The sequence below is a fragment of the Thunnus thynnus genome, chromosome 1 (assembly GCF_963924715.1).
Source record: "Thunnus thynnus chromosome 1, fThuThy2.1, whole genome shotgun sequence".
Lineage (NCBI taxonomy): Eukaryota > Metazoa > Chordata > Actinopteri > Scombriformes > Scombridae > Thunnus > Thunnus thynnus.
In genome coordinates, this window is record NC_089517.1 from 6,239,692 (window position 1) to 6,528,049 (window position 288,358).

At 40.2% G+C, this 288,358-nt stretch overlaps 7 protein-coding genes and 1 long non-coding RNA gene across 15 annotated transcripts in view; 3 read left to right on the plus strand and 5 right to left on the minus strand.

The window, feature by feature from the left end:
* Positions 1-1,970: 1,970 nt before the first annotated feature.
* pacsin3 (protein kinase C and casein kinase substrate in neurons 3) lies at positions 1,971-49,083 on the minus strand. Of its 2 annotated transcripts, XM_067614301.1 has the most exons (11): positions 48,621-49,083; positions 39,058-39,122; positions 25,021-25,121; positions 23,837-23,993; positions 23,195-23,430; positions 22,635-22,790; positions 21,397-21,572; positions 16,816-16,936; positions 11,017-11,156; positions 9,837-10,006; positions 1,971-4,103 (listed from the first exon to the last, which is right to left on the minus strand). In XM_067614301.1, the coding sequence occupies exons 3-11, from the start codon at positions 25,072-25,074 to the stop codon at positions 3,988-3,990; spliced, it is 1,326 nt and encodes a 441-aa protein (XP_067470402.1). In that variant the 5' UTR covers positions 25,075-25,121; positions 39,058-39,122; positions 48,621-49,083; the 3' UTR covers positions 1,971-3,987. The 2 variants fall into 2 exon arrangements, with proteins under 2 accessions (XP_067470402.1, XP_067470477.1); XM_067614376.1 differs by lacking the exon at positions 39,058-39,122.
* Positions 41,990-44,565, plus strand: LOC137189149 (uncharacterized). The gene is made up of 3 exons (XR_010929592.1): positions 41,990-42,476; positions 43,083-43,424; positions 43,856-44,565. It is a non-coding gene; the product is annotated as an uncharacterized lncRNA (long non-coding RNA).
* Positions 49,084-50,640: 1,557 nt separating the features above from the next.
* ero1a (endoplasmic reticulum oxidoreductase 1 alpha) lies at positions 50,641-62,401 on the minus strand. The gene is made up of 15 exons (XM_067614696.1): positions 61,987-62,401; positions 60,300-60,419; positions 60,107-60,190; positions 59,976-60,017; positions 58,916-58,992; positions 58,527-58,600; positions 57,748-57,868; positions 57,251-57,312; positions 57,137-57,160; positions 56,930-57,022; positions 55,502-55,748; positions 54,835-54,904; positions 53,952-54,038; positions 53,640-53,776; positions 50,641-52,425 (listed from the first exon to the last, which is right to left on the minus strand). Exons 1-15 carry the CDS (start codon positions 62,056-62,058, stop codon positions 52,365-52,367), a joined length of 1,371 nt encoding a protein of 456 aa, XP_067470797.1. The 5' UTR covers positions 62,059-62,401; the 3' UTR covers positions 50,641-52,364.
* A 4,813-nt stretch (positions 62,402-67,214) lies between these two features.
* On the plus strand, positions 67,215-128,240 carry samd4a (sterile alpha motif domain containing 4A). 2 transcript variants are annotated; one of them, XM_067614498.1, is made up of 13 exons: positions 67,215-67,351; positions 68,467-69,235; positions 98,813-99,412; positions 102,936-103,223; positions 106,621-106,730; positions 108,422-108,508; positions 109,318-109,564; positions 109,663-109,748; positions 112,674-112,792; positions 113,341-113,545; positions 115,754-115,880; positions 118,380-118,463; positions 121,931-128,240. In XM_067614498.1, the coding sequence occupies exons 2-13, from the start codon at positions 69,040-69,042 to the stop codon at positions 121,957-121,959; spliced, it is 2,178 nt and encodes a 725-aa protein (XP_067470599.1). In that variant the 5' UTR covers positions 67,215-67,351; positions 68,467-69,039; the 3' UTR covers positions 121,960-128,240. The 2 variants fall into 2 exon arrangements, with proteins under 2 accessions (XP_067470599.1, XP_067470683.1); XM_067614582.1 differs by lacking the exon at positions 102,936-103,223.
* A 3,205-nt stretch (positions 128,241-131,445) lies between these two features.
* Positions 131,446-153,691, minus strand: gch1 (GTP cyclohydrolase 1). 2 transcript variants are annotated; one of them, XM_067614831.1, is made up of 6 exons: positions 153,212-153,691; positions 144,012-144,121; positions 137,305-137,360; positions 134,625-134,656; positions 134,412-134,496; positions 131,446-132,307 (listed from the first exon to the last, which is right to left on the minus strand). In XM_067614831.1, the coding sequence occupies exons 1-6, from the start codon at positions 153,588-153,590 to the stop codon at positions 132,181-132,183; spliced, it is 789 nt and encodes a 262-aa protein (XP_067470932.1). In that variant the 5' UTR covers positions 153,591-153,691; the 3' UTR covers positions 131,446-132,180. The 2 variants fall into 2 exon arrangements, with proteins under 2 accessions (XP_067470932.1, XP_067470899.1); XM_067614798.1 differs by lacking the exon at positions 131,446-132,307 and having other exon boundaries at positions 132,876-134,496; positions 153,212-153,456.
* Positions 153,692-159,339: 5,648 nt separating this feature from the next.
* Positions 159,340-182,312, minus strand: wdhd1 (WD repeat and HMG-box DNA binding protein 1). The gene is made up of 26 exons (XM_067614938.1): positions 182,203-182,312; positions 181,827-181,921; positions 180,130-180,241; positions 179,527-179,678; positions 177,685-177,796; positions 176,121-176,171; positions 175,905-176,000; positions 175,659-175,751; positions 174,582-174,688; positions 173,621-173,774; positions 173,188-173,395; positions 172,737-172,921; positions 172,441-172,625; positions 171,899-172,140; positions 170,480-170,617; positions 170,236-170,392; positions 168,543-168,657; positions 168,232-168,363; positions 167,920-168,146; positions 167,019-167,131; positions 166,867-166,923; positions 166,579-166,610; positions 166,281-166,445; positions 165,320-165,459; positions 164,954-165,089; positions 159,340-159,855 (listed from the first exon to the last, which is right to left on the minus strand). Exons 2-26 carry the CDS (start codon positions 181,901-181,903, stop codon positions 159,652-159,654), a joined length of 3,390 nt encoding a protein of 1,129 aa, XP_067471039.1. The 5' UTR covers positions 181,904-181,921; positions 182,203-182,312; the 3' UTR covers positions 159,340-159,651.
* Positions 182,313-185,230: 2,918 nt separating this feature from the next.
* Positions 185,231-188,937, minus strand: socs4 (suppressor of cytokine signaling 4). Its single transcript, XM_067598859.1, has 2 exons — positions 188,804-188,937; positions 185,231-188,010 (listed from the first exon to the last, which is right to left on the minus strand). Exon 2 carries the CDS (start codon positions 187,988-187,990, stop codon positions 186,803-186,805), a length of 1,188 nt encoding a protein of 395 aa, XP_067454960.1. The 5' UTR covers positions 187,991-188,010; positions 188,804-188,937; the 3' UTR covers positions 185,231-186,802.
* A 22,660-nt stretch (positions 188,938-211,597) lies between these two features.
* Positions 211,598-288,358, plus strand: part of LOC137200310 (C-myc promoter-binding protein-like) — an 83,666-nt gene continuing 6,905 nt past the window's right edge. The window contains exons 1-31 of one of the 5 annotated variants that reach the window (XM_067615323.1): positions 211,598-211,870; positions 228,789-229,119; positions 230,921-231,167; positions 234,892-234,961; positions 239,305-239,474; positions 243,744-244,045; positions 245,297-245,363; positions 245,543-245,601; positions 246,435-246,579; positions 247,013-247,188; positions 247,704-247,804; positions 248,611-248,826; positions 252,197-252,342; positions 252,685-252,723; positions 259,686-259,819; positions 261,995-262,127; positions 262,845-263,051; positions 263,171-263,299; positions 268,399-268,540; positions 270,525-270,653; positions 272,476-272,595; positions 272,896-273,045; positions 273,653-274,806; positions 275,971-276,208; positions 276,611-276,714; positions 277,562-277,737; positions 278,596-278,763; positions 282,735-282,915; positions 283,487-283,741; positions 283,837-283,954; positions 287,938-288,100. In XM_067615323.1, the coding sequence (XP_067471424.1) occupies positions 228,809-229,119; positions 230,921-231,167; positions 234,892-234,961; positions 239,305-239,474; positions 243,744-244,045; positions 245,297-245,363; positions 245,543-245,601; positions 246,435-246,579; positions 247,013-247,188; positions 247,704-247,804; positions 248,611-248,826; positions 252,197-252,342; positions 252,685-252,723; positions 259,686-259,819; positions 261,995-262,127; positions 262,845-263,051; positions 263,171-263,299; positions 268,399-268,540; positions 270,525-270,653; positions 272,476-272,595; positions 272,896-273,045; positions 273,653-274,806; positions 275,971-276,208; positions 276,611-276,714; positions 277,562-277,737; positions 278,596-278,763; positions 282,735-282,915; positions 283,487-283,741; positions 283,837-283,954; positions 287,938-288,100 (5,750 nt within the window). In that variant the 5' untranslated portion in view covers positions 211,598-211,870; positions 228,789-228,808. Of the gene's footprint in view, positions 211,871-212,452; positions 214,694-228,788; positions 229,120-230,920; positions 231,168-234,891; positions 234,962-239,304; positions 239,475-243,743; positions 244,046-245,296; positions 245,364-245,542; positions 245,602-246,434; positions 246,580-247,012; positions 247,189-247,703; positions 247,805-248,610; positions 248,827-252,196; positions 252,343-252,684; positions 252,724-259,685; positions 259,820-261,994; positions 262,128-262,844; positions 263,052-263,170; positions 263,300-268,398; positions 268,541-270,524; positions 270,654-272,475; positions 272,596-272,895; positions 273,046-273,652; positions 274,807-275,970; positions 276,209-276,610; positions 276,715-277,561; positions 277,738-278,595; positions 278,764-282,734; positions 282,916-283,486; positions 283,742-283,836; positions 283,955-287,937; positions 288,101-288,358 lie in introns of those variants that run through there. The other 4 variants (XM_067615063.1, XM_067615233.1, XM_067615148.1 and 1 more) reach the window with 4 other exon arrangements.

A 288,358-nucleotide genomic window follows, 5' to 3' on the forward strand; every position in this document is an offset into this window, starting at 1 on the left:
GTTTATCTGAAGCTAATATGAAGCTTCAAATCAAGTAGATATCTTTCAACGTTACAGTCTTTTTAGTGCCAAAGTCCCTCTTTTTGTTACTATACTTCCACCGCAGCTCAACAGGGAAACACAAAGAGGGAATTTGATGCTAAAAGACTGTAAATGTGTCAGATATCCATGTATATCCTGATATGACTAACTCAAACTGCTGAAGACTCATAAGCTTCACATCAACTTTTAAATGCATTTTTGTACAAAATGTGGATTTTGGCCTCCATCACTTACACTGAAAGCACATTTGAAGGGGATCTTTTAATATCCAGTATGAACAGGAGGAATGATTACAGCGAGGAAAACTTCTTTCACTGTTCATATGGACACCTGACTGTTGTTTTAAGACACACTTGAAAAATTATTAATCTTTCCTTTAACTGCAAAGAGACAGGATTTAATGCAGAACTATAAACCTTTTCTCACTGCAGTGGTTTTGACTTGTCAGACACAAGTCTAACTAATAATAATAATAATAACGGCTGTATTTCATGCATGCTGGCTCACTGGCACAGCTTATACACCTGAAACTTATTAAACAAGTCAAAATGTTTCATGTGAAATTGCAGTTGCACTGAATTGTTCACGTGTAACAGATAAACTTGTGTATTTCTCTAACAGTCGGGAAGAGTTCAGCTCCTGACTAGAAGCCATTTTCCACAGCAGAGGGCACTGTGATCGCATTAAATACTATAGGTTGTTCTCAGTTTTTAAACCAAACTAAGCGCAACAGGTTACTCTTCGTCTTACTGACAGAGGTTACAGGAGACAATATTGATTTCTTTGTGTGTTTAGTCATAATTACATTTATTTTAAGTCCCCCTCCCACTCAAAAATGTGTTTTTCACTGTGCAGAGTTTGTTTTCACAATCATCTGAGGAAGGAGGAATGTTTCTCTATTGTGACATCACAACTAGTTTGGAGCAAATTGTGGTCCAGAGGGCAACTTACACAAGTGTGATGTGGAAACTTGAACAACAACTACATCTTGAATCCAGCAGTTAGACATTTGAATTTTCATAGATTCTGGTTGGTTTTTAATGAGACAGAAGGAGATGTTATTTTAAGAGCTTTTAATAAGGTAAAATTGAACTTTTATATGGAAAAAACATAATTTATTAATCCAATCGGAGGATTTTTAATACGTATTAATGTCTGAAGTCTGGGGTGGATCTTTAAATATTAAACAAGTTTTCAATTAGTAGTAATACTTAAAAATAACTGTTGGCATTTTGAGCAATTGCAGGGCCCCATAGGTTATTCCAGAGCTTTTGACCATATCCTACAGCCTTCTTCAGCAAGTAGAAGATACTCAGGAATCATCATGAAAGCCTTCAAACTTCAGTAGTCTGTGTTAATCATATCAAGTGGATATCTGACACATTTACAGTCTTTTTAGCATCAAATTCCCTCTTTGTGTTTCCCTGTTGAGCTGCGGTGGAAGTATAGTAACAAAAAGAGGGACTTTGACACTAAAAAGACTATAACGTTGAAAGATATCTACTTGATTTGACTCATTTGAACGCTGAAGCTTCATATTAGCTTCATATTAACTTTTAAATACATTTTTGCACAGGAGCAGGACTGTGGGTTTTGTCCCCCATCACTTAAGGGATCTTCTAATGGTCAGTATGAACAGGAGGAATGATTACAGCAAGAAAAACATGTTTCACTGTTCATTTAGGCACTTAAATATTGTTTTAAGACGGACTTGAACAGTTGTGAACCCGTCCTTTAAATATAGGAGGCTCCAGGATAAAGGTCGTTAAGTTCCAGTAGTAGAAAAGCAGCTTTATTTCCACTCAACACCTGATGTGCGTTTGACTGCTGCAGGCTTTTCAAAGGCACACTGTAATTATTTAGTATGTATGTTTGCATGCAGGTTATTAAAACTGACATGAAGACAAAAGAAAGTCTGTAAAACTTCCAACGGTAGAAAGCTCTTTATTGTTGCTCCCCACAACTTTATGTACTGTACAGGTTACAATTTTTGGGAAGAAAAGAAAAAAAAAAAGAATCAAAGGAGCAGTGTAGTAGCTATAATTTCTCTAACATTATTATTTGGACATCTATGTGGGTTAGCCGTAGCGATGCTTGGATCAGCAGGGAAAAAGGAGGCTTCCTTACAAACAAACCACAAACTTAAAACATTGAAAACCCCACAACCTGATGAAAAATAAACACTTGATTTAGATTACTTGAGGTGCACATGCTTCGTGATCTCTGCACAGCAAAACAAACTAGCAACAAGCCACCTTCCACAGATTAAATGATCCAAATCAAACCCCCACTTTAGTCAGAAGTCTAGTTCAAATAAAGAACGAGCGCTAAATTAAAAAGAGGAGAGAAAAAAAGAAATTAGAAAGTAAATGTTGACTGTAAAAATGCTATTCTTAAAAAAAATTCAAAAAGGAACAGGTAGCAACAGTTTACACCATCCATATTCAAAATCAGCTGACTTGATATAAACATACAGCTATCACTTTAAAAAAAAAAAAAAAGAGGAAAAAGTGAATTCAGTGTCACACCTACAACATCTATAAAATAACTGAAGCATTTTGTTGTAAAGCTAAATAACTGGGAGGGGAAATGAAAGGTTTACAGCCAATCAAGAGCTGCGTGAACAAAAGAAAAACATTTTAAAGTCCAGGTGACTGTCAGGAAGTCTACTGGGATCAGACTGGAGGTCGTCAGCGGACGTCTGTAATTCCTCGATCAGACAGCAGGGCGGCGCTACACATTTCTGGCCTCATCCTCTAAAAGGCACTGACAGTCTTTCAATGGGTTCGTTCATGTCACGTGACCTCGTTTGACCACTGAGAAATGGTGAAGAGTGTGATGAAGTGCCTCCGGTTGCAGTTCCTCTCACGGCCACTACATGCTGGCTCCCAAAAAAACTCAAGAATGTGATGAAATCTACTGAAAACGTCTTCATTAATATGCTAAATTAATATTGTTTTTTCCCATGAGATGTTTATTTCACTTATTTGTAATAATGAGAATACTAAGGCTTAAAGGAATATTTCAACATTTTAGGAAATAGGCTTATTCGCTTTCCAATGTCATATTTGTCCGTTTAATACAAAGCTGGAGCAGCTAGCTAGCTAAGTTAGCTTAGCTTAGCATCTGTAAAACCACTTTACACTTTGTTTTTTGTATGGATTAAACCATCAGGATACAACATGTGAATTAATGAGCTTTAGCCTCTTTTGTTAGCTTCAGACAGAGCCACGCTAGCTGTTTCCCCTTGTTTTCAGTCTTTATGCTAAGCTAAGCTAACCAGCTACTAAATGTATTGAATGCACAGACATGAAAGTGAAATCAATCTTCTCGTTTAGCTCTCAGCAAGAAAGCGAATAAGCGTATGTTCCCAAAATGTGACACTATGTTTTAGGGGTGCATTTGATTGACTGACAGGTGTTTCAGCCAATCACAGTCATCCGTGGTGGTTGTCCACCTCAGCTCCCTCCAGGCTCTTCCTCCTTTGATGAAAAGTGGATTTTCTGACTCGTAACCAAAAATTGACGGCAGCCGGTGGAAAACCCAACATCCAGAGTTCGATATGGCGTCCCCTCAGAAATCGATGGGTGACATCACAGAAGATATTTCCATGTTTTTTCTACAGTCTGCTTTCTGTTCATGTTTGCAGGCCTCCAGAGATTTATTTCTGCCTGTAAAGCCTTTTTCAAACCACAATGTCTTTGACCTCAGGCTGAGTAAACAGCTTTTCACAACAAGTGGACTCTCCACTGGATGATTTTCAAAATGGGAGCTCAAACAGAAAAAAAAAAAAAAAAAATCAAAAAACAAACTCAGTGACGAGTTTTACAGTCAGTAACCCAAAACAGAGAGCGTGTCTACATGTCAGCGCTAATAGCTTCTGATTGGTCCTGGCATCTTGAGTGTAGTTGTACCGTTGGCTGGGTGACCAGAGAGGGCGGGCCATCAGGAAGCAACGAGCTGGACGTAGTTGGCGGGGTAGAGGCCGACCTTGCCGTTGCTCAGCTGACCTTTACACCAGCCCTGCTCGTCCTCCTCTCCCAGCTTCAACAGCTCTTCTCCTGCAGGGAAAGAGGACAGAAAGTGAGTTCACTGTTAAAACTGTTAAATTATAAGCACAAACATTTACATACTGGACCTCGCAAGTGGAGAAGAAAACCTGCATTCGTGATAAAAGACGAAAACTGGAGAAGAAGAGGTGACCTGTCCCGGTTCATCAGGGATCTGGTCCTGGTTTAGGCTAAGCAGAGCTGAGCTGGGTTAAGCTTTTCCAAACTAAGGTCTCTCCCTCTGTGGTTCCATCAGGTCCCATTAACTTGGTGTCCCTCCTGGCATCCTTCCAGTTCCCCGTGAATGTCTAATGCCCTCTTTTACTGCTTTGCATTAGTTGTGTTCTCCCTGATCTGTGTGATGTATCCAAGCTGAGATCTCTGTATAATGTTTACATGCAAGGCTATTTCTTTTTCTTTTTCTTGTTAGTTTGTTTTTTTCCACCCCTTAGTGTCTGTGATCTGCTCGTATCAGTCTTTGCTGTCGTGTGTTTTGTATTATTTGTTCTCTAAAATTCAATAAAACATTGTGTTAAAACTCTGTGTCCCTCCAACCGCCATAAAGCACGACTGCCAACAGAGGACGGACTAAATCTCAATGTGACAATGTGAACCAGGTCAGGGATTTATCACAAACACAGAGCAGCCTGGTAAACCTCAGCAGGACCCAGGACGACGTGACTACCTGATGAAACCAAACAGAATACACGGACCTGAGAGAAGCAACACCAACTCTGCAGCTCGACGGAGCTTTTTAGTCTCTTTCAGCTCAGTGTTTTGGTTTTACAGCACATTTACTGTGACGTTCAGTCTCTGCTCTCAGCAGGAAGCTGTTTTCAGCAAACAAGCTCTGATAAACTCAATATACACAACCTGCTCAGCATAAAACCACAGACTGACAAAGTTAGAGGCTAGCTGGAGGAGAAAGTGGAACATTTAGCAGCTAAAGAGGCAGAAATATTACTCTGGAGCTGGTGAAAGGAGGGTGAATATATTCATTAGATTCATTAAACTGTTTTCTTGTATGTCGTTTGAAACACTGTATTCCTGCTATCTTGGCCAGGCCGTCATTGAAAAAGAGATCTTATAATCTCAATGGGGCTTACCTAGTTAAATAAAGGTATAAGAAGAAGAAGAAGAAGAAGAAGAAGAAGAAGAAGAAGAAGAAGAAGAAGAAGAAGAAGAAGGTTCTGTGTCTGCTGGATGTGGACTAATTGTATGCTCATCTGTAGACAGATTTCACATTTTCCATATTCAGCCGACCTGCTGTGCACTGACTCTAGGTTACACTCAAATTAATGGCAAAACACTAATTGGAAGTGAACCGATTAAACACCGTCTACTTTCCCTTTAATCAGCACCAAGTTACATCATTCTTTCCAGGAAACTTCCTAGAAATGATTAGAAAATTACAGACCTGTGAAATAAAGTGTCACCAGTATGAACATAGTAAGTTAACTTCTTCAGTTAAAAGCACATTATGATCCACAGAATTAAACACGATTTAATTAATAGATTTATTTTAGTCCTCTCTACTCTTTTCCCCTCAATTTAGTTGTGGCTAATTCCCACAGTGCACCACAGTCCCAGACGTAGCTACAGCTTCAGGAGGGTGTAGACGGATTACGTAACACACAGACGCTTCATTTCACCTGACAGCGAGTAGAAACATGACAGATACGACTGTTCACACTGAGCCTGGTGTCCACTGGGTGGTGCTGAGACGACCAATTCATCCGTATCTTCATCTAAAGTTTTTAAGATCTGTACAACACCAGAGTCAATACGCTTTTCTTTAGTGGGGATTATTTTTGAGTCTCCCAAGCTTAAAAATCCACTGTACACACAGAAAAAAGTCAACAATATTCTCGTCACAAAGATCAGTTCATCAAAGAGCCAATTTGCTCTGAATAGAAAAACAAATCTGTGTATCAGACTGTAAATACTGTATGTCTATACAGTCTATACTGTGTCTCTCTCTTCTCCATGTCTCTCCCTGTTTTTCTCCTCTCATGTTTTCTTTTCGGTACTGGATCATCCCTCTCTCCCTTTACATCATTTCCAGAAGTTTTGCATCTGGATTTTCATCCTCCGAGAGATGGACCCTCATCTCTCGTCTCTCCCTCCCCTTGTGTGAATAACTTGCTTCAGTCTGTCCTCTTTCCAGATCTTCATGGTGAGAAGAAGCTGTGTGTCTCAGTTCGTATCTGTTAAGCAGCAGATGGGACCTGAAAAAGTTGCTTGACGTCCTCCTGGATCCATATTCTTCATACACGTTTACAATCCATCTAGACTACTGCCATCATAAATTTCTATACTGCACATAAATATGAATATTCCACATATACAGTAGGGTCCAAAAATCTGAGACCACTTGAATGGGAAACTGGTCTCAGACTTTTGGACCCTACTGTAGATGTTACTCTTTCTGAGGTTCTTCCATTTTTTTGCGTCTAAAGTCGCGATCACAGAAGGATCGGAGAGGTTACCACGTTACAGGTGTACTATGCTGGATAGAGAGATAGAGAGAGAGAGAGAGAGAGCAGCGATGGTCGAGCAAGCTAGAGAGTGAATGGAGAGAGCGAGCAGCGGTAGTGAGAACAAAGCCGTGATTGTTTCATGGCGGTTAACTTCTAAAGCACAAATAAACACGCCCACACCTCCGTATCATCCTGCGGGAAGGTGCCGCATTGCCGGATTTTGTGTGAAAGCAGCAGAAGCTTATCCTGTCTGCTCCGCTCTGCTCTGCTCTGTGTGTGTGTGTGTGCGTGTGTGTGTGTGTGTGTGTGTGTCTCAGCCCCGCCCTCAGTCAAACAGACACAGAGAGCAGAGGAGCAGCACTCTGTACACAGCAGAGGAGAGAGGGGCAGAAAAACAGTGAAGCACATAAAAAAACAGCGATGTAACCCAGTTGCTATGCTACCAGTCTCAACGTCGGCTGTTACTGGCCGGGAGCGACACACCCACTGCCCAAAGGTTGACGCCCAGAAATGCCCCGAACACCGCGACACACTTGGGTCATAAGTGATGATTGAGAGGAATTATTTTTGTATGAGTCTACGCAGTGTTTTTTGGGTTTTTTTTTTTAGGAAAATCATGCATTGTATGCCTTTAAGGGCTTGCAAGCGTTCATGTCATCTGACAACTGTAATAACTGTAAATAGAGTTAGTAACTGAGGGTTTAAAATACTGAGCATTGACGAAATTTTATTGTATCCATTAAATTTCATTGAATTACATTGAATGATGGACTTTGGCTCACAGGATGTCCAAGTTTTTTTGGTTTTCAAGCACTTCTGTATTAATTATTAAGTGCCAAGTCAAATCTATCAGAGCTTATTAATTATAAATACATTATCTATCATGTGTGTAGTGTGGAGGAGGCTACAACTGAATTTCACTGGGCAATCCTGCAGTGTATAATAACGACTAAAATGAACGTTGAAACTTTCACAAAAATCTGTTTCCCAGTCGTAATTACAACTTGGATGTTGGCATGAACCTATTTCGAAAACTCATAATTACAGTAACTCTGATGTGACATGAACGCAGCGTAACAACACAGGGTGTCGTAACGCTGACAGATTTTCAAACCCTGAGGCAAAGTTGTGATTTTGGACCACATAAATAAAATTTATTCATAACAATTCATCTTATAATGTGTTTTTAAATAGAGTTGGCTTTATTTGACTTACCTGACAAACCAGCAAGTGTAAGTATGAATCAGATTATTCTACAATAATCCCTCAAGTTACAACAACACAACCACACAGCAGCATTCTTGATATTCAGACAGATGTCAAAAACATCCCGAAGATCAAGAAGATAAAACCTCAGAATGGGTTTTATTTCCTACTTGAGTCCCGCGTGATGGATTGGTTAAGTATTTAATAGTTTAATAGAGTTTTTCACTTTAAACTGCAGGAGAAAACTGGAATAGCAAATTATTCCATCAAAATTAAAGCATCAATCCTTCGTCTATCTGTTCTGAGCTGGACTCCAAAATGTTTTTACTTCCAAACAGAACTGATAAGCTGTTCGCATCATTAATTGAGGAATAAAAACACACATGTTTCATGTTGTCAGTGATTTTAAATATTAAACTTTTGCAAAGATGATCCAATTAAAGTCACAGAAATAAGCCAGTTTTATCCTTCACAATAACATAGAATCAAACCTTTAAGCAACACAGTGAAATCTGTTGTTTTTAAGACATGCTAATAATTCTCAAACATTAATTTATGCTGCAAGTAGAGAAAAATATTCCCTCTGGTGCTCAGAGATGTAAAATCTGCTCTAGTTTTGCATGTTACTTTATCCAACCACAGATGGCGACTAAATGAGGAAGCAGCTGCTATTCGGACATGTCTTTAAAAACATAATACATTTTATTCATCTAGTGAAGCTGCAGGGTTTCTGTAAGATTAACTCCTATTTAAATATTCATTTTTTTAAAAAGCAGAGTTATTTCTGTGACTCAGTTTGAATCATTTATACCGGCTGAACTGGTCACAGCAGTGACTGACATGCAGACCGAGGTGAGATGTGATGTTTGTGTTATGGTTTTGTTCCCATAGCAACAATCTCACTGCATCTGATCATCAGTACGCATGTCTGAGAGAGTGTGTGTGTGTGTGACATGAGTGTGTGTGTGTAAATGTGTTAAGACGAGGCATCACAGGTGAACAGTCCCAACAGGATTTAATATTTTAAGCTTTGATTTCATAACAATGTGCAAATCTGTTGTAAATGTTTCAATTTTTCCCATATTTATTAAGGTTATTTGTGCTTTTTGGGGGGTTTTACATGATCAACAAAATACAGTGTCACTCTGGAAAAGATCTGATTTCATAACATTTAGTTTTTCTCGGTGAAACTACACAGGAACACAATCCAATAAACGTCTATAGAAGCTGAGAGCTGATGTTGATATTTATGCTTTCAAGCTGTTTTCACACGATCACGACTGAAACAACTGGTCAATTAATTGATTAGACGATGGACAGAAACTCATTTTGACTAATACATGATTAATCCAAACATTCACTGGTTTCAGATTCTCAAATGTGAATAATTGCTGGATCTTTTTCTTGATCTATAACTTTGTACCAAATAACAAACAATTCATCAACTAAGCAAAACACAATTGTCAGATTAACTGATAATAACCTTAAACCACAATTTATTACATTTTCTGTATAAAACAAAATAGTTTTTTGTGCTACTTGCCTTGTTATTTCAAACTGTTACCGAGTGATTTTTACTTAATCTTCTAGAGATAAACACGCTTTTAACTGTAATATTATGTGCATTTATTCTTTCTGTTAAGTCCCATGATGAGACTAACTTGTACAGATGTCCATTAAAATTAAATATTTTGTTTTAAATCTTGATATAATAAGATCATTACGATATAATCTTGAGATAATCTGATAACGATCTGTACAAACTCAAATACTATCTATTAAAAATCAGCACCTCTATGACTCACTGCACATTAAAACTTTCACAGACAGGATGTGCTGCAGGGTTTGTCGATCGTATTTGATTGTAAACAGGTTTTTACTTTGTAGGTTTTGTGCTCGATGCTTTTAACACTTTTATTGTCTGTTTTGCACATTTTATGAAACAACAACAGTCAAAAACGTGACTTTTTTTTTTTTTTTTTAAGACAAATCAAAAAAATCACCAAACTTCTCCCCCCCGTGATGCCTCTCCTCTGTAAGCATTAGTAAGGGTTAATACCTGCTTTAAAGCTGAGCTCATCGGCCTCCTGGCCCGAGTAATCATAGAGTGCTCGAACCGGCACCCCCTCTACCTGCTCCTCCTCGTCCTCCAGCTCCCCGACGCCGTTCACGGCCGGCACCTTCTTAGGACTTTCCTCATCGGACCAGTCTGACGAATAGCTCTTCACCCTGAGAGAGGAGAGAGACAACGAAGGTGACTGAGAGTCCAAAATCTCCAGCTGCCAACCACCAGATGCTGATACTGTGTTGTCGCACTGTTTCACCAGCACCTGAATGCAGCATCACAAGTTAAAGAAAAACCCCCCCATCATTGCCCAATAATAGAAAACCTCATTGACATCCTCATCAATAAAGGTGTTTCTACTTTGTAACCTTTGATATTTACAGACTTTAAATTTGCTTCAGTGACTGTTTCTAGCTGACAGAGGGATGTTGGTGTGTTCATGTCTTCAGAAGCAGATATGATGGGATTAGATGAAGAAGTAGAGCAGCTGATTTGAAGCCAAATGTGCGTCGCTCTTGAGGAACAAACTGCTGGGAGATTAAACAGCAGCTAAATCTGGAAACAGAGTCTGTAACTCGCACACAGAATGAGTCAGCTGTCTAGTTACTAATTAGGGTGTGTGTGTGTGTTATGTGCAGGATGTTAACTCCTCAGGGTGACTACAAGGTAACTATATAAACTAAACTGCACGCTGTTTCTGTTCACACACACAAACACATGCACAGGTGGCTCAAACAGAGATAATTGTAGTCGTGTGTTCAGTCTGGGCTAAACAGACAACAGGTACGTGCAAGTGGACAGGTACAAGTGGACGTGTGTGTGTGTAATGGCCTGCACACACACACACACACACACACACACACACACACATACACACACACACACACACAGTCTGCTCTTTTTAATTAAGCGGTGCATGTGCATGTGTTGAGGACATATTGTGCACCTGTGTGTGTTAATGCACAAGAAAGACAAGCTCTTTATCCAGAACTGAGAAACCTTCTAGTCTCACTTTGTGATTCAGCAACTTCACGCTTCAAGCCAACAGAGCGTCCTTTTGTAGCTACAGATTAAACATCTTGTCCTGTGAGATCAACATGATAACGGTTGTTGTAACTTGTGCGCAGCAGTCGGGGAGGACCTGGGGGAGGGGGTTGGGGTGTCGTCTACCTACCTGGTGTCCTGGGTGATGGGGCTAGGCGGGACGTCATCTCCCCCCGACGGGACGATGTTGGTGAGGGTGACCACGTTCTCCTGGGAGTGTCCGATTCGCTCCTTCCTGCTGATGGTGCGACTGGCCTCCGGAGTCCACTCCTGCACACACACATGCACACACACACACACACACACACACACACACACTGTTTATACTGAACACATTTGATCCAATTACAATTAAATTTCTACAAAATTCAAGTTCAAATTGTGCAGGCATAACATACATTAATTTCATCAAATTATTTAACTGTCAGCTGTTTGAGAGACCACTTTAAGGAGCCTTAAGACTGTGCAACAATAACAATAGTGTAAGTTTTTTTGCATGTTACATCGTGCAAGATGCCTGCAATCAAATCTTTGTGACAATCTGCGTCAGACTGGATTATATCAGATTGTGAGATGAATGTGTGCTGAATTGTAGCGCTACGATGTAAATAGAAAAGAAGTAAATGAAAGCAGAGACGCATCATCAGCTCGTCATCCATCTGCAGCTCTGATGTTTAGAAAATGCAGCAGAGTCACAAAACTGTCTTTTTCCTTTCACTTCCATTGTTTTGGGTTTCGTGTGCTGCAGATGTACGATTGTTAACTTTTGTCACAGGAAAGCCCAGAATCACACAGTGTAAAGAGGCTTTAATAAATCCTGGTATTTATATTAGATTCAAAGGATTTATCATCCAACTGTGAAGTGCTGAGTTTATTATTTAAAATACGTCCAAGCACTGTTGTTCTGTCCTACTCAGTCATTGGCAACAGATGCAGAGTCTCTGTGAGTCTCTGCATGGTAGCAATTGAGACCCGCACACTGTTTAAAAAACTGCAAAACATTTATTTTTAAACATCTTCATTATTTATTTCGATATAACATTTTCATCAGTGTCTCCGGGATTCAGATGAAGATGTTATATCGAAACGTTTGTCCTCTTGCACAACATGTGGACCTCATCTGCTGCCATATTATTTAAAATAAAATGCAAATAAAATCTGTAATGTTGATATTGTATATAAAATAATCATCAAATAAGAATATCTAGTTTGTTAAATACAATAAAAACAAAACAAAAACACCTTCTTTAACAAATATCCCCCATAAAACCCTTGAGACTTCAACAATGTTTGTGTCAAATTTAGGGGATTAAATGTGATATTTGACTGACGAGTCTTATTTTATATATGAATTCATAAAGGAATCCAAGTTTTGATGGATTCCTATCAAAACATGTTGCTGAAACTTTTCCGAGTTATGAGATGTATTTGTTTCATATGTATTGTGGTTATTTACTGCTTGTTTTATTGTTCATGTTTCCAGATGCATCACTCATGTTTGTCCCTTTATTTAATAATTGATTGATTGCATTAAAAACATTATTTTAATAAGTTCAGTGGCTCCTGATCTTCACTAATGTCCTCTTGGTGTATGAGTTAGTTTGTGTGTTACTACCATTGTGGCAGGATGTCTTTCATATAGTTATGTAATCTAATAAAGCAAATGTAGGTTTTTATCTTAGTGATCAAATAAAAAGTAAATGAACACTCTCGTCCTGTAGTAGATAATCAATGGAGTCTGTCAGATCACACACCCAGACAAAAAAAACCCCACACACAGACACACGTCGGCCATAATAACAGGGTGCTGACAGAAATAGGTGGCTGAGGATACAGTTACTGTTATTTACAGCCTCAGTGGAGAACAGAACAACCTATCCGACAACCTGTGTGTGTGTGTGTGTGTGTGTGTGTGTGTGTGTGGTGAATCAAATGTCCTCACCACACATGCACAGTCTAATCCTCTCAAAAAGGAGGATTAAAAGGTTTCCTCGGGAACATTTTTACTACTCTTTACATTGTAAAATACTTGAGGGTTCAGTATGAAGCAGAGGGAGTTATGAATGAATATTAGTTGGCAGAAAGTCCTCACAAGTACAGAAATACAAATATGCGTGTATGCGTGTGTGTGAGTGTTAGGACAATGGCTCTCTGTCTGCATGTCGGCAGCGCTGTGGGAACGCCAAGAGATTCCTCAGAGGACAGAAGATCTACTTCTTTCTGCCAACGTCTCTCTCTCTCATTATACACTATAATGTAGTTATAAGCAGATATGAGCAGTTTTTAGTGTTTATTAAGCAGTTATAACACACATTTAATATCACAACTTTATTGTCATTCAGTCCTCCACTTATAGGTGCCCACAGGAGGAGTTATAGTATCAAACAAATACATTAAAGGAATGGTTCTGTCTTAAAACAATCGTCAGGTGCCTGTATGAACGTTGAAACATGTTTTTCTTGCTGTAATCATTCCTCCTGTTCATACTGACCATTAGAAGATCCCTTCATAATGCACTTACAATATAAGTGATGGAGGACAAAATCCACAGTCCTCCTTCTGTGCAAACATGTATTTAAAAGTTTATCTGAAGCTTAACTTAGCCAAGTTTAGTCAATCAAATGGAAAAATCCCTCTTTGTGTTTCCCTGTTGAGCAGCGATAGTGACAAAAAGAGGGAAATTTGTACTAAAACAACTGTAACGTTGAAAGATATCTACTTGATATGACTCATTTGGACGCTGAAGTTTCATATCGGCTTCAGATAAACTTTTAAATAAACTTTTTTTTGAGTCTGTAGCTCTTGTGTATAGCAGCAGGATGCAATCAGGCTCAGTGCGACCGTCTGCTCTGCCTGTGATAGAACGACACGTTATCGCTTTATTCAAGATTTGATTTGCTGGATGGAAATAAGGACTCCAGCTACATAAACAGATGACTGAACAGTATTTCATCAAATTAATGTAAAACTAGGGACACCATCATGAAATTAAAGACTTTAAAACATAAATTTCCTCCTTTTTGCTTCTGATTTACAGAGCAGATACGTATTTTGTAGTAGACAAAAAAAGCAGTTTAATTTCATTGGACTTTAAAGACAGACTTGAAAAAATGTATCTGCTAACAACTACATGATAGTGAGTTAGAAACCACTTATTAGCTGTTTATATACTGATTGTAAATGCTTTCTAGGGAGACTTACTGCATGGATAATGACACTATTTGTACTTGTGTTGAAATTTTCTTCTAACAGCTGAACTCTTAACATACCTAAATCCTGATCTCTGCTCTGTACATTAATCTGAGACTAAACGGCCACCTGACTGTCACCTGACCTCATGGCAAAAGCAGCTGAATTATCCTTTAATCTGTTTGTGCTGCGCTGAACTTCTATCATTAAAAACACGCATAATTACAGTCGGTTTACCTTAAATGATCGACACTGGCAGTTCTCCAGACTGAAAAGTGTTTCAGGAGCACGTTACCACTCGAAAGTCTTTGTTCAAACACGGTCAAAAGGATCTTTGCTAAAGGAGTGAACGCTCCTCGGTGTGAACTGTGTGACACACCTTCAGTTCAGTCATCTGATGTGTGATTTTTTTGAGGTGGATTTGAGAACATCTGAAACCTTCAAAACATAAGATCTGTGGTCCAGTCGCTGCATTTTTGGAGGATTACGTGTCAACTCCTTTTGTGATGATTTGAAATTTGAGGATCGTGTCAGGAACAGTAAACACACACACACACACTAACACACACACACACACAGCCTGTGTGTCGCTGCAGAAATACAGGTGATTGTATCTCCATTATGACCTGACAATCGGTTCTGCGGAGCTTTTCACAGATAGAAAACGGAACAAAGAGTCACAATGATTCCTTCACAGTGACTCAGAGTGAAGGAGGGTGTGGAAAGACCTGAAACTGATCATAATCAGTTAAAACATCCTCAGGCTGAATTCACAAAAACTTCGGAAGAAATAAAAGAACTTTCCCAACGTATTAATTAAAGCAGTTTTCTCACCGTTTTTATATTTTTAACTTGTGGATAAGAGGTTTTCTTGAAATCAAAATCAATTTGAAAATGTTTTTCTTGGTCTAAATTGTTTTTTTCCAGCACTGAAATCTCCAAAGTTGATAAAACTTTTACATTCATGGTTAATTTGTCATGTGCTTGTGCCTCAAGAGCTATCTATCTATTTTTTGTTTTTATCAGCACTCAACATCATTCCTGCTATTTTTTTTATTAAATACACCTCACCTACGATGATGAGAACTACATTAATCATGCCTCCGCCCAGTTACAGTTCAGTCCAGCACACAGATCAGCCGCTCCGCATTAAACTCCCTATAACAGCGTTCATGAGTCTCATGTTTTACCGAACAGGAACGAGTCACATCGCTCTGCTTCACTCTGTTCTCCGTTCCCATCACAGTTATGTAGCTTGTTTATTTTGAGACAACACTGTTTGCAAGTTTCAAGTCTCTGTGTGCCTCTCTCCACCCGTGTTTCCTGTCTGTCTGCACTCAGCAGCTGTCTAATAAAAATGCCAAAAAAAAGCCATAAATTACAAAAAGAATGTCTGTATTAAGATAGATGATAAACTAATACCTTCACTTGTAGTAAATGGGTTAAAACAAGCAAAAAACAGCAATTTTTTATTTGTCTTGTGCCAAGAAAACAGCAAATAAAACAGTTGCTTAAGAGAAGAAGAAGATCAGGCTGCGACTTCCTCTGTTTTTCTTATTGTCAACAAATCTCATGTGCAAAACAACAATGAGTTTATCTGCTTACGAGTATTGTGCGTGTATCCAAAACCTGATATATCTTATTCCTCTGTGCTGCAGACTTCCGTTGTTGTCCAAAAAAACTATTAAAAACACATCAACGAGCCAAAGTGTTGCACTGGGTGACATGTTCCTTCATCCCCTGAGAGATACTGGTTACTTCACTTTGTTTAGAAACGGCTCCAAAGACTAATAACAGCATCAAGTTTTCACTCTCTGGGGAGTATTTGTGTGTCAGGAAGAGGCCACGAGGATGCAATTCTGTTTACAGTAAACATTTTTTCACACCCGCCGTATCGATCAGACCCAAACATTGTAAATTTCTCAAACAAGTTTAGTACAAAGTCAAGACTTTGTGTTACGTAGCACAAGTTAGCAGCACAGTGTCAACAGATCCGTATCCTTCTGCGTGTTTATTTTTAATATTACAGATGATAAACAGACTTGATGTTCCTGAGTAATAAACCAAGAGAAGATCCAAAGAGATTACTGCGGAAGTGCAATTGAGACACTTTTCTAAACTATTTCTCCTGAAAAGTCTAGTAAACATATTTAAACTTCTCTGTGCTTCCGATTCCAAGAATCTGTTTTGTTTTTTCACATTTGTAAATATTTGCGTGTCTTTATTGACTCTGTGGAAATCTACAGATTTCACTCTGGAGCTGTGAGACCGACAACTAAATAGACCTGCATCTGTGTGTGTGTGTGTGAGAGTGTGTGTGTGTGAGAGAGTGTGTGTGAGAGTGTGTGTGTGTGTGGATTCCAACATTCCTGACCCCACTCAGGACTCTCAGTCACACAACAAGGCTTTCACTGGAAGCCTGTTTAATATTCAGTTTGTCTCTCTGAAACACACACACACACACACACACACAACCTGAGGAACTATTATAGTCCTGCAAATTACTCGTTTTCATGAAAATGTCGAGGAAAAAAAAAAAAGAATGAATGAAGTTATGTCCAGTAAATGATCCCGAGTTATTGTCCTCTGACCTTGACAGTGTTTTTGGGAAAGTGAGGATATTTTGGTTCGTACACGTTTCTTCACAGGGCTGTTTGAGGGTTAAGACTGTATGTGTGTGTGTGTGTGTGTGTGTGTGTGTGTGTGTGTGTGTGTGTGTGTGTGTTTGTGTGTGTCACACCTCAAACTGCGGCCAGTTCATGCTCATGCCCGGTCCGTGGGTGTTCCTCCACCATCTGAGGTCTTCAGTGTCATTGGCTGCTCGGATGGTCTGACCCAGGTCCCGGTACAAGTCTTTGAACCTATTGGACAAAGTGAGACTCAGTCATCATCACACCTACTGTACTCCTCCTCCTCCTCTTCCTCCTCCTCCTCCTCCTCCTCCTCCTCCTCCTTTTAATTCTGTTATTAGCGATTTTGATTTTGTCACGAGTGTCTGTGATTATTTATATTAATACATTCATATACATACATACACATCTGCACAGTGATTTACAGATAAAGGTTATGGGCTGTACTTTCTATTTTGTGGATATTTTTTGTTTGTTTGTTTGTTTTGTTGATGTTAAATTCAATTAGGTACCGTAGGTTCTCTAAAAGTGGCCACGGCCTTTATTTACCCCAGTAGAAGAGAGAACCAGGCCAAAACTTCCTCCTTGTTAACTTGTTGTCTTTATAAATTCAGTATAATGTTCATTTCCACAGCAATAATTCCATCAGTCAAGAGTCATGTCAGCATTTTACCCCCGACAATGTCATGAATGAAACACTTTCTCCAGAATTTTACCTTTAAAAGTCTTATAGTTTTTGTTAATAGTTTTGTTTTTAATGTGAACAAACACCATGAAGTAGCTGAACATCAGGAGAACAACAAAGAAGAAACGACTGGAATTAATTCAATTTTGTCAAAAAAAAGAAACTCAGATCAGCAGAACGGTGATTATAATATGACTGTTGTTGTACTGATGAAATTAGTGCTGTGGATATTATACATTATATTGTATTATATTATATAATTATACATTAAACTAAATTTTTAGCTGTTGTAGTAGGCTACAGGTAACTCAAAGTTTTCTTATTACTCAGCCTTTATTAGTGACAGGCCATTATTGGTTCATGCTGCCCACACAACGGCTATTATTTGAAAACTGGCTTTTATATGAGACTTTACTGTATCTTATAAATTCAAGGTGTCATGTTAGTTTTTTGGAACCTACAGATGCCCTGTACACAAACATACATGTCTTCTGCTGAATTATCCAACTTAAAGAAACACAGATATTAGTGTATCTAAAAAATAATCAACATAAACTCTTCTGTTATTGAATTAAAGCTGCATTAATTGATTTTTTGGCCACTTGGGGCCAGCAGAACACGACACTGACATATTAACCTGTTATAAAGTTGAAAAACACAGAGCGACATCTGCATTTAGCTGAAGTCGAGTTTTTGTAAACTCTCCTTTCAGCTCCCTTTTTCTCTCTTTAGCTACTAAATGTTCTTTTTTCACCAGCTAGTTGCTAACTTAGTCTGCTGTTTAGTGCAGAGAAGGTAGTGTGCAGCAGGTCTTTCTGCTTTTTTTTGCTGAAAACAGCTGCTTGCTACAGCTAGAAACGAGGCTGATGAGAACTTTGAGACTCAACCAAATCGTAAATTTGTTGTAAAACCAAAACTCGGAGCTAAAACAGACGAAAAAAAAAAGTTCTGTAAAGCTGAAGGAAACTGCAGAGATGGGTGATAATTTTCTTTAAAATTGTCTTTACAAGCCTTTCACATTACACATAATCATTTGATCCAATAGTTAATATAAAAAAAAAGATTAGATTAGATTAGTACAACTGTAAAGACAGCCAGCAAGCGAGATGTTAAAAAACACGATTGTGGTTTTCATCACATCTTGCTCCGATCATGGCTGAATAGCGGTTCTCATGTAGCATTCAGGCACATTATTCACAGCAGACAAAGTTCCTGGTTACCCGCTGTGTATTCTGGAGGTTGAGCCTTTAACATCCTGAAGCTTTCTTTAAAAAGGTGGAATTCGAGATAACAGTATTGTATGTTTCATATTTTGCTGAGCCAGTTTTATCAGCTCTGTGCTGCTGTGTTTACACTCAGATAATGATATGAAAGAAAAAACTTGCATCCATTCATCTGCTGCCAACCTTCACAGGAGCTGCAGGTAGATGCCTGAGGGCTGCACTTCCTCTCAAACCCTGTCGACTGTATTCAGTAGTAAAAACACCTGCGAGGATTATGAGGACTTAAAATATGTACGTTTTTAAAAAGATTTCAAGACAAAACAGTTGGAAGATGTTTTACACGGATATGTGAGGGGACGTATCGTGTCAGATCGATGGATGACAGCTGAAAAAACACCAAAAACTGCTCTAAAAACCAGGAGTCAGACGTCCAAGCAGCAAACTGTTCTTAGCCAGCAATAAAGGAGCGCAATCAGTGCATACCAGATGTACCAGGTCGCTCTGAAGGTTCTTGCCTTCAGGTTGTAGGTTTTTATATCCTCAGGTCTGCATAGGTCACACCTATTGTCCATCCTCTTTATCTTTGGCCAATTACACCGTTATATTTGATCTTCGTCACTCGTTGTTGGTCAAAACTCTTCAAGATAGGTTTTGAGCTGACGTGGATATGAAATGGCATATTCAGTTCTATCTAGTTATGTCCATTTTTTTAATATAATTATTGGGGATCATTTTACACCATTAGTCAAGGCCACTTTACACCCTTATTTCTTGATCTTCTCCAAAGTGTATTTTTAATTATGATTCTTTTACCGTGCTTCTATACTTATATCGTGATTAAATGTGATTTATGAGATTACAGATACATCATCAATAAGATTTTAACACACTATTACTTATAATGTTTATGAATCACCCTGCATAGCTTAATACTGTCTGTTAGCACACCATGACTCTCAATGAAAATACACCACAGACGCATTATGTCAACAGAAACAATATTCCACCAATGCTTCACAATTATTTAGGAAATTTATAATATAAAGATCAACATAGCTGAAATTTTAGATAACTTGTTCTACATCTGTGGTAAACTGCATGTTCCAAACATAAAATATGCCATGAAATATTCATTTTTTGGCCCATACAATCTTTCACGTTTGTCCAAATCTGTGACCATTTATTCAAAACTTTGTCAAAATTGTACTTAAAATACTAACAACTGTATCTTCTAAACTGTGTCTATAAAAGTGGTTCCGAAGGGGTCGGGACCTCTTCATGGGGCCACGAGATCAATCTGACGGGTCAGGAAATGATTATTAGAATAGAAAACAATAAAATCATGTTTCTCCTACATATATTTATAGTAGTTTTTCTGACTTTTCTACAATCTTTGTTTTTTCTTTGCTTGAAATGCTAGATAGCTTTAACTTTTGGGGCCTCTAGCAATTATTTACATGAACCAATCTCACAAGTTTGGAGAAGAAAATCTCTTCTGTGTAACATGCAACGTGTGATGAGGAGCAGGGAGTAGGCGCTGCTTCATTTTGAGGGGACAAGAGCCTAAAAACATTTGAATCCGCTGCTCATGCACAACCTCACGCATGGTAATTGACTTCAGGTAATGACAGACTCCATAAAGTGATGTTTGTGAGAGTCTGGACTGGACACTTTAGGAGGGTGGGTGGTCATTAGGACTCTGAACATACACACGCACACGTCTCTCCATACTTCAACCAGGGACTTGACTTTGATTTTGGAGAACAGACCCCAAAGTAGAAACAAAAAACAAACAATAAAAGAGAAATACAGTAAAGTCACTGTATGACGTCAAGTACATTTCAAATACAGTGGAATCAGACTGTACAATAAACTCAGTTTTCACCTACACACCACTGCTAACAAGGACTCTCTTCCATTTGCGAACTCAAAGCCGTCTCTGTTGCCCTTCACCTTTTGTTACTGTTCCACAAAAGCATAATTCAGTCCATACAGCTCGACTGCTCCCCCTGTTTTCTCACCATGCCGTCCGTCTCCAACAAGAACACCTTGTCCCGTACTACACGTACTGCTTCCAAAATCATTGGTCTTCCAACCTCTTATCTCTCATATCTCAATAACAGAGCGATCACTCGTACGGCACATGACCCTGAACACCCTCTCGATCCATTTTTCACTTTACTGCAACATCCAGTCACAGATACGCTTAGATGGAAAAATGCACATTTGTCCCGTCTGCTGTAGCAGTTTTAAATTATATTACATATTAGTCTTTTTGTCAGTGTGTATCTAGTAATGAAACAGTTGTATGTACAGTATGCATGTGTGTGTATGTATATAAGCATCTATGTATTGGAGGTATGCATAATATTCATTGTGGAAACAAATTTCCCCATCGGGACAGTAAATATAACTAGACATCTCATCACAGCTAGACGTGAAGTTCTTCTTCACAGAGTTAATTACAGATCAATTTGTTCAATATTTGGACAAAGACTTTGCTGGACTTTACCAATCATGGTTGCTACGGTAACAGAGGGTTGTTTAAATAGAGAGAGAGGTCAATAGTTAATGGACAACGGCATGAGTTTTCCATTAACTCCTGTGCACATACACAAATGTTCAAACACACACACACACAGACATCTGAGCCATGACACTTCTGCATGCCTTCGTTCTGTGAGTCATGGATCATCAATCATCTAATCACCCTGTTTCCCCCCTCGGGATGTCTGAGTGTGTGTGTGTGTGTGTGTGTGTGCGTGTGTGTGTGTGTGCCTTACCCTTCTTTGCTGGACAGGTCGAGGTGTGTGTGGATGTCCAGCAGGACTTCTTTAAAGAAGCGCAGCCTCTTACGCTCGGCCTCCTGGGTGAGGTCAAACACCTGCTCCATGTCCTCCATGTAGCGGGGGTTACAGCGGTTCAGCTCCTCCAGGGCTTTTTCGTAACGCTCTTTCGCCTGGAACACACACACACACACACACAAACGCAGCACATACTGAGCTACTGTTCAACCTTTTCACCCTACAGCCACTAATAAAGATGAAGTAAATGTGCTGCCATGTCAGTATGGAGCTGTTGCAGAAAGGTGACGGTGAAATGTGTGTTTGATATTTTGAGTTTAAAAGTTAAATTTTTCCAGATTTATCTCACTCTTCTTTGAATCATTATATTGGATTCTTGTTAAGATCCACTTTGGTAAAGGGGATATTATTCTGCCCATTTCCAGGTCTATATTTATATTCTGGGGTTCTACTGGAATATTGTTTAAAAAACTCCTTATTTTACTGGTCCTTTATGCAGCCCCTCAGTTCAGCCTCTGTCTGAAACAGGCTGTTTTAGCTCCTGTCTCTTAAAGGACCCCCCTCCCAATAAGCCCACTATGTCCTGATTGTTGTTCTTTACTCCAAAAGGAAACTTCTCAAATACATCCGTACATCCAAATCCAATCTGAAATATGTGAGTGGACAAAGTGAACAACCTTAGCGACAAAGGCTACGGAAGGACGGCAGTTTTTTGGGTATGCAAACATCTGACATCATTACAAGGAGGAAGTAGAGGTGACTTTGCAAACGAAGCGTTAAGAGCAAACTGAAGCCCTTGTTTTCAACTTGCAGGGAGCGTTATTTACATACGTTCACCTTTACTATGTTTAACATAAACATCAGACATCGTAACAGTATGAAAATAACAGTAAAATCACAAAAAGCACGATAAGTCCCCTTTAAATATCTCTTGGCTGCCTCACACAGCTGTGTGCTGACTGATACTGAATTTGTCTCAGGATTTCCCTGTTTTTACTTGATCATTTCCCTCTCCAGGACCTGGAGCCTCTCTCTGCTTGGAGAGCACAGAGCAGAGGAGACAAGCCCGGTCATGTTACACAGTCAAAAACACACACACACACACACACAGGTATGTTTTTCTGGACTCGCTGACACACCCCGACTGGTACAAGTGGAGCTACGCATGGGACTCTGTATGTATGTGTGTATCTGTGTGTGTGTGTGTGTGTTTGTACTTTCTCGGCCTCCTGGCTGCAGCGCTCCACCCGGACCGTGTACTTGCGGACTTCCTCTTGAGACTTGGATGGGTCAGTCTTGGCGTGCGTTTCCCTGGTAACTGCCGTCCACTCCTCCTTCCTGGCCTGATGGTAGCTCTTCTTACTGGACTCCAACTTGACACACACACACACACACGCAATAAACACACACAGACACTTTCAACACTTTAATTTGCCACTGACATCAATACAGCACCTGTTACATTCACAAGATCTCATCTTTCTTTAAATGTAGTGATATTTCCTCCACAAATGCATCTGATGTAATGTCTAAATTTAGGAACATAATTAACTTTTGCTTTAACGGCTCCATTCAAAGCAGCATAATCGCCCAATCATAAAGCCATTTCATAATGAGCAGGGCACAAAAAAGAAACTGCAAAACATTCCTTCACACACTGTTTAAACTGCAAATATTCATATGAATTTCTCATTTCCGTTGAGTTTTCCTACTGTGCGTTTTAGCCGGTGATGCTCAAACTGATATTTGGGTGCTACTGACATCGGAAACCGCTCACCTCTTTCAGTTTGCGGACCCAGGGTTTCTGGGCTTTGCGGAAGCCGTCGTCGGCCTCCTTCGTCTCCCTGAAGCCTCCCATCATCTGCCTGTGAAAGGCGTCTTTCTGCCAGTTGCGCATTTTCTCGCTGTCTTCTCCCGCCAGCCGCTCCCGCAGCTCCTGATGCAGCTCGCTGAGTCGATCGGCTGCCTGCATGAAGGCGTGCCACGCCTTCTCCAGCGTACCGTACTGAGGCCCTGAGGAACAAATATGACAGATACTCTTACATTCAGCTTGACACAAAAATCCAATAATCCCTGCTAGTTACTTTGTGTGTGATGTGTCAGCAGGTTTGCTGAAAGGAAACAGTTCTTTGGCCTTAATTATGTTTAATTACTGCTGCTGCTACCTGACTGAATGAGATGTTTGTGTTCCCAGATTTGCATTTAGTGTTTTTCAGCCACTGTTTTGAAATACGTTTACTTTAAAGCAAGCAACAGATGTTTTTCTGAAGGGGGCTGGCTAATTAAGAAGCTTCCTAAAAATGTTTCTCACGTCAAAATAAGGATTCATTCATAGATTAGTTACAGCTGTTAGGTGTTATCTTCCTGTTAGAAGCTGATGCTCTGCTGCAACCTGCAACTCGTTTGATTTTTAACTCGCCTTTCTCCACGACGCCTCTCCACCTCTTGGCCCAGTCGCTCAGCTGCAGAGCGTAGCTCTTCTCTATCTTCGCCCTCTCCTGGAAGCAGCTGACCAGCTCGTTACACAGCCGGTGGCCGTCGTCTACCCGCTTCACCGTCCTCTTGTAGTTTCCCGGCTATGTAGTACACACACACACACACACACACACACACAAACAGACAAAACAGAAACAATACTGAAGTGATGTAAGGCACTAAAATCCTCTCTACTGTTCATCAGATGGATTGTTGGTTCAATACTTTGTGTTCAAGTTGTCAAATAATTTCACTCAGAATCACTTCAGGGATCCTTTGACTTTTCAGGTAGCTCCACCAACATGTTCAACACTTCAGTAATCAACTGTTTCATCTATAAAACGGTGGTGGCGGTAAAAGGTGATGAAACGTCTTTTTTCTTGTTGCTATAATGTAAAACGAGGAAAGGCAGCAAATTCTCATGTTTGAGAAACTGTTTGGCATTTTTGCTTGAAAAGTGACTCAAACAATTAATTGGTTACAAGAAGAGTTGCTGATTAATTATCTGTCAATCAACTGAGTAATCAATCAATCGCAGCAGCTCCAGTTTAGTTCAGTTTATGACAGGATGCCTCTAAAATATAACGACAGTAATCCTGTCAGCCTCAGCTGCACTGTGAGATCAATGCTGCCTTGCTAAATGTTAGCAGGTTACCAAACTTCCATGCTAATATCGATGTGGTAAAATATTAGCATGTTAACATAGAAGCAGGTTTATTGGAGCAGTGATGATGTAGAGAGAAAATGAAAGGAGACAAGAGAGGACAGACAGAACAGAGAGGAGCTGAAGGTGTGTAGTTTTTCCAAATGGTGAGCTGTGAAGCCAGCAGTCAGTCAGCAGGGACTCATTATGTGTCTGTGTCTCTATATAAACACTGCAGAGAGCCTCGGTCTCTCATCTGCTCTGATAAACTCATCAAGTACACAAGACGAGACAGAATCCAGACAGTTTCTGGCCCGTTCGCAGATACTGAAACATTACAACCAGCCGTTTGCCAAAACAACTAATAACTATGAGAATGAGACGCAGGGTTAATTGTTTCTTTAAGGCGTGTTGTGGAGAGGGTTAACAGTCAGGTGATTAATGTCAGCAGTAAGTGTGTGTGTGTGTGTGTGTTCCTGCTTTACCTCCCAGAAGCTGTCAGAGCTCCCCACCTCACTGAGGTCTCCATTGGAAGACATGTTGGGGTCGGCCTTACAGCACGGAATGATGGCGGCTAGAGACGAAACTGGACAGAGAGAGAAAGAGAGATGGATGGTCACACACAGAAGGTTATAAATACCTTTCATTACACGCTGCAGGTTATAAACACAGCCCTGTTACTGATTGACAATCATACAATGTTGTATTAATCCAACAAACTTCTGTCGACCCACAGAAGAGAACCCACTTCATCAGCTCAAGTCGAAACACGACAATCAACAAAAGTGATATGTATCAATCATATCTTTCAGTTCATAGTTTGTTCATGCAAACTGAACACTAATAAGAAAAGTGAAACAGAAACTGATGACGATGCTCAAAAAGATCATTTCAGTGACTCAGTATTGCACCAGAGCTGCAACTAACAATTATTTCAAGCGATGAATCTGATCTTTTTTATGAATTGATTAATTGTTTAGTCTAAAATATAAGGAAATAGTGCATCATAACCCAAGGAGATGTCTTCAGTTTGCTTGTTTTGTTCGACCTACAGTCCAAAAATATTATTTTCAACTTACAATTGTAGTAAAAAAAAGAGAAAAGCAGCAAATCCTCAACTAGAAAAGCTGGAAACAGACAATGTTTGGCCTTTTATCTTGATTATTATTAATTTTCTGTCAATTAACTAATAGATTAAAGGCAGGATGAGTAGGATTTTCCTTAAAAACAACGTATAGACTCATCTCATACAAAAATAATCCTTCTCAGTCATCACTTATGACCCACTAGAAGTGTGTTGCGGTGTCTGTGTCTACAGAGACTCTGCCCTCTGCCTTTACTTTCTTATCTTGTTGTATTTGGGACGATTCTGGGTGTCAACCTTTGGGCAGTGGATGTGCATCCCCCAGCCAGTAACAGCGTGCAGAAAATGTAGCGGCCGCTTCGTAGATTGTGCTTCTGGTGTCGTTGAGCGGGGGAAGATGGACCAACTTTAAATCTTTAAATGTGTTTACAAACCACAACTGACAAATCCCACTCATTCTGCTATTAATTTTTTAAAAACAAGCAATGAATAACTACTTGTTTCAGCACTATATTGCACTTCTATAAAATTGGGGGACTTGGAAGAAAGAGATTTTAAAGAAGACTAGTCAAAATTAAATCAGAAGAGGCCTGATGTCCTTGATATCGTGACCTTTAGTCTCCAGTATGGGTCACACTCCAAAACCCTTTTTTTCTTCAAATCCCACATATATACACCTACTGGGCTGTGTAGTCCTTCCAGTGGATAGTTTACTGATCTTAATACGTAATAACAGTGGAGTAGCCCTTTATAAATGCTTGTAGTAATAAAAATATAAGTTAAATAACTGAATCTGAATGTTGTGATCAAACCCATCAAACCCGTGACCTTTCAGTCTCACTGCTCCTCTGTGACGCAGCTCTACAGTTTCATCCTCTGACAAACTGCGGCTCCACGTCAGCCGACTCAGAGAGCTACAGAGTCTTCACCGCTCGCTGCCCACAGGCCTGTTTGCTCCATGCTGCTGCCCAGTTTTCCTCCCGCACACAACTGGACCGTCTGTGTCCGGCAAACAAACACTGATGCCCAGACACACACACACACATCCGCTCCATTACTGGGGCAGGAATCTGTGTCAGCGAGTCCTCTTCTTCATAAACAATGGATCTCATTCATCGGAAAGAAGACGCACAAACATTTGCACAGAATCATCTCTGATAACAAGTCGCAGATACAAATCTTTTCTAACTGTGATGTCTGTTCATGTTCATCAAACCTCAAAACGAGTCCTCTGAATGCTCCGACAGAGGATTCAGTCTTTAGAGGATGCCAACCCTACTGTACCTTTAAGTCCAATCGAAATGACAAAATCATTCTCATCCACCCCATCACTGGGGTCTGGACAGGTCAAACTCCACCCCCTAATTTATTCATATTTAAATAAATGCTTACCTATTGGGTTTTGGTTTTTTCTTCCATTTTAAATTCAGTTGAGCTCTAACATGACTTCTTCAGCTATGCAGCACTGCAGAGAATCTGCTGATGAACTCTGTCCACAGTTCACCATGACCTTACTTCTCTATACATCCACTTCCTCCCTCCTGCCCGCCTATTGGACGAAAACAGTGTTTCAAGGCCAGACAACTTCCTGTAGCAGACACAACAACCTTGGAGGAAAACAACCACTGCTCCAGGCTTGACTGAGTGCAGATTACCCTCCATCTGCAATAAACCAGAACCCTGCTGCTCGACACCGACCACAGACACTGAAGTCTCGTCTCTGTTAAAGCCCCTTTGAAAAAAGCCAGTTAAAGCTCTGCGGCTGCATTGCATTCTGGTCTATCAGTGTAGAAACCTCTGGAGTCTCTGGAGCATCTGCAGATTGAAGGCTGTTGAAGAAACTACAAAAGAAATAATCATGTTATACTCTAAGTTTCTATTTTAGAAATTTAGAAACCGTGTTTTCACTCACTGAATGATTCACTCTGATCAATTCTACTTTGCAACATCTGAGCTGTTTATGAAACTAAAAACTTCCTCCAGGTTCCAGTTAGAGCTACAGCTAATGTTTATTTTTATTATCAATTCATTTGTCAATTATTTTCTCAATTAATGGATTAGTTGTTTGGTCCATAAAATGTCAGAAAATGGTGAAAAATCACTGTTTCCAGCCTAATGAGACGTCTTCAACTCAAAGATTTACTGTCATAAGAAACAAACCCAGAAATATTCACATTTGAGAGGCTGGAATCAGAGATTTTTATATTTGTTTTCTTAAAAAAATTAGTCAAAATATATCAATCGGTTATCAAAAAAGTTGGCCATTAACTTAATAGTAACAAACCGACTAATCATTGCAGCTCCAGTTCCCATAGTCGGTTCCATTCTGGATCCAGTTTGCAGTCTGGAAAATATCCGGATTTGTCAAATTCTGACGCTAACAAATCTCTTATTGAACCTTTTATGTCTTGTGAAAGAAAATTGAATAGTAGGTTATCATTTTATAAATCTTTTGTGTATATATGTTACAAATGTGTTTAAACTAAGGAGTCGATGTTTGTTATCAACTGAATGTGATGTAATGTCGTTGTCATTTTGTGGATACATGTTGGTGAAGAGATCTTTCTCCTAGGCTGGTTGAACTCTTGAACCTGTTTCTATCTGAAGGCTGCTTGCTGACCTCTGGGGTTAGCTCGAGATATCTTTGTCTTAAGCCTTCTGTTTTAGAGACTCTGTGGATCATGAGGTACCTAGACAAGCTAAAGTGGAAGGATTGCCGCCATGTTTGAAGTTATTGATTGACCATGAGGTCTCCGTTAGATCGTATGATCATACTTGTTTGTAAGAAGGTGTAACAGTTTGTTTTTGACTGTTTTTAGCTTTGCTTCTGGAGAGGTATAAAGCTGTCTAGTTTGGGTTCACAAGCTTTAGAGAAAGGGCTGTCTGAACAACATGCTTTCTCTCCAAAAATACAAGATGATTGTATTTTTCTTTGAGTTACATTTGTATAATTGTTACTGATGGTGTGATGGATTGTACAGTGTCTACAACTGCTTCAACAAGTAACAATGTTTAATGCTTTCTTTCTGTCTTTATGTGCCTCTTTCTGAAGAAAATTTCCACAACACTCTCCTCACTGTTTTTCATCAGTAAAGAGCGACAGAGAACATATACTGTAGGGAGCAGCTTCTCGTTCGTAGACGTTGTCTCTGGTTAAAATAGTCCCTGTTGCTGGTTAGACATCTTTGAGTTGTAGTTATTTTAATCTTTTTACTTGCATTTTAATGACCACACAGCTGAGCTTGTGGTATTGTTGACCTAATAAGATTGGATATGTGTGTTCAATACTGGATTCAAATTTGAAGAAAATGCTTTCAAAACCCATCCCTGCTTGCAGGTGAATAATAAACACCTTCCAATAACGGTGCTGACATTCTGGGAGGCTTTCAACATGAAACAAATGGAGGAAATGTTGGGCTGAAAGTTAACACAGCAAATGGGAGCAGATCAGAAAACAAGAGGGAGGCTTCTTACTAAAATACTGTAACATCAGACCAGATGAATGCAGAAGAAGGGACGAGCGCTAACATGTGCCACTTGCTAACGTTGAATACAAGAGATGAGGTCAGAAATGTATTTGTGGGTGTGTCTGTGTATGGGTGTGTTGTGTCTGAGGGGATGAGTGACATTCAAGATTAAACGCTGATGCTCAGCGACACAAAAGCACGACATCACACCTCTCAGACGCTGTACCTAATCCCCCTTTGAGACAGCTGAGCTCTAATTTCCTCTCCACACTGTACAGACCGGACAGCACAAGGAGGAAGCAACAGAAGGACGACAGTGTGTTTGTATGTATGTGTGTGTGTGTGTGTGTGTGTGTGTGTGTGTGTGTGTGTGTGTGTGTGTGTGTGGGTGTCACAGGTGAGTGGAAAGTATGCTAGCAGCGTAGGAATCTGCCACCAGCATGCTAGAACATGAGGGAGTATGAGAAAACTGACTTTGCCATGGATCGCTAATTACTGCTCCTACTTCCTACAGGACAGCAATGTGTGTGTGTTTGTGTGGGAAAGAGAGAGAGAGAGAGAGAGAGTATCTGGGTGCGGCTCTTTGAGAGCAAGTAGGTTTGGCTGCTTAGACTTGTATTACCTCTACAGTATACCTGCAGAAGGTGTGCAGACGCTGACCATGAAAGTCAACAGAGTTCACCGCAAAGTGCGTTATGTAACATGTGTCTTCACAGAAAACGCCCACTCAACCACAATTTCACAAGAAAACACTGTCATGGTCTACCAGGTGCAAAACACAAACAGCTCTGTATTACCAATCCTGGGGCCGGATCATTGAAGCACAGAAATGATCCTGTGTATGTTGGTGTGTAAATTTAGCCTTAAAAGAGTTGATGCCAATTCTGATCTCAAGTATTTTAAATCTTAGTTTAGTCCAAAGGAAACAAGAATAAAAGTCTACAGCAACGCTAACATCAGCACACCGACGTGCTCACAATGATAATGCTAATATGCTGATGTTTAGCATGTAATGTTTACTGTCTTCACCGTCTTAGTTTAGCGTATTAGCATGCTAACATTTGCTGCTAAACACAAACTAGAGCAAGGCTAGGAGAAAAGTGACAGGATCAGTTTATCTTAAGGGGGACGTCAATGTTTGTACTAGATTTCATGAAAAACTATCCAATAACTGTCGAGAAATTTCACTGAAAACCAAAAATGTCAACCTCATGGTGGCAGATCAACAAAGTCAGAAGAATACATCATCTGGAAACGATTAATGTCTGTACAAAATTTAGTGGCAGTTCTTCCCATAGAAGTTAAGCCCCACTGGTTGACCAACCAAGCTACTAAATGCATTTGAAAGCTCTCAGATTTAAAGGACCAGTGTGTAGGATTTAGTGGCATCTAGCAGTGAGGTTGCAGATTGCAACTTACTGAATACTCTTCCCCTCACCCTCCCCTTCCAAGCGTATAGGAGAAAGTATGTTGGCTGTGAAACACATAAAAAACACAAAAGGCCCTCTCTGGATCCAGTGTTTGGTTTGTCTGTTCTGGGATACTGTAGAAACACGGCGGTGCAACATGCAAGAGGACCTGCTCCCTATGCAGATATAAAGGGCTCATTCTACGGTAATGGAAACACAGTGATTCTTATTTTCAGGTGATTATACACTAATTAAAACATTATTATGAATATAATATTTCATTTCTGCCAAGTCCGTTCCACTAGATGCCACTAAATTCTACACACTGCATCTTTAAAATCTAAAATTTTTAACACCTTGAGCTTACTTGCAAAATTGTGCAGTGAGAATGTCTCAAGAAGATTGCAAATTAGACAGCTAGGTATGCCACCAGTCTTCTATGACCACAGTATTCGTGTTCATTGTTATGCAGATGACTTACAGCCCTACATTTCTGCCTCATCTGACAATCTGAGCCCTGATGTTGACAAGCTTGTAAATTACGTTTCAGATATCAGTGAGTGTTTGGATCTAAATTAACTACTATTGATTATTAATTGATTTCTAAGAGACTTCAAAGAGGATTTACTGTTTTTCTCCTTAAAAAGGGAACAAGATTTCAATCATCGACTCAGGTAAACACAGAAAGCCAGAAAGTCAGAGTGTCTTTATGTATAATACTTACATTACTACGTTTGTTTACTTCACATTTGCTAGGTTGTAAATATGAAACTGAGAGACATTAACAGTTCACTGACTTCTCTGGTGCTTTGTTCTCTGATGCCTCCGTTATCAGACCCACACTGACACACATCACTCAGTGTCTGTTAGAAATTAAGCAAGATCACACCAAGAGAGTCCCAGGTGTATACATATGTGTGGGTGTCTTCAGCAGTCACACGATAACTAAAGCCAGAAGTAGAGGGATTAGACTCTGTCTGACACAGACACACCTAATTAGCTGGATAAAGAACCCTGAGCTGAATACTGAATGGCTGCAGTCATCTAAAAGTACAGCAAAATTGTATCAGCATTAAACAAAATCTCTCTGGGCTATAAACTCACTGTTAAGATGACAGGCAGGCAGATGGAAAAGCTAAAAAGATTAAATATTCTGGAAATGACTCAAATCTGTGACAGGTTTTAAAAAATGTGGATCAGAAATGGATAAAGTGTAAAGTGAGGCTAGGTCTGGTCTCGTTTCTGCCTGATGTCTAAAATGTAAACACTGTTGAAATCATGTTATTACGATGTGCACATCGAGCTTGTTTTCATGCAAATTGTAATGTATGTAGATGATAGCTGGCTACATTTGTTGTCTCAAAAACTGTGACATGAACAGTTGAGCTGGATTTATTGTTGACGCTAGGGGTTAACGGGAGAACTACAGTAGATGAAATACAAATGACATATCCATTATGTTTTCCAGATGGTTCTGCATCATTTGAGGTTTCACTAGCCCTCTTTTAAATCACATCAACTCATTGTGCTCTTTTTTTCTGCAATGGTTTAATGGTTTCTCTTGATGAGCCCAACTACTAATATCCTCGCAACAGAAGTCGATGGAAACACTCATTAATCCACAGTGGCTGATGAGACATCATCTCTCCCATTACCCTGTGTGAGAGTGTTTTTGTGCATGTGTGTGTATTTTCTGAGGATGTTTACAATCTCCTGGTCAATGATCGTAAACTTGGGTTCAGTCCCCTCATTTTAACTCCACACAGTCTCTTACACATCATGCAGAACCTCAGACTGTCCTGGAGGTCAGGGACCTGCTGGAGCTGTAGATAATATGGTTAGGAGGGGGGGCAGAGGTTTGGGGTGACATACAGGAGTATGTTTAAGGACATGTGACAATCTAAAGATGTGAGAGATGATCTGGAGGATGACGGGTCTGTTGATCACAGTTTATCAGGGTCATCACTTCTATAAACTCACACACGAGCCTTGATGGGAGATAACGAAGTCTTTAAAAAAAAAAAAATAAATATGTGGACTGCTTAAGTTTTGCAATAGAGGTTTCAGATTCAAGCCAATATCTTGTGTTCCCACAGAGTCCTGCTTCCATGACACAAAGAAGACAGAGGCCAAAGTTTTATCAAAATGTTGAAGGAGTTTGTTTAATTTCTGATATAAATACCAATCTGATATTCAACTTTCCCTCTTTAGAATCTACTATGTTATTAATGAGCCACTCATACACATCTAGCTTAACAACAATGCATGGAATGTCAAATATTTAATAAACAACAAAAGCAGAATATTTTGATGCATTTCAAACAAAACTGACCAGCTTGCTTGATGTAGAACAGCCACGGAGAAATGTTTGTTTAGCAGTGTGAATATGCAGATGTTCAGTTAATCTGTGTTTTCAACCACCCGGATTATCTCGAGATCTGGGATTTATAAGGGAAAAATGAGAACTACCTGTCATTTGAAATGGTGACAGAGGATAATATGGACTTGGACTGACTCCCTTCATGGATTTGACTGCAGGAAATGCCCACAAGCTGTTTTTATTAGCCATGTTTTCATGTTACAACCCGTTTTACAGCTCAGCTGTGATGGGCATCTGTGATCTTAAGAACATACTCAAGAATCACCAAAACTTTCACAAATTATCAAAACCTTCCTTCATCAAAAACTACTTTTATCTCACAAACATTAGAGTCAAACTGGCCCCTGATCTCATTTCCATCTAGTCCGCTAAGTATTTGAAAGAATCCAAAAGCTACAGGTTGGTCCTTGATCCAAAACAGGCCTGTGGTCTGTCAGGCCTCACCGACAAAAGACAGGAGCGCCGTTGAAAGAGGGCAGAGGGAACGGGAGGAACAAGGAGTGATAAACTGAAAGACGAGAGGAGAGAGCGAGAGGCATGTGGCGGATGAGCGACGAGATGAGGGAAAAGCAGGAGAAGACAGACTGGGTTTGGGATGAGATGAGTGGTGTTTTCCTCTCTGTGGAATACAAATGTGAAACAGACACATCTATACGCTCCCTCGCTGGAAAACAGAGAGTTTACAAGCTAAAAAGAAACACAGCAGGACAGTAAGAAGGAGGAGGAGGAGGAGGAGGAGGAGGAGGAGGTTTGATAGCAAAACAACACACACAAGCGCCGTCTGATGTGGTTTCTGTAACACAGCAACACTACACGGGCTTAAAAGGGCATGTGGAGCTGGTTTGTCGAGCTCAAATCGATGATGTAGAAGCGCATGTGTGCGTGAAATACAGATGCAGCCGCACACAAAACACACACACAAGCGCCAGCCGAATAAATAAATCAAATATCAAATGACATTCATAACAAAAACCTCCATTTTTCTTTGTGCTTGTGTACTGAGGTGTGGCTCTCTCACCACCAGGACTTTAACACCAGTCATTTTTATCTCATAGATCTGTATAATAAAGGAATACTCCACCAAAAATCAATCTTTTGAGTGTCAAAAAGGTCCGCTGGTTGTGCTCATTTCACTTACTTTATCCTTTATTTTATCCTTATTGAGATCAACATTTCCTTTTACAGTACAGGCAGAGGCAAAACTCATTGAAATGCATAGCAAATAATTTACATACACAGAACAGTGGCTCCACATTAAGATAAACACTGACAGATGTTTGGACGGTTGGGACAAACAACAAGTGTAGACGAGAAGTTGTAAGTTGACTCACATAAACAACAACTCTTAACTACTGTATATATCTTACTTTCTACAGGAAACTATCAGCCTTTAATGCAGCTCCGTGTTGACTGAAAATGCCATCGAAACCAAACAGAAAACAGCTAATGTGAACATGACGTCACACTGAATAAAGAAGAGGAAACAAAATGCTAATTCTGATTATCAGAATTCAGCCATGACTCTGCTTCTTCATGTGAATCCGTTGTAACTGCAGTGAATCCAAGCGGGACTACAGCTGCCATCCTCTGTGAAGGAGCAAGCTACAAACTTTTCAGAGCCACGTTTCAAGCTTACAGACAATGATACTACAAAGATAGATTTTCAGTGGAGTTGTCCTTTAAATGCTGTGGTTGTATCTGTGTTTAATGCCTCAGATTTCTGTTGGCACAAAACTTTTCCAATGTTTGTCTTTGTGAAGTCAAAACAGACATTTTTTTTGCAGCTACAAATCAGTGGTACAGCTGTAGCTCTGTAGTCCAAACTACCATAACAAATACCAGTATTTCTGCACCCAGTTGGCTGCCAGTTAAGTGACAATAAACACATGGAAAAACCACAAATGATTCAGTCATTTCCCATTCAATGTACACTATGATTTACACCACTATTTATGTCTTAGTTTACTTCTTTTTTTGACTGGACCAGACATGGACCAACCCTATAACTCTAAATGTCTGTCTGTCACTGACTGACTGACTGATGAAGTTACACCATTAATCAGCTGGCCTAGTGTTTTGAGTTTCTCCACAGGCTGTTGGAGAAACTCAAGAGTTTTAAAAACACAAATTTACCGACGGAAGCGTCTACACACAACGATACAATACAAGGAGATGCAACGGATCCATTTTACCAGCCTGCACAGCGGCTAGTAGCTAGTTAGCATGGCTAGCATCGTTAGCATAGCCGTGCCGTGCTGTGCGAAGCCCATAGACTGTACAAAAACAAGGTGTAACGGTTTAACAGCATTATGCTGGTGGGCAGGTGACAGGTGTGTTTAAGCTGGCGGATTGTTAGCCTAGCATGCTAATCCTACGTAAACACACGGATGAGACCATATGTTAGCAGATATCCGCAGATAGACACAGATGAAAGAGCAGGGGGGGAGTTAACAGATAATTAGAATAGTTATAATTAAAATTAAAATAAGTTTTCTTTCAAACATCCCAAGATATGAGTGGAGAGTATTGTTCTGCAAATACATTTATCCCCCTTTTTTTCTGACCACACATTACTTAACCATGTCATGTGATGCTACTTCAGTACACTTTCACAACAAATATTACTGGGACCACTACAAAAAAATTGCAGATGCACATTTAATATCCAGGAATTAGCATTATAGACACAACCACTGACTATCCCTGTAACAAACTGGCCACAATTTTGCATGTTGACCATACACAGTCCCGCTAGGTTTTGACCTCATCTTGTTTAATATGACCAGACATCTCAGTTCACAAGCACAAACAGGATCAGAGACATGAAATACTGTCAATCACATCATTTTATAAACAAACTGGAGAGATCTGCAGCTACTTTATGCTTGTTGAAGAGGTGCGTGATGGGGACAGAGACACAGAGAGACAACAGGGCGAGGCAGAAGGAGATCCTGGTTGTTGGTTTAGAGAGAAGTGGGTCAGGCCACAGAGAGGAGGAGGAGGAGGGGAGGGGAGGGTGGGGGGAGAGACCAGCTGAGGGAGGGATGAGGAGGAGGGAGTGACGGATAGAGAGGCAGGTCCAGGTCTCATAAGCTCCACTGGAAAACTCACGGTCATTAATCTGATTAATGTACACCAACAGTTTCCCTGCAGCCGAGCTCGGCCTATACGCGTCTACATATCAAGCACGTGGAGGCCTACAACAGCATTAGCCTGTAAGCTCCTCGGCTACGTCTGCATTCCAGCAGCAGTACTTGTGAGTATATGTAGGTGCACATCAGGGCCTAGAGGCATCTATAAACAGAAGCACTTTAAGATACTTTTTTTTTGCTCAAGCTGCTGTTACTCTGCCAACAGCTGGCTGTATATCAGAGCCTGAGAAACAGCTGTGTACCAGAGTGCTGCTGTGTCTCTTTCCACAATGAAACTCAGAAACTCACTGTTTAGAGGAAAAAGAAAGAAAAAAAAAAAAGATAACCATGCTCAAAGCCATTACAACATGATTGCTATTGACAAAAATAAACCATATTATGGGTTACTTTGAAAGCCATCATCATGCTTTGTTTTCAAGAAACATCCATCTGTCACTTGAAATGGCGACTGAGGCAAGTCAGGAAGTAAAATCTCTTTAAAAAACAGTTTGTAAATGTAAATGTGGTGTTTTGGAAAGAATCCCTCCTTGGATGAGCATCGAGAAGTGCCCACAAGCTGTTTTATTAGCCTTGTTTCCATGTTACAACCCACTCTGGTGTTTGGCTTAGCTGTAGCTGAAGCTTCACTAAAATGCCAACAGGACTCAATTCTTACTGCTTTCTCCAGCCCTGGTGTCGTCACAAATGTGAGGTTAACACACACACGCACACTTCGAATGAGAAGACTGAGAACATGCCAAGGGGAGGAAACATAAAGTCATACACCATCATCATGCTCAAGACTAAAATATCATCCGAAAATGTTCTCAGACTGCTGTCGTATACAGCAAATTCTGTCAAACCAGAAACAGATCGCACTGTTAACTAAAACTAATCAGTTTTGACTCCCAAAAGGCACAAATTTTATTTAATTACAAGCCAGAAGGCATAATTAAACTGTCAGGTCTCAACTGCTGCCTGAACATGTCGACAAGCCTTTAATTTAAAAAAAAATATCCTTCTGCATTACTCTGATGTTTAAAGGAATAGTTCAACATTTTGGGAAATACGCTTACTTGCTTTTTTTCCCCCAACAGTTACCACTCTCATATCTGCATGTTAAAGGATGTGGGTGCTACATAGCACAACCTCTTGACTTTCGACTACATTATACATTTCTCAAAAAACTTCAGTACAAAGTCAAGAGGTTGATATGTAGCACAACAAGCTAGCAAAGCATTCCTGCACATGCTCAGTAGCGTCTGCCTTACACAGAACTACTCTCCAGAGACTGAAAATGTGATCGATCGTGAGTTATTAGTGTTTAAAGCCATTTCTTAACAAACTAACGTGTTTGTGACAAAAGCAACATGTCACCCAGTGCAGCGGTGTGGCTCACTGATGTGTTTTTAATAGTTTTTGGACAACAATGGAGATCTACAGCACAGAGGAATAAGATATATCAGGCTTTGGATACACACACAATACTTGTAAGTAGGATCAATTTATATATATTTAATCACCAGCCTTATCCTTTAAACAACATGAAGCTATATCCAACGGCTAGTTAGCTTAGCGTAGCCCAAAGACTGCAAACACTGAGCCTGGCTCTATCCAAAAGGTAAAAAAAAAAATCTACCTACCAGCACCTCTAAAGATCAGATTAGATTAGACTTAAGTGTTTAGAAAACGTTACTCCAACCAAGTTAAGGCATTTGCTTATCTTTAGGATTTTCTAGGTGTGTTACTTTTTTTTAATTTAGGAGGTCTATATTTGCATTTTATACTACATCTCTCATTTTTTGCACCATGAACTGATTTTGTAGCTTTCACTCCAATGTTTTTGGGGGTTTTTTTTGTGGGTGTATCAAAACTGTGAATCCTATATCATGTATCGTACTGACTCTATAGTTGCAACCCTGATACTCAACGTTTCCGTTAAATGACATCCACAGCAGATAAGCTATCTGGTGAGTCACAATGAAAACAGACAAGACTCAGATTCCCAACCAGGAACCGCACATTTCACCAAAACCTGTTCCACGTATAATTAAAACAGAAGTAAATCGAAAATATGTGAAACAGAAACATTTCCTGCTGATTGTGAAGATAAACGTATTCACTACTACTAGCAGACAACAGTTTCACTCTGCTCGCTGTGAACTGACAGGGCTTAAGAGACATCTGCTTGAGACAGATGTCAGTTTAAAAAAAGGAGCACAATAGATGAAGGATAGCTCTCTGCAGACATCAACATCAATCCTTCTGATTAGACAAACGCGACATGCTGCGCCGTCTTTGCTTTGACTTCTGATTTTCAAACTGGAAAACCGCTGCAGCTGTTTCATAACGGAAACATCAGGTTTTTCCTATCCTACATGTTTGACATACAGGAAGGTCATAAATGTGTAGAATTCCTGATCTCTTAATTTATACGTTCAACATCTGGTTTAAATACTTGTTCACAATGTTTTGGTTTTGAGTCACAAACTTGCTGTAGTTCAATGATTAGTGCGTCATGAAGCTGGTCAGCTTCAATCACATCTCAAAAGGATGTTTTTTTTTACTTAAAAGCTTACAAGTAGTAGCTGTGTGTCACTGTTAAACCAAAATGTTGGATTCAAAACGCAGAAAGCTATTCGGTGAATCATAAGGCTGGTCTACCCATGAGGTGTTTCAGCTGTGCTTTCCAGTCGCCTGACATCACGCAGGCTGTGTAACGTCCACATTTCACTCGCACTTAAAGCACATTTTCCCACTGCAAGTGTATTTTTTTCTGTTTTACATGTAAGTATGGCGATAGCGTGTTGCACCCTGAACAAATGCGGCTGACCGACACTAAGTGCTGTGCCTGAACGCATCCTGAGTGGACAGACGGAGGATTGAAGCTGCTGCTGCTGTTTTTACTACGCAGTATTAGAGCTGATGCATCACAATAAGCATGATTACATACAGTGAACATACAGAGAAATAACACACAAACCACATGTTGCACAGAACCAACACAAGTCAGCCAGAAGGGAAGAGCCCAAGAGTGACAGCAGAACTTACCTTCACAGAGACGAAAAACAGAGACGGACAGACGTCCAAACAGAAGACAGCCTTTGTCTCCGGGCCTGAGAGAGAGAGAGAGAGAGAGAGAGAGAGAGAGGGACAGACGGAGAGGAAGAAGGATCCCTCAGGAGCAGATGCGACAGCAAAGGGGAAAACACAGAGAGGATTGTTAAAACAGCGGTGCAGCCAGCAGCATGCGGTTAGATCTCCCTGCAGACAGGCGCTGGTTCAGGAAGCTGGACGAGCTGCCTGTTATAAGGCTCGGCGCTGGCTGGAAGGTGACACATTCTGGGAGTCTCGGTGAAATGCCACACAAGGAGCCTGTAGTGGAAGTCTAATAAAACAGCAGGAGACCAGCGGCCCCTATAAGAGGAGGTCAGAGCAGTTAGCTCACACCTCTAAAATTACCTGCCGAGGCAATGAGTTGGGAGGGAGGTGTCATGTTTAAAAAGACCACATTAGTGATTTTACGTCATTTAATTTACTGCAAATCTCATCTCCACAGATTCACATCAGATTTTTCAGTGTTTTTCTCAAGATTTCTGCTTTTATTCTTACATTTTCTTACAGATTAGGGGGCACAGTTTTCAAATCAGTCCCCTCTTACAACTACATACACACAATTATAAATGAAAATAAAAGCAAACTCTGATGGATCACCCATCTCAAACATGTTTCCAGTCTGTGCAAGTTCATTTTAACACTGTTGTTAAATGAGGGGATGCCAATATCTGCCTGGAAGACAGAAAAATCTGCGCCACTGTAATTGACGTCGGTATTATGTGTAGTAAATGGGACTAAAACAGTGGCAGTCTAAGTCTAAACCAATGGGGAGGCAATCTCTGGGCATGGACTTTGTGCCAAACTGAGGCATCTGACATCTAAACTATGAGTCAGACCACTTTCAAACCTGAATCAATGGATTGGCCACGAAAATTCCTACTAAAATGTGATTTTTAATGTAAGATTTGGCCATAGACATGGGATTTATGAAGATATTTCCACTAGAAGACTGCTCTGAAATCCTGCTCTCAATCTGACAGGGAGAAGGAGGGAAGAACGGCGGGGGATGGGTGTGACAGTTGAATGTAGCTCAGTTTTATAGGATATAGCAGAAAGGTCTATATACTTACAGTACATTATATACAAACTTTATATGACGTTTGGGGTTATTATCATTTATTTTACATTTTACAGCCCCCTCTTACAACTACATACACACAATTATAAACAAAAATAAAAGCAAACTCTGATGGATCATCCATCTCAAACATGTTTCCAGTCTGTGCAAGTTCATTTTAACACTGTTGTTAAATGAAAGGATGCCGATATCTGCCTGGAAGACAGAGACATCTGCACCACTGTAATTGATGTCTGTATTATGTGTAGTAAATGGGACTAAAACATGCAAAAAACAGCGGTAGTCTCCTTTTAACCCTTTCATGCATAGTGGTCACTACAGCGGACAGCTATTCAAAAGCCGTTTTCTTAAATATGCATGGGGGTTTTGATGGTATAGTTGCACATCAGATACCACATGTTTAAAAAAAAAATGAAGTTCAAATATTTTTTTCATGCCTAAAGGGGAATAAAAAAAAGGAAAAAAAATCCTGAATGAGGTTATCATAATTCATGCATGAAAGGGTTAATTTGCTTGTAGTAAATAATAAGGTTTCATCTTTTATGAACCCAAACTGACACAAAATCTGGCTTCCAGTGGGGCTGCATGATGTTGAGAAATTATGCGATGTGTAATTAAATTGCTAGATATTTGATAAAAACATTTAAATGTATAGTTAGTTGTTCCTTCATTTGGATGTTTCAGCTTCTCTGTGCACCATGATATACCTGCTCATTGAAAATCTGAGGCTTACAAGCAGGATTTGTGACATTTGGAGCCAATCGTCGTCACGAGCACGATGTGTAAACTTGAAGCCTCCGATGCGACATCTCATTTGCATTAATTAAACTTTTGAATTGAAAAATATTTGCATGAACTGATGAACTTTTCAGTGAGGAAGGAGGAGAAGGAAGGAAGGAAGGAGATGTAATTTTAAGGATTTTTTTTTTTTTACAAGGTAACTGAACACTTTCGGTGGAAAAACATGTCAAACACAATTTATTATTCCAAGCAGATGATTTTTATATGTCCTAAAAACATGTCTGGAGGGGATCTTTAAATTTCCAACACAGTCATGATGACGCAAAATATGTTGAATAATAAAACATAAAACATCTTGCGGTCTTATTGGGAAAATAAACTTTGTACTGCAGAGCTTTTGCTTTGGTTTCAATAGTGATCCAGACTCATTAGAGAACTATAAATTTATACTTAGAACTACTGAAATAGTTTCTGATAATCTGCTTCCACTCATCTGTATTCAGACCATAATGACATTTAGATAGAAACGTTATAAACTGCTGTTTTATTTCACATCAGCTCCGCTTTTTAATGTCGACTGTTTCACGATCCAGAGCCGAGAATCTCCCACAAAGCCTCTTCTCTCCAAAACAGCGGTGAGTAATGAACACAACAGCAAATAATGCGACACATACACATAAGCACATAAGCTGCTTCATGCCATGAGGTTAGATATGAGAGAGCAGTGAGAGCGCAGAGGAAGCGAGGTATGAAGACAGACCTGTTTCAAGAAAACCAAAAGCAAAACATTCACTCACTTTATCTGTCATTCACTGCAACGATGTATCGACTATGACTGACTGATTTATTACATCATTACCTGCTGTCGACCTGATAAAAACAAATGCAGAGAAACGTTCTGGCTTCAAAAAACTTCATATAAAAAGCTTTGACTCAAATTAAAATGAAAACAGGATCACATTTAATACTGTAATTCTGCAAAATCCTTATTTTTTCACCTTCTACAATAATAAAGATTGTCTAATTCTTATATTGTTTATTTAAGAATTAAGGCCAAAAGTTACTGAACCTGAATTAATTGGTCTTGAATCCAATAAATGAGAAACAGACGATATTATGACATGTTATCTGGGATACTGGGTGTTGCAATACTGTGATTAAGCTTAAATTTCATCCCTTACACATTTTACACTCACTGAGCATCAGGAACACCTGTACACCTGCTTATTAATGCAATTATCCAATCAGCCAATCATGTGCCAGCAGTGTAATGCATAGAGACAGAGCGCAACTAAGTCCCGCCCACCCCAGAGGGGAAAACAATTCAAAACTGCCTAAAAGCTGCCGTGCGGTGGGATCCACTACCGACAGAACCCAGAACTAACTTTTTATAAGCTGCCGAACAGAAAAACTGATCCTTTAAGGAAACAAAAGTGGATGCAGGACTGTGTTTGCCGTGTGGTTGGTGAGACACAAACCCGACAGCCTGCAGCTCCAAAACCTCCATAAAATTGAACAGCTGTTTAATTGAAAGGTATTAAGTGTTTGTAATAGACGTTTAAAATCACAGAATAGTTAACCTGCAGCCTGAATGGGAAATGACTGCATGTCTGCGCGTCTAATTTCCCGCCTTTGTTAACAAGCTGCAGTTATCAGCTGTGGAAAGTGTCATACCAGCCTGTTTGCTACACAGCTGTACCATCTCTACTGCAGACGTGATGTCAGCTCTGACATTCATGTAGTGCATCTTAATATAAACAGGTTTCAGCATATGCTATAAGCTACCTTTTCCTCTTTGGTAGACATATGGGGCTAAAATAATCCTTTGCCTGTTAGCTACAGGCACTTTGTTAGCATTTCAGCCATTGGTTGCATATTATGGCACTGACTGTTTTCCCCTCCGGTGGGTGTGGTGTTCAGTCTGACATGTTATGTTCTGTCTCTATACAGTCATGCAGATACAGGTCAGGAGCTTCAGAGCTGCAGCTATTAGTCAGCTACCCCATTAGTAGCCAGCTATTAAATTAATCAGCAACTATTTTGATAATTGAATAGTCATTCTGAGTCATTTTTTAAGAAAAATAAATCCAAATTCTCTGGTTTCAGCTTCTCAAATGTGAATATTTTATGGTTTCTTTAGTCGTCTGGGACAAAGATGAAAGATAACCTCTCTTTACAACTGTGCTGAGCAGAAAAGCATCTCAGAACTTGGAAGCTCACGTCGGGTGGGCTACAAGAGCAGAAGACCACGGCGGGTTCCACTGCTGTCAGCCAAGAACAGAAACCTGAGGCTGCAGTGAGAGCAGACTCACCAAAAACTGGACAGTTGAAGACTGGAAAAACAAAGCCTGGTCTGACGAATCTCGATTTCTGCTGAGGCACGCAGATAGTAGGGTCAGAATTTGGCATCAACAGCATGAATCCATGGACCCAACCTGCCTTGTGTCAACACCAGACTGCTGCTGCTGCTGCTGGTGTAACGGTGTGGGGGAATGTTTTCTTGGCACACTTCTGGCCCCTTAATACCAAGTAATCATTGTCTGAATGTCACAGCCTCTCTGAGTATTGTTGCATCCCTTTATGGCCACAATTTACCCATCTTCTAATGGATACTTCCAGCATGCACCACGTCTCAAACTAGTTTAATGAACATGACAGTGAGTTCAGTGTATTTCTGACCCGAATCCAACAGAACACCATCATATCCACATGATTATTAGTGATAGTTTTCAAAAGGATTCTTGTCAATATCCAAATATGAAAGCACCTGTACTTGCACCTGCAGTATCAAATTACCGACAACATTCATGAAAACCTGTTGCAGTTATTTGATATTGTGTGACTCAAATGCAAATGATCCAATGTCAACTTTTCACACTCCTACTGGCGCTGATCTCATTTCTCTGACAGCAGGTCCGCCTCCGCCGAGGCTCCGCGTCAAACCGACGACTAACCATGTGACGGCTCTCCGGCAGAGGCGAGGAACAGAAAACAAAACGAAAGCGGATCACAGGGGAGGCGGAGTACAGCGAGGCCAGAGACTGAGTCAAGAAAGGGACAGCTCAGCCTTGTTCCCACACACGCACAGCTGTTCTCTCAGCTCGTTTCTAACCATAACCACATCACTGAGGCCATGTTGGGCCAGGACTGCCTCCACGCCAGCTCTGCACCGAGCTCTGCAGCCTGCAAGCAGGATCCTGTTGCACGTGGCATGCAGCAGAGCCAAAGATTAACCCAGAACCTGCCGTTCACATCCACCTCCAGTGTGACTGTATGACACCTCGCTTTGCTCAGAACTCCCAGAACTTACTGTCTCTGACAAAATATAACTTCAGCTTAAGTTCTTAAAGATATGAACAAGGCTGTAACTAACGAGTGTTTTCATTAATTGAATCAATTGTCTATAAAATGTTGATAAAAAGCTTCTTCAAATGTCTTCTCTTGCCTGATCAACAGTCTAAAATCTAAAAAATATTACATTTTCTATCATGTCTGACACAGAAAAGCTTTAAATCATCACATTCGAGAAGCTAAAACCAACAAAATGTTAATATTTTTGCTTTAAAAAAATGAGTGAAACAGTCACTGGATCAACAAAATATTTGCTGATTAAATTTCTGTCGATTGAAGCTTTAAATATGAACAATAAACTAAAAGACAATATTCTAGTATTTATATCTCTGAACATAAAGGATCCATTTTTGAGTTTTTACATTGTTTACAGCTTACGACAGAGGCGGTACGACCCTTTTTTCCTCTGATTATGTCTGGTTTCGCTTTTTGTTTTGTTTTTTTTACACACTTTAGCAACTCTTTTAGATCAAAGTCAGTATAAAATGTCCAAAAGTAATTAAGCAATCTTACCTAACTAACAGGAAATAATAAATACTAGCGTTGGCTCTTCATAAAAGTAGAAAATAACAACAAACAGGTGGCGGTCGCCAGCTGGTCTGCATAAGGTTACTTTTTTTCCAGGTTGACCTGCAGGTAGGACTGGACGCTGATATTGATATTGTGATAATACTGTAGGGATGAATATTGGTGCTTTGACATAATATTTCATCAATAATGTGGATATAATGAGGATATAAGTGTGTGAAGGCAAATAATAGAACAGCTGGAGCAGTCTGGTGAGTTCAGCAGCCTTTAAAACAAGGAAAAGACTTTATGTCATATCATGATATCAATATAATATTGATATATATTGCTCAGCCCCACCTGCACTCCTTAAATTCAGACTTCTGGTGTCACTTTCTAAAGTTTTTCTTAAGCGGGCCGATCAGAGCAGAGCTGACGGACTGGGTGGGAGTTAACGTTCCGCGCCGACATATTTCATGTTTCCATGAAATTCCACTTGCTCGGCAGGATTTAGAGCCTGAAGCTGAGGGAGGTTTCTGCCTCCCTGCGCCGCCGCTCCCCCCCCCCACCCCCCCTACGGATCCAGCAGCTTTAATACCGCTGCTCGTCAGGGGCTCCCCAATCTCCCCCACATGGATTCATATTAGACAGCAGACCTCTGGCTGATTGGATTCACCTCACAGGAGTCCAGACTGATGAAATCTTTTAGTGTTTGCAGATAACTGAGAGGAGGATTTAGTCCCTTTTTTTTCTCCACCAGTCTACAGTCTGCTACTGACGAAGCCTTTTTAAGGTTTGAAGGCTCCAAACTGTCTGCTTTGTAAAAGTAAAATCATGGGAAACGTGACTGTTTCAACAACTACAAATGTGTTCTCGATTAAACGTTGCTGAATTATGTTATCATAATTATGCAAAACCCCAAAAAAACATGATGAATAATGTTAAATGAGAGGACATAAGAGGGATTTTTTTTAAGGACCACAAGTGACATTTCTCACATCTTTTACGAGGCAAAATGGCAAATTACATCCTCATCGTGTGGTTATTTACTCTCTGATGACTTCAATCCTTTCCTCAGCTTTCCGATTTTCCTCTTTTAGCTCATAGTTTTGGTTTTTCCGGCACAATGACCCGTATGGTTCTGTCTCACTCTCACCAAAAATTGTAGGTTTACATGCACACTCATATTCCACTATGACAATACTCCACATTTGATGCAGGTCATGTAAACAGCATATTGTGTTTGGATATTCTGAATCAGCTGAATGTAGCTGATTAAACCGACAGTTTGCTGGGATAAAGATGCTCAAAAGAAAAACCCTCATTTCTGGTTGGAAGGAGAAACACGTCTACTTTTAAACATTTTTAAAAAGACTTGGATATCAACAGGTTTCTGGATATGTGCAAATGTCGCAACGCCAACCTTTTCACGAAGGAATAAATGAAAGAAGGAGTCCGTGTTCGCACGATCCAACATGTCCGCCTCCGATGGAAAACTTTGAAATTTTGAAGCAAAGAAGCAAAACGGCTCCAGCTGATCCATTTTTCTATATTTTGACGTGATGAAAGGAGCACGCACTGCTGCATGTAAACAGGAATATTAGTGGAATATTCATTTTCATTAGCCATGTAAACAGTTTAGTAGGAATATTGTCTTTTTCACAATAAGGGAATATTCTGTGCATGTAAACAAAGTCACTGTTTCCACACACACAGTTTCCTAAACAGCACTTTGCTTTCTGTCTTTATTATTTCAGCATATTTAGCATCGTCATCATCATCATCATCATCACAACTACAGATTCTTGCAATAAGAACAGTCATCAGCTCTGACCTGCAGTTTCAAGAACTTGCACAGATGACTGATTGTGGTTTGTAGTTATTTCTCAAGAAGAGCCACGTAATAAAAAAGTCTCTCAGCTTCTCAGATCTGCCAGCACATCTGGTTTTACTAAATGATTTCTCTATTTTGTTTTAATCTGTTATAATTTTACTCTGACTTTTTCTTACGTTTTCTATTTTGGAATGATTATACAGTCAACTTGTTGAGCAAACAAATAACGATCGCTGTCGGCAACCTGCCCGGGAAAAACATTTAGTGACCAGCTGGTGAAGAAAACAACTAGCAGCTATAAAAGCAGATATTTTTATAAGATGTTGGCAGAGATCAAACAGAGTCAGCACTGGACTTGTGTTCATCAGCAGGACCCAAACCTGACAGGTGTTTTTCTACACATGTCCAGCAGGAAAAGCAAAGGATGCTGGGACACCTGACTGGGACAGAGCCATCGTTACTGGTATTATTAGTAACACCTGCACTTTTCATAGCATGACAAGTCAAAGCGTCTGCTGTGTAGAGCAGCAATGATCAGCCGATTGATAGAAAATGAATCATCAACTATTTTTATGATGCAATAATCGTTTTGAGTCATTTTTTGGGAAGAAAATGTTATTTCCAGCTTCTTAAATATCAATATTTTCTGGTTTCTTTAGTCATCTATGACAGTAAACTGGTCTTTGGTCTGAGCAGAACAAGACATCAGAACATTTTTCACAATTTTCTGACATTTTATAGACCAAACAACTAATCAATTCATGTAGAAACTAGTCAACATTAATCATTGGTTGCAGCCCAACTGCTGTGAAAAAGGCTGAAGGGATGATGATTGATGATGATTTTGCAGCTGGCTGACATGTTGGCCATAACAAATTGATAAACTAACGGTATGTCAGCGCTTTGTTTGTTGCCAGTCTGGAGAAAAACCATCAGTTAAAAAAGGAGGGTTCACAATGTTTCAAGTCTGTCATAAAAACAACAGTCTGGTGCCCATATGAACAGCTGAAGAGGTTGTAATCATTCCTCCTGTTCATACCGGCTATTAAAAGATCCCCTTCAAATGTGTTTTCAATGGAAGTGATGGAGGCCAAAAATGCATTTAAAAGTAGATGTGAAGCTTATATGAGGCTTCAGCAGTCTGAGTTAGTCTGATCAAGAGGATATCTGACACGTTTACAGTCTTTTTTAGCATCTTTGTGTTTCCTTGTTGAGCTGCGGTGGAAGAATAGAAACAAAAAGAGGGACTGTAACGTTGATTTGAAGCTTCATATTAGCTTCAGATAAACTTTTAAATACATTTTTGCACATTTTTTCCCATCACTGACATTGTAAGTGCATTATGAAGGGGATCTTCTAATGGTCAGTATGAACAGGAGGAATGATTACAGCAAGACGTGAACAATTGAGACAGACAGAGTTGAGAAACTGTCCTTCAAGCTAACTCTGCCAGTTTGCAGAAAAAACACTAATGCAGCTTTAAGAATGTGAGTTTTTACTTACCTGGAAAAGGCAGACGGTGTAAAATAAACAAAAAAACAAATAAAACTATTTGTTGACTCATGATATTTGCAGTGTGATTATTCCTCTGCAGTATGTTTGTGTAGCTTCACTGTATTTTAACGCATCATTATACAACCATAATATTCAAACTACAGACCTCAGATGCATTTTGGGAGAATTCCTGAACTTCTGATGAGCATCAGTGTGTAAACATATATTGACATAAACAACCAAACAAGATCATTACCTACAAAAACAAACTTCAATTTCAATTTTTTTAAAAAAAGGTGTTTAAATGAGTCGATAAAGATCGATACTGACAAGAATCTCCACTAAACGCTGCTGTTAGTAACCATCTGTCAGCAGCCTTATCTGACAGCTCGATGCCAAAAACACGGTAAAGTGTTTGATAAGATCTATAAAGCTGTATTATAAACCCGCATCATCATCATCATCATCATGCAGACAGGTGAGGTCTCTTACCTGGAGGAACACACCAGAAGCTAAATCCACCTGGAGCTGCAGCCTCTCTCTCTCTCTCCTCTCAGGCGGACAGATTAACGCTCAGAGGTGTATTAAAAATAAAAAAATAAAATAAAATAGAGCGGTAAATTCTCCTTTATGCCTTCACGAACTGCGACATCCTGCAAGTTTCCTCCGCCGGCCCCCCCTCAGCCATTTACACGACGAGAAGATCCGACCTCAAGCCTCTCCACAGCCACAAGATAATCATCGGTTCAGTGGTTTCTCTTCCTCTCCTCGACTGAAAAACTTTTATTCCTCGAGAGAAACAGAAAGATAATAATAATAATGATAAAAAAAAAGTAAAGTGCGTCTTTTTCTCCAGCAGGGAATGAGAGGCAGTTTCTGGCTGGTGGATTGTAAAGTGTCTTCCCCCCTCCGATGCCTACTGGCGTCTCTGTGTAATCAGATGCTGCTCACCACAATATCCATTCATCCTATTACAGAGTTTAACCCTTCACTGTCTGCGGCGCGGCTTAATGCTGCCTTGCAGGACCGTCGGAAAAAGCGCTATCAGAGGCTGGAAAAACATCTTCCCTCGTATACCGTGCAGGGATGGAAAGTAGCTGTGCTTAAGTATAATTTTGAGATAAGGTGGATTCAGGTTTATTGAGACAACATAAGGAAATAAAAGCAAACTAATGAAACTGTGTCCCAAATCGCCAAAACATGTCACTGAAAAATAGTTTTGTGTCAACTACAACAATAACAAAATGGTGAGTCATGCTTTGTAAAAAAATATCATAATTCATATCATCATAATTTCTTCACATAAAGGGAGTGGACATCTTGAGGAATTCAGAAATGTATAATGTTATTTTTTTAAATTGATGACAAGAATGAAACCACAAGATAAAATTACAAAAAACTGTCCCAATACAGCTGAATTTACCCTACTTTATACTTCCACTCTTCTACATTTCAGAGGGAAATATTGTACTTTCTACTCCACTACATTTATTTGACAGCTTTAGTTCCTTTTCAGATGAAGATTTGACACAATGGATAATATAACAAGCTTTTAAAATACAACACATTGTTAAAGATGAAACCAGTGGTTTCCAACCTTTTTTGGCTTTTGACGTCTTACAAAAAGCAGTGTGTAGTCGGGGTCACATTTCACATGTCTATGAGTTGTTAACAGCTCCACCAAATAGTGATTTTTCCCTCTAAACTTCTCACAAGCTTTCATTTCAATAAATGTTCAAATGATCCAATATTTCAGCAAAAATCAAAGTTTTTGGTACTTTTACTGAAGTAAAGGATCTGAGTATTTCTTCCACTACAGCATCTAACACAACACAACAGCTCTGCCATAAATTCAACATTTATGAAGCTTATATATTTTCCCCTTGTGTATGTTAATGGGGTGGACAAAATATTAAGAACACTTTTCAATATAATGCATTCGCATATACGACCACCCACTACCAGCTCAATAATAAACATAAACATAAAAAAGTAGAATTATCACCTTTCTGACAATATCTAACGAGCTTCCTGATGAGTTAAACTTATAACTGAATATTTAAATATTAATACGGTGGGTTAAAAATGAATTGCAAAAAAATACACTTTATAATAACACCTCAACCAGTCAGAAATACTAATATTTTACTCTCTGCTCTGTTTTGCTTTTACTTAATATTCAACTACTAATTGTTTCTGCTTATATTACATTATCCAAATCTGATACAAGAGAAGAATAAAATATATATATATATATAAATTAGCTCTTTGACTTGCATAATAATTCAATAAATATCTATTTATTCTCAGCACGTCCAGAGCTGAGTTTATATAGTGATGTGATGTAATGATGTGTTTCACATTTTGCCTCCATGCAACTGTTTTTATTTTTAATTTCTGAAACTTACCAGCAGCCCACAAACAATTATACAGTATTAATTGTGATTAAAACAAGTCAAATTTATTAAAACTGGTAAAAACATTTATTTTATTCAGTTCTTAAAGATGAGTACTTTATTGTACAGTCGATAGTGATGTGTCAGACAGGAAATGAGGGGACAGAGATGGCGTGACGGCACCAGAGTCCCCGGCTGGAACCGAGCTGCAGACATTGTGGTTCTTTGGTGTAAGCAATAACCTTTCAGCTACTGCGGTGCTCCTGGTAAAGTCATTTAAAACAGGTAAAGTGAATAACAGTCAACCAACAAGTTAAACATGGAAGTCTGAGTTCTCCTGGTGTACCTGAAGGCATCATTAACCCAGTGCCACTGTCAGAACTGGGTTAATGTTCATAAACACAAACACAGTCCATGACAGCCAGGAGGGTGGTCACATGACAATTTATGATAGAAAAATGATGATATAATAGATATAAAAACACACAGTAAAAAAAATGACAGTAAAATTTAAAAAATAAACTTTTTTAACTCCCGAACAGAACAGCTGTTCAACATAACAGACTGTACATCGTTTTATATTTAATCATCCCTGAAGACTTTTCAAGATTTTTTTCCTTTTTTTTTACATTTAGCTGTGCTGATGAGTTGATCAAGTAAAATATAAAAGTCAGTTTGCTTTACAAACAGCGCCATCGTCAGCATAATCACAGAAACTGCCTCTGAACTGCAACAAACCAGTATTTTCATTATAGATTCATATGCAGGTTATTTTTTCAATTATTTGTTTAGTCGATAAAATTTTTAAAAATAATGAAAAAACTATTTCCCAGCAGTCATGTTGATGTCTTCAATTTACTTGTTTTGTCTGACTAACAGTCCAAAACCTTCAGATATTCAATTCAGCTTCATATATGACAAAGAAAAACAGCAAATCATCACATATGAGAAGCTGGAACCATAAAATTTCGGGATATTTTGCTTAAAAAATGACTGAACCAATTACTGGATGATGAAGATATCAGTTTCTGATTAATTTCCTCTTGACTGACTAATCAATTAATAGTTGCAGCTCAACACTGAACACTATTATGCATACAGACTTGCAGTTAATTCATCTGAAATCACTGTTCAAAGCAGGTTTTTACACACACAGCACGACTTTATAAATAAGCACCGTCACCATCCAGCTAACGAAGCTCATCTTCACGCAGGCGAAACTCTGATTATCGTCTAAATGACTTTTCAGCAGGACTCAGACAGTCGGGACAGTCAGACGGCGACTTGTTGAGGTCACAATAGTCACAAACTGACCCCAGCAAACACACCTTCATAATTAAATGACAGTACAGGTCCAAAATTCAGCAGGCAAAAAACAACCTATAGTTACATTTATGCCATCTAGCAGCCGTAGTGATGCAGTCCAGAATGACCAATAGGAGCGTAATATGCTGCTTTCCAAAACTGTTACAAATCACCATGAAAACGCTGTGGTTAAGGTCCAGTTAGACAGAAACCACTTGGTTCAGTTTAGAGAAAGATCCTAAAAGATGGTTTTGGTTAAAATGATCACTTGAAACATGGTTTATACTTCCTTAAAGTTACACAACCTTCATTGTCATGGCAACAGTAAACACCACAATGTTAAAAAAAAACCCCACCCAACTCACCTCCTCCTAATAATAATCTTATCAAGTCACTTTATATTGACATCATCTGAACTGCATCACTTCCCTGGGTCATGATTATTATGGCCGCTAGATGGCGTAAACGTAACTATGACTCTATACTGTCGTTTGTCTTGTGTGGACGGGCTGAAGCCAGACTCCTCTCCTCACCGTCACCGCTCCTCCTCCAGCAGCGATCTGAAGTTCTTCAGCTCCCTGATGCTCGTGGAAATCCTGAAGGACATTTCATGAGGAGACAGTTAACTCCGGAGGCCACAATGCTACAAATATTCATGAAATTGCTGCTACAGTATCTAAAGCTTTGGTTCAGTGTTTTGTTGTTAATGTTAAGATTGAAATTAAGGTTAAGATTAAGTCGAGGTTTCACTATAAATCCACTGATTTCACAGTGACGGCCATGATATTTCATAATAATGACACTCATGAGATGAGATCAGGCTCCACTTCTGCCTTCACATCTATAGTATGACAGTTAAGAAAAATCCTCTCATAGCAACTAGATTAAAAGGCCTCTGAAACTGATAAAACTTGATAGAAAAGAAAAGAAAAGAGAGGTGAGCCGTGACAAAAGACAGGCATAACAAACTCAAAAGAAACCACTTCTCCCTGGCGAACGCTGGGCTTTGAAGACCAAACTCACGGAAATAAAAGATTTATGACAGGAAAACAGAAACTGACATATTATGACATTACTGAGAAAAATGACATAAACAAATAAAGCCAAACTTGAGACTTGACACGGACAAAAACACGCAGCTGTAATCAGTTTAGGATGTCAAAACTCTCAGTCCCAAAACTATAACTTTTCATATCATAATGTTTTTTAAAAAGTGACAGTTCAAAAGTTTGTCTTTGTGTCAGAAAACAACAAGTAGTGTGTTTGTATCCAAAGCCTGATATATCTTATTCCTCTGGTGTTTTCAGAAACTATTAAAGACACGTCAGTGAGCCAAACCGCTGCGCTGGCTCACATGTTCCTTCATTGTGAAGAGTTTGGTCACAAGCTAACAAGCTAGCATATTTGTTGTCATATCCTTTAATTATGTAATTAGTTTAGTCTTGATCTTGTTTACTTTTATGTAAACTAACCTGACTGATTCTAAAAGATCCGCCTTTTTAAAAATAACTTTACTTTTCATAGAAACGTGTCTAAATTTCCTTTAAGGTCAAGTTTTTATTAACCTGAAGAAATGTTCTGATCCATTTGATATATTACCAACCAAATGTCTCATAAAACATTCACCTGAGAAATATTCACAAATCATTTTTAGGTAGCAGAAGCGCTCCAGACTCAATATATCGTATGTTTTATCTGTTTGTAGAGAGGAGTGGAGTCCTGACTGTCTTTGAAAATAAAACAGGTATTTCACAGATGGTTTATATTATTATTATTATTATTATAATATGATGCCGACAGACTCTCTCACCTTCCGAAAGCATTGAGCAGGGAGACGATCTCCTGCCGGCTGAGCTGGAAACTGGGTCGCTGGCCGCTGGATGTGGGCAAAGCTTCAATCTGTCGCTCTGAAAACAAGATCTTTAACGCCGTGCCTAATCCCTGAGTCTGATGAGAGGAGAGAGACGGATCAGAACAAAGCAGAGATCATAATACGCTCGTACAATACAACATAATACATTTTGTATGGTGGTTTAAAGCATTATTTTATCTTTACCTACAAATATCATACTGAACATTATTAATATAACTGTTGTAAAAGCATCAAGGTTTCCCGACTTGCCTGCAGTTTCCCCCACAGTCGACATTTGAAGCAGCCGACACAGTCCATGATCCTGGAGATATTGAGGAAGGCCAGTCTGATGTCCTCCTGATATTAACACCACAGAAGAAAACAGACACTCGTGTCACTTTGATGGGCAAAGAAACTGGTTTACGATAGAAGATAAAAGAGGCTGGAGCAGGGTTTTTGTCACCTTATCTCATCTGTTAATCAATATTCATCCCTCCATGTTATTCTGCAGGTAACCTCAAATTCAGTTAGTTATTCACCATTATATCAGTGAAAACTCTAATAAAATTCTTTGTTTTTAGAGATCCAAAAAATCACAAATCATTAAAAACATAACATCTGTCTCAACAGCTTTGTTGTTGTTGTTGTTAGTGAAAAAATAACCCATGAATTCTGTCAGAATTACAGGTTTGGCTGTAAAAACACTTTTAATATCAACTATGTATCTGCAGCTCAAGTCAATATGTTTTGGAGAAGGTTGAGGTGGCGCGACAAACGTGACCTCACTAAGTGTTTAGTTTAGTTTCGACTGGGGATGGGTAGATAATGATTGAATTTTAATTATAGGGTGAACTAGTCCTTTAGTTCTCTTTCCTTTGTGGAAGTGTGAAAGTGAAGGAGTGTAGCTGATATTTGAGCTTTTAAACACATTTCAAAGTTCTGAAATGCTGTGACAATATTGGGATTGATTGTCAGAGATGCATTAACTCATATATGAAGAATTCAATGTATCGATAAGCCCTGATATCCATGTAAAGAAATGTTGAACTGCATTTGTTTATAGCTAGTTAAATTTTATGGAAAAACAACTTAAAATCTGTACTGTTTTGCATTTCTACATTTTAATTCTGAGCAGTTTAAAACGGTTTCCAACCTTCAGTTTGGCTGCTTCCTTTTCATCGCCACCAAACAGAGAAGTCTCATCAAAGGGCAGAGGGAAAGATCTAAAAGAGTCACAACAAACAGACAGATTATACTTTAAATATGACAGCTGCAAATATGACGACTGCACACAACAAGTTACTAGAATGAGAAACTTAGAAGTGTTGATGTAGTTGATTTTGTGGTTACCCTAAACCAGCAAGAAACTAGTATTTACCACTGCATTTAAAAAAGTCTGTAAAATTATGTATGTAGCAGATTTTTTACAAAAAAACTATGATTCAAACAGAATTAATGGCAAATAAACATAAATGCAAAAAATTCGAAAAAAACAATTAGACTGTGAAATTGTATCTTTTTGCAAAAATAATAAAAAACTAAAATTGCAGACAAGTTGTATATGTGTCTAAGATAAAGAAATTAAATAAATAAATAAATAAATATTCATTGATTTCTTTTTATATGTAGTTCTATTTATATAGAGAGGAAATTTATATAGAAATTCCTGATTACACAAAATTTACAGAAAAATAACATTGAAATTCAGAATGTATTTTGAATGGAGAACACTGGCTTCAGTAAAACTTAATAATACTTAAATGTTATGATTGTATCTTAAATCCAGACCTAATAACAGCCCGGTCTGGCCTCAGACTGACCTGGTCAGCTGCAGGATCTGCAGCAGCATCTCTTTGTGTTTCTGGTCCTCCTCCGGCCGGCCGGTGTACAGCTGGAAGGACGGCTGCTGGAAGAACGGCAGAGCTTTGGCCAGCGCTCGCAGCTCTATCAGGTACAGGAAGTAGAGGTTACGGAGCCTCTTGGGCCCCTCGCCGCCCGTCAGCTCCGAGTCGAAACGCTTCCTGAACTCTGTGACGTTGTGACCCCACTTCTTCTGAAACCAGCTGTCTGTGGGTGAGAAGGGGTTAATACAGCTATGCATAGAGTACTTTATCAACAGGAAGCACATTGATAACTTTTTATTTCAAGTTCCCCTATTCAGCATTTATTACCATATTTAAGTATATAAACAGTTGATACATGGTTTAAAACTCACTATAATGTAGTTATAAGCATAAATAAGGACATTTTTAAGTGTATAAATGTATAATATGTACAATATAGTCATTCATCTTCTGATTATACATCAGCCTCCTCTTGTGAATGTCCACAGGGGGAGATAATGTCAGATAATAACTACATTATAGTGTGGTATAAACTATGTATTAACTGTTTATATTCTGCTTATAGAGGCTAAATAGGGGGACTTAACATACTGGTGTTACTGGTTTACATTAGGAATTAAGTCAGAATGCATGGTGAGGTGTCCTGATATAACAGTTATACTGTATCTGGGTCAGCAGGGAAAAGATTAAATTAATATTTCACATAAATATCCCAATTAGGGGAAAAAAATATAATAATTTACCATGTGAGCCAAAATAGTACAGGTGATTTAGTTTTTTCATACAATTCCCAACTATTATTTTATTGTTTTTCATTTTTAATTAAATTTACAATAGAAACATAAATTCAGTTTATGTCCATCCTGTCTGGCTGCTGACTTAGTGGTTTTTTCCCAGTAATCAGGGATACAGTCAGTTATTATACATCTATGTGATAATTTATTATAAACATTAAAGACTTGGTTATAATATGATATATTCATAAGTAAATCAGCAACAATCAAAGATTAACTTTGGTAAAACATCCATAGGTGTTGTTTATGAAGATTTTAACACACATTAACTCATCTTCATCACCGCTGTGTGGATGTGGTTTGAATGTGGTTTGATCAGATTTGATTGGCTGCTGTCAACATATTCTGATTGGTGCAAGGAAGTGTGTGACATCATTTTTTTCTGATTGAGCTCCAAATTAGTCACAAGAGCACAGAGAAAAACACAAATATGCAAATTGTTCATGTAAATTGATGATAAAAACTGTGCTCATGTAGGATCTTCACTGGTTTGGTTTTCAAGGCCTTTAACCTTTTTTTCAAAGTGGATTTTTGGGGGGAAAAAGAGGAAGGAGGACAATAAGTATTGAATGAGTCAGCGAGAGAGTTTGTGCAGGTGTTTATGTCTCACCTTCCAGGAGGTATCTGGCGCTCAGATGTATGTTGATGCTGGCGTGGAGGCCAGAGACGAGCCGGTAGAAAGCTCTCTTCTCCACACACTGACCTGGAAGACACACAGACAGATAAGAGATATTTGATTAAAAAAAAAAAAAAATTAACAACACTTCACAAAAGTGTTTCCTTTACTCGATCAAATGTAAGTGCAAAGTTAACGTACCTTCCAGCCAGCTGTAGAAGCCTCCTGTAAATGAACCCAACAAAGACAAACACAGTTAAGTGACTGTCAAAATACAAAGAATCATGATGCGATACAACACTAAAAACCTCTCACCTTCACTTCCTGAGCTGCTTTGGAAGACATTGGGTTGTAGCGGTCGTTTAACACGATACGGTCTGTCAGGAGGAATAAAAAGAAAGCGTTATTAGAGTGATGAACAAACATACCTCCATTTTCCTGCTGCTTGTACGGTGTCAGGTTGCATTAATGTAATTAGTTACATTAATACAGTTAGTTAATGTAATTAGCTGGGAAGAACTGAGGAAATGTGACATAATAATTCCAGGTCATATTGTCTCTGCTGGTTTTCCATCATAATTTCATACTTTGGTTGATAGAAATGTGAAACTGGTATTAAATATCATTTTATGTGAAAGGTCTTAAATTAGCTTGCAGAACCCCGATTGTTCACTCTCTGTCTTGTTTAACTGTGATTTAGGATAGAAGTTCCTCTTGTGAGATACAAAGAGTCTAAATGTAAAGATAGTATCATCCACCAAGTGTAACCTGAGCTGTGATTGTTGTATATTGTGGATTGTCTGAATATTTACTTGAAGCAGTTCTCCTCATAGATGCTGTTCCAGATCTTCCAGTCCTCTGGTCCTGTGTAGCCTGTGAAGCGCTCCGGGTTCAGCAGCAGGTCCACATACTGGGAATCTGGTGACCTCTCATCTGGGAATCAACAAGATGTAAGTCAGCTCTATGTTGCTATTACGACATATTTTTGTCAACCGAGTTCATCCAAACAAAAGAAAACAAAAGTTAAAGAAGGAGAAATTTGTGAATTAAGTATCAGGATGACGAGTCTGCTTCACTTATGAGAGAAGATTTACACACTGTTGTTATAATAATCCACAAAGACATATAGTAGTAAGTGATGGAGGACATTTTTATCATCACATTTCCTACAACATAATATATTCTCTCAATTATATTCTCAAAAACAATTACGTATTTTGTCACCATATTACCCTAAAAAATATTCTTTACATAATGTTCTTTAAAAAATGTTATAATCTTAATTTTACATGCATGTTCCCTAAAATATGATCACATTCTTTACAAAATTGTGAAGTCTTTAAATGAAGTCTCATTGATACCTCCAATAACAATTATGTATTTTAATCATAATTTTCACAAGCATACTGTAGTCCTTCCATTATGTTTCCTATTTGGATTCTTTATTTTTAATTTTCGTAACATTAACTCTCCAAAACAGTTGTATATTCTTATTTCTGGGAATTCATAAAAGTGAAAGTAAAATAGTTTGTTCACTCATTGATTTATTTGTTGGATTGATTGATTGATTGATTGATTGATTGAATCATACCGTCAACCACACAGAAGCGTTCGGCCTCGTCATCGTGTTTGCTCCAATCCTGCAGAGCCTCTCTGGTCTCATCACTAGAAAAGACAACAGAGAAAAATCTACAGGTTCAACTTCAACCTTCTGACTTAACCTCACTGTATATAGTACGTCCAGAGGTCAAAGGTCACGCAGGAGATTAAAACTGTCAGTGTGACATTAGTTGTTTTTCACTCACACCTGGTTTAGATCTAAATCAACCCGCAACCACAACATTATTTTAAGCTGCTGACACACTTTATCTTGTGGTGACACTGTGACACGTGAATATGAAACTGTACTTTTAAAGATATTAATGTGTGTTTTGTCTTTAATGTTTGTGCAGCGATCTGTTCTTGATCGATAAAACTCACCTTAAAGAGACATTTACAGCTCCGAGGCGCTCAGCCTTCTCACACTCTTCCAGCTGCTCGTTTGCTTCTGCTGAATACTAAACACACAAAGACATAAACGCACATTAATGGATTGAAATATGTGACTCTATATAACCTACACAAACTCTAATCTTCTCTCAGAAAAGGTACACGAGTGCATGAAGTTTGCATTAGATGATCATAAACGGTTCTGTCACATTTAAAGAGCACAAGAATTATTTACTCCTGTTAACTGTAACTATAGAAAACTCCTCTGAGCAGTGAGAGACAAACACAGCATGGTAGAAGATGACTGAGTTGGTTCATTTTGAGCAAGATGTGATGTGATGATGTGGTGATTATGTGCAAAATATTGTTGAACTTTTGATGAACGCAGATTCAAGTCAGTTTTTATAATGCTGTAATTTCTTCTTAGCTGTTCATTAGCTTAACGTTAGTTTCTGTCATCCTCAAAAACTGTTATTGTGCCTAAATTCTGACATATAACCCCCAGAAACTGTTTAAAATGTGTTATTTTTTCATAATCCCAAAAATGTATTAAAGGGCCCCTAATCCCTTACTTATAGCAGTTATACAGCCTCCCCAAACTATTTGTTGTAATACCAAATGTTGCTATTGTGCCTCTAAATTTGAAAATGTGTCATTTGTTAAGATTTCTTTATATCTTCCAGAAACTTTTATAATCCCCTAAATTTTATATTATCCCTTAATCCCTAACTTTCTTCTATCTTCCTCAGAATTTATTATCCCAAAATGTGCTGTAGTGCACCCAAAAATCAATGTGTTATAATCCCCAAAATGTGTTATAATACCTCCTCCTTTAAATAGCAACCCCAACATCTGCAATCATAATCCCAAAACATGTTACCAAACCCCCATAATTGATATTTGTTATAATTCCAAAATCTTTAGGGATTTAGGGCTACTAATGAGTGCAAAAAATATATATCTTTATAATATTTAACATTGTAGTTGTTTGGGGGCTCGTCCATCTAACAGACCTTAAACAGCCGGTTTGCTTTTGTCCTGACTGACTTACCTTGTTGTGGGAGGGGGATCGGATTCCTTCTGGCACCTCGTTCTGTGAGCAGACAGAGTTTGAGTCAGTATGAATAAAGTTTAACAGCTGATCAGTTTATTACTGGCAGGTAGATTAGAGGAGGAACTCACAGGAGAGCAGGGCTTCACAGCACAGTCCTTCATACCACAGTGACTGCCGATCTTCCAAAACGGACACGGTTTATCCAGGTTCACCTGCAGAGGATCAAGTCCCAACATATTTATCTGAGTGTTTGTGTGTGTGTGTGTGTGTGTGTGTGTGTGTGTGTGTGTGTGTGTGTGTGTGTCCATCGGCACACCTCACCTTGTAGAACCTGAAGTAGTCAGACTCCAGAAGAGTTTGAAGTTTTGGGAAAAGTTGGTCGTTGTTGAAGCCGTCGATGGTCTCCACATCACAGGCGCAGTCATCCAGGTCACCTGTGACCTTAGTTACAAAACACAAACAACTGGTCATTTAAGTCAAAAAGTTTCCTTCTCTGATTTATATCTTGTAAATAAAATCAACTGAAATGTTTTTCATTTTATGAGTTTATGAAATAAAGGGGAGTAAAGGTTTTTGAACAGGTCACAATCCTAATGAAACATGAATGGATGAAGAGCTGAGGAAAATAATGTCACACATGTTGATGGATGAAAAGTCAAAATCAATCAAACTCGTTGCAGCAGAGGGCGACATATTCCATTATATGACACGATTACATGTTCCTGTTAGACTTTGCCTGCCTGGTAAATGCCCAGTATAGCCCCACACTCCTTCAGAAACTTCTGACTTAGCCAAAAGTGTGTGAAAAGCTCATATTTTTCACTATTTCCTATATTTATTTTACTGTAAACATATATTTTCTGTATATATATGATGGTCTAAATGCTGTTTCAAATGGATAAATACTAAATCTGTTTATTCATGTGTTCATTTATTGACTGTTAACAGTTAAATCTAACATGTCAGCTTCCTCAGGTCATTAAAACACTTAATACTGAGGAAACCCAATCTGAGATAACCCTGATGACATCATCTGGGTTATTTTAGACTTTAGAAAGACCCAGAGAGCCACAGAGGACTAGTCATAGTACAGCTGAACTTCATCTCCATTAAATATAGATTATTAAAGTCCTCCTCCAGTGAAAAACATGTTTTTCTTCTTGTTCCTTGACTTGGTTATTTAAGCTTCACTGTGCAGAATGATGTTAGTACAGAGTTTGTTTTAACTTTCATCCGCTGAAAGTGAAAGTTTCTCTGTGTTCGTCTTAAATCCGAGTTTAGGATGTATGAGCCTGATCTGTGACATCACAACTAGTTCAGAGCTGATAACGTCCCGGTATGAAACTCACACAAGTGTGGTGTGGAGACTTGAAGCCTCCGGTGCACAAACACTGAGAACAGACTTTACAGTGAGGAAGGAGACATCTTGTCTCCAGCAGTTATACTTTGAATATAACCATGTTTTGTATATTCAACAACATAGAAAGAGTAGATGTAATTTTAAGAATGATGTAATTGATTTTTATTTACATTTTCAGCTTTTTTGTGGCAGAAACATGTCAAATTATTATTCAAGCAGAGTACTTTATGTCTTAAAAAGTGTCTGGAGGGGATCTTTAAAACTGCCACCTCTATTATTTGGCTTTTTTTAAAACAGTAAAACAGTGTTTACTTAAATAATATCTGTACCTGATGACTGACAAACTGATTTATTTAAGCTGAGAGAGGAAGAGGAAGTTCATCATCACTCTGCTCTGTTATATTTTCTGATAGAATGACAACAGTCATCAGTCTCCTCTACTTACCTACAGTAATTTACACCGAACATGTATTAAACACACTTTTAAAAGCACGTGTATTTCACTTTAACGCATATGTGTGTGTGTGTGCGTGTGTGTGTGTGTCGTACATTTCAACACAACATGCAGTAAGTGGTTGTATAAAATAAATACACACACGTACTTCACACGGTGACAAAAACAAAGAGCAGGAAGAGTCAGTCGCTCACCTGACAGAAACACCTGCTGTCTGCGGACCGGGACGCCTGGAGGAGGAGGAGGAGGAAGACCACCAGCTTCATAACGACCTCTGCTGCTTCCACAGATCGTCTATAGACGTTAATACTCCGTACGCACTGTGTAGCGTGTATGCCAAGGTTCGGTGTTTAGTAATAGTGGCTGGGAGGAGGAGATATAAGGCGGTCAAGTTTTGCTTCCTGTTATTTCCTCATTTCCAATCCGCTACGTGTAATACGTGACGAGCTGATCAGTAGCTTGAATCACAGGAGGTCTGACTCACATCATTGAAACAGCGTCACAATTTATACACATGTTCACCAGAAATCTGTGTGTCGAGTTTGATGATGAAATGGATTGAAACGTTTTAGTTTTGGACTCTCGGAGTGTATTTTTGTTCTTGTTTACTCATAAACAATCCGACAGAAAGTAGTAGTATGTCTGTATTTATGTATATAAAGTATGTTCAAAATCTACTTTCTCCATTTAAAAGCCTCTTGTAGACTTTAAAGAAATGTCTACACTGAAAGAATATATATTTAATTCTACTTTTTCTTCATACATTGACAAACACGTGTTTTTCAGACTGATTTAGGCAGATGATCAAGTTATTTTGATGATGCTGAGACAACTTGTAAAAAACGTGCTGATAACCAAACTCACAACAGTTTCCTGTAATTTTATGACGTTTATGTGTTCATGGCTTCGTGTCTGTAATGTAACACCATCAGTGAGACACACGGTGGAGCTAGAGGACACTCAGTTATAAAGTTAAAGGGACATCCCGCTCAAATGACCTCAAATACATTTTTTTTATATATATATATTATACAAATACATTTTTCTAATTGTGTATACTTCATATTTGAAGTCAGGATAATTTATTTTAGTCATAACAATGTCATTTGTCTTAGATTCAGTTTCACAAACACTGCATTCAATTTAAATAAAAAAAACAAGACTGACACATATAACTAAAACTAAAACTCGTTCTTTGCTTCAACAGCAATATTAACAAATGTCTGTTTTTATTTTATGTTTATTTGCGGAGTAACACAACGGTTGCAATTAATGGTAATATTTATAAGAATTAAATGTAATGTTGTCTTTTTGCACTGCTAGACATGTTTAAAGACATAATTTCACTCATTAAACACATACAGGTACAGCACACCTGTTCTTAACTAACCATCTAACATTAAGCCTTAAAAACAGTTTATTACTTTTACTAGAAACATTTTAAATAACCTATGACTGAAGCTTAGAGAAATTACAGTAAAATTAAAGAAGAATAAATACATTGAGATATTCTGTTTCTTTAGACTTTATTAGAAATCTCTTTAAACTGAAATACATCATTTGTTTACTTCACATGACAGATTTTAGGGATGTTTTGAGACCCCCCCAACCTCCCGGACTCTGCACTCCCTCTGCTGGAGGGAATTTACTGTGTGTCTAAATAAATCCACTGTGAGCATGAACAACTTGAGAGAAGGAAAACAGGGAGCAGGGAGGAGAGGGAAACACACTGGCTGCATTTAAACTCACTGAAAAACTCCTTTAAAATCACGACATCGTCCTCTACTGTGACGCCATGTTTCCCCCTGAGGAAAAATAAACTGTCTTAATGAGAGAGAGGTAGAAGGAGGATTTAGATCAATGTAAAAACACTGCATAGACATTAAAGGTCATAATGATTATGTCTTAATCTGTTAAGTGTTTGATGTTAGTTCATGTGCTCAGGGCTGCATGGAAAGTAGAACCTATTCCTGGTGAAATAAAGTTAATTGAACTGTAATTATCACTGCTATTAACTTTTATAATAAGTAAAAAAATAAATAAATACAAGTATGGAAGGAGGCTGTTAGCAGAAAAGGTAAGAATTAAGTAGAATCCATTAGTGACGTTATGTGTAAACAGTATTTTAGCTGATACAGATGGTTTGTTCATTGGCTTATTAAAAATAAATAAGTTAAATAAATTATAAAGTTGAATCTGTATCTATAAAGTAACTTATCTACAAAAAGCAACTCAAATCTTTGCTCCCCTTGGCTCTTTAATTTCAGGAAACTCAACTTCTCACAATCTGTTAATAAATATTATTCATATGTATCATACATATACTGTATATGTACTTTTATATTATAAGATACAATTCAAGGAGGGAAATCTTATAAAGGAGTATTTTTCCTCTCCCTGCACATTGATTTTCTTTATTGTTGTTTGTGTGTATGTTTGATTTTAACCTGCAGAAATAAATAAACTAAAATTATCTGATTAAAAGTGCAACAATTCCCTCCCTGAAAATCAGTGGTGTATAAGCATAGAAGTATAAGTACAGTATAGTATGAAAGTAGTAATACTAGGCTATAAAAGTATACAAATATAGGTCTTATTTCTAAATAAAGTAAAAGTACAGAAGTGTTGTCAGCAAGATGTACTTATTTATTATATATTGTTGGATTATTAACATGTGAACAGCATTTTAATGTAGCTGGTCAATGTGAAGCTCATTTCTGCTGCTTTATATTACTGTTGCGCATAAATTGATCATTAAAATCATCACATGTAATCAGAAGTCAGAATCTGCAAAGTAACTATAGCTGATAAATTGTGTCAGTGAGGTAAAAAAAAGAAAGTGGAATATTTCCCTTTATACTTCAGAATACTTCAGTGGAAATTCTTGAGAATTGTCAGGCCAGTTTCCCGCCCTGTTTTGACGCAGAATGTGCTGTTTAAACCCTCTGTGGACTTTATTAGCTGTGGAAACATGTCTGTGTTTCTTGCAGTGTGGTCGCCGGCCGCCCCCTCCTCTCTCTCTGCTGGCTGGCCGCCTCTCTGTCCCAGGATCTCTCGCTCGCTCTATTTTGGTGCTTCCTCGCGCTGCCAAGCCCCTGACGTAATGCTCCGCTGTTAATGATTAGCATGTGGAAACGAGCAGCGCGAGCCCCCGCGTCAATCCCGCGAAAACGTAGCCGGAAGTAGACTGATGGTGCCTTCAGAATAAAAGCTTCAGCGCATATATTTTTATTTATTTAGTTTAACTCTTTGCTTTCATGTAAATGAGATTTGTACCTACTCTCAGTTATTCACTGTTTGTCTTATATAAAGTCTTATCCTTAATTTAGAAAAAACTAAAGTATGAATGTTGTAATGGTAAAAACAAATTTAAATTATTTTATTCATTGCTGTTTTGTTTTTTTTAATTATTATTATTACGAAGTCTCCAAAGTCCTAAAATATCTTGTTTTTTTCTTGATTTGTGATATGTATGATTGATATAGATCTTGTTCACACAAGTTAATATTTTGTTTGAAGAAGATCAATATCTTATGCACACAAGATAAGGATTTGTTTATTACCACCTTTTAGGACTTTGTCATCTTTCAGTATCCAGTTGCTTGTCTGAACTGGGGGAGACTGGTTTCCAGTATTATGCACCTTTCTACTGGAATGAACTGCAAAACAAACTGAAGATATCCATTCTTCTGGGAGACTTTATCAATCAATCAATCAAACTTTATTTCATAAAGGTTAGTGCAATTCAAAATGCTTCACAGATGACTGACAAGCCAATAATAAGACATAAACAAAATGTAGACAGTAAACAGTAAAACAATTTGCTAATAATGCACACGAGAAATAAATGTTTTGATAATGTTAACATAGATTTAAAAGCAATTATGATAATAAAATAGAGTGAAATAAAACTAGATTAAAATTAGATAAAATAAATAGTTCAACTTACCTATATTTTCAATAATTAAAAATGTAATTAGTGTGTCAGTGTGTGTTCTTGTATATACTGTATGTAACTTGTTCTCTGGTCTATTTTTTAAAAGAAATCTTGATCTTAATGACGCAAACTGACTTTAATAACTTACTATGGAGTGTGCTTAAACTCAGTTGATCCTAGTGCCAGTTTTACTTAACAGCAAAAAAGTCAGAATTACCATATAATTACTATCATCAGTCATAGTTGTCAGTGATAATATCTGAAATAATCAAACTGCATCATCAGGTTGGAGGAGTACAATTCTGCTTAAAGCTAACCTTAATACAGCATAGTCCTTAAATATACTACAGTATAGAAATTCACTGACTGGACTGTGGATTTTGTCCCCCATCACTTCCATTGTAAGTGCGTTATGAAGGGATCTTCTAATGGTCAGTATGAACAGGAGGAACTTTTACAGCAGGAAAAACATGTTTCAGTGTTCACTTGGACACCTGACTGTTGTGTACCTGTCCTTTAAAAGGACCCGTGTGTAAGATTTAGGGGAATCTATTGGCAGAAGTGGAATATAATATTCAGAAGTATGTGTGTGAAATCACCTGAAAATACAAATTGTAGTGTTTTCATTACCTCAGAACGAGCCATTTATATCTACATAGGGAGCGAGTCCTCTTCATGGATGTATAAAGAGGGCAGGATACAGCGTTGGAAGGCGGGGCCCCATTCATTCTTATGGAAGTTGCTCAGTGGCACATGAAGCCAAAAAAGCTACACTCTGTGGTCCCAATGCACCCATGGAGCATGCTCACTAGAGACTTCTGCCGGCCAAAACAGCTAACATCTGATTTAGCCCTCTGGCTAACTTGAATGGGGATAAAATGATTCAATCGTGTGGCTCTTCTAGACTTTCAAAACATGATCAGACTGAATGAATCCAATTCTGATAGTGAAACGAGTCATTTCGCTGGGGTTGTGATGCTCAAATAAATGTATGCGCTGATTTACAGTCATCTCTTTCACAATGTAGGTCTATGGGAAAAAGTCTTTTTGGGCCCAATAGCATCGCATGACATTGTAATCACAAAGTTTGGCTGCTATGTCAAATTGGCTTCAAAGCCCAGCGCTCTTTCTGTATCTAGTTCCATGTTGCACCGCCATGTTTCTACAGTAGCCCAGAACGGACAAACCAAACACTGACTCTAGAGAGGGACTTTTGTGTTTTTCGTGAGTTTCATGGCCACCATAGGTTTTCCTACATGCTTGGAAGAGGAGGGTGAAGGGAGGGGCATTCAATTGGTTGCAATCTGCAACCTCACCGCTTGATGCCACTAAACTCTACACACTGGTCCTTTAAGTTTAGGTATCATTTCTATGTGTTCAGTGAAGTCTTAGGACTCAGGACTTATTTTGAAACCTGTGAGCGGAAGCCACACAGCGTGTTCCGTCCGGTTTGACAGCGGTGCTTTAGAGCAGAGCAGCCCGACTGCTGGAGAGAGACAGAGGAAAAGTTAGTTCAAGATGGCAAACCCCTCAGACCCGGAGTGAAGGGGCACCGCTCCCCGAAAAAACTGAGCCTGTCGCCCGTCCTGAGACAAACCCAACGATGCAAACTGCGCCAGGAGGTAAAAAACCGTCAACTTTCTTATTTCTGAACGTTTCTGCGACCGTTGAAATATTCAAACTGGAGTTTCTAAATCTTTTTTTTTCTCCGTTGTTTTGGGCACTCTCCCTTTCTGCTGGAGTATTTACCCCCCAAAAAAGAGACTGTCTATCAGACCCAACCGTCAAATTTAAATTAGCCTGCGCTGACCGTTAACCTGCTTATTCCAGTTGAGTAAACGGTAACTGAGAATTCATAGCCGTTAACGTCATATTGCTAACGGTGCTGGGGGTTGTAACTTAGCTAACTATACTGAAGTTAAAGTAACCATTAATACACGGTTCTTCCATGGAAAAGCTTCTACACTGGAAAACGAATCGAGATACACATAACGGTTCTATTTATTCGCTTTTTCTTCCTTACAAACTGCCCTCACACATACAGAATATCCGCCAGCGGTCATTCCTTGTGTGCTGATGAAGCAAAGTGACAGTTTTAGACAGCGGGCTAACGCTCTGCCCTGAAGCCTGGAGTCTGCTCCCTAGCTTACTACTCGGCGTCTCTTCGCTTAGAAAACGCAACCGCTCTCCCTCTCTCTTTCTCTCTTTCTCTCTCTCTCTGCGTGTCCTCGGTTTTAAAAATACAGCATTTTAAAAGACAAACCTGTCATTAAAATAACGGAGTGAAGTCGCTGCTAAGGTCTCCACAGCACACAACCCTGCCAACGGTTGCCGTCGGTAACCCGGCGTCCTTCCTTTGGAAAATTCCGGGATGCAGCGCCAGTAGTACAGGCAGCTGTATTTTTAGGAATGGGTGGATACCAAAAACGAAAATTATTTATTTTTGTCTCGGCGGTGAATGCCACAAGCCTATGCGCATATGCGACGGCGAGGAGGCGACCTATAAATGCATGTATGAGTTTTTGAAGGCTGGCTTCTTCAAAGCGGCTCTATTGCAGCACAAAGTCTGCAGAGCTGAAGCAACAGGGACACTGGCGCAGTCCTCTCTATTGCGTTGTAAAAGTGTATGCCAGTGTGTGAAAGAGAGGGAGAGACCTGTATATAGAGGCATAGACAGGTCAGTGTCTGTTAAATGTGTTTTTCCCCCCTTCCCCTAACATCTAACATCCTCCTGCAGGCCTAAGAGGGATTCCCTGAAGAAAAATGCCAGTGAGGCTGAAGCTGATGTGACACAGCCTGTGCTGGAAGAAAGCTGACTCATCAAATATCAATCCCTCTGGGAGCGACTAAGCAGCCGAGAGCAGCTCATATCACCTAATGCCGAGCTAGAAGAGCACCTCACACACCCCCCCTCACACCCCCTAACTGGAGATTATTAGACAGAAGAAGACAGGGCAGAAAGCCCTCCAGCAGGAATATATACAACACCGAACATATTTTGGAACCAGAAGTGCTAACAGAGACTGCTGTTCTGCTGTCCGAGCCACTGCCAAAGCTAAGAATGGCATCACAGCGCTTCAGCTGAACCTCACAGACTGACTGACCCCCCCTCCTCCCCTCCCAGCCCCCTTCCTCCCACGAACAGAGACATCAACAACCAGTTTATAAGACCACCTTCATCCTCAATCAGTTTCACTCTAAATATCAGTGGAAAGTTTTTGGGGAGGTCATTCTCTGAGTCACTCCCCACATCGCTTTGCCCAGCCCGGCAGCACCACAGTCAGTCTGCCTTCACCCCGTCTCGCAGACCATGATGTTTCGCGATCAGGTGGGCGTGCTAGCCAGCTGGTTTAAAGGGTGGAACGAGTGCGAGCAGACGGTGGCTCTGCTGTCCCTGTTGAAGAGGGTGAGCCGGACCCAGGCCCGCTTCCTGCAGCTCTGTCTGGAGCACTCTCTCGCCGAGTGCACCGAACTGCAGGTCCTGGAGGGAGAGGCCAACAACCCAGGTAGGAAAGCCGGCTGCTCAGACACTGACAACCACTACACCTTCCAACGAGACATGATGATGCATTTACAGGCACTGACAGATTACAGTCATAACTTTGAAGCATTCTGGTCTTATTATGAAGGAAATAAACTAATAAATAATACATTTTCACTTCATTTTGGCAAATTAACACTTAATTTGTACCTCCTGTATGATTTAGTTAAAGATATTTCCCACTGCTGGGCATTGGCAGCAACTGTTAAAGAAGATGATAGAGATGTTTTTCCACTCTCTTGTCTCTGAGCAATACATCTTCCATCCCTTAATAATTAAGCTTTTATTACATTGTTGATGTAGAAGTTAGCTTCACATTACTTCTGCTTCAGCCTGCTTACTCATTTAATTTTCTGATCATAAATCAACTGTTTTCATTCATTCACAATACACAGTGGCCCCGGGGAGACAGTAGTCAAATTAAGCTTTCAACTTTCAGGGTTTTTTGGTTTGTTCTTTTTTTGCATTTTCAAGGGCATGTTTTCCCAAAGGCACTGTAGTTCCTGACCCTGAAACAAACACCCACAGGAAATCACACATGCGTAGACTCCACGCAAGCATTAGAAGGCATTTCCTGTCCAAAACATTCCTGCAGATCATCAAGAATAGTAAATAGCTGAATCATCGATGGGATGAAAGTCTGCGAAGTGTTGTGCTGAACTGAAGCCCGTCAGTAAATGATTGTGGAAGAAGTTTGGGGTCGTGTATAGTGTTAGCTCAGCTGGCACCGTGGCCGGCTGGAGACGTCAGTCAGTCAGTCAGTGTGCCAGCCTATAGTGTTGTAGCGCTCCCTGGGTTGGTATCGCGCCAAGACACCCAAGGGGGGGAGGGAGGGGGGTCTGGCTGAGTTTTGTTGCATCAGACTGCAGCGTGGCCATGGAAACAAAAACCCTGGCAACCGACCGGGCTCATGAAAAATAGAAAGAAGTGCTGCTGCTGCTGCTGCTGCTGCGATGGAGGGCTGGCATCTCTCTGTACCTATGGCAACATCTGCATGCAGTAACACATCTGCTGGCTTACACTGTGCTTTCAGAGGCAGCCGACGTTACTGGGGTGACATAATGGCCCTGCCCTGCAGTGACAGACACACACATACACACACACACACATTACATAGAGTTTCCATCAGGGTTTACAATGGGCAGTGGCTGCAGTTAATGTAAGCTTTGTTATTGTTTAATATAAAGCTGGAGGCATCAAAGCGTACTGTATGACGTTCCTCCAGTCGGTCCCTCCCAAAGTCAGGCTGGTTCATTATGTCAGACATCAAAGCAGTCTGAAGACATGTTTTGTTTTTTTAACCTTTCAGAATACAGTTCATCAGTCAAAGAGACACAATCTTGTGGTCATATTTCATGTGTCATATTCATTGTGAATCTAGCAAGACTTTGATTTAAGGTCTAGATGGAAGTGAAACATGAAGTAAGTTTGCCTGTGAGTGGAAGAGGCTGGTTTTGCATATGGAAAGTTTTCACTACAAAGATTACATCATAAATTGGTTGTTTGTGTTAGATAACATGATGAACAGTTAGGCCTGTCATGATAACTACTCTTGTTGGACGATATATTGTCCCAGAAATAATTGCGATAAACGATATTATTGTCATATTAAGACCATTTTATGCCACAGTTACAGTTAACATGGTAACACCATTTCAAATACCATACTTGTCTATTTGGGAGGTGCCAGGACTCCAAGTTTCACCTTATTTACTTACAGCATACCTGCAGCCTACATACATAGCCCACACACCCCCAGCATATGTTCACTAGTGGGAGTGAGTTCTGGGAGAGTTTTGGGTTTCTAGAAATGTCAGGAGTTATTTTTATTTGTTGGGGCGAGTGTGATGTTCACAAACAAAAATGATTTTATGAGTTAAATAGTTCATATACACATAAGTCCTTTTCTGTTTGTCTTAGAAAAGAAAAGAAAAACAAATTTACCACCACCACAGCAGCAAAACCCAGCAGAGATTCAGCAGCCGAACATTTGTCCGTTCTCTGTTTAGGAGCAGCTGAGATTGTCACTAAAATGAGAATAGCTGGTCCACCTTAAAGGTCAGTCCACTTGAAGTGAGCCTGGTCAGGTTAGGCTAACTCGTTGTCGCTAAATTCAGGGCTAACCTCCTTCACTTTAATCAGCAGGTGACAAGCAAGACACAGGAAGTTGGCTTTGGTCTTGAGGAGTTGTAGCATTTATTCACTGACAAATAGTGTAAACTGTACACAGACACACACACACACTGCTACATTCACAGCTATACTGCTAACTTCATAATATCCCTGCTCCGGTCACCCGCCTCACGATCACTCTTTCTCTCTCTTTCTCTCTGACATTCTTATGTAAACAAACACACATGTAAACACAATAAGCAATATCAAGGTCAGCAAAAACGATCAAGGTCATGTCCATATATCATACGATAAGTCGATAACGTAATTATCATGACAGTTCTATGAGCAGGCCTTTGAGTTGAAGTATAATGTCACCACCAGCTGTGATTGGTATTTAGTGATTGGCACAATGTACATGTACATACATACAGGTCTGATGCCTGTGGGTATGACGGCATTTGTCGCTCAGTCAGTTCTGGTTTTTATGAGGGACAGAGGTCAAATAGTGCGGAGTGACAGGCTTGACAGTAAGACCTGTAATGGATGAATAACAATAGATTGTCACATTTGCTTTAATATTTATGACAATGATTTGGTTTTATTTTTTTACTTCATTCATGTCTTTCTGAAAGTGAAATGTTTTGCAGAGAGAGCAAAGAAATACGAACACATTAGCAAACATGTATGCAGCATATTATGCGTGGGCTTTTTTTCTTTTTTGCTGTACACTCAGCACTTTCCGTGACCTAATTTTATTTCAAATGATGAACCAAATTCCTGTTGCTGCAAGTTTAAACCAATTTATACTTAACTTGCTTTACAGTTGATACGGTGTCTTTAGCATCAGGCCAACGTTGGTACCTCAACTGAATCAATAAGAAGGATTTCACCAAATATAATGACCTGAGAAAAATTCAGTCAACTATCTGGGCCTCGTGTGTCTGAACAGACCGATAATGGCCTGTTCTCACTGTCGTAAGGTCGGGAATTACAAAGTGACGTCTACTTGTGGTTTGTAATCACTGACTACATTTACACACTCACTACTAGTACTTCAGTCCTAACCGAAGGAAGTCCTCCTTTGAAAATGTTGTAAATACTTCAATCCACAAATACCTTAAGCTTTCCGTTTGCCGGAACATGTTGAACTTCTTTCCACGAACTGTCCTGAACGTATGTCAAAGGTTAAGATGCAGTCAACACAAAGTAATATATACAAAGGAAACAACATGGTGCAGTGGAGTGGCACCATCTACCGAGTGGAAAACCAGCTTATTCAACAAGTTGCTTCCTAAATAAAGTTGTAATCTAATTGGTGTCTAAAGATGAGTACCTCCAGTAATTATGATACTCATGTAAATACAAGTGTAAATACACAAAAGTGTTTGCCATGGTTTTCTTTCTCCTCATGCAGCCATGTTAATAACAATTAAAGAATTGTTAATCTGACTTTTAGAATTGAAAATACACAGATTAACAAAGGGGACAGACTGTAATAATTAAATTACATTGTAATGGTAAAACTGGTTTTGTCCAGGAAAGACATATTTGTATGCAAATGTATTCTTTTTGACAAATACACAGAAATCCTTGAAGACTTGGATCTGAACACTAATACAGAGAACTGAAGAATATCTGTGGGCTTATTTTTCTATTTTGAACAAACATGGCTGAGTAAATTCAGTACATGTCACTTGGAAATATTCAGTCTAAAACAGAGTAGAATCAGGCTAAAGAAGATTTTAATGAGCTTTATCCTTCTGTACCTCCAGATAGAGTTTTGGGCCACGCCCCTCAGTTTTCTCCCACCTGTGTCAGCTTGTGGTCTCTTTCCTTCTGCTGAATCAGCAAAGTGCGATGGAATCAGCAGGCCTGTTTCAGCGCTGCAGACTTAACGTCAGGACACAGGCTGCTGAAAAGTGGGAGATTGAGAAGGTTGTCTGGTTACGTGATCCCTCTGGTATGTTGTGGTAGCTTGTTTGAGTGCTTTTGTGCTAGGGAAAGGCTGATATATTAGTTTCCTGATTTACTGCGCCAATACTGGTCTTGTAGTGATTATGGAGTATTTGCCAGTTTGCAGTTATTTCTTACCACAGCTATACAAGGATTAGTAAAGCCTAAAAATAGAATATTAGCTGTTGTGTTTTTTTACTGCAGATGCTTTGTTGGATACATTTCTAAAAAGCCTGGAGGAAATCATTGTTAATCAGTTGGCTTTTTGGTTTTTTAACAAGAATATGAATAAAACACAGAATACCTAAATTTTTGTAATGCAAATGATCCATTTAACACCCACAATATCAGCAAAAAAAGTTTAAAAACAGCAATTTTAAAAAATCCATGCAAGTTTTAGTATCTGCTTCAGATTGCTAATCAGTGTAGACCACCAGTTTAGGAACAAAACCCTGTTCTCAGACCACATGTCTGCCATTCAGAACAGTTAGTTTACTAACTAATCACTAATAAGTGCAGTGTGATTCGGTGCTGGTGCAGAAACGAGACCTGCAGGCTGTGAAAGGGTTAACATGCAGCTGGAAGTCTTGGGCTGAGTGGAAAAGCGCAACTATTTGGAAAGCAGTGTACAAATGAATGGAATCCTCAGTGACCTACTTCTCCGAGCGGCTGAGAGGCTGCCTTGTTTTGGGACCCAGCGAGTGATGCGACTTTATTTGCGACTTGAGATGCGATCGTACTCAATGGAGTCACTATCTTATCGAAAGACAAGCAGCGTTGCATCATGAAGAATTTATTTTTATTGTAGTTTTTCATGTTGTTTTGAGACTTTTAGATGTTTTTTTTAGATTTCCCTGACTGATGAATAAGTTGGTCAGAGTTTGTGCATTTTTAGGCCTCTGCATTGCCCGTTTGAACAGCACAGTACAGATATTAGGCAATGTATGTGTAAATAAAACATTGTAGTCTGTCATTTTTTCAGCTGAGGCCTAATGCCGACAAGGGAGATCCACTAAAATAATCCCTAATCTCTCCTAACAATCACCTCACACATTTGACTATTCTTGTATTATAGTTTTAGAAACTGTTGTTGATGCAGATAACATAGAGTGAAAGTCTAATCCCTGGTTTTATCCTGTGATTTTTGACAGGAGAAAACTGTAGCTTGCAGTATTTCACTTGTGGTTATTTAGGAATGTAACTTCCTGTTTTTCCTCCCCCCTTAAGGAGAACAAAACTTCTTTTGAGACAATCCCAAGAGGGACAATATCGGATCAAGTAGAAAGGACATGAATAGCGAGCAGAGCGCTGTCTGAAGGACGACACACACACACACACACACTGACACATACACACACAGGGTGTAGGGTTAGTGTAAGGGGTGGGGTTAGGACAGGACAGTGGGCCTGGTGTTCTGAATGACTAACTTCATTTTCGTGTGGTGCGCTGTACTGCTGACCTGGCCTGCACGGCTGTCTGAGCTGAAAGGAGGCAGGCAGGGATCCGATATGTACAAGCAGCTGTGTCGTAGAGCTGAAGGTGACAGAGATACGGCTCTTTGTTTGGGATGATCGGCAGCAGTCAGCGTTACTGTACTTAATTGAGAGTTCATTCATTTCAGTGTGGAAGTCCTTCGGTTTGGTGTCCATCTTCGTTTAAATGCTTTTTGCTGCGGTTGCTTTTGTACTGCCCAGAAATCCCATGTGATTCAACCAGAAAATCCAAGTACAGCATTATATAGCTTGTAAGAACTACAATCATGGCATATAAAGTAGCTATCTAAGTGTATGGTTGACATAGTGCACTACAAATTGCTGCGAGTGAAGAAGTTTACGACCAGATATATATAGGATGCAAAAGGTCAATGTTTTCATGACCTCTAAGTTGAATCACTGTTGTGTCAGGCAATCAGAGAAAGAGCATAACAAAACATCAAGACATCCTACCACTTTGAATCTGTGATTAAAATGTCTCATCACTGAAACTGCATGTACAGTTTATGAATGACAGCAAGATGAGTTTCTGACAGTTTAATCTAGAGGCTTAGACAGGAAAGGGGAAAACACCTTCTATTCACACCTGTAAGCACCAGATCCTTAGAAACACCTGGATTATACAAGAGGTGGGAGATGGGTGTTTAATCTCAATGGAAAATTTGAATTTGAAAAGCTGTTTAAATCTAGGTCAAAAGATGACTTCCAGCGAAAAAATTACTTTTCTTTGGAGCTGCCGGCGCTAGCTTAGCTCCTGATATTGTAGAGAGAGAGACAGATAGAAAGAATACTTGTGCATTTGTCTGTGTGTAAGATGACTGACATGGAGGGAAAGTCTGTGTTGTATAATGGCTAGGATTACTCAGTGAATTCCTGTTGCGCTCTCTGCCTAAACTAGGTCTGATGAAAACCTGGGCTGGAAATCAGCATTCCTGGCTGAGGCGGTAAATGGTTCCGGTGTTGGGGATACTGTCTAGGAATGTGGGCACGTCGGAGCACACTTGAGTCAAGCGCTCGGCGAGAGTTGGATGGGGGCTTTTCCAGCGTGGGGGGAAAAAGACACAATGGAAAAGGAAAACTGATTCCACCTTCAGTGGAGCTAAGGTCTCCTGAGTACGCCGCGGTATGGAAGAAGGGAGGGTGAGAGCGGAGCGACGGGTGGGGCGAAGAAGGGAAAAGATGAAGAGAATACTGGTGCCATTTACAGCTAAAACTCATTCACTACTGCCTCTGCCTAGTGTGTATTTTTCCCAGGTTTTATGTTTTTATGTTTCAAATATCAACTTGTTTTTTAAGTCCAGATTTTATGGTGTCAAAGCAAGCTTGAAATCCGCTAACAGCCATTAAAAGAAGGCGATGTTTGTCAGGTGTTTCTAAGGGTTATTTTCTGGAACGGATTTCCATTTCTTCCTTTGAGAGAGGTTGGGTGATAAGCAAAAAGTGTAACAAGATCAGTATTGATATAACACTTCACAGCACCATGAAATGATCACCATGAAAAAAATCTTTCACCAAATGTCTTCTGAAAGCAAGCTCTGTATTAGCAACCACGCTGACAGTGTGTAAGAACACAGCCAGGTAGAGTTAAACCCCGTATCACTCTGATGGAGTTGGCCTGCTCTGCCAAGGGACTTACTATAAATATTGGCCCCCAATGTGATAAAAGTTAAAAATGAAACGGATCTGATTTTTTTTTTTTTTTTTTTTTTTTTTTTTTTTTACACACTCATACACGCTCCATTTGTTAACATCCTTTGTTCCTTTGTAAAATTCTTACTGGCTATTCTGTCAAAGAGAGAAAGGGGAGAGACAGAGAAAACTCCTGTCTCTGGTTTGGGCGCCAAACTATTTCATCGCACCCACGCATGAGCAAACAGTTTATTTCTGGAAGTTGACGGCGTGTTCTGTGAACTCGTACTGAACCTCAGGAATGGGGACAGACAACCTGCCAAAACGACCAGAGGGGAAAACGAAATAAAGCTCGTCTCTTCCTCTCTGTCTCTACAGCAGAGGCCTTTTCTTGTCAGTCCTGGTTTCCAGTTGTGTCTGTGTGGCTTTTTTGTTTGCTCGTGTGTGTGTGTGTGTGTGTGTGTGTGTGTGTGTGAAAACAAGAGGATGGACAGAAACTGGGACTTGGGTCTAGCTGCCAAAAAGAACTACATGCTGATGGAAGCTACTCGAAGCCTCACACATGTTAGGCTCTTGATGTTATCTCTGAGAGAGGCGGACGAGGTGTCACTGATAGGAGGGATTATGCAATCAAGCGCTTCATAAATCCTTGAGGTTTAGTTTCTCACTGAACCCTTCTGTGCTTCTTTATAACTTTGATCCCAGCTTTGCTTTCCCCAGCAAGTTGGATTACTGCACCCTGTGTGTATATGTGTATGTTTACACCCATCCTCAAACGAAAAGACACACTATCATCAGTTAGGATTGAGTCTACTAGTGTTAAAGACGTGTTTGAAACAGAGAGAATACACATTGAATAGATGGTTTACAGGGTTTTAATGGTATGCAAAATGAATAGTTTGACACATACTGTGGCTTTTGGCTCTTTGTTTGTCTTTGTTACAGCAGTAAGAAACAAATAAAGTGTTTTATTTATGAGAAACTGTTTGGTTAACACTAAGGTACTCATTTGCAGTGGGTCACTGTATATTTAGATAGAAAACAACATTAATATGTCAGTATTGCTTTGACCTAATTCCAAAACTGTGCACACATGAAGGGACATTTTAGCAGGACTAAACCACTCTGAGCAGAGTATGGAGGCATAGCAATAACATATAACAATAATAATAATAAATACTTCTATGTAACATATAACAATAATAACAATAAACACTTGTGTAGTGTTGGTTGTTGTTGGAATCTTCAGAGAGCTGTTTTGGGAAGAACTGGGCTGGTCCTTTAGCCTGTTTTAGCTTAGCTCTGGTAATAGACACATTCTGTGATGCCAATGGAAATTCATTTCTTTTTTGACACAGAGCTTCTTTCAGGTCCACAACTGTTTGTCCAGTGTTCCTACATTTAACAGGGAAAACTGTAACGCTCCCAAACAGAGGATCGAAATGATATGGGGAAACTCTGGCTGCTCATCTATATTTAACCTTACTAAAAAGAGTAACTTTACAGGCTGAGTTAACTTGACTAGCATGTTTAGCTAACAGACATCAACCAACATCAAAGATTAATCACATTTTAACTGCACTTTTTTGGTCTCGCCCACCTTCAAGGTATACCAAGACTAAAAAAAACTTGAGTACAAATATAATGTAAAAATGCAAATGCCATCTTAATATACATGCTCTATTGGTAACATGAGAAAACATGACAGTGTGATTCATATACATCTGCATGTGTGTGAAATAGAGCGAGACCGTGTTAGAGAGAATGAGAGAGGGTGAGAACAGGTGAAGGATACCAGTATGTCTCATAGATGACCAGTCAGTCTCGTTGTGACCAGACTAGACATACAGGCGTATAATGTTTCCTCATATAGCCCATCTGACCCCCCAGCCCAGCCCTTCCCATCCCCACCCCAGCTCTCAGGCAGCTGGCTGTGATATACAGTACACTTCTTGTATAAGGACGCTGTCTAAGCTTGGGAGCCATCCAGTTCCAACTGCACACATGAGCTGATCTGTACAGACAAGGCACACAAAATAATGCAAGTTTGACTTGGAACAAGGGAGATGCTGGCCCTTAGACTGTAAAAATCATGAGCTGTGGTCAGTGGGTTTAAAGTGTACACCTACAGCTGAGATTTTAGAAAGAACAATCTGCTTTCCCTGCTTTACATTGTAATAAAAATGCAATTTCAGTTCTTAGTTTCTTTCTTCACTCAGAAATGTCTGACCTCTCCTGCCTACTAATAGACTGTGTGCCATGTGAGGGTAAAAAATAGTAACGATATCATTTCAGTATGTAGTTAGTGATTATTTAATTGATTAATGTGGAGATGATCTTCTCGATTAATCGTTCTTCCATAAAATGTCAGAAATTAGGGAAAAATTCCCATCACAGTTTACCAGAGCTCATGGTGCTATTTTTGTTTTACCAACTGAAATATAATATAAGCACTCATGTGTGTTGATGAGCCTCTATAATAATCTTCAATGTTATAGCATTTGTAAAGGATACTCCACAGAACCCACAGTAGTAAATTAATAATAATTTGTCAAATTTGTCATTAAAGGACCAGTCTGTAAGATTTAGTGGCATCTAGCGTTGAGGTAGCAGACTGCAACCGAACGAACATCGCTCTTCCTCCCCTTCCGAGTGCGTAAGAGAACCTATGGTGGCCACAAAACTCGCAAAAACACAAAAGGCCCTCTCTAGAGCCGGTGTTTGGTTTGTCTGTTCTGGGCTACTGTAGGAACATGGTGGTGCAGTGTGGCAGGCTCTGTGGAAAGGGACCTGCTCCTTATGTAGATATAAAGGGCTCATTCTAAGGTAATGAAAACACAACGTTTCTTATTTTCATGGGATTATACACAAATTAAAATATACTTATGAATATTATATTCCTTTTCTGCCAAGTCCGTTCCACTAGATGCCACTAGATTTTACACACTGGACCTTTAAGTTACAAAAATGTTGAGAATGAAGCCTGTCTGCAGAATAAATGTCTGAACCCTGCTCTATTTTAGGCCTCTAACACAATATTGTCATTCAGTCTATAAAATAGCCCTGAACAGGGCTAAGGACATGTTTCTATGAGAACAGTTGTTGGTAGAAAGATTATTCTTGGCAGGCACGTTCTTAGTTTGCCAGCCCACAGCTAATGAGCCAAAACCTTAATGTGGGACACTGGTACAGTGTCAGCTGTGTCTCTTGACTGTTGCCTCCTCCTCCCTGTCCTCACATGAATGGACGTTGACGGTGGAGAAACAGCGAGGCGCCACCGACCACTCTCGTTTACTTCTGATTAGTTGACACACTGTTGGCCACGACAGCCATAGGGACATCAGCAGATCCAGTCGGTGAGAGAGCCCCATGGCAACGGTTGCTGTGACGGCCATACAACAGAGACTTTGAGTCCCTGGTGGGTGGAAATGACCTCACCCTATCCAGACTCCTCCAGGAAGCTGTGCTCTCTGTCTGCTTCCAGACTAACTAAGGTGCTGATGTTCAGGCCAGGTGTGAGAGTGTCAATCAATCAATCAATTATCAATCAGTTTTGAAGAGAATAAATTTAACTGTAAACTCAAACAATAAATTAGGAGACTAAGTAAGTTTAAAGGAGACATATTATGCTTTTTGTGATTTTCTGTTATTTGTATACTGTTATGATGTTGTTGTATGTAGAAATGCTGTCTGCAAGTCAAAATCCAGGGCCTCATCCTGCTGTCAACACTTCGTTTGCTACGTTTTTTTTATACCTTGCGTGCCCATAAATGTCCGTCCGTTCCATAGCCGTGGTTGCTTAGATTGTTGCTAAGGTTTTTCCACGCATTGTTTGCATTGTCCACTCATATTTTGGATTGGATTTCGGCTCAAACATATACGGATGTATTTGAGAAGTTGACATTTTGAGTAAAGAACAAGAAAAAGAAGTGAAATCCTGCTGCTGTTTGTTGACATAGCCTCCTGAGCTGCCGGAAGTCAACTGAGGCGCAGCTTCTCGAAGCTGGCCAATCAGAACAGAGTGGGCTCATTGGAAGGGGGGCTTTAAAGAGACAGGAGCTAAAATGGCCTCTTTCAGACAGGCTGAACTGAGGGCCTGTGTAAAGGGTCAGTATGAGTAAATAATGCAAAGATATTCCAGTAGAGCCCTGGAATAAAAATGTAGACCTAGAAATGTGCATAATATATCCCCTCTAAGTACTTTTTGGATCAGATTAGAAAAGATGGTTATGAAGCATTAACAAGACTTTGTATACACAGGTTTTTGAAGTGCTGATATCATTAGACTGAAGATGCCACTATTCAATATGCTATGAAATGTTAAATCAAGTATCAATCAAACATCAATCACCATTTTTCTCTATCAGACTAGACCAAGTAGGGTTATATAATCAAGACAGGTTTGCTGCTGAACTAAACTCTGTCAAGTCTGGTGATGGTGGCCAACACTTCTCCTGGCTTTTCTCACAATATAAAAACTTCCTCCTTGAATTTTCAAGAGCTTCCTGGATTTTGACATTTCAGTGAAAAACTTCAACTGATGTTACACCAGCCAGCTGCCATCTGTCACCACTGATCGACTCTAGTGAACATAAGAGTAGAGCTCCCGTCGCCTCAGGCTGTTGTGCTGTCGTGTTTTTCTGAATGGGTCTGAATGGGTGTGTGTGTGTGTTTGTGCTCTATCTACTCACATGGTGTTACAGCTGTATGCTGAGGCCATATCCCTCAGGCTGCGGGCAGCCGAGGATGCTGGGTAAATTGCCTGTCTGTCCACATGACACTCAAATATACATCACAGGCTTTTTCTGTATCACATGGACAATGCACACAAGCACACAATCTCACATAGAGGTCCAGGAGTGACCATGTAGCCGGAAAGACCCACATAGTTGAGTCTGAATGGGCTGTAGACAGTAGACACACTGGCGTGGTCAAACCAGTTTGTTCAGAGCTGGTTGTGTTGTTATTACACGCTGAACCACAAGAGCCGCAGGTCTGCTCACAAGAATCAAATGTGTCTAAATGTTTGTTATGAATCAGACGCAGCTGATTTGGAAGACCGAAACCAACAGTTGCTCTGATATCGGAAGATATCACCAGGTTTATGTCGATTAAAATGTCAATAAGCTCCAAAACCAACTGCATTAGGAAGTGCAGAATGGATATGGGGAACAATTACAGTGCAGAAACTGTTTCAAAGTACATAAAGGTGTGTGAGTGTTGTTATAAGATAGGTTCACATTTTTCACATTCTGTCTTTTAAACACAGGGTGACCCATAACAACTATTCAGTGTTTGAATTTGAGTGGCAGGTTTTTCAGACAGTCTCTGTGTTGTAGTGATGGAGGAACCTTCATTATATCACAAGGGAACTATTGATATCAGATAACAGATATTTATTGAAAGCCATCTATCTAACTTCAGTGTGATAGCATGTTTTCTCCTGTATTATATAGTATGAAGGCCAACGTTAGCATTAGCATTAAAAGATGCCTATATTCCTTCTGTGTCAGCATCTTTTCTACAAGCAGACTGAAACTTTCACCTTCTTTCAGACGTCTCTCTTTGAGTGGTTGTTGTTGTTATTGTTTGGCAGACCGCAGTACTAAAGCAGTTTACAAACACACATCCCTATTAAGCTCCTAAATGTACCAGAAACTATTACCCAAAACCACACCACCAGTGCACTGCTGCGTGTGTCTGCGTGTGTCCGCATATGTGTGTGTGTGTTCTCCTTCTTCCCAGCAGGTACGGAAATAAACCTTTCTTCCAGAAAGGAAAATAATTATCATTCTTGTACAAGGACGGAAGGGGGGCTTTGAGCAGAGCGAGAGACAGACAGAGAAATGGAGAGGGAGAGAGAGAGAGCGGCTGATGGGCCCCTGACTGCCATTTCCTTAAATAGAGTTGTGGGCTTCTCCGGTCCAGCCCTGGCAGAGCCGAGGCTCACATTCCCAGCATAGCTGCGACTGCCACATTCAGAGCCTCCCCAACACTGGAGCGCTACATACGCTTCCACAGGTAGACTACAAATCATCTACTCTGCTTTCAGCCCCCACCCTGTTTCCTCCAGACCTCCAACCACCAGTTACTCCTGCAGCAGGGGAGAAGAGGGGATGTTGATGAAAGACTCAAGAGGAAATGGGAAGGAGGGACGGGGGCGGGGGGGTTGGGGTAAGGGATAGCAAAGAATTGTTCTCCATTCATACAGAAGCTGTGCCCTTCTATTAGGAAACCTCCCCCACTGCTGGGAAAAAGAAGAGACAATAAAAACCCATCATCTGGTCTCTTAACTTACCCAAACACACAAATTAAGGATTTATCTAGTAATCTGCAACAAGTGCTTCTGCAGGACAGAGAGACAGAAATGTTTGTGGTACAGATGTGAATTATAGAAATAATTTAGCCAAACTCAAGCTATGATATTTGAGTTTTTAAACTGTGGGAAAAAAGTCATAGGTATCCATCTTTTTAGGGCAGAGAGGAATTGTATCTGAGAGAAAGTATGACCTTCGCCCCCCTACGTCTGTCAGACAGGAAATAATGCCTGATGTCTGTTTTTGACAAGAATAGATACTTAAAACATGATGCCCGAATCTATTAATATGCTTCACATTTCTCCAGAAGGAAGACTTAACATCCAAAGGAAAAAATCATGTAATAGAGGAATGAGTTGATGCAGCGGCAAAACTTTAAAGTAAGACACCACCTGGATTTCTTGACGTGGAAGAACCTGTTTGAAAGAGGGTCAGAGTGGATGTGGAATGATGTCAGACGTCGCGAAGAGCACTGTAGTCTGGAGAAGCCACTAAAACAGGATGCTGGCGTGTACAGTAGCCGTGATGATGCTTTTCCTTTTCCCGTGGAAGGGAGACACACACACGCACCGGCAAACATGTTTAACTCATCTACACAAGCAGGTGCTTCCCACTTCGGTATAACCATGCACGCACACACACACACACACACACACACACACACACACACACACACTCACATCTTGGCCACTGCTTAAACATTACACAGTATAAATAAATAAGCAGCCAAGAGGAAAAGACCTACTTTACACCTACTGTACACCAACACTGCTGCATGCAGACACAGACTCACACACACAATGTGAAAACCAGATGAGAGCTGTGCTTTATATAAAGTTCTATAATTTGATCAGGTGTCCTGGCTGTGGTGATGCAAGACTGCTATGAAAAGGTGTTCCGCTTCCTGTTCTATTATGGGTCACAGGAGTCTCTCTCTCATCTCTTTGTTGAAGCGCTCCGGAGACACGATTGATCTTTCACTGATTTCATACAGCAGAAGTTCCTCCTGTGATCTTAATGCAGGAGTGGCCATGCAATGCCTTACTTCAGTATGTCCTGGGGATGTGAGAAAGTGGGCCAGTTTCCACATTTAACCCGTTGAAAGTGTTCCTTATATCTTAACTACAGCATCAAAGACATTTTTTTATCATGAAATATATCATATCATAAAAGACGTTGCAAATGATTTCCTTTTGGAGAAGTGATTTGTAGCCTGTGGTGTTTTCTGTAATGTTCCCTGGTTTCCATGATGGGAGAAGAGTGATGTGGCAGGAAAGCTCTGACTAACCATTTGGGTGTGGATGATGACCAATAAAAACAGTCGGTCGGCCCCCTGAATGTCGATGATTCGAATGATCAGTTGAGGAGCCTCTAATTTAAAGTTCATGTTGTCGGGCAACTTGTTGGACTTTTTCTTTTTTCTTTTTCTTTTTTTTTTAAGGTGTGTCATTGTACACAGAGCAACAGAGGAAAACAGCATGGCAAACTCTATCTTGTCTCAAAATAACCCAACTGTTAACCTGACTGTAATGGAAAAACAGAAGGATGATAGCAGAGCAACACCTGCCTCGTTTCTCACTCCTTTCTTCTCATCACTCCACTGCTGAATGTTAGCGAAGTCGAAGATTACTTGTGAACCAGATGCTGACACTGAGGTCTCTACTGCTTTCCAGTATGATCACTACATCAGCTGACAATGCTGTCAGCAGCCTCATAGGAGAGCTGCTGTTTAGACAGCTAAGCTTTTATTACTGAACTATGATCAGGATGCACAGTTTTCATTTCTTTGACTGTGTGCTAATCTGATGTTTTCACAGATCTTGAGTAATATAGTATTTCTCATAATTCTAGGTGATGTGTATAGATGAAAATTCATCTGTGGTGATGTTGATTATTTTTAAAGACGGTACTCACCATACATAACACACATAAAACGGACCACAGGTGTGTCTTTGATATAAACGCACCTCCGTCTCTTTTGATTGACGGAAACCTGTTTTTTTATATACTTGAGGTTTAAGAAGTGGGCTTGCTTACTGTCAGTAAGTGCACGTACTGCATGTTAAGACAAAGCGGATGTATGTCAGTTGTGTTTGTTTAAATCTGTCTATTGTCCAAATATCCAGATCAGAGCAGTGTGTGTGTGTGTGTGTGTAAGAGAGAGTCAGTGAGAGAGAGCAGTGTAAATCACCTGCTGAGTAGTTTCCTGACAGCTTGACTGCCTGTTTCCTCTCACTCAGCCTCACCTGTCTGGCACGATGACTGACGCACTGATTATTTAGATGGACAGGGATGGATTCTCTCTCTCTCTTTGCTCTCTTCTTCCTCCTCAGTTTCAACACTCTCCCAGGTGACCTATTACAGTTTAGCCTCAAAGCTTAAACTTGTCCTAATGTTCACCTCGGCAGCTGAAGCTGACCTTAAAAGAATAACAAACAACACTGCTTAAAGGCTGGTGTTGCTGGTGTATGTATATTGTTTTTCAGGGTAAATTTAGATAATTTGTGGATTTCATTTCATTTTATGAAAGCTGTATCCATATACGTCTCATTTTACTGGACAACAGCAAGTTATGCTTCATTCATGCCATGTCAGGAATATGAGTGTTTTGACTCGGGAGAATTTGCGTATCATTTTTATCTTCATTGAAAGCTCTGTAGTCACACCATGAAAATGTAAAAGTAGCCTAAATTAGCTGCTCTCACACACATATTTTTGTCAGCAACAATGTAAACCAGATTGAAACAAACCGTGGGCTTTATAGCTCCTTTTATTCAGCTTTATTCAGGAAATTGTAGCTATTAAAAACGTGCCATATCTTCACGTGTTTTAACAGCTGAAATAAACGCTTATTCTCACTGCACGCTTTTTCTCACGCGGCAGCTTGTAAATATAGACTGTCTGATATGTCGTGAATGTGGCATAAAGTCATTTCCCTTCGGAATGTTAAAGTCATTCTAGGAAATGTCTAAACTTTAAAAAACATTTTTAGACTAGACAGGAGCAAAGAGTCCTCCTCCTCTTCCTCCTCCTCCTCCTCCTCGTCTTCTCTCCAGCGGTTATGTCAGTAGGTCAAACTGAGGCCAAGGTCAGACTGATCACACAACATAAACTCCGTCTCGAACAGTCTCTCTCTTCTCTCAGTTTCTCTGTTGTCTTTTCCCTCGTTTTCTCTTTCTTTTGTCTATTGTTTTTTCTGCCTCTTGTTTATTCCACGATTGATTGTACCACCTTGTTTATTTTTCAATGTACCGTCTCTTTCTCTTCTTTATCCTCCCTCAGTTGAAAACCTGATGACGTCGATGAAATCTCCACTCTGTCTTGCTGTGTCTTATATCCACCCCCTTCCTTCTCTCCTCCCTTATCCCCACACATGTGTGTGTGTGTGTGTGTGTGTGTGTGTGTGTGTGTGTGTGTGTGTGTGTGTGTACAGGGCCCCTAAGCTTGTGTTAGGGCCTGTGGGAGCCTGCCTGCACTTCTTGTCAGGACATGGGCTCTCTTTTTCCTTCCTTCCCTCCTTCCCTCTCTCTCTCTCTCTCTGGGTGGGGCGATACAGCATATAGCATTAGATCATTCATATCCTATATTTCTTGTACCACACCTCTTTCACTGCACATACACACTGTCCCACCAGCCCCTCACTCTCTCACTCTCTCTCTCTCTCTCTCTCTCTGTTTTAACTTTTACTCTTTTTGTTCTTTCTTGCTTGTTTCCTGTTTCTTTTATTCTTCTTTATTTTCTTTATTTCTTTTTTGAGTTGTAAACCAGTTTTTATTCCTTGGGGTTTTTTTGCTGTTTCAACTTTTCTTTAAAACTTTTGTTTGTTTTGTTTCTTTTCTACACATTTTTATTTTTAGTTTCTTTTGCTTGTTGCTTTCTCCATCTTTCCCTCTCACGTGTTCTTACTCAAGGTCCTTTACTGCCTTTTTCTCTTTTAATTCATTTGTCCCTCTAACATTCTGTTTTTTCTTTCTTTCTCTTCCTTATTTACACCCAATCCTTTATTTTTAAAGTCTCTCTTTCACCCTCTTCTTTCCTTTCCCTGCTATAAACTTGAATCACCCCAGTCTGTGTGACTTGAAGACGCTCCTTGAAATGTGTCTTTGTATGTGTGTCAGCTCGTAACGAGCGATTAAAGCTGATCGAATAAAGAGTGCAGCTTCCCTCCTTGTTTCAGTGTAGTCCGATGGGTCCCACCCTAGCCAGACCTCTGATGCATGGGGATGGAGTGTTGGGTGGGACTGTGTGTTGAGTCAAGACCAAAGGGGTTGAAACTGAGAGCAACAGGGCCGGGATTATCCCAGCACCTGCTTTTCAAAGGGTTTATGTAGCTTTTTCAGAGAATCTGGTTTTTGATTTTTCCAACCACAGAGATGAAACCACAGATCCCATAAACTATCTTGCCTCAACAGAGTATCACTGCATCCTGGATATGATTCACCAAGTAAAAGTAGTTTTTTGGGTGGTGGCTATGCTGATAGGCAAAAAAGCAGTAGGAACATTTGCACACTTCCTCAGATGTCTCTCCTACGGGTTTTTATACATCTCACAAACATAAAAAATAGTGTTATAATGCAAATAGCCAAGGAGTTATGCTATACCCTATGTGTGCAACCAAAAAGAGAAGTAATAAACATCACAAGGTAATATACCAGGAGTTTTTTGAGTTTCTTTTATGCAGCCAACCCTTTTCTTAGGCTCTTCTTTAATGCAAATGCCCCCAAATGCTCCACAAATATCTGCATATTTCACAACATCCAGCATCCAAGTACCATTACACAGTCTTCATCTTCATTCTTGCACTCCAGTGTTTGCCACATAACAAAGTCCAAGCCCACCTGAGTCCATTAAATGTGATTGATGTGCTGTGAATGACAAACAAGATTTGCACTGTTATGGTTTTGGCCCTAAATATAAAATGACAGCCTTCTTTTCCAACACCTGTTTTTGGGAGGAGGAATAGATTTTTTGAAGATGAGAAACAATTGATCAGACTAGTTATGTTGGGAAACTAGATGTAGTAGTTCATGGATCAGATAGTCTTCATCACTGAAGTGTTTCTCTTGTAAAAGTGAACTATTTAATATACCTAACCTACATTCATGCAGATTGTTGTTGTTTAAAGTGCAACTAACTCTTCTTTCTGTTGATCAGTCGCTCACTGATACACTCTCCTGTCAGGCTTTTAATGAATTTCTGTTGCAGCATTTTTCAGACTCTTTTTGAGCTCATCATGACGCCGTCTGAAATCTGTAATTGTTTCTTGGCAGATGATTTGGTTCTCGGTTTGTTTTGACGCTTTTGACTTGTTTTCACTCATCAGTTTTTCTCCTTGGCAACCAAACATGTTACACAAGCCATCAGTGACATGGACTCTGTGTTTCGGGACTTGTTGTGTTTTGGGGTTTTTTTTTCCTGTTGCTCTGTGTGTGGTTTGTATGTATTGTATACAAGTTGTTTGTGATAACTGTCATTTGTGTTTGTTTGTGTAAAGCTTGAGCTTGGTGTTGCTGCAGGACTTTCTTAAGTTTTATCTCTGCTTTGCTTTGATTTTATTCTTGTCAGTTTGTAATAGGGCTGTGTGATATGGCATAAAATATGATTACGATATTTTTTTCCATATTGATCAACATCAATATTTATCACAATATATATCATTTGATAATGCTGCCAGTTTGAAGAGTATCCTGATAATGCCTGAAGCCTGAAGAAACCAGAGGGTTCATCAGTTAAACTTAAGAATATAGTTTATTAACATAGAAAATAGAATAACATGTAAACATTTAACTTTGCAAACATGCTTCATCTGCCATAACGAAACAATACAAGTTAGTTTGCTTTGAAACTTATTAAAATAATGTAAATAAAACTAGAAAACTGTGATTACTATCACATCAGATTCCTTTGACAAGGCAGCAAACATCTCAAATGTTTAGAAGTTCAACCAAGACAAAAAAAAAAGTAAACAACTGGATCACGAAGGCCCTGACATATTCATACACTGTAAGATAAAACAACAACTCTAAGATAAAATACATTTAAAAGATATTAATTATGTACTGGTTTTACATCTCAAATGTTTTAGAGGCAGAAATCTGAGCAAAATTGTAATCCAGTCATTATGCTACATCTTTTATATATATACAGTATATATTCTGCTGTAACCTCTTCATTCATCTTACTGACTACGTTATTCTCTGTTTAGTTCACATATCATTAGATTCGCTAGTTTTCTTTATAAAACAACACTAGCTTACTCTGTTTGCTAGCTTCGAGCTTAACCTAGCTTAGCAGTTAGCTTTTTGGTTTGCAGTCAAAGCAGCCTTGTTAAAACGATGGCGATGTCTTTACTAGAGAAACGTGTCCGTGAGTTAGAGCAGCTTTTTTCAGCTAACCTTACTTTAGACATGATGATAGCACTAGCGTAGCCTCGTTAGCTGTGGTAGGAAATGGGCGTGTACTTTGACATGCAGGCTGAAAACTGCGGACTGACTGGCTGTTGTCGTGTTTATTTCTGCTGTGATAAGCTGTTATATCCATCCATATCAAGTAAAAAGAGTTTATCGTCGTTATCGACATAAATGTTATTGTGATCTGTTTCAAGATTGTTTTGTTGTTCCCCTGCACACCTGCTCTCTGTTTAGTCTCGTTAGCCTTGCCCTGGTCGTTGTCTGCCGCACCCTCGTTGTCTTCATTGTTAAGCAATCCTCGGGTTTCCCTCTTTATTCCAGCGTCTGCCCCCACTCAGCTGTGTCTTGTTCTGTGATTAGTTCCTTGTGTATTTATACCTGTCTGTTGTTTGTGAGTTCATAGTAATCAATGTATCCTGGTGTCTGCAGCTGTTGTTTTTGCTCCTTATGTTTCTAATCAGTCAGGTCTGTTTTTGTCTTCGTCTTCCAGTAACCAGAGTCTGGTAATTAAATAATCATTTTCTTCAGTTCCTGTCACCTGCCTGTTGTTTCTGCATTTGGGTTCACTTGCCTGCATAAGCGTGACAGTATCATGAGAAACTCTGGTAGGTTAAACTGGGCTAAATAAACACATTTAGGACTGAGCAACTGTAATAGACTCAACACACTTGAAGAAGCTTGCTAGCTTATCAACATTAAGGCTATAAACAAATCATAATGCAACACTCAATGTAATGTAACACAGGGACTGTCAAGCCCTCAAGTTTAAAACCTGATATCTAGAAAGAAAAGTCATAGCCTCCATACGTACCCCCCACGTTTTGGATTGCATGATAAAGTTTATTTTTGTCTGTTTTGTTTTTCCTCCTACTAATTTAATTGTGGTTTAATTTACATGGAATAAGATCTGTAAGGTTTCACTTTAGGGGGAAAGAGAAACTGAAAATATGCCTGTGGAAAAAAACCCCTCCTAATAGTTCCAGTGTCAGAGTTGTAATGAAGACATTAAGCACTCATACATGTGACATACTGCCTGACCAGCATCCCATGTCAGTGTTTTGTGTAAACGGCTAGAGACGGTGATATTATGGCTCATTATGCGCGGTGTGACGAGGGTCCCATATCCGGTCAGACCCATCGTACTCATCGTTTAAGTGGAAGTTTAGTACAGAGTGGGGAAAGGACTGAGGTTTGGGGTGTGTATATGTGTGTGTGTGTGTGTGTGTGTGTGTGAGCTCGGCTGTGGATCCGTTAGGAATCACTGCATTCTTCAGCAGCAGGCTCTGTGGTATGCCAGCACATTCCCCACTGCTGAGCTGGAGAATCCACTCGGAAAGCAGGAGCGGGAACTTTTCCTTTCTACCCCCTCCCACCCTTCACTCCACCATCTACTACTCTCTTTCTTTACTTTGTTCTCCTTAAGTCACCCTATCTCCCTTTTCTCCCTTCCACAACTTCCTCTAAGTGGTCCAAACTGTGTTTTACAAATTCCTTCCCCACAGCCTTTGTCTGGCCATAAAATCTGGAAGTCTTGTTTTATATGTGTGTGTGTTTCCGAGTCTATGCTGTATAACTGTGTTGTAATTCATTTATAGTTTAAAAAGTCAACTCCAGGACCTTTCAGAGTCCCTTCCCCTCTCCCTCTCTCTCTCTTTGTGTTTTTCAGCGAGCTCATATTAACCTTCTTGGCAGGTCCTTTCCTAAATTAAGCCCCCTGCTCTGTTTATTGTTGGTCAGCTTCTCTCTCTCTCTCGCTTTCGCTCACATTGCTGTCCTCTGGTTGGTAAAGGGAACACACTGTGTCGGACTCGGTGTTGAATCAACAACAGCTAGAGTTAGTAGCCGGTAGTGGGACAGAGTGAGCTAGCCTCATGTTTGTTTTGCTAACAGGAGACGCACAGGACAGAGGTTTAGAGGCCACACACACACACAAAAACACACATACACAGGCTTGTGACAAATTTCCATGGACCTCACCCTCCTCAGTTACACCTCAGCTATAGCTCTAACCTTAACCCTAACCACTAATCCTAATCTTAAACCTAAACCTAACCTCAAAACCCTACATTTACCTGCTTTTAGTAATCTGTTGATCTTGTGACAGTGTCTGGAAATGTTGTAAAGAAACACACACACACTAGTTTATGTTTATGCAACCTCACAGCGGTTGATATGGAAGGTTTTTTTTAGGCGTGAGCTGGGGTCAAGTGTGTACACTTACACACCTTTCCACATGCACTCTATGTGTACGTACATTCTCCCTCCTCGTCTCTCTTTCTCTCTCCGACAAACACTCGCTCTTCTCTCTCAAAGCTGGTGTGTCATTGTCAGTACGGTTGGAAGTTAATGTGTCATTGTGTCCCTTTGCTGACCACTAATATGGTCTTATCTGTTGTGCTAGCTGCCTTGTTGTGGCTTTGTGAGCTGTTGACCCATCTATATTTAGAACGAGAGGAATCATGTGTCCAACAGGCTCCACGTGTGTGAGGGTGTGAGTGTTTGCACATAACCAATGTGTAACAAATGAGCTAAAACAATCACATTGTTTCCACCACTGTCACTTGTGTCCTGTGATCACAGAGTCGGAGGTGAAGAGGGCACGCTGTATCCAGCTCAGGGTCAAAGTTAAACCCAGTGATCATCTGCTGCTTCGAGGTTCTGGCTCCTTATTTGCAGGGGATTCATATTGCTTGAAGATGTAATGTGATAAATATTGATTATGGAGATTTTCAGAGTTTTTTGTTGCTTGCTGGCTTTTTGTTTGCGATTTGATGGAATTAGAAAAAACCTGGGAGAGGAGGAAGATGAGCAGCTAACTCAGACCACTGAGTCACTGTTACACTCCTGTTTGTCAGTGATTTGAATCCTGTGCTAATTCACCACAGTTACAGTCAGTAAAGTAAAATGTGCAGTTAAAAGAGGCTACTGTGTCACAGCGAATACAGGAGTCTTGTGATATAGTACGGTACTTTTTTGTCATTAAAAATGGAGCTAGTAGAAGAAACTTGAGGGGAAGAATTATTAATATCTAAATTAAAATGATAAGTAGATTGTAAACCAATTAAATAAGCAATCATACATCTGTACAAATAATTAAGTATCTAATAAAAAAAGAATGATAATTGAGCCAAGTGACAAATTGCTTTCCAGGAATGTTGTCATTTGAAATATAAAATAATTGTATCCTGTTTTCTTCAATGATTCACTGATTTATTCCTATTCTATCTAAGTAAATTATCTTTATTAATACAATTTTGTCACAATTAGTCTTTGACCCTACATGAAAATAGCAGTATTTAAATAGTGTTAGTGAATACTCACCTAAACCCAAGTCAGTATTTACATTGTCATTAACAGACTGCTCTGATTTCCACGTGAAGGATAGATGGCTGCTTTTATTGATCCACTTTAATCTAATATCTTATTCTGTTTAGAATTCCTTAATCACCTTTATTCCCTAAAACTGACTCGGCTGCATCTACGTCATCTGAGTATTACGTCAGAGCTCCCTAGAACAGGGCTCAGAGACGAGAGTGAACTTGTTGTACACGTAGTAGCACAGTGTTATATTGATAGAGATAGCTGAGCAAAATGTCTTACAGTTAAGGAGAAAATTAGTCACTTACTCAAACACCGCACATGTTGTTAGTCTGGTTCCAGACCTCTGTGAGGTCAGAGATCTGAGAGTCAGATAGGTCTGGTGTTGTGCTCATTAATTGTTTCCATATCAGAGCTTTTTGGGTGGGTTAAAGAAAGGTGGACGTCATCTTCTTACGTCAGAGCAAGAAAAATGGCCATAGAACTGTGGATGAGATTGATTCAACTGTATAGGTTGTTGTGAGTTGACTTACAGAAATAACAATCCAAATATTTGTTTGATTGTTAAGCTGTTAAGTGCTTCTAGCAGCTTCTACTGCAGCTTTGTTACCGTCACTTGTTACTTATAGGTTAGGGCAAAATAAAACAAAAATAAAGACAAAGTCAGGTTGAATAATAAAATCTAAAACAAAATAGTTCATTCTGGTTATGAGGCTGTGTAATTCTTGTGTCTTCCTACATTTTATTTATGTTTTGTGACCATGGATTTAGAAATTGGTACCTTTTTGTTTGTTGGTGGAGGTCTAGAGAGACACCTTTCATCTTTGATTTTGAGGGACTGACACCTGGATGCACCTAGCTTTGTGATCTCAAAGTGGCCTCTTGTAAGTGTTTTTCACCCCAGATAATAAAGCCACAAAAGTTTCCTAACAGAGGTTTTGCCTCATGGTTGAAAGTAAACATTAGGACGTGTACAGACATTAAAATGACCTTCAAATGCCAAAGATGGATAGAAACTGAATTGACTAAATGCACTGTTGCTGTATTAACCTGTCCTATGAGAGGAGGGTTAATGGACCTGTCTGTATGAGACTCGATGTGGACAATATTGGTATCGTGGGTAGGGAAACACATCAATAAGCTTTCCAGTCATCTGCAATCAACAGCTATGTCGTCCTCTTCCCCATTACACAAGAAGTAGTTCAACCTGTCAAGTCCAACATTTACATTGACTTTTTAATAAACATTGATGTATGTTGATGAAAGCAGCTAAATAACTTCAGAACCTAGTAGCTGCAAATCACTGCTGGGATGAAATCAGAGCCTCTTACTTCATGTACCGTCAGTTAGAATATAGCAACAGATTGACCAAGTTTCTCGTAATGTGAACACACAGTGAACCGCTGACTTCCTTATCAGTCTGCTTTCTGTTTCCGTTGCCCTTTCTGCAACGCGTTCAAAGCGGCAAGGTTGTGGAAGAAAGTCGGGGCAGGTCGATGAGGGACTGACAGGATAAGAATTGTACTTGGAGAGGCGGGGGGCTGTGTTGAAAGCAGCACCCTTGTTGTGATGCCAAAGAGGGTGTCAGAGGGCAGTGCCAGGGCAGGATGGCACACAGAGTTCACCAGTGCACATTGTCCACAACAGGGAAATGCTGTGTCAGCCCCCGAACAAATGACTCTCTCTCTGTCTGAGGTTTCGGTGTTTGTCTATGTCTGACTTTCGTTTTAAGTATTTCTTCTCAGTGATGCCGTTGTGATTCATCAGTTACCAGCATGCCCCTGTCTCTGTCTGGCATGACAGAACAAACTTTACATCCTTTGTCTGGCTGAATTCCCTATAATCACTTTCTTTCACTTTGAGTTTTAGTGTTTACTCCCTTTAGACTGTATGGGACACTCACAACCCTAATTTTGACTTCATTCTGAAATATTTTTTTGTTTTTTCTGTTATTCATGGAACCAACATGTGTATAACGATAGTACGAGGCCTGTTGCTGCATCCTCGCAGATGGGATGCAGACTGTGAGTCAGAAACAGCAGACACAAGGGAGAAAACGAGGTATTGGTCTTGCCGTGTAAGGTGGAACGGTATCTGTGTTCGCAGTGTTTCCCTCCTCCGTCAGTGTCGTAACCTCAGTTTAACCGCTCCTCTCCTCATCTCTCCTCCCCTCTGTTTTACTCCAGTTGGACGAAGTTAGCACTTTCCCCTCAGGCCTCAGGGTGGGAGCGACCATGCTGGGAGAGGAGTGAAGGAAAGAGTCTGACATGCATGGGAAAACCCTGCATCACACTTGCACAGTTCTCTCTCTCTCTCTCTCTCTCTCTGTGTCCCTGTCATGCTGGGTAGAATCTGGTCCATTTGTGTAAAGAGGTAGCCCGGTGTTTCTACTAGCAGTTGACCTTTACACCAGGCTGGGTGTGACTCCCTCGACCCCTCTGAGTGGTGAGACATACTGCATGTCTGTTCGGTGCGAAGGGAACTGCTCCAAGGCGAACTCCTTGACCTTTTAACTTCGGTGGAAGAGGTCAATAAGCCTGAAGTGTCCTCCTGACTTGTAGGTGTTAACTTTTCATATCTTCTTTTCAGATATTCTCATCTGGTTTAAAAAAAAAACAACAGGTTTTATTCAGAGAGGACAGATTTAGCCTCTGGTTAACACTCTCCTGAAATTTACAAAGATTACAAAAAGCACAATTTTAGCACACGTTTTATCTGTGACTTCTCCCCTCCAAGGTTCACTACAACTTCCCAATGCCAAGGCCAAACAATCAGGAGTCTGAAAGCCACATCTCTCTCTTCTTTGTTGGCAAAAGTACTGTCCTTATAGAAGGGCACATATGTATTCAACAGATATAATCTTGGATGGCAAAAGGATTATTACTGAACCACATTTATATTAACATTCATGTATAGTTTTTTATTTAACTTGCCGGTACATTTATTGACAAAGTGAACTCAATATCTCAGAGCTAAACAGTTTTTTTCTTTGTGCCTCACAATCTTTAACTTCTCTAGCACAGTGACCTTCTGAGTTAGAAAGTATCACGACTGTGAATAAGGAGTTCATGAGAGGGTGATGAGACTTCCTGTTGGCTCTGAATTTGTGGGTTTGTGTGGAAGGAGTAAGAGAAAACTCCTGAGATCTCTCTGCTTTGTTGAATTCACAGACAGAAGGAATGAACAGTCACTTTTACACAAGATTACTGTGTTAACATGTGTACTAAATATAAAACTACAATGTACAGGAGATTTTCTTCTGCATGGCGTTACTTTCCAGACTCATTTATCAAGGTTGCATGTGGTGTTTAAGGCCAACATTACCATTTAATATTTTATGAAAATAGCTGACAACTAGGTAGTAGAAGAGTCTGTGATATTGTCAGATATTTCTGAAAGAATTATTTGGCCACACCTCTAGTTTTCAAACAAATGGTGACTGTGAGAAAATTGAGCAAATTGAAATACACCACAATCATCAATTATCTTGTGATTGAAAAGTTTGCTCTGCGAGGAGCAACTGAGGAAGTGTTTTATGTAGTTGAGAAATGAAACGGAGCACGTAATGGCTTCAGATTGTTTTAATAGGCCTACACAGAATGCTTTCCACAGATTATATGAAGCATGTTTTAAAACTAGAATATGACATGTTGCTGTTTTAGACAACTAATTCAGAAAAAATCTCAGTACTATGATGAGGTAGTGATGTCAGTTTTTGCCATATTTAGCTTGTGACTCTTCAGTTGCCATTGGTTATTGAGTTTGTGATAATAAAAGATTAGTCAGCCCTTTTTATGGTGTTTGTGTAATTTGTGGTAGTAGAAAAGCTTTTTTCCTTAAGTCACTAGTATATTTAATCAGAAGTGCTTGTCAGATGGTGGAACAGCTTCAGAAACGCCTCCCACGCCCCCACCTTTCTAATGTCAGAATGACATAATGTTGGGGTGGATGTGTCCGTCAATTTCTAGTTCTTTTCTAGTAAACCCGGCCCTTAGACTACCACAAAAATGTAAAACGGTTTAAATCATTTTATTGAAATGATGTAAAAAGTGAAAATGATGATGTTCAAAGGTTGGAAGTGCACTACTGCCTCTATAAGTTTTCTTAGAGCGTGTATCAGTGTATCTCTTACATCTTAATGTTTTCCAGTCATTTGGAAATAAATGAGTTTTAATCATGGAACAATTCCTGTTCTCAGATGGAGCGAGGCTTGCCTCATTCAAAGGAATGAAGGATTACGTCATCACTGGAGCAGAGTGGAGTAACTCCCTGGCTCCCCTCACTCTCTCCTCCTCACTCCCACCCTTTATTTATTTTCTCCTCCTCGCTCTTAAAACTCATTTTTACCTCAGCCTCCCCCACCTCCTCTACCTCAGTCTCCCCCACCTCCTCTACCTCAGTCTCCCCCACCACCTCCTCTCTCCTCACGCTTTCTCCGTCACTCTCTGTGGCGGTCGTCAGCTGAACTTTGCGACAGCCTACGGCCCGGTTCACGTCACTCATCCACATTAGCTGACATGGAGCCTGTTTTGTTGGAAGCCAGCCTGTGTGAAACGGGCAGCTGGCTCATCCAGCCCCATCTTGGTAGATGTGACACACACATGACCTCAGAGGCAAAAATCCCCCTTTCATTTTCATAAAATGCCTGTGAACTTAAAACGAGTGAGTGAGAAATTACAATTAGGAACCTTTTCTGTTCCTGTTCACGGGTTTTTGAGAAGCCAGATCCAGCAGTCAGATTAATCTTTCTATTGTGTTCTAAGAGTTAAAAAAGAAAAAGTTTATTTTGATTCGGAAACCACCGAGCATGCAGACTGAAGCTAAAGGTTTTTGTGGTATTATGATAAAAACACTCCTGATGATATAAATAGACAATGTCAATATACAGGAATTGTCTTTGGCGCCGTCTCAAAAGTATTAAAAACAGATCAGATCACATACAGGGCATCTGACATTTGAAAAACTAGCTGCTCAGTAGCATAAAGTTTACAGTGGTTAAAGGGGCGCTCCGCAAATTTTACACATGGAGTACAGTTGACTCATCACGAGGAGTACTCCTCAGCCCTAAGAAAACAGATGTATAACATCATCTGCGGCTCTGGAGGGAGCTTTCTAAAGTTTGAGAAAAAAAACAAAACAAACCTTGGTGATGTCATCAGGAGGAGGCAGTAAGGCTCTAATGAAAGACGCCATTAAGTTGCATAGTTGGGATTGTCTCGGCCTCCGCTGCATCAACTTTGATGATTATTTTTTAAATCTTTCTCTTGTAAGTGCCCCAACTATATTATGGATGATTAAATTCCCTTATACGTTCTCATCTTAGTACAGTTATTGTATGATTGTTGTATATTGTAGTGTATATTTATTGCAATTGCATCATTACGTAGTTGAATAAGATTTCAAACCTAACTCAGACATGCTGCTCATCCATGTGTGTGTTTGTGTAAAACTGCCCATCCTGTGAGTAGGTTCAAGTCCCAATTATTTAATCTCTGAGCTCTGGTTGTCTCTCATGGGATGAACTGAATGTGAACCTTGTTTGGAAGGCTTCAGGGTCTGTGGTCTTCCATCTGCCCCGTCAGTGCTGCAGCTGTCCACTCGACATGGCAGAGAGAGCTGTATGTCACCACGAAGTAGACTGTGACATTGGGATATCTTTGGACAGAAGGGCTGGCAGATGTATTTTCTAGTTTCACCTCATAAGTCGGATTTAGAGACGAGATCCTTAGGGTTAAGAATGACCACAGTGGTCAAATTCACACAGGCACCGATGCACACATCTCCCGAGCAGGAAGTGAGGCCTGGTTGCGTCCTGTTGCGTCCCGTCTCTATTTGTGTGGTTGTCCAAAGCTGTTGCCCTGACCTGTTGGTATCTATAGCCCTGGTCCAAGATGATAGGAATGGGCTCCTAACGGCCTACTGACTCGGACAACAATAGAGCTCCATGACCTCCAGGTTATGTATATTTAGAGAAAGAACAAAATAGAAGGATGACGATGTAGTGGGCCTGATGTCATCTTGGTGTCTTCTATTTTTAACTTCACATGTGTCTACTAATCCATCTGTCCATCTAGCAATTACATTATCCTTTGCTACCACCTTTGGATATCGTGCAGCAGCAGCATTCTCTGTAATGCGGAAATCTCAGAATATGCATCTAGTGTTGATTTGTTCAACGCTGTGGTCGAGTCAGGTCACCCATAACTCTTGAATTCATACAGTCATACACACCTTGATATTGGACACTTGTAGTGTAGTGAATGGTGGGCTACTGGTGTGTAATTTCTTCCTTTCTCTCCTCTTACAGGGGTCATCAGTCAATGGCAAAGCGAGCCTAAGGAACGTGTCATCTCGCTTGTCCTCACCCATCTCCCACTGCTCAAACCCGGCAACATAGAAGCTAAGGGTGAGTACATGCGCCTGCTACCACGCATCCTGGCCCACACCATCGAGCACGGCCACCACCTGGAAGAGTCCCGCCAGCTCCTGTCCTACGCCCTCATCCACCCCGCCACCTCCCTGGAGGACCGCGCCGCCCTGGCGCTCTGGCTCAACCACCTGGAGGAGAGGGCAGCCGCCAGGGGAGATTCACTGGAGAGGCCGCCTCCCGCCGGGCCGCACCACCACCACCACCAGTCCACACCTCCTTCCACCCTCAGCTCGTCAGGATCCTCCTCCTCCTCCACCAACAACTCTTCATCAGGCAACCTCTACTCTTTGCATCACCACCAGCGCTACGGCTCGGACGACCGCCTCAATGGGTGGCAGAGCTCCAGGGATTCGGGGCTGGGCGGAGGCTGGCATCAGCAGCAGCAGGGCTGTGAAAACGGGCACCTGCTTCTTTACCCATCATCCTCTGTGCCGGCAACCATCAACACGGTCGGAACTAGCGGAGGCGGTAACACTAGTAAGTTAACTCTCCTCTGTCCTCTGTGCCTTGTTGTGTTTTTGCTCTTTAACCAACTCATTTCTAATCAACTCATTCACATATAGATGAAGTCAGCTTGCATCGTGGCCACACAGCGCAGCACCTGATAATTTCATAAATACAATAATGTAATGTAATAGTGTGTGTGACTGTAAATTACTACTTTTTAAAATGTGAGTTCCCATAGTTAGACATATAGAATGAAATAATTCAGTAAAATTGCTGTTATCTAACACATCCAAAAAATACAATGCGTCTTTTGGCCAAAGCAGAAATAAAATACTGTTCTCATCATCAGTCAAAGTTTTACAAACAAGTCAGCTTTACTTAACAGCCGTTTTATCAGTAGCTATGATTCCATACACATTTTGTAAAAGTACATTTCTATAAAATCTGCAAAAGAAAATCTGTAACAGTTTGTTTCCATCTACCAACATTATAACAACAGTAGGTCCTATGTATCAATTAACTTTGACATGAAACATAAAAGATACAACCCAGTTAATGGGATTCAAATTCAGTTTGATGTGTGACAAAGTGGACAGATACAACACATAATGCTTTAAATTAGCAGAGTGATGCTCGGGCTCTTAGATCTGCCCACAGTTGAGGTTACTTGGTGACATTTTCAAGCTAATTCACCGATATTTATTTCACTGATTAGCACTGGATAGTGGTTTATTTCCTTGGATCACCGTATTTCTTCAGATATGAGATTGGCTGCATTTTAACCCAGACTTGCTTGTGTACTGCTAAACCCAAAACCACTGCACCATGTGAGAGCACCTCAGTGATTACAGCCACCTACTCAGGGCTGGCATGATGATAGCCTCTCTGTCTGGGCCACCTTATCGCCCGCACTCTGGTACAATTTCACACAATGGTCTCACAGCTGTAATTCATGTAGCACACAACACAGATGAGGCAGCTTTAGTCATCTCAAAAAAGGAGGTTTTTTGCTTTGCAGTACACATTTGAAGGACAATAGCCAGCTGTAGCTGTCAGGTTCATTGTGAAAATTACAGGATTGATTTTGGTATCAGCTGCGCTTGATTGGATATAACACATTTGATACTAAGCCCAAAAGGCATCTGTATAGCATTTGCTACAAAGCACAACAAATGCAATGTATATTTAAATTGTGATCAAAGGCTGGTGTCATTATATTGCCATTAAAGACACTCTTAAGACAAAAAGTACATTCCAAGCTTAGCAAACACACTCAATACACAGTGAACACACTCTGGCCAGACCAACTGCACTCTGAGCAACCTACACAGCAACTACAGAGGCTGTGTGAGGTGGAAGACAACACACAGAGAGGGCAGGGCTGTTGAAATTGAACATAACTATGGTCAGAGCAGGATATTTCCAGACAAGAATGCAAGGGCTCTGTGTTTTTTTCTTTCTGGGAGATGAAAGAAACAGCTGAGGGTTTATAAATAAAGACACATTTAAAACCCTGCTCGCTGCTCCAAGAAAGATCCTCTTGTATTTTTGACTGCGAGCAGCTTCAGTCCCACACAAAAGACCTCCGGATTTCACAACTGATAAACTCTAGTTACCTTAGTCACTAGCACGGGATTGGTGAGCAGACGCTTTTCTAATCGAATGAAAACGAGTATTGAATACACAACAAGCAAACTGGAAGTGATGTGTGGACATTCAGTGTCTAAGCTAGGAGGAGGAAGATGATTAAGTACGTGCCATCAGTCAGATGGGCACCAAATTTGCTGAGCAAACTTAAAATTACACAAAGCTTCTTTCTTTCATGTGTTACATTTTTCATAGATAATATTCGATTATGATCCCAGCTCGGCGTAACAAAGTAAGTCGGCCACAAGTCTTCAGTCCCCCTCCCTTCACGCTGTGCTTCTTCTGGTCATGATGATGATTACAGGAGTATAATTGTCCAACCACATCAACCTGTGTGCTACTGATAGAACATCCTGTTGACCCCCCCACCCATACTCTCAGCCCTTGCCCAAGCCACAGAAGAACATACCACCCATCCTTTCCCTTGTAAGGCAGCCTTTGTGGGAGACTGTATTTAGGGAAAATGGCTAATATTTAGGGACTGGAACTTGTAATGTTAGCTGGGCACCTATTTTAAACGGGGCCCATGAAGTCCTATACATAGCGCCAACAGTAAGAGGACCGCATATAGGAGGAGGAGAGAGACTGGAGTTCTGGTGGCAGCTTACCCCGTCAGGGCGGCGACACAAAAAGCTCTTCGGCTCTCCACCTTTTTATTCTGTTTACCTCCTTTGGCAAAAATCTGACGCTTCAGCAGCTTTCATTTGGTTGAAAATACTGGGATTCAACCTTGAGAACCAAGCAGCAACTCTCAATTTGATTTGACCCAATTAGGTCTCCATCAAATATGCATCCTGACAAGCACAGGTTTCATTATTATTGAGGAATTAGGTGAGAGATAAAGATGAAGGGAAAGGAAGAAAGGTCGTATAAAAAATATTTTAGATTTATTTTATCATGATAGTATAGACCGAAAACGTGCAGCTGTTGTAGACAAAAAACAGGAGAGTTTAGTTTCTTCCTTGTCCTGTAAACGCAGCCCCTTCCCTCCAGCTGCCTTTAGTTAACTTAGCTTCACTTCTGAGCTTCCTTTACAATTATAGCTGTGGAGATCTTGTGTTACTTGTCGTAGATAAAATAAAATGTATCTGAAACCAGATACAAAGCAAAAAAACGTGTCTTTGCACTGCCCTCCAAAACAAATTTAACAGGCACGGTTGGGTTTTCTTTAAGGAGCTCTTCTAAAACGCAAGTGAACGTAAACTAAAAAGGAATGAAAATGTAATTGTTCAAGTAATTCTGAAACAAATTAACTCTTTTTTATCACGTCAATCTTATAAAACTACAAAGCCAACAGAAACATCTGAACATGTGCTTGACACAACGATATTAGATTAATCTGTGAATGTATGGAGGTACCTGGATGTAGCTGATAAGATGAACATTTAATGATTTGACTGTAAAAACAAAGTGATTCACTAAACACAGTGATCAAGATATATCATAGTAGATTAGACATTTATATTTTTCACTCCCTGACCATCTCGAGGCAGCTGATGCGCTTGTAGACTTTAACATACTTGTTTAATCTGGCTTTTAACTGAGTCCTGTTTATGTATTTTATTCATTATATATATTTATTATGATCATTATGGTTCATTAAATACATTTTATGTGAGGCTAAACTAATAACGATTAATTTCATCATCAATTCATCATTCTTCATCATTCATCTGCTTATCAGTAATAAGTTTCCATCAGAGCTGAAGGTGACATTCAAATGTCCCAAAAAAATTACTTGAACAATTACTTGATCATCAAAATAGTTGCTGATTAATCTGTTGTCGTCCGACTAATCATTGCAGCTCTAAAATTGAATATTTTGTTGAGAAACAGCAAAATGAGTGCAGGAGCCCGAGTGTTGGCTGTGCCTCCTCAGGATCTTTAAACCTGACTTGTCTTGCAGTCCTGACAAGTGGAGGTGGCAGCCAGCAGCACAGTCCCCTGAAGCGCTCCGTGTCTCTCACCCCTCCAATGAGCGGCCCCAGCAATCAGCCTCTGGGCCACGTTTGGCTGTCTCAGGAGGACCTACCGACCGCCAGAGGCCCAGCCCTGGACCACGCGCCCCTCTCGCCCCAGAGCAGCATTGCTTCCTCGGGTAGCGGAGGCAGTGAGCATCTGGAAGAGGCTGGTTTAGGAGGAGGTTCAAGTCTGCATCGCAGTTCCTTCCACGAGGAGGGTAGTGGCATGAGGGGTGAGTAGGAAAGATCTGTGTACAGTCGGTAGTTCAATTCAGTTTTACTGATGATCATGTTTCCATAATGTAGCATCAAATGGATTATTAGTGGAGTATTAGTTTCAAAAGATGCAAAAATATAACAAGAATTTAGAAGTCAATTTAATTAAAATAAGTCTACAGGCTCAGAAACTGCTTTGTCCACAAAAATTAGTCATTCACTCAACCATCTGTTAAGTCCTTACCGTAAATAATGAAGGGCCTCCATATATTCTCAAATATATATACTGTTTAAGCCTTTAATGTGTACGTTATCCTTTCTAATGGAAGGCTTGATAACATCCGTCTTATCCATTGAGTAGTGCTCGGTCTCTTTTTCCATAACACTGCAATACATTTTCTGGCATCAAACAAGCTGAGGTCTATCAATGCTCCTTCATTTTTACTATAATTATGTTTCTCTGGATATAAACCCAACAGAAAAAGCTTAGGGTGCAGTAAGATTTGATTTGGAATAATCTTCTCCGTTATAACTATCTTCCCAGAGTGTTTTAATCTTTCTGCTTTGCCAAATACAATGAAACAATGTTCCTCTAGTTTCTGTACATTTTGTGCATATCTGTGGTATGTTTTTGTTATATCGATTCAGTTCCACCGGTGTCTCATGTCGGCATTAATCATTTATACTGTATTAGTTTAAGGCGTGTATTTATAGACTTAGTATGAGCTTCAACACAAGCTGCTTTCCAGTCTTCCTCTGAAATTTGGAATTGCAGTTTTTCCTTCCAGGCATTTAGATTAGACTGAATATTCAGATGAGTAAGATGTCAGCAAATTGTAAAACTCTGATATGATTTCCAAAGGTGAGCGTAGGGGTCTGATAAGTGCATTATTTTGATGAACTGTAACAGAGCTGCTAAGCTGGAGGGACTTCAAGAAGTGTTTTCCATTAAAGTTGAAATGAGACCTCAGCTCGTCAGAAAACATCATAATATCTTAATCTGGCAAATAAAGGTCTTGGATCATTTTAAGTCCTTTAGAGCTCCATAATTCATTTGTTGCATCTGCTCCTCCTGGCACAAATGACTGATGACCTCATATTGGACTAAATTGTGATAATGAATGTGACTCTTTTAAATTTTTTTTTTTTTTACATCATGCCATATCTTTACCATGTGTTTTACAGTTGGATTTGTTGTTTGTTTCCATAGTTTCTTTCACTGTGTCTGAGTATACATATAAGAGAAGGCTGCTTTGAGTCTTTGCTCTTTTCCTTACCTAATGCCAACCTTCCTCATTACAATATCCACACTTACACCATGTTATGAAGTTTTGTCTCATATTAGAGTATTTTCAGTAGGATTTGTAGTAGCGTTAGCAGAGTAGTGTGAGACGCGTCTTCTTTCGTGGTGGCCATAACCAGAAGTCACATAATAATTTTACTAAAGTTTGTTCTTGTGTGTGATCCTAAATACATGAGAACATTATATTGTTGCCAGACTGCAGAGGTAGTGCATTCTACTGAAAGTGAACGTCACTGAAGGACTGACTGATGCACATCAAATGTGGATATGCAACAGTCACAAAGTGACCCAATGACGCACCCTTTAAAAACAAACCAGTATTGCTAAATCAGCGTCCACATCACTAGATGTTGAGTTGTTGTTGAGTCACCAGTACTGACAAACAACATCTGTGATAAAGGAAGTTTTCTACTTCATGATCTTATGGTATTAATACCAAGTAAATATCATGATTTATAGTAATGTTTTTATAAGACATTAAAAATATTACCTCTACTTGATGACATACAGCAGAATGGGGAATTTAGCTAACCTGCCCTGGCTATAGGCTGCCCAATCAGGCCCAAGCTTTAATGTGGACAGATACACGACCAGTGCAGCGGAGAAACTAATAAGACTATCTGCTGTGTGTGCCTTACAGGCATTCAGCTTGAGGCTGTGACAAGTTGTTAATCCTGCCAGAGCAGTTTGTCAGGGGAGGCAGAGGCTAGAACCGCTGACCCTGATGACCTTACTCTGAGGCTATCGATGTCGGCGCTGTAATTGTAACTGTTCATGTGGTCTCTGTTTGTTTTTTTTCTCCTACAAAGATGTTTCACATTGTCATCCTGCTAAACAGGAAACTAAGGCTAACATTCCTTATAAAAAGCCCTAAGAGAAGATTCGTAATTTGTTTATTTCATTTCACAAGAGAATTGTAACACTGCGAGAAACTGTTTCTCCACTGGGTGTCAAGTGTCAGCTGGTGGATTTCCTCTCAAGATTTAATATTCATCACAGACATAGTTTTGATCTTGACAGACTTACAGTAAACAGAACCAGTCAAAAGTTTGGAAACACTTTCTCATTCAAGTAAATGGGAAGGTGTGTCCAAACTTTTTACTGGTACTGTATGTAGGAGGTCATGATGCATGACTATATCCAGCAACTGTGTAACTGATATCGAACACTGTCCTGCAAGCAGAAGTCTACTTACTGAGAGTCGAGGTCTGCTTGTTTAATAAAACTCCACATCATGTCCATGTTTCCTTTCAGAGCTTCTGCAAGTGTCTTAAAATTAATCTTCAAATAAATGAGCAGATGAGTAAAGGACAGCAGTTTAAAAAAAAAGGAAATATACCATTAACATACAGAATATACCCATAATGTTTATTGATTCTTCTTCTGAATGACACTATAGGGTTTGTTGGTACTGCAGTTAAAAACATGTATGCAAAGAAACAAGTGGAAAAAGCACCAGGCTTTACTTTAAACTGCAAATTAGTACAGAGAGTACATGTCTCAACAGCTCACCAATGCTCTCAGCAGCTGAACATTAGTAAGCACTTTAGCATTTCCAGTAAGCAGTGTCTAACTAAACACGAGATCAGTAAGAATCAGATTAGTTGATCCTCCCTGCCAACAGCGTGTCTCTGATTCCTTATATTTTAGTTGCATATCTACAAAGATTCCTGCTTAAAATGTTTGGTTTTTTATCATATAAGTTGGTTTGGTACATGATACATTTTTATTTTTCCAACTCTATATTATATTATATATTTATTTGAGCCACTAGTGTGTATTTTAGCGTATATTGGTGGACCACATAGTATACTGTTGAGTCAACCACGATGTGACATCATGTATACACCAATTTCACCTTTTTAATGTATGATGTATTTCTCATTATGTATTTTTTATCTCTTTGTATTGATAAAAAAAGAAAATCAATGTACATGTATGTATCTGCAGCAGTGATATGTAAGAATTCAAGTTGACAAATTGATTAAGTTTTCAGTATCTGTCTTTCAGCTGAAGTGTGTGTGTGTGTGTGTATGTGTGTGTGTGTGTGTGTGTGTGTGTGTGTGTGTGTGTGTGTGTGTGTGTGTGTGTGTGTGTCGTCTGCCCTACAGATGTTCCTGCGTGGCTGAAGAGTCTCCGTCTCCACAAGTATGCTGCTCTCTTCTCCACCTTGACCTACGATGAGATGATGTCACTGACTGAAGAGCAGCTTGAAGCACAGGTTCACACACACACACACACACACACACACACACACACACACATACATATATATATATATATATACAGACCAGAGGACACTGTATGTGCATGTCTATGATTGGCTATAAATGACATGATATGAAGTGTGGTATAAAAAACGTTTTCTATGTTTTAATAAGTTATTTTACAAGAAAGAAATGGAATCTAAACATTTACCGATATCCTTGTCAAACAGCAGTGAGATCATTACAAGTTAATTAGATGCAAGTCACAAAATTCAAACAAAATCTGTTTGTCTGCGATGAGGTTTGTTAGCAAAAAATTATGATATTCTAATTGTTTGACTGCCATGAAAGGACTACTTCTGAAATAAATGAAAAATAAATAAAAAACAATAAATTAGAGAGCAGACTAATCTCGTGTGTCGGCCATTGTGTCCTTGAGAGACATTTTTATGTATTGCATAAAACTTGCACTTGGTGATTCACAGTCAAGTAAAATTATAAGGAGGAATAGATAACATGTTAGGGTTAATTGGAGCCAGGTTGCCCTAGCAACATAAACAGGGCACTGATAAATATGTCTTTTAAAGCAATAAAACTATGAAAACATCAGATTATACAGCTCATAAGTAGATAGATTAACCATCGAGCATAACACATAAAGTTATGTTTGTATTAGTCAGGCTGTGATCAGAGACCGATGCGAACATCAGTTATAATGAGAGCTCAAGCTCTTAAAAGCTAAAATATTGGGGTGTAACAATTTAATTCTTCTTATCTGAAACAGATTCTTTCAGCTAAGATTCAATTTATCATAAAATAAAACCATCTGTCCGAAATTCAGTTCAGATTTAAATTATTGTGATACTCCCAAAAGGAATAACAACTTAAGATGGAAAATATTGTGTTATCTTATCAAACTCATACACACTTTATACCAGTGGATTTACTCAGAAATTGACATTTGTAGGCAAAACTTTTGGTGTCAAACAGTTCAGCTTGTGGTTTTAGCACATGAAGGTGAATGAGAGCAGACATGTCAGTTAAAATCAATACAGTCAGCTTATTGCAGGAGGCACTGAAGTACACTCATTGCAATGTAAATATGTAACTAGCTTTAAAAGTTGACAATACTATCATAAAAGTGTTTGCTTGCATCTTAAGATGTTGAGGAGTCTATTCTGAAACAGAGGATGCAGCTAAAATTAACACAGCTCACCGGGAAGCTGTATACTTCCTCCAGGTGTTTCTAACTCTGTCTGATGCTAATATAACACACAGCTACACTTAGACATGTTGAACTACAACAAAGAAACAAAAAGAGTGTCCTGTGTGACCTATATATTTAATGTACCGCCGCTGGCTAGATCTGGTAATATCTGGATTGTCACTATCACTTCTTTAGGGGACATTTGAGAAGTTTTATTAGCCCCAGCTAAGAATTTATTAGCTGGAATCGATTTCAGCCTTTCTGTCCTTTCTGTCACAGCTGAACAGATTACATGTTCCATTCCTAGCTTCACTGCCTGCACCTCCTGCTGTGTTTCATTTCCCCCCCAAAAAAACATCTGCCTCAAGAGAAGGCAATTAGTAGTTCCACTGCTCCATTTTAACCAACCCTATGATTGTACACTTCACATCTCTTTATCTTAAGAAATAGGTATCTGCCTCGTAGGAACGTTTGACACAGAACTCTTTTCTCTAACAGAAAGTCACCAAAGGAGCAAGACACAAGATCGTCATCAGCATTCAGAAGCTCAAAGAGAGGCAGAACCTCCTGCGCAGCCTGGAAAAGGTCAGTGAGCATATACCACATCCCCTTACTCTCTTTTAGAAAGCCCCCTTTTTTTGTTGTTGTTGTTGTAATTTTTGCTATTGATGATTGAGCTTGTAACCTTAGTGGACACCACAGGATACCACCACTCTTTCCTGTGTGTGTGTGTGTGAGAGAGAGAGAGTGAGAGGGGTGGCCATTCTCAGTCGGTGTTGCGTATCTGAGATGGCAGCTAAGGGAACACCTAATCCAGGAAGGAGAGTTTTGGGCTCCTAATTTAAACCCATCCGCCCCCCCACCCACCCCTCCATTCAGCCTTCGAAGCAAGACAATGGCGCTCAAGGGCACACCACAGGAGGGACTTCTTGGGCCAGCTAAATTCAGGCTTAACCTTTTCACCAACACTTCATTTTAAAATTTGTTACCGCTGCATTTGTAGGGCTGCGGAAACAAGACACCTGTCGCTTGGTATTTTGGGTTTACACACCACTCACGTACAGCGCTGCCGGGTGAAGGGTGGGAGGGAGGTTGATATGATGCACGTGGACACAAGTAGTGAGGGGAAATTACATGTACGTGCATGCATGTCTTTTTGGTATTACCCCTCTCCGCCAATATTCAGCATGTAGGTCAGAAGTAACACATTTTTCTTGTGGGAGACGGTTCGTCATACACGTCATAGTCTTGGCATCCTCTCTGTAAATGCCGCACCAGATGTGTCAGTGTAATAAGTGTCAAAGTGTCATCTCATGTTCTGTGAAGAAATGGTTCAGTTCTTCATTCTGTCTGGTTTTCTGATCTCCTTCCCTCCTATCCCTTACTGCCGCCAGGACGTGTTGGAGGGCAGTAATCTGCGCGCCCCACTGCAGGAACTCCACCAGATGATCATGACACCTATCAAGGCTTTCAGTGGTGGTGAGGAGGCCTCCCTGCAGCGCCCCCTTATGAGCCCAGAGGGCAAAAGCGCTGCGCCTGGTTCCCACCTGGCCGGAGGAGGCGGAGGGGAGGCTGAGTCAGGCACGAGCTTGATTGCAGAGGGCGATCTACCTGGCCAGTTCACTCGTGTCATGGGCAAAGGTGAGCTGCATGCTCTGCGTGTTAGATAGTGTTCATTGACTGAGAGAGGTTTTAGTTTTGTTCTAATGTCTTCTTTTCCATCTGCACCCCATCCTCAGTTTGCACCCAGCTGCTGGTGTCGAGGTCAGACGAGGACAACATCAGCTCCTACCTACAACTCATTGACAAGTGCCTTATCCATGAGGTACACACCCACTTCTGGAATACAAACACCAACAACACACAAAAAACTGACAGATCACCACAAATACATACATACATATATACATTTATTCATTTATACATACATACATACATACATACATCATTTATTTAGTATAGCACCTGTCACAAAGTGCTTCACAAGAATAACATTTTTAGAAATAAGACCTTAAAAACAGTAAAAAAGAAACAAACAATAAAACATAAGCAACAAAAGACCTTAAAAACACAAAATTACAAACACTAGACAGCACAAGGCGAGACAAAGTCTTCAGCTGCTTTCAAAGGCATCAACAGAGACCGCAGATTGTACGTCTATAGGAAGAGCGTTCCACGGTGTCGGAGCCACAACTTCAAAGGAATATAAGGATGGAGCAGGTCACAGATGTACACAGGTGCCTGACCATGCAGGGCTCTCTGTGAAAACAAGAGCCTTAAAATGAATCCTAATCTTGATGGGGAGCCAGTGTAAAGATAAGATGGGTGTGATCTGACTTGCTGAGGCTGGTGAAAAGGGAATTGCAGTAGTCTAGCTGGGATGAAATCAAAGCGTGAATGATTGATCTAGCTCATGTTGTGATACAACAGACCTGAGTTTGGCAGTTTTTCTTAAATGGAAGAAACATGTATGGGTCAATAATTTGATATGTTGATCGAAGCACATAGCCTGATCAAATATAACACCTAGATTTATAAGATTAGACTGTATAGCTGAAGAAAGGGACCCAATACACTGAGCAACGTTGGAAGCTATGCTATCTGAAGCAATGATAAGAACCTCAGTCTTATCTGCGTTTACCTATAAAAAGTTCTTGGCCAGTCAGAACACTGTGTAAATAGTTTATTAGTCTCATTAAAAAGAGCTTAAAAGAGACATACAGCTGAATATCATCAGTGTAACAGTGATATGAGATACCTTTTTAAATTTGCTAATAATATGACTTAAGAGAAGCATATATAGAGCAAATAGTAGAGGACCCAAGACAGAACCCTGAGGCACACAACAGGAAAGAGCAGCAGTATCAGACATGTAGGGACCAAACGACACAGAAAAACTCCTATCTGAGAGATGAGAGGAGACTGCCTAAGCCTTTCAGATTGGAAGGATGAATGATCTACCGTATCAAAAGCCGTGCTAACGCTGTGTTTACATGGATTCAGGCAGACGGTGGACGGCAAACCAGATATCATTTTAGTGGAGGTGAGCAGGACGGTAAAATTAGGTGAGGCCACCAGAGAACGGTAGATGGCATTGCCATCAAAAGGTAAAATATTTAAACTTTTTGCCGTCCTCCACGATGGGCGAGCTCCCTCACACAAGCAGAAAACACGGGCAATCTGGACAATGAGAAGCTAATTCATTAATTTTAAAGGGATACACCAACTGCAGTTCTCCTTTCACTATCCATGTTGGAAATGAATGATTGACTTTATGTTTTGGAGGCAATTTAACATTAATTTTAAGTTTGCAATAAAAGATTATGAGAAAACTCTATTTTATAGCTACATGAATTACTAGAATAATTACAGAAAATATCAGACAAAATAATTTTGTTATAGTTTACCTCATTCTTCATAAACGATACATCACCATAGCAACTTATCGTCATGCATGTTTCGTTTTGCTGTGCTGCCGTTCCGTCAGACTGTTTGTCTGGTTTTCCGTTGTCGTGAAGGTGTTGTCCGTCTACCGTCTGCCTGAATCCATGTGAACGCAGCATCGGATCCAGCAGCACCAAAACAGAGCATTCACCCACATCAGAAAACATCATTACGTCATTGGAGACTCTGAGGAGGAGAGCTGTTTCAGCGGAATTTCTCTGACGGATACCAGATTGGAATTTATTAGTCAAGACAGCAATGAGCTGTTTCACAACAATTTTCTCTAAAATTTCTTAGATAAAACATAGTTTAGTCATAGGCCAATAGTTTTTGGGAAGGGATGGATCATGGTTAGTTTTTTTCAGAAGAGGCTGAACAACTGCATGTTTAAAATAAGCCGGAGCACAAACCAGTTTGCAGGGAGCTATTTATAACTAAGCACGGACCAATAGACCCAAGTTCATTTATAAGCATGGAAGTTGATAAAATATCTGCAGGGCTTCACAAGGACTGTTAGGGTCTGATATCCATATCAATTATTAATATCAGTCATTTCCAATAACTGAGATATCTGCTAAAATATAGCTTATTATTAAATCATTGTTCTCTGATGTTGTAGGTTTGAGCATAATTTGGTCAAATAATTTATGGGTAAATTCTCTAAACTAATAATACAATAGATATTTATGGCTGATTGTATTATTATTTATGCTGATTTTTTGATGGTTATTACTGATGCCTCTGTGAATTAATTCATTACTACATAAATAAATGAATACATCTAGAGTTTTGCTCTCATCCAGACCTCTCTCTGAAACTCAAGTTGGCAACAAATATCAGTTTCAGTATGATGTGGTAGTATTAACGTGTGGTTTCATGCTTTAGATTTGCCTTGTGATATCAGGGTGTAAAACACTGCAAAGTTGAAATGTGCCGCAAGACAATAAACTAAAACTCCTGACTGTGCGTTCAGACAGAATGCAAAGACGCCTTGACAGTGTTTCAACTTGAGCAAAAAAAAGTTGTTGTAGTTTCCCGAGGCTTCATCATTCTGCTTATGAAACATGCAGAGAGTTCAGACAGAGGCTGAGCTGAACACAAACACACAGACATGGTCGATGTGTTCATGGCTAGCGGTAACGTACAGTTGGAACATTGGAACATTGGAAGTGATCAAATTGGTGCTAATGAAGCACGGCGAAAATTCACTTTGCTTTCTCTCTGAACACACCTCAAGTCATTCTCTTCACCATCAAAGCCTCATTTTATACCTGATATAAACTCCTTGTTTCCCCCCCTCCATCAGTCCTTCACTGAGACACAGAAGAAGAGGCTGTTGTCATGGAAACAACAGGTCCAGAGGCTGTTCCGGTCCATTCCTAGGAAAACCCTCCTTGACATAGCAGGGTACCGACCGCAGAGAAGGTATATACATACACATACAGTAGCTTTCATTTTCTGGTTGTATTGCCTGAAATGAAAACCCTTTAAATTAAACTTTAAACATCCAGTAAAACCCAGGCAGAGAGAAAACAACACTGATCTCTGGCTGTATATGATCAACAGTGTTTCCTTTATATTCATTACCAGTGCTGTTTGTTTTTTTGCAGTGATGAAATTATCACGACTGCTGGGCTGAAGATTAAAATTAAATTAGAATGCTAATTTAATCCCAAAATTGATCTAAAACTAAAATATGATTTTGTATTACACATTCCAACTGTCTGTTTCCTTCCAGTTGCAGTTATGATGAGGAGCTTGCTGCTTGTTATCAAAATGTCCGACTGTTTTTTACATTCAGATTCAAGTATTCATTTATTTTATCTCACTCCTTCTTGGTCTTACTGTTCAGCTTGTTATTCATAAGCCTCAGTTAATGCAGAACTGCTCCTTTGTTGACACAGTCCCTAAACCTGAGATCAGATTGAACCAGTGCTTGTCTGTATCTCACTTCTTGTCTCGTCCTGTTGCAGCCGTGGATTCGGCCAGTCCAACTCTCTCCCCACGGCAAGCTGTGTTGGGGGCAGCGTGTCGGCCAGGAGGAGCCTTCGTCAGTTCCAGATGCCCTCTAGGAGCTTGCCTGGTGCCAGGCTGAGCCTGCTGGGCAGCGGGGGGCTGCTGGGACCCACACCTCGCAGCTCCAGCAGCACACCCACCGGCCCCAAACAGGGCAGACAAGTGAGTCAAACTAGCAAAGAGAACAGGAAGTTATATCAGAAGGTAGACAAAAAGGAGAGAAAGGTTCCTGGATATGATGTTGAGATCAATGTCCAAAGAATATTGCTATTTATTAGCTTTAATAGCTGTAGTATAGTTTGCATATATGGCATTGAATATGCAATATTCAGCTATCAGTTATTTTCAGACTGTAGTCTACAGTAAACACTTTAAACTAAAATGTCAGAAAATACAAGAAAATTGCAGACTGCAGTTTCCCAGAGCTGAAAGTAATGTCTTCAATCAGCATCTTCTATCAGTCAGCAGTCCAAATCCCCACATATGAGAAGATGGAACAAGTACATGTTTATTATTTCTGCTTGATAAATAACTTAAACAACTAAATGATTAGCAGAATAGCCGGCGCTTATTTTCTGTTAAAATCAACCAACTCATAGTTTCAGTCTTAAACTGTTTAAAACTGTGTAGTTTGGTTCACAGAGTGGTCGTCTTGTTTCCTAAAAGGCCTGAAGATTAAAGTTCTCTAATGATGAAAAAATGTAGCTGAATTCATGGTGTTATCATGTGTGTATGACTGGAATACGTGACTAAACAGAGGAACATTTTGAAATATGTAATAATACATTCCAGGATGTTTATAATAACCTGGGCAACAGAATTCCTTCTTCAGCACGTATTCAGTCTGAATAAGGCTTTTTATTCCATGACATAAAAATGCGGGGAGAGGAAGAGGAGCAGCAGTGGTGTTTGGCGAATGAAGTGAGGTGGATGGAACTCGTAGGCAGGTCACCCCACATACCAGAGGCCCTGCGTCAGTGCCGAACACTGAAACAGGAGGAGATGTGGAGCTGTTTCAGGCCTATCCTGGCACACTTTGGTCTGGGCTGACCCATTCCATTGGAAACCTCTCTCCCTCTCCCTCTCTTTCTCTCTCTCTCACACACACACACACACACACACACACACTTTCATCCCTTACAATGGGAGGAAATACCTCGGTTCCTCCTCCTCACGCTGGACCTTCTTGTGTGGGACTGTAGTGTGGATGTGTAGAGAGAGAGAGAGAGAGGGGAGAGAGGGAGGGTGGGAGGAAAATATGTGAGTCATAGTTTGGGAGAGGTAGCTGTGGTGTTGGAGGAGGAGGGGCAATGACACACAGAGAGAGAGAGAGGGAGAGAGAGAGAGAGAAAGAGTATTTATGAGTGTGTATGAGAGAGTGAGAGAGCCAGTCAGAGGCAGTGAGAACAGTGCACAGGCATTTCCTGTTTTTCCCTGGCCCGCGGAACTGGAGGGCCATGAGAGAGGGAGGGGGGGGGGATTGGTGGTGTGGGGGGGCAAAGGGAGAGAGGTGAGGGGAGGGGCAAGTGGTGGTGGTGTTGGGGGTATAATAGGCAGGTTACAGTGAGGAATTCATGTGGTGAACGTCTGAGACTGTCATTAGGTGTGGGCCAGACATCCAGACAGAAGCATGAGGGGGGGGGTGGGGGGGGGTTGAAAATGTTGAGGAAGATGTGGCTTTGATCTTACACTCAACTTCCTTCAAGTTTACACATTTTACAAACCTTTTTGACCAGTGAAAGTTTGAGCAATGTGTGATCACTGAAAAGCAAGTGATGCAAGCAAGGAGCATAAATTAACAGGAGGTTCTTATTATTATATCAGACAAAAATGAGGTTATAAACAGGTTATTAAGTTTTGTTTTTCATGTTATTTTGTTAGCATCTCATTAAAAACTGATATAAAAATGCTGAATAAAGTCTGAATGCAGCATATGCTCAAAACAAGCTATATGTGTTTAACTTTCTTTTTTACCGTAGATGACATTAAATAAACACCCTGCACCCCCACAAAATCATTACATTTCACTGTTTAATCTAGTAAATTAATATTTATAGATGATATTTTTATGGTTCAAAATTGATCTTCAATTTAGGCAAAACTGGCATTAAAAATGATACCCTGATAATCATTATCTAAACACCCTTTTCTGTGTTAAATGCTGCTTATTGTTACTGCACCTGAGAGCAGGAATGCTAAATTGTACTTGTCTGTCTGTCAACAAGACAAAAACTAATGAACAGATATCGGTTGTGATCCTGATTTCTGCCGTATAATAATAAGTGTTTTTTTAACCATAACTAATCCTACAGAGGTGTTAGTGTATGTTCAGAAGTGAATTTTATCTAATTGTTGAAATAATCTCCTCAGGGTCTGTGGTTTGCCAACCCCGGAGGCAGCAACAGCATGCCCAGCCGGACCCACAGCTCTGTGCAGCGGACCCGCTCCCTGCCGGTTCACACAACGCCACAAACCATGGTCATGTTCCAGCAAGCCGGTAGGAAACGCACGGAGACACACACGCACACACACACACACACAGAGTCTTCAACCTTCCTGTCCCCTTATTATAGATGAAACCTAAAATTATTTGTGCCTTTACTTTCAGAGTGGGTTACAGGCAGAATAAAGATGAGTTTTACTCTGACTGGAAACTCATTTTTGGGTGAATGCTACAGTTCTGCAAAGAATCTGCATATAACGTCCAGGTTCTGACCCATTTTAAGCCTAAAATATACATTTCACTAATAAGTATGTGAATATTAAAATTGAAAAAACAATGACTCTGAGGTGCTCTGGTGGCCGAGGGGTTAGTGAAACCCAGTGAAACTCAACATCCCTGTTGTATGTTCTGCTGTGGCCCCTAATGTACTGTTGGTTATCCAGTAAAGTCACATGACTGCATGTTGATGGCAGGATCATTTGGTTTGGATGTACGTGTCAACCAAGTAACAAGAGTATCTGAAAGAACTTTAGGTTTTATTTTGACAGTGTTGATTCCTAAAAATGAACTTCACATGGAGGTCAGACCTTTCATTTTAAAGGATAAGTTCACATTATTGTGAAGTCTGTCTTAAAACAATCCTGTTTACATTGAAAGGGATACTGGTCACTGCACTCATTCTTTCTGTCCATACTCTACTTAAAACTATTTTAATGTAAGTGAAGGGGGACAAATCCACAGTGCTCGTTCCGTTACGTCCTTCTTTTTAGTACCAGTGTAACGTTTGGTGTTCCTCTTCCTCTGCCACAGCAAAACCCTCTTGCCCTCTTTCTGGGAACACAAAGAGGGAAGTTACTAAAAAGCCTGTAACCTTGGAAGATACCCACTCGATTTGTCGAACTCCGACTGCTGAAGCCCCATATTGGCCTCAGCTAAACTTTTGAAAAAAAAAATAAAATCACAGTATCAGTATGTTTTAATACAATAATGGTGTACTGTTTATCCTAGAACATACTGAAAAGAATTGCCCAGTTATTGGCTCTAAAATGACAGCATGAGCTTTTACGCAATATTAGATTACATGTCAACAGAAAATAAACAAAAAAGTGGTCGGGGTTAAATTTTGCCCCTCCCCAGAGGCATTTCCTAATCTTGAAAGGATGATTTCACTTTAAACCCCCTTTTAATTTATGACATTGCCTCATTAGCAGCCCTGAAACCCTCCAGCCTGGACTCACCCTGAAAGCCCCCCCCCCCCCACACACACACACACACACACACACACAACCAGCGTCCACACGGACGCCGGTCGTGGTAACATTCGGTGACGAGCAGAGTGACCTGTAGTAGCCTCTGCTGACTGGACTTATAGGAACAGTGGACAGTAATAGGACAAGCTGGGACTTCCTCCACTCTGTCACACACACACACACACACACCAGAAGTGTCCTCTTTTTAGAATTAAGAGGAAAAAAGGGGGTGGAGGGGGGAAGCAGGAGGGAGGAGGGGATCTAGAGGGCGGGAGAGTGAGAACTGTATGTGAGAGAGGAAGAGATGGAGGCAGGGAGGGAGGAAAGAGTCAGAGGAGTCTCACAATGAGGCTCTTTGTGCAGTGAGGACGGGGCTCCCTGGCCCACTTTCCTCCCTTCCTTCTCTCCCTGACACACTCTCTTTCTTAACTTTCCCATCTCTCTCTCTCTCTCTCTCTCTCCCTCCCTCTTTCACATCCCTCCATCTCTCCTTTGACAACTCTGCAGAGTCATGCACACATAGCAGTCACCCTCAAGGGTGACTATAACTGGGTCTCGGCCAGAATAAGTGATTTGAATGGCTGACCCCCCCCCCACTGCACTCCACCCCATCAACCCCCACTCCACCCTTCTCTGCGTATGTATTCACATCTCTCCGCCACCAGATGGATAAAGGAACTTATTAAGTGAGACACAGCAGAGAAATTGAGGGGATGAAGGAACAAGTGTGTGTGCGTGTACAGTTTTCTTCAGTGTATGTTTGTCTCGCTCTGCGTGTACAGGGGGCAGAGGGGTGTGGGGGGGGCGGGGGGGGGGGGGGGTGGAGGGCAGGGGGGTAGGATTTGGAGCCTATAAATAGCCGACTGTGGACTACTGGGCCTAACTCAGCTTTTCTCTCTGGCCACAAGGGATTTTCACTGCCCAGTCTGTGTGAAAGACTTAGCTATGGCTAGAAGGGGTTGCTAGGCTGTGCTGTGGCCCAAATACACACACCCCCCCTTTGCCCCCGCCCCCCTCCCACCCAACACACACATATACTCCGACCTCAACCCCACCCTCAGTCTCCACCCTGCTCACAGTCGAAGCCAAGGCAGCCGACAGCAACTCGCACCTGGGAGTTAAAAAAAGGAGACAGGGGGGTTTCAAGTCATGTGTGAAGTTTAATTTAAGCAATGAGTATCCATTAATCGTAATATAATAGTCATAACATTATCATAGGAGTCTCTTTTTATAATATAAATTGTCTGCAGATGTGTTTGTGTCAAAGTAGTTTAATCACGTTGTTGTTGTTGTTGCTCTACAGATCTTCAGTTACCAGTGACGGAGCCAGACATCAACAATCGCCTTGAGTCTCTGTGTCTGAGTATGACAGAGCACGCCTTGGGAGGTAACACACACACTCTTTTTAATTGATCTTCATTTTTGAAAACATTAGGAACATGCAGATCTCCCCTGCAGTCAGTCCTCGGCTCACTTGATGTTTACTGTAGGTGGAACAAAGAGTAATGCGGATCATATTATTCTGGTTTATGATCACTGTCTGCTCTCTGCACTGGCATGTCTTGGACTCTGCCTTTGGTACCAACCTTTTCTATCATAATATGTGTTGTTTTTGTGTTATCCTGGTACTTTAGTGGTGAGTGACTGATTCACTCTTAACCTCAACCACTTCATACACTCGATGTGTAACTCAAAACAAACTCGTAGCGGTTTGTTTTCATTTTTCTAGCCGTACTAGCAGCATGGCTCAATATCGTTCAGTAGGCCAGACCACAAGTTTAGTCCAAAATGGATTGCCATAAAAGTTTCTAGAAACATTCATTGTCCCCAGAGGATGAAGGCTAGTTGCTTCGGTGATCCCCTGACTTTTCCTCTAGTGTCACCATTACGTTGAGCACAACAACAACTACAAGGGCGCACGGACTGTGGGTGTCTCCAGGCACACCTGCTATTTTGGTTCATGTACTGTATGTGCAGCAGTGCAAAGTGCAGTAGGGGCCAGGTGATATATCAGCGGGCGCGGTGATTAATAAATACACTCTCTGCCAGCCACATTACTGATTTCATAGCTTTGAAACAGCTGTACCGGTCACAGTGAAGCGTGAAACATAAGCTCAACAAATGGAAAGACGCTTCTTCTGGAGATCATATCGCTGTCCGGAAGGTGCGGCACGTCCTGAACACGGGCGGGACAAATCTGCAGCCAAAGGTAGATAGTGGAGCTTTTTTTGGATTCTCACAATGACGAATGAAATGAATGTAGTGAAGCCATTTATATGATTGCATCAGACTGACACTATGTCATGCTGTGACTTTGTTTGTGAGGCTTTATCCTGTGTTTTGTTAGTTTGAGTGCATACGTTTCTGATGAAGGAACAGTCTGGTGTTGTACTCTCAAACATGGATGAAGTTTTAAAGAACTAGTCTCATGTTTTGCGTGCTGATATACGAGCATTATGTCGGCCATCTGATTGTTATATGATCTATGTTTGAAAACGTTTACTTCATCACACTACTTGAAAACACCCGTGTTCAACACATTAATAGCACTTTTAAATGTATCCACATTATAGTGGACATGGTCAAGTCAGTTAGTCAGTGACCTGGGTTGCACAGGTTTGGTGTGTGTGTGTGTGTGTGTGTGTGTTTCTGTGTGTGTGTAAAATATTCCAATGTACAGTGCAGTTTGGCCTGGGTTAAAATCAGTGCCAACTCCCGCCCCCCCATCCCAAAACTCGACTGAGGTGAAGACAGTGGGCCTCAGTGCTCCACACAGAACGGTGGACAAGTGCTGCTTTATGTGGCGAGTGTGTGTGTGTGTGTGTGTGTGTGTGTGTGTTAGTGGGGAAAGCAGAGAGCAGAACCCGGCAGCAGAACGAAGGAGTTTGTCTAACTAAAGAAACTCCTCAACCAGAGTTTCGCCTCTTTCTAAGTCTTTTACTCTCTCGCAGCGAAACATCATCGAGCTGCGGTGAACTCGAAACCTTACTTGATATCTGAATCTGAAACAGCTACAGGAAAAGATCCAAAACACAATGTTTCACGAGTATAAGGAAACGGATGTTGACATTTAGTCGGCAGTTGGTCATTTTTGGAAAGCCTAGTATAACAAAAAAGAACTGAGAGCAAACCACACCTGGACTGACGTTTATATTCACTGTATTTTGTGATAAAACTTCACAGATTATAAATTATACAGAACATTTTGTAAGAGTACAGAAAAGTTCATCATGTTTAGTTACATTGACTAAAGCAGGGAATCAGATTCAATCCCACTTTCCTGCTGAAGTGAAAACTCAATAAACAGTGTTTCTCTTATATTCATTACGAGCGCCATGGATAAAATTTCACACTATCATTAATATACATTGATGTGAGTCAGTCTGGAGTCAGTATAGTTCATTCAGTGAGTATCTCAGTTGGTTGGTAGTGGTGATGGAGGACAGCGTGGTAGAAAGTAGTAAAACAAGCCAACAAGAGTCTGAATGAGCAGGAAGCTGGAGATACTTTATCAGTGAGTGTATGTAGTTGAGACTTAAGTGTGAATCAATTACTCATCACAAAACCTGCTGAGATATCACAAAAACAACACATCATACCGCACAAAAAAACAGGAAGCTTTTTTTTTTTCTCTGCCAGGCAAATAAATGTGCACACGTGTGAAAAAATCTCAGGTCAAAGCAGATCCACTTCAATACATTCACTTACTATAAACATTTACTTTGGTTCTGCACTATTCAGCTCACAATGACATTTATCTGCCCTCTCAGTATCACGATGGAGGCTTTATGTTTGTGGAATAAAAACGTCCACAAGTGCGTAGCTCGATAACATTTTCCTGTCTAGCCACACCAGAGGCAACAGCTGTCAGACTGTTGTTCTGTGCTTCTATCAGTATTTTGACAGATGTGTTGTTCCCTCACCATGACAGTGTGCGCCCAGGCCCCCTCACTGTCCACCGAATCAGAAAAGCTTCAGGCCTCAGTCACAAACAGCTCGTGGCAGAGTAAGATCACTACTAAATTTCAAATCGAATTTTATTCATAGTGTAGAAACACTCCGTAGCACAAAGAACATTACAAAAATGGTCAAAAAGAATGAAGAAGCCAGGAACAAGGAAACTGGTATCTTAAAGTGACACATGAACAAAAGAATCAACATTTTGTGTGGAGCTGGATTTATGATACTTATTAGGAGACTGACATTGAGACTACTTTTCAGATCTCTACTGCAAACTTCTGCTGGAAATGATCAAAACTTTCTTTTACAGCAAAAGAAAGAACATAAACAGTGTTGCACAGCAGTAGTCTCCTGTTCAGTAATAATACAAGGCAAAATAAATGCTACCTGATGTAGCTCCGGTTTTATAAGTACGTAGCTTAATATCAACTCCAACCATAGATACCAACATGGAGGGATTTTATGGAGGGATTTCTGTTCCTCTATAAATCCAACTTAAGACAAATAAGCAGCAACAATTTTGGTTGAAATTTGTTTCTAGTTCCCAACGCGAACCTGGGAGCAGGATGTCTGTTCCGAAGGCAGCAGAGAGCATTAACAGTAAATGCTGCCTCTGCATCCATTTGGCTCATAGAGAACAAGATAATTGGATAAATAGGTTGGTGTCGGACTTCAATACCTGCTTATTTATGTTCAGGGTCACAGGAAAGCTACAACCCAGCATGCACTGGGAGAGATGTGGGGAAACAGGAAGGGCTGATTTTAGGAGCCTCCTCACTCTTCATTGTTACAAACAAAATGAAAACATCATTTTTCTCTACATCCACACTGTTTACACTAACGACAAGTTTAATACTGATGTTCTCTCTCCTCTGCTCTGCTCTTCCTCCTCAGATGGTGCTGACCGCACATCAACAATATGAAATGAGTACCTGAGTGAGAGCAGCGGGACAGCGCAGGTTCACGAGGCTCTCTTACGATAAGTCACCTCGAGGTCACCGGCCCTCCCGTCCCCTCTCCCTGTAGCCAATGGTAGAGCTCAACCAAAGGACCGGGCGGGATCCAAGAAACACAAGAGAGCCGATCATCCAACGGCTAACACAAGCTATCACATTGGCACCGTCCATCGGGTCGCAAAAAACACACTTCCTGCTACGCCAGCATGCTCACAGTCACCTGCGTCTGGGTGAGGAGAGACAAAAGCATTGAAAATGGCCTGGATGGTGTGTGAACAGCGCCCCCCTGGGGGGGCCAGAAGCATTACTACAGTCCACTCAGCCCCAGCAGAAGGGAGACGCTGGGCTGTGGATCAGGGCCCAGTGAGACTGAGGCCCTCTCCCTCTCCGACACCCCTCTGGTCCCTGCACGTCGACCACAGCTCGTGGCATCTTTCAAATCCATAACAGTACCTCAGACACAAAAAACAAGACGAGACAAGCAGAGCTACAAGGCACAGAAGGAAGCGTAGGATTTCCTTGACTGTTTTCAGTGAGGACTGAGTGTCCAGCGAGGACGCTTGTAAAGCTCGGGAAGGCATCTCGCTCAGTATTGGGTGGCAAAAAAAAATTTGTATTGTATGTATTTATTGTTTACATAATGATGCTACTTTCAAAGGGTACAGAAACATGTATGAACTTCAGGTATGAACGGTGTAAAATTCTGTAAAGCCTTGGCTGCCTACCAGCTTTACGTCCCATGAGTAGCCATCACACTAGTTTACAACCAACGTGCTTATTCTTTATTTTATCAGCCAACAGCCGAGACATGTTGGCTTGAAAATCTACCAAGAGAGAGAGAGAGAGAGAGAGAGAGAGAGAGGAAGAGGAGAGTGACAGAAGGAGGCAGAGCAGATGTGTAGAGAGGGTAAGAGGAAGAACGTGCCGCAGAGAAAGACACAGAAAGTCGAAGGAAAGAATCAAGCCCGGTGTTTGAGAAGTGATACTGGAAAGGGAAGCGGATGTTTAAAGGAGAAAGACATCAGAGGCAGGACCTCCGATCGGCTGAAAAATTTACAGAGGAAGATGATGTCACGTCTAATCATGTTGTGAGTCTGTTCATGTGAGTGACTGAAGCAGGAAGTGAATTTAGCACCGGTCAGTTACATATTGTTTATCCATAGCATGTACTGTATGAACTCTTTGAATTCAGAGCCTTTATAGGGCGAGATACATTGAAAATGTCGGCTTTTATACACGTCAAATGGGAGATTAATACGGCTGCATCGTCAGTGGGATCTGTCTGCATGTTCAGATACTGGGTTCAGTTATGTTTTTTGTATAGCAGGGCGATATGCTTAAGCTGCATGTTACAACTAAATATCTTTCTTCGGAGGAAAGGAAGAGTGAGAAATGTGTGAAAAAGTGGGAGTGGGGAAGATGACAGGAAAACAAAAAAAAAGAAGAAGAGGTAGATTTGGTTTCCACTCACCGTGTTGCAGAGAAGATTGCAACATCGGAGATGATCACACGCTGTCAATCCATGAAGGGTTTGTTTTCCCAGAGATTGTCTCATTAGTGCTTACCTCCACCTGCTGGCCGGACGCAGTCAAGGCGGGACAGACGCTGAAGTCCACGGACACACAGGCACTCGGGAGACGCCCGCAGATCATTAAAAGATCATTGATGACCAACGTTTTGGGCAGAATCAGTGCCGGTTAACTGTCGGCTGCAGGGATTCCTTCCTTCCTATGTAACGTGGTCCTCTGAGTCTGTTCAGTCAGTGCAGGCCGACATGGAATTTATTTCTTTTTTTTTTTTTAATTCTGAATTTCATGGTTATTCTGTGTCTTAATATTTATCCTCAGTTTATTGTGTCTGGAGTACAGACTATAGGTTTATATGGAAATAAGCTGGTTAGAAAACTCCCCCTCTGTGCCCCTTTCATCCGAGCACGCGCGTCTCCGAACAATCGCTGACAGGGGTTAATTGGTTATTATTTTTTTAGTTTCTTTATTAGTTTGTTGCAATTCTATAGTACTTCCTTTGTATCCTGCACTTGATATGATAATGTGATACACTAAAAAATCCAAATATAATACAAGGCTCGAGCAACAGGTGCTGTTGAGTCGGACTGAAGATTGAAGACACAGTCTCAGCGGACAGACGGGAGTCGGGCAGTAGAACCACGACACGTGGCGATGTCCAATCCTGCAGCAGAGACAAAACAGCTCCCGACGCTTCTCGTTCTGTTTGTCTGATATCAGATATCAGAGGATACTTTTCTCTCCTCGTGTCGTTTCAGCTCGTGCTGAATCATCCAACAACAACTAAAGGACCATACTGATGTTTGTGCATGTTTTAGTCCGTTTACTATGATTTGCATGTACTTCACATTACTGACGGCTATTTTCCAAAGCGTACATGATGTTATAGAGGATATTTTATATGTGATTCATTGTGTTTTTCAGTCAAACATGGGCTTCCATTGGTTTCATTTCTGGATAAATTGTTACTTTTGGAAACTTGACACTACTTAGCTGCATTTATTTATATTTATCAGTAATTCTTGTTTGGCTACATTACCAAACAATCAATCTGACTAAAGTAAATGCATCTCCAGCAAGCTTCAGGTCTTTGCTGTCTCAATTTGCAATAATGGAAACCAACAAGTTACCTACAAGAAACCTATAACATCTAAAACACTACATTGCATTTAAAAAGAAATAGCCAGTAATCCATGCGGTGTATGATTTGTATTAAAGGGACTAAAACATGCAGATATTCTGTTATGGCGCCTTATTCTGCTTTTGACAGGCACATCTGGAGCTCATCCTGATTGGTCGAATGTAGCTTCAGATTCAGTGATCTGTACTTGTGCACACTCAGACACACAAGAGTCCAAACACACACCACAGGTATATCGTGTGTCGTTAGTTTTACACAGTTGCTGCATACACAGATTTTTTTGTCTCCGTGTTTTGATCGTGCGTGTGTGTGTGTTTGTGTGTTTGTGTGTTTTTTTTGCTCTTTTAGCCACTTTTAAGTCTATAAGAGCTGATCTGACATCACCTGTATGTTTGTGCACGATAAAGAAGAAGAAGAAGAAGATTCCACCAAAGCATGAATGTGACATGAACCCCCGTTTGAACCCCCCTGAACGGGGAGACTGATGTTACAACACAGTGCATCTTTGTTTGTCCTGACGCTCGTCATGGAGAGGCAGCGTCAGGATCAATGTATTCAGACTCTTTCAGTGTCACTGCCATATGAATCAGTACTTAAAGTAGATACAATTATTTATTCTTTTTTTTTTTTTTCATAATTGTTGCAGAGGTGATACTTTTACTCATTTAGGTGTATTATTATTTAAAGTACCATATGTATTAACATGTTATGGCTGGTGACCATACGTACATCTCAAATATTAACATAGTTATTGTTTTTCTTTTTTTGTTGTTGTTGATGATGATCTATAATCGTGTTTGTATCTATCGGTGTCATGTTGAGATTTTTTTTTTTTTTTTCATGTGAAGCTTTGGCGTCAGAGTGCAGCCGAGAGCAGAGCCGGTCCGTCACAGACGCGTCAGTAAAACACGTTCACGGTCACAAAAATAATAAGAACTCATGACGGACGAGCTGCCGGGAAACAAAACAGGGGAGCTGTCGTTGGGAAGTAGACTGGTCCGGTGCATTCTGGGACTTCCTGACATTAGTTAAGACTAAGGATTTGAGATCTGGAGTCTGAAGTTGTTGCTGTGGGTGTTTTAACACCTAAATATATGGTCCTGAGTGTGTGTGTGTGTGTGTGTAGGGGTGGGTTACTTTAAGATAAGTCTGGTTTATTCTATATTTATCCCATGAAAAGACCAAAACGAACAATGTTAGTCCGTCTCTCAATACTTTCTGACTCTCCTACCTGCGTCTGACGCTCAGTCCCAAACCTGTCAGTGTCCTACTGAAGACGTAAATATTTAAAAACAGATTTATAGTTTTTTAAAAGAGGCTCCAGTTTTCCTGCAGCATCTCCGGGCGGAAGCTCGAGAGACGTCCGTGTGACCTGAACACAGAAAAAAAAAAAACACCCTGTGACGGGACAGCAGAGGGTTACAAAGCTCTGAGGTCCGGATCGTTACACATCTCTCCAAACCAAATGCTTTATTTTTATTTTTCTAAATGCATATCAGCTCTGTGGGTGTCCAGGAGTGCTTCTAACGCTGTGCACACTGCAGTATTAACAGTTAGATACCGCCTTGATATTCCAAAAAAACATTTAATGTACTTTAAGTCAAGACATATATGCTGTTTTGTATCTTTATTTTTGTCATAGATTCTGCAGTTTAGTCAGTTTATGTCGATATGGGATGCCAAGACTTCTTGTTCTTTGTTTTGTTTTGTAAATTCAGCAGCATCCATTCTGTAACAAAGTTTTACCGCTTGACTGTGCGCCTTTATTTCATTTAGTTTTATTTTATCAAAGAGCCGATGTCCTGTATTGACTGCAGGCTTTACGTATATATTTGACAAAAGAATATTGTATGTTTAATAATAAAAAAACACAAAAAGGACAAAAAAGTGAGGAAAATGCAGAAAAAAGAAACAGGAGAAATTTGAAAAAAAAAAAAAAAAAGTGTAATTTATATTTTAAAACTGCATGCACAAGGCTGGGAAAGTCATATTTAGAATAACAAATGGCAGTGCCTTTTTTGTACTCGAGACATTTACCCCAAATGTAAATGGTTTTATATGGACTTTAAAAAAACTGTAATGTTACAGGATGAAACTAGCGACAGCTGTGTGGAGTCACGTTCACGCTGCAGCTTTAAGTGTCCTCATTCAGATGGTTTTTCTGTCTCTCGTTTCTGCAGGATTAACAGATTTTTTTCTTCTTTTAAACGTAGATAAAGTACAGAGAAAGAAAACGACATTTGGTTAATCAGTTTTCTAACTTCTCCAATCATAAATCTGATCCATATCTGACCCATGTGACCACGTTACTGACGTCATGTTTCTCAGAACAGCAGAGATAATTTAAACATTTAGTTTTTTCTAATGAAAATGACGTCATCCATCCACTGATAATTTGATCCGTGTCTGACCTCATCAGGGTCAAAGCTGCAACTAACCATCAGTTGCATGTTTGGATCAAAGTGCCGGTTCTTTTCTTGATTAACTGATGAAGCTCTTGGTCTATAAAAGGTCAGAAGGTCACAGTTTTTCAGAATCCAAGACGACTTCTTCAAAAAGCCCCAAATATCCAGTTTACATGTATGATGTATGAATGTACGAGAAAGAAAAACAGCAAATCCTCACATTTAGGAAGCTGGAACCATCAAATGTTTGACATTCTTGCTTGAAAAATGACTTAATTTTTAATACATTTCCTGTCAGTTGATTAATTGACTAACGATTTAACTCCATTTAACATTTAACTTTGATTTGAGCTGAAATAACACTGCAGCAGTGAGATGCAGCAGTTCTCATGAACTCTTAACATTCAGTGATTCCACCTTTATCCAGCTGCATCGGGCCACAGACTGAATATTGAGCATCACATTGATCAATCGCTTGTATTTAAAATTGTCCTCTGATGTGAGGGTTGATGTTTAGTTCCTCATACGCAGAGAAGTAAATAGACTTTAAATGAGCACAAAAAGAAGAGCATCAAATCTGTTCTTAGTATCAGAAAAGAAAATCCAACAAGTAGACAAGAGAGCAACGATCAATAATATAACAAACTTCTATCAGTGATGGACGGCTGATCAGATGTCTGACTGGAGTTGAACTCATCATGGAGGGAAATTTAAAACCTCTCAGCCAAATTAAAAAGAATTTCAAAATTACTTCATTATATTTTTAACCTCTTTAGTGGCTCATTAAAGCTGCTTCATGTCTGAGTTGTTTTCAAAAACTAAATGTTTTAACTAAAAAACACAAAACTAAATCTGAATTGAGCAGCGAGGGCGAGCAGCGTGAACGCAGCCTGCGGCGGTGACGTCCGCCTGTGTTGTTTCTGTACTCTGTAGGTACTTCTTAATGCTGATATGAAGTTATGAATTATTCTGGTCTGTACAAACAAAAAAAATGTGTGAATGACTGTGTGTGACAGTGAGGATGTGTGTGTGTAAGAGTGTGTGTGTGTGTGTGTGTGTGTGTGAATACTGTACATTCAAGTGTTTTTCAATGTGTCTTGCTGTAATTTTGTCGCGACGTACCAGAATGCTGTGACTTGGCATGCCCCCCGTTATCCATAAAAAAGTTGTAACTCCTCCAGTGTGTGTTTGTGTGTTTGTGTGATTCAGTTTGATGGTAAAACAGGTTTCGAACAGGCTTTTTTTAATGAATGAGAGGTTTAAAATCATTTTTTAAATGTAAATGTTGCTTCTAAATTCAGGCTAAAGTTTGCCTCAGTGGTGGAGATCTGCAGGTTTGACCTTTCACCTACCTCTTTTAAAAAAAACAACTTAATGTCAACCAAAACTTGACTAATTCTTGACTTCTTAACTTACAACACTGAGTGCAGAGTTATAGAAGAGGCTACCTTGTAAAAGGTTAAAGGTCAGGTCAAGGTAATGTCACGTTCATGTCATATCAAAGTTATGGTAATTATGAGTTTCCAACATGTAAATGATGTTTATTTATGTGAATATTCATAATTACAACTGGAAAAGCTTTTAGTCTTAATAATACAGAAGCACCTGAAAACAAAACTAATATTGACGCAAATGTAATTGAACCCAAATTTAATAGATATGATGTTATATGATCAATCCACAGTATTTTAATCCTCACATGACCAATTCTGTAATCATACAGGCGTCTTTATGATTGTCATAAGATTTAAACATGGAAATCCATCCCATATGACGTGAACGCAGCATTTTCATCAGTATTACACATAAAGTTCAGTTGACTCGTCTCGAGGAGATTTTCAAAGTCTGAAAAAATAACCCTGATGATGTCATGGTGATGTCATCGGGTTTGGGTTTGAGAACCTTTTAAAAGCAGACGCTTGCAGTACAACTAAAGCAGACACATAAAAGTGAATCAAGATTCTGTTGAGATGACATGTTTTATTTCTGCCACTGTGTTTTTGTTTGGTTCGACCACTGGAGGGCGCCAAAGTCAGAACATGTCCACACACTGACTTTGATGAGGGAAAGAAACTACTTTGTTTTTTTAACCGATAGATAATTGTTGGTTTTTATGATATGATTTATTGATGGATTACAGACATAAAAACAAAATCCAAGAGATGTTAAAGTGAAAACACATATTTCCAACCATGTTAAAAGTTTTTAGAGTTCTGTCAACAAACATGATTGATGAAAACTAAAAAATATAAACATAAAAAATAAAAAAAATCCCTGTCAATCCGTCTGAAGGTGACAGCAGACACTAACGCTGTGTTTTCAGTTCATATTATTATGGTTTTGACCTCTGAAGCTGCAATTTGTAACTTTTCTACAGGTCAGATGACAACATGTAGTGTGAAGTTATTGAAGTTGTTTCACTCCATTAAATGTCATCAGCTGACCAGGTAATAGGAGAACAAATGTTTTACATAAGTGATGAAGTTGAGATCATTTTCATTGTCAGGACAAAAACAAACAAACAAACAAACATGGAAACACTGTCGACACAAACATTTTGACCTTTAGTTTGAGCTGCTTCTCGAGGTCGTGGAGTTGAACGTTCTGCACTCGACGAACCGGATTCAAACCCGGAGCGTCTCTCTGCTGTGAGCTGCTGGGTATTGAGATGCATGAATGAGATGTTACAAAACTCTAAGAGTTGCTGAGTCATGCTTCTGTCAGACATCCAGACCATGATCAGCTCCAGCCCTCCGCTGTGCACGCTGGGCTCAGGGCCAGATAAACCCTGCAACCGGCCCCGGGGCAAAAATGAGCTGTGGGGCCCGATTTCTTGGAGCCAGTTTTCCTTCAACCTTGTTGGTTTTTCTACATCCATGATTTTTTTTTTTTTTTTTTACATTTTCCAGAAACCTTCAGACCAGAGTTTATGACATGTAAAAATACTCCATTACATGTAAAAGTCCTGCATGAAACAGTAAAAGTACATAAGTATTATGAGCTTGATGTAGTTAAAGTATTACAGTAAAAGTAGTGGTTTGGTCCCTCTGACTGATATATTATTATATATGACATCATTAGATTATTAATAGTGAAGCATCAGTGTTAGAGCAGCATGTTACTGTTGTAGCTGCTGGAGGTGGAGCTAGTTTACACTACTTTATATACAGTTAGCTAGTGTAGTCCAGTGGTTCCCAACCTAGGGGTCGGGGCCCCTCCAAAGGGTCAGCAGATAAATCTGAGGGGTCGTGAGATGATTAATGGGAGAGGAAAGAAGAAAAAACAAAGTTCTGATACACAAATCTGTTTTCAGTTTTTGGACTTTTTCTCTAATCTTTGATTTTAGCTGAAATATTGGATCATTTGAACATTTATTGAAATGAAAGCATGTGAGAAGTTTAGAGGGAAAAATCACTATTTGGTGGAGCTGTTAACAACTCATAGACATGTGAAATGTGACCCCGACTACACACTGCTTTTTGTAAGACGTCAAAAGCCAAAAAGGTTGGAAACCACTGGTTTCATCTTTAACAATGTGTTGTATTTTAAAAGCTTGTTATATTATCCATTGTGTCAAATCTTCATCTGAAAAGTAACTAAAGCTGTCAAATAAATGTAGTGGAGTAGAAAGTACAATATTTCCCTCTGAAATGTAGTGGAGTGGAAGTATAAAGTAGCCTCACATGAAAATACTCAAGTACAAGTACCTTAAAATTATACTTAAGTACAGTACTTGAGTGAATGTACTTAGTTACTTTCCTGGTTTTTAATGATGTAAACATGTTTTCTGTGCAGTGAAGAAACAAGCCACTGTCGTCGTCACATAGAGATTTATTTTCTTTGATTAAAAAGTCTTTGAAATGAACACAGTACATAAAGTGACGATGATGGTGAAGAGGCCAAAGAAGCGGCCTTCCTTCTCAACAAGGCCACAAAAACAACAACCCCCACCCTACCCACACACACACACACACACACACACACACATGCACACTACTTCAGTCACAACGTTACACCATTAAAACCTCCCAACATCTGTCTGGGGACACTATGATGCATTAAAATGCAATAACATGCTACACAAGTAAACACATAGTCAGTAACAAACACACACACACACACACACACACACACACACACACACACAGTCGCCCGTCACACACACATAAACACATTTCATTTGCCTCTCTCCTAAATTTTAACTTTCAGTTTCTCGGTTTCGCTCTGAAGTAATTTTTTTTGGTTTTACTGGAGAGGCGAGTTGGCACAGACAGACGGATCCTTCACACCATCACAACGATACTGGTGTCACTTCCACATGTTTATTACAGGCTGCATTTAGCTCATGTTGCAAATGATTCTGCACTAAACGTTTTAATAATTGTTTTGATAATACAAACTTAACGGTATCGATCCTAAATTTAAATCAGCTGCTTTCTAAATTAAGTGTGAAAATGCTGTAAAAACCATAAAAACATGATCGATCACTGAGACTTAAAGGAAAAAGGAAACTTATTAAGTCATATTTTGGGCTGCAACTAACAATTATTTTCATAACAGATGAATCTCTCTGATTGGTCTTTTGGTTGTTTGGTTGTTTGAGCTCCACATTACTGTAAATCTGATGCTTTTATTTATTTGCCTGGAACGTTTTGTTTATTTTCGTACCGTTTAGTTGCAACACGTTCTGTTTAATATGAACTTTCTTTGTAATACTCTTTCTGTAAAGTCTCTCCCGGGTGTTCGAGGCCAGCGACTGACTGATATTTTATTAATGAACACACACAACACGCGTGGACAAAGGGGTAAAGTCTGTCCCGTTGTCTAAAAGTAAACAACATGTCAGTCAACGGCCTCAGACGAACTCCACCTAGACGGAAACATCTGTGAGGCTTCACATTATCTGACGATTAAAACAGAATCGGACTGAAAACACAGTAAACACTCTGTCACTGCCTTTGGTGAGATGGAAAACACACACACACACTCTCTCTCTCTCTCTCTCTCTCACACGCGCACACACACACACACACAGTATGCACGGCGGCTGGTCCGTGCAGGTGGAGGTAACCCCAGGCAACAGGAGGAGGAGGAAGAGGAGGAGCTTTGGGTCTCCTCAGCTCCTGATCAGCGTCAGAAACTCGTCACGGGTTTTTGGATCTTCCCTGAAAACTCCCAACATGGTGCTGGTGACGGTCTTACTGTTCATCTTCTGAACGCCGCGCATCACCATACACATGTGACTGTGGACAGGAAGTACAAGTACAGGAAGTTAAACACAAGGCGAGGAGGTAAAGTGAAGGGAGGGAAATTTAAATTATAGAGCAGAGGTCAAAGAAATGCAATGGAGAGGTGAACTCCTTCCTGTTCCACCAACGGGACCTTATTTAAGAAAAAATATGTCAACGGCGAGAGACAAATCACTTTTTGGTCCTGTTTTAATTGTGCCATGAATTACACAAATGATCAATTTATATCACCACAAATAATTCCCTGTTTTAAAAAAATAAGCATAAAAATAGTAAAGTACCATTTAGTTTTGGGTGAAACCGCTTAATGAACTACACAATATCCGTCACCAACACCAACATGGCCGTCACCATTTTATCCAGCATCTCCTGGTCCTTTTTATTTTAAGAGAAAGAACCATGGATGTATTATCAGAGCTGGATACCAGACTAAAAATGGCGTCCATTCAGTCCTATAGGAATTACTCGCCTGGCGCATACGCCAAAAAAAGTTACTAGCCTCCTGGTTTGCTTCCGCGTTGTGCGGCTCACTGAATATGTGCACGGATTTTTAAATCACTTTTCTCGGCTTGAGGAAAGTTTTACAAACATAAAACCTCCATGGATCTAAAGTTCGTAATATAAAGAGTCATAATTGATATTGTTTGCAGTTCGAGGTGTCCTGTCAACAGTTTTACAGGCGTCTCTTTTACAATGGTGGTCTATGGGGGAAAAACCTTTTTGGGCCGCAGGGGGATTTTTCGCTGCAATACCGCGAGTGGCCACTGGGAAAAATTAGCTGCAAGGCTGAGCGACGGCGTCATATCCAGCTCTTATTATACATCCATGGAAAGAACAAAGAAGACTTGTTGCTCGTGTGACTACATCCCCATACGAAACACACAAGCATCATGTTAACGTTAGCTGCAGAGGATCCGGCTAGCCTCTGGAGAGAGAAAGTTATGACGTCTAACAGTTTTATGACAAACTGCAACTTTCTTGACTTGCAATTGACAAACATGTGTAATTCATGGCACAATTCAAACAGGATCAAAAAATGATTTGTCTCTTGCCGTTGACTACCGAACATATCTTCTCTGAAATAAAGCCCCATGATGGTCCAGTGAGGGACTTCACCTCTCTATTAATGAATAAAACAGAGGGGAGGGAAGAAATAAAGAGAAGGTGAAGGAAAGAAGAAAAAATAAAAAAAAGATTGAAAATGAAAGCAACGAAACCAAAGTATAAAGAAATTTAATCAAGATAAAAATAAGAAAGTGAAGGTGAGGAATGTGAAGGACAGAAAGAGGTAAAAGGAAAGAGGAAGGACATGAAGTGATAGAAATGAAATGTGAAGGAAAGCCGTAAGAACGACAGAAGAGATGAAGGAGGAGAAAATAAATGAAAGGAAACTAAAGTCCTAGTAACAGAGGCAAAAGAAACTAAATGAAAGTTAAATGTAAGTGAAAAAGTGTAAGAAGTGACAGAAAGAGGATGAAAAGAAAAGTAAAGTTGAGGAAAACAAATCAAAATATAAAAAAAGACAGAAGAGGTGAAGAGAAGAAGAGTTGTGACAGAACAGAGGAAGGAAACGAAGTAAAGTGATGGAAATTAAATTAATGGAACAAATATAAAAAGAATAAAGGAGGTGGAGGAAAGCAGAGGATGCAGCAGAAAAGAGGAAAATACAGGAAATTAAATGATGGAACAGAGAAAAAAAGAAATTAAATGAGAGAATAGAAAAATAAGTAGCAGGAAAGGAGATATAACAGAAAATAGAGGAAGTGAATGAAAGGAGATAAAAGTGATGGAGCAGAATGAAAGTATAAAAAATAAAGAAGAGGTGAAAGGACATGAACTGAGATAAAAGGAATTAAATGAAAGAATAAAACAGATCGGGGAGGTCGTAAGAAAGAAAGGAGGTGAAGGAGACGTAACAGGAAGTAGAAGAAGTAAAGGACAGGAAATGAAGTGATGGATTAAGTGAAAGTAAAGGAAAGGAGACGAGGAGATAAGAGGAGGAGGAAAGGAGGTGAAGGAAAGGAAAGGAACTGAGGTGGTGGAAAGACATGAATAAAGAGTGAAAGAGAGGAAACAATCAGTGAACGAGTGAACGTACGTCGCTTCAATGACGACGCCGACCCCGGTGGGCTGCAGGGCCTCGGTGATCGCCACGGCGATTTGTTTGGTCAACCTCTCCTGAACTGTGGCCAGACAGACAAACATGAACAAACAGATCAGAACAAACAACGACGTCGGTTCACTGAAAACACTGAAAACACTGAACTCTGAACAGCCTGCAGATCAAAATAAATAAAACATCTGTTTGTACCTTGTAGTCTGCGGCTGTAGATTTCAACAATCCTGAGAGGAGAGAGAAGGAAAGATTAAAATAAACATATTCTGCATCAAAATAAACACTGAGCTAAAAAACAAACAAACTCATTTTACAGCCGTTATCTCGTCTGATGAGCCAACAGACGGAAAATGAACCGATAAGCAGAAACGACCCGGTTTTCCCCTTCGACCTGCTGATCTTCTCTGTGAGGAAAACCGCTTTGGACAACTGAAGACCCCCCTCCACCTCCGACAAAATGTCACAAGACCAAACGGGCTGCAGGAGGAGCGGCAGGATGTACTTTACATACATAACGGAAAGACAGGACGCTGGAAGAAATGCTGCTTAAAAAGATGACGATGATGCAGCTCAGATCTCGCTGTAGACGTTAGTGCAGATGGAAATAATAATAAAACATCCTCGTTTTGTCTGATCAACAGGCCAAAAATCCAAAGACATTCAGTTTATTATCATATATGACGCATAAAAGCTTCAAATCCTCAGATTTCAGAAGGATGCAACAAGGAAATGTTTGACATTTTTCCTTTAAAAACGGCCAAAATAGTTGCAGATGAACTTCCTGTCGCTGCAGATGTTTTGCATGTCAATAATCTTCTGAAAAGCAGCGACAATCATCTCCAAAACATCATTACATCACATACGTATATCATCATATCCTTCTGTTCTCTCTGATGTGATGTTTGCTGGTTGATCAGCTGGTTTTATTCCAAATAAGCTGCATGTTTCAAAAAAAAAGATCTTGAAAGATGAATGTAATGTGACTAAACTCAGGCTTTTTGACATATGCTGACATGCAGCGAACACTGTCGTACTGCAGGTCTGCAGATCTCCGGTTCTAACAGACATAAAAGCGAAGATGCTCTAAAGTTAGAGGCGATGAAGGGTTTTCATCATCGAGTACGGCCACGAAGCATCTGTTACCAAATCTAAACAAGCTGCGAATGTGTATTGTATCAATATGTTTGAAAAACAAGAAAAATGGAGGCCGCTGAAGAACAGACGCGTCGGAAACGTTTCAGAAGAATCACAGAGAGACTCCAGACTTCCTGGATCAGAGAGCTGTTTTCAGTCTGAGCACATCTGAGATGTTGGTTATAAAAGCTCTCATTACACAGGAAAAATGATGAATGTTTGGATAATCATTCTCTCTTCCATAAGTTTATCTAACATGATGTTTGTTTACAACCTGTATGAACGTCTGACTGTTTCTTATTCGGTTTATCTGTGAAGCCCGGTCGTCTCTGATGATCCTCAGCTCTCCTTCAACGTAACTCTTCACGAAATCAATCCACTTTTTCTTCATCTCCTCATTTTTTGGGAATTTAAATAACAAGCTGTTATTTAAATTGTGGCATCCAGAGAGGACGCGTGTTCGGGGTGCAGGCGTAGCTAGCTAGCAAACTGTACGCTGTCAAAGTAGAAACGGTAATAATAACTCATAATTGAGCGGGATAACCGCTGATGTGAGGGCGCTCTCGTCCTTATATAGTGGAGGGGGGGGTCATGCTGGTCACGCCATTACGTCATAATATAGCCGTTTTAGCCACGCCCAACAAATCAGGAACACAGAAATGGTGAAATTTATTTAGAAACAAATCTATGAATTTACTTTACAAGAACTTTAAATGATGTTTAAACTTTAAATGATCTCAGTTACTAATGTGATTAATTTGACAAAAATAAAAATAAAAGTTGTATCAAACTGAATTTTCCCTTTAAAGCTCCGTTCAGAATCACATTTTAAAGGTTCAAAAGCTTCATTTTGTCTCAGAAATGTGACTTAACTAGCTGTTGTCATCAATGTGTGTGTGTGTAGTACTGGGTTAGTGTGTGTGTGTGTGTGTGTGTGTAGTACTGGGTTAGTGTGTGTGTGTGTGTGTGTGTAGTACTGGGTTAGTGTGTGTGTGTGTGTGTGTGTAGTACTGGGTTAGTGTGTGTGTGTGTGTAGTACTGGGTTAGTGTGTGTGTGTGTGTGTGCGTGTAGTACTGGGTTAGTGTGTGTGTGTGTGTGTGTGTGTAGTACTGGGTTAGTGTGTGTGTGTGTGTGTGTGTAGTACTGGGTTAGTGTGTGTGTGTGTAGTACTGGGTTAGTGTGTGTGTGTGTGTGTGTGTAGTACTGGGTTAGTGTGTGTGTGTGTAGTACTGGGTTAGTGTGTGTGTGTGTGTGTGTGTGTGTGTGTGTGTAGTACTGGGTTAGTGTGTGTGTGTGTAGTACTGGGTTAGTGTGTGTGTGTGTAGTACTGGGTTAGTGTGTGTGTGTGTAGTACTGGGTTAGTGTGTGTGTGTGTAGTACTGGGTTAGTGTGTGTGTGTGTGTGTGTGTAGTACTGGGTTAGTGTGTGTGTGTGTAGTACTGGGTTAGTGTGTGTGTGTGTAGTACTGGGTTAGTGTGTGGGGTGTTAGTACGATAAGCCTAAAGGTATTGGGGTCAGCGGGATCAGATTCTACACTAGTACACATAAACACACACACACGTTTTAGTAATCAGCTTAAATACACACTAGCTCACACACACACAAACACACACACACACCTAAGATGGCCAATTAAACACTACCCCAGAACAACACACACACACACTAACACACACACACACACACACACACACACACACTAACACACACAGTCCATCATATTAAAGTAAACATCCTCACCTGGCCAGCTTGCTGAGGCCCAGAACTCGCTTGTTGGGGAGGTAACCGATGTGAACCTGCACAGAGCGGGAAAAGAAATTAAACATGTTAACCAGTAGCATAAACTCATCTGATCCCAGCCCAGTTAACATGTTGACGGGTTGTGGAATATTTTTATTAGAGCTATTAGACGTTTCAGGCCAAAAAACGTCACTGACTGCTGTGAAACCTGCTGCTGATTCCTCTCACATGTTTATTTAGGTGAAAAATTTTGTGATTTCCATAAAATTTGCTGCAACGTCCCAGATGGTCCGAGAGGATGACCCCTGATGATTTAGTGACCTTTGTGACCTTTACTGTAGCTGCCTCATTACACAGCTTTTAGACGGAGCTCTGTGTGACTGATAATAATGTCTTTTTATTCTTTAAAGCCAACAAAAATAAATACAAGTGCACACTCATAACTTCACCAGCTGCTGGTTGTAACGTTGCATTTTATGTTTTATGCTTTTTGAATATGATTTGAATCGTTTTATTACTGTTAGAATTACAACACACACAAGACATAATTTTACTTTTCACCAACTATCAGTTCTTCCAGCCTGCGAGAGGCCGCGGAGAGAAATAAAAAAAAGTTGTGCTCTCAATTTAATAATTCGTGCTCTTGATTTAAGTGTTTTCCTCTTGTGGGAAACACCAAACACATTCAGTCAGCCTGAGGAATTTCATAAGTAAATCCATATTTTAGTCCGAGATCCAAATAAAAACCTTAAATTAAATCCAAGTGATCCGTAGTGAGAGAGCACGCAGGAGCGTGAAATCTGTTCAATCCAGAGCGTAAATTATGAAACTGAGAGTATGAATTATTAAATTCGGGGCTCCTTAAATTATTGTATAAAGAACACAGTTGTTATCGCCTCAGTTTCTAATGAAAAAACATGAAACGGAGAGAGAGAGTGATGCTCGTTCAGAGCAGCGTCTGCAGGCTGCAGAGTTTCCTGCCAGACTTCAATTAACCAACCAATCTAATTGTAGTTTTAATTTTTGTTTTGTCACATCTCTGATTAGCTTCATAATAACAAACAAACATCATAACAACACAACAAACTAACAAATATCCATAAAATGTTTCATCTGTGAGGAGGAGGAGGCCGTCTTCTTCTCATCTTTTTTCTGTGTTTTCCTCTAAACTAAATCTGGAGTTTGTTTAGTGAGTTGAAATCTGGATTATCAGCTGTTATACTGGAACTGGAACTACTGAAATTAACAACAACACAGTTTAAAGTTGGAGACTCTTAGTTGATATTTGTGTCTGTGAGGATTGTTTTGTGTGAATGAACCGTCTCTCTCACAAACTAGATCTTGATCTCAGTGAGATTTTGTGAATAAATACAGTTTAACTAACAAATAAACTAACATTTACTTATAAATACAACAGGTGTTTTTTCCGTAACATAACTGACAGTTTATCAGACACGTCGGCTTTGATTTGACCGACGAAGCCGAAAGGAGGACGACAAAAGCTGCAGATGAGAGCCGATCGAGCAGGTGGACGAGCAGCAGACGAGAGGAGGAAGAGCCGGAGTCATCGGCCGGGGAATCAGTGCTGTGGATGGCTGCAGGCTCTAATTCTCTTACACACACACACACACACACACACACACACACACACACACACACACACGAGCTCCACTCAAATGTCAGACGCAATTTGTTGACAAGACGAGAGAAAGGGCAGCGGCAACAAGCGTGCAAAGATCTCTTTTTCTCCTTTTTCCTCCAATTCTTCTTCTCCTCTTCCGCTCTCTGCTGCAGCGGCCTGATATATCGACATCAAACAGGCCGACTGTGACGGCGGCTTTTTCACTTATCTGCTCACGCTTATTTCGTGCTGTGAACGACGAGAGAGAAAAACATAAGAGGAAAAAAATGAGAGGAATCATCATGGTTGGAGAGTAACTGCAGGAAAGCAGAAAAGTTTCCTAAAACCAGAAAATCATCTAGAACGAGAGGGGTTTCCTCTTAGATTTGACCTTTAAATGTGTCTTTAAAGAGCCACTAATAAAGGTTTTACACATTGAATCAAACATGTAGTGTGATGTTTGTGAAATAGGGGTGTGCCTGAATACAAATACATTATTCAGCAAAGCACAAATAGTGGGGTTTTTCACGAATATTTGTTTCATACAAATATTTTAAAAATAAAATAGTTAGAGGTCTGTCTGCAGTGAGGTGATGAGTAAAGTTGTAGCTCAGTAGTCAGAACAGTCGTCTATGATCTGGGAAAAAATGGGATTTTTAAGCCTCTTTCCGCTTTTATTCTAATACAAATACAAATAATTTTTTTGCTGCCTCAACAAATACAGATACAAATACAAATACTGGGCTTTCTGCACATCCCTAATATGAAAAGGGTTTCCACAGAGATTTACTCTTTTCAGCCTATTTTCATTTGTTTTGGTTTTATGACACATTTCCTGTCTGGTTCAGTCAGAACATGTGGAGCATTTAGCAGCTAAAGAGACTGATGTTTTTTCTCAGGAGCTGGTGGAGACCAAAACAAGAGCTAAAGGAGAAGGAATATTAGACAAAAAAACAACTAGTAAAAAAAACTGTAGAATGAAGTTTTAGAGCTGCAAAGATTTCAATAAATCAACAAAAAATTAACTATTTTCATAATTGATTCATCTTTTTGAGTCATTTTTTAAAGAAAAAATGTCCAAAGTTCTCTTATTCCAGCTTCTTAAATGTTAATATGTTTTGTTCTGTTCTTCAATGACAGTAAACTGAACATCTTTGGGTTGTGGACTGTTGGTCTGGTTGGTGTATTTGAGGAAGAGTTAAAATAGAGTGAATGTTGGAGTTATATTCATCAGGTGGCCAAAAACACAGCCTCAAATGAATGATAATACGTGTGCTGGATGAGTAAATAGAAAAATTGTTGATATTGTTTTATAAGATGAAAACTTGTCGTGTTCATAGCTTGTGATGCTGCTGCTCAGTGGTCCAAAAACTAAAGTCTGAACATCGTCCATCTAAAGACAGAACCACCAGTCAGCCCAACACGGTTCTATAAGCAAAGAAATAATAAATCTTAAACTTGCATTAAGTGTTTTTTTTATCATCTTGGGGGCAACAGAAACAAGTTGAGAACATAACACGACATATCGTCACCTTTTATGATGTTGAACTTGTTAGTAAACAGTTGCTTATTTAAAGATCCAGCAGTTACGGAGCAACATTATCATTTATTTGGAGTTTCTGTCCACCTGGTGAATGTAAGTCCAGTATAATACTCTCTTTTAGCTCCTGAGGGAAATATCTGGTTCTTTAGCTGCTAAAAGCTCCACTATGTTCACCAGCTAGTCTACAGCTAACTGTGTGTTTGCTGTTTGGTGCTGAGCAGGTAGTGTACAGCGGCTTTTTAGAGCTTTTTCTCTGAAAACGACGCTATGAGAGCGCTGAGAGTGAACCAGAACAGTAAAGTTGCAGCCGGACAGATAAACAATGAGCTGAAACTCACTATAAAGCTCCATAAAGCCGCCTTTAAAGACTGAATATGAGACCAAAGGACAGATGTTTTTTGCGAGTAGTTTCCTCTCCTGAAACTCTCTCAGCAACTGATATGACAGCGACTCTGCTGATGGCAAAGTAATTGACAGTCTTTAATAAACGCCTGTTGTCTGATCAACATCGAAACAGTTTATCAAGCAGTCGGCGGCTACCTGCACGCCATCTGACCAACAATGGAGGAGGAGGAGGAGGAGGAGGAGGAGGAGACGGTCTCTCTCCGTGTGATGAGTCACAGAGACACGACAGACAGACAGACAGATGAGAGAGGTTGGATAAGAGGCGACGCTGCAGCTGACGTTGACCAAGAGAGGGAGGAGGTTCAGGGACATAAACAACCACCTGACGACCACCACACACACACACACAGTAACACGGGAGGTGTGGTAATTGTGTGTGTGTGTGTGTGTGTGTGTGATTCACTGCTGTCATCAGAGCCCATTTCCACCGGTGGAAAAGGATCAGCTGCCAGCCCCTATTGTCTTAAACGACATGCACCTGCAGGCGACGATGGAGGGATAAGAGAAGCAGAGAAAGAAAAGAAAGAGAAAGAGAAAAGGGGGAAGTGGCCAATCAGGTTTTAGCGGAGAGTAATGATGTCAAAGGCGCAGGCCAGGAGGAGGAGGAGGAGGAGGAGGAGGCTGACAACAAAAAAACAAACACAGGATAAACAGATCTCACTAATCTGATTGTTTCTCATGTTCTGTGTGTCTGTTTTTTGAACCTCCAGATAAATGTCTCTCTAGATACACATCTGTTTCCATGTTTCAATAGTTGTGACCTTTTTTTTTTTTTTGTATGATGTTATCAATGTTCAAGGGCTACTCGAAGAATATTGTCAAAAATCAAACATATCAGTTGCTGACACATTTAACATGTTTTACAAGGTAACATTAAAAAAAACAGTTCAGCAGTGATAAAAAACTGTGATTCCCAAACTAACGAGTATCCGATGAATCTGATCTGATACTTTTATTTATCTGAAAGAGACCAGGACGCTCTAAAGATACAAGCTGAAAATCTGATGATAGTCTTAAAGGACGGGCTCATAATTTTTCAAGTGTGTCTTAAAACAACAGTCAGGTGTCCATATGAACAGTGAAATAGGTGTAATCATTCCTCCTGTTCATAGATCCCCTACAAATGCACTTGTTGCAAATTCACAATGTTAAAATGTGTTGTTGATGTGAAGCTTATTTTCAGCTTCATCAGTCTGAGTTAGTCATATCAAGTGGATATCTGACACATTTACAGTCTGTTTAGCATCAATTCCCTCTTTATGTTTCCCTGTTGAGCTGCAGGTGGAAGTATAGTAACAAAAATTTTGGCTCTACACACTGTGATGTTCATTACATCCATCGAAATAAAACTATTGGATGGAACAAACAAACATTTTTGGGGTTACGGGGCCATTATAATCATTTTAGAGCAATCTACATGATATATTTAAGGTTTTGGAGTGATGATGGTGCTGGAGGAAAGGTCAGGAGGTCACGAATATTAAGAGCACACGTCAGAACGATCTGACCAGTAGATATCTGATCTGAACTAAAGTGTTGGACAGTATGAGCACCTTCAGACTAGCGGACTTTTAAAAAAATGTTCACATTAGTTTGAGGATTCATACAATAGGATCTACAAATTTAAATTATTTTGTTTCCACCAGCAGAGGATGAACTGCTGACTGTGTTTCTCTCCACAGACTGTTTTCTAGACTTCCTGCTGCCATTTTCCACTGACCTCGCCTTTTCTTTGCCTTTGACTGGAACCACATGACACAATATACATTATGTCTGCAATTTCTATCATCATGTTCCAGTTCATTGCTTTTATTTTTCTCAAAATCCCCGATTCCTGACAGAAAATTGATGTTTCTGTTTCCTCCTGCAATCAGGCGACATCACTGTTGATACTGAGTGATACCTCGGCCCTGTTTCACAAAGCAGGATTAGTGAAAACTCTGAGTTTTCACTTCCAGAAAGAGAGCTAACTTAAACTCTGCATCAGTTACCATGGCAACTGACTCAGTGAAGCTAACCTCACTGGCAGGTTTTCTTCAACAAACCCTGAGTTTCTCTCTGTCTCCTCCCTCTTACAGAGCCAGACACACTGTTTTATTCATATTAGTTTAGTTACTTAAGGACTTTCTAAAGTTTCCACTTTTATGCTCATCAGTCATTTCTTTGAACAGCAGTTTTTACCCTAAAGGTCAAATATTACACAGCATGACTTCAGCCAGAATCAAACCTGTGCATGTTCTTCTGTTATAACACTGAGACTCTGCACACAAGACAGTTTATTGCACATAAAATCAAATCTCAGTTTAAAGTTAAAGAATCAGTATGAAGCTTCAGACACGTAGGATCAATGAATAATTATCTCTTTCACTCATGATGTGATCAGTCGCACTGATGGAACATCAATCCTATAATATTGGAGATTATATGTTGATATTATACATATAATATAATAATAATATAAGTGAGCAGGATTGTGGTGCAGCTGCAGTGCAAATCACCAAACTCATTATTACTGGATCAGATTCTTACAGTCACGTCTCTGTGTCTTTGATCTTTATATGTTTTAAATCTTTAACTATATTTTTCATCTTCAGTCGTTTCCTTCTGTGTTTTGTCACCTGTCAGATTAAAGCTGAACAAATAAATTAAAACATAATGTAGCTGCAGCCTGATACACAGTCAGAGTTTACTTTATCATCATCAAGGTAATGTAAATGATAGTAAATGATGAATTAATGGAAAAAACTGAATAAAACTTCATTGTATTAACTTATTGACACTTTCAGGCTTTTTTAAAGATAAATGGTCATCGTCCACATACACATGCATTAATATCTCTACATCCACTGGATTAAAATGGAGGCTCTGCCTTTTATTTACTTGTTGCCATGGTGAATCATAGTACCAGAGCTCCATTGATGATGGTTTTTTTTCCATTCATCACCTACATGCTTAACTCAGAGTGAACATAGAGATGATTGATCTGACTCTGATCAGCTGATCTGGAAACAAAAAGTTTCCCATCTCAGCGTTCATCAACTCAGAGTTTGTTAATCCGGCTCTCTGGAAAACCACACTGGTGTGTGTGTGTGTGTGTGTGTGTGTGTGTGGGTGTGTGTGTGTGTGTGCAGCTCTCACCCTGCCGAAGATGGGCACCAGGTGATGTTCACACATGGAGAACATGTCGATGTCTTTGACGATCACCATCTCGTCGTGGTCCTCGTCGAAGATGGCGTCGTTCAGCACGTCTGCGGAGGAGAAACATAAAAGAGAACGTCTCATTTTAGAAAAACTGGAAGAAATTCACATTTTATGTTGTTGTTTTTTATTTAAACTTTAAAGATTTATCCACTCATTTCCTCTTCCTGTTTCTTTAAGGATTTACATTATGTTTTCATTTTATGGATTTATTTACCAATTAATTTCATGAAAATTAATCTATTTTTAATCCAGTTACTCACATTTCTATAATCTTTAACAGATAGTTTAGGAAGTTTATTGTTTAAGATTGATTTATTTTCTGATGTCCAGCTCTGTATATTTTGAAATTATTTGATTTTGATGTGCACAGGAAGCTCTCTGCATCACTTTCTTCACTCCAGCAGACAGACAGACAGAAACCGAAGCAGCCGTGTCAGAGGACGCAGCGCCGGGCGTCTGTCTCACCTCGGGCCTATCTCTCTCTTCATCGTCCACTCCGGTGTTTCTCTCTGGCAAACACCAGCATCTAATTATAGCTCTGCTTCCATACGCTGCTTCCTGTTGTTGCTTTATTGCATTTTTCTGTTGCCGGGGGTTCAATAAACCGCTTTATCTGTTTGTGACGACGCAGACGCCTCTCGCTCTTACTGCCGCACTTTTTAATTTCCTGACTGGCTATCTGTTAGAGAGAGAGGAGGGGGGAGGAAGAGGAGGGGAAGGGGGAGGAAGGGGAGGGGGGGGGTCAACGAGCCAAAAGGGAACAGACTGACTTGTTGCTTCAGTCTCTGCTGCGTCTTGTATGAATGTGTGTAAACAAGGTCGCATGTAGCCTGAGTTTGAGAAGATAAAGAGGTTCTTTTAGACTCTTTTCCCCATGTTTGTTGTCTAACACAGTTCGAGTGATGATGTCGCTCTTCATCATGAAACACAAACATGAGTGTTTTATTTTCAGATGTTATTTGATCTTATTCGGGACTGTTGTTGTATTTTACAGTTTGTCCTCTGAACGAGAAACCAGTGAAGATTTGATTTTTGGACAGATCAGGTTCAGGCCTCGGACCGTACTGAGCGCTAAGATATAAAGTATTAATTTTAAGTCCATTTAGTGTCATAAATCTTTCCATTGATTGTTCTGATAGTTGCTGTTCCTGACTGCTGTGCAGCTGGAGACATTAGTGATAACATGTCGGCAGCCGATAAATTAACATCATCTCACACGTTCCTCAATGCAACATTTAAGACAGATGGAGAACTTCATTTATTCCCAAAAACACACAATGAGGTGTGTCTACCAAAAAATATATATGTATACAAAAGGTACTATAGTAAATAAAAAGGTAGAATAAAGAAGTAGAATAGCTTCAAGGCAAGATATTGCTATTAATGTGCAACTCAGTGGAGGAGTCTCTGCTCTCGGCACAGAGGTGGATGGTTTTTACAGGTTTTTAATGCTCTTTAATGCAGAGGAGCTGAAGGAGCCTCCGACTAAAGACCAGACGGTTGTGTAGTTTTGTCCATTATGTTGAGCAACATCTTTCTCTGCACAACCAGCTCTAGAGGCTCCATCACAGCACTGAGTCTGCTTTCTTTATCAGTTTGTTCAGTTTCTGATGCTGATGCCCAAACAGATGGCTGCAAAGAAAAGTGCACTTGCTACAACAGACTGGTAGAAGATATGAAACATCTCGCTGCACACAGTGAAGGACCTAAGCTTCCTCGAGAAGTAGAGTCTGCTCTGTCACTTCCTGTTGAAGCCTCAGTGTTACATTTCCAGTCCAGTCTGTTGTCAGGGTGAACACCCAGATATCTGCAGCCCTCCATCACCTCCACCAGTGCAGCTGTGTGGCTCACTGACATGTTTTTAATAGTTCTTGGACAACAATGAAGGTCTACAGCACAGAGGTATAAGATATATCAGGGTTTGGATAGAAACACAATACTTGTTAATAGATCAGTTCACTGATGGTTTGGCTGCACATGAGATTTGTTGACATTAAGAAAAATATAGAAAATCACAGCCTTTTCCTTTAAGAGAGTTTGTTGAATCCGACTTGGAACAAACAGCCTAGAAAAAAGTCAGAAAATGTTCTTGCATGAGGCCCGATGTCTGGGAATCATTGAATGTCTGCATAAAATTTCATAGCAATCCATCCAAGTTGTTGAGATATTTCAGTCTGGATCAAAGCGGTGGACCGAGCGGATATTGATCCTCCCTACAGCCGTGCTGCTTACGTGGATAAAAAATGGAATTGAACCAATCTTACAGCATACCGACCTCTTCAAAAGGTCACTTCAGGATCAACTGCATCAAGTCTGAGGTTTGAGGGACTAAAAGCAGAACTGCTGTCTGTCACAGTGTCTTTTTTAATACATTTACTGTTGGGAACACATGTTAGAAATGTTCAAATTCTACAGAATCTCATCTATCTGAAAGTCTATTTGTTGGATCCACAGCACAGTTTAACTGCAACCAGCTCCTGGACACACTTTAGACCTTATTGACCCACAAACAAGAAAAACGGATCCAGGATGAACGTTGCCTTCAGGTTGACACTGTAATAAAGTGGTAATCCTGTTTTAAGAGTTTTCTAATCAACAACAAAGTTAAAGCTATAATCTTGTATTAACTGGATATTGTGTTCAGTCGTTGTTAGTGTGTGAATGTTGTATTTGTCTGTTTATGTTGTTTGTATTTAATGATATAATAATGTTTCAGCTGCTCTCTCGGCCAGATGTCTCTCGAAAAAGAGATTTTAATCTTAGTGAGACTTTTTATCTGGTTAAATAAAGGAAAAAGAAAGAAAATAAGGTTTGTTTACAGTGTTCACAGTGATCTCAACAACTCACTTTTGTATTATATCATTATTATCGATAGAAACGATGACGAAACTTGTTGTAAACCATAATTATCTTTTAGGGACGTTTGAAGTGCACAACATGTCTGAGACTCTGCCCACCTTTCTCATTACAGCTTCTATCACCACCAATTACAGTGATACATGCATCACACACACACACACACACACACACACACACGCACCTTGAAGGAAAATATCGTTAAGTCAACCTTAACTAAATAAAGGGCAGCTGGTGAGGACTGTCGGTTCAGACGCCCTGGGTGACAGAAACGAGCCGGGTATCAGGTAATGACAGTGTTACTCATCATCAGCAATTACATTCAATAGCACCGCCTTGTGTGTGTGTGTGTGTGTGTGTGTGTGTGTGTGTGTGTGTGTGTGTGTTTGTGTGTGTGTGTGTGTGAGTCATAGAGTGAAGAGGCCACATGTTGACACGTTCTGAATGAAGCAGGAAACGGTGGAGTGAATGACTAAATAAACAAAGTTCATTTATCGTTCAGACAGCCAGATGTGTGTGTGTGTGTGTGCTGCATCACACACACAAACACAGACAGACACACACACACACGTGCAGCTCCTATACTTAGTCCTAACCCTGGGCGTGTATTCGTGAGTCACCGCTGTACATCCGGCCTTCACACGCACACAGAAATATACAGTTTATATTTTGAGCAGAATTTATAACAAGTTGTTTATTTCCCAGATTATTCAGAATCGTCCCGACTCGCGGTTGGAAACAGGAAGGAGGAACCGTTGGGTTATAACCACCGTCCACCTCGACGTATATCAACGTCATATGAACTGCACCGCCGCCGCTGCAGGTCAGAGCCACTGCGGCCACTAGATGGCGTCTGTCACTCCAACGTAACTATAAGTCGTTTGCGGAGGCGACATTACGACCTGCTGTCTGGTTTCTCTCTCGTTTGAGACACACGAGCAGTCACACAATCAGAAAGGTTTTATACACAAACACTCAGGTTAGCCAAATTTATCTGGTGGACAAAATTAGGAAACGATTTAATTATAACCAAAATTGTCTGACTTAAACATCCATCACAACAGTTCACAGACGGACTTCCTGGTTCAACTTTAACGTACTTTATTTACCGTAGAAGAGAAATTATTACTGACATGTCGGTTGAGCTCGCCTTCACTTTTACTTTTAAATAACATCATTTAGACAATCTGCCTAAACTTCTTGTTTACATCATGTCTGATCATCTGTGTGTGTTTCTGAACTGTTGAACTTTGCTGTAATGATGGCGCCATGTTCCCAGATCACACTTATTAACTTGGTGACTACAAATATATCAAAAATAACAAGCTCTGGTGATTTTTCTACATTTATACACATGAGTTCCACATCTCTGAAGACTCATTAGTGTGGAGATGTTAGTGGAGTCACATCAGGCTGCCATTGCCATTTTTTACAGCCCAAAATCTCAACTTTGCCTTGAAGGACCTTTGAAGATTAACAATCTGTACAGTTTACCCTTTTTACTTCAGCTGACAACACTTTGATGGGAAAGAAACTCTCCTGGTTCATCAGAATAAACAATGAGAAACGGCACAAACAGTCCTCAACTGTAGGAGAGAAGACAATAAGTCCCAGAAACAAGGGAGCACCGCTGACTGCAGGGTGAAGTTTAGAGGTTAATGGATCATTTTAGGATCAATCTTGGATCAATTTAGCATTGTTAGAATTCTCTCAGGTACTCTGATATGTATTGTAATGTATTGTGTTTGCACAAGTTCTGCATGTTCGTGCGTCAGCGGCAAGTAAAATGTGTCATAATTAACAGGAGAGGAAATGATCTCATGTTGCAAATTTGGCACCATGATTGGCTGAAAGCAGCTGCTCTTTCATCTGAAACGAGGTAAACCTGCCGAGTGAAACGCTGGCGTGATGGGACGCAGCCAATCAGAGCAAAGTCCAGCTGTGATGCATCTACAGGAGTCACTCTACAGTACACATTTTTCCTGCTTGGGATCAATAAAGTTGAAGTATCTTAACTTATATAACACGTCATTTTAATAAAAGTCACATTAAACCTCATATCTGCTAAGCTTCATAGTTTCAGTTTTACAGACTTTTACAAATAAATACCTTTAACTTTAATTCACTTTCTTCACTGCAGTTTATGTTACAGAGTCTCCTCTGGTAGCAAAGACTCCTTCATTTTTATTAATCAATCTGTAATTATTATTTGATTAATTGATTATGATGATTGATTGGTCTATAAACTGTCAGAAAATCATGAAAATGTCCTAAAGCCAAAGGTGAAGCCATCAAATGTCTCATTTTGTTGTTTGACCAACAGTCCAAAGACAAAGAAAAGCATCACATCCTCAAAAACGAGACGCAGGAATCAGAGAATCTAAGTGAAACAATATTTCAAGAATCCCGTTTTCAAAACAGGAAAAGTGGAAAAATATTTTTAATACGTTCAATTTGTGCTCAAATGCAGGAAAAGTTCACACCTTTCAACTGTGTCTAAAGATTTTGAAGGTTTTAATGAACTTGGGGAAAAATAGTTTTCATATTATTTGCTGCATTATTTCATAACATCTGTTATTTGTGTTATAAATGAGGCGTTCTGGCATTTAAACATCACAACCACATGTGGATACAACATGTTGGTGCATTAACATTATGATATGAGCTTGTAATTGGCAAGTTTTTCTTTGATATGATGATGATTATCATTGTTGTTTTTTCATGTATTTGTTTTATATGTTTATTGTATGTTGTATTTATTTAAATACATTAGCACTAACTGTTCATTTACAACCTGTATATACTGTCTATTCATATCTTACACATTATTTAAAGCTATTTATACTCTTCATCTATCACCTCTCTCTCTATATATATATTTATATTTCATACACCAGCATTCAACACTATTTATTGTATAACCTGTACATATATAACACATTCACACATATATTGTAGAGATTTATAACTAAAACCTCAATCTGCACACTTCTCCTGTACTGTAATACTGCACTTTATGCCTAAATTACACTGCAGGTTAGATGCAAACTGCATCTCGTTGTGAAGTACTTGTTCTTGTACATTGACAATAAAGTTGGATCTAATCTATTTGTCTGAACAGGTGGAGACGAAGGTCTTATGAGGAGGAAGTGGACATTGAGTAGTGCAGATGTGAGGAAAAGACACTTTTTTAGTTGAAAACATAATAAAAGATTTGAAATTAAATCAAGAGAGCAGATAAACGTGCTGCAGTGAGTGTGAGACTGTTGGACTATTAAACTTTATCTTCTTTTTGTCTCTACACATTAAAAACATGTTTGTACAGTTTTCATCCCTTTTTTAAGTGCTTTCTGTCTTTAAATTAATTGTTGTTTCCATCTAATTTCAACTAGTTTCAACGTTTAAATACCAATAAATTAATTCAGATTAAAGCTGCAACAATTAGTTTAACAGAGTAATTGATCAACAAAACATTAATCAACAATTAATCATTTCAAGCAAAAAAATTACAAGAACTTATTGGTTCCAGCTTCTCAAATGCAGAGATTTACAGCTTTTTGTTTCCTGTGATAGTAAACTGAAAACATTTGAGGTTTGGACTGTTGGTAAGACAAGAAAAACTATTTGAATACATCAACTTGCATTCACTTGTCACTATTTTCTGATATTTTATACACTAGCAGACTTCTCAATAATTATTTTCTTGATTAATTAGTTGTTTTGTCCATAAAATGTCAGAAAATGGTGAAACACTGTTTCCTAAAGCTCAAGATGACGTCTTCAAATGTCTTGTTGTGTCCAACAGTCCACAACATTGGCTGATATGTGTCTGGACGTATATGCTTGGTTGTCTTTTATATATTTTTTTTTACTTTTTTTTTTTTTTTTACCTTCTTTCATACCAAACTTACTTTATTTAAATGTTGTTTGTAATGTGTTTTATGATGACTCTGATGAAGACCACAAGTTGTTCTTCATACTACGAGTGTTGCCTGAGTTCTCATCTCTCAACACAACACAAAGATACTCAGTTTACTGTCACTGAAGACTAAAGACACCAGAAAATATTCACATTTAAGAAGCTGGAATCCATTTTTATCCATTAAAAGCAAAAGTTTATATACTAAACAGAATAACAACGTTTACTATAACAGGCCTTCTGTAACGTTACAGGCTCAGAGCTTCTGTTTAATCTCTGCATAACTTTTCCTCACTACAGTTTTGTTGGTCATGTGCTCGTCAACAAGAGGATTGTAGGCTCATGTTGTGATGAAAGCTGAACCCATGACCTGCACACACACACACACACACACACACACACACACACACACACACACACACACACACACACACACAAATCAAACAGTGTGACACTTCTCTCAAAATGCAGTAACTCTTTACAAACATCCAGCAATCTGTTCCAAGCTGCAGTCTGAACCTACATGTGTTTGTGTGTGTGTGTGTGTGTGTGTGTGTGTGTGTGTGTGTGTGTGTGTGTGTGTGTGTGTGCGTATGTGTGTGTTCTCTGCTTTCCAACAAGTCAAAGGGGAGGCTCCTGTAGCAGCCAATCAGCATACAGCCACAGCACCGCCGCCGCCTGAGGGGCAACACACATGTATGCCATCACTATCTTTATCACTGTCCATCCTCTGATTGTCCAGAGATGAGACGAGCTTCATGTGGGATCCGGTGTTCAGGTCAAGAGGAGCCTTTTCAGGATCACACATGAATCTCTCTCCTCGCTGGGTCCACTCACATTTTTCTCTCTGACTCGGCTGCATTCTTTCCTTTTGCGTTACAGCTTCATAACACGCAAAACAACCCCCACTGCAGCCAAACTACCTCCAGATGGGCTTCTATAGGAGGCAGATGCAGAGAAGAGGGGCAGATCCCCGGCTCCAGCCACTCCGACGCGTCGTAGCGTGGAGAAACCGGCACATGTGGACCTGACACAGCGTTTCAAGACGTCTCCAGGTGCTCCCAACACCTACCCCCACCCCACCCCACCCCACCACACCCCACCCTGCCCTGCCCGCCCGCCTGCATGATACTCTGCAGCCCCTCTCTGGGAGTGACATGGGAGCACCAGAAGAGCAGGTTCTGCCAGCTGTGGAGTCTGACTCGACTCTTTATTGGGCACATTAGTCTCAATCATTTATTTGACCTTCGCCTTAAAACAGCTTTCCGACAGGTTTCACAGGCCGGTTAGATCTGCCCGAGTAAAGCTCCCAAAATGAAATTGTGTAACACAGCACATGACACATGATGGCATGAAAACCCTGTTTTTTCACTTTGATGAATGTTGAGTTTTTGACATTTTTAAATGAGGATTGCAGATTATTTTCTCGATTAACTGTTTTGTCTATAAAATGTCAGAAACTTGTGAAAAACGTCTGCTGGGTGACGTCTTCAAATGTCATGTTTTGTCTGATCAACAGTCTCAAATCCAGAGAAATTCAGTTTACTATCACGTACGACACACAAGAGCTTTAAATCATCACATTTGAGAAGCTGCAACCAGCAGATGTTTGGCATGTTTGCATTATAAATGACTAAAACGATGATCAAAGTAACAGTCGATTCATTTTTAACTCTGCCGGATCCATCTACAGCTCAAACTCAGTGAACATCTCCAATAAAAATTAAACATGTCTGGCTGAATTTTGGAAAAATGCTTCTTAAAAAGTACACAGTGTATGTAGAGGAGGGATAATATTTCAATATTTCATTCATTATGAGCAAACTACAGCTTCAGCAAAGCTTTAAAACAAGCAGCGACAGAGTAGATGTTACATTATATACTCACAGAGCACTTTATTAGGAACACCTGTGCAATCTAATGCAACAGCTCTGCCTTAAATCCCACTTTAATGAAGCTTATACACTTTCAGTTTTTCTTGATATTATCAGAAAGGTGATAATTCTACTTTATGTTCATTATTGAGCTTGTAGTGTTCCTAATATTTTGTCCACCCCATTAACATACATATATGATTTAACTTTCTATCAGTGTGTCATGATCACCAGTGTAAACAAATTATTCCCACGTAATAAAAACAGTTTAAAGTTACCCTCTGCTCAGTTAAAAGTCTGAATTTTCATCCACACATCAGATTTTTAAAAGTGCATCAACTCTTTTCTGCAAACATTTTAAAAAGATGAAGAAGCTACAGTGAATTTTGGGAGGTGTTTACTCTCCTCTCTGTCAGACTTGCCACCTGTTGACCGCAGCAGGACAAATCCCAACCGCCTCTGAGCGGCTTTGTGGATTTAAAACTCACCGATAATTTTCTCCTGGTAGCCCTTGGTGAAGAACTGCATGGCGGTGGCGGCCCTCCAGGGGGTTTTGAGGAGTCCCTGTCGCTGCGGGTCTTCTCCGAGCCCCCGTAGGATGGTGGTGTAGGCTGCGGCAAGGGACGGCAGGCTCATCTCGTTGTCCTCCACGCTCCTGGTGCGCTCCTCCTTCCAGCTCTCCATCACCGAAGCCGCCGACCGGTGCGAGCCGGACTCCGCGCCCGGAGTCTGGGGACCGGCTGTGCGCCCGGTGCCGCCGGGTGACCGCTTCACCATCCCGTCAAAGTGTCCGTTGAGCACCGAGCTGCTGTCCCCGGACTCTTTCTTCTCGTTTGAACTGTACTGTGTCTGTTTGGAGTGCTCCATCACTTTTCTTTTTATTTTCTTCAGTTTCCTCTGCTGAGCACCTGTTGGATCAGTGCGTCTTGCCCACAGTTTGCTTTGTTGGCTCAGTGGTGTTTTTTTAGTTGTAGTGGGCGCTTCTCTCGCAGCCTCAGCATCCCCTGCCTTTATAACAGCAGGATAATCCAGGGAGAGTTCCTATTGGCTGAGAGGCACCGGGGAGGGCGGGGCTACATCCCCTTTGACTCCCACATGGACCCCGAAGATGCAGATCTGCAGGAAACATCATCTTCACTGCAAGTCCTGATTTAATACAGTCTGCAGACACAACAAGATACCAGTTTATAATTCATCCAAAAAAACACTAAACATCCACTTCTTAAGATCTTCCTTTTTAATCTTGCTGTTAAGGAGACTGTTTAAATTTGTATAATCGTGCCTAATTTATCAAATCTCACAGAAATGTTTTATTTTATCATATATATAGGTAGAGGGGAACAAGATGTGAAGTTATGGAATAAGGGGGTAACAATTTAGGAACTTACAAATTATTTATATTATTATTATTTATATATTACAACTGTCCCTGGTCTCCCCTACTAGGTACCCGTTGTTTTATTATAGGGTACAGAACAACCATAAAACTGAGCAAAAATCTGGATGTTTCAGGGAAGATGGAGTGATGATTTCTGCAGAACTTAATAAATTTCATTTCAAAATTACCTTATTACCAACAAACAGGCAAAATACATTGCTCCTTTTTCATTTTGGGGTACTTAAAATAATTAGGGGGTACATCTGTGTGTTTACTTTGGAACAAAGGTCCAGGGGACAGTGTGTTGTCATGGATACTGTCGGCCTCTGAAGACCTCACCGGTAAACTTCATCACTTGACACTCGTTTATGGCATCTTAGCTCTGACAGAATTCACCCACCAAAGATGTCACTCACTTGTGTGTAAACACATGTTGACAATTTCGAAGTCATTAAAATGTTGAAAGTCTTCTCCCTGGCGTTTTGTTTTCGTCGGCATTACGGCTCAAGTTGCAAGCTCATCCTTTTTTCAGCTCTGTGCACGGCCGCCTTTCATCCCAGGAAATAAATATATAGCTACAGCTAATATAAATATAGCTAAGGATTAAACACGAGGTATGAATCAGAATGCATATATATGGTTCATATGCTCTTCTGATGGTAAACTGTGTAGTTCATTTAGTTTGTTCTTCCATGTTTTGAGGCAACTAAAATTGAAACAAACTGTTCTCACATTGTCCTCTAGTTACAGAGTAAGTTATGTTGGTTGTTCACTTCCAATGTAAGTGATGGAGGACAAAATCCACAGTCAAGTTTATCTGAAGATAATATGAAACTTCAGCGTCCAAATGAGTCAAATCAAGTAGATATCTTTCAACGTTACAGTCTTTTTAGCGCCAAAGTTCCTCTTTTTGTTACTATACTTCCACCTGCAGCTCAACAGGGAAACACAAAGAGGGAATTTGATGCTATAAAGACTGTAAATGTGTCAGATATCCACTTGATATGACTAACTCAGACTGCTGAAGCCTCATATAAGCTTCAAATCAACTTTTAAATGACTGTGTGGACACACTGTGGATTTTGGCCTCCATCACTTACACTGAAAACACATTTGAAGGATCTTTTAATATCCAGTATGAACAGGAGGAATGATTACAGCGAGGAAAACCTCTTTCACTGTTCATATGGACACCTGACTCACTTGAAAAATTATGAACCTGTCCTTTAAGTGCCTTAAATGTTTTTATGCAATTATGTGAAGGACCTTGAGCTGCATTTCATAAATGGAAGATGCTCAAATCAAGTTTATTATTATTATATTTGTGTTTAGGTGAAAATAAATACAAAATATGTGTAAAATTGGTGTGAGTGCATGAAAACTACTTAGCAAGCTATTAGAAAAGTCAAAACAGATCAGAACAGTATCTAAAAGTAAAGGATGAATATGAAACATCCAGCTTCTGCAAGTGGTGATACAAAAGTAAACTTAACCAAACCTACTGAAAAAATGTAAACAATGCTGCTGCTGTACAGTCCCGTTCACTATGACGTGTATGACAGAGTTCGTCTGATCTATGAGGGTACAAAGACAAAAAAAAGTTGGGACGACACTTTACTATAAAATATGCATAACAGACTATACTTATATGAGCGTAAAAACAAAAATAAAACAGAGAATTAAAGTCCCAAAGAGGTGAAAATATCCAGCAAAATAGAAAACAAAAGAGAAAGTTTTTATCCTTTAAATTAACTGCTGCAGTAAAGGAATCTTGTGGTGATTTGACTTTAGGTCACACAAACATATTAAACAAATTCTGTAGAAGCTATGAGATGATAAAAATACTTAAAAATGTGAAAACTGCAAACACAATTCATATAGTATATGCACTAACCTTCAGGCAAAAGAGAAACTATATGACTTCTTCACCTTTTCCGCCCTCATACGCACATCTGGCACCAATTTCATATAAAAGAGAATCAACCAGAGAATTTATAAACCTGAAAAAAGTGTTAAAGTTTATTAAAATGTAACAGAAACATGCAACTTGCTATTATTTTTCTCTTTCAGTAACAGACCTTTCTTACAGCAGATATTCTGACTTATCAAACACAGGATGTAACTAATAATAAGTAATTAAATGATGTCTAGAAGTGGACGTACTGTAATGTTCAGACTAAAAAAGTACAAATTCAATGTAAAAATGACTGAATTACCAGTAAAATTCCTTCATTCAAAAATATTAAGTACATTTACAGATATTAGCAGCAGAATGTACATAATTATCCAAAAATACATGAACTTATAGAGACATTCTGTGTAAATTATTGTTGCATTTAATGTTTAAAGAATATTATAATATAGTGCAGCATAATTAAACTACTTTATGTATCATGGGGTGCTTTCATCTATAAAAATGCATCATTTAAATGAGTATATTATGTTTTTGTGTGTGAAATCTTGTCTGTGATGTAACAGGTAACGTCAGATAAATGTACAATATTTACATCTGAAATGCGGTTGCGGAGAAAATTGAAAGATTTTCAGAATGGAAATAAGCAAGTTAAGTATAAATACCTTCAATTTGTACTCGCAATGACATCACTCCTGTAAACTGTCAGCTCATTATGTCTTTGTTATATACAGTATATCATTATCCATATTATATTTTGGGTCTGTCTATTCTTCAGTAGTGTGTATTTGTACTTTATGCAGTTATATCTAATGTGTATGAGCATCAAAATGTACTTATGTGCATTAAAGTGAACAGTTTTGCCACAAAATCTGAACTTTATCTGGTATTTACATTTTCTATATTATAGCTGCATATTTGCACCATATATGTGTTTGTTTTGTGTTTGTTTGTATTTTTGGATAACTTATTACTTGTTCTGCTATTATTATTATTATTATTATTATTATTATTATTATTATTATGTCTGGTTTATGAAGCAGTGAATGGTTTCTGATCTGCTGCTACGTTATGAACCGTCCAGATCTCTCAGGTGGTCTGGGGTCTGGTCTGCTTTCTGTCCTCAGAGTTAAAACTGAACCTGGACAAGCAGCAGCGTTCAGTTTTTATGCTCCACATTATCTGGAACAAACTCACAGAAAACTGCAACTCTCGGGTCTTTTAAATAAAGACTGAAGACTTTACTGTTCGCCGCGGCCTTTTATTAAATCAAATCCGAGGATTTTGATTCATATCTCGTACTGCGACTGCTTTTATTGTCTTTGTTTTTATGTCTCTTATTCTATTTCAGCTTATTTTCTATTTAACTCTTTTTAATTGTATTTAAATGTGTCTTTTTATCATGTGTTTCTTTTACATTTTGTCTTGATGCCCTATATGTTTTATGTCAAGCACTATAAAATTAAATGTGTTATACAATTAAACCTGCCTCTATGAACCTGGTGGAGGTCAAAGGTCAATAAGAAGGTAATGGACATTAGTTAAGGGTGGTTGGGGAAACGAGCAAAAGGTTCATAAAACTATTTAGAAAGCAAAAGCAAAATGAAGCAATGTCTTGTTGTGACCACTTGTAACAGATTTACAGCCTGGAGGTTTTAGAGACCTGAAGAAGAAACAGCAGTTTGTCTTTCATATCCATTTTGATCATCACTGTTGTCTTAAAAAAATCATTTATAGAACAGAGTGTCATGTATTTTGAAAGAAGCAGGAAGAAGGCAGGTTAGTGCTGCAGAATGAAGAAAAATGCAACTTGATTTTTTTAACAAATTGACTTAAATGGGAAAAAAATAGAAATATTCTCACTGCACTGACAGATTTTTTCATTGTTCTGTTCTACGTTTATTTAAAAGGGTGAGTACAGGGTGTGCAGGCTGTGATCTAAAGTGTACATTGTATGTTTTCTATCATATTAAAACCAAAATCTTACATCCTTATCTTAATACTTACTTGTTGTTTAAAGATGGGTCACAATGTTTCAAGTCTGTCTTAAAACAACAGTCAGGAGCCCAAATGAACATTGAAACATGTTTTTCTTGCTGTAATCATTCCTCCTGTTCATACTGACCATTAGAAGATCCCTTCATAATGACCTTACAATGTAAATGATGGAGGACAAAATCCACAGTCAAGTTTATCTGAAGCTAATATGAAGCTTCAGCGTCCAAATGAGTCAAATCAAGTAGATATCTTTCAACTTCACAGTCTTTTTAGTTCCAAAGTTCCTCTTTTTGTTACTATACTTCCACCACAGCTCAACAGGGAAACACAAAGAGGGAATTTGATGCTATAAAAGACTGTAAATGTGCATTTGGAGGGGATCTATGAACAGGAGGAATGATTATATTTCAGTGTTCATATGGACACCTGACTGTTGTTTTAAGACAGACTTGAAAAAATTGTGAAACTGTCCTTTAAGTAGAATTTAGTTTTTCTTTGACTAGCTTGCTGCTAACCAAGCTAGCTACTTCACTATGCATCTGGAGCTAATGTTTGGCTAATGCTACATTCTAAGTAATTGTTGAACTACTGCTGGGCTGCTGTTCAGTATTTTACTCTTTTTATTTTTACTCTTGTGGACCCTGTGCTTACTAGAGTAATTACTAGAGCTGCAACGATTAGTCGATTAAACAATTAGTTGATCATCAGACAATTAATTGGAAACTATTATGATAATCGACTATTCATTTTCAGTCATTTTTTAAGATAAAATGCTAAAAGTCTATTTTTCCAGCTTCTCAAATGTGAATAGTTTATGGCATCTTAAATCCTCTGTGATGCTAAACTGAGTCTCTTTGGTTTATGGACTGTTTGTCGGGACAAAACGAGACATTTCAGGTTGCATCTTGGGAAACAGTGATCAACATTTTTCACAATGTTCTGCTATTTTATACCAGATACCTTTCTCTGCTCTGCCATCACTACTCTTGTTTCACCAGATATACTTATTACAATCTGTTTCACATCAGCAACTGAAAATAGGCACCATTTCCTCCTGTTTGAGTGACATTTTGCTAAAACCTAGAGCTCTGCTGTTTTAGGAAATTACTGAGTATTTTAAAAAAAAATATGAAATTACATATTTAAAGACCTGTATTTAAAGATTTTCAGTAGGAACCACCAGGCTCAGAGTGCCACAGTCTGAGAGTACTGAGATGGACTTTACATGCGATTTAATTGAAAATAGGAAAAATATCCATGTTTCTACTGACATTTCTCTCATTTCTCTGCTTTAAATGAAAAAGAAAAACAAAGACTGAAACAGGAGGTAACAAACATTTACATTTATTTCACTTGTTAAAATACAGTAAAGAGTTTTTAAACTGTAAAATCAAACAAACAACAATAAGAAACAAAACCATCACACTTGATTATTAGAACGAGTTGATGAATGTCACTGATCCATCACTAACTTTAAAGGTATTTAAGGGCTTTAAATGTTTTTTTTATTAAGTGCCTCAAAGCACAGTGAACATATAATGAACAAGATTTAGCACCTGTGGAAGAAAAAATACATTTCATTGATCCTTTTGTTTCTGATGTCTGAACAAATCTGAACAAAAAAACAAATATCAAACTATTTAGTTTTTGTTAAAAGCGAACGCTGAAAGCTTGGAGGAAGGATCCAAAGATTTTTTCTTCTTGGCGCTATTTTCATCTGCTTCTGTTTGTCCGTTTTCATTTTCCGCATCTCCTCCTCCTCCTCCTCCTCCTCCTCCTTCTCTTTTCCTCTTCTTCAGATCTGCTGCATCTCCAGTCTGGCCTTTTGCTCTTTCTGTCCACGACTGAATGAAATTTTTAAAAGAAAAAAAAAAAAGGACATGAAGAGAACATGTTAATTATCGGACAAGTGATGGAAAAAAGGGAATCTCTCCATTGTTCATCTGTTTCTATCAAGGCTCCAAACACCTACATGGACGATGACTAAACACACACACACACACACACACACACACACACACACACACACACACACACACACACACAGACACACACACAGACACACACACAGACACACACACACACACACACACACACACACACACACACACACACGTACTCAGCCGTGCAGTCTGAAATTGCATCCTGTCATGTATAATCACTATTGACAGGCTGCATCTCTTTTGGGCCCGCTGGCTCTTTTCCTCCTCTTGCTTTTATTTATTTATTTATTTTTTTTTCTCCTCCCTTTTCTCTCCGAGAGAGCCGAGACAAAAGGAAGCGCTTTCCTGGACGTAATGGAGCCGGGATGAATCATCAGGCCTGGTGTGAGTGGACTGGCAGCAGCAGCCACACACACACAAACACACACACACACACACAAAAACAAACACAAACACACAAATAAAACACACACTCTTCACCTCCGACGCCCAGTGAAGCACTGCCATTAACCCCATGCATATTCAAAAAAGGCAAACACACATAAACAGCACCATTACAGAGCTGGTAGATGGGACAAGCTGTGACGTCTCGCTATTCAATTGTTGTTTTATTGTATTTGCACAGAATAATGTGATTAGGAAGCAACTCACTCACAATCACACGCACACACACAAGCGCACACATACACACTCTCTCTCCCGGGGTGAGACGTTAGCAGGGTAAATACGTCCCCAAAGGATCATTTTCTAAGCTTTCTAATAACACTCACAGCCAAAATGCAGTGCAAAAGCGTCAGCAGTCACTGAGTTTCATTTGATTTTTTATTTTGTGGTTTTCTGTTATACATCTACTGTTATAATTAGGGATGCACGATATTGGATTTTTTGCCGATATCCGATATTTCCAACTCACTGTGGCCGATTGCCGATATATGTATATTTTTATTCCTGCTGGCTGAGGAGACTATTATGCATGCAAGCATAGACTGTACCAAGTATGATCAAGAAAGACAATATATGAAGGAAGAACTTAGTAAGACTGGATTCAGGAGCTCAGCAGGAAGAGGCTAGTAGAGCGTTAGCCGCAGCATGACCGGAAGGAAGCACAGCCAGCTAGCCTCCAAGCTAACGTTAGCCCCGACTCTCAATGTGGATCCAACCAGAGCACTGAGCCCCGGTTTGTTATTCAGGTTAAAGTGGGAAGAAGCAGCGTGTCTGACGGGCAGCTTGAGTGAAGTGGAGCCTGCTGAGGAAGCACCGGGACCGTCAGGGTGACACAGTCCGTCGAGGGAAGCACCGTCAGGCGGCAGAGGGGAAGGCGACATAACAGCCTCTCATTATCGACAGGATTTGCCGATGCCAATATTTCATTTTAGAGCTTTTATCGGCCAATACCGTTGCCGTGCCGATAATATCGTGCATCCCTAGTTAAACACGGTCAAAGTTCCACAACTTGAGGTTAACGTACGCAGAAATGCTCCCTGAAACATTTGCTCTAAACGCTTCATTTGCAACATTTTTTTTCTACCTTGCTGATGAGATGACGTCGGCTCGACACATGGCACATAAGCGGCCGTCTCTTCTGCAGCCTTGATCGCTAAGAATGTTGCTAAGGTTGTTCCATGTGTTGTTTGCGTTGTTGACTCTCATATATTGGATTGGATTTTGGCTCGAATGTACGGATGTATTTGAGAAGTTGACGTTTCGAAATCTTACTACTGTTTGTTTCACGGTTTGTTGACGTAGCCTCCCGAGCAGACGGAAGAGTCAGTTAATAAATGCTGCAACTTGTCAAGACCAAGAAAAGTCTGTTGTTTCCCCAATTGATGGAAAATTGAAGGAGGTTAGCTCCAAAGTTAGCAACAATATGTTAGCCTAGCATGACGACGCTAAACAGAGAAACGTGGCTGCTGAGCCTCCTGACGTTTACTCAGCGCAGCAGTGGTAAAGAAAGAGAAAACAAATATTAGAGATACAAATTAAAGCTGCAACAATTAGTCGATTAGTCAATCAACAGAAAATTAATCAACTATTATGATAATCGATTGATTGTTTTGAGTGTTTTTCAGGAAAAAAAATGCCTGAACTCTCCGGTTCCAGCTTCTCAAATGTGAATAATTTTCTTTAGTCTTCTACAATATTTTAGGTTGCATCTTGGGCTTTGGGAAAAATTTTCTGATATTTTATAGACCAAACAACTGAGGGCATAAAAGAGAAAATTATCAACAGATCAATCAATAATGAAAATAATATTCAGTTGCAGCCTTAGTACAGATTGAGTGTTGATTGCCAATACACATAGCAAATGTATTCAACAATATTGGCCCCCAAAAGATTCACATCAAGGCCTCAAAAAGCTTCTTCTAAGAACACGAAACTTAGACTTGAGTGAACTGTGGTCAGTTTACGAAGGAGTTTCCCAACTTTTGATATTAAAAACTGTCTGAATTCAATTAAAAGTGGTGAAATCTTTTTAAAAAAGAAGAAAAAAAAAGCACAGATGCTACAACTGTCTTTTAAAATACACAAAAACTGTATGATGATCATTATTCCGCTGCAGACTGACCGACTCACTGTCTCTCTCTCAGTATTATCATAAGATAAATGCTTCGTGCCCTCACTGCCAAAACACACTCGACAGGGTTCCCAGGCAACAGGCGTCCCTCCTCCTCCTCCTCCTCCTGTTCACATCCACTTCCTCTTGTCTTTCTGTCTGTGGAGTGTCATCCAGTTTTCTGCTGAGAGCCTTGATGTATGCAGGGTCAGGACCAGGTTACTATACAAACCCACAGATTGACGTCTATCAGCTCTCAGGTGGATGAAAGGATGAGGTCCGTCATCACTGCCCTCATTTAGTAACCTATCGACTCTCCGCAGCTGACACGGAGGCGTCGGGGCAGAAAATTTGGGTGGAAATTGGTTTTAACTGTTACTGTCACCCAGAAATCTGGGTGTTTTTCAGTGAAAATATCTTAAATCTGCTATTTTTGGGGTCTAATTTCCACATCCAGCAGTTAAGGAGCAACATGATCATTCATTTGGAGTCGTGTTTGCTCTCTACCGACTCCTGAGTGAAATATCTGGCTCTTTAGCTGCTAAAAGCTCCACTATGTTCACCAGCTAGTCTACAGCTAACTGTGTGTTTGCTGTTTGGTGCTGAGCAGGTAGTGTACAGCAACTTTTTCTCTGAAAACGACGCTATGAGAGCGCTGAGAGTGAACCAGAACAGTAAAGTTGCAGCCAGACAGATAAACAATGAGCTGAAACTCACTATAAAGCTCCGTAGAGCCGAGCGAAGCTGCAGAGTCGCTGATAATTCTCTGTAGGTTCATAACTACGAGCCACGCATCTGATTTTACAAAGTTATTATAAAAAAATATTGACTATAAACACTTTAATGACACCACACAAAACACTGACATCAAACAAAATTCTAGTTTATATAAACCATCAAACTAGAGACAGATACGACTCGTGTGTGAGGCGGCAAATAGCAATTATTTTCATTATCGATGAATCTGTTATTTTCTTGATTGCTTTGTTCCAGACAGTCAATAATCCAAAGATTTTACTATCATAGAAGACAAAATATTCATTCATGTATTTATTGGAGAGGCTGGAAACACAGAATTTTGTGATTTTTTTCTTAAAAACAAACAAAAAAATTAATGGATTATTAAACGAGTTGGAAATTAATTTCCTAACGATCGACTAATCGTTGCAACTCTACTTAACAAGCCTGATCTTTTATACTGTGGCTTTATAGATCAAAAATCATCAGCGTGCTGGTTAGCGACAGCCGATAACGACGTCCAAACAGGTTAAAAGAGGTTTTTATATTTATGGCGTCTTGTTGTGGTCTTCGGTCTTTAGACTGGAGCTCGTTAGCGCAGCGACACAATAACAGTTACAGATTCAGTAGTGAAACACATGAAATGTCCTTTTAACTGCTTACAACCACATTATAATGTTATTATAATGTTATAAAACATTTATTACTTGATGTCCTGCTAATAAAGGCTAAAAAGGGGTTCGCTGTTGAAATAAATTGTCATCACAGAGAGTAATCTGATTATTTAAGTGCATGTAAACACACTGACTAAGGCTGCATTCACACCGAATCAGGCGGTGCTGCGTTCAGCCGCAGGGTCGAGCGGAGGTGTGCTGGGGGGTTGTGGGCGTGTTTATTTATGCTCTATAATGTAACCGCTGTAAAACAATCAGAAAATGTTTTATTGATCTGATTCACTGGCTTTCTCACTACCAGCGCTCCCTCTCTTCATTCACTCTCTAGCTCGCTTGACCACCGCTGCTCTCTCTCTTTTTCTCTCGTCTTCTTTAAAATGAGTCAGGAAGCCGACAGCAAAGTCTAACTTTACTGACGTTATCAACCGAAGAGAAATGTCCTCCCCTCGTCCTAGTAACGTCTTTGTCCTCCCTCATGGCGGAGTTTACAACTCTGCGTCTCCAGGTTTTTATGAACACAAAGATTTTATCTGCTGTTGTGCTGTTTTTCTAATTTGTTTCTTCAGGTGTGAATACAACCGCAGCAACAACATAATATTATAAATATAACTGACAATGAGGAAAGAGATGTGAGAGGATTTGAGTGCAGTGTGTGTTCAGGCTGCTCGGTGACGACGAGTTAATGGATCTGCAGCTGATGATCAACAGTTTAATTGATGGTTTCACTGGTTAATTTACTCTTCAGGGCAAACTACATCAAGGCAGGATGAACTGAAGACAGATCACTTTTAGTGCTTTGGTAACACAAAGAAATACTGTCGTTGAATTTTAAAAAACAATGAAATTAAGTTAATATCTGGTATAATTTGAAGTTTATTGTGCTGTTGATTTGTTTTGCAGGAAACGTGCAGGGTTTCTGCAGGATTCAGTTAAATTTGAGACTTTTAAAGACCAGTTCATCACAAAATATCGAGTAAACAGTACACGTATATTCAGTACAAGCGCCCTCTCTGAACCCTCGAGTGTTTCCTACCAGCCGCTCCTCCGCTGACAGCGTCCTGAAGCGTCCCATCGCCTCCTTGATGACGTCCGTCTCCTGCAGGTCAGGTTGGTCGGCGACGATGCTCTTCCTGTTCTCCTCCAACCACAGCTGGAAGCCCGTCTTCGGTCTGAACAGAAACACATGACAGATAAGAAAAACTAGAGAAAACTAGTCTGCATTTAACAAAATAATCCTAACTAAAGGGCCACTCTTTCTCCAGATGGCCAAGAATGATGTTACACGCTACAGTCAACCTCGTTTTATCCATAAAATTCATCTCTGAGCTACTCTGGCCTGCAGGCTGACGGTTATGTTCCAAAAACGTAATAATATCACAGACAGATTTAAATCTTTTACCTTTTATTCTCTGTGTTCTCCGGAGAGGCTGGAGGCGGGACGTCTGGTTGCTTCTGCTGATCTGCAGCCGGTTCTGTGTTCACCTGATTCTTCTTATTGGCCGCTTTTGTGGTGGTCATCTGCAGCAGAGTCGACTGAGTCTGCACAGAAAAAAACAAAAAAAACAGGTCCTATCAGCAGAAAGCCTCGAGGTGCAAAAACGTCCAGTTTTACACTCAAGTCCTGCATGTGAAGGCATAACATGCACAGTGCTGAACTTACATGTTGTCAAATGCACAGAGCAACAGGTTCCACTATGCTATGAAATTATTACCTGCAGGCTCTTTGCATTCCCATTAAAGTATATTAAAAAAAAAGAGATAAAATCTATGGTTTTATCAATTTATTAAAGTATGCATTATATATTGTATCTGTTATCAGTGGTGTTATCACCTCAAGATGATATTTATAATATTAAAAACTAGGTATTATGAAACTTGAGGTGAAAGTATGTAAAACCCTGGTTTCAGGTTGCTCTGAATGCATCGTTTGCTATGTTTTTCTACTTTTGGCGTCCGTAAATAACTTCCTGTTCAGTAATATTTGTTGCAGAGGTTGTTCACGTCGTCCACTCTCGTATTTCAGATCAGATTTGGGGTTGAACGTGTACGGATGTATTTGTTTCCATTTCAAGTAAAGAACGAGAGAAAAAGAAGTGAAATCTAACTATTATAGTTTGTTTACATTGCTTCAGAAGCTGGCCAATCAGAAGAGAGCGGGCTCACTGGGAGGAGGGCGTTAAATAGACAGGAGTTAAACTGCCTGTTTCAGACGGAGGCTGAACTGAGGGGCTGCATGAAGGTGCCAGTATGAGATAAATAAGGAGTTATTTGAACTGTAAATCATGCAAAGATATTCCAGTAGAGCCCAGGAATATAAATATAATAAAAATCTGTTGGGAGAAGCTCGGAGATAATGATACCTTTGTTTTGGGTCTGGGGGCCAGCGGTTTGAGGACGGGGTTTTTGCTCGATTTCCCTGCAGAGCCGCCGAGTGGAGCCGACTTCCTGCTGGACGTCATGTTGTCCAGGATGTTCGTCACTCGAGGCTGACCGGCCGCAGCTGAAGGTTTCGCCGCACCGAGAACCTGCGAGCATCCCATCAAACCATTTACCGCTTAACACACGAGAGTCTCTAAAAGTCTTTAAGCTGATTCACATTTAAATAATCAGATAAAGAAAAACAAACGATGCAGCTGAGAAAATATCTTGAACTCTTACCTTGAAAGGGTTTGCACGTCCCGCTTTACCAACTGCAAAACAAATATGAGGCATTTAAAATATTTTAATTACCGTATTAGCAGGAATATAAAACAATATCACACTCTGGATCAAATGTTCTACAGTTCATGGCTGCACACAGACGTCTGATGTCTGGATTGTAGATAAATAATCAGTCTCGGTGCAGACGGTAAAGGACGGTGTGTCTAATGTAAACTAATTTGCCATTTCAAGCATTTATTTAAACATACAGACTGTTGATTGAGGAATGATTCAGTGTTTACTCACCGGGTGTCGGAGACGGCGTTACGGGTGAACTCGCCTCTTTAGCAAACGGATTCAGACCTGAAGTACGACACGCAGTCATGAAACATTGTTAGCTGAACATGTTGTGCTTTAGATGAGAACACAGAGAGCTCAGAAGAAGAAGTAAAACTGACGTTTTCGGGCTTCTGCCGACTCCTCCATCTCCATCTCCTGTCCTTCCTCTTCCTCCTCAAGCTCTTCTTCGCGCTCCTCCTCCTCCTCCTCCTGAGTATGTCTGCTGCCGTACCTGTCCAGATAATAAACTAATGAATCGCGTGATTTTCCCTTCTGTCGGAGCACAGTAGAGGATATAAAAACACACGTTTCACTCGCTCTACTGCTGTACGTGTACGTTACCGCGCTTCAAGCAGCAGTTTGAAGGAGCAGCCGCAACAATACGAGCAGCTGAGTTTCAGTGCTGAGTGTAAATAAACGGGAGCAAATCGATATCTGTCCCAAACTTTTGTGGGTCAGATTTATATCATCGCAAAGTATGAGGCTGGGTATCATTTTTTAATACTTGTGTCGTTATATGATGTAGATCAGAGGTCCCAAACCTTTTCTGTTCCACGGACCGGTTTAATATCAGACAATATTTTCACGGACCGGCCTTTGAGGTGCGGCGAATAAATACAACAAACTAAAATGATACGACCGGCTTAAAAACTGTGGTATTTTCTAAATATAATAATAATAAACCTGAATCCACTGTGTACTCATATGCAACTTTATTAGCAGCATCCTAACATTGCACCAACAACATAACATGAGTAACATCCTCTCTGGCCCCCTAACACACTCTGGTCGCCATGGTAACGTTTAAACATGCCTTCAAAATAATTTCACCACGTCTCTCACTTTGTAAACTTTTTTCTGTCACAACCGAAAATCACTTTATGCAAAGTACCTTCAAATGCTTAATTTACTTTGGTTTGTTGTTTTGGATGACGTAAAATAAAACCTGTTCTTCCTACATCAGTGAGCTGTTCAGTCCTGTAACTACAGCAGAATCTGTTGCAACAGATGTGTTTTTACCCAGATGTGGTCCGCCTGATACTGGAGTAGTCTGGCTCCTCTTCCTGCTCCTCTGCCTCTTCTTCCTGGATCTGGTTGGCTTTCTCCAGGGCGATCTCACTGAGCCGCTGGGCGAGGGCCATGCGTCTGGATCTGGAGGCGTATCGGATGGCCAGAGTCACCACGTTCTGGGTCATCATCTCGGCCAACTCCACGCAGCGAAACTCTCTCTCCAGCTTACACGACAACTGGAGGGAAACGTCAAGATTCATTCATCAGGAGACGCCAGAGAGCAACGAGAAACACTTAGACGTCAGCGGCTATAATACTGACTGCAAACATCTTCATCAGCAGCTCCTGCTGCTCCTTCTGCGACTGACTCTGTCCGTCCTCGTCGATCTCGTAACCGCTGGAGGACAGGAAGCTGTAGTGGTTGTGGAAGAGGACTGAACGCCAGAACTGCTCCTGGAGGACAGACAGAGGAGGAGACACAGACGGGATGGAAACTCTGGACTTCAAAGTCAGATTTAAGACAAATATGTAACTTTAAACTCTGACAATAAACCGGATCTTTGTGAAAGCGTCACATGCGGTTCATCGGTGAACATCTGTGCGGTTCATTCGAGCGAGCCGTCTCGGTTTACCTCCATCTGTCCTTTCTCTGTGGTGGTCTGACACAGCGGCACCTTGAAGGGCAAGATGGCCACAGCGGGTCTGGGCAGGGTGGGGGGGTACCTGGAGCCTTTACATGGAATACACCTGATAGCACAAAAACAGACAGAAGAAAACCAAAATATAATGACTAACCAGCAAAAACAAGAAGATTACATCATCATTAAATACTTTAAAGCAGATTGAATTTAAGGCACTTTTATATCCCTCCAACTACAGATCTGATGTTTTTTATTGTCCTGTTGACGATTTCTGAAAGTCTGAAGCCTAAACTTTCAGTTTCAGTTGATTTCAGTATGAAGATTTGAAAATGTGGTTGCTATTTCTTTAATTCATTAAAGTTTTGCTGTCATCATGTGATCATCCAGCTGTTAGTAGAGACTCTTCTTTGATGATGCGTTCAGGTGCTCATGGGAAACGTCACCATCTGAGAATCAGCTGCTTAACAGAAACTTTATTAATTAAAATTTTTTTTAAAAAAACAAAAAAACAACCAAATTCACATTTTTATGCTTATTTTTGCATCTTCTGAGTTTGGTGTTCAGATAACTTTCTCTCTCTGATGCTACATAAACATCCTGGTTTGATTTTATGTGTAATTTATTGTGTAAATATTATCATACAATTGATTTACTATTATGGTATTAAGGAGTGGTAACAACCTTTAATTAAATAAAGATAAAACAGAAGTTCTTATAATCGGCACAGATGCACAAAGTGAAGAACTTTCATGCAGGATTGGAAATGTGGCTCCACAGATTAAACCAGAAGTAAAAAACTTGGGTGTTACTCACTCATGCCTTTGTTTTTTCACGCTTAGATTATTGTAATGCATTTTATACTGGTTTACCAAATAAAACCATTGATCGGCTGCAACTTGTTCAAAATTCAGCAGCAAGAACTTTAACCAAAACTAGGAAATGTGAACATATCACACCAGTATTAGTGTCAATGTACTGGCTACCTGTAACGTTGAGGATACTTGTTTTTAAAGCCCAGAAAGGTCTCGAGCACCTTCATATCTCTCAGATTGTTTGTCAGAATATGTTCCAAATCGTTCGCTCAGGTTGCCTAACGCCGGCTTGTTAAATGTGCCACAAACAAAATGCAAAAAAGTTATGGTGAGGCACCAAAGATCTGGAACAAACTACTGCCGCATATTAGACAAGAAGCAGCTCAAAACTTATTTTTATGGTTTTGCTTTTAATTAACTCAACTTTTTATTTGCCTTTTACTGTTATCAGCTTATTTACTACCTGTTTTATCTTTTCTATCTCAGGATTTTACCTCCTTTTATCCTCTTACCTCTTTGTATTTATCTTTCTCCTTTCTTTTAATATTATAAAATATCTTTTTTTTGCCTGCTTGTTTGTTTGTACCTCTTTCTGTAAAGCACTTTGACCTGCATTTTATGTTATGAAAGGTGCTATACAAATAAAGTTTAATATAATTATTTTAACAAAAAAACCTCTAAGTTACTCAAATTTCACACTTCTTCTTGTTTAGTTTCTGTCAGATCCTTCAGAATAAAACCTACAGGTCAGTAATCTACTTCCTGCCTGTAACACGACCGACATATAAAACCAACTTCTCAGGTGTGAACGTCTCGGCCGACAGGAAGTTACAAACGGTGTTTGTAGAGAAGAGACGTAGCAGAAAGTTCACCTGAGCTGCTGAGGGTTCTCGTGAACTCCGACCACCCAGTAGTGGTCTGATTTGCTCTTGCAGGTCTCTCTGGTGTTACACACCGGCGTCCACGTGTTGCCGAGGGAACGATTCATCATCCGCACCATCCCCTCTGAATCCACGTAGCACGGCGTTCCTGAAAAACCACAACCTGGTTGTCATCTTACGATCCTAAACTGAAAAGTATGTCAACAAACTAGGGTGTAGTTGTCGGTGTGTTTACCTTCAGCGGTGAATCCGAGCCAGGACAGGTGGGATTTGTGGGAGAGCGGGAGGGGTTCGCCGTTGATGGTTTGCCTCTTTCTTCGACCAAACTGCAGCAGCTGGACTCCCAGGGCCTGGTCTCCATCAAAACCAGTAGCTGATGACATGAAACGAGACACATGCACCAACGTGAGGATTTATCAAGACTTTAAAATAAGAAAAGGAAACGGCTGTGTGAGGACTGATGCTTCAATAACTGAATCAATACAAAGTGTTTCCCCTTTAATTGTACACCGAGAACCCCGACCAGGCCAAATATCCATTCATTCAGAATTCATTCATTCTTTGTGCGACACTGTGAGTCAACCTCTGTGTCGTTTCCTGGGAAACTCTTGATGCCATCAGAGTCTCTTTAAATTACTGCAGATCATACAGGATGCAGGTTAGCTAATGTGAGCACAAATATATAAATATATCAACGTTTTTCTCCAAAACTCAAGCAAACATACAGATGAGGAAGAAGAGAGAGTGACGGCTTATTTTTAAGCAATAAATGCAGCTTATTAAGTCATCCTCTCCTCGTGACCGCTTTGTTTTAAGTCTTGAATGTACCGAGCAAACAAAAATTTGAATGCAAATATAAATTGCAGACGCCGCCTGATCAAAGCCGACTGCACAAACATGCCGTCCTGCGCGCCTCGTCCCTTTAAGGCCTGAAACTAAACTCAAACTCTCTCACTGATACAGTACATATTGTATAAAGGTGATCATTTCCAAAAAAAAAAAAGACTCAGATATTTATTTCCTATAAATAATTATATCTATTTCAAACATTTAGCTGCTTTATGAGACACTGACAAAAATATATGTAAAGAAAATGAAAGCAACACAGATATAGTGTTTGCTTTCAGATGTATTTTAGTTTTGGAGTATCATACCTGTTTCACGCTGCAACTAATAGTCGATTAATCAATTAGTCAATCGAAAGAATATTAATCTGCAACTATTTTGATAATTGATTGATCCTTTAGGTAATTTTTTAAAGCAAAAATACCAAAAATTTGATGTTATCAGGTTCATAAATGTGAGAATTTGCTTCTTTTCTTGGTGTTTTAGACAGTAAACTGAATATGTGCAGGTTCTGGACATTTAATGAAGCTCTGGGATATTATAGTGGACATTTCTCACCTTTTTTTGATGTTTTATAGATCAAACGGATAATCGATGAATCAAGAAAACAACTGACAGATCAATCAATGATGAAAAGAAGAGTTACTTTAATAGTTATTTGCAGACCTATATCTGTACGTCTGCTTCTCAACAAGATATTTTTCTTGGTCAGTTTATGTTGTGTGTGTGTGTGTGTGTGTGTGTGTGTGTGTGTGTGTGTGTGTGTGTGTGTGTGTGTGTGTGCGTGCGTGCGTGCGTGCGTGCGTACCCCGGTGGTAGACTACCAGCAGCTGCTCTCCGTGCGCCGCCATGCAGACGACGGGTCCCGGCAGGCTGAAGACTTCTCTCTGGACTCCCCCGACGGAGAAGAGCCGGAGCATCAGCGCGCTGGTGGCGACCGCCGCCCAGCCTTGACCCAGACACAGCGCCCTCGCGTCCTCGCCCTTCGGCAGGTCCACCATCCACTCCTTGTTGGTGTCCCACGATGAGAAGTGAAGGCACTGGAGCTTACTGGGAAACGGACGAGAGAGATCTATTCATATTTTCAGTCATTTATTAAGCAAAAATTCCAAATATTTGCTTGTTGCAGCTCCTCAAATGTGAGAATTTAAAGCTTTTCTGTGTCATAAATGATAATAAACTAAACATTTAAAGGCTCTAAGATATTATAACTGGCGTGTTTTTCACTATTTCCTGATATTTTACAGATACAACCATTAAATTGGATAAATAATGAAAATAATCTTTAGTTGCAGCCTTGATTTAGTAGACGTATCACGAGCCGCAGTCAGGAAATGATGATGGGCGTACCTGGCGAGCTCGTCTGTGCTGGGGCAGGCGAGCAGCACGGCCTCCTGGGAAATATCGGCGATGGTGTGACCCAGCGAGTTGGTGAGGTGCATGGCGTGGTGCACGGCCGTGTCGTGAAACTCCACGTCGATGGCGTTGTCCTGCTCGTCGTTGTAGCCTCGAACGATCCCCACCGAGTTCCACATCTGCAGCAGATTTTAACTGTTACTACGGTTACGAAACGTCATAGCGACACATCCGATAGCTGTTGAGATATTTTAGGGCTCTGGGTACCATCCCCCAGGGACCCGTCCTACCATGAAGCGGTGAGTGAGGTGAGCGGGGGTGGAGCCCGGCTGAAAGGCCTTCTGGGGCGGCGTCGGCAGTGGTCCCTCGTACACGGGACGCAAGGGCACCAGCGGGGCGGCGGCCGGCTCTACGGTGCTGCCTGCGTCGTCATCGTCCCCGTATAAACCCTGACCGAGCCTCAGGGAGCCCGTATCTGAAGGGAGGCAGTGGAGATATTCTCATTTTATTTATTTATTCTCATAAATTCTCGCTATAATCGCTCATTTTCTGTTTTATATCTTTAGGATTTGTCCAAAGCGAGACATAAGAAAAGCTCCTCGGCCTCTTGTGATAAACATCTTTCATTCTTTTCTGTCATTTTATAGACCCGATGATTAATAGATTCATCAAAACCTTATTAAACCACTATTTACACCATCTGTACTTCATCATTTTCATTCATTATCTCTCCTCACTCACCCAGCGAGTTCTCATCATCCAGGATCGCCCCTCTGTTCCTCACCCGCCCCGTCGCAGGCACGAGGAAGTCGTCGTCGTCATCGTCGTCGCCCCCGACGACGGCTTTCTTAGCCGGGGAGTTGGTGTCGCTCTGTCCTTCGTCCATGAGTCTGTCGTCATCGTCGTCGAACAGGTCGTCATAGTCTTTTTCTGGCTTTTTAGCCGTCGCCTGATGAGAGAGAAAGAGAGTTATTCAGCAGGAGAATGGAAACTTGATGTTAAAGGTAGAAGAAAAGGATGATGTAATGTCATTTAAAGAGCAAAAAGTACAATTTTAGAAAATATCTGCATAGTTTGGACACGACAGAGGCTGAAAATCAGCTACATGTTGCCTTTTAATTCACTGTAGTTGAGTTTAAAGACACACTGAGGTGCGGTGTTCTCTGTGTGGTACCTTGCTGGTGGTTGTCGTGGTGATGGAGGTAGATGAGGAGGTGCTGAGTCCGTCCAGCAGGCCCAGGCAGCCCTCCGTGTCCGTGTAGGCGATCTGGCTGCCTGACGGGTGCCAGGCCAGACCGCACACCGTGAAGCCCTTCTCGTGTTTCTGCCTGCAGCGGAGAAGAGACGACTTCAACACGAGTCATCCTGAAGGTCTGTTGTTTCAGAATGTTCTGGTACTGGACCCCAGTTAGGACCAGATACCTTACTTTACTTTACTTTGAAATGCATAAACACGCCTTTCTGCAAAACCATTTTTCACTGAACAAAAGCCAAACTTCTCAAATGTTAAATGTCTAAACACAAGCAGCCACATTAGTCTAAAACTAGCAAAAAGTTTGATTAAAATTGTACTAAAAACTATCAGTTTAAATGATCATAATCTGACGGGACATTCAGAAACATTAGATATGAGTCTAAAGATTCCAGTATTCATCGAGCTCTTGTCTACAGAGGATGAAATCTAAAGATGCTGGTCACTTCCTGGACACCATTAGGGCGCCATGAAGCACATTCATGCTCACCAGAAGATTAACCTTTTATTTTATTTTAACGACTGTGTGACTTTTACTCTCGCACCAACTATAGAACGGCTCAAAAAGTACATCAAACACTGTGAGTCTGTACGGGCCGCTAGCAAGAGTTTAGACATCAAAACAGCATGAAAAATAAAAAACACAGACACCACATTGACCAGTTAGCATGAAGATGCTTTGAACGTCCAATTTTCATTAAAATTTCACCAGCAGTCATCAACGTTTAAAGACATTATTCAGCAGCAAGTTCAGAATATTTAACTTAAATATCAAATTACAGTTAAAAATCTGTAATTTAGCTCCGACAATCAGCATCATTTATAAACATTTTAAGCATTTATTCTTCAAACACAAACTACTTTTATAATTTCCGTCGCGTACCTCTCCACACACAGCTTGCTGTTGACGTCCCACACCGTCAGTAAACCTCCGATGCTGCCGGCCGCCAGGAACTGTCCACACGGAGACCAGACCAGCACGTTGATCGGCTGGAGAGGAAACACAGGTTGGAAAAAAAAAGGTATTTAAAATAAAAGCAGAGCACTGATGGATGATTTCAACCACACTCGTCATTTCTGTGCCTTCAGATTGTATCAAGATCAGATATTTACGTCACGCTGATGACTGTTAGAGAGGAAACTGATGCGTTTTATGTCTAAACATCAGATAAAGAAAAAGAAACAACACAGGAGGTAAATGTAGCTAAATGAATGAGATGGAAAGTGTTACCAAACTCTGATTTATATCCCTATTGTTTTATGAAATGTCTGTTTTACATTATAAATGTTCTGTCAAAATTAACATTATATGATTTCTATGTTTGGTTTCCTTTTAAACATCTGCATCAAGCATGCCCGCTAATAAATTAATCAGCAACTATTTTGATATCCAATTGTTTTGAGTAATTTTTTCAAAATAAAATGTCAAAATTCTGATTCCAGCTTCTCAAATGTGAATATTAGCTGGTTTCTTTAGTCTTCAATGACAATAAACTGAATATCTTCGGCTTGTTATTCTGACATTTTAAGGATCAAACAACCAAACCAATACTAGACAGATTAATTGATAATGAAAATAACCGTTAGTTGCAGCTCTAGACATAAGGTATCAGGGTCAGAAGCAGAAAAAAAAGGTTTCTGATCATCAAAATTCTGTTAAAAGTTGTTCTTTTTTTCTAATCTTTGCTTTTTGCTTGTGATTCAATCAATAATTTAATATTGTATCTTCACCCGCCCGTAACCATTTAAATAAAACAATCTGAATAACAGTCAGTACGGCTGATATATTCTCATAGTCTTTGTCTGACTGGATTTTTATTAAATTAACAGAATCTGACAGGAAATCTCTGCATGTATTGTGTAAATCTCGAGGTCGTGCCCTCACTGAAGATGACGTGACCACGTGCGTGCGTGTGTGTGTGTGTGTGTGTGTGTGTGTGTGTGTTCATCTGGACCTCACCTGTGTCAGCAGGTCATCAGACAGCGTGGTCACATGATCCCAGGACCCTCGCTCATACAGGTGCACCTTGGTCTCCACGGGAACTGCTAAAAACTGACAGCGCACATAAACACAATTATCTGTTATTTTGTGATATAAGCACACTGTTCTGTCTCTCACATTGATTAGATTATAACCAATAACCTGGTTTTCTATGAGCTGATTAAACGCAGCAGGCTCAGCCAATCAAATGATTGTGTCACTGACCTTTGCCGTCCGCGGTTGCCAGGCCAGTCGGCACAGAGATTTGGCGTTACTGACGTCATTGCTCTTCTGCAGCAGAGGCCAACTGATCACCTGAGTCTGTAGGGACACAAAGCAGATCAGCATCTGACAGAGCGGCCGTGTAATAAACAATAAATAAATAAATGTTTTGTTGTGGATTAATTCAGTTGAGAGCGAGACGCTGAAACACTCACGTACCTGCTCCTCAATATTCCACACGACGACGGAGCCGTCACAGCTGGCTGACGCCTGGAGGAGAAACAAGACCAGGTTAAAACAAACAGTCCAGTCTGCTCAGGTCACATGATGCTCACCCACACTGACAGCTTCAGAGTAGAGCTGGGCGATAACTCATCATTTATCGGTCTTTGAGTGAAATGATGTTGTGGTGTTATAATGATGTGAGGCCTGATAACTGTGTGGCTTTTGGAAGACTGAAGACTAAGTGTGTTAATAGAGCGTAAAGGGGCTGCGTTGATGAGACGATGAAATACAATCCAGGAAGTCAAGTTGGAGCTTCGGATTAATGCATTTAAAAGGTTTATCAGATAACAAAACACTGCACAGCGGTTTGTAACACTCCTCACAGACAGGATTTTATAACTCTGAAAAGTTATCAAGGCAGCAACAGTAGAAAAACTGCCTTCATGTTACAAAGTAATCCACCAGGAACGTGCTTCTGCATGTAAATGATGATGTTGCGTTGCGGTAAAAGTTGAGCCCCGGTTCAACGTTTTTACTGGACGATCGCTGCAATGTTTTGTCGAGTTGATGTCAGTGTGAACGTCCCCTAATACACTGAAAATGTGTCTCAGGTCTCAGTCAGACAAACTTATTTTCTCATATAAATAAAGAAATTTCTTCTTTGTGAAAATCTGAGACATGATTCATAACAAATGTCCAAGTATCTATCAAACTGTGCTGGACAATAAAATACGAACATCTTGACATTTTGATATCGACAAAACGATGATCATTCGACAGTCGTGAGTCTCAAGCTGGAATTATGCTTCTCTGAAGATACACGCAAACATTGTGAACCAATGCAGAGAAGAGTGTGGACCTGCACATCAAGCAAGCTGGTTTAATTTAATAGCTGTCGGGAGGCGGGTCCGAAATAGAGACGAAAAAACAAACATAAACGTGCTCATGCAATCATAAAACAAAACACACAAACCATATTTCCAGCTGCAGCCACAGAAGCAACACCAAACCTCACTGAATGCTTATAAAAAACAACATCAACCTGATACGAGACAGTAGATCCGGCTGCTGCGTCTACTTGTGCGTTCCTTTGTGCGTCATTGCACGAATCATTACAATAGCTCAATGGAATTTAGATGATCTGCACTAATAGTGAGAGTCAAAGAGGTGTTGATTCAATACTTTGGTAATTTAAGAAGGTGTGTGTTGCCGTACGGTTGTATTGTAGTGCTGTATGTTATATAGTCACAGTGTTGCGTTTGTTGATTTTTCCCTCTCTTTCCATGTTTCCTGTCTGTCTCGCTCGCTCTCTACTGGCTGTCAAATAAATGGCAAAACTGCCAAAACAAATTTTTTCCTTTTAGTTCATCAGGTCTTCATGTATCATCTCAAAAAGTTACAGTTTATTGCAGCAGGTAACCCTTTTTGAAGGTAACCAAACAGTTTTACCATCCTTTGGTTGCAAATTTAAGACCAATATATTCATAATCACCAGCACACAAACAGAAAACAACATCTCTGTTGTATTTCTGCCATCCAGAGAAAAAGATCTACCCACCAGGAAGTCATCTTTGGGGTCAAAGGTGACACTGAGAACAGGCGCTTCGTGGCCTCTGAGTGTTTTCTGTTGGCTGCTGTCCGCCACGTCCACCACCTTAACCATGAAGTCACTGAGAAAAAAAAAAAAAGAGAAATTAAGAATACATGTGCAGACAATCTACACTCACGCCTGAGCGGCTGCCCGCCCGCCGGTGAGCAGCGGCAGCAGACTGGAGGGAAAGGTCAGCTGTGAGCCGACACGTGTGCAAAATTGTCAAATCGATGAACAAGAGAAGCAAAAATAATCCTGATTTCCTCCAACGTCCGCCGGGATGCGGATGCCAAATCCGCCTTAACGGCCTCAGATGTCTGAATTTTTCACGATCGATATCACAACAGAAATGACTCAGTGTGAAAACAGCAGCATCGATAAAGCGCCATGCTCTGTGCTTTTATTGCCATGATAAACCTGTTTAGGACAAATCATTTCTGGCAGCAAACAGACGTTTATCTCCAATCAAGACTAATCAGAAACCAATCAAACGCGCTGCTGTGTCTGAGAGGCGGAAATATCTTCCAGGTACATCGTTGTGTGCAGCTCATCCTGTACTGGAAGAACAATATTGAATAAAACAAGAACATAGTCTGTGTTTAGTCTTAGTATGCACCACGCTGAACACGACAGACACGTTAAGCACGACAGCTTCATTCACCGGCCGGAGCGGAGAGGACCTGCACGGTTTGACAGAATGAAAGTGACGTTCGCATCACTGGTGGAAAATATCTCAGGATGAATCTGCTCAGGCAGCTGGACGTCCACATAGGAGGATAAAAACATGCTAAATTATAAATAAATGAATTCACTTAAGTATTATGAGTCTTAAAAAATGATTTACACGCTATTTTGAAGCCTTTATAGTGCAAACAGAGTAACGTTTCCACACTATCCTAGCTTGATTATACTATATAGGCATTTTCTTTGTCCATTTTGACTCTGATAAAGACACAATATATCATTTGCTTTGTTGACAAGAGTTAAATGAGGTTTCCACTCTGACTTTTAAGATGCTAAATACAGTGAACTTACACTGGGCTCACATTCCCACCAGATAATCCATTGACATTCATCCTAACATTTTGATTGAGATTGAAAGAGTACTGCATTACTCTCAGAGATATTTCACAGTTTATCTCAACCAGCAAACATACAAGATAAGAGCAGTGCATCACATTAGTAAGATTTTTCTTGCCAGAGGGTATTAAACGCCACCTTCAGCTTTGTCTTTACTGGTTCACGTCAACTCCTCCTCCCCCTTTAGCCTTTTCCTCCATCTAAGCTATACGATTCAATCCCCACACTCATCTAAACTTTGATCATATCTAGCCGACATTTACATGGATCCTGCAGCGTCACAGATTCAGCAACATCAGAGCTGAACTTAAAAGTGAAGGGGAAGCATGTCCTGTTATATTTATGATAATCATTTAAATCCTAATGAGAGCACAATACTTTGGGAACTCATGTCTTGTTCACTTTCATTTAAAACGTGTTCAGTCAGAGTGAGACAGTCTCTCCTTCATCACAGCTTCACCAAAATAACTTCAATCTTGATCCTTTGCAATTCCCCTTGAAATAATCTGTATTAATAGATTAATATAACATTCATATTGGCCTACACATGCATGTCATCCCCCCTTCTTTGTTCTTGCATCTCCTATCCTATAAAAGCAATATGCAAAAAAACCCTCCCTTTATCATGTAGCAGATTTACACCCATCTGATTAGATTAAAATGAATACAATCCATCATTTTGTTTTTCGAAAGTGTTCATAATTTGAAACATGTCCAGTGTCTGAGTACCTGGAGCCGGCGGCAACTCTCGAGCCGCTGCTGTTGAAGGTGACGTGTGTGGCGTTGGTGGTGAACCGGGTCAGGATGCCGTCAGGATCCCCGTCCGGAAACGTGTGGATCTGCACTGTGTTGTTGGAACTTGCCGTCACAAGCTTGCCGTTCTGCGGATGAAAAGCCAGAATTACAGAACACGTCTCAATCGATAACCGGCAGCTAGTGGTGGAAGAACAATTCAGATCCTTTACTTCAGTAAAAGTACATAAGTATTAGCAGCTTGATGTAGTTAAAGTATTGTAGTAAAAGAAGTGGTTTGGTGCCTCTGACTGATATATTATTATATATGACATCATTAGATTATTAATACTGAAGCATCAGTGTGTGTCTGGTTTCATCTTTAACAATGTGTTGTATTTTAAAAGCTTGTTATATTATTCATTATGTTAAATCTTCATCTGAAAAGTAACTAAAGCTGTTAAATAAATGTAGAGGAGTAAAAGCATAAAGTTGCATCACATGAAAATACTCAAGTAAAGTACAAGTCTAGAAATCAATCAAATATCATGAATCAACAAAACAACTTTAGCATCAAAACAACAGCAACAGAAAACCAACCTTGAGAGCCAGAGAGTACGCCTTTTCCCCGACAGTGATGAACTTCGGGTCGTCATCATCCAGACCCTCCCATATCCGAACATCTCCATCATTTCCGCAGGTTACAATGAACCTGAGGAAGATTTGATCGTGGTCAGATTTTTCAGCAAATTTTGTGCAGCAAAAGGAAAAGTAACATAGTGTCAAACTGGTTGAACAAACTTCACAGGATTGTTTTGTCTATTTAGAAAGTTAAGCTGTTCAACAAGAGGATTGAGAACTATGTTAATTCTGTGTGCAAGCTTGGACCAGCTTTACTAGCAGCTAAATCACTTAATACAACACGAATACATTACTTAAAGTGTAGTCTATGTGATTCACTTCATCAATAAATGAATAAAGTTTCATATCATCTATCTCTCTTTTGTAATGAACACATGTACATTTATATAAGAGTTTACTTTGTTTCTATTCAGAGTCATGAGGTGAATCATAGATACATGTAAGTCCAGCTTGCACTGAGCTGAAGGCAGGAGACTAGAAGTAGAAATTATAAATCTTTTTAGTGATTCAAATCATTTCAAAAGATTCATAGTCACTGACTACATAGTTACTTTTAGTTTTTTGTAAGAAAAGTAATAAACGCATCACCTTTCATAATGCTAAGGTGCTGTTTTGATTATCCTCACTTTACTGGTAAGTTCAATCTGTTGCTGCGTCGCACTGTTTAGTTCAGTACCAAACTAGGTCTATATAAGGATAAAGCTGGTGATTTTCTATATTTCTTATTGTCAACAAATCTCATGTGCAGAGCCAAACCAGCAATGAACTGATCTACTAAAAAGGTATTGTGTGTGTATCCAAAGCCTGATACGTCTTATTCCTCTGCTGTTGTCCAAAAACTATTAAAGAAACATCAATGAGCCACACAGCTGCACTGGGTGACATGTCCCTTCGTTCCTGAAGAGTGTGGTTACTTTAGTTAATTTAGAAACAGCTCTTAAAGTGAAAAACAACAACCTAGTTTTCACTCATCAGAAAGTAGTCCCGTGCCAGAAAGACTTTGTACTAAACTTCTTAGAGAATTTTAGAATGTCAGAGTCAGGAATACTTCTCAGAGAGTGAAAACTTGACACTGTTATTAGTATTTGGAGCCATTTCTAACCAAACTAAAGTAACCACATTTTTCATGGTAATGAAGGAACGTGTCACCCAATGCAGTGATGTGGCTAACTGATGTGTTTTTAATAGTTTTTGGACAACAATGGATGAATAAGATATATCAGGCTTTGGATACACACACAATACTTGTAAGTAGATCAGTCTATTGTTGGTTTGCACATGAGATTTGTTGACAATAAGAAAAACATAGAAAATCACCAGGCTCATCCTTTAATAGCTCAATAAATAGCTGTCTGCAACAGAGTTGTCACATCATGATTGTTTCTGTAGTTTTTAGTTAAGTAGTAACACATTTTATGTTACAACTGAGCTGACAACAGTGATTTCAGTCACCAGTGAGAGGAGCTAAACTGTAAAAAGCTACTGATTTGATGTTAATTTTGTATAGAGAGGCTGTAATGAATGAGTATGACATAGTGAAAGACACCAGTAACACTCACGACACAGTCAGATCCTATTAGCTGTCAGACAGACAGTGAGGATTTTGTTACAGTTATATAAATAAAGTCATGATAAGATGACAATAGATAACATACTTCCCAGTGTCATCGAAGCAGACCTCGGTGTGTCCCTCCGAGTGTCCGTAGCGCATCGGCTTCCTTTCAGACGGCATTTTAAGAAAACCACCAGACTGACGGACAGGAAAATAAAACAGTGATTAACACGTGAAGTTAACACATTTCTGACACATCTGTACACCACAGGGACCGTCTCCCATGCTTCAGATGGCAGCTAGCTGAGGAGCTCGGCTAACAATAAAGCCAACGCAGCTGGTTGAGCGATTTCAACCGTCAAATTAATAAAAAAAAAAACTGTTTACAGCATGATGGCGCGTTTAAATCAGACAACACGAAGAAGTCAGAGCTAACTGACAGTTCATAACTTGAAAAATAAAGTGTTAGTATAACTTACTTCTTTCCGCGGGTGACGCCACAGACTTGCTCCTCTTCTCCTGAATCTCCCGCGCTGCGTTGAAAACAAGGAAACTCAGCGTCACAACTCCCGCCTGCTACGTCATGACGCAACATCCGAAACTCCTCCTACATTTTAGGCGCACAGGATGAGTCAGATTCAAGGTTTTTTTCTGTCCGGATTACTGCTGTTTCTGCAAAAATCTGGCATAATTAAAGCACATACTGTTATATATGAGTAGATTTAACTTTTATGAGAAATTGTATGGTAGTTAATGTAAAGATGTAAAGTTTCTGATCTTGACAAGGTGATTTTCAGTGGTGGAAAGTACATTTACTCAAGTACTGTACTTAAGTATAATTTTTAGGTACTTGTACTTTACTTGAGTATTTCCATGTGATGCTACTTTATACTTCCACTCCACTACATTTCAGAGGGAAATATTGTATTTTCTACTCCACTACATTTATTTGACAGCTTTAGTTACTTTTCGGAATGAAGATTTGACACAATGGATAATATAACAAGCTTTTAAAATACAACACACTGTTAAAGATGAAACCAGTAGTTTCTAACCTTTTGATGTCTTACAAAAAGCAGTGTGTAGTCGGGGTCACATTTCAGATGTCTATGAGTTGTTAACAGCTCCACCAAATAGTGATTTTTCCCTATAAACTTCTCACATGCTTTCATTTCAATAAAATAAGTCCAAAAACTGAAAACAGATTTGTGTATCAGAACTTTGTTTTTTCTTCTTTCCTCTCCCATTAATCATCTCACGACCCCTCAGATTTATCTAGTGACCCTCTGGAGACTCCTTACGATGTATTTGTATTGAAAGCAATTAATCAAGTTTATATTCATATTTTCATATATTTTCTCTGAGTTGGGAATTTGCTCCTGATGTAAGAGAGCCTCTTTACAAGACCTCTGACTCATCACATTTTGTATTTAAAAACCACATTTTCACACTGCAGTAGCAACTTAAGGGACCAAATCCGAGGGTGAAAGGTCAAACCCTTACCGGTGTTTCAATGATTTATTAATTAAAGTATCTATTAATATGCAGTACATGTACCTCTTGACTCCTTTGACCAGCGAAGGCGACCTGCCATTGGCTGACTCTCCACTCGCCTGTTTGAGCGGCGTCTCAGGGGAGAATTTGATTAGTGCAACAGGAAGTACTCTGTTGGCAGACAGCTGGGTGTCTAAATATTACATCACTGAAATCTAATAGTATACAAGATATGTGAGGTTTTGGCTACACGTTGATGTATGAACCAGTCCCAGATGATATAAAACCATAAAAAAACATTGTTTCGTTTCTCAGATTTGGATATCAAATGTATCATAAATCTAATGTAACACTAGACTTTGGCTTTGAGCTGCTGAAAAATGATGCTCACTAACCAGATCATACAAGACAACATTAATATTTCATGAATGTGGTTCGGGAAAAATCAATAAGGGTGGCTCCTGACTCTGTCCATTGACTGAGTGTTTATATGTTGGAAGGTCATGTCGCAGTCAGAGGGATCAAACGCAAAGATAGACTTTGACTCTGGCTTAGATCTGACAAATAGTGATCTGATGTAGCTTTAAGTTCATTACTTAGTATTGCACTCACAAGAGACAGATTTCCTTTTTAAATGGTCACAATGGAAGCTGCAGAGGATGAGATATCTTGGCTTTTAGTCCCTAATATAGGTGAAACTCAAAAATGCTTTAAAGCAACTAATAGCATCTATCTCTAGAGCCTCCCTGCCTGATAAATTCCCATTTCTTTCAAACTCGACACCTCCAGTTTGACACCCTCCCAGCAGATAAACCTCAGATTATGGAAGAACTGATGAGTGAAACAGAAGCAGATTATCTCTTTTGCTGGCAAACTCTTGTTTCTTCTCATTTCTTTATCTCTAATGTTGTTAGAAAATCACAAATTGAGTCATGTTTTCCTCAGTCATCAGCAGGTGTCTTTAATGTTGCCATGGAAGCCAAAGTCTTACGTGTTAGATAATTTGAAGGTAGGATGGCTAAATTTTTAGGTTCAAGATGAATCTATTTAAGGGTCATATTAGTCTCACTTATATGAAACTGTCTAACTTGCATTAAACTGGTCTATAAGTCCAAGTCTGTATTCCAAACCAGCTCTGATTACTAGATCTGCAACGATTAGTCAATTAATCAATTAGTCGCCAACTATTAAATTAACTGCCAACTATTTTGATAATCAAGTAATCATTGTGAGTCATTTTTTATGAAAAAAAAGTCAAAATTGTCTGATTCCAGCTTCTCAAATGTGAATATTTTGTTGTTGCTTTAATCTTCCTTGATAGTAAACTGAATATCTTTGGGTTGTGGGCTGTCGATTGGGACAAAATAAGACATTTAAGACACATTCATTGAGAAAATAATCAGCAGCCCTACCTACAGTATGTCCAACTGAAACAGTAAAACAGGATATCTATGACTGTGAAAGCAGCAAAATGAAAAAAGAACATGGTGTAACAAGAGACCAGCCAATTTACTCAACCATGTAAAAGTGATAAATGTATGATGAATACTGAAGCGTAAAAAAAATCTACCTTTTGCGCATGAATATGATGAATATTTCATGCACTGTTTTGTATTCATACAACAAGTCACCTTGGGGCAGATATATATTTTTTTAAAACAGCCATTTGGAGACAGAGGGAGAGAGACTGAATGACACATGAATCAATTGAAAATCTGAATTTCACCCCTGTTACGGGTGGGAAATAGTCTTTTTCATGTCCTTATCTCACCATTTGCTCTGTTGAAAAGCTGGCATTTAGAGGTGTCCTTTTGCAGAGAGTGGGGTGAATTGTTTTCAAGGCGATACTTCAAAAGCAGCATTTTCCACACCATTAGCCTGTCTAACTATGACACAGCCCATAGCTGCAGACACAGGTAAGCTTGCCTTGTGCTGCACCATTATGTCGGTCCAAAGATGACAAAAAAACCTGAGGAACACTCGTAGTACAGAGGCAGTGTAAATGGCATTTATTATCAATGTGGTGGATACAATATATGCCCAGAGGGGGCATCACAGTGATTCAAATATTTTGAGGATAGTGGTTATAGTCTCATGGTGAAGAGCACGCCACCATTTAAACAGTTTTAAGTAACAGTTTGGAAAGCTGAAGAGGCACAAACGATGCTAAAACACCAAGTTATAGATGAGCTTTCAGCTAAAGAAGCAGTTGAACAGTGAAGCAGGTTGTTTTCTAAAACCTCTGATCAGTGCAGTTGTGCTGCCATCTTGTGGCTGCGGAGAAGAAGGTAGTCCTGTCAAAGTCATGTTTTCCTAGGAAGCTGACATTTGTCTCTGTTAAGAAGTTTGCAGTTTTTCAGTCTGTCTCATCTAGACTTGGTTATTACAAATCTCTCTTTCACTTTATGTCTTTTTCTCACTCACATTACCAATCAAGTTCTTGATTTTTGTTTTGAAGCAGACAAAAGTTCAATTGGAGAAAAGCAGATACAGCCTTCTTGTCTTCAGTTTGCTTCAGTCTAGTTTCCCACAAAGAGATAAATGTGTTGAGTAATCCATCACATAGAGTTCACAACCTAAATCTTCAGCCAAAGTCTTAGGAGAGAGATGAGGTTTGAACTTAGTGATTAGTTAGACTACAACGGTGTTTAAGTTAAGTTTGAGGTACAGTATATGGCGATGTTAGAAAGGACCATCCTAAGGTGAAGATGTCTAAAGAGGTCTAAAATGTTTCTTTAGTTGGAAAGTTAATGGAGAATTAATATCATAAGATGTGGTTGAAGTCCTCTGTATACCTCTGATCTGGTCCAATACCATTGACAGCATTGGTCGTGTGCAGGACGAGGCCATAGCTAAGCAACTCATTTTTATGATATTAAGGTACATGAGAGTAGGTTTTGTCTTTGCCTTATAGCAACTATCACTTAAGCTGTAGTTCCTCTAGTGGCCTCTAGATGCTGGCCCACACAAGACAACTCTGATTGTACTGAAGTCAAAAAAATGCTCGAACTTCAACCGTTAACATCACGCAAAAAGTAGGGGTCAAGGTTTAATGTCTTGGTGGTGGTTTGAGAGAATCTTTGTTCCATTTAGGTTATTAAAGCTTATGTTTTGGGGTTGTGTTTGCTTCTCAGTGTATCACGGTCAGCTGTAGTGGTTTCTTTCTTGTCCCATGAGCTTGACCACCGGCTGCAGTAATGACAGTCAAGATGGCGCGAAGCAGAAAGCCTAAATCCAGGCTTCAAAGCGTCCCTTTAGTACTAAAGGATGACGTAACAGACATTACATCCATGATTTCTTATGGCAGAGGAGGCTGATCATCCTTTGCAGGTTTGCTTGTTCTCTCTCCTAATGCATCAAGATCAATAAAGATCTTAAAAAAAAAAAAAAGATCTTGATGCATCAAGATCAATAAAGATCTAAAAAGCTGTCAGTTGTTTGCTCTCCAGTTCTGCACTTCTTAGAAGATTTGCAACAGCAAAGCTACTTCAAATTTGATGACAATATTCTTGCTTCCTTGACAAGTGAAAGTGCCTTTGCTTGTCCCATCTCTACCCTCCACGGTATGAAGCCTGCTGTGGACTGTCACACAGCACAGGCCCCATCACACTTGATATGATACTGTTGGAGGTAGTCCCTGAGCTGAGGTGGCAGCGGCAGGTTCTCTATGCCCTGGTATGTGGTGCAGCTACAGATCACAGCCCTGCACAGGTGCTGGAGGGAGAAAGGAAAGGTCCTGGGTAGCGGCTGGGAAAGGAGGGGCTCAAAGAAGAGGCAGGTTGCCGGGTCACTGTAGTGTCTCAGCAGTCCTGTCACACTGGGATCCCGGTACATGCATGGGTCACGCACGTCAAAGCTGAAACGCTTGCCGTTCTGCTCAATGCGTGCGTGCAGGGAGCGGCTGTAGCGTCGAAAGCTGACTGAGAAGAGGAACTCATCCTGGGCAGAGTCTCGGAGCAGGAAGGTTCCCTCTGGTTGACCCTCTAAGAGCTCCTCTGCCTCAAAGCGGTTCAACACCCCCCAGTAGCAGGGGTTGTTGTTGATCTGGAGGAGATCAGGAACCAGGACATAGTCAGTGTGGCTGCAGCTGCCCTCTGCCCCCCTGTGAGGACAAGAAGTATCCCTGTCCTCCAGGCTGGTGCCTACAGGCCCAGGGGAGCAGCAGATGTCTTCCCAGGAGAGGGGTGTCTGTGGTGGGGAAATGGAAGATGATGAGACACTGGTTTTGAGGGGAACTTCCAGGTCCTTGAGGGCATTCGGATGGGTGACGTGATTTTTTATAAGGTGCCAACAGCGGGCAAGTTCAGACTTGGGTGAGAAGGGACACTTGTCCTGCATGAGCTCTGAGACGTGGATCTTGCGTTTGGACCAGAAGAGCACCGATAAGGGACGAGAGGAGCCCGGTGGGTGGTGGTGATGATGATGGTGGTGATGGTGAGAGCGCAGAGGTAAACACTGCCCCACAGCATCCTGGAACTTCTGCCGCAGCGAGCGCCGGGACAAGGCCTTTCGACACACCATATCAATGTCTGCAGACGTCAATGCATCCCCAAGTGTGCTGCAGCTACACTTTCTCTCTCTGCGCCGCCTGGGACAGGATGTTGATCGCACGCCCAGCTCCTCCGTCCCGTCTGCCTCAAGCCCTCCTGGACTCGACCCGTTGCGAGAGCTTCGTGAGCGCTTCTTCCCTCGCCAAATGTAACTGTCAGCACTCCAACTGCGGAGACCACATTTGGGACGAGTGTCTGAGCCCCGTGGCTTCTTCTCTGACATGGCTGCTTCCTCTTCTTTCTCTGTGACACATTTAAAAACAGACACAACAGGATTATAGAACCATATCATTCACACATTTATTAAACTGTTTGAATACCAGACATTTAAAATGTAGCCTATTATCACAATCCAAAGGGAGGAAGGAGAAATAAGCATATAATAAGCATAGATTTTGCCAATAAAAAGTACAACTTTGTACCCTTTTTCTCCCTTAGTCCCCAAAAATATCTCTTAAGGCTCACACCATTGCAAAGTCCTTAATGGTGACAGACCTGCCCTAAATAATCAAATCAACACTACTTAAATGAGTTTTTAAGAACCGTACTAAATTCTTTATTCAGATTTCAGATTTCAAAAACTTTGGTTATCCTGTTTGTGCACACGACTTTTATCTAATCATTACAAGATAAAAGACTAATAAGGCTGATGTAGATTACTTTTTTTTGTTTGTTTGTTTTATGATCATCTCCAGTGGCAATAAATCAAATTATGACTGCAGACGAAACTGGCCAGTTCCAGTAAAACCACAGAAATTGGATTAATTAATTGGTTCTACTTAGGCTACAGATTTTTCATACTTTACTCTGAGATGGTTTTGTTGAAGTTTTGTTAGCTGCTTCCGAAGCTTTTGTTTTTACAAAGCTTCATAAAGACTGAAGTTTGATAGTCTGTTATAATGATATCGATAGTTTGTAGCAGTTGAATACACAGGTTGAACAGACTGTGAGCAGCAGGAGGTTTAAACTGCACAAGCTGGTAATCACTCTCTGTTGTTATTAAGTCTTTGAAGATTAATTCAAGAGATTATCTTACCTTCCAAACAGTGTCAGAAAGACAGCTCCACATCCATGCTATGACCAGTTGTTCATTGCACATTAGCAGACATATGTGACAAGCCTGCAGCCTCTTCAGCTCTAACAGACGGCAGACTGTTCCGCTTCCTATATAATTATGATGCCAAATCCCCGAGGGGGCAGCAGTTTCCTCCCCGCCAGGGCCGGGTCTGAATGAATGAGAGGAGGTGGAGTGGGGTCGAGCTGGGAGAGGGAAGGGTGGGGCGTAAAGGGGAGGGGGGGGGTGGTGGTGGTGGTCTCAGGTTAATGGCAGTAAGACATCCTCTGCTCTCCCTTCCTTTACTCTCTCATTGACAAAATTCCAGCTTCAAAAAAAAAAAAAAGGAGGAGAAAAAGATAAAAGATATCCAGAGCAGCCGGAGGGAGCTTCTTCATTCACAAAGCGAATTACTTCTGCTTGTAATTCTATTTCTGAATGCTGATTTGAGTCATTTTAATGTAATCAGAGGCCCATAGCATCAGATCACATTTCATGGGAAGCAAAAAATCTGTCTAAGTCTGTCTGTGGATGATACCAAACTACAAACAGATTATTCCTCAGGTTTACTAGCAGCCTGTGTAGATTTACTACCTCCTCAGCAGACTCTGTCCAATTAACAGTCCAGCTTTAGTGGAAGAAACAACAAAGCTTTTAAAAAAAGATTCACTTATCGATCGAATAACCTTTTGAGTTTCCCCAGTTCAAACTTCCAGCAAGTGCTGCTGAAAGGACTCATGTGTCAAGGTGATGTCATACACACATCGTACGTGTCTGAGCAGGCTACTGGCCCTGGATGACATTTTGGAAAATCTATAATTCATGAAACAAATAGACTACATCTATCAGACAAATAATATTACTCCCAGTTGGTTTTAGTTTGCACGCTCGTGTGTGTGTGTGCGCGCTCTTTCAGCTCTAACAGATAAAGGATAGTCATCAATAAACGCCTGACATCTCAGATAATGTAGTGACGCTCAACTTCCTCTACACTGAATATTTAATGCTCTTCACATTATCACACAGCCCAGCAGGATGATAACGGCACATATTCTGGCACACGACCAGATCAATTTATCTGACTCTAAACTCTGAAACAAATAAGAAAGTGAAACTAAACAGTCACTTTAAACAGAACTTTATTTATTTTAATTAGTGAAAGAACTTTAATCGCTAATTAAAAAGATTCTCGCACAGATTTGAGTGTGAAGATGCTTTTTTAAATTCAGTTTGATATTTTTTTTTAGCTCCAGCACATCAGCTAAGTCGGGTATTTCCTCTTTTTAAGAAAAAATGTTCAAATTCTCTGATTTCAGCTTCTCAAATATGAATATTTTTCTGGTTTCTTAGAAGTAAACTAACTATGCAGTAAAGTAAAACTACTCTGACAATAAACTGAATATCTTTGGGTTGTGAACTGTTGGTTTGAACAAAACAAGATCTGATATTTTATTGACCAAACAACTAATCAATTAATCAAGAAAATAATCAACAAATTAAAAGATAATGGAAATAGTTGTTAGTTGCAGCCTTAAAGTACAGCTGAGGCTGATGTCATTAGTTTTGCAGGTATTTGGTCAAAAAGTACTGGTCTGATTAAAATTTGTTTTTTGTCTGTGCAAAATTTCTTGGCAATCCATCCAATAGCTGTTGAGATATTTCAGTCTGGACTAAGACGAGCACCACTTCACTAACAAGGCTAAAAAGTAAAGACAGTACTTTTATTTAAAGTGAGTTTAAAGATAAAAGTTCTAATAAGTTTATTTTTTCTACTTTTTTAAATATGTATCTTCTTAGATAAGTCCGTTGTATGTAGTCGTACTTCACAGGCTGTGTAATCTGATTACATAAAAGCAGGACTGCTGTTACCAGGCAACACTTTCATCATGTCATTCACAGATTCTCAGAAACTCACCATTTACCGCACACTCCATGAAACATTCAACCTCTCCATTGAACGACAGCAACAAATTGATTAAGTAGAGTAATGGATTGGAGAAAAACAGACACACACACACACACACGATCAGGTGAACCACTGAGACGAAAACACGTGATTTGAAGTGGAAGACTTAATTTACCAAATGAAGCAAGAAGTAAAAATATATACTATATATATATATATATATATATATATATATATATAAAGGTTTGTACATAAAAAAGAAAAATAAATTTGCAGAAATCTGTACAATCACAACTACAGTCTTGTCAGACTTTTATGCAATACTGTACTTTAATAACATCAATCCAAATAACCAACACTACAACAAACCACTAATAGTCACTCACTGAGCAAAGTTATAACAGCTGAGTTGGTAGTTAGTTAATAACTGAGTTGATAACATTTAAATGTTGGTTTTTCCAAAAAAGACCAAGCTGACAGTATCACTATATTTGCAAAAATTATACGGTTTCTAATTAAAAATAGAAGTCATTTAAATTCTAGAGGCTGTGGAAAAAAGGAAGGAAATATAATCTGTTGTAAATAATAAAGAATAAAATGATTGGAATAAAGAGAAAATCTGTAAAAAAATATATTAAAGATCCCCTCCAGGCATGTTTTAAGACTTAAATATATTCTGCTTGGAATAATTATTCAGTTTTGTGTCATGTTTTTTTCCACAAAAAAACACAATAAACTACTATAAATTACTTACAATTAGACCTACGAAAAGCCCAGAGATGTTTCTAATGTTTAACTTGTCCTAATTCATATAAATGGATGGACAAAATATTTGAAACACCTCTCAATACAAGCCAATACAGTTCAACAGCAATGTCTTTTACTCAGTATTGTTTCATTAGGAAGAAATTACATTTTAGAACATGTTTGCTTGATTGACTGCAGCTTCAGTTTATCACATGCAGCCATACTGTTTGTCACATGCTTGCTTGTGCCACCTCAGCTCCAAAGCCTCCGCCCGCATTTGTATAGTCTAACTAAAACTAAACTCCAAGCGTCCAAGCTTTCCTTCAGAAGCCTTACAGATATTATGCACATATTTTTCTACAGTTTAAACCGAGCAGGAACGACCAGAGGTTGACGCCAATGCAGAGTGCAATGTCATTGATGTCTGCTAGATGCTACAAGTGACTCCCATTCAAAAAAACCTCAGCTTTTCTCAAGAAATACTAAGTCATTCATTTTTTTCAATGAGTCATTATGGTCTCAATCACTAAATTCAGGCCCTTTAATGAGTGTGCTGATGGTCGTTTTGGAAATTATTGCTGCGTTAATAAGATTAGAAGACTTATATCAGCTTTGATGTCTGCTGTGTGGGTGTTGATTGACAGCTGATGAGTTAGTATCCCTCTGCTTTTCTTGGCAAGACACGGCCTTCTCTGACCAGCCTCTGATTGGCTAGTACTCATCGCCGTTGTTGGTTGGGTTGCTGAGGTTTAGGCATGAGGAGAGAGACTGGTTAGAGTTAGGAGAAAAATATCAGGGTAAGCCAGAGGCAGAGTAGGCCCTGTCTTGCCAAGAGAAGCAGTGGGAACCATAATAATGTGTAACTGACAGTTCGCTCGCTCTGCCAGGCTCTGGAGCCACTGAGTCGGACTTCTGAAGCTTCTGTTTAAAGAATAAACAGATATTTTTCTCCAGATACACATTTCTACTGTGTTTTATGGTTAAGGAATACTTAACCACATTATGATACCTGCCTTGTTGGCACAGTTTAGCTCAGGTAGCTAACGTTAGCCCAAGTGTACACCGCTTGGTTCCCAATAAGCTATATGACCATAAGCTGCAATTCTGGGCTTCAAAGCAGCTCCCATGCGAACCCATGGGTGACGTCACACCTCGTTACGTCCATCTTTATATCCAGTCTGTGGTTTAATCCAGTGATTCACAACCAGGGGTACTTGTACTTGTTGCCATGGAGAGATTGTAGAGTTAGCTCAACTAATTTGACAAATTTGAATTAACGATTTGATTAAAAAGTACATCAGCATATTGAGTCAGCTATAACGATTAATTTAGGTGTTGTTGCAATTAAGAGTGAGTGAAGTTGTTTTTTTTTTTTTTGCTTTGTACTGTTTGTTGTTGTGCTGTTGTATGTTTTGATTATAATGGACAACGGATGCAAATTAGCTTCAAGCTAAGTGCATCATTTATGCTTAATACTGCACACTGTCCTGTTCAATAAATCAAATCAAATCAAAAACTAGTTAGCAAGCGAGCAGAGGAGATGAAATAATTAAAACTAATGGATAAATAGCTGGAACGTTGACAGTTCAGTCACATGAAAATATTGTAGCATCCACTATTATATCCACTTTTATATGATTAATAATTAAATAACATCCAGTTTGAAATTAATTCAAATGAACAGATTTGGATAAATGCTGGTGTTGATGAAGGGTACTTGAGTTCATCAGACTGGGCTGTGGGGGTACGTCTTACACTGGAACCACTGGTTTAACCACATCTGATGCCTGCCCATATGTGCTGTGCCTGCACTTATAAAGTGTGTCAGTGGGGTGTGGTGCAGAGGTTTGCCCAGGAAGTGCCTCCAGCAGCGGGTGAAATCCAGTCGGCCCATTAACCTGCTGCAACCAGGGCTCGACCAGGGCCTCGTATCAGTCCGCATTACAGAGGCATCGATCCCAAAGTCGACAGGAGTATTTATGAATAATTGATGCAGCTCTGAATGAATGGAGACTCTACTCTGCTTGTATTTTTATATACAAAGGCTATTATCGTTATCACTGACATGTATGCAGTCAGGGGCAGCGCAACTGCAAAATGTGTGCGTTATAGTTTTACAGGCAGTTTGTTTTCAATCAGTATTTTATGTCCTCTAAAGTCAAACATTTGCTCAGCATTATGTTTTTAATAACTCAGTTTGGGCTCATTCTTTTTATTTTAATACCATCTCCTACTAGGAAACTATTTGGAAGAAGGAAGGAAAGAAAACAGCAGTGGATAGATGTGAACAGACCTGCATCAGAAACTTAAATCCAGCAGCCAATCACAGAATTTTATAATTACAACAATACAGAAAAGAGATTATAACTTTTTCTTTATTTGTATCTGAATTAGAAACTAAAGGTGCAGCAACTGAGTCAAAGAAAGATGAAAACTTGGAAGTCTGTTACCTTTGAATTAAATAATACAATTTCCTTTATAGTTTAATTGATTAGATGGATCAGCTGTGGGAAGCCATTGAGGGATTATGTCATTACTGTAATAGTGACTCCTACTTATTGGTCAGCTTACCATCACTGTGGGAAGAGAGGCCTGAAAGGTACAGCATGGTGGAGCTCATCACTGCCAGGTGAAAAGACACAATGGGGGATATTTATTAAGCCTTCAGCATATTACCGTCAGTTTTTCAGTTTAGTTTAAATGAGACCAGCAGCCGCTTTTAAGCCCCTTTGACTGTGATATTGCTTTAAACATATTAAAATAATATAACAGGCCTAATTAGTACTGTAAGTATTACTGGCTGCTTCAGATTGAACTGGACTGGACTGGAAGAAAAACAACATATTGAAGTTGGGAGGCCAGTGAAGGACACAAAAACGTAAAATTGTGTGAAAAATAACAGGTTGTTGCATTGCTTCTCTTTTATCTTTTGTTTCATGCTGCTGAATCAAAAACTACTGTAAGGAAACTTTATGTATCTTTTAATTTGCTGCAATATTCTAAACAGGAACGGCATAAAATACATGTTGTCATGTAAATATTTTGCAGCAGAGTCAGCTGAGACAAGATCATTAGACATTTAAAACTGGGAGAAAGCAAGGAAATAAATATTTCCATCCATCCATCTATTTTCTTTACCGCTTAGAGGGTTGCAGGGAAGCTGGAGCCAGTCTCAGCTGACATTGGGCGAGAGGCGGGGTTCACTCTGGACAGGTTGCCAGTCGATCACAGGGCTCACATACTGTATATAATAATAAATATTCCCTCATAGGGTATTTTTGTGCTTAATTACTTTCCTACATCATTAGGACAAGCTGACAAGACTGAAGCACTGGACTCAAAAGTGTCTTCGGAGACACCTTTTGTCTCCAGACTCAACTGTCTGCAGGATCTGATCTCAAACCACTACACTGGAAGAGATGGGACACAAAATACACAAAGTGCAGAACTTGTTTTTTAAATTTATTGATAATTGTGGTTTTTTTTTTGTGGGGGATTTTTTTTCTATCTAAGTTTTAACTTTATCTAAATGACAGAAACTCTGCATGTGCTCGTTATTTTTATTCATGCATTCGTCCTTGAAACATTGCACTACAGCCTCCGGTCTGGTGTGTGTGTGTGTGTGTGTGTGTGTGTGTGTGTGTGTGTGTGTGTGTGTGTGTGTCGGCTGAGAGGCAGTATGATCATGTGAATTACAGAGATGGTAAATTGAATCAGCAGGGAGTCTCTGGCTCCACTGGTCTCAGTTGTTTCCATTGATCTGTATCAGAAGACTCCTCTGACCAGCAGCAGTGCTGCACCTCTCACTTTAGATACCACAGGGTCTCATTACATCTCATTACATCTCGATTAAAGAAATATTCCACCTGTGCTTTGAGGCAGATGTCTAATAGCTCAGCAACATGAGCTATTAGACATTTGCCTCAAAGCGCAGCGGATGTACAACTTAAATTTCCATCTGTGGAGTTTGTTTGCTCTGATTTTTTGCAGTTTTTATTCTTCATTTAATGCACAGATATTTTTATTGCTACTTTAAAGGATAAAGCTGGTTTTCTATGTTTCTTATTGTCAACAAATCCCATGTGCAGAGCCAAACCAACAATGAGATGATCCTACTTAAACTAATACTACTAAACTACTGTTTGTGTATCCAAAGTCTGATATATCTTGTTCCTCTGTGCTGTAGACCTCTGTTTTCATCCAAAAACTATTAAAAACACATCAATTAGCCACACTGCTGCACTGGGTGACATGTTCCTTCATCATGAGGAGTTTGGTCACGTTAGTTTGTTTAGAAATGGCTCCAAAGACTAATAACAGCGATCATGTTTTCAGTCTCTGGAGAGTAGTTCTGTGTAAGGCAGACTCTATAGTTATTTATAACATACAATTTAGTACAAAGTCAAGAGGTTGTGATTGTAGCACAACAAGCTAGCAAAGCTCTGTAAATGAAACCGTGTTCCTGCGCATGTTCAGTGGCGTCCGCCTCATACAGAACTACTCTCCAGAGACTGAAAACGTTAGTTATTAATCCCACCTTGACAAGAAGTTAAAAATGTCTGAATCAATAAAAGGGTTTATTGATTTTCTTGCTCTTATCATTAGTTTATTCTGTTTCCTGTCCCTCCACATTATGTTTATAATGATATTTTTTAAATGACAGTGTTATGGCGTGTAGCTTACTCTTGATATCTTGTTCTTATTTCTTGTACTTTATTTTAGAGCTGCAATAATTAGTCAATACTGAATTTAACTATTAAATTAATTGGCAACTATTTTGAAAGTTTGTAATTTTTTACGAAAGAAAGTCCAAATTCTCAAATGTGAATATTTTCTGGTTTGTTTAGTCTTCTATTCCAGTAAACTGAATATCTTATATAGCAACATTTTTCCACCATTTTTTGAGCTTTTATTGACCAAACAACTAATCGATTAATCGATAAAGTAGATGAATCATTAATGAAAATAGTTAGTGACCATAATTCCATGAAATTAAATTAATCTAGAGATTAGGGAATCGTTTTACAGATGTATGGTAAATAATATGTGTGTACGGGAACAGGCTAAAACAAAACCGCCGGTATAATCGGATTAGTCGGCGCAGATTCTACAGATATGTGGCTGTTTCAGAGTTTAATGAAGCTGATAGTAAACAGTCTCTTGTTTAGCTTCAGCAGACATGCACACAGACACAGTGCATGATACATTTATGACTAATAAAAGTATCAGGATGTTACCACACTCTGGAGAGTGTTTCAGCCTTATTAGAAGAACAAAATTGACAATCATCTCTCCGTTGTTGCAGCGACACAACACCAGCGGTCAGAGTACTTAATATTACTGTTGTTCTGTGGTTGCTGGTTCTTTAGTTTAAGTGTTATCATTTTATTTATGCAACGTTTATTTCACTGCTATACGGATATTTTCCCTGTAGATTTCCTCTGATTTTATCTTCCTTTCTTTTCTCTTGTCTTTCCTTTTGCTCCATTCTTATTCCGTTCCTTTCTTCATATCTTTCTTCTATGTGTGCTTCCATCTTTGCTTTTTCTTCATCTAATCTGAAAAACAAACTTTACTCTTCTTCACAATGAATGCTTTTACTTTAGATTTTCCTTGCTAAACTCATCATTTCTTTATTTTAATTTACACATTGCAGTTTGCAAAAATGATCTTACAGCTGCAGAACTTCTTTTACTTTTAAAGGTGCAGTGTGTAGAATTTGAACAGAAACGGACTTGGCAGAAATGAAGTATAATATTCATAAGTACGTTTTAATTAGTGTATAATCATCTGAAAATAAATTAGAATCATTATCCCTTTATATCTACATAGGGAGCAGGTCCCCTTCCACAGAGGCCCTCATGTTGTGCTTTAATTTTCTAAAATTAAAAGCGTAATAAAAACAAAAACAGGATTTTTAAGCCTTTTTCCACTTTTATTTGAATACAAATACAAATAATTTTGCTGCCTCAACAAATACAGACACAAATACAAATACTGGACTCTCTCCACATCCACAGTTTCTACAGTAGCTGAGAACGGACACACCAAACACCGGCTCTAGAGAGGGCCTTTTGCATTTTTTGCAAGTTTCGTGGCCACCGTAGATTCTCCTACACACTTGGAAGGTGAAGGTGAGGGGAGATGTATATCAATAGATGCCACTAGATCTTACAAACTTATCTTTAACATAGTAAAATTTAGTTTGCAAGACTGTTGGAATGAAGTACTTCCTCTGTGGTAGTGCTGATTTTACTTAACTGAAGGATTTGAGTTCTTCTTCCCCATGTTAAGACACATATGCACATGGTTGTGTGTATCATACTATATGCACATTGCTTTGTAGCCATTAAGATGCAGACAGGCTTGGATATTCATCTGCTGCAGACATACGAGCCGCTATATCGACTTACCTCAGGGGAGATTTATTTATGTCTGCAGTCGCTCTGCTTCCCGCAAGCAAGGTGCATCCAGAGAGGTTTCTGCCCTCCGTCGCATTAGAAAGCGCGTAACCCAAGCCAGGCACACACTCAGACACATGGATATACTTACACAAGTGCATACAGTATATATACGTATGTATTTTCCTTGCAGTGGCAGACTGGTGCAGTGTGGTCATCATCCAAAATAGTGACTGTTACCACTGCTGTCGACTGACTGTTTGTTAGTCCACTGCTTAAACAGGTGTATTGTAACACTTCAGCTGGGATAGAAAAGGTATTCTGTCCATCAAACTTATGATGTGCAGCCACAAAACTTCATTTTAAATTTGAGTGGAAATCCAAAAGTTTTCAAATATATCAAATATGTTTGGCTGAATTTGGGGGGAATCTGTAAACGTATAGAAGGTATGTGAAGGTGGAATCACAAAACATGACGTCTTGGATATGAATTATCTGCACATTAAGGGTTTTAATTGGAAACATCAGGGTTCAAGTGGTTAAAATGTTGTTATGTCATGAGGAAGCGTCGCCACTTTGTATGAGAGTTTTTGTTTTTAATGGGAATGAACAGTTTTCACTGAATCTTAGTTTATATTTGATCATTTGTGAAAGAAAGACAAGACATATCCATCCCAATATGTCATTTTGCAGGTATTAACCTGCATGTATATCCTTCTACTTTCTTATTTGCAAAGCAGATTTTTTGAATATTTTGAAACCTACATCCCTGTAATTAGAAGAATAATATGAAACTGTCAGCAGTAATTTGTATTACATCACACGAGTGCTCATGCATCCAGTTCATCACAACTAGTGGTCAAAAACTCCACATGGTACCTTTAACTCATAAATTAATATTCTAAAAAGTCCTTAAGTTAGTCCTTGTTAGTGCTTCCAAAAATCACAGATGCAAAAGTAAAATTGTTTTCTGGACTTACTACTATTATTACTGCATTACTACTAGTAGGTTAGGGAACATTAGGGACATTTTGTCCACCCCGATCTTCTCTGCTGTGAACTTTATGGCTCTACAACATTTTTTTCCTTTTCTCCTGACGATCAAGAGTCTTAAATTCTACAGCTGCTAAAAGGTTTTGTCACTTGAATATAAACATATATCGTTTTGAGGCATTTTCTAAAATGACTGATGCTGTCGTTCTTGGGGAGATAATCTCCAACACAGCATATTCTCAGTGACATTAGTTCCAGTTTCTACATATCCTTAAATAAAAATGTTATATTATATCCTACGTTTCTTTCCCAACAATAAATGATGGTCTCACCTATTTAATTGCACTTTGGCCCCACTTTTGGTCCTAATTCTGTGTATTTACTGATGAAAAAATAACATTTATTTTCATTCAAACAAAGCAGGAATATCATGTGAGATCAGTCTCAGAAAAACTGTCTCTTCACCCACAGATGGAAGCACAATAACACATCCTCAGTGCTGTAATTACACAGTTTGTCGCTGTGATACGATAAACTGAGGCCGGAAACAGCAGCAGCAGCAGCATCTTTTTCCCTTTCATGGCTGTTTCGCTCGTCTTTTTGGGCGAGACAGCAGGATGTGAGTCGACACTGTTTGACACTCTATCAGCTCATCATGTTAAAAAAAAAAAACGCCCTGACAGGACATCACAGCGCACAGTGCATCTGAATCAATATTAAGAGGATGAAGAGGATGGGACTCCAGCAAGATAACATAATTACTTCTTATTACTGCCGCATGTCACTGAATCACAAGCACACGAGAAAGCAGAAATCTAGTTACACCTCGTTAGCATCACACTCCCTTCATATTAAACATACAGCCTCGCCTCAACTCTCACACACTTTATTTTATTTACTGATAGTTGAGATGAATGCTTTTTAGTTTTTACATAACGTTAAGGTGCAATAAAAGCAAAAATAAGAACTTTATAGAATGATTGTAACATACTGAACGCAAATAAGAAAAAGAGAACGAGGGCAGCAGTGGTAAATGTTTGTCCTTGAGCAATCTGCTGTGTTATATTCACCTTAGTACAAATGAATAAGATACCATGGAAACCTTACAACAATATGACAGTGAGAAATAAAAATAAAAAGATTCTGCATTTTAACTTCATGAAAAGTCTTAATTGCAACAGAAAAATTTGGTAAAAAATGTTAAAAAGTTTGTTAAAAACTGTTTTGTATTCTCCATCACTCTCTCTTTACAGGGAATCTCTTAACTATTAAAGACCCTGGAAGAATGAATGCTGTGTTACTGTAAAACATCACCAGATAAATACAGCAGAGGGTGAGATGAAGTCATTATTGGTTATGTGAAAACTGAAGCTCTTGAATCACAAAAGAAAACCTTTGCACCTTTAAATCCCAATATTTTAGCTGAGTCATGATCTGATGACTGATGAATGTGACACTTCATGATACTTGCATGAATCATGATGTCATCTGATACCCATTTTTTAAGGGTAGTAAATCACTGACATTTCTCAAGACCTTCTAATATCTTCAGTAAAAACACTGCTATCATGTTTCTGTGTGTGTGTGTGTGTGTGTGTGTGTGTGTGTGTGTGTGTGTGTGTGTGTGTGTGCATGTGCGTAGACGGGTGAACGGTCCTCCTACACTTCCATGTACAGTAAATCCTTCCATCCTGACCTGTACACTAAGGTTAGTGTTTGCAGTGTAATAATGTGACGCTGTATTGATCCTAAAAAGGAAGTTCCTTTTCCTCTCAGCCTCAAGGGGGAGGTCAGAGGTCAGAGTTCAAGGTCAGCTCCATCATATGGCCGGACATCCTCTTACTGCAGCACCACAGCTCATGCTTACCTCATGTTAAGCCAGTCTTTGAATGCAATGAGTGAAATTGTAAATGTGCACTTTGAAGCGTGTGTTTCAGGATTTCGGCCACAGTCAGAATTTGTGGGCAAAATGTATCCACATTTTTGTGGTGAAAACAGGCAGGATGGAAATAATTTGGGCAGGGTTACAAACATAAGATTCTGCAGCTAACTTGGCAGACAGCAGTCTGACAAAAGCATCCAACAAGTTGAAAATGATGCACATTTTTATTGTGAGTAAGTAAGGAAGATTTGTTAAGGTTAAGAACAAATCGGGGCATCAACAAAATGCCTTTGAGAATAAACTTTGAGAATAACACTTTTAAAGGGGACATATCATGCTTTGTGTGATTTTCTGTTATTTTTCTACTGTTATGATGTCAGATGTCTATGTTAAACATCGTCAAAGTTCCAAACCTTTAGGTAAACGTATGTAAAAATGCTCCCTGCAAGTCAAAATCCAGGGCTTCAGCCTGCTCTGAATGCTATGTTTGTAATGTTATGTCTAATTCCTCCTCATGATGACGTCAGATTGTTCACACATTCCCACAAACGACCGTCCATTTCGTGACAAAGGGTGTTCATGTTGTCCACTCTTTGCAACAAATAAAAGGTTTATAACACACTATAATGTAATTGTAAGCAGATATAAGGATACTTTATTTATGTTAATTAAGACACAGTATTTGTCAACAATTATAACGTCTCCTCTGAAGACATATCTTATATTATTACAACTGTGTTTTACTACTTTCCTATTCAGTATCTGTTTATACAGCAGCCTCCACTTATGGGTTCCCACAGCAGGAGTTATAGTTGTTGACATCAATAAACACTTATATCAGTTAAAAGTTAAATTATAGTGCCTTATGAGCCATTTATTAACTGTTTATACTGCTTATAAATGCTAAATAGGGGACCTTAAAGTAAAATGGTACTATAAATGTACTATAAAATACTATAAAATAAGCCCATTCCTGATGAAACTCACTTTCATAACCACTGTCAGTGTCAGCAGCCAATTTTGTGCAACATAAGCACACTTGACCAACCGAGATACTCGGTGTAATGGAGGCCTTCATGGAGGAGTGTTGGTCTAACCAGGTCTTTCATAATTATACTTCAGCCAACTACCATTAGAAGATACGAGCCAAAAGAGCAGCTGTGTGGTTTGCTGAGTTGTGTTGTAAACCGCAGGCTGAGTATTGATTAACTGTAGATCTAATTTTGCACTTTTGGGAGCTCTTACAACTGTAGCATGACATCATATCCTGCTATAAACATTCATGATAGAGAAGTGATTTCAGTCACACCAACATTTACATGACCTCTGTTCAAAAGCATGAAAGAGAAGCTCCGACAGTTTTCCCTCCATGCACGTTGTCGGACACTGACGGACTGACCGTTAAAGAATCCCTGACAGCCTCTCTGTCTCTCTGCAGCTCACATCCTGCATGTCTCCTGACCTCTAATGCATGGAGGAGAGCGCAGGGGAGGGGATCGTTTGAAAAAAAAAGCTTGTATGTCTCTTGCTCGTCATGTAAACATTTGAAAACCCCACCGAAAATCAATAGCAGAGAGGAGAAATTCCAGTAATTCTGCATCTGTGCAAACGGCTTGTCTTACAGCGGATGACACAGACACATTATTATACAGAGCCATTAAACATGGTCAGGATGTACATGTACGTTTTAATCAATCTGATATGGCCTAAATTTGCTGTTTGATTAAGTGAAATCATGTTTAAAAATCTGTTTAGATTTGTAGCAGTTGCACTCTTAAAGCTGCCTTAATCAATATCTTTTTCTGTAAAGAATGAATGAAATGACTTTGTAATGTGAGAGTCACTTGTACTGACAAGTCTACAGAGAATCATCACCAATTCTGCATCTGTACAGCACTTTTAAGCCTCTTTTGGTTCATTGTTTAGGTTTTATGGCACTTTTACTGTTTGGTTCAGTCTCAGTGTTCCAATAAACCTCATTTCCAGCAGCAGGCAAACCCGCTGTGCACCACCTGTCCACCACCAGACAAAGTTAGTGACTAGTGGAACATTTAGCAGCCAGATATTCATCTCAGGAGTTTGTAGAGACCAAACCAGAGCTAAAAGGAGAGTGAATATTGAATTTGAAATAGAAAATCACCACCCTTATCCTTTAATAATACCAAAGTTGCCATGTACAGATACTGTAGAAAGCAAGATCTTTTTTAAAAAAAAATGTCACTGAACGTAATCTGGGATTTTACAGAATCGTCCAATATTGACATTCTTGTCTGGCGATAGGATTGTTCTTTTTCAGTCAGGAGAAATCAGTTGCTGTTCATAAGTTCAAACTTGTGAAGTCAAACATGTTTATGAGATGAGGTTTTATGCATTTTTGCCTTTTCCCAGGAAATCCAAAATCATTAATGACTGCAATAGTTTTCACAGAATAAAGTTGTTATGGCTAACAAGTCCAAGAGGGAGTGATATATAGCACAACAAATGTTCCTGTGCGTTGCAGCTCTGTAATTATGTTACAAAATTAAAATTGCAAAGACTTAAAAGATACTGAAAACATGGTCCATGAAACCTTTTTATTGATTCAGACATTTTTGAGTCGTCAAAGCAGGAAAAGTACAGGTGGGATTAATAACTTTATGTTTTCGGTCTCTGGAGAGTAGTTCTGTGTAAGGCAGGCGCCACTCAACATGCGCAGGGACAAAGTTTCATTTACAGAGCTTTGCTAGCTTGTTGTGCTACATATCACAACCTCTTGACTATGTACTACATAATAACTGTAGAGTCTGACTTACACAGAACTACTCTCCGACGACTGAAAACATGATTAGTTATTAGTCTTTGAAGCCGTTTCTAAACAAACTAACATGACCAAACTCTTCACATGTCACCCAGTGCAGCTCATTGATGTGTTTTTGGAAAAACTATGGAGGAACAACAGAGGAATAAGATATATCAGGACACACACAACACTTGTAAGTAGATCAGTTCATTGTTGGTTTGGCTCTGCCAATGACATTTGTTGACAATAAGAAAAATCTAGAAAATGATCAGCCTTATCCTTTGAGATTAAGCAAATATCATGATTATGGCAAGAACTCTGGTTTTTATTGGGATTGCATATAGTTGCCATCAGAATAATTTGTTAAGTAAGTTAGTAATAACAGATTTATTCATACAGCACTTTTCAGTACAAAAGATACAAAGTGCTTTGTGTGACAAGCACCAAGCAAAGCATTAGCTACTGTCCAAAAATCTAATTATCGATCTAGAATACAAATGTTTAGTGAGAAAATAATGCAATAGAGCAAAGATGGAATTTCTCTCATTTGTTAGAGGGCATCAGGAAACTGTTTATTATCACTGTTTCCACTCTTGACTCACCCTCAGCTGTTTGCATCTGTCATCACAGCAGCAGCGACTTCACCATCTCTACTGCTGCTGGAGCTCAGAGTGTGTTGAGTTTGGAGGCGATTGGGATGTTTCTGGTAGCAGCAGTTTATTCTTTGACGAAAACAGGTGGCAACAAAGCTTTTAGCTTTCCTCTCTCGGTTCTGGTTACATTTAAAACAGTCTGGTTTCTCTGCTTTTTGGTGGATTGATCAGCAAGAATCAATCATTTATTAAGCTAAATGACCTTTTATTTAAGGCTATCACCATCACCAAGATAAAAATATATCAATACATTACCCAAATGGACTCTAAAAAAAAGCCCGTCCCCTGGGAAAAAAAATTGTGTTGAAGTAATATAGTCCAATAAGATTTACATATCATTATAGCTTGTAAAATATCAACATTTATAAGGCAAATTTACCACATCCTAAAGATCATATCACATGTGATGATGCATATCACTGAGTCTGTTTTTAATTGTGTTGCAGTTTAAAATTTGATCTGATGTTTTTTCACTAAATGAAGGGCTTATAGTTAAATGCACGTTTGTAAGGACTCCTTTGTTCACTATAATATAGTATATTGCAGTATTTAGGTGTTTTGAAAATGAATGCATGCTCTCCTTATATATCACATGGTCCAGAAGCTCTGTCATTTATTAAACTAAATAACCTGACCATTTTTCACTATTTAAGGCTATCACCAAGATAAAAATATATCAAAACATTACCCAAATGTATTTGTGTGAAAGTAATATAGTCTGTGATATCCAATAACATTTATATATCATTATAGCTTGTAAAATATCAACATTTATAAGGCAAATTTACCACATCCTAAAGATCATATCACATGTAATGATGCACATCACTGAGTCTGTTTTTTCACTAAATGAAGGGCTTATAGTTAAATGCACATTTGTCAGGACTTCTTTGTTCGCTATAATATAGTATATTGTAGTATGTAGGTTAATGAAAATGCATGCATGCTCTTTGTCTTGCATATCACATGGTCCACCGCTGTGAGGATGCACACCTGATGCTCTGTCGTGCTGGTAAACTCCCCCGCTGCCATCAGCACGTCTATGAGCAGAGGCTACAAGCTGTTAATCACCACTAAAACCATTACCTATACTGTATATGTTGGCAGCAGGTGGTTATCTCCCATCTGTAATCTGCAGGCCAGTAGTCATCAGCATGTTGAAGATATAAAGAGATAGTAAGCTAGAGATGATGATTACTGTCCCCAGGTGGTAGACGTTTCAACCTTTAAAAAAATTACTATTACAGGAATGTAAAATAAGAGGGAATCAGCTTTAATGTTGTTTGATCTGATGAATTTTGTTGCCATCTGCTCAGAAAAAGGCTGGAGGTGCAGAACAGGAAGCAGGAACATTTACTTCTATTCACACAAACTTGTAAAACAATTTTGCATATACTCCAAGAACAATATTTCCTCCTTAAAAGTTACTAAAAATGCACTGCTGGTGTTAATATTGAATATATTTCAGATGTTATTTCACATAAAGCGGTTCCACGTGTACCTTAGTGCAGGAACTGTGTTTGTCAGCTGTATCCAGTAGATGGCAGCAGTGAGACGTGACTGAACTCTGGCTGATGAATGACACCAAAAGGTTTCTATCCTCTTAAATGCTGACAGAGTTAGATATGTGATTAGCTCTGCCCATATGTTTATTCTTTAATATACTGTCATTCGTTAAATGGCTTTAAAGACTGTTGTGTCGTGTTTTAAAGCTGCAGCCTCACAAAAATGCTTTAATATGCACATTTTTAACATTGTAATACTCACATTACAAATAATCTCTTAGCATAATGCGGGATATTAAATAATCACAGGATGAAAGGAACTTTTGATTTGACGTTCACTAATTCTTAAAGTCTTAAGTCTTAAATGGGCCTTTTTCATCAAGTATAAAAAGGGGTAGAATAAAGAACTTTGAGGGATAAAACAACTAAATTTGACACTTAAATGACCATTAAGTGAAACATTAAATGTTGTTTATGATCATCAGTCTGCTCTGACATTAATGATTAAGTCATAGGGATCCTAAATTAAGATTTATTAAAGGAACCTCTCCTCAATCTTGGAGATTAAAGGACATTTCAGGCGTTAATTTCTCAGATTTTCAACATGTTGTCGTTATAAATAATTCATAAAGATGATGATAATGAGCAGTTACTGACAGCTGGGACATCACAGAGTTAAACTGTTGAAGATAAAAACAATAAAACATCACCAAAAATGGTGCTTGCACTCTTGGCTTATTAGAGTCTTGAAAGATATGCAATAAATATTCACATTTTGGTTTATTTTTGATTAAAAAAAAAAAAAGAACCACATATGGTCATGCACTGTAAATCTGAACATAATTCAAACAGGAAAAGTCAGGAAACAATCATCATGCAGCCTCAGTTGCACTAGAGCGAAGCAGCTGCTGTGAAGTCATTATGCTCGTGTGCAAAACAAAGCAAAACAACTTCAAATATGTAGTTCAGCTGGTGAGAGTCTGGAAAGAGGCATCGGTTGTTGTGTATAGAAAAACCCGCCTCCCAAAAAACAGCCTCCAACTAAACTTCACACATTCACTTTTTTTTGGCCACTTAGCTGCTTTACCCCCTATTTATGCACTTACAACTTCTGAAAAACAAGGGGCAATCAAAAATTCATAAGAGCTGTTTTTGTGCATAGCTAACTTAGGAAAACAACAAACAAAACGCACATTTTAAAGGATTTATGACTCTGCATGACTGTGTGGGAATACTTTGCCAGCTCTCCACCTCCACTGACCGAGAACAAACCTCACACCTACTCATAACCGAGCTGTTTCTACCAGTTTCATCATATATTCTACACTTCGACACAAAGTAAAAGTTGAAACTGGATTTGTTCATCCTGAAAAACGAGCTGCTAGGTAAAAACAACCTGTAAATGAGGTGTCAGTTACAATCGATGGAGTAATTCAGTACAGATCAAGATGGAAGCTGCTTATATTGTTCATTCATTCATCATGTTCTATTCCCATTTATTCTTTTGAACACATACAGGGGGAGTTAGAGCCAGTCCCAGCATGCAATGGGGGGTGGGGGCAAGGAAGGAAAGAAAACACTTGTGCACTGCATGGTGACCACATTGCATCTTCAAAACTCTTCAATCCACCTGCGCTGTGTGTCTTTGAAGTTTGAAAAAAAAGGCCAACAGAAGGACAAATGCCTGCAGAAAAGACCAGAATAAACTCAGTACTCTGTAAAGTGAGTAAACCACCCACAGCCTTCATGTTTATACTAAAGCCAATAATGATTGAAAATGTGTCTCTTAGTTTTTCACTCAGTTTTTGAAGAGAAAAAACAAATCATTAGCACACATTTTGAATTTTGGGTGCAGCAGATCTTAAACACGGGTATTTTTACAACAGCACAGCGTTACAATCATCTTCTTCCTTGTTTAGACATTTCTATTTGACTCATCTTCATGTGGGTAGTTCAGGTGCTTTTTGAGTTTATTTGGGTTTTGCTCTTTCAGTTCACGTCCAAAAACGCAGAGGCCATTAAACACCTACTTACTGTTGTTACTGTATCTAGTTTGCATTAAGATTAGTCTCAAAGACTGAATAAATGAATATTTATGACCAATTCATGCTATATTGTCATCTGAGTCACCTATTTGTATGGACATTTAAAGCTTAAAACATTAGCATTTTTATATTTACATTTTTATATGAATGAATGACAACCCACAGAGAAAATTCAGATTTCTTAGCAGGCAGCAAGAAACCTCTGTTAAACCCACTATATGCTATTTTCCCAGCACCAAGTTAGCAATTAGCTGCTGAAGAAAACGGAGCATTTAGCAGTTTAGGAGCGAGATATTTCCCTCTATTTGACATCTTTTAACTCATCTTCATGTGGGGTAGTTCAGGTGCTTTTTGAGTTTATTTGGGTTTTGCTCTTTCAGTTCACGTCCAAACTACTTACTGTTGTGACTGTATCTAGTTTTATGTTTAGATCAGTGTCTAAACGTTAGCACATTAGCCTTATCAAAGTGTTTCATCTACTAGAAATCGGACAAATAAGCCATTGCTACATTGTCATCTGGGTCACCTATTTGTCTGGACATTTAAAGCTAAAATATTAGCATTTTTATATTTATGTTTTTATATGAATGAATGACAACTTGCAGAGAAATATCAGATTTCTTAGCCTCTTTTAGCAGGCAACAAGAAAGCTCTGTTTAATCCACTATATGCTAAGTTAGCGGCTAGCTGGTGAGGAAAGGGGAGCATTTAGCAGCTTAGGAGCGAGATATTTCCCTCAGGAGTTGGTGGAGACCAAAACAGAGCTAAAAGAAGAGAGATTTCTGTCCTTACATTTGTCAGATGGACACAAACAGGACTTTAAATTAATGCTCTGTCTCTGCTGGATGTGTAAAATAAGGGACTGTTCACTAACACATTCACCAATTTTTATGAGATGATAATATATCAGAAGCTTATGTTTTTCAGCTTCTTACAGCGTTTTCATCACCTTGAATCCTTTGAAAAGATGACATGACTCTGACAGTTTTCTACTTCAATTAGCTGAACTACAGAAGAATTATTTTTCATGTTCCCATATAGATTATTTGAGTACAGTCTCAAATTTTCAAAGACATCCTCTTTAATAACTTCCTCTTTTCCCCTCACTCACACCTGCACTCTGCCAGTAATATTATCATTACCACCATCAGGATTATTACACTTTCTGTTGCTTGTGATTTATGCCATTATGTTTTGTTCTCTCTTCTGGGTCTGATGAGAGAAGTAAAAGCGTTTTTATGTTTTTACTTCTCTGTAGAAATGAAAGGATTTTATTAAGTCCCATATGATTCTCAACCCAAGACGTGATTTCATGTCTTCTCTTTTCATCTTTCAAGTGTTTTTGATTTTTTTTATCCTTTGTGAAATGAGTTTAGCATCTTGGGGGAAAAGTAACGGGCACACAGTTTTTCATTTTCTTCAAAATATTTTATCTTATCTGAATCATTCAGTTTAATTAAATCATTTCAAGGATTAAAAAGTTCATTATTTATACAAATCAACAAATAAATTATCATGATTTCACATTGTGAAGATTCTCAGGCTGCCACAAATGTTTGTATTTTTTTGTCATTGCTGGAAAATTGATCAAATCTTTACTTGAAACTCATGTGAGCTGAACATTACAAGTCGCCCTAGAGATGTTCTTTTTAATGCTTTCTATTACCAAGTTTCTGTTGATGCAAACACGTCTGACAGCATGTTAACATATTATAACACAGGCCTCATATCTAACACATACAACAGTACATTCTAAAAACACTGGCAGCAAAGAACAAGAGAAGCACAGATACATTTTCCCACCGTGGCACAGCTTCAAAAATGACATAGCTCATTTTTTTGAGTGGGATTTTTTGGATGAGATCCCATCTCATACTTTCATTTCTTGGAGATCAAATGCAATTTGCTCCTCACTAATGATCTCTATGACATCTATTAATAACCTAAAGTGTCAAGTAGACCAATATCTCTTCCAACTTTCCCCTTTTCAGCCTCCATATGATTTATTCTCTTATGGAGGTCGATCTGGGTCACGATGTATGGATGCAATGTGTTAAAATGTTCTTGCAGCGTCACTTTTTAATTTTTTTGTGCATTGCAGAGCCCTTTGTACTGTTATTTTTGCTTGAAATAACTGCATCATCATCATATACCCATTCTCTTACCCATTGTGACTCAACTGTCAAGGAAATTGCACACAAACCTTCATTTAAAGTCATTACTGCACAGAAACTAACACATTCTTTTTAAAAACTCCCTATGAAAATGTGCATTACGAAACAAAATGCAGCCCTATAAAGCACACTGAAGCTGGAGCAGCACCTACTTTATGATATCAGGGATCCAGGCTGATACTAAAAATGCTGAAAGCTCACATTCAGAGAGGAAACAGCAGCTCAGAGAGCTGAATGTGGAGGCAGTTGCCTGCTCTGTTCAAGGTGTGGTCAGACTGTTTGATTGCAGTGGATGCTAATTTTTCCTGGACTGCATCAAACGACAATCATGGTTAAACAATCACGTTTAAAGAAGCGTCATTATTCCTCCACAGAATGAAAATCAGTAGATTTTTTGGCCACTTGGGGACAGAAAAACTCCACAACAAGCTGAAAAACACAGATCTCTGATATATGATCATCTTATAAAGGTACTACAGCTAAAGACAAGAAGAAATGCATCTTTTTCATTTGGATTCAGCCAAAAAAATATGTTTTTTAGTCTGTATTGTTTTACGATGCTGTTGATACATGTGGTATTTGGTCCATTGTCCAGTCTGAGCCATTGATTTAAGTCGGTATACTGTAAGTGGAACATCCCCTTTTTGTGTGGGCCGAATTGTATGCGGAGTGGAAACCATGTCCAATCGGCTGCTGGCATTGTGTCGGTCAGATTTCACAGAGTATCCAACCAGTTCGAATTAGTGTCAGTGTAAAAAATGCCACTTATGAGCTGACTTTTATTAAAAAAAGGACATTTTGAAAATACATTTGCTGTGATGAAAGACCAACTTTAACCATAAAATTCTAAATAATCATAAAAAACGGATGGTATCATTGGTACATTTTTACATTTTCTGTCCCTTCGGAACTCACAAGACAATCGTTTGAAGAGAAAGTTCGTACAGAGGAGAAAAATAGGATTAATTGCAAATCATAAAGCATTTATTTGTGGATAAAAAACCAGCATGCAAGTCGAAAGCGTGTTCATCTTGTTGGTTTATAGTGAACTGTATTACAGAATGACTGTTTATCATAATCAGAGTGAGAAACAGGTTTGTTGAGTTGGTGTTGTGTAAAAGAAAACACAAGCACCTATTATATCCAACGTAAGAAAAAATACAACAACCACAAAAGTCAGGTGATCATAAATAATATAAATAAATTGTTTACAATAAATGAATATGTAAAAACATTTTATATATAGTAAATATATGAGTGAAAAGAGCTGTTGATGCTTCAATATTAACAACCTAATGATGTCATACATAATAATATATGAGTCATATCTTTTACTGCAATACTTTAACTACATTTTGCTGCTAATACTTTCTAATACTAGTACTTTCATGCAGGACTTTTACTTATAATTGAGTATTTTTTTTTTTAATTTTTTTATATTGCTGTATTGATACTTTAATGAAGTAAAGGATCTTCCACTACTGAATATAATAATAGAGAGTAGTGTCAGCATCAGGTGGATTATAAAGGACCCATCCTGTTGGAAGAGGCTGGCTGTGATGTAAAACTGCCACACACACACACACACACACACACACACACACACACACACACATATACATATGTGTGTGTGTGTGTGTGTGTGTGTCTGCGGGGGACGGCGGACTCCCATCACAACCAAGATGGCGGCGGAGCGGACAGCCGGCTCGGCTCGATGACTGACAGAAGACGCCTCGCCTGGTTGAACAGCTAACGGTCACATTCAGAGAGAGCGAGAGAGACGGAGAGAGAGAAAAATAATAATAATAATAACAAGAAGAAATAAAAAAACAACAGAATCGCACACAGACAGACTGACAGGGTCACCTCACCTCCTTCTGGGCGCTGTAATGCAACAACACCGGTAGTCGAAGTTGTGTGTGTGTGTGAGAGAGAGAGGACTAATTTACCGTTCACAACCGGGGGTAAGTACGAAATGATGAACCGTTACTAGTGACTGACCGCCTGGTCGGGGAGGGATTTACCGGCTAGAACAAGCCAGAAATCCCCGTGTGTGCTAGCTCTGTCACCGTTATGTGTGCTGTCGTGTTTGTTTACATTTGTTTTGTGGTAACAAATTACCGCTAATGACAATTCTGACCTCGTCGCATTTGTTTGTTGTTTTTTTTTAACAGCTCATTCCTGCAGCTAAGTATGTGCTACAGGTTGTTTGCAATCAACGCTAATTTGTGTATATTTGGCCACCTGTCCTGTGTGTAAATGTGTCACTAGTCACACCACATTAAAGCCTTTCGGGTCATCCGGTGATATATACATGTCTGTTTTATCCACTAGCTCTAAACTAGTCATTTAAGAGCTATAAATAACTCAAAACACTACCCTTCTCTCCGTATACAACCCCTTGCTTGCCTGAGGATATTTTAGGTTTGTTCAGTTAACCTTTCAGCAATGACACAATACATGTCTTTGTTTTGTGACTGTAAGACTGTCAGTGGTTTTCATGGGTTTTTTTTTTTTTTTTTTTTTTAAAGCTGTCTGGTGGTGGTGGTGGTGGTGGTGGTGGTGATGGTGGTGTAGCAGCTCAGGGCAGAGAGTTCGTCACTAGGGGAGGGAAGGGGGGGAAAGATGTTGAGTGTGTGCTAATCCAGCCTTGCATAAATGATATCCAAATTTGAAGGAATCTGTTCATGATATTGTCATGCATCACTGCAGATATGTCTGAGAAATACTGCAAGTGCAAGGCTGAATAAGCTGAGCTGCAGGGGGGAGTTAAGGGATTGATACAGACAGTGCTTATCTGTTTTCTTATCAATATTCCTGCTTAATTTTAATGGGGTTATGTTTATAATTATGTGCAAAAGTGCTTAAAGGATAAAGGCTGGTGATTTTTCTATGTTTTTTCTTATTGTCAACTAATCTCATGTGCAGAGCCAAACCAACAATGAATTGATCTACTTGTAAGTATTGTTTGTGTATCCAAAGCCTGATATATCTTATTCCTCTGTGCTGTAATCCTCAGTTGTTGTCCAAAAACTAACGTCAGTGAACCACACAGCTGCACTGGGTGACATGTTCCTTTTGTTACAAAGAGTTTGGCCACATTAGTTTGTGTAGAAATGGCTCCAAAGATCAATAACAAACATGTTTTCAGTCTCCTGAGAGTAGTTCTGTGTAAGGCAGAAATCTTAAATGTACAACGTAGTGCAAAGGCAAGAAGTTGTGGCGCAACAAGCTAGCGAAGCACTGTAAACAGAACCACATTCCCACACATGCTCAGTAGAGTCTGTCTTACATAGAACTACTCTCCAGAGACTGAAAACATGATCGCTGTTAAAAGTCTTTGAAGCTGTTTCTAAACAAACTAACGTGCCTGTAATCTTCATGGAGCATGTCACCGAGTGCAGCTGTTTGGCTCATTGATGTGTTTTTAATAGTTTCTGGACAACAACAGAGGTCCACAACACAGAGGAATAAGCTGTATCAGGCTGTGGATACACACGCAATACTTAGTAGTAAGAAAGCAGGATCAAGTCATTGTTGGAGATTTGTTGCCCATAAGAAGAACATAGAAATTCGCCAGCCATTTCCTTTAATGAGCTTTTAGATTAATTATTTTTAGTAAGGTTATAATGGAATAAGCTACTGTTGATTCACCAGGAGGAAGCGAGAATAATCTAGACTCATCTATCTTACACGTGGTTGATACAGGAAAAACAACAATCCTTCCTCCCCCAGACGGAGGCTCATGTGTTGAGAGCAGTGACTCAATAAATGTGTGCAGGGAGTTAGCTACTTCAAAAGCAGGTATCACATCAGATGTAATAACGCCTGACGTTAGCTAAAGCCAACATTTATGTTTAAACATTTTAAGGCTGACTCGTTGCCTTATTCAGGGCACGTTCGCTAAACTCGACCCCGGGTGAGTGGACTAACTACCAATGAAGCAGCAGAAAATCCAAAACACTTCCTATATATATATATACATATATATGACATATTGTTCCAGTCGGTCAGCAGAGTCATCTCTGTTACACTCAAAAAGCTTTATCTGTGTGTTTTGTTTCGCTTTGGTACAGTTAGCCCACTCTGTAGAGCATGTCTGCTACACAGTCTCCAGAATGTAAACACACCCACGAATATAATTGCACACCACTAATGAGTGCATCATCACTAGAGGACAGCTACATGTAGGAAAAAGAGTTCATCTAACAGTAGGTGAAGTGAAAATACCCTTATACGTCAAAGTAATTAATGACTTTCCTATAAAGAGAGCAGCACAGACTGCTGCAGGAGCTCATCAGTATGCCGGTTCTGACCAATCAGGAGCCGGTACCAATTCAGTACACATTCATAGAGGGTGTGAACATACCAGCAGTCAAGCCATGGCTGCAGTGGGGAGATTTACTTTCCAAAAATTCCCCTCATATCATTTAGTGGTGTCGCACAGGACAGGCAAGTCTGGTCAAATCACACATGTGACAGAAATACTTTCAAGCCTGTCATTTGAAAAACCGCAGCTCTACATACCAGAAAGGTAACCTGCACTGTAACTTCATACATCCTCTGCCTGCTCTGTTGCTTTCTTTTTTCATTCAAGTATTTCACATATCATGGAGTTTCTCATGTCCAGAGACCTGAGATGTGTTGTTGTGTGTACATGATGGACGGTATGTTTGTGTTTTGTCTTATTGCCTTGTCTGTTCTTGTTCGGAGGGCAGATGAGCCGCTGTGTTGGAATGCCAGAGAGGAAAAAGAGTCGAAACGAAGGCACTGTCGTCTCGCTAAATGTGAGCCAGGCTTTTGGGGAGGGTGGGGGGGTGGGGGGCTAGTGTTGGGATGTGTAGTCTTGTGCAGGTCCAAGAAGAGGATTTACAGCAGGGAGTAAAAGATGAAAGCACTAGACAGCTCGGTGGTGGCTGCTTAGCTGATTGAAGACTTCAGGTACACTCAGTAACCCTGGTTCCTCTTATCCTGACACCAGCCTCAGGGTTAATGCTTACAGTCCACATATAACCGAGACCGAGTGTCCCCCCTTTCAATGGCAGTGATGGTTTTAATACCTGAGGCATAAGGTGCATGGTATTCCCATCATCTTGTGTTTAGTGAGTCCCGCTTCATAGAGCCGTCACCCTTCTCATGCTTGAGGAATGTTCATGTATTTCTGCAGAACATTCACTTAAACTTCTTTAATGTTTCATTGTTTCCTTCCAAAGTATTTCTCTGGTTTTTGGAGCTAACTACGGATGATCCTGGAGATTCACTGGGCACTCTCAACTCTGTTAAGCTAGTCTGGTGTTCACATAACATAAAGGAAAAAAACACTGCTTAGTTCATCTCTTTTTTTGTAATGAAGCTGTAGTAAAGATGTGAAGACACTGATTTTTTTCCCTCTCACTAGCAGTGATGCAGGTTGAAGTGTTTTGATGTGGAGGCTGCAGGCTACAGCAGCTTACAGCCTATTCCAGCTGTCATAAAGATTAGGTTACACTATAGCCAAGCTAATGATAAGGAATGTTATCACCTCATTTAAATTCTTTTTGTACCTCCGTCTCTATCTATCTCTGTGTACCTCCATTCCTCCAAGGACATGGAACAACAATTTTTACACTGATGCTTTATTCGTGTCTGCAGGTTATTAATGATTCCTTATATTTGAACATAATACTTTTCAACAACAATGTGCGCTGATTTATACAAAGGAGGGGAGTAATAGAGATGATGACAGCACAGAAAAACAACACAGCAGCAAGAGGATGTAGCTGCTGGAAATGAGTGACAGCGACGCTCTTTGGCATCTATTTCCTGCTCTCGTGAGTGATCAGATCGGTCCGTGTGTGTTTCTCTGATTTCTGTACGGTTGTTGAAAGATGCTCTATCCGTTTGAGTCCGATGGACTAATACCATTCTTTGTTTTACATCAGTGAAACATTTTTTGTTAAACTTCAATAGCTGGAGACTCTTGGACACGATGTAACATTAATTACATCTCGTCAATATACAAACAAAATATACCCAGAACATCATCAGCACATGCTTTTATGTTGCTCTTTTTTATCCTTAAGGGATATGAATAATAAACAACTTGGGTGTTGTTTTTCTTGTCTTTAGTTGAGATTTGTTCACATAGAAATATTTATACTGAAATGTTCGAGCCCACTTGAATCACATATTTGGATCCAGCTGACAGTTGCTTTTTTAAAGCCTTTTGGGTATATCACCGCTCAGATACTTTGGTTTCAGTACAAACACTAAAAGAAAAAAGAAAAAAACAACAAAAACTTTCTGTACTTAGTATGAGTTTAAATAATCTTTTCCATGAAAACCTTCTTCTCTGTTTTACAAGTCAAACTTCTCAAATGCTTCATTGTTTGATGTTTTTTGTACACTGTGTACAGGAAACCTTGCTTAAATTAAAGTATAAATTACCAGAATTATGATACATGTCGCTACAGGCATGACTATAATGATACTAGAAGTACTGAGGCTTGATACCTAGTTCTCCTTCACAGCAGATTATGCCATAAACTTAATATTTTAGTAGCAAGATTTGTTGGATACAGATCTGATTATGTATGGCGGCTGGAAAAGGAGAACAAAGTAAGAATTTCACTGTACAGAGCGACCGACTGTTCTCTGCGCATATGTCAATAAAGATTTAATGTTTCAGTGATGCGAAGAATTCTTCGATAAAAGCAGGACTTTGTGTCAGACTGAAGGTTACAGCACAGCGTCGTCTCTGTTTTTTATGCAAAACGCGGCCAAAAGAAGAAGAAGAAGAAGAAGAAGACGCTGTACTACTACAAAAAGAAAAAAGCTGCTATAGATTTGCATGCAGAACAACGGAGAACGGGATTACATGTTCCCAGGGAAGACTATCCACAAACACTAATTAGCTGTAAGCTCAGAGTATTGCCTCCAGAGAGAAAGAAAGGCAGGATGTCTCCACAGTTGGTGGGTGGCATCTGGTGTTCGAAAAAAAAAAAAAAAAAAGACGAATTTGGGCGTTGGGGAACTGATGTCATCATCTAAAGTGAGATTCATAGCACCTAGCAAAGTCATCTGTCAGAAGACAAAAACACATTTTGGGTTGTGTTGTTAGTGCTGCAGGGAAATAATGCAGCAGTATGCAATATGTATGAATACAGAAAATAAAGTTTGGGGGTCAGTGGAGTAGGTTTTGACCCTTTGGACAGTCGGACAGGCTGCTGTTGGTACCATTGTTTCAGATTCAGAGGAGAATACTTAAGCAATGAAATTGGCACTATGGGTAAATAGTGCATGACTCAACAAGTGCATAATTTGATTAAAATTGCAGGAAAACTACATAGAGGACAGTCTAGCAATTTACAGTAAAACAAACAAACAAAAACATATGTTATTAATATTTAATTGGAGGTTTGGTAGCTTGGAGGATCTCTTTTTTTTGCTAACATATCAGCTAAAATTTGACTTATAAACCCGCCAGAAACACAGCAACACCGGCACCAGACTGTCAAATGGAAGTCAGATACATTCAGGTTTGGCTCAACAATCTATGAAATAAATAAGAACCAAAACAGAACTAAAAGGAGATTGAATATTGGACAAACAGTAGGTTTGTCAGGTGGTCAAAAACAAGGATCGAGTCCGCTGATGTGTAAATAGGCAACAGTTGCCATGATAACTTCATTAGGTGATAATTTGTTAGTGTTGTGTTTATACTGTGTTGTTCTGCTGCCCAAAAACAGACATGAAAAAAAGAAGTAAACCACCTAAATCAGGTTTTTGAGTGATATGGATGTAACTTCAATCACGTGCGGTGAAATATAAAAGCATTATTTCAAGAATAAATTAGACTAAAGTCTGATTTTCCGCTCTGTTCCACTTTGAGGAAACTTTAAGTACATCAGATTTAACTTAAACCCTGTCGTATATAGGCTTGCCACAGCCGAGGCTTCACTTGTAAAGGCTGTAATTGTCTGATTCTCACATCGCTCTGTTGCTGCTGCTGTGTGGTCTACCAGGTTCACAAGGGTAAAGGATAATTCCCCACCGTCTCTCCTTTCTTCTCATCGCTCAGACGGAAATTGGCTCTTTAAGACGTCACTAAATCAAAACTGCCAGACTTCAAAGTTAACAAGCTATACAGATAAAAAAAAAGAGGTCACGCAGGAAAACAAATGTGTGTTTTGGTACAAATCACTTTGTCTGACTTGAAGGCACAACAAGCAGCCTTAAGAACATTTTTCTGCCAACGAGGGAATTAAAAGATCAGACTGGGAAGAGAAGGCAGGTCGGTTAGATCGGGTTTCCTGGAGACATGGTATTAATTCCCACAGGGCTCTGTGTTAGCACTTCTCTGTGCTAATGCACAGAGCCAGGACGGTAACATCTTATGTACTGTTGAAGACCAGGAATTATGATCCCGGTATTAACCTGGATATGTGTTTACTGAAATATGACTTAGTAACATTTTTCCACCGTGTAGCTGTTTCCTCCGATTACTTTTCTGGTGGCTCACAGTTGTCAGCATAAATATCACTGAGACGGAGGGCTAAATCTGTGAATGAAAGGTATGCAGGAGGTTAAACAAATGACTTAATCTAGCCTTTATGCTAACATCAGACTGCAGAGGAGCAGCAACATCAAGTGCAGAAAAAAAGATGCACAATCAAATAGTCCTAGAACAATGCTCCTGTACCTCAAACCACCAAAAAAACTGGATCAGACCACCATATCGATCTATATCAGCCTTAAAAACCCAGTATTGGTCGGGCTATGCCTTATGTTCGTGTTGTTTAAAGGGAAGCTTATTTGTTCCATGCAAGCAGCAGCTACAACGGCTTGAAGCCAATACGGAAGTACCTTAAAGTCTAATACCACTGACAGCTGCTACATGCTCCCATTCAAAAAGCATCATCTTCTCTCTAGAAATACTAAGTCAGCCATTTTTTCCTAAAGAGTCATGATGGCCTCAATCGCTAAATTCAAGTCCTCTAATACGTGTGCAGGTGGTCATTTTGGGAATTATTGCTCCGCTAATAAGATTTGAAGACTTATAGTGGCTTTGATGTCTGCTGTGTGGGCGTTGATTGACAGTTCGTTGGCCCGCTGCTCTCCTTGGCTCCGGGACTCGAACTGAGTTGGACTGTTGCCCAGAGCTGCGACTAATGATTATTGTGATTATTGATTAATCTTCTGGTCATTTTTTTGTCAAATAAACGTCAAAAAACAGTTAAAAAATGTCCATCACAATTTGCTTGAGCCCAAGGTGGCGTCATTAAATGTTTTATTTTGTCAATAATACAAAACTCATAGATATTCCATTTGCTATCATGTAAGACAAAAGAAAGAAACCGTCAGATATTTGGCATTTTTGACCTAAACAATGAATCAATTATCAAAATCGTTGCTGATTAATTTTCTGTCAGTCAACTAATCGATTAATCGTTGCTTCTCTACTATTGTCGAAATATTTCTGTAAGTTTATCGTTACTTGATTACGATACCTGCCGTGTTAGTACAGTTTAGCTAAAGTAGCTAACGTGTGCGCTGTTTCCTGGTAAGCTAACGTTAGCTTGGGTCAGAGGTAGCGAGGCGTTTTTTTCCAGAGCGTGAAAGGCAACATCTCTCGCTCCTTATTGGAAGATCTTGGCCCCAAACGGCAAAGACGGTGCCAACAATCAGCAGCACCTCTGGGCTTCAAACCGGCTCCGAGGCAAACCGATAACTACGTCTCCTTGAGACGGAGGCGTCAAACGTTGGCGGTGAATATTTCCCCTTAGACTTCACCCACCTCTTCCTCTTTTTGTTTCTTTGTTTATTTTTCTCGCTGTAATCAGAGTGATGTTAATAGGATCACTTCTGGCAGGTGAAGTCTGTCACCGCTCCGTCTCGTGCTGCTGCGTAACCATCCATCATGGTTTGTGCTTAATTATCCATAACAAACACATCACAGTCTCCCACTCGCGCCAAGAGAGGAAAAAAAAAGGCTTAAACTTGAGTTGAATTTCAAAACATCTTTTGATATTTCAGTCAAGAACTCGTACAAAGTTATTCAAAGCACTTTGTATGCTCACTAATGCTTTTCTACTGAAGCACCTTACAGCGTTATTAGCATATTCATGTTTGGTATAGGTTAATCCCAGTAGGTTATTTCTAAGGTCTTCCCATTGATCCTACTTTCTGCGTGGTTAAAATCATTGTGATCTGTTACATTAGTGAGTGTTAACGGATGAAACCCTGGCGTTTGACCCTGAGCGTCCTCCTCCTGCTTTGACAAGTGCTAAACTTTGAAGCTTTAATTTGAAATCATAAATTATTCCAGAGTCAGAAATAAGTGAGCCTCTAGAGTGGAAATAGAGAGAAAAAAAAAATATATATATATATAATGCTTCTGTGGTGTAAGATATTTGTTTCCCGAAGGCATTTTCTTAACTTTATGAAGCAGGAAACATAGTCAGTGTCAACACCCCCCCTTGAGATGTTGTTGATAATTAGTACTATCTCCAAATTCTGAAGTAAACCCTTCATCTCGCAGCATTAGTTCTCCCGTAACTTTTATGTTATATAACACCAAACATGCCTACGTTTATCCGAGAAGAGGTAAACAATCTCAGGATCTTGAAATGAATCTCTTGTAAATATAAACTGCTTACCGTAAGTCTGCTGACAGCCTGCAAACAGAAAGAAAACGGCTTCTTCTTCTTTTATTTCATCATGCAGGTTGCCAGTCACACATGACTTTCTATCAGTGTTGCCAGGCGCATGATAATTATTGCATTTATATGATAATTTACCTCTTTGCCCCCTGTCTCATTTTTTTTAAATACATTAATTAAAGGTTATCTCTGATGAACCTTGTTTGAACCGACTGTATTTGACAACTTTCATTCAGTAAGTGTCAAAGTGTTTTTGTTTGTTATGGTTTATGCCTGCCTGTAATCTATTAGCTGACACGCATACAACACTGCATATTTGCATATTGTCATAACAAATGCCGGCCCGTAGTCGGAGCCCGTCGCAGTCAACCCGCTGAACTCATTCGATGTGTTGTGACCTTTAACACAGATCCGTGTAAGTTTGAAAGCGTGTGTGTGCCGCAGTCCTGGGTTTAAATGTACAATAATCTGCTCTGAAATATGATAATTCTGGAGTATTTGCACAGTTATTTGGTTTTCACACCCGGCAACACTGAGGTCAAACGTTATTTTCTGATGAGCAGTAAATGTGATGTTGTTTATGGGCAGGCAACTTCATTTTTCATAACGACTAAAGGACTCGCATCAACGTCCAAGTTTTAACTAATTTATTATGTGTCTGCGGATCTGGCTTCCTTTTTTTTTTGTCCATTTATCAATCTGTCTTTTATATCTGGCATCTTAGAAGGAGTCGACTGAAATTTGACATAATTGCATAATTGCATCTGAGTGCTTTGCTCTGGAATTTTACACATTGCTTTGTACCTGAAAACTAAAAAAAAAAAAACACCACCAGTATACACCCACTGTACAAGTCTATTTTCTTTGTGACATTGATTGGCTGCTGTTATATAACAAGTACTGACTGACTCAGAAGAGGAATGCATGATTTTAATTTGTAGGAGACATCGTTTATATTGTTTCCCCCGTTAGAAAAAGGAAACACCAACTTAATGATGGCTGGTTGTAAGATATAATTATTATGATTATTACTCCCTGAGGGTAAATATGTCTCACACTATGAACGAGTCACGTCAAGTCAGTTTTATTTACTTTGTATAGCACCAAATCACAACAGAAGCTATCTAAGGACACTTTCCACATAGAGCAGGTCTAGACTATACCTTTTTAAAATTTACAGAGACCTAACAGTCCCCCATGAGGAAGCACTTGGCGATAGCAGCGAGGAAAAACTCCCCTTTTAATGGGAAGAAACCTCAAGCAGAACGGGGCTGTAGGGGGGGCGGCCATCTGCCTTGACCGGCTGGGCTGAGAGGGAGAGGGAGAGGGGAGAGAGTGACACAGAGAAGCATAACAACAATAACAACAACAGTAATAATAATAGAAATATGACTAATAATAATAGCAGCAGCAGCGGCGGCGGCGGTGGGCGTCAAGCTGGACAGCAGTCGGTCCGCAGCTGAAGGTCTCCTGCGAGATGAGAAAGCACAAAACTAAGATGCTAAGTTAGTAGCGTGTATTAATGGTACATGAATGTGTACAGATGGAGAGGAGGAGGAGGAGGAGGAGAAGAGAGGAGCTCAGTGCATCACAGGAAGTCCCCTGGCAGTCTAGACCTATAGGTGCATAAATAGGGGCTGGTCCGAGGCGAGCCTGAGTCGGCCCTTACTATAAACTTTATTATAAAGGAAAGATTTTAGCCTATTGTTAAATGTAGAGAGGGTGTCTGCCCCCCCCCCCCCCCCCCCCCCCCCCAACCCAAACTGGAATGAGAGCTGATAGCTGAAGGATTTGTCTCTCATTCTACTTTTAGAGACTCCAGGAACCACAAGTAAGCCTGCAGCACTGACGCCTAAGAAAGAGCAAACACACAAAAAAACCAAACTGACAGCAACAAATGGTCACATAACTAATTAAAAATACAAGTTCTGTTAACTAAAGTTAATGTATTCTAACTAAACCTTATGCATACTGTTTCCTGGGGACACACAAACACACACACACATACACTGTGACTCATTTTCAAAGCAATTAAAGTACATGTTTAGTGCTCGCTGTTGTGTAATTTGGTTGGCAAATAAGTTACACAACAAAGTGGCCAAAGTGGCTGGTAGTAGATACACTGAGCTGGCAGTCTGAAGCTTGTTACCGGTTCTTCTGTGGATATTCTGTACAGCTTCCCTTCATGTCTGTGCTTATAAAAGACAAATAATCTGCAAATATTTTGAGACTCTGTTAACTTTTTTTGGTCTTTTTTTTTTTTTTTCAAGCAAAAATGCCAAACAGTCTTTGGTTCCAGCTCATTAAATTCAAGAATTTGCTACCTTTTTTTTCCCCCCATGTATGATAATTAACTGGATATCTTTGGTATTTGGACTGACAAGCAAAACAAGATATCACATGGGAGAAGTTTTTCAGAACTTTTTTGACACTTTATCAACTAAAGGACTAATCAGTAAATTGAGAAAATAAGCAACAGATTGATTGATTATGAAAATGATCTTTAACTGCAGCCTTCATTCTTTAGATTGTTGTTTTGGGAGCTGAGAGTTTGTAAGTCGCAGCTACAGCTCGTCAGGACCAGCAGTGACATTTCACTCAGGTGTGTTTGGCTGCAGAAACGTGAAACACCTCGACTCGAGTTTCTCTCAACATTTGGTTAGTTAAATAACAAGTCAGGTGTACAGATTCATTTCTCCGAGGGGTCATCTTTGCTCCGAGATGTTATGTGACCTGACCGGTGTCGAGAGGCACCGGAGCCAAACGCCCACTCCTCTTGGCTAACTAGAAGCAGATGCTTGGCTAGTGAGGCTTCCTACTGGCTTGTGTTTATGTTCTTGAGCACATTCCTTTTCACCTCCTCCACGTGTCTGCCCTGCTGTGGCTGTCTCCCGACTTCAATGTCTATACAGCTGGAGCCCAGAGCCAACGACCGGGCCATCGGAGCCTAGGACCAGAGTCTGTTTGGTGAGTTTCGTTGGCCCCCGGTTCTCCTTAACTGGAGACAGCTGGAAGTCGTTCCCCTTGTCACGTTGTCTTAAACAAGCCCCTTGTGGAAGCGACTGAGGGTCTGGACATCTTATCGAACTCCTCCCTGAGTTCCTGCTGTGGTTATAAGTCAGCGAGTTTGGGCTGGGAAGCTTTGTCTACAGCTCTGGCACCCGGCCCTTCATGTGGCCTAGTTTCAGGTTTCTGGGCCTGTGGTGCTTTTCCATCAACTCTGTTTCTTTTGCTTCTCTTGCTCCCACCCGGCTCTCCTCTACCTATCTGTACTGTAGAGTGTCAGACAGAGCCCGGATAATCCGTGCATGTTAACCGCATCATATAATGCGCTCCATAGGCAAAAGATTTCTACTTCACAAAGACACTCTGCAAAAATCTCGGGGAAAATGATATCTTAAGGCATTTGTGCTGAATGAACACACATCATAAATGATTCAGAAACACATAAATATTTTCTGTAGTGCCTGAGGACCACTGTGAAGAGCTCCATAGTGACCTTTTAAAGAGGCTTTTGGCCCGAGCACATCCCCCCCCAACCCCCCCTCTTAAACATTCACAGCTTTTTTTTTTTATGCTGAGAGGAATAAATCGTGACTCCTCTTTGGGCGTTTACCTCCAAAAACCAAGGCGAGACTTCCCTTCCAGGTCAGTCTGCCAGAGGCCGGGGGAGGTAGGGGAAGCCAGAAAATTAAGATATTTGGATTTAGACCACTTAAGATGTCATGCAGGTTTTCATTCTTATGTGTCAGGCACGGCGTGAGTCACCGCTCTGCATGTTTTGGATGCGGTTCCTAGGAGGGAATCCAGTGATGATCTGTGCTTGAAAATAGTCCTGTTGTGCCTTCTCAGCATATTTGACGCATCAAAAATTCAAGGCTGATCTGGATAAAGGATGTTTCTGCTAAATTTGTTAACTGTTAGCTGCACAGATCGAGCCTCTTTTTTATTTACATGAAGTTAATATTTTTTAGTATCACAGCAATGCAGCATAAGCTTTTGTGGTGTGACCTATAAATCTTCACCTCACTATCACCTTCAGATTCACGGATGGCTGTGAGCTATGAGATATAGAATTCATTTTTCATCCTGCCAACTTGATAATGTTGAATTTTATATATACTTGAAATATAGGGCAGGCAAAGAGAGCAGCATAAAGACAAGAAAGGCGGATTGATATCAGTGGGAGTTCAGGATTGTCCTACATATACAGTTTATATATGTAATCCTTATGTAATGTGTGCCACAGTACCACCCCGGTTTGGTTTGCTTTGTATTTTTAGCAAGCTGACAGCATGGCATGGATGAGTGTCATTCTTCGGCCTGTCATGTGACTCTGTAGCCAGCCTAACGAGGAGGAGGAGGAGGGAGGGAGGGGGGGGTTTGGAGGGGTGACACTGCTTTGCTTTGCATCCGTGGGACTGCAATAAATTAGGTCAACATCTTTTTTTTGTTACGGGGTTTGTGCTAAGTGAGGAGTTAACTGTACTTACTGTGCGTCCTATGAAACAAACACCCGAGTCAGTCGAGACTCAAAATGCAAAATCCCTCTCCGGGTCAATAAAGCTGCAGTCATTTGCAAGACGGGAGATAGCCGCCGCGCCGGCCGACACCCGGCGCAATTCCATCCTTCCTCTCATTATACGTTGCATATGATATTATAGTTAATTTTAAACATAGACTCTGTGAGATTTGAGTGTTTTGCAAATGAAAAACAATAGAACATGACTTTGTCCTGGCGCTGACAAAACCACACGTGTTGACCATGTTGGTTTCTGCCTTTCATTATGTCTGTGAAATACAGGAATGTGACCTCAGGACCTTGTGCTCACTCACACACACACACACACACACACACACACACACACATATATACACACACACACTGTCATGCTGTCTGTCAGCCTGTCAGGCTTTTCTAGACACATGCTCACATGCAGGCTTTTAATGGCAGAGTGTTATGAGCAGACGTGAAGGTGCAATGACGGCAATGTGTGTGCATCTGTCCCACAACTTTGAGCCGGCCTCGCGTGTAATTTTCTTTTTTTTTTTCTTTTTTTTTTTTTACACGTGCTGTTGTTTTCCACGTGCCTCAGTTGTTCGGATTGGTATGATGATGTGTTTGGACCCGTTTTTAGCTCTCAGTTGCATTTTCATATTGTGTTAAATTCCCATGTAAACATTTCTGAAAGAGAAGTGAGCACGTGTCCAACATCCTGTCCTTCGGGTGTTAAACCGATGTGTTGCAATACGAGCGTCCCGGGGACGTTCATGAACCTGCTCTATGTGTTGGACAGGAAGTGGAGAGCAGGACGGTGGTCCTGGACTCAGGACGCCGTGCAGATGTGTGGCCCTCAGAACTCCCGCGGTCACTCTTAGTTTAACCAATTATCCTCCAGCTGATAACTAGAAGAGTGCTGCCAGAATCACGGTTGATGTAAGATGTGGGATTAAGACTGAATGGCCCGGGTCCACCTCACAACTTCTGCCTTATCACAGCTGCCCAGACATCACTTGGCAAAGAGAAATAGCTCAGCGAACTGAGCACCGACAGTCTTCTCATCAGTTTCTAGCAGGAAGGGAAACGATGAGGTGAGATGCATCTGTAACCCGAGCGTAAGAGCCAGAACACGGTGAACCAGCGTTTTTCTCACCGTCTGTCAATAGCTGGAAATGACAACAGAAAGGAACACAAATTGCTGTTTATTTGTATATAAGCGTGGCTCATTGACCTCGTAAAGATCATTTCATTATGTCACCAGGCTTTTATGTAAACAAAACCTTTTCTTTCTCCGCCAAATGTTGTGTCTAAAACTGCTAATTATCACTCATTACATCACACAACAAAACTGTTAATGAAGAAATGTGGTTCTGTTACATCTGCTGAAGCCTGCAGCCTTTAAGGCAGTCTGCAGGATCTTGATATTGAAGACAAACTTTGGCATCAAAGCTCCTCAAAGACAAAGACCAGAAATCCCAAATGCGCAGATGGAAGGACATTCGCTGGTACAGGTCAAAACAGAGAAATATTTAGTTCCTTTGGTGTCTTCTTGACTTACAACAGCCTCCTATAAAAGGAGGCTCTAGCAGCGGTCTGTGTAGCCTCGGTAGCAGCTGGAGTCTTGCTAGTATAGCATCACATAGACCGGAGTTGGCAGCTTCTTCACCTTCCTCCCTGAGCCAACACATTTAGCTTAGCTAACACGCCCTCCTTGTTAAACCTCTCTCCCCCCACACCCTCTTACTGCATACGCTTGGAATCACAGGCCTCGTCCAGTGGAATTGTTCAGAATTAAATTGAGCAGGAACAAATCTGGTTGTAATGAAACGGCTATCCGGGTGAGAAAATTCTAGCTGACTGTGACTCGCTCGTGTTTTTTTAAAGAGATAAATCATCTTTGTCCAGAAAAGGTCTCACATCCTCTACAGTATTTACAATCTGTGCATAACTGTGTTTTATGTAAAAACCTTAAAGACACGTTCGAGTCGTGCGTGTCTCTCACACCTCCTGATTTCAGCTGTCATGAACCCGACGTGTCGTTCTGCGTCTGCATGACTGACCAGGAGAAGGGCGAGAGAAGCGGTGGGGGGTGGGGAGTGGGGGGGTAAAGTTTCATTTTAACCCACAGAGACACACTCATGTCTCTAAGGCTCAAGTGTCAAGAGGTTGAGTGATGAATTTGGTCACTGAGGCAGATTGACTCAACACCACCACACCCAGAGGCTGCAAAACCATAAAGAAAAGCAGAACTGACTTACAGTATTTCTTTGTTCTTCAGCACTTTAGCATCGAGCAAGACTGTTAAAAGTGTATATGTGAATATTATGTAACATCTCTTTACCCACACGCTGTCACATCAGGCTTAAGACAGTAATGCCTGTATACATCATTGTAGGAGAATAATTGGGTAAAAATGGCGACAGTAATAAGGAGAAAGTCTTTTTTTTCTTGAGGTGTGACGGATACAAATGTGTTCTTGTGTGTAGGTGAGCTCATTTATTTTTTTGTGCTCTTGGAGAGAAAATTTGAGCATTTCTTTGATCATAAAGGAACTGAACACACTCATGATTTAAACAAACCTCCCCTTAAAAGAAAGCAGCAACACAAATTTAGCAGTGACACTTGTTAGCATGTTGCCACAGTTTCTCCCTCACACCATTAGTTTTGTTCACAGTTGTGTCTTTGGCCTAAATTCCTTTTTTTCATTCATAGTTTTTGTCTTTAGACTCTGACCTCAGGGGTCTCCGTCTCCTCTGTTTTCTTGAAACGGCGCTGTGATCACGACACGGCAAACAATCAGCGGTGAAGTGCCGTGTCGCATCAAAGTAACGCTGATCTTGAAAAGTCACTGTTATCCTCAGAGAGCTGCGAATGTTGGGTCTCTCTCCTGTGTCTGAAACAGAAAATGTCCTCCCTGTTGTTTGGAGATTCACTAAAAAGTGACATTTCGTGTGTTTCCGTACTTTTAGCACGTTTAACCAGCCGTGTCGGTTTACCTTTCAGTGTGTGTGCCTCACCGGTGAGTGTGTATGTGATGTTGTGCAGTCAGGACATGCCCTTCTTTGGATAGATTAAGGAAACTACTGTTTGGGTTTTATTACTCTGCTTAATAGGCTTCATGATATCACAAGCCTTCTAATCAGCAGGTTTTTATGTGGGACCGGCCTGCAATTAAGGCAGAATGTCAAGTGTGAAGAAACACCTCATTGCTCCCTTTTTAAAATGCACACTCAGGTCTGTGCAGGCAGCCGGGCTTTAACTGTGGGGTTTTTCACATTTTAGAATTAGAGAAAGGTTCAAAACCCTCAACATCAACAATGTTCTGTCCACTTCAGAGCTGCATGTTCTTTCTCAGTGTCCTTGAGCCGGGACACTGAACCTTTTTAGCTGGTCATGTGATCTGAAGCTAGTCTGGTCAAAGACTAACTGTCTAAACTGTAAATGGCTACCTGGCACATAACAGAAGCCCCTCTCCTCTTCACATTTTTACCCCCACTTTTTTAAATTTGCCCTTCTACCGGCCTCCCCTTCAGTAAGATTTATGACTGTCAGATTTTCTTATTTCACTGCCAAAGCAAAGGCGCAAGAACCGTCTGTACCTGCTTCCACAACGAAAATTAATCTCCCTTTCCCCCCTCTCTCTCTCTCTCTCTCTCTCTCTCTCTTTCTTTCTTTCTCTTCCTGTCTGTGTCTCCGTGTCTGTCTTCCTCCTTTCCTTTCCTTTCCTCGGCTACCGTGCAGGCAGTCGGCTGGGATGGAAGATGATGGAGGACAAAGGCCCTCGTGTAGCCGACTACTTCGTGGTGGCCGGTCTGACGGACCCGTCCAAGCCGCTGGACCAGGAGATCCACTTTGACGACGTCTGCCACAAGACGGCCAAGCCTAAGGCGCCCATCACCGACGTGGCGCTGGTGATCCGCTCGATGGGTGAGGAGGTGCCGCCGGGGTTCACCTGCATAGAGACGACGCCGACAGGCCATTCGGCCGATCTGAACAACGGCGGCCTCATGGCGCCTCAGATCTTCCTGTGCTACAGGCGAGGACGCGACAAACCGCCGCTAACTGACCTGGGGTAAGTTATGAAGGAGTCTTGTTATGTTAAATTAATCCTTATAAATAAGAAGCTGAAACGAGAGAATAAAAAGTTATTGATAAGAATGTATATATTCTTTACAATCAGCTGCTGCTATCAGCAGATATTCTGGTTGCTGTTGTTTCTACTTTCAGCTTTCTGCTCATGAATCTTTGTCCTGCTGTCTCTTGCTATTGTGAGTGAGGTGTACAGTTACAGTCTTAAAGGTAGTCCATACTTTGAAAAGCTAAAGTGCTCTGCTCTGCCTGAAAATTCCTCCTGAGCAGCAGTTTTCCACAGCAGCTACTTTCTGCCGGCTTTGCAGTCGTTCCCTCATTGTGATCTCTCGACAAAAAAAAAGTGAAAAGAGTGTTGTGAAGCGCGGTTACAGGTGTCCTCCTCATCTTTTGAACTGGAGGGATTCAATAGGGTTTGTTGAGTCCTCTCTCACCTCTTGGCTGGCTGAGGCAGGTGGTGACAATGCTAAGGAGGCCAATACTGGCCTCTGACACTACAGAGTGCAGTGCTTATCAGGCACTGACACAGAGGCTCTGCTTAGACCGTATCAGCAGCCTTTGCGTGCTGAAAGACCAGAGGGGTTGCACTTTTCAGACACTGGTAGGACTAATGGGAAGCTGAGTGTGTGTATGTGTGTGTGTGTGTGTGTGTGTGCACACAAGTGTACCCATCATTTATATCCATTTTCCCTTATTGCTCTGTGTGATAGTGAATCGTTGCTCAGCCTGCAGAGGAAATAATTAGTATTATCTGTGACCATCTGTGATCGTATAAACAGCAATTTTGTTCAATACTGAGGACTAGAGAGGAACACAAGGAGCAGCACTGTCACTTCCACTGTTTCCACCAGGATTAAATATGGCATTTTCTGTGTGAGATAGCTCCTCTGCTCTTTTTTTTCTCCTGAGGGTTTTATTTCAAATGTCTTTTAATATTTTATTATGCAATTTTCTAGCAGAAATCACCTGAAATAAAGCTCCTTTAAAAAAAATACTGTGCAAAATCTCCTCACACAACTTCAGCTGTCTGGAGAAGTAGAAGCAAAGTCTAATTTAGCTAAACAAGTGAGTAATGAGTGAAAAAGCATAAAAATGATTTACAGCATTTGCGCTGCCTCTAAATACAACACCATACAATATGTATCCACCCAGCTTTTATGTCAAACACTGGCTTTTCATAGCAAAGTCTTTTTTTTTTTTTTTTAAGGCAGTGATTACTTCACCACAAGACCTGGCTGACAGTTTTAGTTTGAAGGCAGCTGGAGCTCCTCACTCGATGACACTAGTTTCCCTGTGATGTGTGTTTATGTGCTGGCATGTTATTGTTATTTGAAGTGGAAAATGGTGCATGCGGCGCTGTCTTTCTTTAACCAGCAGGTATCATTATAATGTGTTACAAATTTCCCCTTCAGTCTTTACTTATGTCTCATAAACCTTTGCTTAATAACAACTCAAGCTCTCTGTGAGTTTGACAAAAGTTATTTAGTTTGGCTTATTTGCCACCTCCAAGGGTCATAAATCTGACTGTTTTATCATAAATTGCATAAAATATTGCTTCACAGGTCATGAGGTGCAAAGCAGACGTTTAGTTTGATCAGCTTCGTCTTGTCAACCGTTAAAAAAAAAGTTGGAGAAACGTCCAATTTTATGCTTAAACTCGGAGCTCCACCTAATTGGGCCAGTGAGATCATAACTGCATGTTGTGTTCATCACTTCTACGCTCGAATCACACGCCGATGTGGAGTTTTGTTTGGCTGACCGTTGTGCTCTGCCTCACCCCGCAGCGTTCTGTACGAGTGGAAGGAGAGGCTGAAGCAGGGCTGCCACATAATCCAGACCACACCCTCCGGTCGACCGGCCAACATCAGCGGCAATTCCTCCCAGCGCATCTACGTCACCTACCGCCGGGCGCCCGAGAGCCAGCCGCACGCCGCCCTGGCAGTCACCGACATCTGCATCATCATCCCGAGCAAGGGGGAGACGCCTCCGCACACCTTCTGCAAGGTGGAGAAGAATCTCAACAGCAGCATGGTGAGAGAGTCTCTCCAACACTGAAACACTACTGACGGTGCACTTTTTTACATCCCAGCTCCACGTTTAAGGTGTCAGAACATCAAAACGAGGGCTTCTCTCTCTACCGCCACCGGTTTTGCTTTGACATTCTGCAACAGTTTTCAACAATCATGCAGGGAGAAATGTGTTGCAGAAGAGGTCAAGACATCAATTTCTAAACCCAAAGCAGCAGGATGGATATACGAGAGCGCACAGCTGCCTATATGCCAAACTTGAATTGATCTTGTGGTTTCTTTTACAAGGAATTCTGGAAAATATAGGAAACTTTAGTAGACGAGTCAGGTTGAAGAGAAGTGGGAACCCCAAAAAATGTCAAATACTTCATCACGGAATAAGTCTTTGAATGTGTGGAACATAACAAGGTATTAACATAACGTATGAGGGTGGGTGTCATGACATTTTTAATTTATTGCTCGTCTCGTCAGAGAATTCAAAATGTCAAGATGTGCTTAAGTTAGAAGACTCCACTCTGATGCCTCACTTCCCCCCAAATCCTTCTTCACACGTTTTAAAGGAGAGATTTTAACTTTAACTTTAACTGGTGAGCAATACGAGATGATACTGAGCCTTTTCTCAGGTAAACAATCTGAAATGATGAATTGTTTTGGAAAAAAAGTCTCAACTTTAAACGTATCGTCGAGTCGTGCAGGACAGAGAGTATGAAAATAGACTCACAGCTCACATTTTTTTGAGTTAATTGTGGTTTTTTTCAGTAGCTTGGAGAGATTTCAGCTCCCAGGTGAGGTGCTTGAGCTCGCTAATGCATCCAATTATGGAAAAATTCTGTAAAACCTTCCTCTGTTGCCTCAGGAAGTTTTCTAAATGCCGTGAGTGTGTGTCTGTGTTTTTTTTTAAATTCACCATTTAGTGCAGTATGGACAAAATAACAAGTAGAGAGACGACATGAGATGATATCGGTTTACAAAACATAAAAGGACACAGACTGCTAACAGGGGACGGCATGTGAAGAAAATAAAAAAACCCAAAACAATAAAAAACAAAATAATTCAAAGAAATAAAACTAAACAAGCGGAGATTGTGATCTGTTTGGGTTTGGATGCATTTCAGGCCAGTTTTTGCAGGATGCCTTTGGTTTATTAATTCTTTCTGTGCACACATACACATTCACACATACATCCTTTCCCTTCTCCCCCAGTCACATGCTTATATATTTACATTTATGCTTGTGTTGTGGCGTTAACGCGTGTGTTTATGTTATTTCAGTCTTGTTTCTTTTGGAGGAGAGAAGCAGATTCTTGAGCTTTATGGCTTCTACTCCTGTGTTTAGTTTCCTCTTCACTCTCTCTCTCTCTCTCTTTCTCTTTATCCACCTCTGGCCTGTCGTGTTCTCTTCATCTCTCTTCCACCCACCTACACACACACACACACACACAGATATATTACAATACTGTAGATATCCTCGCTCTGTCAGTTTGCTCTACATTTGTTGTTTCATAGCAGAGGCGAACCCACAACTTTTTATGTGTTTGTGTGGTTGCACATGTGTCTTAAAATCTCTGCAAGCAAGAGAGCAAGTGTGCCAGGAAGGATTTTAGAGGTTGTATATAAATCTACAGAGACTTGTGGGGCATGAAGAAGAAAATTGAGGCGCCTACAATAAAAGTGGGATTTAGCTACTAGCTGCTATTCAGCTAATTTTTCAAGCTGCCTTATGTGGGAGCTCTGAGGACCATTTTAATATATCAGTACAGCACTTGAAGCATACTTCATGTCATGTTTTTTCGTGCTGTGGAAGATTGAATGCAAATAGACCAGATTTCTCACAGTGACTTATTGTCACAAATAGGATGTGTTTATTTGATGTATCGTTGCCTCTCTAATGGTTTAGTTGCTAGATGAAAATGCCTGGGGGGGGAGGTGGGCTCTTGGTTGGGATCGGATACATCTTTGTGCTGTATGCTCCTGTTTATTAATTGTTACATTGACTGGCTTCATAGGGAGGTTTATAATAGAGGTTTAAAATTTCACCTCTGCTGCCTTTTTTTTTTCAATATATTTCAAAGAAGTCATTTATTTTACTACTGTGTTCTGGTTTTTGAAGGACCACACTGGCGACTTTATTGATAATCATGTCTCAAGTCAAACTTTTAATTTTGTAGATTCATTTTTTTTGTAGCTTTCAGGCAGCTGTTGGTTTCCATTCATTCTAGTGAAGTATAGAAATGATTAGGGCTGTAAGTTAGTCAACCAAAGAAATCGTACATAATCTTTAACTAATCGATTAGTCGCGGGTAGGTTGGATGTAACGGGACAGAGTGCACATTTCTCCGTTCTCTATTTCTCTGTTTTGCGTCTTCAGGTTAGGCTAACTCACTGTTGCTAACTTTGGAGCTAACCTCCTTCACTTTTCCAGCACTTGGGGAAACAACAGACGTGACTTTTTAGCATCTATTAACTGACACATTGTAGTCTGTACTGTATATTTACTGCCAGACTGACAACTTACCGCTAACCTTTCCCTCTGCTCCGCTCGCATCCACCGTCACTTTCCCATTCCTCACTCTTTTCCCACTCGCTACGCAAACATACTACGCAATGACGTATTCCTTAACGGAGTTACGCTACCAATAGTTTCCCAGGCAACGACACAGAGGTTGACTCACGTACCGGAACAGCGCTGCCCAGAGACTCCCAAACGCTATTGATTCCCGAATGATTGGATATTTGGCGTTATTTTTGGCATTAAAAAATATTTTTTTGGCCTGGCAGGAGTTCTCATTGTTGTAATTATAGGAGAAACACTGATTCAGTAAACGTTCAGTAAACGTTGAGTACAGTTAGACCCAGCAGTCTCCGTTAGGTTGGGCGAGTTCAAAGTTGTGAAAACAACGGGGGTGTTTTGAATACAGGTAATTTGTTAGTCTGTTCCCCCCGCTGCAGGTAATAATGGATTAATCCTGGAAGACTACTGATGTAGCACTTTTTTCCTTATGAAAGTAACACAGAGATTATTCGACCAATGAGAATTTGGTCGGACGAGAGCATATCGACCAACTCATCGACCAGTTGACTGGGAGACTACAGCCCTAGAAATGATCTCACAGTGGCCTGAAACTTGTTCCTGATACGTGGTTCATCTCGGTGAACATTACATGACACTTTTCTGTTTTCAAAATGTCATTTTTTTTGTTGCATAATAATGTTGCAAGCAGAAAAAAATTCAAAATCTCTCCTTGGTGGTGCATTCAAGTTCAACCACACTTTAATAATCAAAATTTCAATGTTTGCTACTAAAAGCATTGCATTCAAACAAACATAATCAGAGATCAAGGCACAGATGACAAGAAATAAGCAAACACGGACTATAAAATGAATTTGGTTTGTTGTTGTTATGCAGCAGCTGACTCATCTCTCAAATACTCGTTCCTCCTCGAATGCATCAACAAGCAGAAATTTCAAAACAAGACTCTGCTCAACAGACTTTAACCTAGTATTAAGTCATTATTGGGCGTAAACATTTTAAAGCCACTCGACTAATCCTGTATAAACTAGTCTGATTTTGCTGCTCAAGAATTTAACTTTGTAACAAACTGGACAACTGGTCCAAGTTTAATGGAACATGGGATGATGAATTTTTCCTCTCACTGGTCCTGACAGCGGGTGTGTGCATCACTGATAGAAGACAATATGCTTACTTTTTCCATTATGCTCTTGTTTTCAGTGGGGTTCCTCTGTCTACTTGTGTTATAAGAAGTCTGTGGCCAAAACCAACACAATAGCCTACAAAGCAGGTAAGCCTTCCTAATCCCATAACTGCCGGTGCACACAGCTCCAAATACTGATGTGTGTACCTCCCGTTCCCGGTGACACATGATATCAAATAACCATGTTTGTCTGTAAATACTTTCTCTCCTTCGTCAGTACTTCTCAGATCACTTTATGTGTGAGAAAAACTGAAAAGTGACAGATTTAGGGTCATTTAGATAAATTTGGAATGTTATTTGCGGTTTTCCAATCGGACCAGTTGCAGTTAAAATGATCCACAGTGGATTTTGAAGTGGTAAATATTTATTGCATTGAACTTTTTTCCCTCTATCACATCTGTGTGGTGTTGCAGAAATGTCTCTAGAGAGGAGGGTCTACTGCAGGCTGCAGTTGTGCTCACATGTTCAAGCTTGTTGAAGCATGTTGATGCTTCAGATTTTGAGTGATGTGATAAGTGTCTCCGCAGCAATGTTCTTCCCTTTTTTAAAAAAAAAGGAAATTTAAATGGTTGCCATATTGTTAATAGTAATACAAGGCTCATTTGACATTAAATTCATTTGCCCGTTTAGTGCCAAAAAAACCGACAAGAAGATTGTCATTTTCTGATAACACTGTTGGCTCAGCGAGGCTGTCTTTGGCTCAGCCTTAGATTGGCTGGCTGATGTTTTGTTGTACATGTCTTGAATATGCAGCAGACTGTGAATGGAGCGATCCTATCTGTGTCTCACTAATGCTTTAGATGAGTCAGCTCAGCAAGCAAAGTTTATTTTCAACATTTCAGGCCAGGAAAAAAAAAATCCAGCACGCAGTTTTGAAAACAGACATGTTTTTGCAACATCTGACTTCATAGATTGATGCAGAGCTGAGTGAGTTAACTTTGTTTAGTTGGTGGATTTTTAAAAACTAAATTTTCTCTGTATTAAGGTGAAACTGACAGAAGTATATGGTATCCAGTATTCTTTATTTCACATAGAATATAACTGAAACTTTGCTTTTGATTTACAACTTAACATATTATTCAATACAATAAAACAAAATAATATCGGTTCCCATAACTTATTTTCTTGTAGCACAGCCTTTGGAGGCAATAACTTCAGTCAAGCGCTTTCTGTAACTCTGAATAAGGTTTCTACACGTCTCCACTGGTAGTTCGGCCTCTTCTTGAGCAAACTGCTCCAGTTCTCTCAGGTTTGATGGGTGCTGTCTCCCAAATGCAGGTTTCAGCTCTTTCCACAGATGTTCAATGGGATTCAGATGAGAATTCATAGCAGGCCACTTCAGAACGGTCCAACATTTTCTTCCCATCCACTCTTGGGTGCTTTCTGATGTATGTTTTGGGGTCATTATCCTGCTGGAAGACCCATGACCTGTGACTAAGACACAGCTTTCTGGCACTGGGCTGTATGTTCAGCTCCAAAATGCCTTGATAGTCTTCTGATTTCATTGCGCCCTGCACAGATTCAAGGCGCCCAGTGCCTGAGGCAGCCAAGCAACCTCATCACATCACTGAGCCTCCTCCATGTTTCATTGTGTTCTTTTCTTTGAAGGCTTCATTTTTTCTTCTGTAAACATAGAGTTGGTGTGATTTACCAAAAAAGCTCTAATTTAGTTTCATCTGTCCAAAGCACATTCTCCCAGAAGAACTGTGGCTTGTCAACATAGATTTTGGCAAAGTCCAGTCTGGCTTTTTTGTGTCTCGCTCTTAGAAGTGGGGTCCTCCTGGGTCTTCTACCATGGAGGCCATTTTCAGTCAGGCAGTGACGGATGGTCCGACTTCAAACTATTGTACCTTGAACTTGAAGATCAGCTTGGATCTGTATTAAAGTTTTTCTTGGTTCTTTCTCGACCATTTGAGCAATCCTTCTGTTTAATCTCGCCAATTTTCCTCTTGTGACCACACCCAGAGATGTTGGCTGTAGTTCCTTAGGCCTTAAACTTCTTAATAATATTGGCAACAGTGGTTGCAGGAACATGAAGCTCTTTGGAGATGGTCTTGTAAGCTTTACATTGACCAGGCTTGGCTATTACCTTTTCTCTAATGTCTTCAGACTCTCTAGTTTTCCTTCTGTTTTCCATGTTCAGTGTGATGCAAACAGTGGCACAAAACAGCAGAGTGAGTAATTTCCTCCTTTTAAACTGGCTGCATGAGTGATTATAAGATTGAAAACACCTGTGATACTAATTAAAACACACTAGTCTGCTTAAACTATCACTACAAATCAGTTATTTCTTACAACTTCTAAACGGTACCAATAATTTTATCCAGGCATGAAAGCATGAATTCAGTTATTTTCACAACTTTTTTTGTTTTGTTCCACTGCAAACCAAACATAGACATGCATTTATCAGGGCAAACGGTGCATTATTTTAATAAAATGCAAGGGTACCAATAACTTCCATGTCTGTATGGTAATATGATAAATGTAAATTTCCTCATAGAGCAGTGTATACACAGGATATTCCCCAGTGTTTACAATATAGTAGGCTTATTTTAGTAAGGAGAATTGGCTGGGACCTTTATATACTGTAAACTCCAATTCCTACATGTAATATGAAAGGGGCCACTTGCAGTTATGAACCTACTAAGAATTATCAGCAACTCTCAGCAGCTTTATGGAGCTTTTTCACCTCTTTTAGCTCATTCACAGTCTACAGTCTCACTTCTCTCATCAGCTCCGTTTCCAGCGACAGCAGGCAGCTGTTTTTAGCAAACAAGCTCACCAGAACCGCACCAAACGGCAGACAGACAAAGATAGCAACTAGGTGGTGAAGAAAGTGGAACATCTAGCAACTAAGGAGCCAATTTTTTTTTTTTTTTTCTCAGTCGTAGACCAAAACAGAGCTAAAATTAGATTGACTGTTGTACTCACATTCATTAGGTGGAAACATATTGCCTTTTCATAGCTACTTCTTACTATAGTACAACAGTTGATTGACACTTGATACTGACCCAGTGTGTTTTGGCCTATGTAATTCATTTTTCCGGAGTCGGTCAAACAAAAACAGCAAGTTGCCTCCGTTTCTCACGGAGTTATTCTCACGCTATGCTCGTGACTTGCTGGTCTACTGCATTCTGAAAATTAGAACATTAAAACAATCTGGGTTGTTAAATTGCTTCAAGTCAAGTCGATTTTATTTGTATACCCCAATATGATATCATAAATAACAAATTTGCCTCCAAGGGGTTTTAGAGTCTGTACAGCATTCAGATCCTACAACATCCTCTATCCTCAGACCTTCAGTTCGGATAAAGAAAAACTCCCCAAAACAAACATTTTAACAGGGAAAAAATGGAATAGACCTCAGGACAGATAGACATGTAGTAGATGTTGTGTGTACAGAAAAGAGCAGATAGAAATACAGCCTGGATAAACAGGATGACAGAATTATAGATGGATACATAACTAATTGTCAAAGGTGGGACTAAAGTGTGTTAATCCCACTGGTGCTGTTAAAAAATAAAGTGCTAAAGTGGATCAAAATGATGCTGAGAAACATTTTATGAATTTGGAATAACTCATGTTGTGTTGTGCAAAATTCAACTTCTTGACAAGATTTTCCATCACTGTCATGTATCTTATTACTGTAGGCAGTCCAACCCCCCACCCCCCTCACCCCCCCTCAAAAAAACAGACCAAACACATGAATCATTTTTTCCTCCCCTCTAAGTCTGAACATTTGTTCTTTAACATTGGTGGAAATCACTTATCACAATGGTACAAACTATCATAGTTTGAATTGCTCGCCAAGTCTTGATGACTCAGCAGTTTTTGATGAGTTATTCCCTCAGGCGGGCTGTAATTTAACTGCATACTTGCAGATGATATAATGAATAATTGTGTCAGATAATTTTAGTGAAGTGTTTAACGATACAGCATCTTGGAAGAAATGTTTATCACTTATCCCCTCGGTATGTAAACGTGTACTTTAAAGTGTACATTTAACATACATATATAGAGAACAAACCTTTTATAAAACATCATGGCTGGCTTGAAGGTAAGGTTGGAGTTTCTTTAACTGTACAAAGTATTTTCCAGAAGCTTTTCTTGTGTGCAGAAAATAAAATCACTAATTCATTGTTTCTCATTTGTGTCTATTGACAGTGACTAATTACCCAAAGGCGCGATCCTCAAGCACTGATTACTTATTACAAAGCCAAGCGTTTCTACAGAAACACTGACTCTAAATTGTGCATTATCACAGTGATTATAATAGATTTGTTTTGTTTCATTTTAAGCTTATTGGAAAGGCATCTACATTAGCTCTTAATTGCTAATCACAGGGGAGAAGTTGCACTTAGCAGCTCTCTAAATTGAGTTCTCTCATTTGTTTGGTTTCTCTTTTTTTTTTGTTTGTTTTTTCCTGTTAGGTTTATTCAGCAGATATCCAGAGGAGGACTATGAGTCATTCCCGCTGCCAGAGTCTGTTCCTCTCTTCTGCCTTCCCATGGGGGCCACAATTGAGTGCTGGCCAGCTAACACCAAATACTCCCTCCCTGTTTTTTCTACCTTCGTCCTGACCGGAGCCTCCGGAGAGAAGGTAAGATGGATGAAGGGATAGATTCGCTCTTCTACTCCTTTTTTTCTTTCTCTTTCTCTCAAACATATCAGTAGCATCATCAGACACACACACACACACACACACAAAAAAAAATGCTGCCAGTGACTGTTGGAGCCCATCAACAGACGGTAACTGCCATCTACACAGCTGACACGACCACAGACCGAAGCACTACAACGGGGCACGAGGAAAACCACAATGCTCTGCACTCCAGAAGGGGAAGTGGGTCATGCATGCATGTTGCAGTTGTCAGGTGAAAACATTGTAACTCCACATTTATTGGTTTTCTCTGGTCCAACTGAATATATATGATGTAATATGGATTTAGCGAGATGCGACGTCACTTCTTTTGGTTGGCATTGGAGCCGTTTGGAGCCAGGAATAAGGAATGCAGGATGTTGTCTTTCACACTTTGGAAAAATTCCCCACTACCTCGGATCGAAGCGAACACTAGCACTTATGCTGTCGTTAGCTACTTTAGCTTAATTGTGCTCACAGGGCAGGTATTATAAGTATCAAGTAACAGCAGCAGGTGAGCCGACTGCCAATCACAGCTGTCAATCAACACCCACACTGCAGATGTCAACGCTACGCTATTAACGGAGCAATAATTTCCCAAAAAGACCACCTGCGCACTTATTAGAGGGGCCTGAGATTGGCGATTGAGACCATAATGACTCGTTGAAATAAATGTTTGAGTTAGTATTTCTAGAGAGAAGTTGAGGCTTTTTAGATGGGAGTCAGTCGGAGCATCTAGCACACATCGGTGACACTGCACTTTAAGGTATTTCCACATTGGCTTCAGCTTCAAGCCTCGGTGATAGTTTGCCGCTTGGCATTAACACATTCGACCTTTGTGGTTTTCCCCAGACAACAACAATACATAATCTCTCTCTTTGCCTCTCTCTGTGTGTGTGTGTGTGAGAAGAATGGATGTGTTTGAGTGCTGGAACAGTGTATGTTATAAAGAGAAAAATAGATACATTAATAAAAGTTAAATTAATGAGTTAAATATATAATTGGTTGTATTATAGTGATAAATATGTGGTATATGCTTATATAGTATTACTACTACAACTACCTTCCATCATACATGTACTAATATTAGTAATAACATATAACACATAATGACATTAGTAATGATGATATAGGTTATCACCACCACTACAAGAATGATGATAACAATAACAACAACAATAATTATTATGACCATCATCATCATCATCAACATCAACACAATTAGAAGTGTAATAATGACAAGGAATGACGATCTGTAAGTCCTTTATAAAGCTGAGTTAACCTCTATGTTAACAGTTATGTAGGCAGAAATGTATCTAAACATGATGCAAAGACTTTAATAAGGCTGAAAACAAACAATTTATTGGATTATGCACAAAGCAGATTTTGTTGTTTTTATTCTTTCTCCCAGTTGGATCAAACAGGAAGCAGTATCACACACTTATAAACATAACAAAGATAATTCTACAGATGATTTTGGAGTCCTGATACCAGACAAGTGATGCTCAAGATGCCCTTTTGGTCTCTGACTAGATAAATGCCCTTTTTACAAGACATTTTCTTTCTCTAACTTTATATTTTAGTCATTAAATTCAGCCCCGTGGCATCAGTTCTTAATTAAAAGCGTGTTGTAATACCCGACCAACCGCATTCGAATCCTAATTCTGTGAGACTGCACGAGCCCCCCCTCCCCGCCCCCCGCCCCTCCCTCTTCCACTTGTCACAGCCACCACAGTTAACGCACGCAAATCGAGCTCCCCGCAGGGCAGCACGATCCACGTCTCTCCCTTCCCCGCCTTCCATCGGTGACAGCCTGATAACAATAGTGTTTGCCCCTGAGCCCCCGGCGTTGTTTGTCACTGTTGTGAAATGAAACCACTATGAAAACATCGACAGCAGCAGCAGCAAGCAAGCTAGTCTGGTGTAAAATAGTGTCATAGTTAGTTCCTTTGTCAGGCAACTGAAACAAAAAAATATGCTTGACATGGCTGATACTCTCCTCTCCTCCTGTCAGCAGCTCTTCTGTTAGCAGCAGCATCGAGGCACCGAGAGCTTTTGGGGGGGGGGGGGAGACGGGCTTTAAGATGTCACCGGAGCAATTAACTGCAGGCTCTATTAATGTCCCGCCCCTGACTCACACACACACACACCTCCCTCCTCCTTCACCTTCATGCCCTGCATTTAAATCACACCACTCTGCCAGCCGTCTTAAAGGTCTCTTCCTCTTCCTCCTCCTTCTTCTCCATCCATCTCTGTCTGCACTTTCCTCTCCGGTCCAGCAGAAGCAGGACAACAAGATTTTAAGAGACTCATTTTTTATTCTCTGGAGAGTTTCCACTGAATTTATTGGTGAACAACATTCGAAGGTGATGAACTTTTACTTCCTGAGTGTAAAAGTGTAGATTCAGATCTGGTTCAAGTTGATTTTATTCTTAAAGGAAACTGCAGGATTTTTGTGTTGATGAGATGCAGTTTGACAGTTTGATTAATTCCCTATCGACTGTAAAATTGATCATAGTTGCTCCAGTTGGTTCCTCTGCTCTGCTCACTGTGCACGTGTGTGTGTGTGTGCGCGCGTGCATGTGTTCATACTGCAGCAGCATCGTTGTTGTGCTGCCTGCTGATCAATGAGACGACCCAACAGACGTGTAATGTGAATTCATGTGTTCAGTCGTCACAGCCCCCCCCCCCCTTTTTTTTTTTTACGCCTGAGCACCTGCCCGAGCACGCTACCGACATCACACTCTCTGAAACTGTAGTGTGAATCAGCACGTATGAAGCAACTGGCAGAAACCGTCGTTGTTGTACTTCATTATCCACCATGTTTGGCTGAATGAGGCGTAAACACACGAGCCGACCCGCCGCACCGGTCTGCGGGTTTTTTTGGAAAGCGGTCCAGTTGGGACGAGGCTCGTGTTGTTGACACATATTAGTGAATTATGTGTTGAAACAATTGTGATTGAAAACAAATAACCGTCCCAAAAGCCCCGCTGATGTTTAGATAGCAGCAGCTCTGCTCAACAAGGCCAGTTAGGGGTCAGGAGCGATCACTGGTGCCAAAACCTCCGCGGTCCGCTGCTGCTGAGTCAAGTTAGTGTGTGTGTGTACAGGTGTGTGTGTGTGTGTGTGTGTGTGTGTGTGTGTTTAGAAGGCCTGCTGTAGCACATGCAGAGGGATATTTGGTGAGGACAGTGTGTATGCTGACTTGTGTTTTACCGGCCAAGGTCAGAGGGAGAATCAGCAGGACTCCGGCGCTCTGCAGACTCCATGTTTAACTGAGAAGTCACCTGTTGACCCCTATGTACACACACACACACACACACACACACACACACACACACTCACTGTCTGTCTATACTTACTAGAACCCTCCGTCGACTACATTAATTCCCATAATCCTAACTCTTTACATGCACAGCTTTAATTGACTTGAACTTCCTTCAGTTTAAAGGCCGTCGAAACCGCCGCACACAAACAACACACGCAGACGAGCACACACACAGGCGTCCTTCGGTTCAGTCGTCAGCAAACAAAGACGCGCGGTTCATCGGTCCCCTTTCGGGGTGAGAATTTAAAAATCTGACCCACACAGGCGGCCCTAGCCGGCCAGCAGATAAGCCGGTTAGCTTTGATCTATGCATGAATTGGGAAAGTCTCAAATTTCCAGGAAGCAGAGGGGATTGCTTAGCTAAGCTACTGGCTTAGCTGACTGCTGTTTGTTTGGCCACAGCTGGCACTCATGGTATTGATGTTCAATAAAGGTTAAACAGTGGTGTGCTATACTTTACTTTATTTCTACGCTTATTGATATTTCCATTTATTTAAGAGTGCATGGAAGAGTCAGAGAACTGCATAGAGGTTTATCAACTCTTATTATTTGGCCGTTTCATCTGTTGGAGTGTTTTTTTTAAAGAAATTATTTGTTAAACAGAAATTATTGTTAATTACAATTTGTGTGTGTGCTTGTGTGTTCTTGTACATCTGTTTGTGTGAACTAAGAGGAATTTTAGACCTTGAGAGTGAGGAAATTTGGGGCTGTTTGTTGGTTTTAGGGTTAATTTTAGAATAAGGAAATCCAATACATAAAATTCTGAAAAATGTATATGTGTAAAGAAGAGATGCTGTGTGTTTCGAGGCTGTTCATGCAGTATTTGCATCCTGACGATAATAATGCACCGCGACAGACATCTGCAGGTGTTGAGCCGTGTATAACATGTCTCTGGTTTTCAGGTGTACGGTGCTGCCATTCAGTTCTACGAGCCCTTCCCGCTGGAGTGTCTGACCGATCAACAGTGTTCCCAGCTGGGTCTCCTAAACCCGGATCCCCACAAACCCTCCTCCTCCTCCAACGCTACAGCTGCCGCCGCCACCACCACCAGCAACACCACCACCACCACCAATCCCCGCTCCGTCTACACCAACAAGTGTATCTGCCTGCTTTCCCACTGGCCCTTCTTCGACGCTTTCCGCAAGTTCCTCACATTCCTCTATCGATACTCCATCTCGGGCCCTCACGCCCTGCCCATCGAGAAGTGAGTCCTCTTCTATTTTGTTTTTGTTCTGTGTTTATCATTACTTTCTTACAGATTGTTCTGTCTATCTTCTTTCTCATTGAACGGCTGCATTACCTTTATAATACCTCAGCTGACCGAGCAGCTAACTTCTGATTAGCCTTCTGCTAATTTATGAGGTTATTTAATTGTGCAGCTCTTCTAGACTTTCCTAATGTTATTAGACCGAACGGATCAAATTCTGATAGTGAAACGAGTCATTTGGCGGGGGGTTGTGTGACGCTCAGAACAACCATTTTTCAGCAGCAACACTAGCAACAGCATGGAGAATTGGATACAGCGTTGGAGTTCATTCTTATGAAAGTTGCTCAGTGGCGCATGAAGCCAAAAAAAAATCGACTTCCCGGTATGAAAGTAGCCGGATCTTCCGCATTGTGCGGCCCATAGAGCATGCGCACTAGTGACTTAGGCTGGCTGAGTCGGCTACTTCCTGTTTAGCCCTCCGGCTAACTTGAACGGGGATAAAACAATTCAATCATGCGGCTCTTCGAGGCTTTTGAAATGTGATCGGACCAAACAGATTTAATTCTGATAGCGAGACGAGTCATTTCGCGGGGTTGTGACGCTCAGAAAAATGTATCCGCTGATTTACAGACGTCTCTTTAACAATGTAAGTCTATGGGAAAAAGTCTTTTTGGGCCAGTGTGCATCACGTGACGTTGTAATTACACGGTTTGGCCGCTACGTTAAATTAGCTTCAAAGCCTGGCGCTCTTCCTGTATCCAGTTCTCTTTATACATCCATGAGCGACAGAGTAGGCTGTGGTGGACTCTATGACGTAAACGTGTCGGCAGTGTTTTTGTAATTACTCACACCGCCAAAAGTCCTGCTCTCCAGCTTTAAGAGATGTTTTGATGTTCACTGAGTTACTGACAGCAAAATCTGATATTTTCTATAAATGTTAGTTTGTTTCATCTGTACAATGGAAACATATCGGTGTTTTCCAGATGTCCTCTACATTTTGGAAGTTATCAAGGAAAAGAAAACGCACCATATAATAAAAGCCTTCACCAATCGTCAAAGGGTTTAGTTGCATTATTTTGGATTATTACTTGACCTGGTCAGGTGGTGTGAGACAGAATATTCATGCTTTTCATGTTTTACTGCTGCTCGCAACTCATACCCGTCTAATACGGCTGCATTGACTGATTATTCAGCCGCCCACTGCTGTTATTTTTGGCCTCACATCCTAATTCTTCTTCTTCCTCACAGGCACATCTCTCATTTTATGCACAAAGTTCCCTTCCCTTCCTCTCAGAGGCCTCGCATCCTGGTACAGGTAAGTTTAAGTTGTTCCCCGTGTTGTTTTGTCGTGTAATGGTGCATGTTAGAACTGGGTAATTATTATTTTGCAGAAAATAGTGTTGCCCGTGGGTTAGTTTAAGTCTTCCATTATAGATGAAGTACAGACATGTTTTGCTCGGTGGGTTTTTATCTCACTTTCCAGCTTTTTTACAGCTTTCTCCTCATGACAGCCTGATGTTGAGCCAGCCGGTGTCTTCACCTTTACCGCTCAGGTAAGAGCAGCTGCGGACACGGATTTTTCAGGTGATGTGTGACATCATCACCGCTAATTATGTGCTCAGATTTAAAGGGGTTGACACAAGGATGCAGTGTATGTATGTGCAAAACAATGTACTGCAGATAGAAATCTTTAGAAACTCTCCAAAGTTGAGAGAATCATTGTAAGTCTGGCTTGTTGAAGTCAGTTTCATTTTCAAGAACATGTCTGAAGTATTTTACTGTTTATCATCTTTTCTATATTATCAAGTTGAGCATCTTTCATACACTTGAATATAGAATACAGAGAATGACAGTATATTTAGCTCTGAAGCCGAAATGTGTTCAAGGGCCAGAAAAGAGACCCTTTTGTAGGACATGATACTATATATATTATATATTATATTTATTGTAGTTTAAGCATATCCAAACTAAGCATATATGTCAAACAATAAAACAATATAAAAACTAAAACAAACAAATCCACAACAAAACAGGAAAAAAGGAGAAAGAAAAAAACTACTAATGATGTACAATTTGGTCATTTTTGGTCCCGACTTATGAAAAATCCTCCATTTGGCTCTTTTTCAGGAAGTTAATAAATGGTTTCCATCTTCTTCTAAGTCCTTGGGATCTTCCTTTAATGCAAATGTTAATTTTCTATAGATAACTATTGGTTCAGAGATATCACTTATAATAGGACATTCCCATCAACAATGCTATACCGTCCTTTATCTTCGTTTACATTTAATGCACTGATCTGAGCTTGTTGCAGGACATCATAGGAAATATTGTGCATAGTGTGAACTTTGTTGAACTGTTGTTGCACATTTTGTGTTTTTTTCTGTAGCGGTGGCCGATTTTCCACTCTGCTCCAGAACCTCGGACCAGAGAACGCCGTCACCCTGCTGGTGTTTGCCGTCACCGAACATAAGATCCTGGTCCACTCGTTACGACCCGCCGTACTCACCAGCGTCACTGAAGCTCTGGTGTCTGTAAGTTACTGAATGGTTTCCTGTCTCCTTCCCTCCTTCACCGGGCTCACTTCCCTCTTCATGCTGCTACCTTGTTTTTGGCTTTTCTAAATATAATTTTCTTTTCTTTTACATTTACTGAACCGCTGCACCGATAGTTATTAATGTCTTATATGTAATGCAACAATTACTGTGGTCACCATCAGTTGTGGAAACAGTGAAAGTCAGTGAAATTCCTACTTTGTGTGGGAAACGAGGGAATGCAAGTCAGGAAGCAGGAAGCTTTTAATTTATGTCATTACGATGCGGTTTCGAGAGAATGTTTGAAATAACATGAATAAAACCAGCGACATATAACATCTTGTAGTCATGGAAGCATCGCAACTTCTGGAAAGTCACTGGAACTTTAAACCTGTCTTTTTCTCATCTTCATCCTCCTCCTCCTCCTCCTCAGATGATCTTCCCCTTCCACTGGCCGTGCCCGTATATTCCTCTGTGCCCTCTGGCGCTGGCCGATGTGTTGAGCGCCCCTTGTCCGTTCATCGTCGGAGTGGACTCTCGCTACTTCGACCTTTACGACCCCCCGCCGGATGTGAGCTGCGTGGATCTGGACACGAACACCATCTTCCAGTGAGCAACATAAACAAACAAAACCATCCCGTAGCTGTGGAGTTATTCAACCAAGCTATTGTAGAAATTTACGTTACTATTTTATAGCGTCGTCATATGAGCAGTACATATACTGTGTAGCGTTCTAGCTAAGAGCTCAACAGTGTTGCATTTGCTGCATCTTGTGTTTTTTTTTCACCCCCAGACCACATAACTACCAGATCATGAGTTCTAAGTTTAGACATCAGGCCGTTTTCTTCCTGAAGCTCGGGTGGAAATGGTTATTTTTGTAGTGTCAGTCTTGTTTTAATATGAAGAGAATGCAATTTTCTGGTGTGTCAGGTAAAGTCAGTAATGGTTCACATCACTTTTGGCCTCATTACCATCCAGACACAGCGTTAGGGTGGTCTAAACTCCCCCTCCCCACCCCCCCCACCACCTCCCACCCCCACCCCCGACCCGACCGCGGTGCGTGTTGGTTTTGGCCTCTCAGCCTCTCCAGAGCTCAGAGTACTTGTATGCTTCTGCTTTTCCAGCAACGAAGATAAGCGAGCCCTCACATGGAAGATCCTGCCAAAGAAAGCCTGTAAAAACCTAATGAATGTGCTGAGCAATCTCTACCAGCAGCTGGTTGACGGTGAGTAACTGGGCTCCGTACGTGAACCGGTGGCGCATTTTAAAAAAATGTATCCGTCAGGTAACTTAGCGGTTGTTGCTTTTTTGTAGTCTTGAGTTTAATAGCAGTTGGTAGAAGTAGAATTAATCTCCTCTATCATTATGTTCTCAGACTGCATGACTACAGCACCTTTCCTGACACTCAATGTAATCAAAAGTGAAAGAAAATATGTGGCTAATTAAGGTCCTCACAGAGTGTGTTATGCTTCATTCGTCATATTTAGTTTTGGACTCAGAACTGTTTTATTCTATTGTCTTAACAATTAGTTCTCCATTCAATCCGTACCGTTCTGCTCTCCATATAACAAACTGAAAGCCAGCAATAATCCCATCATAGTATAATTTCCTAATTACCCAGTCTGCCCCGCCGCGGTGCTCATTGTATTATTGTCAACTTTTCTCTGCTATTCCTGGAGCACGCTCGCTGAGAGACCCATGAAAATTGCTGCTTATTGAGCTGGAGAAATTGAATAAATGAATTTTCTGATCCAGTGAAGTTGAAAATCTACCCAGTCGCTGCTAGAAGTGCTGAATATTGATATGTCTGCCAGAGGTTTTTAGTCCAGACCTTTAAGCCTCATGGAGCTCTGGAAACTGGAGGGTATCAATTTGAGTTTATTTATTCTAATCACAGAATTCTTATCCTAATCCGAATACTTACTTAAACGCCTAAAGCGGCGGATAGGCCTAAAAACAAATGATCAACCTCAGTTTGAAGTGATGATTCAGCCTTTACGTACTGACAGCTGCTTCTCTACGTGTCTCCAGGTCAGTATCGGCCCGACGGGCTGCTGGAGATGAGCATGAGCGACTCATCAGAGCTGAGCTGCGGGAAGAGCCTCCACACGGTGGAGCTGGAGATCCAGGAAGCCTTCCTGCGTTTCATGGCGGCCATTTTGAAGGGTTACCGTTCTTTCTTGCGACCTATCACCCAGGCGCCCTCTGAGAAAGCCACAGACGCTAGCTCCCTATTCGACCTGCAAGGTATGTGAACTCGGTGCCAAAACTACGGAAACTATCCGTGTCCATGTGCGGTGTGTCGGCCGGATAACGAAGTCACAGAGGAAACGGGGTGAAAGGGATCAATACAGCTGTTGTTTTTCCCAGCAACCCCCTCAAACTCCTCACACTGGAACGGTATCAAATGCACTATTGACTGCAGTTACATGAGTCATTTTTTAGTTTTTTTTTCTACAGAAGAAATTATTTTGAACGATGATTCCCATCAAAGTGTTTACATGATCTCAGATGGTTTCCTATGATTTCCTGTTTAGTAATCAGAAAAGAAAGATCAAATTCAGCTGGTCCGTCATAGACTTTTAACTCCTGCTGCAGTTTTTAAAAAAAAAAAAGAGAAATGAGAGATGATTTTGAAGCTCATGGAAACTGAACATAATATACTCAGAAGGAGCTTTGGCATCTTTTGATGAATAGATTGTAAAATAATGCAAAAGCTTGAATCAAGATTATTTTTTCCAAGGTCAAGACTGAACTTTACTGCAGAGGGATTGTAAAATGTTTAAACCAACCCTTTCAAACTGAATCATATTTCTTTTGGACAAAAAAAAAACAACTTTTCATGCAGATATTTTTTTGCTTGTGCTGATTTTTTGTGCATTATTCTGATTGAGCTCTTTTTCCGATCATTAGTGGAATAAAGGCTTGAGTCCATCTCAGTCAGTCAAGTTTATTAGTAGAGCCCAGTCGCACATATCGTCTAGAGTAGCTCTACTTGTCCCTGCTTGACAGCTTTAGTTCCCAACTCAGTCTGAGCTCTTTGAGAAACGTCCAGTCTTTTTCTATAAACATCTACAAATCACTTAAAGGGGTGACGTCTCATCTGCTGTCAGTTCTCTAGATCACCTCCCTTTCCGTCAAGGTCCTCGAGACCAAACGTTGGGCTGATTTGTATTTAAATCATCTAATAAAGGGACTCGTTGACCACCTAAACAGAAGACCATTATGATCAGATCAATATGTCATCCAAAGAAAGTTGACTTCGAGCCGCAGTCGTCCAGTTACAGCGCATGATTAACGCTAATGAGCCGATGAATATATAAACCGATACTGCGTCATCTGTAAGCGGCCTCCTCTCCACAGCTGGCCAGCTTCAAAAAACAGATGGTGTTGTTTAATACATGAGGTTTCATAAGTGTCCGTCCCCACCTCTGAGTAAATATACACAGGAACAGTTTTGAGTAAGAAGGCTGGGAGTTTGAGAAGATGCTGGAGGTTCAAGGCTGTTTTTGAATTAGCGTCGCAGCTGCTAAATACTCCTGAAGCCTCGGTCCGGCCTCTGGACCGTAGCCCGTGAAAGCCGGTTCACATCGCAGCTGAAATGAGTTAGTGTGATATCACGGCGGCTCCGCTAGAGAATAGCTGTTGCCAAGGTCGTGTCCGGTGTGAATTATATGATATAGCAAACAGAAATGGCTCTCTTTAAAAAGTGCTCTAGTACATTACATAATGACTCGAGGAAAGATGTAACAGCTTGTGCATCATGTGTATGAACTCCTGGCAGCTGGAGGTTATTGGACTCAATAACCTTAATGGTACAACATTAATGTGAAATTACAGAATAAGCTTAGAGACTAGACTTTATTTCTACCTGCCGCCCTGTAAAAAGGATCCTCCGCTATGTGATTATGTTGTTCTCAGTCAAACATCCAATGATTACATCTGTATTCACCTTTTCTCAGACAATCCCAAGAAAACCCAGAAGACAGATGATAAACGAACATAAACAATTAAGCAGATGTACAAATTTTAGAGTAATTAACTGTTGGTAACCAGGTGCCTTCTAGTGTATTTGTCTGTGGTTGTGAGCTGTTGGTTAATATAATAATGATAATAGAATAATTTGGCACCTAACAGATAATGTAAGTGTTTTAATATGGTTTGTGAGCTCTATTGTTGATGCACTTTAAGGACTTCTTGTCCGTGTCGGCTTCAAAGTTCAATCTCGACCTCGGCAAAAGCAAAACGATCTCACCTCAAAGGGTCACTTAGTAGCTGTTCTGGAGCCGTTTCATACCACGACAACCGGAAAAACTCCATCTGCTCAGGAAGGATGCTTGATTTAATTTGATTGAAAGCTCCGGAACAGCTACTAAATGGACCTTGAGGTGAGATTGTTTTGTCAACTGATACTAATTTGTTCTTGTTTGTCAGTGCAGGCTCATCTAATACACCATTACTATTGTATTACTGTTACAATTTTGACAATATATGTTAAAAAAAATATATATTTCTTATTAATTTTGATCCAGATGATGTCAGTTACTTATACATGCTTCATTACATGCATTTGGTCTTTTTGGGTTGATGATTGTCTGCAAATTGTACCATATAATGATAGATCAGAGCTTCACTGTATTAAATTTGCAATGATATGAAGCCAAAAAAAGCAAGAAAATCAGAAGACATTCAGCTGCTCTGCCTTTTAAAAAAATAAATAAAAAAGCAGTGTCCAGAACAAAGTGGACAAAGGGAAAAGGCGGCACTCCATAATGAAAAATCAGCAAAAAAACTCATGTATTGTTCTTTTAAATGAAAGGTTGACGGCCTATTGATTGTAAATAAATAAATAAGATTATAGACATAAGCAGGAAACTTTTCTGTAACCAGCAAATGTAGGAAAAGTATCACGGATTGTTTTTCTGATTGTGGATTCAGTGATGAATAAATTAACTAACCATTAAATCACTAGTTTAGAGTTTCAACAAGCCTGCTGCACCCAGACGCTGCTCTCTAGTAAGACCGTAGTATCTGTACAGTGAAAGCAGATGAGAGGAGATCACTCAGAACGACGGTCCAGGTTGCACGCAGGCAGTGTCAGGATTAAAATATTTATCAGCTGTAGGAAGTGTTTCTCGGCAGGAAGTCACGCCAGTGTTTTGGCTTCCATCTGTGTGCTGTCGGACCGCGGCGATCCATCCTGCTGCTCTCAGTCTCACAACAGCAGAGGCTTATCAGTCACTTAAGCTGCTTTCAGCGTCTATTAAGGAAGCGATCCACCATGTTGTCGTACACTCTAAATTGGCCATTATACTAATAACATCTTGTTGGCTCGCATTATCCCAACCAAGACAAATGGAAGTCATGTGTGTATAGAGCTTTCTTTTTTTTTATGAGATAATGGATTTTTTAACCACAATATTGCACACCTCAGGAAGAAAGTCCTTAAGTAGTTCTTGTGTGAAGGCTTAATGTCTTTCTAGTAGATGAAATGAGCTGAGCAATGTAAATAAATCTGCTATGTTTTGAACTAAATACCGATCATTCCTCCTTTTGTGTCAGATAAGAAGCTAAGATTAGCGCGCCACTTGTAAAGGCTAAACATTTACGTCCTCAGGTTTCCTGAAGAGCCGCGATCGCTCGCACCAGAAGTTCTACTCGCTGATGACCAAAACCCAGATGTTCATCCGCTTCATCGAGGAGTGCTCCTTCGTCAGCGACAAAGACGCCAGCCTGGCCTTCTTCGACGACTGCGTGGACAAAGTGAGCTTGTTATTCAGTCATAGACGACATATTTTAATATTTATATATGCATTTTGATGCAGGGGAATTAAAGGATAGGTTCACAAATGAACATTGAAACAGGTTTTGCCTTGTTCCCTCAGGCCATTTCTTTTAATTTTATACTCATCTCAGTCTTCCTTAATTTGGATTTGGCTCTATTTTTCTGTGTTCCACTTATATTAGTGTCGGTAGTTTCCACTCTCTCCTGTGTTACTTTAGCTGTCTTCAACCAGAACCTGCTTCTCTTCTGTCCTCTTTACATTTCTTGAGTTTTTTTTTCTCTCTTCTCTTCTTCTCTTCTGCCTCTCGTTTTGCGAGCAGCTCTACAGCTCAGAGCGGAGTGCAGACAAAGGAAGCAAGGTAAGTCTGTTCTTTTAAGTATTTGGTAGATTCTCGCCTGTTCCGGGTACATTTTGTTTCGGGGGGGGGGGGGGGGGGGGTTTGTGCATGGTGCATGGTACCAGAAATATTATTAAAGATCGAAATAGCTCTTAAAATATTCTCCTAGAATCCTAGAAGCACGTTCAGACAACCCTCCACCCCTGCAGCTTTCACATTATATTTCCACTCACATAAGTATGATCTAAATGACTCTTTCCATATTAAAAGAATATCTGAGTATTCACTGTCCGCATCGGATTTGCTGCAACAGCATTTTGTCCTGAGATAGAGAAAGTACAGTTCCATATAAACACTGTGTGCACAGTTTCTCAAGATTTCTCTACTCAATTTTTCATGACTTGAGTGAGTAAGGGCTTTCAGTGCTTCAGTGATTTCTGGAGTACTAATGGAGCTTGAAGGTAGTTTTTTTATATATATATATAAACATCCCCTGGGCTCATAACTCCCAGTGTGACAATATGAAGAGCCATGAAGAGGCTGCGGATGCATCCTCCGTCCCTCCGCTGGGAGCATTTTGAGTGGTTTGACCCCCACATGCTGACGGGTTACTCAGACCGCGCCGCTGCTTGTATGTTGAAGGATTGAGTTTCTGTGTTTGCAGTCTTAAAGTCGCACACGGTCGCTCGGTTTCCTCCCCGCGGTCACATCCGTGGGTCACCAGTTTCTACGGGTGACGTTTGTAAGAGACTTGGCTGTCCTTGGATTACTTGTGAATGTGTGTGTGTGTGTGTGTGTTCTGTCTTTAATTGAGACACGGTGGAAGTGAATCCAAAGGCCAGCATCCACACCCTTCCCCCCCCCCCCTGTTTTCCCAAGGCCTGCGGTGGGGCGCTGGTCTCCTCGTCCTCCGAGTGTGTCAGCTCCACGGGCGATTAAATCCTCCCGACTGTGTTTCTGCACCGTGGCTGGATTACATTATGTACTCTCTAGGAGAGAGAGAGAGAGCACACACACACACCGCACCGCTCCGCTCCGCTCTTACACACACGTCACACTCTACTACACACACACACACACACACACACACACACACACACACACACACACACACACACACACGCAGAGCAGCAGTCCCATACAGAAAGATAAGGTTAAGATATATTAATCCCTGTGGGCAAAGTAGTTCATTGCAGCAGTAAAACTAATTGAATCCAGCAGGGGAACAAGACAAAAGACAAACTAATCATGCAAATGAAGTATAATTAAAACAATTGAAAGTGGTAAAAAATTAAAAATGAAACTGTGAAACTGAATTGTTCTATATATGGCTGATCAGTAATTTTATAAAGATAAAAATCACAGGTGAGTGAGATGCATGACATATCAGAACTGTGTCTCATCTGATGATAATTGATGATTAAGGTTTGTTTTACAGCTGTTTACAATCTGAAAACATTAATAACTTCAGTTGTTGTCTATTATTAGTCCCTCTATTGAAAGAAATGCACATTTATAGACACTAATTAAAGTAATAGAAAGGTCCAATTATGCGGTTTGGATTTTGGTGAAGGAGCTGAATAGTGCCACCAAATCCCTGGATTTTCTTCCGGCTTACTGGTGTTTTGACTTCACAGCTGGATTTCAAAAAATATCAAATGTGAATGAAAAGAAATATTGGGATCAGGGGCCACTATTTAGTGCCACGACAGAGACAGGAAGTGTCTCTTTAAACAAGCTGTCAGTAGATGTTTTTTGGCTGAATATATTAGTGAGGAGTAAACGACCAGGTTTATATGAAACCACAGTTGTCTCTGCGTTAACTTTACAAGCTAATCTGCAGTCAAACTCTCTCTCTCTCTGTCTCCTGGACTCGGCTTCTCGTAAAGTTTCCCCCTCGTCTGATTCAGACGAAATGTTCATCGAGAGATGTTTTCATCTCGCTGGTCTTGTCTGGCTGATCGCTCTCAGATGTGTGAACTGACAGCAGACCTGCTTTTCAGACAGATTGCCTCCTTATAATCACAGCTGTCTGAAGTCGCTGTGGAGTAACGTAGGTCGTCTCCTACTAAACAACAAAAAAACTACTTGCTTGAATATCCACAGGTATAAATTATGTTTGAGCATGTGGGTGGAAGACTACAAAACTCTCAGCTCTTGTAAAAAAACATAAACAACTGAGGTTAAGGTTAAGGAAACTGGATTCATAAGAGTATAAACTAGCTGTCAGATGAGGAAGAAACAAAATATAATCTGTAAAAATCAACATTAAGTCCTCATAGGAAGTACAACACTGTAATGACTCTAGTAAACATACACAATGAGTCCAAAAGAAGTAAAAAGAGAAGCATACAGTACTTAACATTTATCCCAACAGTAATTCAGTTACAATGGTTCAGCAGTTACTTTGAATCATGGATGTATTAACGGAGCTCAGCACCGCTCCGTCTTTGCTGCCAGTTTTTCCTACCGGCCAAAAATCCCTGGCTGAAAAAAGCCCATTCTCCTCATAGACTGCCATTAAAAAGAAAAAGTCCATATAAAAGTGTTGACAGGACATCTTAAACAGCAAATAAGATCAATTATTACACTTTGTATTATGAATTTTTTAATCCGTGGGGGTTTAATATTTGTGAAACTTTCCTGGAGGCTTGAAAAGCGATTTAAAAATTCATCACGCCAGGTTTAAGTGTGGAGCAGGGCGCTTTAAGCCATCCTTGAGTAAAAAATTGGCTCAAGATTGCTAGTTAAGTGGCTAAATTGGTTAGCAGTGAGCTGATCATGGAGGTGTACAAACTCACAAGTCAACAATCACAAAACAGCTGTAATGAAGTAGTATGCACTGATAATGCTCTAACAAGGGAATCTGCAGAGGAGATAAGAGACGCCTGCCAATATTTGCCTGGACACAGATCAGACAAAGTGGTGGGTGGATGTAATGATGTCAGTTGAGCTGTAACTGCTGTAGAAATACTACCAGCAACAAAATGTTGAACTGAAACCTGCTGGCGGTGGCAGAACTGCCAGTAATGTCTAGATCGGAATATTTTAGATTGTTTAGTTGAGTCTAGATTTAATTTATTTGATATTATGAGAAGGAGGAAATCAAATCACATGACTACAAACATATAAAGGATTGTTCTTAATGTAAAGACAGCAAAGATGCAGGAGTCCCGGTGACTTGGCAACATCATACTACCAACAACATGATAAATGTCTTTATTATCATTAATAAAATAAAAGTAGAGCCGCAACTAACAACTAAACTGTCAATTATTTTCTCAATTAATTAATTACTTTTGTGGGCCATCAAATGTCATAAAATTGGGAAAAATGTTGATCTAAGCCCTAGATGACGTCCTCGAAGGCCTTGTTTTGTCTCGACCAGCATTAGATAGTCAGATATTCAGTTTACTGTCATAGACGACTAAAGAAACCAGAAGATATTCACATTTAAGAGGCTGGAATCAGAGACTTTGGACATTTTTTTCTAGAAAAAAAGAGAAAAAGACTCAAAATGATTAATCATTCATCAAAACAGTTGGTGATAATAGTTGGTAACTAATTGATTATTTAACTAATCGTTGCAGGTTTAACTTCAAGTACAAGATCCAAAAAATTTAAATAAATAGTAGAAAAAAAATCATGTTTCAAAGTTTCCCATGAGCCATTATTTGACCTAATATTGACTAAGATATTAGTTATTTAATTCAGATGTTTTCAGCATCAAACAAACATTTTATAAGTAATATAATAATTGACCAACATTGATTGGTCGAGGCATCAGATGCAGATGAACTATCTCTATTGACTCCCTCAGATGCAAAGGAGCAGTGGTTCTACTTTTATCTAGATATTGTACTTTTATGGTTTAATCTGTACTCAGACAACCATCACAGAACATTATAATAATGTTTGATGTGCTGACAAAAGAGAAATAATGTCAGATTTCTGAGCCTAAAAAGCTTTTGCCTGCACCGAGAAGCAGACGTTTCAGTCTGCCGCACTTTACTGTTCTGACTGAGGTCATTATCAAACTTTAATCGCTATCAGACTAACTACACTGAATTATGAACTTTCAGCAAGTGCTTCACTTCCCTTCCATGCACTATTAATAAAATCATTGCTTGTACTGTAGTGCTAAAGCTTGTCATTAAGCACTTCTTAATTTATGATACCTCCCTCCATGACCCTTCATTTTTTATGTCCGCCATAAAGCTCCGACCTCCTGCTTCAAGATTCATTCTGGAAACTGGAAATCTTATTGACATCCACATAATTCACAGTTTCATTTTGCCTCCTAGATGTGTTTTTCTGGCACCTTTTCTTATGCAAATCAGACCACTTTTCCTCACCACATCCATCCAGAAGTAAATATTTACATCAGAAGTGAGCAGCAGAGTCCTCGTGCCATCCCCCATTTATCTTCTGACGACATTAAAACTTGTTGTTTAGAAACTGAGCTTTGCAGTAATTTAATGCTCCCACCAAGTTGTTTGCTGGCTTGTATTAAACATTTTTCCAAACTAGATTGTACTTCGGTTAAGTGTTAATTTAAACACAAAACACACTGATTTATGATGACTTGTTGATCTTGATAGCTGGTAGCTCGATTGTGGTTATGGCATGTCTCAAAATTGTAGGGCTGTAGTCAACCAAAGAAAATCTTGGTCGACTGAAATCTTTCGCGGGGAGGTTGGATGTAACGGGACAGAGTGCACATTTCTCCGTTCTCTATTTCTCTGTTTAGCGTCTTCAGGTTAAGCTAACCCATTGTTGCTAACTTTGGAGCTAACCCCCTTTACTTCTCCAGCATTTGGGGAAACAACAGACGTGACTTTTTAGCATTTATTAACTGACACTGTAGTCTGTACTGTACATTTACTGCCAGACTGACAACTTACTACCAACCTTTTCCTCTGCTCCGTTCGCACCCACCGTCACTTTCCTGTCGTTCACTGTTTCTCACTCGCTACGCAAACATACTACGCAATGACGTATTCCTTAACGGAGTTACGCTACCAACAGTTTCCCAGGCAACGGCACAGAGGCTGACTCTCTACCGGTACAGCGCTGCACAGAGACTCCCAAACGCTATTGATTTCCGAATGATTGGATATTTGACGTTATTGGCCTTAAAAATATTTTTTGGGCCTGGCGGGAGTTCTCATTGTTATAATTATGGGAGAAACACTGATTCAGTAAACGCTCAGTAAACGTTGAGTACAGTTAGACCCAGCAGTCTCCATTAGGTTGGGCGAGTTCAAAGTTGTGAAAACAACGGGGGTGTTTTGAATACACCCCCCGTTTTCACAGGTAATTTGTTAGTCTGTCCCTCCCGCTGCAGGAAATAATTGATTAATCCTGGAAGGCTACTGATGTAGCACTTTTCTTCTTATAAAAGGAACATGGAGATTATTCGACCAATGAGAATTTGGTCGGACGAGAGCATATCGACCAACTAATCGACCAGTCGACTGGGAGACTACGGCCCTACAAAATTGTTTGATTAGATATTATTTATAGCTGTTTTTACAGTTACATGTACCTGCTACTCTGCTTTTTCTAGAAAGAAATGTGTGATGTTTTATTCTAGTTCAGCTGTAGATATAAAGTGGAATTTCATTGTGCTGTCAAATAGTTTAAAAAAAAGTACAAATCCACTCTGAAATTTTGGAATCCGCTCATTCTACAGTACGACGGCGATGAATACATGGATATAAGAGCCAGATGATTATTTCCATACAAATATGGGTTTTATATATTCACTCTACTATCACAGATATCTGCAGCAGAATAAACTTGCTGCTCACACACACCGACCAAACTCCCTCAAGGTGTAAATTTAGATTTATGAAGTCGACACACACTGACCGGACTTATTGATATGTCTCCCAACGATACAGTATAAATCCTCTCTGTGCCGTTAAGATTCTCACAGTTTTCGACATTTCTGCTCCGCTTGTACCTTAAATCAACCTAATGTCAGTCAAAAGCCTGTTATTTTCTCACACGGACTCATCACAGCAGCAGGACTTTGATGGAATTTAATTTCTGTTTATTCTTAAAAGCTCAACTCTAACTAATTTTACATGTCCAAAATCAAAATTGGTTTACCAGTTATGGGAACAGTTATATAAAGTCTTCTGTGGCTCTGCAAGAGATTTTTTAAGTCTGAAATAATTACCCAATTACCCAATAATGACCCACGTATCTCAGCTTGGGCTTGAACACAACAAAGTTTTACAAAAATGCTTTATTGAGATCAGTCCTCCAACTTTATATAATTCTAAATTGCTGAATATTTTACAGATCCTCCCAGATGTTGGATTATACAAACATTTTGAAGTTGTATTTATTATCAATATATTAATTTTCCCATAATTTGTACCCTGATGTCTTATAGTACAGCACAGTATGTACTGTGTTTTGTTGTTATTCTGCCTTTTAACATTTACAAATTTTATGGAAGGCAGTAAACAAAATATTGCATTATAGGAGACAAATAGAACTGAAATGGAGAATTGCTTTGCAGAGGCTCTTTGTGTGCATGTGTTGATAAATGGAGGCAGCAGAGAGAGAGAGAGGGAGAGGAAGCCTCAAACAAGAGAAAATAAGAAAGAAAATATGAAGCGTGTTCACTTGGGAAAAATCTAGGTCACCTGCTGTCACCCTCTCTCCGCTCTCCCAGACTCATTTTGTACAAATCCTGCTATCAGAGTGACAGCTACAAAGCTGTTTCAGAATTGTGTCTCAGTAAAAAAAGGTTTTTTTCAAAGGTGAATCGGCCTATGTCAGGCCACGACCTTTCCATACAAACACTGAAATATTTATTACAGGCCATAATGTCAAGTGCTGTGTTGAAGTTCCCACCTTTCTAACGGGTTAGTTACTCCCTGTTCCTATCAGCTGTGATAGATGAAGGGTCACGGCGCCACGACCCAAACATCTCCATTTGTGTTTGTGTGCTGTCTGTTCCGCAGGTGGACAGTGACAGGCCAGAGGAGACCAGGCTGATAGAGATTGATGAATCCCAGCGTAGTGAGCACACGGTCTTCATCACACCTCCAGAGATGTCTCCTCTGCCTGAGGGGGAGGAACATCCACTCTGCTACAGGTAATAAAAAAAAAGAAAGAAAAATTCTTCTGTGCTTTATTCTAAATACAATTTGCCGAACCATAGCATAGCATGGTGTGGATGGGAGGAGAAATGGGGAAGGTGTGATACTGAAGTAAGAGTGTGTCAAGAGAGCGTTGGAGGTGAAAAGAGTGTCGGACAGAGTGATGAGTAGGAAGCTGGAAAAATTGAAAGTGTGATGATGAGTGTTGTCAGAGCATGTGACCCGTAAGTAGGGTGCGAGACGGAAGAGAGAGAAGAATTCTGCAGTGATTTGAATGAAGTGGTGGAGAGTGTACCCAAAGAGGAGAGAGGGGTGATTGGAGCGTGTTGGGTGAAGGGAACAGAGGTGATGAAGAGGTGATGGGCAGGTACGGTGTCAAGGAGAGGACAGAGACTGGTGGATTGTGTGAAAAGGATGGAAGTGGCTGTGGTGAATACGTATTTCAAGAAGACAGAGGAGCACAGGGTGACGTATAAGAGTGGAGGAAGGTGCACAGAGGTGAAGTATGTCTTAATGCAGGAGGTGCAGTCTGAAAGAGATTGGAGACTGCAAGGTGGTGACAGGGGAGAACGTAGCGATGCAGTGTTGCATGGTGGTCTGTAGGATGAATTTGGAGACTGAGAAGAGGAAGAGAATGAAGGCAGAGTCAAGGATCAAATGGTGGAAGTTCAGTGAGGAGTTAAGACAGGCGCTGGGTGGTAGTGAACAGTTGCCAGATGGCTGGGTAACTACTGCAGAAGTGGTGAGGGAGACAGCTAGGAATTTACTTGTTTTGTCATCTGGACAGAGGAAGGAAGACAAGGAGACTTGGTGGTGGAATGAGAAAGAACAGGAAAGTATATGGAGGAAGAGATTGTCGAAGAGGAAGTGGGATAGCCAGAGAGATGAAGAAAGTAGACAGGAGTACAAGGAGATGTGGGCGTAAGGTGAAGAGAGACGTGGTGAAGGCTCAGGAAAAGGCGTATGGTGAGTTGTATGAGAGGTTGAACACTCTAGGAGGAGAAAAGGACTTGTAGAGGGAGCGAGCTGGGAAGGATGTGCAGCAGGCTAGGGTGATGAAGGATTGCGATGGAAATGTGCTGACTAGTGAGGAGATTGTGTTGAGAAGTTGGAAGGAGTACTTTGAGGGGAGAGAAGGTGCGATAATGTTGGGATAGTGAATCAGGAAGTGCGGTGGATTAGCAAGGAGGAAGTGAGCTATGAAGAGGAGAGATGCTGGTTATATTGGGAGGAGGATGCTGAAGATGGAGCTGCCAGGCAAGAGGAAAAGAGGAAGGCCAAAGAGGAGGTTTATGAAGATGGTGAGGGAAGACATGCATGTGGTTGATGTGACAGAGGAAGATGCAGAGGACAGGAAGAGATGTAAATGGATGAGTCTAAAGAAGAAGATTCTAGATACATTTTTCTGTTTCATTAACATCCTCACAACTCTTTGACATTTTACAGTGAGTCACTGTAACAGAACCATGACACCAGAAATTGCAAAAGGAATTACTTAAACTACCAGTGACATTAATCATGGGCTAAGTTGTTCCTTTAATCATCCAACAGGCTCTTAAGCTTTTTAATCTTAATGTGAAACTTGTAAACAAACAAGTTTAATAGTATTTCTAAATAGAAAAGATGTTCTACTAAGTGCCATCTTCGTACATGACATCCTCCATGAGACTAACCAACACAAGACTGACATTCCTAACAGCGGGGATAAATGGAAAAACCTGAATAATAAACCCAGATGAAAGTCGGTTAATTAATTCTTGGAATCGCTGATAGAGGACCAGCAGGAGTCCGGCTCCCTCACTGGGACCAAACCGAGCACGACTGCCTGCTGGAGTGGATGAGTGGATCAGAATATGTGCAATTTGTATTCTGCAGTCATGTTTCACTCTAAATAATTGATGCCAAGAGATTTTTTCAGTACCACTTAAGTTAAGCTCCCCTAATAATCCATAATGACCAACAGCTTTCCAGAATTTTTTTTTATAAGCTCTTTGTAGATATTTCCAAGCCAAGCGTATTTATGATCACTGTAACCTTGGAAGAAGTCAAAATTACTGCTCAGTGCTGGTTTACTCCTCATGATCTTAAACAGACATGTGCAAAGGGCTGATTTAGTAGAATATATCTGCCTTGTCTCACTGTGTGTGTCTGTGTGTATGTTTGTCCATCAGATACGATGGCTTCCCGGTGTTAAGTCTCGACCTGTTCGACCCCGTGGAGGGTCTGCGGACCCCCTCCTCCAGACTCGCTGCTCGGCACAGCTGTCCCACCAGCCCCGCACCCATGTTTAGACGCACCAAGCAGGTCAGCGCAGCAGTAACTCACTACTGTCAAACATGGATTTGTTAATTTACCTGTTTAGGTGTTAAGCTGATGCTCTACAGAGTTGCCAAACTTGCATCAGAATAAAAGTAGAATCTCCAAAATTGCATAAGGGAGTACATTTTTTATTATATAATTGACAGTCCAACACATCAAGAGCTGCCACATATTTAAAAAAATAACACAACTAAGGAAATAGAGTTGTATTTCTTTTGGTTATAGTAGTAAGAAAATAAAAAGGGGGATAGGAAGTACATGTTTAACCCTCCTGTTGTCCTCGGGTCAAATTTGACCCGTTCTCAAATGTTTTTATATCAGAAATATGGATTTCTTTCATCTAATTGCCTGAAAATCACATGGATGGTTCCAGACCACACACTTTGTAAAAGTAATGATCACTACTTTCATTGAATTTTGGGTGTTTCATTAAAATTTATGGCATCTCTGGACTTTTGTCCTCCCGAGTCAAAATTGACCCGAGAGGACAAAAGTTGCACGATCGATGGGAAATCAGCAGGAGGGTTAAAAGCATAGATTTCAGCCTGAAGATTTAGAGTGACTGCTGCTACTTTTATTTGACTTGCACACACACACAACCACACACACACACACTATCTCCAACTGAAAGTCCCACGTATCCATTTGCCTGAATTTTGCATTAAATAACTTCTTTTTCCAAACCCTCCTCTTCATCCACAGGAAATCAAATCAGCCCAGAAGATAGCCAAGAAGTACTCATCCATCCCCCAGATGTGGTCCAAGTGCCTGCTCCGTCACTGCTACGGCCTGTGGTTCATCTGTCTGCCAGCGTACGTGAAGGTGTGCCACTCCAAGGTGCGGGCGCTTCGCACCGCCTACGACGTCCTTAGAAAGATGCAGGCTAAGAAACTGCAGCCACCTGATGAGGTACATTCCAAACAACCAGATGCATGCTGTGTTTGTAGATTTTAGACTATTTTACACTAATTTTAGATCAATTAAATGGTCGATTTCCCGCCAAAACAGTCATACATGTGCATGTGCAGGTCTGCTACCGGGTGCTGATGCAGCTGTGTGGACAGTACGGCCAGCCCGTCCTGGCAGTCAGAGTCCTCTTTGAGATGAAGAAGGCTGGCGTCCACCCCAACGCCATCACTTACGGTTACTACAACAAGGTACATACACCTTTGATCACAGCGAAGCCAAACTTAGTTACAGTATGGACGGGTGATAAAGTGGTGTGATGTAAATCTGCCAGTGAAGGTCAGAGCTTTTTTTTATTTTTATTTATGTCAGCAAATAACTTAAGAGACAGGACATTATTTCTTTTGGCAAGTCACCAGAATCCACATCTGTGATTTACACCATCGCCTATTCACAAAAAGAGGTCTCGGTCTAATGGTTAGCGTTTGGTGCAAGTGGCCAGTAACTACCCAGTGCAGTGCAGTTTTATACAGGCGCTAATAAAAATATATTAGTGCTGGGAGTTCCAAGTACTAACGTGGTGCTCCGGAGGTGGATTTGTTATTAATATTCTGCTGATTCTGCCGCAATGTTTGACGAATATGTGAACACACCCATGACAGGCGAATGTCAAACAAATCTCCTGGAAGCTTGTCCAATGGGAGACTCCTTTTCCATCAACTGTGATGTATGAAAAGCGAGTTGGAACGATAAAAGCTATAAAAGCCTGGAGGATTGGCTACTATTCAAATCAAACAGTCCCTTTACTCTTATTATACTGATGGGCTACTATTGAGGGAAATACCATTACTCACTTCTGAATATAAGAGAAAGTAAGATGCTGCGAGCGGAATAGAAGACATGATGGAAAAAATAAAAGTTTGATAAAGTCACTATAAAGTCAGTAGTGTAGAGCTGCTACAGTTAGTCCGTTATTTGATTAGTTGATCGACAGAAAGTTAACCTTTTCATGCATGAATTATGAATATTATACCTCAGTCAGGAAGTGTTTTTATTCTCCTTCAAAAACTTCATTTTTTTAAAAAGTTTTTCACATGTCCACCTAGTTTACTTTAGGAATATGTATTTAACAAACCAATGAATAAAATTGTATATTATTTGAAAACTATAAATATATATTTTTTCAAAGCTGTTAAACTAATGTTTTAACATAGTTTAACATATTCTAATACTGTTCAATGCGATGCAAAACCACTGAACCTTGTTCCTGACTCCTCAGCCTCTTCCCGCCGTCTTACTGCATTTATTAGCACATGAGCTGCAGATGACTTGAAATGCAGAAGATCCTTCTTCTCTAATCCAGACTGTCACAGCCCAGCTCATAGGCTGCGACAAAATATGGGAAACCAGACGAGTTAGGATAAGTGTTTATTTACAAAATAATAAATGAGAACGGAAAAACGTAGAAGTCAGTAATCAGTAATGTAGGCATGTGTGGGTGTGTGTGCCGTGCCGCGCTGTGCTGGGAATGGAAGAGGCGTGATGAAGGAGGAAGAGAGAAACTCTGTAGAAGTCCAAGCTTTATAGTCACGACCACACCGGGCCCAGGTGTGGCTCATGACGGCGATGACGATCCTCCGCCCTGCCCCGGATCCTGCAAGACAAAAAGGAAACCAGCAAACGGAACGCTAGTGGAGCAGAGGGGTCGTCACACAGTCTTTTGAGGTGCCAGGCGTTCCCTAAACATCCTCAGCTCCCTAAAACTGCAAGTTACATTCTAATAATATAAATCAATTGATTTACAGCCAGAAAAGTTACTGCAGATGAAGTATTTTCAAGAACAACAAAGTCACAGTAAAAGTATAATTGTAGTTGAAATATAGTCAGCGATGCATGATGTCCAACCTAGTGGACAGATGATTAATCATCATTTTCTCCCAACATACAATTAATACTTGGAAATTTTAACAGTTGCATTACTCTTTAGTTGTTACTTGATGTTACAAAATTTTATTTACCTGCAAGGGTAAATACTACCATAGAAGGATTGGCGAGATATTCCAGAGCTGCTGAGCATCTCCACCTGGACGGCCATCTTGGTTTTGAGAAATTTGTGTTGCACTTAAAAAGGCCGGCCAATGAATGGCAGCGTATGAGATGACGCACTAGAGTCCACTGTGGTGACTGATGTGCAACTATACCATCAAAACCCCCATGCATATATACTGTCCAAGGTAGTGACCACTATGCATGAAAGGGTTAAATAGTTTTGAGTCTTTTTTTTTTAAAGAAAATATAAAGATTTTAGTTTTATTCTTCTTTGATACTAAACTGAATCTCTTTAGGTTGTTGATAGAAGACATTTGAGGACAAGAAACAGTTATTTTTCACCATTTTCTGACATTTCATAAACCAAATGATCAATCTGTTAATCAAGAAAAGAATCAACAGACTAATTGATAACGACAATAAACTTTAATTACAGCTCTACAATGTCGATACAGAGAAACATCATGACTAACTGTACGATATTCTAAAATGTTTTTCATATATTTGACTGACTTCCAAATGACACCTAAAGACGCTCATCAGATGCAGTTTCTCAAAAACTTAAGCTAAAATCTTAGAAAACTGTTATTTAAGTTATTTCATAGCGCAGACTGATTGCAGCCTTGTTTATTGTTTATTCATGATGCACAATAGCTGCGTTAAGTACTCGGTTGCTTCATCACCAAAATTCATTCCTCTGTGGTCGGTACTTAGCCGGCAGAGACACTACATCACCTTAATGCCTCTGCAGACACTCGGCTTTCAGATAAAAAGAAACATCGGTGGCATTTGCAGTTTTCCCCCCCAAGGTTGTTTGACGTTGTGTGTGTGTGTGTGTGTGTGTGTGATCACAGGTGTCAGGATGAATCGTGGCTCTGTTATCGTCACAGCCTGTCCCTGATCTGGCAACCCAGGGAGCATAAAAGTAAATTGGCTGATGTGGGACCAGCCTGTCAGGAGACAAGGCCGTAGTAAAGGTTACTCCGGTGTGTGTTTTGATGCCTCGGAGGATCTTATTTCATCTCGGTAAATAGAAAGAAGGCTCGGAGGCAGAAGGTGGTTGATTCCTCCGCTGACAAAAACAACATCCAAAGTCCAAGGATGGGTGAGCCGAATGCCTCTGAGCTTAGCTTTCATAAAATGAACTTTTATTTTCAAAAAAATACTACATTAAAGATAAGTCAAGATGGTCAGCATCTCCAGAAAACTGACATATAATTAATCTAACCTAAAAGTAAAGAACATAAACATATTTCCTGTACAGGTACAGTTATCCGTGACTGTGGCTGCCTGTCATTCACAGTTTAAATAAACCTGTATCCCTGCAGAACAGGACTCAATGTGAGCACGACTCGATGCAAGTTTCTTCTCTCTGTAGCGTTGAGAAATACTGTAAGAATGAAGAAGAAAGCTGAACAACAGTAACTTTCACTCAACATGAAAGGTTATCAAGAGACATCACAAAAAAACCCACAAAGCTGCCAAATAACCAACCAGACATCAGCTTGTTATTATTATATGCAACTCAAGAATGTTAAAAACATAGTTAAACGTTTCCACCAGTCATTGAATCTCTTTGATATTGATGAATCAATTCCTTTTTCTCACATTAGACTGAGAAACCAGACAGTTCAGTCGTTAAGAAAAACAACTATAACAAACCAAAAAAGTTGCGACATCATCAGGTCGAGCCAGCGTCGGTCTGGGAAAGTCACGGCCGTTCACATCACGGCAGGAAGCCGTAATAAAACGTCTCTGTCTCCAGCGACGTCAGGTTTTGAAAACACTACAAAAACAAACAGCGCTGCGATCTGCACTGTAATGTTTCAGTGTTATCAATGGCTCCTTTTGTGCACATTCGTGTGTGTGGAAATAAATATTCTGCACAACAGAAGGCTTCACATTTTGCTTCCTGACAAGGGAAGGAAGTCAGGCTGATACTGGCCTTTTATTAAATAGAAGGTTTAGACCAGTTCTTGAATCCACTGCTGAGATAACGGAGGTTTACTTCTGACTGAAACTGACAAACCTGCAATGAAAATCTCGTCTGTGCACTGAGTTGCTCATTCAAAGGTTTAACCCTTTCATGCACAGATATTTGGAAGCAATTTATAACCATTCAAGACCCAAATACCAGGCGTTGAAACCCCAAAGCATTCTCTACAAATCCATCTGAATATCATTTTTGACTCTGTGTGATTTTGAGATATTGAATCATAAATTCATAATGGTGGAAGGTGGAGGAAATGCACCAAGTAGCTCAGGAATATCTGTTAAATACTTTTATTCTCAGAGAAAAAAAGCAGATAAGTAAGATGTTAGAAATACTTTTATCAAGTTTTTAATAATATTTTTCTTGTAAATCTGTCCTCTCCAGTGGACGTCATGCACCAAAGGTTATATATTCTGCCTATTGGGCCTAGGACATGTTTTTATAAATGTCCCTCTATTGTTGTTGTTATTTAATGTTCCTTAGTAGTAAAATAATATATATAAAAACAGGTTTTTTTTCCCCTATATTGATTTCCATGAATCACTTTTTACTCCGTTGATGCATGGTGAAAAAGAAAAGTTATTAGTAAAAATAAACAACAATACTCTGTGATTTCATAATTTATACATGAAAGGTTTAAATAAAAAAAACTGTGTTTAAAGAATCGACGTCCTATCTCCGGGAGCGTCCCGTCGCCAGGCTCTCGTCTTTAAGGTTATTATCACAACATTCGCCGGGCAACATCTTGAGGAGGTCAGCCTCGTTTCACCTGGTCCAAATCTCTGGGAGCCTTCACGGAGGAGCAGCCGGCATAATAAACCCCGTTCAGTGGCATACCAATCATGTTTTTCTCGGGAGGCTTCTGAAGTGTATTTTAGGAGCAGACAGAGACAGTCGAACGTGACTTGGCCACCAACAGCTGCAGTCTCTTTTTCCTGTTCGGATGTTGAGTGTGACTGTGGCTCTTACACCACTGCAGTTAAAGCCTTTTGATCAAAAATTCCCTCAAGATGATTTTTGGTTGGGGTTTTTTTTATTCCACTGACTTCAAAATGTTAAACTGAATAAGAATATAAGAATATTTTATGGTGATCTTTGAAATACAAAAAAAAAAAAAAATTCCATACTCTTCATGATTTGAATTATAAATTAAGTGACTCTGCTACAAAAAGTCAAGTGAAGGACTTTTAAAAGTAATTTAGTAGAAGCATTTGTCCTTCAGTCCTCTCCTCCTCCTCCTCCTCCTCCTCCTGCCATCCTTTCCTAATATTCTTCCTCCTCCTCCTCCTCCTCCTCCCCGTGTTCCAGGCGGTGTTGGAGAGCACGTGGCCGTCCAGCACCAGAGGAGGATACTTCCTGTGGATGAAGCTGAGGAATGTCGTTCTGGGTGTGGCCCAGTTCAAGCGGGCGCTACGGAAACACGCCCCCCTCACTCAGAGCCCGCTGTCAGGTAGCGATGATCCGTAACAAGCCTGCATGTCGTCGTTGACTTAATTAACTGTCTGTTGTTTGTTAATTAAGAGAATCTGACCCCCACAAACATGACAGGTTTACAAAGCTGTGGTTTTTATATTTGTGACCGGAAACAATTAAAAGTATAATAAAATGACTTTACATAAGATTAAATTATGTTAAGTTGCTCTTAAGTAATTTAACTTCATTTTATTGGTTTAATTAGGCTGTTAAGGTTACAACTGCGTGACCACATGTGAATTAAGATACTTCCTAATCCCAGTGCCTGTCTGTCTGCACTCTTCTCTGTAATTTGCACAAACCGGTTAAGAACAGACGACAGATCGGTGATTTTAGCAGCAGTCAAGCTTGTAGTTTGGTCTCAGTACAGTTTGCTTTACTATCAGATGCAACATCAGTAACTGCTGACAGTTTGTAGTTGTTCAGAAAGACAAAGTCACATGTTCAGATGCTAGTAGCTGTTCTGTAATTTTGCGTAGCATCATTCACACCTGTCAAAACTACAGGTTGAGACACGATTTCAAATAAATGCAGAATGTTTTTAGTGTGAATTTGGGGTTGATGAGTTCTTAAAAAGAAATTGAACATAAGACAAGTCAGTGATTATCTTCTGGTAAAGCTTTCTTGCTAATGTCACCTGCATCTTCAGATGTTATTAGTTAACTGTGGTGAAAATTAGCAGGTAGATGTGCTTAGTCAATATGAATAAACAAATTAAGCTAGCTGCTAACGAGGATAATCAGATCATCTGAGTGTCGAAGGGTCTAAAAGAATCAAAAGCAGGTTCTGTTGACCTCGTTTTAGCACTTAGCAATAAACCGTTCAAAGACAAAGGATCTGAAGAATCTTCAGTCCACCGTTTCTTCAATGAAACCTGTCAGACTTGAAAAGGTAAACTACGAAACACATCTGTATCAACATGTGTGATTTAACTCCCCCCCCCCCCCTGCATGCTAGTGAACACCTGCACACCCAGTGCATGCTAATCCATGTCCTGCTAATCCCCCCCTGCTTTTTTAAAGATTCTCCCTCTTACCAGTCATAAGCATCGTGCTCTTAAAAAGCTCCTCAGCTGAGTTCAGAGGTGATTTCTGTTTGAACGACACAAAGGTTCCTGTAAAACACACACAGACACTCAGATAACACATCAAATACACACACACACACACACAAATCACCGAGAGATTCATTTTTCTCTTCAATATTTCAGATTGCTACCGATGACATAATTTATAACGCACTCCCCCAACCTCACACACACACTTCTCCCTCCACTCCTGTTGCACACATCATATATATTGTGCTTTCACAGTGACAGTAATGGTGCAGCGTTCACCTCTAAAAAATACTGGTCAACACTCAATCTCACATGTTTTAGATCCATTTAAACCCGAGTTGATATTCATTTGTTATTGGAAACTCGATTGTATAAACTTCCCCAAATAACCGTAGACCAGTTTTCACATTTGTGCATGTTCACCTGACCTGCTGTGCACTGACACTAAAAGATCCCCGAAGTTACGAGACCAGTTGATGGGAGTTAATTAACTGGAAGTGTACCAGCTGAGTCTCTGTTTTCCCCTGTAATTAGCACCAATTTACATATAAACCTTCCTAAGTATTTACAGTTGCACATCATTTCCATTTTAGGAAATGTTATGAAACTATGAGACTCAGACATTAAGACGTGACTGTTTTTATCTTGGTGGCGGGAATTTATTTATTTTGAAGACTTTCAAAGTTTCTGGTGTCATTTATCATCTTTTTTTTTTATGTTAGTTCAGCTGGATTTGATCAAACTATAAAAGCAAAGCAACAACAAAACACTGTTAGACTCACTGGCACAGTTTTTATCACCTGCTGATCAACATAGAAATAAATTAGGAAATAAAAAGAAACCTCCCCCCAGCGGAGCAGAGATGGCGACCGGCTTCCTTTAACGCCTTGTTGTTTTTGGGCAGATGGCAGCGACCTGGATGCTGTGAGTCACGGCAGCCTGGATAGCTCTGCCGACACTAACCTGGCCGAGCAGGGCCCCTACGCCACTGACTCCGTCAAAGTAGACCCCACTGATGATAGATCTAGCACAGGTACACTTCATTCAAATGGCTGCTGCTTTGACTCCATCTTTTGTTTTTTTACAGGCAGCTACCTTGTTCTACATCCTTTTCTTTTCTCTCAATGACCTTTTTTTTTTTTTGTCCTTCCTCATTTGTCTCACTCACCGGCCGGGCCTCATCCTCGTTTTTTTCCCATTTCCCATTCCGCTGTCTGTTTTTTTTTCCGCCCTTCCTTTCATCCCTGTTGTCCATCCGTGTCTCTCCCTGGTTTTGCGGCTGTGGTTTCTGCTCTGCTCTGTCCCTAACCCTGCCTTTCACTCTGGCCCTGCCTGTGTTGCCCTTGCATGCAGTCGGCCGTGGGGGCGGGCGGGCAGCGTGGGCGCCAGGGGGCCTGGTGGCCCGCTCACACTGGGGGGGCTCTGAGCTCAGAGAAGCCACTCTCCACCCAGGTAAACCTCTCTGTCTCAGTCTGCCTGTCTGTCTCTCACTGGTTGCATCTCTCTGTCTCGTCTTACCTGCTCTGCAGCATTTTTTTATTTATTTTTTTTATTATTTTCTGACTTCCTCAGCCCTTCCATCGTCACGCTTTTTCCTTTTTCTGTATCTGCCTCAGACACTTCTGTGATCCTCTTCCCTTCATCCTTCTCTCTCTCTCTCCTCCCGCACTCGCTGCTCCATCTCCCTCTCTCATCTCTCTCTTCTTCTCTCTCTCTGGCACATCAGTCCGCTGCTCTCTCTCCCTCTGCTCACCTCATTCTCTTTTTGCTTTTTCTCTCTCTCTCTCTCTCTCTCTCTCTCTCACTCTCGCTCCTCGCTTCACCACCGAGTGATTTGTTATTGTCAATTATGGTGAATGATTACCCAGAGGCACATTCCTTTGATTACGGAAATCATTTTAATCATGGAGATGGCACCTCGGCAGGAGACTATGCATCGTGCACGGAGAGACTGTGAGGGAACCGCAGCTCACAGCGCAGTAGGAGGGAAGGACCTCGATGTGCAGTTCATTGATTATTATAGTCCTTAAATGAGTTTTGTCACTTGCCATCAGTTGCATTGTGTTACAGCCGGAGCCGCGCAGCCTCATGCTTTATTTAGAGACGACGACCAGAGAGGTTCATGGGAAAGATGAAAGGGGAGACCGAATCAGCAGACAGCTGGTTGCCTGGAGACCCGGGGAAGTTTTAGAGACAGATGGAAGAGTCAGCCTGGAGTGATGGCAGGCCCCCCCCCCCCCTCCCCTCCACCTCACCCCACCCCCCCCACCCCAACGTCAAGCCTTAACAGCCGAATTCATTAGCAGCTGTGAAACTGCAGTTAGTTTCCTCACAGTTACTGTAGATCTCTGCATGCCCTGAGAAGGATTGTTTTATCCCTCACAGCTTAGCCGCGTTTTCTTCTTCTCTCCCTGCAAACAGCGATGTGCCTCCCAGAATTGAGAAGATGAAAGGGGAAAACGTCTCACTAGTTTTCTCTTATGTTGTTTAATTTAGCTCTCCTATCACTCTCTGAGTGTTAAAAAAAGGTACAATATATCCACATCCCTCCTCCCCAAAAGCTTTTTTTTTGCTGTGCAGTAGATACTATGAAAATAAAGAACCTGGCCCTCAAACCTGAACAGTTTGTACAGTAATAGGAGAGGTGTCGAGTACAGTGGTGTGCAGCTGTTCTGCAGAGAAAAAGGTGCTGTCTTCTTTTTTTTTTTACTTGAATCGTTCCTCTGCTGCGTTGCATATTCCTGCGATCTTGTGGTTTAATATCAGGATACTTCAGTCTCACTGTTCATCTTGTATTTCATCTTGTTCTCGTCTCATCTCGTTCTCATCTTTCTCTGTTTCTCTCTGTTCTCTAGGAGATCAGTCAGATCTGGGTTATAACTCGCTGTCCAAAGAGGAGGTTCGGAGAGGAGACACCGGCGTCCAGGACTCCGCCCCCGACAAAGACGACAAGAAGGAGAGCGACTGCAGCTCCTGTCAGTAGTCCGTCTGATCTCGTATCACCTGATATTTCTGTCTACCTTCTAAAAAATCATAACTTGGCAGCCTAGTAGCCACACGGGATTTCCCCTTCCTCTGCCTTGATCTTTCTGTCTCCTCCAGAGACGATTCATTCTCTTTTGGTTTCTCATGCACATCAAAAGCATTTCAGTCGTGCGTTTGTCCTTCAATGGATTTTTTTTTTCGAAGCACAGTGCTGTGTTTCAAGCTGTGTACAAAGTTAAAAAAAAAAGGAAAAAAAGAATGATTTTAAATTATAATTTCTGTGTTTGTAGTGTCAGAGTCAGAGAGCGCCAAGGGAAGTAAAGACTGTCTCCCTCAGTTGGACATGGAGGTCCAGTCCTCCTTCAAACCTCGTGGCATCGTTCGGAGCAGCTGTCCATATGACGACTCAACCTGTAAACCCAAGAGCTCCGCCAGCGCAGGTAAAAAAGGAGGAAATGTTGGATTAACACTGGAATCTCCTGTATAACATATAGATACTGCAGGTTTATGGCTGACACTTGTAATTATTTCAGCTTCATGTCTGTTTTTTTCTGTCAGTTTGGTAATGAGGATCACTCTAAGTACTACAATACCCATGAGCCTCAGCTGCTGTTGCTATGGAGATGAGGACAGTCAGAGTGAATCAGAACTGTAGCAAATTCAAATTGAGTTAAGTTTCTGAAAGTATTATCAGGTTTCTACAAATCGTAATCTTTAGTTTCAGCTCACCATTAGCAGCCCACTCTACAGAGTTTTAAACACAGTGATTTGGGTGTTTTCTTACTAAAACGTTCTGTGGATGTAGTTAATTTATGTACACAGGCTCGAATCTTTGACTTTTGATCATAAGACCAGAAATGTTCAAACTCAGTTGCTCATATTTTGTATTAATAATTCAGCCAAGAGAGTTTCATGTCCATCCAACAATCAAACACTTCACACTGTCTATGCAGAAAATGAGCAGGACCTTTACTTCTGGAAACCAAAATGTCACGTCCTAATACAGACCCCCTCCCTTCCGCCTCTCTCTCCCTCTCTCTCTCTCAGGCCATGTTGCTGGTCTCCTCTTCACTTCCTCTCTGGAAGAGATCGGTGAGGTCCACACCAACAGTTTGCTCAGGAGACACAAGAGCGCTCTGGAGGAGGTGGTGGGCAGCGCCAGCAGCGGCTCGGCTCTCGACTGGCAGGGCGTGAGGGGCCGCCGGCTGAGCGGCGACACGGTGGGCAGCAGCGGCAGTGGCACCACCGTTCTCGGCCTGGGTATGAGCCAGGCTGAAACCGACCCAGATAAGATTGCGGGACACCTGGGCGCAGATGCAAAAATCCTCTCCAGTGCCAACTTCAGTAAGAGCAAGAGGCCTCGTTCGTTGGCTCTGGGCGGCTTAGCGGAGGCAGCTGCTCAGGACTCCAGTGATGAGGACAGAAGTAATACGGAGGCCATTTTTGATTTGGAGGACTTGGATTTGGACAAGCCTGCCCAAGAGGCTAGAATCAGCTCTCACAACACCAGCAAATCTCATAAGAAACCTGTTGAACGCAGCGCTAGCTACTGCGGCGTGAACACTGTGACGTCCAGAGGAGCTGTCAAGCGCACGGGCATCGAGACGGGCTACGACCCTCTATCCCTGCTGGCAGCAGAGTCCCAGTCTGAGCAGCAACACGAAGATGAGGACCCCGAGGGGGATGAGGCCAGCACGCCAAGCGCCCGTAGGAACCTGGCCATGGAGATCGAGCTCTACATGAACCACATGGGAAGCCCGCTGAGAAGCCGTACACCCAGTCTGGACCTGCAGCACCCAACCAGCCCCCTCCTCCTCCACCCTTCCTCCCTCTCTGCCCCCCGCAGAGCTAGCTTGCCCCACAGCTCCCCCCTCAGGACTACCGGAGTACCACGCTCCCGCACCTACCACCCTCCATCGCCCTCCCAACCCATCTCACGCCAACGTCTGTGGTCGTCGCCGCCCCGTCGCAGCTCTAGCACGACCCCGAGCCCCAGCCCCCGACCCAGCCCCTACAGGGAGAGAGCAGACAGGATGAGCCTGTCTTCACCTTCACCTTCCTCCTCCTCTTTCGCTCTGGACACGCTGCTCACACCGACGCTGGATGTTTTCAAGACCAGTATGGTCTCTGCTGGGAAGGGCGTTGCAGAGAAGGCTAGCCGCTGGTACTCCCGTCTGGCTACGTACACCACACCTACCAAGGTACACAGCCTCGTTGTCAAAGGTTTTATCATTTGTTGTGTGGTAATGCAGGTGGAAATACAGATTAATCTGAGAAGTGAGCACTGCGTTACTATGCAACAGCACATTTTTATATCATACAGGAAGTGAATAGAAAGCAATGGCTCCCTGGATGTTTGACAAGTGAGTCTGAGATGTGAATGTTACTGTTCAAATAGTAATAGTGATGTAATATTAAACCTATACATATATCAAAAACATCTCAATCTTTAAGTGTTCAATAATGCAAAGCAGACGTCAGTTGTTGCAGCTAAAACCTTAATGAGCAAATCTGTTTCAGTAGCATAAGATTTAAGAGTTTAAGCTCTCACATGAGCAGTATTTCAAGAGGAGCCTGAAGTTTGAGTGCTGCTGCCATCTTGTGGCTTTTTGTTGTATTATATTTATTGGGACCATGAACAGTTAAACATAAATGTCAACATTTGATGTGCTGCACCAGAGTTAGCTTATAGTTAAAACATATAACAGCACAATAACAAACAGCACAAAGCAATAAACGCACAGGACACATTTATTTTTGAGTGTCTGACAGGAAGCTTTCCTGTGGATGAGCTTTAAAAGCTTCATTGATTAACAATGTTGATCAGGTTTCCTCTCTGAAAGATACAAAATCCATCATCAGCGACAACAGAAAAACTCCACTAGTACCACCCAGACGGCACGTATCGTCAGTTCTTTGAGGTGGATTTTTATAGTCATTGATTAATAGTCAATGCCAGAGCTCACCTCCTGCGTTGTGTAACATGTTTTATGATGTCATAGACCTGCCAGAGCTTTTATTCTGTACTGAAACATGTAGGTAGTTTTGAGATCTGAACCTGTCACTGTAGCTCCTGTAATGTTCTGTATCTGAGATGCTTAAATAGCCAAATACTGCACCTCCCAAGTGTCTATATTTAATATTTATCAGATCTGAATGTGTGATTAAGGTCATAGAGAAGATGCGATGGAGTTTGGGATTAACTGTGATCCAATTAAAGAGACATGAGTGCAACTTATCTTATGTGTTGCCCTTTACAATATGTTTATATATTATATGATAGTCAGTGTTGCTCTGAGTGTTATAGTTTTAAGATCAGACGTCCATGACGACATTAACCCGCCCGCTCTCCTCCGCTCGTCCAGGACGGTTACTGTGACCGCCTGAGCGTGTCCTCCCTCGGTATCGGAGATCCAGACTGCTCCTCCTTACTAGACGAGGAAGAGTGCGGGGACTCAAAGAGCTCTGTGGTCTCCCCACAAAAAAACGGCCCCGTCGGACTCTTAGGTCCCCGCAGGAGCCCCAGACGCAGCCCCCTCCACAACAGACTGGACAGCCCCACCGCAGGCTCCAGTCTGGGTAGACCCTCGTCTCTGCTCCCCGGTAAGACCAAAAAACTCTTATTTTACTTTTTCATCGCAGCTACAGAAACATATTAACAACTTTTCTTGTTAGTTTCTAATATGATCAAATTTCAAACTCATTTTTTAAAAGAATTTAGGCAAAAAAATGATTTGAAAGTTGTCACTGTCGATTCAGGGTTTATTTATCATCATATTTGCCTTTTGCCAAACAACGAGACACCGAGAGAGAGAATGTCAGGAACGATTAGTAAAGGCATTAAACATAAAAGCACCAAACAAACTGTATCTCCTGCTTTTCCCAAACAATATAAACCCGTCACAGAGAGATGTCCCTAAATCCTTATTAAAGAACGCCGGTCATGTCTTCAATGTTGTTGTTGTTGTTCAGACTTTCTGTGTCTTGTCACATGCTCTGCTGCAGGATGTGTCCTCTCTCCTCCTGGTTTCCCTCTGCCGGATAAGTCGGACCTCGGCTCTTCACGCTACACCAGCAATACCAGTATCTTCAACAACTACGCCATGGAGGTAAAACCACAAGATGGAAAGCAGAAAAGTAGAACTGGGTTATAGTGCTTAAATACTGGATGTAAAAGTCAACAAACCAGGATACAGAACTTATGAATTACTGGGAACCAGTAATGCTGCAGCCGTTGTGTGATATGAATGATGACCTTCAGCTCTACACTTGCTCAGTTTACCAGGTTTCCTGTTGTTGTTTGAGTCATATTTATTTCTAATTATTTGTTATACATATATAATGCTAAGTACTCCCCTGATACAAAGCCGAGATCGAGGTGTTTATTCCACCTTTTACCTTGAAAAAATGTATTTTTCTACTTTAAAAAGGGAGCATCTTCGCCATCAACGATTTTTTTGGTGTTTCTTTGTCAGCAGGAATAAACTCTTCAATAGTATTTCAATCAAATTAATAGTTTTCACAAACTGCTTTCACAGCTTTTTTTTTTTTTTTTGGCAAACTACTCTGCAAGCTAAACATAAATATTCTCCCTCAGCAGAATATTTACATTTAAATTTGACCACAACAGTACAAACTCACATTATAATGAACCTGAGGAGGTTTAGTGGTAAATAAAGCTAAGAGATGTATCCTCAGCCCTCCAACCAATCAAAAGTGTTTATTTATGTGTCAGATTGTAATAATAAATTAGGAAATCTTTCAAAAGTTGTTCAAGGTGCTTTACAGACAATAACAATATTATATTAAGAATATAACTGAGAATTAGAGGTTAAATAGGTGATTATATTAAAATGTATAATGTGTCTTTTAAAGTCTTGATCACCTGTCCAGACCTATAAGAACGAGCCACGTACAGTAGCGATCTCTCTCCCTCTGTGTGCGTCTGTTTCCCAGCTGCTGATCTCCAGCTGTTCGCGCTGTAAGACGTGCGACTGCCTGGTTTACGACGAGGAGATCATGGCCGGCTGGACGGCGGACGACTCCAACCTCAACACCACCTGCCCCTTCTGCGGAAACCCCTTCCTGCCTTTCCTCAACGTGGAGATCAGAGACATGCGAGGACCCGGCAGGTAAAAGAGGACGCCTCAGCACCGACCTGCTGGATGTTATAATTAAATTAACCTTTATTTTAATATGTTTCTGTTTGTTTTCTGTTTGTTTTTGGGCGGCGTTTTGTTCTTTTCAGGAGCAGGTTTGTAGAATACATTCTCCTCTCTACCTTAACCTCTAGATATTAAGTTTTTACTGGTATCAGTTGATAGCAGTGGTTACTTGTTGATTACCTTTTAGAAAAATCCCCTTTGGTAGCTTGATTTTCCTTTAAACAAGAGTTTTGATCTCATTGGGATCTCAAAAGATGGTTAATAAAGTCCTTCCTAAGATATATTGAAAATAGAGTCACAGACACCAATAAATCAGCTATTTTGGTAAACAGGTCAGCAGTTACACTGATGTATTAATATTTAAAGTCCTCCTTCAGTGTAAAATTTCTCTTCTTTCTCCTTCAGTTGGATGTTTGAGCTTCACTGAATGATGTATGTGCAGAGGTTGTTTATACGTTCATCTGCTGAAGGAGGAAAATTTCTTTGTGCTCACCTTGAATCTGACTTTACGTACCTACAGGCGTGATTAAAGGGAGTAAATGTATCTTTTAGGAATTTTTATGAAGGTAACAGATCTGGAGGCGATCATTAAAAACAAAAAACAACCCAATGTTAATGTGAACATGATCAAAATGTTGCCCCTAAATAGTTAGACTACAGGTAGAGATTTTATAAATGTATATTGTGTGATAAACCTTCATCTCAGAGAATAATAACTAGTCCATGTAATAAAATAAACAACCTTGACTCAAATAAAATGGAAACATCATCTTGACTCGTTAGGATGTAAATATAATCCCTCCTCTCTCTTCTTCTTCTCCTCAGGCTGTTCCTGAAGGGCAGCCCGTCGGTGGACGAGGCGATGACGTCATCGTACTCCGCCTCCACGGGTTTGGACACGGGGACATCCACGTTGTCCACGCCCTGTCCCACCACGGCCGTCTCCCCTCCCTCCCCTGTGGTCGCTGTCCAGGAGTGTTCAGGAGGCGGCAGGTACTCACCGCCACATTCTTCACTTATGACTTCCTGTTCTGTATTGAGCTGAATGTATCTTATTATTTGTGGTCCAGTCAGGGGAAAAAATACAAGATAATACAAGACAAAAGCTTTGGTGGCGACTCCATCAAAGAAAATAAGGATTAAGGGTTCAGTGTGCGTGAAACAAACTACATTGTATGACATGTAAAAGTGTTTAATAGGCCTCATTTACACCTGGTATTAACATGTGATCTGTATCTTGGTGCATTTTCTGCATAATGACATTTGATTAATAGGCTTTTGCATTTACACCTGGTATTAAAATCCGCCCTCGTTATCTCAATCATGCCCACATTGCGATCGCATCTCGATATGCAAATTCCCAGGTGAAGGAAAGTGATGCTGTGGATTGGCGTCACTCATTCTTTGCAAGGGAAGACTCATAACTGCCGCTAGCAGGACGAGTCGGAGCGAGGCGACCTTTCAACTTGCTGCGCCGTTATTTTCTTATAAATTGGTCACAGTGTACAGATTACATTTACACCTGGCTGAGATCCGATCACATTCAGATCACAATGTGTTCTGAGTGTATTAACATGTGTTTTTCCTCATCCAGATCACGTATATAGATACATATTGCATGTTAATGTGATCTGTATCTGATCTGCATGTTAATGCAAGATGTAAATGAGACCGAAAACTAATACTGGATTATTCAGACAGATATCAATATTGATATTTGAGAGTTACTAAAATCTGATGACTTTTTGGCCAATATAATTGTTTCTACCTGAAGACATAACATGCACAACAATGTTTGACAAGGCTCTAATTTAACTGAGCAGGACATTTATAGTTGAAGAAGGCGGGGAGAAATGCCTGCCGTTAAAAATATACAAATACATGGTTAAAACATGTTCTTACACTGTACATGCTTGACTATATTAGAGTGTGTTAGAAAATATCTTCACACGCCCCTCATGGATGCTTATAGGAGCCGACAGTACATCCTATTAATTACATTCATATGCAAGTACAAATTGGCAGGAAATTAAAGGAAAAAATGTGAATAAATGAGCAGAGATTTCTAATGAATGCAGACTCCTTCCACGCAGGGGCGCGAGGGGTCACTGAGTGGTTTGATGATTATGAAAATGATGTGAATCAGATGGTTGTGGGGATGAGAGCGCACACTCTTTCAGACGGTCTCTTCTCGAAGGCGTTCATGGTGTTATTCTCCGTCGTACACTTGAAAAATGTGATGGGGGGGGGGGGCTTCATCATCAGAGGCCCTTAACATGAGCTGAAAGATGTTTGGGAGCTTTACTTTTTTACACATCTTTTATTCAGGAAGAACTGTACCGTGCATCATCTTAAATGCACCATGTGAATATGCAGAATGTCCTTTTTTGTAGAATAACCAAATGTCTTTTTGTCCCACAAACATAATATCTCAAACACTTACTTTGTTCTCAGTAAAAAGCTTAATTGTTGCAGAATACTCGCATGCACATGCTGTATTTTACAACAGTGTATTTCGTGGTCAGTGACAGATTTCTTACTGACTTAAGCTGTGTTTTTAATGGATGTAGGAAATGAGATGAACCATTTAAACTAAAAGATTGGGACTGCATCACGTTATTCATCTACAGTTGTATGTAAAAGTTTGGGAACCCCTTAACAAATAACATATTTTGTTGACTTTTTAATTGAAAAGATTTAAACACAGCCTCTCTGAGATATGGAACATAAAACACAATATCTTCAGCAAACAATGATGCATACATACTTTTTATGCCAAATAAAAACATCATTGTGACATTTGCAAAAGTTTGGGCACCCTAAGATTTCCCAAGTTTCTGATTCTTCTTACAAGGTCTCAGACCTTAATTAGCTCGTTAGGCCTGCGGCATGTCAATAGATGTTATTAGGAAATGTCAGCTGGTGCCAATTTCAAAGCTTTACAAACACTCTGACTCATCAAACCTTGTGCGAACACTCAGCAGCCATGGGTTCCTCTAAGACAAGTTATTGATGCCCCCAATGTATGTTAAGGCTTCAAGAAGACAGTAAAGCTTTGTCAGCTTTCAGTTTCCACAGTGCGAAATGTAATTAAGAGACGGTACTTTAGGGCAACTGTGGAGGTCATGATGAGATCTCGAGGACCAAGAAAACTTTCAGAGAGAACTGCTCGTATGCTGATCAGAAAGGCAAATCAAAACCCCCCTTTTAACTGCAAAAAACCTGCAGGAAGATTAAGCAGAGTCATGGGTGGCGGTGCAGCGTTCCACTGTGCAGCAATGCTTGAACAAACAAACATTCATGGAAGAGTCAGTAGAAGAAAACCTTACCTGCATCCTCATCAAATACAATGTCAGAAATATGCAGCAGAACATCTACAGAAGCTTGATGTGTTTTTGGAAACTAGTGCTGTGGACTGATGAAGTTAAAATATAAACTCTTCTGCCACAGTCAGCAAAAGTATGTTTGGAGAAAAAACTGAGCAGCATTTCAGGAAAAGAACACCTTGCCAACTGTGAGGCAGGAAGCATGTGGGGGGGTGGATCTATCACGCTTTGGGGTCGTGATGTAGCCGGTGGCACAGGAAACAATGCACAGGTGGAGAGATGAATGGATTCCACTAAAATACCAGCAAAGTCTGGAAGCAAACATCCCACCGTCTGTGAAAAAAGCTAAAAGCTAAAAAGAGGATGGATACCACAACAATGATCCTAAACATACCTCGAAATCCACCTCAATTGGCCCTCACAGTCCCCTGACTTAAACATAATCTGCGGGTAGATCTTGAAAGAGCTGTGTGTGCAAGACGACGGCCCAAGAATATTGCAGAACTAGAAGCCTTTTACAAGGACGGATGGGAGAAAATCCTAAATACAAGAACTGAGAGACTTTTATCCGGCTACAAAAAGCATTTGCAAGCTGTGATATCTGCCAGGCTGACTATGTAGGGAGCCCAAACTTTTGCACATGCCACAATGATGTTATTACTTCTTTATTTTTTGCATTAATGTTTGCAGAAAATATTGTGCTTTTTATCCTAGAGAGACTCTGTTTACATCTTTTCAATTAAAAAAATCACCAAAATATGTCAAGAGGTGCCCAAACTTTTGCATACAGCTGTACATAGCTCAGTTTTGCATTACAACTTCCTTATTATCTCTACTATCAGATGACCTTTTTAGCAATTATGGTTAAAGGTCAAACAATACACCACATGTAAAATCTGTGTATGGAAGGTTTTGAATATTACACCCATCACAAGCAGAATGAAACCTAAAAACTTATCTGATCTTTATCATTTTCAAATGTCAAATGCTCTTTTTTTGTTGTGATTGGTTTTCAATTTTAACTAAATTGTCTTCTATGTTTTCACTTCTACACACAAACAAAAAGAAAGTTCATCTCTGTTATAACCACCTGATGATAGATGATAAAACACAACCAGAAATCAGCTGACATGAGGCCTGAAACACGGCGCTGACAGTCATCATCGCGATTCCTTTAAGGCAGAAAATATAAAAGATAAAAACTTTTTTTGTTGGTTTATTCTCACATGAGCTGCGTGATATTTTTTACCCTCCTCCTCGACTCATCTTCATGCAGCTTCCAGTGCGTCTGATTACAGAGTGCTTTTGAAGTATGAACCTACTGTAGCTGCATCCACACGGATCCCCATCTGCATTGTAAAACAGCAATGTGAGACGATCCGCAGCACCTGGTCCTAACAAAGCTGTGTTGGTGTGTGCGTGAGTGTGTGTGTGTGAGAAAGAGAGAAAGAGAGAGAGACCATGTGCTTGTATAAACACCCTCCTGAGGTTATCAGGATATCAGGCAGCACAGGATTTTATCTTTTATGATCTATTTTGTTAATCTTTTTGCTGAGTTTTGTTAATATGATTCTGTTTTGTAGGATCTTTTTATGATAAAATAAAAAAAAACCATCTCTGCTGTGTGTGTCTCCTCAGGACTCGGTCGACCAGGGTTCAGGGTATCGACATCCCCGCGGATCGACGGCAGGGGACGCTGTGCCCCGGAGCGCCCATGGCCCGCAGCGTCAGCGCCTTCGGGCCTCTGGGCGAAGCGTCTCAACTCAACCGCTGCGTGCCGACCTCGGGCAGCCTGCCCAGCCGCCTCAATGAAACCACGGTATGTTCAGTCACACATCACTGATACCAAAGTATTACAACTATTCTTTTCAGTAGTGTTTCCTTCTTTATTCAGTGCTCAGTGACATTTAAAGGCCGGTTTGCAGATCACAGGTTTCATAAGCTTTGCACACAGTTCCACCAGTAAAGCCTAGCCAATATCTGCTGATATATCAGTGTAACCCAAGTTTAGGACAAAAAAACCCCCCAAAAAACCTGTGTGGATTTTGAGATGAATGCAGAAGTGGAGGCAGAGACAGTTAAATATAAACACAGTCTCACTTGTTGCTGGATGTTCCCCTCAGACGTCTGAATCAGGCTCAGCTCAGCTTTTATGTGTTGTTCTTGGCTCCGCTGCTTCCCTCTTTGTGTCTGCTTTATCTCCACAAACTGACAAGATGGGAGTGATAGTCTCCTGACTCTGTCTGCTTTCTATTCAGTCTGTGATCTGGACAACCTGTTAGACATTTTGAAGAGTTCAACAGCAGAGTATGAAACCTACTCTCACTACATCTCCTCCCTCCTCCTGAAGAAATCTCACGTCTTGTCGTTTTTTACCCCCCCCCCTACAGGACCCACTGAATATGGACTGGCGGCTCCACAACCCCGAGCCGGTGACGGTTCCCTACCTGAGCCCTCTGGTGCTGTGGAAGGAACTGGAGAGCCTGCTGGAGAACGAGGGCGACCCGGTGATCACTGAGGCCGACATGGTGGACCATCATCCCATCATCTACTGGAACCTGGTCTGGTACTTCAGACGTCTGGATCTGCCCAGCAACCTGCCCGGACTCATCCTCACCTCCGAGCACTGCAACAGAGAATCCCAGGTGAGACGCAGACACACCTAAAACATTACATCATGATAATTATAATATCTTATTATTAATTACACGACATTTCTCTCTCTCGCTCATCCTTTCAGGTCCCTCGTCACTGGATGTCAGAGGACAGTAAACACGTGTTGATCCAGATCCTGTGGGACAACCTGAAGCTACACCAGGACCCCCTCCAGCCTCTCTACATCCTCTGGAACACGTACAGTGAGTCACACTTTCAGAAGTTTAAAATTCATGAGGTAGCGGGATAATTTACTCCACTCTCACACGAGGAGTACCGACCGCTGCGGGAAACAGGATCCAGACCAGCGGAAAGGTTTTAGAAACGTTTTTTTTTTTTCAAGAAATGATGGAATTAAACTTTAATGATCCTCGAAGCAAAAGAGCAAGAACACAAGAAAAACAGAAAAATTGGATATAAACAAAAATATAACAAATGGGAAATATATGCAGAGGGACCAGAAGGGCAGTATGTGGATTATGGCTTTATTAGTCTTTAGAAAATAACAGCAGCTGTTGACTGAGATAAGCAAAAGAAGGCAGAACGTGTGTGGAATAAAAACATGTCATCTGTGTGTTTTTTATAACTTGTTCTTCCTGTTGAAGATCTCAAGAAGCTGAAGCGTCTCCCGTGCATACTAAAGTCCACCGCCGCAGTGCAAACACACACACACACACACACAGGAAAAAACACAATCATAACTACTGCGAGGGCAGTTTGGTTCTCAAGAATAAAAATCACAACCAGCGTGAGCCGAATATGTCAAAAAATTTTGTTTTTTCATTCTGATTTTAGCTTTGATAAGCAGATCGATGTAGTTAAAAGACCAGTTTCCTCCAGCTGAGCAGGATTTCCACAAATCAAGTCGTTCTTCTTGTTGTTAACACCTTTTTTTCCTGTCGCCCGGATGACTGTAACTACTAATATATCTGTCAGTCAGTCTTCTGTTTCATGTCTGCAGCTTGTTTTTAGTTCCTGTCTTTAAAGGACAGGTCCACAGTTTTTCATGTCTGTCTAAAAACATTAGCCAGTTGCCCATATGAGCGTTTTTCTGGCTGTAATCATGTTAATACTGTTAATTAGATTTATTAAAACATCCCCTCCTAGTTCACTTCCAACTGTATGTGATGGGGGACAAAATCAACAATCCTAATTCTGTGAAAAAAATACATTCAGCTGAAGCTAACACGAGGCTTCAGCAGACTGTGTTAGACAGATAAAGTCTTTTTTAATATAAAATTCCTTCTTTGTGTTTCCTTGCTGAGCTGCCATGGAGAGGTACTAACAAAAAGAGAGAATTTTATACTGAAAAGACTGTAACTTGGGAAGATATCCACTTGATTTGTCTAAGTCAGACTGCTGAAGCCTCTTTAAGCTTCAAATAACTTTTGAAATACATTTTTGCACCGAACAAAGACTGGATTTTGTCTCCCATCAGTTACATTGGAAGGGTTTTGAAATTTGGTTAAATTGTGAATCTACCCTTTAAGATAAAAGGAAGAAAGAAAAGAAGTAAGGTTCAGTTGTGATAGCCAAGTTGGTAAAATATTTATGGTTTATTTTGGAAGTTTTATCCTATTTTTCTTCTTAGATGTTCATTAAAACTCACTTAAAAACTCATTATCAGTCATTAACATTTAGCAAGCTACAGATTTTCCACTGGTTTTACATATGACAACCTGAACCTCCTGTTGAACAAGAAGACAATATCAGCAGCAGTTTTTTTACATTTTGCAGGTTTAAAGTGTGAGATATAAATAATAAAACAGACACATATCAGGTGGTTAGAGTATTTAATGTTCATGAGAATCAGTAGATTTACATTTCAGTTCGTTACAAAGGTGTCAGACTGATGTTGGAACTACAGTGAATCATGAGAACATCTGCACAGCAGCTGTATTCGTCATCTCGAACAGACATGTTGCGCCAAGGCGTCTGTCGCTTCAGCTCCGCAGTTATTGATTGTTTAATCGAGGAGGTGACGCGGAGGCGGCCAGCTCCTCCTGGGAGTCGGCTAATCTTTCTGCTAACAGGCTCTGTCTGCTCTCTCTGTCTTGCAGGGCTTAATTGTACTCTGTTGTTAGAGAGTGAGTGTTCACCTCTGCTGCAGACCAGATGAGTCCTGTTGTTTGTGCTCTGACTGTACTCTTGTCTGAGGCCTGCTCGCTCTCTGTGTCGTGTGTTCCCCCCCCCCCGCCGCTTGATGCATTTCGTAGTGTCGTCTGTGGAAAGTCAGCCTCTACTTTTTTCATGGTTTCGCTCCATGTTTGGAATGAAAGTCTCTGTGCAGTGTGAAATCTTATGATGGTTTTGGCAGGAGGGCTGTTTTTTTGTTTTGTTTTGTGACACGCTGTTGAACGTGTTTGTCTATGTGAATGTGAATGTTTGTACGTTTAAAATCACCTTAATGTATAGATGTAGATGTCTTAACACAATATTTCAGTTACTTGATATGTAATGTCTTCATAATGAAAGCAAAAGAGGGGAAAAAACAATAAAAATCTGGTGATATTTGTCTCAAATACAGCTCTGCTCTGTATTTGAATGTGAGTTTGCATCTCTGGTGAATGTTCACTGTGTTATTTCACTCACTGACATGGACGTTTAGTTTTTAGCGGCAGACATTGCTGTAGTACTTAAAGGGCTGGGTACTTAACACTATCCACATCATGCTGGTACTTCTTACCACATTAAGTGTTTGTATTTTAATGGTTAATTTATCTCTCATCTAGGGCTGTAGTCTCCCAATCGACTGGTTGATTAGTTGGTCGATATGCTCTCACCGACCAAATTCTCATTGGTCGAATAATCTCCGTGTCACTTTAATAAGAAGAAAAGTGCTACATCAGTAGATTTCCAGGATTAATCCATTATTTCCTGCAGCGGGAGGAACAGAAATTACCTGTGAAAATGGGGATGTATTCAAAACACCCCCCTTGTTTTCACAACTTTGAACTCGCCCAACATAGTGGAGACTAGCTGTGCTCAACGTTTACTGAGCGTTTACTGAGTCACTGTTTCTCTTATAATTATAACAATGAGAACTCCCGCCAGGCCGAAAAAAATATTTTTTAATGACAAAAATAACGCCAAATATCCAATCATTCGGAAATCAATAGCGTTTGGGAGTCTCTGTGCAGCGCTGTTCTGGTACGTGAGTCAACCTCTGTGTCGTTGCCTGGGAAACTGTTGGCAGCGTAGCTCCGTTAAGGAATACGTCATAGCGTAGTATGTTTACGTAGCTAGTGGGGAAAGTGAGCGGCGGGAAAGTGACGGTGGATGTGGAGCAGAGGAAAAGTTTAGCGGTAAGTTGTCAGTCTGGCAGTAAATGTACAGTACAGACTACAATGTGTCAGTTAACAAATGCTAAAAAGGTCACGTCTGTCGTTTCCCCAAGTGCTGGAAAAGTGAAGGGAGTTAGCTCCAAAGTTAGCAACAATGGGTTAGCTTAACCTGAAGACGCTAAACGAGACGAGAAATGTGTGGCTGCTGAGTTCACTGTGCGCTCTGTCCCGTTACATCCAACCTCCCCGCGACTTATCGATTAGTCGAAGATCATGTACGATTTCAGTCGACCAAGAGTTTCTTTGGTTGACTACAGCCCTCCTTTCATCCAATCACAGCTGATTGATGCGCTTGTTAGGCAACAACATCTTTATTCGCTCACAGGAGGAACACGATGTGGCAGAAACTGTTTAAAGTCACCTCAAACCCAAAGAAGCACAAAAAACACAAGATGTTGACTTGAACCAAGACTTAAATAAGATAATAAGATAACAGCATTTTAAAGGATATATCTGGTGATTTATTTAAATGTACTGTGGATTTTTATTATGTATTTTTGATGTCATACGTAAAGATTATAGTGAAGCAATTCAAGCTATTGTTACTACATATCAGGCTTTTATTCACCACATTATTTTTTTTTTACTAGTGCCAATTCTGTTTTTGTTTTTTTATTAGAATATTTGTACTTTTATTAGATCTTATTTAACATCAGCATCAAATGAAGCACTGCTCTTACCCAGCCCCAAGTACTTTTCATTTGAGTGAAATCCTGTTCTTACTGAGATAAAACCATCATCACTTCATCATCATCATCATTGTTGTTTGTTGTTTTGTGCACTAACAGAGAGTCCGCCGCTGACCTGTGTGTGTGTGTGTGTGTGTGTGTGTGTTCTGGTAGATGTGGGTTACCCTCTGTCCCGGCCGGTCCCGGAGGAGGAGAAGCCGTTCAGCGAGGAGCTGCTGCAGAGCGTGGTGAAGAGCATCCAGAGGAATGACGTCAGCAGGCCGATGGCGCAGCTGCTGCAGCTGCTGGGTCAGACGCTCGGGGTCAAAAGGCAAAGGTCGGCAGCTCCTTTGTGTTTAGATGTCAGATATATTTATTTATTTAAAGGATGTGGTTTATTAAATTTGATTATATCTGTTTGATAAATTTCATGAGAAGATTAAAACAGGCAATATGTTCTTCTCCTCGTACTTTCCTGAAGACATACGCGAGGTCACAAAGACATCGTTCACTCATTCACTGCATAGTAGACACTGAATAGTTTACTCAGTAGTGAGGAGTTCATTGACATTTCAGACACTTATCATTATCATTT

Bases quoted from the DNA above. Each gene is read 5' to 3' on its own strand.
- pacsin3 (XM_067614376.1), bottom strand. From the start codon at position 25,074: ATGTCTTCCAATGGAGACCTCAGTGAGGTGGGGAGCTCTGACAGCTTC. The intron at 23,994-25,020 runs GTAAAGCAGGAA...TGTACTACATAG, and splicing joins GCTCTGACAGCTTCTGGGAG to CCGGGAAACTACAAGAGGAC. The intron at 16,937-21,396 runs GTAAGGCACACA...TTTGTCCAATAG, and splicing joins GACCTGTCCAGCAAAGAAGG to GTTCAAAGACTTGTACCGGG.
- ero1a (XM_067614696.1), bottom strand. From the start codon at position 62,058: ATGAAGCTGGTGGTCTTCCTCCTCCTCCTCCTCCAGGCGTCCCGGTCC. The intron at 60,420-61,986 runs GTGAGCGACTGA...TTTGTAACTAAG, and splicing joins ACAGCAGGTGTTTCTGTCAG to GTCACAGGTGACCTGGATGA. The intron at 57,869-58,526 runs GTATGATTCAAT...GTTGATTCCCAG, and splicing joins ACGCTTCTGTGTGGTTGACG to ATGAGAGGTCACCAGATTCC.
- samd4a (XM_067614498.1), top strand. From the start codon at position 69,040: ATGATGTTTCGCGATCAGGTGGGCGTGCTAGCCAGCTGGTTTAAAGGG. The intron at 69,236-98,812 runs GTAGGAAAGCCG...CTCCTCTTACAG, and splicing joins GGGAGAGGCCAACAACCCAG to GGGTCATCAGTCAATGGCAA. The intron at 106,731-108,421 runs GTTCACACACAC...TTTCTCTAACAG, and splicing joins AAGAGCAGCTTGAAGCACAG to AAAGTCACCAAAGGAGCAAG.
- gch1 (XM_067614798.1), bottom strand. From the start codon at position 153,407: ATGGAGAGCTGGAAGGAGGAGCGCACCAGGAGCGTGGAGGACAACGAG. The intron at 137,361-144,011 runs GTGAGAGCTGCA...CGCTCTGTGCAG, and splicing joins TGGTGCCCATCTTCGGCAGG to GTTCACATCGGTTACCTCCC. The intron at 134,657-137,304 runs GTGAGGATGTTT...CTCTCCTCTCAG, and splicing joins GGCCTCAGCAAGCTGGCCAG to GATTGTTGAAATCTACAGCC.
- wdhd1 (XM_067614938.1), bottom strand. From the start codon at position 181,903: ATGCCGTCTGAAAGGAAGCCGATGCGCTACGGACACTCGGAGGGACAC. The intron at 174,689-175,658 runs GTGAGGTCCAGA...TTTCCTCTCCAG, and splicing joins CTGATGACCTGCTGACACAG to CCGATCAACGTGCTGGTCTG. The intron at 172,922-173,187 runs GTGAGTGAGGAG...GCCTCCCTTCAG, and splicing joins GGATGATGAGAACTCGCTGG to ATACGGGCTCCCTGAGGCTC.
- socs4 (XM_067598859.1), bottom strand. From the start codon at position 187,990: ATGTCAGAGAAGAAGCCACGGGGCTCAGACACTCGTCCCAAATGTGGT.